Source organism: Ruditapes philippinarum, unplaced genomic scaffold, assembly GCF_026571515.1.
Source record: "Ruditapes philippinarum isolate M1 unplaced genomic scaffold, ASM2657151v2 ctg1779_1_1_1_1, whole genome shotgun sequence".
Classification (NCBI taxonomy): Eukaryota; Metazoa; Mollusca; class Bivalvia; order Venerida; family Veneridae; genus Ruditapes; species Ruditapes philippinarum.
The window spans coordinates 1-277,790 of NW_026852234.1; the positions used below are offsets into that span (position 1 = coordinate 1).

The window sequence follows — 277,790 nt, forward strand, 5'->3', positions numbered from 1 at the left end:
TTTTACAAATTCAGTGCTATACAAAATAATTGTTCGCCTTATTTTCAAAGCAATATTACCTGTACATAAGATATCTACGAAAGGTCCAAAGGAGCCATGTACATCGTCGTTGAGATTTTTCAAATGTTCCTTGCTTGTTGAAAGTCTTGTCCAAACAGCTGGCGGATCTGTATCCCCAGCAAACGCCACAAACGTTTTCTGTTTTTTTAGCATCTTAATAACTCCTTCCTCTATTTAAGAACATTCACTCACGACAAAGAAATATTCTACAGCCATATTTGTATTTAAAATGTCAAAAACGTCATTTTTGATAATTTCAAATGATATTGAAGTATTTCTAAATCGTGCAGGATCATTTATTCCAGCTATTTTTTCTACCCAAGTATCATTCAAATGATCTTTGTCAAAATGAAGTAATGATGTTGTATCTGAGCCGAATATTTTCAAATGGATTTTTGAGTTATCAGGCATTTCGTTGATAAGTTTAACGATGAATACTCTTTGGTAATAGAAGAAGCGATATTCCAATGTATATGTATCCCATATAATTACTGCTTTGAAGGGTATGCAGTTTTCAGATTGTATACCTGAAATGATGTCAATCGGAAATTAGTGAAAAATTCAATACCTTTATTTCGACCCAAGATGTACTAATGATTGCAGTACTCATACAATGAGGAAAAACATAACATAAAATTGAAGTAATAAAAAATTGTCAAAATATTTTTTTATATAAATTTAATGAAGATAATTTATAAGATGAAAAAACACCACAATATATGTAATTGCACGATACAAACCGATGGTTTCATTACATCTCTTTATACATAAAAATACAAAAATAAGTAACAATGCAACAATAAATTCAAGAAAATATGTTTGCTTTGGTTGTTTGTGATTTTGTAAGACCCATCTACATATATCCTACAGTAATGATATGTCATACGACCAAGGTAAAAGAAGATATATTCGGTGCTGAAAAGAAGAAGACTTCATTGTGTAGAAGAGTATTCATTGTCTAAAAAAAGGAAATTCATAAGTCAAAACCAGCTGAAAATTGTGTATAACAACAGCTGAAAATTGTACAGGAAAACAGCTAAAATTTCCATGCAAAATCTAAAACAGGTCAGTCAAGAATGTGAAGTGTCTCCTTACACGTCTGTCAATTTATATCAAAGTTTCGTAGTTAAAAGTGGAGCTATCGACGTGCCCCTTTTGTCGGCTTTGGCGTTTGTTAACATTTTTGTTAGGGTACAACACTTTGAACTTAGTATACATGTTAAATGTCTTCAAAGTACTAAATTTCAAAGGGACAGGTATTAATCCTCATATCAGTTTTTGCAAAGATATTCTCTTTGCAACGTATATATTTTTGCCGTGGTTAACTTCTATGCTCAGATACATTTTCTTAGAAATAATAAAAGTTGTTCACAACATTTTCACTGTAAAATATGACACCATTTCAGAAAGGACGAAAATTCGCGATCAGTGTTGCAAAGTAATTGGTTATAGAATAAAAGTTCAAACTGGGAATTAATGTTCAAATTTAGAATAAGATTCAATTTATAAAGCGCGAGAAACCTTACGTCTTTTTATTAATTTCATTTTTGGTCAGTTATGTCACCTTTTTCAGCTCTACAATTGAAAATAGCGTTTGAGTTTGTCATGGTGTTCTGTCATGGTGTCGTTTACTTCGCCGTTGCCGCTGCGGTTGCATTTGCCGTTGCCATTTGAAAAATCATGATCATTCATGATGGTGATGGTCAAGGTAAGATTAAATTTGATCTATTTCCAAACAAAGTCCTAAATGTAGTTGTGCTCAAGTATGAAGACAATCCATCATAAATAACAAAGAATCATGTTTGACCTTCAAGTTCAAGGTTATTGATAGGTAAAAGAAAACAATCAATTTTGTCTAGTTAGAGAATTTGTCCAAAGGATTGTTGTGTACAAGTTTGAATACAATTATTTTTAAAAAACAAAGTTATATCTAATTATAACAAAAAGAATCGAGCAAAATCCAAATATTTGATAAACATGATAAGAAAGATTTATTGGAATTTGCTGTCATTCGGTTTTAAAGTTTACTGTTCACCATAACCGACTAAATAATTTGATATGTCCAAACATGGTTGTTCTTTTTTTATATCTCTGGACGTTGAAATCAAAAAGACACTCAATTTGCAAAATGTAACAGATCAAAGCACTGAAAGTGCTGTTAAGCTGGTAGCTCCGGGAATTTTAACAAGTTAACAAGCATACATAGTTGCTAAGTTTATAACTTTTTCTCGCGTTATTCCGAAAATAAACGTTGTTTTAAAGAGATGAAAAGAAGCGTGTTTCTGTTGATGAATTTGTTGTTGTTGATTCCGTCAGTAATCATACTTTTATATAATATAACTCTGCTTAAGTACTTATTCGAAGTCCTAAAATGTTTTCGTTTTACAAGAGATATCACCGATTTTACTTTTTTGTAACAACACACATACAAGTGAAGAGTTATCGAGACAGCTATCCAGTTTTTTTTATTGATGATTCAGTAGACGCTCAGCGACATTTAAAATATACAAACTAGATAAAATTAGAATTGTTGCAGGCTGAGTTTGTATGTGGGCGGTAGTGGTAAGTACAAGTTAGTGTCTAGACACTCGAGAATCGGCTTCAAATTTTATTTAAACTTATTTCATGGCACATCGGCACTGTAATGGATATAATGGCAAAACTGGTCGAGGAAGACCTCACGTGACTATCCGTGTATATGATTTTAGTCACAAGAGTGTATCTGAGAAAATTCAGCACTGGTCTTGCGCAAGGTAGCTTGAAAACTACCTCACATGACAAGATAGTATTCAAAACCACGCTTGTAAGATACCAGCAAGATGTCAAGCAGGAAGCTCCTTTAAACAGAGTGAAAAAAGTAAGAATGATACACTTGCTCTACTACAGAAGTGTTATATCAGGTAATTTACAGTAAATCTGAAGAGAGGTTGTATTTAAACTGTTACGTATATCTTGTTAGGTAACAAAAACAACAAACGAACATCAATCTACATGGTTATCCATGTTCAGATGTAGAAAATTGTTGGAGTACGAGAAAGCGTTACAGCTGAGTATATAAAAGGATGGCTGTAGGTAAAACCAACAAAAATCAGGCTTCTAGTTAATTACGGTTATCATCGGAATTACACAAAGGAATTATGTAAAAATAGAACTTGTAGCCTTAGATTTCGAGTTTTTGAGCGGTTAACGTTTGGTCCAATTTTCGCTTTTAGATGTTAACAAAAACAGATGGTGTAATATTTGATAATGTACATTTGTATATAACGAATGTATTTAGTTGACATCCGAAGGAAAATGTAGTCCATTTCGGGAAACACGGTGTTAAACCATATGGATTTAAAATTGAACATCGGCTGATGTGCACCTATAATAGCACCATATAAAGAGAAAATAGGTCAATCACAGGCAAAGTTTTCAACTTTTTAACATTTATATAAAATTAATAGCTTATTTAAGAAAGTCAAAATCGGATTTTTACCAGTCTTCGTCTGTCGAAGTTTCTGGTGTGCCCTAATTAGGCATGCAATGCGTATGATAGTGTCTTAACATTTCTTAATTACATTTATTTGTATTCGTGTTTGTTTATTGTTTCATTTTCTAAGGGCATATACAGACAAATTTTCTATGATCAAAGTATTGTACGTCTATATTCACATAATTCCGACTACTTCAATGATATCTAGCTAATATATATTTAATTCAAGTTGATTAAGTATAAACCAATATATAATTGTGTCTTCTGTATATATTCTTCCTCAGTTACAAAAAGTCTTAATACTTACCGCCATGTTCACTGTTTATTTGTTCCAGCATAATGAAAAACCATGTAATCATCCAGTTTAGTGTCATTTTTATTTCAACTTTATAAATCCTCTGAATAATCAAAAATAGTTTTTCTATTTGTTTATAATTTAGCATTTAATTTAAGTAACTGAAGTCTTTTTATTTATTGTCTACGTTCTATAAGAAAAGAAACGAAACAGATCATACAAATGTATTATCTGTGGATTTGTATTTGTACTTGTATTGATTAGAAATGCGGCGGCACAACTGACAATAAAAACATTTGAAATAATTCGCTTTTATTAACCTACTCACCCCTAGACGGGTTAACAATTTTACACTAAATTAAACTTATATACTAAGTATATGTTACATAAAGTATATATTATATATCAGGTATCAAACACTGTAAAATATGTCGATATTCTTAATCAATGTGACATGTTTTATAGAGAATATGACTGATTACTATTAAACACTATTTCTTACCCAATAACTAACGCGTCAAATCTATTTGCATATTTTGGTACAATACGTACATATAAATTTTGAGACGTGTATCGTATGATGAATTTTATCTTAAAGGATTAAATTATGTAATTATCTTAAATAATCTATATACACTTAACTTCTTGTAAAACATTAATGTTCCTTTAACAATTCTATAACTGCAAATCGGCTATTACTCGACAGTAAGTAGTGTAGCCGCTTTTTCATGAAGAAACCAGTGCTGATAGTGAAAATTGTGATTTGCATATTTTAATTAGCCAGGTCAGGTGTTTCTAAAAAGGCTGATAACACTGTAGCAATGTGAGGATCAGTTCAATTTATTATATAGATAATGACACGTAGAGCGTCAGCTCCAAGAGAACAAATGAGAAAACCAGTAACTTTTTTGAATCCTTTTAACTCAAGAAAAAATGTCAATTATTAATTGCTGACTGTTTATATTTTTAGAAAAAGTTAAACAAAACATTATTTTGTTTCATATGACAGGAGGAATTGCATTAACAATCCTAGGTATTGTTGAAAAATATTGTTTACATGCCAGATTAAGTAATTGGACCCCATCCTTATTTGTACCTGACTGCTGGGGAAAAATAATGTTATGCTTAATTAAAATGTGACACTTTCTATATTTTTTTCTGATTCTAGTTGAAGAGCCGATTTGCAGTTATAATGGGTAAGAAGTTCGATAAAGGCCTCAACAGACGGTAGGATTTTGAAGTACAACCACCAATTAAAACTAAGAATGTACAGACAAATCTTTATGTGTGAAGGGCTACTATTTTCTTGATTCGGGAAACACTTAAAGTCTAGATTAAGAGGGGATACGACAATGTTTATTTTGAAAATCTTGTCGTACAGATTTTTACAGACCTCCACATGGCAAGTAAACAGATAACCAAATTATCTCCTGATAATGGGTGTAATGAATTGAATTCCAGAACAAATTAGGGCTAAAGGTAAACATAAAGTATAAGATGGGGTAAAAATGATGTTGAAAAAAATTTTTCAAGGAAGAACGCCGAAGTTGTGGTATTTCGAATCCCAAATTGTTCCGAAATGAATTATGTCACGGTATTGAACTGTTCTCTAATTGGGGGAGGGGAGGTAGTTTGTAGGAGGCCGGATAGCTTTGTCAGTAGCATGCAGTACAGTATTCCGGGGGTCCCAGGTTTTGAGTCTTGGTCCATAGCTTCACATTAAAAATAAATTATATATATAAAATATATATATTTAAATATATTTTTTAATTTAGAGGTGTTTCATGTCATTACTCATGGCGGAAAAAGTATTAGTGAGTAAAGTATGTAAAGACATGTAAAGGGATTCCAAAATTTTTAAGGACCTCGATGATTAGAAATTACGTCTGAATTTCAAAGTGTGTATGGCTTTGAAAATTGTACATCTTATCTCTAATTAGTGCTGTACAGCTAAATCCTACCGTCTGTTGAGGCCTTAAGACTCCCTACGGTCGTCTTAATACGAACACTTACCCATACATAACGATTGTTTTCCTTTGTGTTTGGACAGTAAAATACACGCAGATTTGAAAAAAAAAAAGACGAAAGTAATGTTTACACATAAATAATACTATTTCAAATAGATGTGCGCATTCGTGGCGGTCAAATTACTAGATAGAGTATATTTGAGGCACATCACCATAATTTAATAATAAGTGTATGATATTTGAAGGATAATAAAGACGGACTAGGTTATGTGAGTGAATATGAAATAAGATATGGTTGGGCAAGATACATTTATAGGTAATGCATTATACCATATATGATATTATAATGACAGGAACATACATTTAATGAGACACACAAACAAGATTTTTTTAAGTTTTAATAATTTCTTTCAGTCTCGTCAACTTAACAGAAGAAAAGGAATCCTTAAAGAACGTTCCAAACACAGCAAAACTGGAAATGTTGCTGGCTTGGTTTAATTAAGCATGTACACAAACATAAACGGGTACATGTATATATCACATTTGAAATAAATAATCCATACAATACACTAGATATTGATCCTTTCAATTTATAAAGGAGTTTTAATACAAAATAATGTGTAAGTGCTGTCAGACTGAACATATACTTTTTCTCTTATTCTTAGTGTTTAATAGTTTAAAGAAGTTAAATAGTTAACAGACTAACTAATCGTTTTCATTCTTTAACGAAAAGTCCTCAATGGCCAGTAATATGCATATACCAATTCATGCACAGTATGACAGAATTCATCATAATAAGAATCAAGACAAGAACTAAAATATCAATAACGTCCTTGATATCAGCAATTATGTTACTGTTGTCACATCCTCTTGTTTCAGATATGCATTGCTCTTTGTTAGAAGCTATGTAATCTGTAAAACAAAATTCATTAGATATCAATTAATTCTTGAAGAAATAAGACTGGTCAAGTTTAAAATAGTTAAAGATGTACACAATATTTATAAAAATAAAATCGAGTTGTTTCTATCTTTTATCATTATCATTTCAGCTTGTAATGATAATTCCAGTGTTGTACATTGTCTATTAGAAGTTTTACGAATAACGTCTTGTATTTTATAAACATGTTTCGTTATTGTTTATCCTTCTCGATTCGTGTATACAGGTTGTTTCATTATTTATACGTTTGTAATCTGAAAGAAAATATATTTGCAATTAACTGAATTGATTATTAAATAAATTCAGGTAACATATAGCCCCGATGTAAGATGAGGCCATGATTAGGGATACAAAGTTCAAGCGTTCTTAATATTCATTACTGACACTTCATCATTTCATGTTTCTTTCAATAAAAAAAAACTAATGCCAAATCAAATTATATAACATTCTAAGTTGTATGAAATACTAAACAATCAACGAATAAGCGTCCAAAAGGCTTACGGCTTGAAAAAGTACTAAATTTGTTTGACATTTTTATATTTCATATCAACTTAAATTTAGCTATGATAAATAGTTAATACACTAGGCTTAGTCCTTAGCACCTGTCCGTGCTATGTCTTTGCCCTGTCCTGTTTTTGTTTGGGGTCCGCCTGGGCTCCTTGCCGCTGGTTCTTGTGGCTGGGTCATATGGGGGTTGCGTTCATTGAACGCCGCCTTTCCTTGTTGATCTTGTTTATCATATTTTAGTTAAGGTGATTCCGCTTTGTCAGCCATGTTTGTTTTCACAAAGTCTGTCCAAAGTGAAAGTAGGCCAAAATTCATATAACAACAAAGCTCTTATTGTAAAATGATGAACCACTTGAAAGTACACACCCAGGTTTATATTTCAAGGACAATTACAAACAAAAATAAAAATGATAACAATAAGAATATTTACCTTGAATGTGCTACATTTCTGAAGACCAAAAACATTCTGTTGCAAAGTTTTATGCACATTTCATGAATGGCAAAATCCTTTTTAAAGTCTGTTTTAGTGCCTACAAAAGCTATTTTTGCAGCAAATACAAAAATCTTTCAAAACTTAAGTCCAAATAAATCCGTATCTCGCGTCCTTCTAAGCACATGGCCTCCATTATTTTTTGTAAAAAAGTAGTGCAAGAAAACAATCATCATTTATAGCCTTATGAACTACAATTAAAATGAAAACACAATCAAACTTTAAAATCTAACCTTTTTTATGTGTAACAATAGTGTGTCTTTTTGTCATGTACACAAGAAATAGGTAAATGTGTAGGTAAAATATAAATGTCCTAAGATTTTTGCATAGCTTTTGTTGAAATTTATACTTAGTGTAGACAGTTGAAATCTTAACTGATTTATTTCAAATTTTGTCAAGATACAGCAAACACTGTTATGTGGCAAATTATTACAAGAGCCACAGCCAAGCAGTGGCAACGCTCGACTTTTGTACTTTTTCTAAACAATTTATACAAATCTGTAAAGTTTAAATATGTTTTTTTCCTTTTCTTTATCTTAATAGGTCTGTATTGTCACACTTGTTGTTTTGTCCATGAATAAATTATTTCCATAATCATGATTCTTTTCCTTCTACAGCAAGGGCCGTTTAAGGGCAACTTCCACAAGGAAAATTCTTTAAAATAATTCAGTTTTCCCCAAAAATAGTTTTTTCTTACCGTTTTACAAAAATAATATATTATTTCCCTTCAAAATTAGGGTAAGGGTTACTTCCCTTGCCTGTGAAAAAAGTCGTTATAAATAAATCACAAAGTTAAAAAAATATAAGCAAAATTAAAACATTTGACTTTGAAGGTCAAAGTCATTTAAAGGTCAAGGTTACGTTTAAATTATTCAACAAATCTGTTTGGTCACAAGTGTTGTTTTGGCCACGTATGAATCAAATCTGTTAATAAAACAATTATGACAACTTAACAGAATCAATCAAACCAAGTCTGTAATTTTCATGTATTTTTGCTGTTTTAAATGCTTCTGATAAAAAAATTGTAAATTCAATATTATAACCTTCAAGATCAAAGTCATAAAATGAATCAAGTTGAGTTTCATATACATTAAGGTCTTATCTTAAAAAATATTTTGTATAAATATGAAGTCAATCCTTTCATTAATAACATAGTTATAGGGAGTTACAGCAAAAAAATGAAAATTTCAATACTTTGGTTTGTTTTGATTTGGATTTACGTCACACCGACACTATAGAGGTCATTTAACGATGTTCCAGCTTCAATGGTGAAGGAAGACCTCAGGTGTCCTTCTGTGCATTATTTCAAGAACGCATGGGCACCCGAGTAAGAACCATCGACTACCTTTAGCTAGCTTGATGAAGGTCAAGTTTTGTCTAGTTAACTGAAATGTCTATCTTAGAAGAATATTATGTTCAAGTTTGAAGACAAAACATTCAAATATAATAAAGCTATAGCGACTAACAGCAAAAATCAAGCAAAATTTACCTTGAAGTCAAGGTCATTTATGAATGAAGGTAATGATAAGTCTAGTATACTTGAAGGTCTTGTCCAAAGGAGCGTTGTGACCAAGTATAGAGATAATACACTAAGAACTTAAAAAGTTATGATCAGTGTTAAAGTTTGTGGACGGCAATGCTGTCATGGCTGTAACAATACCTTTTTTTATATAAAAGTAGAACTAAAAAAAACAGCTGATGTGATATATTTTTCATGTATATATTACATTCTTGAATATTGTCAAGATTATAAACCAAACTAGAGTAGATAACATTATAAATCTACAGAAAAATGTCTAAACTAATGAGCCTCAACACTTTATTTCTTCTACTCTCATTCAGAATAATAATTACATGTATGTGAAAATAAGTGTTTATATAATATACAATATTAATCATTATTCCATGTAAGATATATTGTACAATCAGAACCATAGTTTCATTGTTTAAAAACTTGTCTGGTAAAAGCATTTATTTGTCGGCTTTTAAACATATCAAACTGATTAAACATTTTATTCTCCATTTTTCAGTTCCTTTGTATTCTATTTCATCAGTTCATTTCAAAATTCTTTTTTGAAATATCCTTAATTGGCGTATAATTCACTTCTCTTCTCCTTCATTAAGAGATGTTAAGAAGAAAAACACAATTTTTCATATGATAATCTTGGATACAATCACAAGAATTTGTTTAACATTTTTAAAGTTTTATTCTGAGACAAAACATACATATAAAAAAAATATGTTAAATCATAAAATATTCTGCATAAATATTGAACAGCTTATAAAAATATAAAATGATGAAAGACAGAACAGTGATAACACATTATCTCAGTATTTGAGAGTAAAAACATGTAGTTCACAAATGTGAATCTAATGCCAAACTTATCTAAGCCAGTATTTTTTCAAATTTTGGCTCAATGATATGTGAAGATTGGAATGCCGAGAAGGCTAAATCTAAACCAGGATTTTCTAAGTCAACAAACAAGGAATATTTAAGAAAATTCCATAGGACACTTGAATTGCCTTTCACAGTGGCTTACAAAATTTATACAAAAAGAGGACATATGCTAAAAATTGCACTGCTTATAACAGAAAATTGTATCAACCAAGACTTTATAATATTTAAGGATTATTTAACGATTTTGAGGGGTTATAATTTGTTCATCAAAATGTTTTGTACTTGTGTCGGCCAATACTCGTTGGCCTATCAAAGTGGGCGGTGAAAATCTCTCTAAAGTTGTCGATATGGTAGCGGAATAATTGGAGCAAAGGCTGATATTTAATATTGTTCTCTTGGTTGTTCTAAGAACTCTAGTGATGACTGTTAACTGATGAAATTCAGACAAGACGCAAAGTCTTGCTTATCTATGGCTTATCAATCGTGTTGGCTTAAAATAAATGTCACCTGCTTGACAGTCATAGTTGAACACAAATGATTACACCATCGATAAACACTTAGATAATAATTCAATTTAGAGTTAAAGATGCAACAATGTATCAATAATATTCAACATTAGCTACAACACGGACTGTCAGACTTCAAATACAAACAGATTCCTACGCTTGATAAAAAGTCAAATATTTTCGAATAAATGTCCCAAAAAGCTGGACATAAAATTTACATAAAGATTTAAACTATTTAAATGAGATATAAATTGTTCAACTTTTTCTCAAATTTAGAAATTTAATTATTTAAGATAATTTTCTTTCTGTTGGAAGAAAATGAAGAAGACAAATACTCAGTACTGTCTTTGGGAGTTCTGGGCAGATAGCGCGCATGTGCAGTCACTGTCCAAGCCGGTGCTCATGAGCAGTACAAGTAAAGGAGCCAAAGATGAGCCGATAAACATGTACAATGCATGCTAGGGAGCCCTGGGACAAGCTGATGCACATGCTCAGTCTAAATAAAAAAAGCCAGTAGCATAAGCTGTATAATAATACAAATCCTACTATTAAACTTTGACCGAGATAAAATAAACTCATGCGCAAACAATAAAAAGATGAAATGTTGTCAATAGTCATGAAATTAGCAAAATAAATTCATTCCAAGCAATGACACTCATAAGCAGCGGTGTTAAATGAAAAGATTCAATGATAGCCCTTTAAATGTGACGTACAGAGCTTTGAGATAGTTTTGCTTCTGGGCAAAGCAACGTCATATCAAAATTGCTCAAAAACCCACAGCACGTTCCACAAGAAAATCTGACAGAAAGAAAAAACTTATAAAAATACATTGATTTTGACCTATTCATGAGCAGCATATTAAAATATAAATACCTTTTACTTTTGACCTATTCATGAACAGAAGTAAAATATACATGTAAATACCTTTTAACAAATAATTAAACTGTCACATCTGAAAAATCATGATTCAATCCTTTTATTTAATTACATTACTTATACAGCCAATAAACAAATGGCCGTAACATAGTGCACGAAATCTGACTGGGTAATTCAAATGAAAGCGTTAAAATGAGTCAGAAGTTTCAAACAAAATATTTTGAACAAAATATTTGCCTCTGCACCATCAGCGTGTACGAATATTTTTTCAGCTCAAAAATTTGGAATCAATCTGTCACCAGTATGGCAGATAGGCAAAAATAGACCTTGAATAATAGACATTTTAAAAAAATTCATGATGCTATGTGTTTATGAGCAATAACTATTACACCTCGGGCTTGACCGACATAAACTATTACAAGCCCGTAACATCTGATATATTGGACTACATCACTGAACATTAGAGGTAATACTAATGCCCATGTGTACAAAAATAGATTGTAAATAAGTCCATTAAAATAACCGTAAATGATGTCTTGTTAGTTTGTTTGTTTCTTTCATTTTACGCCTTTTCAGTATTTCAGTCATATAGGCGGTTAGTTTCCTAACCATCGTTCCTGGAGAGTTACACCAGTACTACACTACTTTCCTCCGCGCTAAACTACCAAAGCATCTCCTGGGGATCGAACCCAAGCCAGAGAGGTAACTGGATTAGAAGTCATCGACTCTAACCTCTCGACCACGGAGGCGGTTATGTTTTGTAAGTATTAAAGTTGTAAAAATTGTATAAAAATGGTATTGCATAGAGACATAGACCCTAAGATGTCACACTATGTATAAACACAACAGAAATATGGTTGTTCAAATGAGATTGTAATAGTCAATCTTTTGAAATAAATATCTTTATCTTGGCTTGACAGTGAAAACATTAGCATTATATGTCACTCTTTATATTAAAATGATATCAGTAGAATTTCTGTCATGAATAGCAAAGGCAATGTCAAAATGATTGTCAAAATATACATCCACAAAGTAGACCAGTATCTAAAGTGCCAATTACAATCCATATACTATATATGTGTCTTAATGCATTAAAAATATAATAACTGTAAATGAAAACTGTTGTGAATTGCAAATAATTATTGTTGTAGATTTAACAAACAGACTGTTTATTTATAGTTGTATTCACCATTCTATTACAATAATATTACTAAAGATATTTTTGGTGACTCCTTGAAGTCACAAATCTGCTAATAATATACAAAATGCCAAAAATTAATAGTTGCGAATATGTCAAACCTTTGCAAAAAAACACAAATAAATTATATTCATGAATATAAATTAGGTTACTAAGAGGATATTTTTTCGATTGCGTGAACTATGGAATATATTTTCACGAAACATGATAATCATGTTGAATGCGTTAATTACTGAATTAAAGATATTGGTGTTCGGATTAATTTTCTTAGTTAGACCATTTTCTATCATGCTAGATAGTTTTCAAAACAAAATTCAAGAAAAAGTTGTTTTGTATTTATCAGATTTTTCAAACAAAACGGCGAAAGAAGTCCCATAAAATAAATATGAGTTTTGACTCCGCCCACTTTCATATTTATATTTCATATTTATTTTTAAAAAATATGAAATATATTTGACTGATATAGCACCATATTTCATGGGTAAAATTAAATAAAGTTTCATATTAAGTTTCACATATTGTTACTGTATAACTACATGTAGTAATGGACAAATACTTTGTACAGTATAGGACAGGATGCCCTCGCCCTACATATACCTATTGACGAGGAAAATAAATAACACGAAACACACACAAAAAGTTGCTCATATCCCTATTATAAGTGATCAACATATTTTATCACAAATCAATATTCAAAATTGAAACATCTTTTTTCCCATTAATTTTCTCTCTCTCCCCTCTTTTACATTATATTGTAATGATCTAGAAAAGTTTACCTGTTTACTTCATTTGTTCATTTTTACTTTCTGTCATTAATCCTACTTTCGTTTTGAAGCTTTTACTGGCAATAGCACATTAGTTGACTAGTGTCTTAGTAAATTTTCACAAGACATCAGATCAATTTTTTTATTATTAAGAGCACCTTGCACTTTGCACACAATACACAGTTGTGAGCTGTGAGCCGCACATCTCACACTGGTGGGCAGTGAGTCTCACATCACAGACATGTGAACTGTGAGCCCCACATCACACATTGTGAGCTGTGAGCTCTGCTAGTATATAAACCCTGCTCACAAATAATCTTGGCTTCACACATTTTTTTCTTGCTCCGAACTTACGGACGTTTTCGTCAGTATTTTAAACTTAAGGTGCGCTCTAGATTTTTGAAGATAAATATTTTTCATAAGTAATAACTTTACAACAGTCATTCTAAATTGTTCAGAAAAGTTAAATTTACACATTATATAGAGTTTTTATTCTTGTTTATTATATAACAAAGAATTAGTACTTGATATAGATCTTTTTATGCTTTGTTCAACTGGTATCTCAATTCGGCGAATCTATCAGTCTTAAATTAAAGACTCGTGTATTTTCTGGATACCGTATCATCTCGTGCATTTTTAAAGAAATAATAGCGATTGTAAGAATTGTTTTACTGTTATTGCTAATGCAAACATTGATGCATACATGTTTTGATCTCATTTATTTATTTAATGTTATTCAAGTCTAATTATTAACTGTTGAAATATACTAAATTTCTATATACTTGATAAATAAATTCAAGTGAAACGTCAAAATTTAAACAGACTTATTTGTTCTTCTTATTATAATTCAAACATTTGGTGAAGCCCAGAACTCTAGCAAAGTTCTGATAAATAGTACCTGGTCCATGATTAACAGGCCATAGAAAGCTACCAAAACTAAACTGTCTTGATATACTGGTTTTAACAAGAGTGCAGCAAACTTCTGAACTCCAGTCAACAACTTCTAGCCTAGAATTACCATATGCAGACAGACTGATAAATAAGAAGACCAGGTGCAAAGAGACTTTCAATTACTAGAGCGTAACATTTTTATGGAAGCAGCGGTGGGATCTGATAAACTATTCAGATCCAGTGATCGTACCTTACGTCAATATTGTTAGGTAACCCGTGCTAAAGATGAATTATCCGGCAGCCGTAGATAGTGAAGGGGTGATAACATTCTCGAGTATTCCAGTAGAGGTACAAGTACATGTAAATCCATCGCCCAGCACATTGGCTGATGATGATATCTCTGATAATTGTTCAGTTTTGAGTGCCAGCTCTAACAATGATGCTCCGTTCTCTCATCAGAACACTAATGACAATTCGTGTGACCAGATGACACACATGATGACGGGTATAGCAGTCGTTTTGAAAGATGTCATGAAAGAATTAAAAGAACTTAAACAGGTCTCAATCAAACAAACCCCTACAGTTTACAGTTATGCTCCAAATGACCAACCTAAAACTTATCATGTACAGTCTAATGTAAATGAACAGCCCATAGGCAGAACACCACACAATTATTTCCAGATGCCAAACACTCAAAATACACACACATCTAATGAATTTCAATATGACTCAATTCAGTCTGTAAGACAAAATGCCCAAAGTTACAGTCACCCACAGCATTATAATGCAAGCAGCCCTTTTGGTAATCCTGCTCGCCAAATAAATCATATTAAAATGCATCTTTCTCTGGAAAGGAAGATTGGCCTAGTTGGATATCTAGGTTTGAAACGATAGCAGAAAGATATGCTTGGAGCACTGATGATAAATTAGACCAACTGTTGCCAGACTAGAAGGTGAAGCATGTGAATTTGTGTTTACTCAACTTCCCCGTCATCTGTTACGAGATTATGATGAAATTATTTTAGAACTTAACTGTAGATACAGGAAAATAGAAACAGCTCGCTCTTTTGCAGCAAAGTTCAGCAAAAGGTCTCAAAAACATGGTGAGACTCCCGAAGATTTTGCTGCAGATCTAAAACGGTTATACAATAAAGCCCATGGTTATAGGAACAGACAAACCCGTGATGAAGACCTTGTGCGCAGGTTTCTCGAGGGCCTCTTTGCAAAGATGTTTCGGGGTTTCAAATTTTACCAAAAAAAGCCAAAGAAAAAATTAGATGAGGCTTTTTTTCCATTTTGTAACTTACCCAAAACAAAAACCCTTGCAAAGTATGATAGGAAAAAATTCACCAAAGATTTAAAACCCGATAAAAGGAATCATTTAAAATACTAAAAATAAAAACACCATCAGATAATACTCCAGTTAGAAATAACAATTTTATGAATACTTCTAAAAATGAAAGGTCTAGGGTCGTAAGTGACCAAACAAAATTAATGCAGGATCTATTGCAACGCATGGAACGGCTCGAAAAGGCTAACTCTAAGCAAAATGTAAGAGAACAGAATCATAAAAGGGGTAAAGGTACATTCGAATGCTTTACTTGTCATGAACAGGGACACTTTTCCCGGGATTGCCCTAGAAAGAAAGAAACCCCAGCCATGAGTGGCAAGACTGGCAATGTGCCCCATGGAAATTTAAACTTCAATGGACCAGCCCTTGTGGCCAAAGGGAGGTCCCAGTAGATAGAAAAAAGGCCTTTAACAAAGATTCGGACCCGGACAACGGACTTGTAAATGGAGAGAATAAGCTGCATGTAACACATAAAGACTTAGGAGAAGGTGTGTATATAGATGGCCTAGTTGGTAAAGAACCCTTGGTGTTTACGGCGGACACGGGGGCGTCAAAGACTATTCTGTCGTCAAAGGTGTATGACAGATTGAGTAATGACGAGCGTCCGCATTTGGGAGAGTCAACTTCCTACGAGGGGCCGGGGGTTCTCCTATAAGGGAGAGAGGTAAAGCAGCCTTTAAGATTCAGCTATATGAACTGAATATACCGGTAGTAAAGGAGATGATAGTCGCGGATATTGAAGACGACGCTCTGCTTGGCTAGGATGTCTTGGTTGAAGACGAGGAAGGCCCTGCAGATTTACTTTGAAGTCGAAATGTGATTGTCTTTAGGGGTATAGAAATACCAGGGAAGTCTGAAACCTTAGTAGATGTGTTCATTGAGAGGGTCGATGAAGACGACTCTGATAATCAGGCAGATTATATTGAAGAACCATCTGAAGGTTTCAAAGAGAGATATCAATTGGTAATGACGTCCACGTTAGTTGATATTAATAGAGCAGCAACTTCCAAGGTCAGGGTCCTGAATCCGTTCTCTACAGAAATCAAGCTTTGGCAAGATGCAGAGATTGGAAAAGCAGAAAAAATTGAAAAGATTGTAAATGTTATATTAACATGTGCAAGAATCAGAAAATATGAATAATGTTCGAAGGGTAGATATTGCTGCACAATGAAATGAAACGAAGAAAATTATTGAACCATCGAAAGAAGATCAGGTTCCGGAGCATTTAAGAGAATTATTTTAGCGGTCTACATGTGAAAGGTTAAGGGCAGAGTCTGAAATAATAGCGGGATTACTCGTAAAGTATTCATGTACATTCTCCAAGGATGAGTGGGACCTTGGCGTAACAAATTTGACTGAACATGAGATTAAGACAGGGAATGCAGAGCCTATGAAGCAGCGCCCCAGGAGAGTACCTCTAGCCTATGCCGCGGAGGAAAAGAGAGTGATTGACGACCTACTGAAGAAAGGAGTTATACAAAAGAGCACATCCCCTTGGGCAAGCCCGATAGTACTTAATAAAAAAAGAGGGCCAAGATGGCCCTGAGGTCGCTCACCTGTATATAGGCCTCCTCCTCCCTGGCAGGGCCAATTTTAGTCCAACGGCTTTTATTTGAACTAACTTGGTAGACACCCATAAGAAGATGTTTCATGCTAAACATCTAAGCTCTGAGCTCATTGGGTTTTTTCAAAGAAGCTTTTTTAAGTTTTTACTATACACATATAGTTAAAAACAATGACACCCCTAGGGCGGGGCCAGTTTTGACCCCAGGGCTTTTATTTGAACAAACTTTGTAGACACTTACTAGAATATGTTTCATGCTTAATATCTAAACTCTAGCTATTTGTGTTTTTCCACAGAAGAGTTTTAAGTTTTTGCTATACACATATAAGGAAAATCAATGACCCCCGGGACGGGGCCAATTTTGACCCCAGGGCTTTTATTTGAACAAACTTTGTAGACACTCACTAGAAGATGTTTCATGCTTAATATCTAAACTGTAGCTATTTGAGTTTTTTAAAAGAAGATTTTTTAAGTTTTTGCTTTACACATATAAGGAAAATCAATGACCCCCGGGGCAGGGCCAATTTTGACCCCAGGGCTTTTATTTGAACAAACTTGGTAGACACCCATTAGAACATGTTTCATGCTAAATATCTTAGCTCTAGCTCTTTGAGTTCTTTAAAAGAAGATTTTTTAAGTTTTTAATATATGCATATAGGGAAAATCAATGACCCCCTGGGGCGGGGCCAATTTTGACCCCAGGGCTTTTATTTGAACAAACTTGGTAGACACTCACTAGAAGATGTTTCATGTCAAATATCTAAGCTCTAGCTCTTAGGTTTTTTTTAAAGAAGATATTTAAAGTTTTTTCTTTCGGTTGCCATGGCAACCAGAGTTCTGCATGGAATTAAATTCTTTGAACAATTTTTAAAGGTGACCACCAAAGGAACATTCCTGTGAAGTTTGGATGAAATTGGCTTAGTGGTTTACGAGGAGATGTCATTTAAAGTAAAAGTTTACGGACGGACGGACGGACGACGGACAGACGCCGGACGAAAAGTGATCACAAAAGCTCACCTTTACGGACGAACGACGGACAGACGCCGGACGAAAAGCGATCACAAAAGCTCACCCTGTCACTTTGTGACAGGTGAGCTAAAAAAAGTCAGGCACCATCAGACCGTGTGTTGATTACCGTAAAGTAAATGCGTTAGTCAAACCAGATGGTTTCCCTTTGCCTCGTATCCAGGACTGTTTAGATGCAGTACCTGGCGCAATCTCTTCAGTAGCTTCGATTTGACAAGCGGCTATTTCCAGATACCCTTGAAGAAAGAGGACATACCAAAAAGCGCTTTTGCATGCAAATTTGGCCAATTTGAAATGACCAGAATGCCTTTCGGACTAAACAACAGTAGCAGCACATTCCAGCGTACTATGGAACTAGCACTACAAGGCCTTCAATGGGAGACATTTTTGATCAACACATCGAAAGAGTTGATACTGTTCTTGATATAATAAAACAGGCAGGTTTTAAGTTACGCCCTGATAAATGCCATCTGTTCCAGACCGAGGTTACATTTCTCGGTCATATTGTATCGAAAAATGGTGTAGGCCCAGATCCTAGCAATATATCCATAATAGTGAACTGGCCCCAACCCAATAATTCTAAACAGGTCAAGCAATTTGTTGCTACGGGGTCGTATTATCGCAGATTCGTGAAAAACTATGCTCAGATGGCACGTCCCTTAACAAATCTTACAAAGAAAGGGGTCGAGTTCTGTTGGGACAAAGATTGCGAAACTGCCTTTAAATTAATTAAAGAAGCGCTTTGAACGAAGGCGACAACTTTATTCTTGATGTCGATGCTTCAGGTCTCGGAATCGGCGGAATACTAGCACAAGTTCAAAATTCACGTGAAAGGGTAGTAGCGTATGCAAACAGAGGCTTAAATAAAGCAGAGAAAAATTATTGCATTACTGAACAAGAATGTTTAGCCGTTGTATACTTTATACAGTATTTTCGTCAATATCTGCTTGGTCGCAAGTTTCTGGTGCGAACTGACCATCAAGCACTTGTGTGGTTGTTTTCGCTTAAAGAGCCAAACGGTAAAATCGCGCGATGGTTGGAGATCCTGGCTGACTTTGACTTCTCCATTGAGTAATGGCCTGGAAAGAAGCAGCCACATTGTGACGCTCTTTCTAGATGTCCACAGCCGAGAGATTGTCGTTGTCAAGAAGTCGATATGTCAGAGCTATTAAATTGTGTTTCTTGTAATGTGTCGACGACAAGCGGAACGAATGCAACTTGTTATGCCATCATCAACACAACCAGATGACAGTGACGCCGATATTGACGCATCTTAAGAGGTCAACTATGTTCGAGCTGCGACTACGAAAGTTGACGATGAAGTCCCAAGCACTTCAGGTTTGCAGAACAATGTTAAATCCCCTGGTTGGTTAAGTGGCATGCTCCCAGAAAGAAAATTACCAAAAAATCAAAGAGCAGATGCTCACATTGGGCCTATAATAAAGGCTAAAGAGCTTAACAGGAAGCCAGCAAGTAATGAAATGCAAAGAGAAAGTCGAATATCGAGACATCACTGGTTATTGTTTGACACCCTAGAAATACATAATGGCATACTTTATAGGAAATTTATAGGGTTAGATGAATCGGATGCTAGGGCTTCAAATGATTGTTCCTGAATGTTTAAAAAAATGATACTTTTATCAGTCACATAATGTTCGATTGTCAAAGGACATTTAGGTACCAAGAAAGACTATAAAGAAGGTGTTACAGCTTTTATTACTGGTTTGAATTAAAAGACAGTGTCCGTCTGTATGTACAGTCATGTCATACCTGTGCCGCAGACAGGATACCCAAGAAAACACCTAAAGCACCCCTAGGTCACCTTGCAAGTGGTGCGCCATGGGACACTCTTGCTATCGACTATCTAGGTCAGCTTCCTAAAACCGGGAATGGTAATAAACACATTCTAGTTCTAACTGACCACTTTACTAAATATGTTGAGGTAATACCTGTTAAAAGTCAGTTAGCAGAAGACTTTATATGTCGCTGGGGCGCACCCCTTTCAATACACAGCGGAGCTGCTTTTGAAAGCAAGCTCTTTAAAGAGCTCTGCAATATTTTTGAAGTTAGGAAAACTCGTGCAAGCCCAAAGAACCCAATGGGTAACGGACAAACTGAGAGATATATCAGAACCTAAAATGTTGGGTATGATCAAGGCATACATTGTCGAACAAGATGAATGGGACCTCCATTTAGGCTGTATTGCTGCAGCGTATCGGTCTTCTCCCCATGAAGCGACGAAGCTTACACCAAATATGATGTGCCTCGGTAGAGAGATTCGAATGCCAGAAGATCTAGTTTTCAGCTATGTTCGTGAAGAGCAAGTTGTCTCCCCTTCAGAACATGTAGAAGTCATTAGACAAAGGATGATGAATGCGCATGATGTTGCTCGAAGCTATCTTTAAACTTCCGCAAAAAGACGTAAAGACCGATATGATTCAAACCTAGAATTTTCAGTGTATAATGTAGGTGATTTAGTATGAACTTTGCATGAAAGCAGAAAAGTTGGTGTTACACCAAACTGGAACATAAATTTGATGGACCATTTATGATTCAGAGGAAGATGTCACCAGTTACCTATGTATTGCAGCTTGATCGACAAAGAACCAAGAGAGTCGCTCATCATGACAAATTGAAGAAATATCTAGGTTGCGAAATACCAAACTGGTTAAAAAGAGCTCAAAAGTTGTTGCTGAAAGATATTAAATCTAGCAATAATTAATCTGTTATTATAAGCATCTCAATAGCATTATGTATATTGATCGCATATTTTTTGTATCTGATGTCTATTTTTATTATTAAAACTTTACTCAGTTTTATGTGCTTTTCTCCTCCATTGGCGGAACTTTTTCGAACGCAAAAAGAAACCGAAGAACACGCAGTAACAGCGGTCGAACATTTTGTACAAGAACATCGTAGTTCTGCGCTGGCGAGATACCGAGTGAACTATATGATACAAGTCTACCTGTAAAGTAAAAAAGGGTCCCCCTTTTGTATATTTTCAGATGATGGAGGCTCAACAAAGGAGAGGCCGATTGTACTCATGTCTGCATTGTATTGGCAATAAGGTGACATATGTAGCTGAGAGGTACCGTGTGATGGATCATATCCAGAAGCATCACCTAGCATTAGACCAGGCGGCTTTTTATTGCAACCTCTGTATGTTCAGATGCCTCACCAGAGAGCAGGTGGAAAAACACCTGACGGGCTACAAGGGTCATGTGATGATGGCCAATACACCTGGCATTGGTGACCAAAGGAGATACTTGGTGGCGAATCCAAGTCCCCCTAAGATTACAGAGGGCGTTGATTACTGACTGGCTAACCTAGAAGACCAAGTGGGTCAGCAGTTTAAACACGTTGACCCATTTGAGGAGACTCCAACCCAGTCGCTTAGTGTGGCCAAGTCCCAGGACCTAGTTACAGTCAGACTGACACCAGATGTCCTGGCCACACTGACCTCTGCCTTGACGCCTAAGGCTCCATCCACTGTCACTAAGGTAGGAGTGCCAGCGTCCACATCAGAGCTCCCCAGGTATGATCCTTTGAGACCAGGACTCCGTGATTTTGACGACCTGAGCGACTTTCTCAGCATGCCAACGTCTCGACAGTCTCACACCCAGTTATCCAGTAGTGTGTATGTCCCTACGCCGCAGAGCAGTACCCTTTCTGTAGCCAAGCGGACACCTCTTCACATACCAGTGCTGCGTAATGACGAGGATGACCTCAACACACAGGTGCAACACCAGGCCAACAGGGAGGAGAACGTCCTTGATCAAATACTAGGTACCAGCACTCCCATGACGTTCTCTCCTGTAGGAGCGGCATCTGTCACAGAGGCAGAGAACCCCGTGATACGTACCACCCGGGAGCAGGCAACCCAGACAAAAACACATCAGGAAGAACTGGCTCAAAAGTACCAGCCTCTAACAGCAACAATTGGTCACCTGGAAAATACGCTCCAGGTATCGTTGGGAAAGGTTACCTTAGCATCCATGGCCGAATCCCTTAGAACCCTTTCGAGGTCTATGGAAAGGTACGTTGAGGACACCAGAAGGTACAGACGTGATGAGAGTTCAACAAGATCGGAGAAGAGGCCCCGCACAGAGGACAAGGAGAACTCTCCGACTCTGAAGTCCGTAGACAACAAGAAAAAGAATAATAAAAATTAATTTGTAAAACATGTACTTTTAATTAATGTAAACTCTAAGATGAATTTTCAAATTGAAGGTTTAATGTTTTTGAATTTAGACATGTAGATATATAAGGGTTTGAATCAATTTGTGATGCAAAAGTATTTAATTAGACAGAATTATTACTTACGGTGTTCATTACTCTCTATCTTTAAGTGTATTCTATGTAATGTTAAAACTAAGGAGATTATTGAAATATTTTATGTATAAAAGGACTTCATATTGTTATCTTGGTAATTACTAGTCTCTTGTTTGAAATTCATGACTATGATGATGTTAATGTTCACAAAGTAATATTTATGTAAAAAAAATATTTTCTTAAGGTGTTGCATCACATCACTGAAATTTAAGGTGGTTCACCACATCTTCAATATTTGTGTAACATGACATGAATTTAATGTTATGGCAACAGGAGTTTTGCCATGGAAAACCAGGGGGTAATGTAATGATCTAGAAAAGTTTACCTGTTTACTTCATTTGTTCATTTTTACTTTCTGTCATTCATTGATCCTACTTTCGTTTTGAAGCTTTTACTGGCAATAGCACAATAGTTGACTAGTGTCTTAGTAAATTTTCACAAGATATCAGATCAATGTCACGTATCATGCCAGATTTTATTCTAGTCTGTAAGAAGTTTAAATCCCTAAATGTTTTCCATGCCAGAATCTGTTGTGTCATGTATTTTCACGACTTGTTTATCTTTCCATGTAATTTGAATAATCCCGCTTATAAGTCACTATTTACGTTGCATATCAAATTAATCAATGTTTATGAATGTTTCTGCAAGATAACTTTTCTAGAAACTTGTTAAATCCTTCGCATTTTAATATTTTATATTTCACCTTGTTCTGTATTGTGCAGATCCGCCATCTTGGAATTGACTGTGAGCAGTTGCTACTAGCAACAGTCTGAGGCGGGCTATTTGAAATCGTATTTATTACTGTTTAAACTATCCTATTTTTGCAAAGAATGATGTTTAATTCAAGAAAGAGAACCTTTGAGGTAAATGAGTGATTTATATATGAATTATGTATTTTTCCTTATATTTTTAAGTAAGATATTCATGTTTTTTATTATAAAGAGCACCTTGCACACAATACACAGTTGTGAGCTGTGAGCCGCACATCTCACACTGGTGGGCAGTGAGTCTCACATCACAGACATGTGAACTGTGAGCCCCACATCACACATTGTGAGCTGTAAGCTCTGCTAGTATATAAACCCTGCTCACAAATAATCTTGGCTTCACACATTTTTTTTCTTGCTCGAACTTACGGACGTTTTCGTCAGTATTTTAAACTTAAGGTGCGCTCTAGATTTTTGAAGATAAATTTTTTCATAAGTGATAACTTTACAACAGTCATTCTAAATTGTTCAGAAAAGTTAAATTTACACATTATATAGAGTTTTTATTCTTGTTTATTATATAACAAAGAATTAGTACTTGGTATAGATCTTTTTATGCTTTGTTCAACTGGTATCTCAATTCGGCGAATCTATCAGTCTTAAATTAAAGACTCGTGTATTTTCTGAATACCGTATCATCTCGTGCATTTTTATATAAATAATAGCGATTGTAAGAATTGTTTTACTGTTATTGCTAATGCAAACATTGATGCATACATGTTTTGATCTCATTTATTTATTTAATGTTATTCAAGTCTAATTATTAACTGTTGAAATATACTAAATTTCTATATACTTGATAAATAAATTCAAGTGAAACGTCAAAATTTAAACAGACTTATTTGTTCTTCTTATTATAATTCAAACATTTGGTGAAGCCCAGAACTCTAGCAAAGTTCTGATAAATAGTACCTGGTCCATGATTAACAGGCCATAGAAAGCTACCAAAACTGAACTGTCTTGATATACTGGTTTTAACATGAGTGCAGCAAACTTCTAACTCCAGTCAACAACTTCTAGCCTAGAATTACCATATGCAGACAGACTGATAAGAAGACCAGGTGCAAAGAGACTTTCAATTACTAGAGCGTAACAATATCACTACCCTATGAGCTTACCAAACAAACATTTGACGTTTTCTGAATATGCACCAAAGTGTATAAGATATAGAGAAACACACAAAAGGTGGCTAAATCATTTCACTTTCAAATGTGTCATTGCCGAGGCATGCATTCTGCAACTTGTCTCAATTGCTTTAAACACTTTTACAAAGTTTCAGAAAACTTCTGCAGATCATGTTGGAGATACAAAGTAACACACACAAAAAATATCTTGAGGAATTCACGAGTGTGTCATTACCCTGCTTAGATGCCTCATAGTTCCTACACATCATCTCAAGGAAATACACAATTGAAGAATTGTATTTTCATTAAAGAGCAGGTCTTGGCAAATCTGGAGGCAACTCTGGACTTCTATCGTTTAGAGGAATGAATGAACTTTCCGCTGTGTCACCATCATCCTGTAAATGAAAGATTTGATCAGTCAGCTGTCAACATTTTAATAAACATCTTAAAATACGATATATCAGCTTTGATGATCAAATAATTGTTCATTTACTCACTATCTTCTCTATTTAATCTGAAATGTAGGATTTGCACAAAAGCTCAATAAGATAATAAAAAACTAGAAATGTGTCATCATGCCATGGATGCCCCCCGCATGCAGCCAAAATTTCAGATGTTATAATATTTTTTCCAAATTTGTTTGCACAGATTATTTTTTTCATTTTAAGTTCAAAGCCCTTAAAACTTTTCAATGTTAACACAAACCATTTTCATACAATGTTCAAGGCACTGAAATTATTCAGTCTTAACCTTTTGAAAATAGCATATTTCATATTTGTAGCCAAAATAATGGCTACATAGTATTACATTTCCAAAAAAAAGGATGAGTGCTGAAACTGAAAGTTCAAAATTTATCCAACATTCAAGAAAGATAAGTTTGTCCAAAATTATTGAACCACGACCAAATTCAAAATTAAACTGCTTATTCCCAAGATGTATCTATATTATTTTCAAAGTGAAAGGGACATAACTCTGCCAAAAAAATCATCCAACCATGACCAAATTCAAACTTGACCTGCCCATTCCTTTGACATATCCATATGTCAAATTTGAGTTGAATATGTAACACTGTTGGGTAGATAATGAACAGAAACTGTTAATTTCATATTATTTTCAAAGTGAAAGGGGCATTACTCTGGCAAAAATCATTGAACCATGACCAAATTCGAACTTGGCCTGGGCATTCGAAAAACATATCCATATGTCAAATTTGAGATGAATGTGTTGTACCGTTGGGGAGATAATAAACAGAAACTGAAAATTTCATATTATTTTCAAAGTGAAAGGGGCATAACTCTGCCAAAAATCATTGAACCATGCCCAAATTTGACCTTGACCTGCGCATTCCTTTGACGTATCCATATGTCAAGTTTGAGTTGAATGTGTTGTACCGTTGGGGAGATAATGAACAGAAACTGAAAATTTCATATTATTTTCAAAGTAAAAAGGGCATTACTCTGCCAAAAATCATCGAACCATGACCAAATTCAAAATTGACCTGTATTTTCTCATGACATATCCATGTCAAGTTTGAGTTGAATGTGTTGTACCGTTGGGGAGATAATGAACGGAAACTGAAAGTTTCATATTATTTTCAAAGTAAAAGGGGCCAAAAAAATCATCGACCATGACCAAATTCGAACTTGACCTGTATTTTCTCATGACATATCCATATGTCAAATTTGAGTTGAATGTGTGCAACCGTTACTTAGATAATGAACGGAAACTGATGATGACGGAATGACAGAATGACGGAAGGAGGGAAGGACGGAACAGGGTAACACTATATGCCCCGGCCATTACATGGCGGGGGCATAAACAAGAGCTGTCACAGGAGACAGCCAAGCTTGACTAATAAAATACTGGACGCAGTAAGGAGGACAAAACTATGAAAGAAAAATCAATTATGTATTATGTATTAAGTTATAGTAAAAAAATAACATTTGTTAACATAAATTTCAAGATCAAGGGAAATAATTCTACAAGTTATCACGCTAGAGTTATGAACCTTGTCACACAACATGTGTGTTATGATAAGAAATATATATTTGAAGTTTGAAGTACAAATGTAGATACCTTAAAAAGTAAAGAAGTTATAATATTTCTTAAAGAAAATCCTAAGTTCAAAGAGAGATAAATCTGTGAAAATTGCTTCAAGAGTTATGAACATTGTCACATAAAATGTAATTGATGATAAGGAATAAGTATTTGAAGTTTGAAGTAGATACCTTTAAAACTAAAAAAAGTTACAGTAAAAAATAACATTTTTCTAGTAAAAAAATCTAAGTTTATGGGGAGATAATTCTTGCAATATTGGTGCTAGAGTTATGAACCTTGTCACATAAGATATGGGTGATGATAAGGTACATATATTTGAAGTATGAAGTTGATCCCTTTAGAAATAAATAAGTTACAGTAAAAAATATTTTTTTTTAAGAAAAATTCTAAGTTCAAGGGAAGATAAATCTGAAATTATTTGTGCTAGAGTTACGAACCTTGTCACATAAGATGGGGATGATGATAAGGTGCATATATTTGAAGTATGAGGGTGATTCCCTAAGAAACAAGAGCCATGTCAACATGGCCATCACCCGCCGAATGTGTTTGCTCATTGGAAGAATGTATATGTAGTAGAGCAGAATAACTCCATTTTAAGGTCTTTTGGTAATGAAAACTGATGGCTATAGTGACTACAGATTTGAAACCTATGTGAATACTGATGGCTGAAAATAACAAAGGGCATTTACTGAAAAATAATGCAGGGTAGGTTATCATTCTTGTGTGCTGCATCCCTCCTCAGTAAAATCTATCCACCTATGAAGTTTCAAGTTGATACCTCAAATACTTTTAAGAAAAAAATTGACTTGAAAAATTAAGTATGAAACTAGAAATGTGTCCATAGGACACTGATGCCCCCACACGCCACTGTTCTGTCAATCTTATGACTCTAGGTCAAATATTTTTTTGAACTACATGTGCCACAAGTTGTAAAATAAAAATCAACAAAGGGCCATAATTCTGTTAAATTTGGTCGCAGCAAAAAATCCTTCCTTAACTACGATCTACACATTAAGGTTGTTCATCCCTGGAAGTTTAAGCAAAATCTGCCATCCGGTTTAAGAGGAGTTGCGTTCACAAAATTTCTATATAGTATATTATGAAAAAATCAACAAAGTGCCATAATTCTGTTAAATTTGGTTGCAGCAAAAATTCCTTCCTTTGCTACCATCTACACATTATGGTTGTTCATCCCTGGAAGTTTAAGCAAAATCTGCCATCCGGTTTAAGAAGAGTTGCATTCACAAAATTTCTACATAGTATATAGTGAAAAAATCAACAAAGGGCCATAATTCTGTAAAATTTGGTCGCAGCGAAAATTCCTTCCTTTACTACCATCTACACCTTAAGGTTGTTCATCCCTGTAAGTTTAAGCAAAATCTGCCATCCGGTTTAAGAGGAGTTGCGTTCACAAAATTTCTACATAGTATAGAGTGAAAAAATCAACAAAGGGCCATAATTCTGTTAAATTTGGTCGCAGCAAAAATTCCTTCCTTTACTACCATCTACACATTAAGGTTGTTAATCCCTTGAAGTTTAAGCAAAATCTGCCATCCGGTTTAAGAGGAGTTGCATTCACAAAATTTCTACATAGTATATAGTGAAAAAATCAACAAAGGGCCATAATTCTGTTAAATTTGGTCGCAGCAAAAATTCCTTCCTTTACTACCATCTACACCTTAAGGTTGTTCATCCCTGTAAGTTTAAGCAAAATCTGCCATCCGGTTTAAGAGGAGTTGCGTTCACAAAATTTCTACATAGTATCTAGTGAAAAAATCAACAAAGGGCCATAATTCTGTTAAATTTGGTCGCAGCGAAAATTCCTTCCTTTACTACCATCTACACATTAAGGTTGTTCATCCCTGTAAGTTTAAGCAAAATCTGCCATCCGGTTTAAGAGGAGTTGCGTTCACAAGATTTCGGGACGTACGGACGGACTGACTGACGGACGGACAAGTGCAAAGCTATATGCTCCCACATTGTGGGGGCATAAAAATAACAAAGGGCAATAACTCAAAAATTATAAAAGGTAGAGTTATCATTCTTGTGCACTGCAAACCTCCTGAGTTAGATCTATGCACCTATGAAGTTTCATAATGATATCTCAAAGGCCTTTTGAGTTATGCTCTGGACAAAAATTAATTTTGAAAAATAACAAAGGGCAATAACTAAACAATTATGCAGGGTAGAGTTATCGTTCTTGTGCACTGCACTCCTCCTCGATGAGATCCATCCAGCTATGAAGTTTCAAGTTGATACCTCAAATACTTTTTGAGATAAGCTCCGGACAAAATATTATGAAAAAGAACAAATAGGAATAACTCATAAATTGTATAGGGAAGAATTATCATTCTTGTGCACAGCATTCCTCCTCAATAATATCTATCCACCTATGACATTTCATGTTGACATCTCAAACACTTTTGAGTTATGCTCCACTCGGGTGAAAAATTAGGTATGAAAAATAAAGGGCAATAACTCAAAAATTATGAAAGGTAGAGTTATCATTCTTGTGCACTGCACACCTCCTGAGTGAGATCTATGCACCTATGAAGTTTCATGTTGATATCTCAAAGGCTTTTTGAGTTATGCTCTGGACAAAAATTAATTTTGAAAAATAACAAAGAGCAATAACTAAAAAAATATGCAGGGTAGAGTTATCATTCTTGTGCACTGCACTCCTCCTCAATGAGATCCATCCAGCTATGAAGTTTCAAGTTGATACCTCAAATACTTTTTGAGATAAGCTCAGGACAAAATAGCATGAAAAAGAACAAAGGGCAATAACTCAAAAATTGTATAGGGAAGAGTTATCATTCTTGCGCACAGCATTCCTCCTCAATAAGATCTATCCACCTATGAAGTTTCAAGTTGATAACTCAAATACATTTAGAGATATGTTCTGGACAAAAATGTCGAAGGGAAGGACGGAAGGTCGGACAGACGGAGACTATTACTATATCCCCCGCCGCCTTTTCGGCGGGAGATAATAAAGAAGTAACAGTAAAAAATATTATTTTTTAAGGAAAATTCTAAGTTCAAGGGGGGATAAATCTTAAAAATATTGGTGCTAGAGTTATGAACCTTGTCACATAAGATGGGGATGATGATAAGGTACATTTATTTGAAGTATGAGGGTGATCCCTTAAGAAATAAAGAAGTTACAGTAAAAAATAGTATTTTTTAAGGAAAATTCTAAATTCAAGGGGAGATAAATCTGAAAATATTGGAGCTAGAGTTATGAATCTTGTCACATAAGATGTGGTTGATGATAAGGAACATATATTTGAAGTTTGAAGTTGATACCTTAAGAAATGACAAAGTTATAGTGAAAAAAATTTTACTGCACCAAAACTTTAATCTGAAATCTGGACGCGGACGCCGGGGCGAGTAGGACAGCTCTCCATATACTTCGTATAGTCGAGCTAAAAACTGATCACATATATCCGTGGAGCTGTTAAAAAGGTAGATAGCACACATGAAATTGCTAAAGCACGGACAGAATGCTAAAGCACGGACAGAACAACAACCAGAGCCAATAAGAGCCCAGTTTGAGCCAGGTGATGCTCCCCGAATAGGTTTTGGACACAGGAAAGTACACCTTGTAGTTTCCGAGTTATGTCCCTGGAAAAAGTTCAAAGTGCAATAATAATCCCAAAATTAGGCAAGGCAGAGTTACTGTTCATTGCACTGCACTTCTAATCAATGCGATCTATCAACCTACAAAGTTTCTAGTTGATATCTCTTATGGTTTCCAAGTTATGTCCCGGACAACTTCAAAATATAACAAGAATCGGTTGAACCGGGTAATGCTCCCCGAGAAGGTTTTGGACACAGAAAAGTATAAAAAAATGAACAAAAGTGTAAAAATGAACAAAGGGCAATAACTCCAAAATTAGACAAGGCTTTGTTTAGGTTCTTTAAACATTGAAGTTCTATTCAATGATATCTAGCTACCTACACAGTTTCATGTTGATATATCTAATAGTTTTAGAGTAATGTCCCGGACAAAAGTCAAAAAGTAAAAATAAACAAAGGGAAATAACTTCAAAATAAGGCAAGGCAGAGTAATGATTCTTAAAAGCACTGCACTTCTACCCAATGAGACCCATCTATTTACAAAGTTTCATGTTGATATCTCTTATAATTTTAGAGTAATATCCCGGACAAAGTTCAAAGTGTCATAATGAACAAAGGACAATAACTCCAAAAGTAGGCATGACAGTATTATTGTATTGTGTTCTGCAAACCTACTTAATGAGATCTATCTACCTACAAAGTTTCATGTTGATACCTCTTATAGTTTTAGAGTTATGTCCTGGACGAAGTTCAAAGTGTAAAAATAAACAAAGGGGAATAATTCAAAAATTAGGCAAGGCAGAGTTACAGTTCTTGTGCACTGCACACCTACTCAATTAGATCTATCTACCTACATAGTTTCATGTTGATACCTCTTATAGTTTAGAGTTATGTCCCGGACAAAGTTCAAAGTGTAAAATAAACAAAGGGCAATAACTCCAAAATTAGGCAAGGCAGAGTTACGGTTCTTGTGCACTGCACACCTACACAATGAGATCTATCTACCTTCAAAGTTTCATGATGATACCTCTTATACATTTAGAGTTATGTCCCAGAAAAAGTTCAAAGTGTAAAAATAAACAAAGGGAAATAATTAAAAAATTAGGAAAGGCAGAGTTTCGGTTCTTGTGCACTGCACACCTACTCAATGAGATCTATCTACCTACAAAGTTTCATGTTGATACCTCTTATACTTTTAGAGTTATGTCCCGGACAAAGTTCAAAGTGTAAAAATAAACAAATGGGAATAATTCAAAAATTAGACAAGGCAGAGTTACGGTTCTTAAGCACTGCACACCTACTCAATGAGATCTATCTACCTATAAAGTTTTATGTTGATACCTCTTATACGTTTAGAGTTATGTCCCGGACAAAGTTCAAAGTGTAAAAATAAACAAAGGGGGATAATTAAAAAATTAGGCAAGGCAGAGTTACGGTTGTTTTGCACTGCACACCTACTCAATTAGATCTATCTACCTAAAAGTTTCATGTTGATACCTCTTATACTTTTAGAGTTATGTCCCAGACAAAGTTCAAAGTGTAAAAATAAACAAAGGGGAATAATTCAAAAATTAGGCAAGGCAGAGTTACGGTTCTTATGCACTGCACACCTTCTCAATGATATCTATCTACCTACAAAGTTTCATGTTGATACCTCTTGTTGTTTCAAAGTTATGTCCCGGACAAGAAAAGTGGACGAACGGTTGGAAGGATAAGGCGGCGACTATATGCTCCCCCGAATTTTTCAGGAAGCATAAAAATGAATAAAGGGCAATTACTACAAAATTTGGCAAGGCAGAGTTCAAGTTCTTGTGCACTGCACATCTACCCATTGAGATCCATCTACCTACAAAGTTTCATGTTGATATCTCTTGTAGTTTTAGAGTTATTTCCCGGACAAGATTTTTTTAAAAGGGGAGATTAAATAATTGGGCAAAACAGAGTTATGTTTTTTTGTACTGCGCTATTACTCAATGAAATCAATCTACTAACAAAGTTTCATGTTGATATATCTAATAATTTTAGAGCAATTTCCCAGACAAAGTTCAAAAAGTAAAAACAAAGGGCAGTAACTCCAGAATTAGGCAAGGCACGGTTATGATTCTTGTGCACTGCACATCTACCCATTGAGATATATCTACCTACAAAGTTTCATGTTGATATCTCTTATAGTTTTACAGCTATGTCCTGGACAAGATTTTTCTAAAAGGAAAGATAATTCAAAAAAGAGGCTTAACAGAGTTATAGTTCTTTTGCACTGCACTTCTACTCAATGAGATCTATTTACCTACAATGTTTCATCTTGATATCTCTTATAGTTTAAGAGTTATGTTCCGGACAAAGTTCAAAGTGTTAAAATTAATAGAGGGCAATAACTACAAAATTAGGAAAAAAAGAGTTACTGTTCTTATGCACTGCACATCTATCCATTGAGATCTATTCACCTACAAAGTTTCATGTTGCTATCTCTTATAGTTTTTGAGTTATGTCCCGGACAAGATTTTTCTATAAGGGGAGATAATTCAAAAACCGAGCAAAATAGAGTTATGGTTCTTTGACACTGCACTCGCCCTCAATGCCCTCTACCACTGTATGAAGTTTAAACAAATTATCTCCAAGGGTTTTCAAGTTATGCTCCGGACAAGACAATGGACGGACGAACAAGGCGCCGACTATATGCTCCACCAAAATTTTTCGGGGAGCATATAAAGTTCTAGACATTGTTTTATCAGAAAATAATATTGATATCCCTATCATAGAAAATGTAGACAGGACACAAAATTACAGGTTCAAAGCTTTAACAAACACTTATCACCTTGTCCTTGAAGTTTGGTGTCTGAAACTCGGTTTCTACATAGTGTCTCAATTGTTAATTTGACCAATATATTATCAATTTTCTTTAATGGGTTCAACAATAGATATTGACCAAACACAAAATTACCAACAAACAATCAAATATCCTAACTAATGGCTACTTAAGTGGCTACTCTACTGTGCTTCTAGTCACATATGAAAATTTTAGCCATATAAGAGAAATGGAAGGATTCACATCAAAGATATACCATTTCAAATAGTTCCCATATTCATTAGATAGTATGAGCTGACAGCATTGTATTAAAGGACCTTTCAGATGTATAAATAAACAATTCACTTGAAAAAAATTAATCACAAATTAATTTTGATGTGTGTCCTGTCCTACATCTGAGACAATTGAAAATTGTGAAGATGCGTTATAGATTACTATAATTGTGCCTCCACAAGCACACAAATTTAGTACTTTGTTACCATGATAAATGCCAAACAACTTACGGTGTATATAAAATCTATATGAAAAAAATCATAATTGGTAAAAATACAAATTTTTTTTTGGGGGTGGGGGGGAGACCAAGGTCCATGAGCATTATGCTGAGGTTAGGGTGATAATGGAGCACCTAAAAATGGGGTGGCAAGCTACCTGAATGGTTTGTTTTTATTATAACAGTGTATTTTTTGTTCAGGCACATTTTGACAATACAAATAAACTAATAATGCTTCATTTGAGACTTTATCATCATGATAATACAACAGTAGTAATATATGTATCATGTCTAATGAACATGGACTATAAATATATATATATGAGTTTTTAATTTAGTTCTGTTTCTTAAAATTCAGCACAGTTTACTTTTATTCAGCAGCTCAAAATCAAGAAAACCATAATTATTTTGAGTGATAGAAATAAATCATTAATTGATACCGTATCAATTGAATCCAAAACTGAGTCATCAGCCACTTTATCCTTGCGATTCTTGTTCCTTATTTGCCACCAAGCTACCAAGCCTATGAACACAGTCACCACAGCCATGATGAATACTGTGACAATGATAATTGTATCATAATTGCAGCTGCATGTATCATCAACCTTCAACATGTTACTCTGTCCCTCTGAATAGTCTGAAATTCATAAAATGTAAAATGTAATATATATTAGACTTGCACTCATACTATCCATCTAAATATTGCATTTGGCCTGTCTTCACGTTCCTCAAAAATAATTTAAACAAATGTCCAACTAGAGAGTATCAAAAATTATCAAATTATTTCTTTTTAAAATTTTAACAGTGCATAAGTTCTCTTCAAAAACGAGCAACACAGTAAGTAGACAGACCAGTACATAATAAATCTATCAGTCACAAACAGAATGAAATGAATCTGCACATACAATATTACTTTCACATTCCTGCATTACAGGATATACACAGTGTGTTTACTTATTCTACTATGTGAGCATACAAAAATCATTATAACTGAATCTTACTGTTAAACAAAAATAACAAGAATTGATGGCATACAGGTTGCATTTGTTTGTTGATTTTTGTCTCTTCATTATTTGCTTATTATACAGGATTTGTATGTGTTTCTTAGTTAAGCTGAAAAAAGAATATTGACTAAGGCAATAGATGCTACCCTACCCTCACATTTGTCAATGTATTTCATTTGTTTGTTTGTTTCATTTCACGCCTTTTCCCAACAGTATTTCAGTCATAGAGGCGGGTAGTTTCCTACCCATCGTTCCTGGAGAGTTACACCATTACTAGACTACCTTCCTCCGCGCTAAACTACCAAAGCATCTCCCGGGGATCAAACCCACGCCAGAGAGGTAACTGAATTAGAAGTTATCGACTCTTAACCCCTCGACCACGGAGGTGGTTATCAATGTATTTCAATGCACATCAGTCAATAAAGGCAGTAAGAGCAAAAGTGTAATAATCTTTTAAAGCGCCAGTGACCTTGATCCCAGTGACCATAGATATCCATGTTAAGTTTTACCAAACTTAATTATTTGAACGAAAAGTTTAACATGAAAGCAAGCACATTAATTCTGGAAGAGAAATGATAACTAAAATCTATTGTATTTGGTCTTTTCAAAAGTACCAGACCAAAATGTTTAAATTCTTGTAAACAGGATATAAGTTCACCATGAGCTTGATAAGCTTAGATGATCTAAAAAGTACAGCAAATGATGAGTGTAAATATCATACTTACAAGGGCAACTTTTGTTACATGAATCAGAGCGCTGGGATGGTATCATATCACAAATACGCCAACACCAATAACATCTTTTACTGAATTTGTCTGTCCAGTATTGATTTGTGTCACACACATACCTCGAATCTAGATCAAAAGTAATAGCATATAATTGAAAATATAAGAACAACAAGCAAATTCGTTGAATTTATATCCCCCGCCGAGTACTGGTTATTACTAACACAACAACTGAAGACATAAGGCTTTATTTATATATTTATCATGGCATAAACAGTAATATTCTTTGAACTTGATAAATATTCAGGGCAATAACAGAGCCATAACTCTGTGTTAAATAGTAATATCTGGAAATACCAATGAGATGTATGCATACTGCATAACTAATCAAGGGCCATAAATCAGAGTTTTAAGTGTCTGACCAGAACAAGGCAACTATATGCACATCTCCTCTTCATATCCCATAAAGTTTCATTGAATTTCAGCCAGTAGTTACAGAGAAGTAGCACGGAAACGATTATTGCTCTGGTTGTATACTGCATTAGTTATCAAGGGCCATAACTCTAAGTTAAAATGTCTGACCCAAAAAAGGCGATGATATGCCCATCTCCTCTAGGTATTGAAGGTTCCAATAAAGTTTCATTGAATTCCAGCTAGTAGTTGCAGAGAAGTAGCGCAGAAACGAATATTTTTCTATATTCATACTGCATAACTAATCAAGGGCCATAACTCTGAGTTAAAATGTCTGACCCCAACAAGGTAATGATATGCGCATCTTCTCTTGGTATTGAAGGTTCCCATAAAGTTTTGTTAAATTCCAGCCTGTAGTTGCAGAGAAGTAGCGCGGAAACGATTTTTGCTCTATATGCATACTGCAAAATTAACTAATCAAGAGCCATATCTCTGAGTTAAAGTGTCTGACCCAAACAAGGTGACAATATGCGCATCTCCTCTTGGTATTGAAGGGTCCCATAAAGTTTTGTTGAATTCCAGCCAGTAGTTGCAGAGAAGTAGCGCTGAAATGATTTTTGCTCTATATGCATACTGCATAACTAATCAAGGGCCATAACTTTAAGTTAAAGTGTCTGACCGGAACAAGGGGACGATATGCGCATCTCCTCTTGGTATTGAAGGTTCTCATAAAGTTTCGTTGAATTCCAGCCAGTAGTTGCAGAGAAGTAGTGTGGAAACAATTTTTACTCTATATGAATACTGCATAACTTATCAAGGGCCATAACTCTGAGTTTAAGTATTGGACGGGAACAAGCCGACGATATACGCATCCCCTCTTGATATTAAAGGTTCCAATAAAGTTTCCTTGAATTCCAGCCAGTAGTTGCAGAGAAGTAGTGCGGAAACGATTTTTACTCTATATGCATACTCCTTTTGATATTGAGAACTAGTCCCGAAACGAAATTCTGACAGAGGAATGGACGTCTGGATGGACAGACGGACGGACAACGCCAAAACTATATCCCCCCCTGCAATAAAAAGAGGGAGACTGGGATGGGATGGAATAAATAAGATAGATTGATTTTATTGTTTTAGATAAGACACTTAATAAATATCAGAGAGAAAACAGTCATACTGAAAATGTTCGAAACTTAGAGATATATAGACTTTGGATTCTTGTTCTATTCATTTGAAGCCATAGCAATAAAAAATGCTTGACATATAAAGACCGCATTTAAGTCATCTATATATTAGCATCATTTAGTTTCAAATTTAGTTGATGTGTGACTAGTTTAATGGGAAAGTATACAGTGTGTTGTAAGAAAAAATGTTGTTTTTTTAGTAGATAATTATGGATTATGTCACTTTGAAGTAAGAATTGCTCAATTTGAATTTCTCAATATAATGAAGCCTTACAAGTTGGGAAAAAAAATGAAAAACTTATGCTGACGTTGTGTTACTCTTTATCTTCGAATATGGTATTGCAAGCAAGCCAGAAATAATTTTAACCAGCAATTTTTGAATAGTTGGATGTTTTTTCCCTAATCAAACTAGAACTATCACTAAATGTGATTAATACCCCCACAAGTCTGCTTCGGAAATGAGGATGTTACTAGTAACAGAATACCTTGTAAAAGAATTGAAACATAGAGTTATGGTTGTGGGCAATTAAAGATAATTGTTGTTCATATATGTTGCATTTCCTTTGAATGTGGTTGGCCATTGATGAAGTTTAATTGAATTACTCTGTAATAAGTCCAGAAAGACAAAGAAAAAGAACAAAGGGCAATAAGTCTATAAATACTGAAGATAGAGTTATAGTTCTTGTGCACTGCACTTCCTCTTATTGTGCTTGACCATTGTATGAAGTTGTTTTGAATTCCAACCAGTACGTTTTAAGTTATGCTCCGGACAAGGAAAACTATCAAAGGGCAGTAACTCTGTATTTTGTCAAAATGGAGTTATGGCTCTTGTGCACTGCACTTCCTTTTTATGTCCTTGACAACTGTATGAAGTTGTACTGAATTCCAAACAGTAGTTTTCAAGTTATGCTCTGGACAAGGAAAAGTAACAAAGGGCAATAACTCTGTAATTAGTCAAGATGGTGTTATGGTTCTTGTGCACTGCACTTCCCCTCAATGTGCTTGACCATTGTATGAAGTTGTTTTGAATTCCAACCAGTAGTTTTCAAGTCATGCTGTGGACAAGGAAAAGTAACAAAGGGCAGTAACTCTGTAATAAGTCAAGATGGAGTTATGGTTCATATGCACAGCACTTCCTCTCAATGTGCTTGACCATTGTATGAAGTTATAATGAATTCCAACAATAAGTCTTCAAGTTATGGTCCGGACAAAAGAAAGCAATGGAAAAGAAACAAAGGGCAATAACTCTGTAATAAGTCAAGATGGAGTTATCGTTCTTCTGCACTGCACTTCCCCTTATTGTGCTTGACCATTGTATGAAGTTGTTTTGAATTCCAACCAGTAGTTTTAAAGTTATGCTCTGGACAAGGAAAAGAAACAAAGGGCAGTAACTCTGTAATAAATCAAGATGGAGTTATGGTTCTTGTGCACTGCACTTCCTCTCAATGTGCTGGACCATTGTATGAAGTTATAATGAATTACAACAATTAGTCTTGAAGTTATGGTCCGGACAAAAGAAAGCAATGGAAAAGTAATAAAGGGCAATAACTCTGTAATTACTTTAGATAGAGTTATGGTTCTTATGCACTGCACTTCCTCTCAATGTGCTTGACCATTGTATGTAGTTATATTGAATTCCAACCATTAGTCTTCAAGTTATGGTCCGGACAAAAAAAGAAGGCAATGGAAAAGCAACAAAGGGCAATAACTCTGTAATTACTTTGGATAGAGTTATGGTTCTTGTGCACTGCACTTCCCCTTATTGTGTTTGACAATTGTATGAAGTTGTTTTGAATTCCAACCAGTAGTTTTTCAAGTTATGCCACGGACAAGGAAAAGTAACAAAGGGCAATAACTCTATAATTAGTCAAGATAGAGTTATGTTTCTTACGCACTGCACTTCCTCTCAATGTGCTTGACCATTGTATGTAGTTATATTGAATTCCAACAATTAGTCTTCAAGTTATGCTCCGGAAAAGGAAAATGCAACGGACAAAAAAAAAAGCAATGGAAAAGCAACAAAGGGCAATAACTCTGTAATTACTTTAGATAGAGTTATGGTTCTTGTGCACTGCACTTCCCCTTATTGTGTTTGACAATTGTATGAAGTTGTTTTGAATTCCAACCAGTAGTTTTCAAGTTATGCCCCGGACAAGGAAAAGTAACAAAGGGCAATAACTCTGTAATTAGTCAAGATAGAGTTATGGTTCTTGTGCACTGCACTTCCTCTCAATGTGCTTGACCATTGTATGTAGTTATATTGAATTCCAACTATTAGTTTTCAAGTTATGCTCCGGACAAGGAAAATGCAACGGACGTCTGGACCGACCGACCGACCGACCAACCGACCGACCACCGAGTGACTCCTATATACCCCCCCAAACTTCGTTTTTGGGGGTATAAACAGCGTAATTTTGTATGTACACAAGCAACTGTATTTCGCAAGCTTTATTGGTCTTGGTAACTGACTTGCAATTACCATTCTGAAGATATTCTGAGTCTCAAATGAATATCTTCATTTGTTTTAAAGACTGATGTGCAGGCAAGGCTAAAACCCTAAGTTTTCAGTGTCATTAATCAAAGCATGAGTAGTTGCAGGCAAGGCTAAAACCCTAAGTTTTCAGTGTCATTAATCAAAGCCGGAGTAGTGCAAGGTCAAATAAGTAATTGACCAGGAGTTGTGAAACTACAGAAATGTTGACCCACATGTTAAGTTGTTGAATTATTAATTGTAGAGTTGAGTTATTACCCCTGAATTAGTTGTAACTTTCAAATATGATTCTAAAGACGTTACATTAAGTTTCAACTGAATATTTTCTGTAGTTTTGAAGAGTGACTTTGCAAGGCACACTTTAACTAAGAATTTTCAACATTAAAATGGACGGTTATTCAACCAAAATATATACACATGTCAGAGTTGCCTTGGATAGTGACTTTTATTTATGGTAACAAAGACATGCTTTAAAATTTAAATGAATACCTTCCATAGTACTTAAGGTAGAACGCGACACTTTGCGAACTTTCGAGTAGCGTCTTGAAAATTGACCATATTTCTGATTCGATTTCGTTGATTTTATTCAATAGTTTCAGCCAATTTTTGTACACATGACGTCAAAGTTGACCATCAAAGCCCATTTTTGAACATGACGTCGTTGCGTATCCTTGGCAACTGTTACGGGAATTTCAACGCCATTGGCGGACAAAATATCTTAAATCCTACAGCATTCGACAGAAATTATTTTTTCCTTTAGGCAGATATAAAATTTATTGTTTTACGCCGAAAATTGTTTGAGAAATGGAAAGAAAATTGTCAATTTTGTGTAAAATTTGACATTCAGTTTAGCCGCAATTTTTGGCTTTAAAGCGGCTTATTAAAAAAATCCTGAGATAATTTTTTTTTTTTTTCTTTAAACGTCCTTTAAAATGTATACTCAGTCAAAACAAGTAAAAAATTAGGGGGTCACCGACTCAATTTTTTCGGTACACGTGATTTTATTCCCCCCACCCCATTGGATAAAAGTCACACTATCACGGGGCGTTTGGTTTTTTGATGTTATTAAAACGATCGCCCTGTGTCAAAATCCCGCTTTTTACGGCATTTTATGCTTTTATGACCACTGCGGAAAATATATGGATACAATAAAGGGTACAGAATTATAGATAGACAGGTAAAAATAAGTGAAATTTGATGTACGGCCTGGACCGTATATCATGCAATACGTATATGACTAATATTAGTAATATACCGTGATCCGTACACTCATAATATGCGGGAACTTTGAATGAAGTTCGTATTTACTAAAATATGTATTTTTTTTAATTACACAATCAGATATTACCAAAATATGATTTTTTTATTCTTGTAAATACAGATTTTGTATATAAAACAGTGAATAAAGATGTACTTCAGTATTACCCACTTTCTACAAGAGGAAAGAAATAATAGTCTAATCTGACATTTGTCAGAATAACATTAAATAGTAAAACTTTGAGTAAAATGTAATATTTCTCGATTTTATTAACATGTCAGTTGCATACTGATTAAATAGTTAGTGAAACATCGACAGATCCTCTACAGTGCCCGTAGCATGTACAGACAAAAAAAAGAAGACAATATATATTGAAATATCTTTATTTTGTATGAAGATTTACAACGCAACACTCCTTTGTCAGGGCTGCCGGTTCGCTAAAATCCGCAGACGTGTATTTATGTACAGCGTTTCATTATATTTCATGTTTAAAGTACTGTTTCTTAATTTTTGTGTTCAAAATAAATTCTACCATAAATTTGGCTATACAGTGAATAATGAATATTTGCAAAGACCGATTTGATAGTAATGTTTTTAATACAGCATTTATGGTGAATCCTCAATTAATCGTTATTTTTAACATTATGATATTCTAAAATGATATGCGAAACGAGAGAATATGTATAACAGATACTTGTAGAATCGAACGTGCTACATCTGTAATCAAACACCCACTGAGCTTTTAACGTTTCAAGCATAACTGTTTGCTTCACGCTAATATAATTGACTAAGTTTCATTTATGAACCGTATATTTTAATTTGTCAATATTTCGCCAATTCTGTCAAATTGTTGCAATAGTTTTTTATTACAAGTAAAATTCAAATTCTGGTTTTTAATAGGTGAAATAAAATACAGTAAAGACCCCCTGTATATAGCGACATTCTGTCTTTAGTGACCATAGTTAGGTGCGCGGAACAGTATTTACTATATAAATGGTCTGTATGTAGCGACTCCCTGTCTAGTCCGTACAACGACCATAATTTAGTCACCCGTTACGGTATTTGAGCCGTGAACAGCGACTTTTGCAAGGGGAGCAAGGCTTCAACTATAGGTGACGACTTGGGCTTCGGATCAGCGAATTTGCCTAAAACAAACTTCAGATATTTTGAAGCCGCCCGATTTTTATAATATCTGTCATACTTATTTACGACGCTAGATCTGTTAACAATTTGTCTACCTCTCAATAACAACCAATTACCCTTAATCCGCTAATTAAGAACGTGTGTCAACATCAACAAAGTTCAATACAGGCTGCAAGGCAAGAGTTCACTATGTTTATCTTTCTCATTACGTATTCATGCGATTGACGAATCAGAACGCGCGTTGTATCTACGGCAGTTTGCATTGACCAATCGGCAAAACGCTAATACACTGTTGCTGTTTGTTGACAATTACACAAAATGGCGACAGATTCAATCAATTTCCGCTGATAGAATGATTAAGACACCTGCATATACATAATTGCTGCGGTGTTTTGGCCAGTAAAGATAAACAATGCCAAACGTCTTAAAGGTGTGGTTACACATGTATGTTCGAAACCTTGATTGTTAATTTTTTTCGGAGCACTTATCTGTAGAAATTATGTGAAGATTTGTATCTAATGTTTTATTAATACCTTGAACTCCGTAAAGTTAACATGCTGATTATACAAAATTAAATGTCTCTACAGTAACATCTCATTAGTAAAATTGAAATTATACATTTTTTTACAAACATATTTATCAATATAAATTACATTTTTAATCAATATGTAACTTTTAAATACTAATGTTATGGTGTAGTTTATAATCTTAACCAATTATACACGCAATTTTAATACTCTCTTGTTTTTTTTATAAATGATATTTGATATGTTTAATATCAATAAATATAATTAAACCCTTAGTATGGTACTATCCTGCTTTTCAACAAAATATTGGTATGATATGTATATATATTCGAATTATGTAGAGACTGTCCACAGTGACTCCCTGTCTTTGAATGACCTTTTTTCTTTTCTCCCATGGAAGGTCACTGTAAAAGTCTTTACTGTACATATCACTCTCAGTATATCACTCATAGTGTGGGTAATGCAAAATGTATAGATTTGTTCCTTAGGGCATATTTCTCGATTCAAGTTTATTAATCTTATTTTATTACAATATCAAAAAGGAACACCGCAAATGATTACTCTCAGCTGTATTTATTTTTGTTTGCGCAGTGTACGCCATGCCGTTAAACGCCTGACGTCATTTTCTTTACATGCGTCTGTTCAGAATTCCTTATGAAGTTATTAATCATGCTTAAAAACAAGAAAAAAAAATTGTTTGTTTTTCGTAGAATTTTAAGAATTTGCAATGAAACATTGTTGTTGTTGTTTTATATGTATAAGTGAAACTCTTGAACGATTCTCCTGATAAGCTGAACATTATTGCCGCACTTTAAAGTCTCAAACGTATCTGCATACGTCGAATTTCGTTACAAAATTACTCACAGGGTGGGGGAAATAAAATCATGTGTACCGAAAAAAATTGAGTCGTAGTATGTTTCGGTACTATTTATGATTGAAAATATGTCTGACAAAAGGGATTCTTTTTGGGTTTATTTTATAGCCGTTATTGGGTCATATTCCCAATTAAAAATAGTATATTATTTTCCAAATCCACAGGAAAAAATTCCCAATTGAAAGTTACAAAATAAATATATTGAATAAAAATTCTTAAATCTTTGCAAATAACTACTTAAAGGTTTGAAGATGCCATCATAGACATCCATTTAATCTCTGCAAAATTTCAGTCATGCATTTTTCCTCAATTTTTAACAAAACACCACTGAAATTCCCAATTCCATGGGTCGTGTTTCCAAAATCCTGGAAAAAAATTCCTGGACAACCATTTTTAATTTAGATATGGCAGCACACCACACTAATTGAAGCCACAACTTTAAATTGCCAGGGAGGATTTCATGGATATATAGTGACCATTGTGGATTTAAATGACTGGTTGTCTTTAAAATGCATTTTCAGCATGAAATTTGTTTTTGTGACATGTAATATGATCATTGGCAAATTCAAAAACATGGTTAGAAATCACATGCTGTTAATTATAGATGTTAAGGCCGCCATTAATTGTAAAAATTGCTTTTAAACAGCATGCTCGGTGAAAACAAGTAATTTTACAGGGGGGTACAAACTTTCAGCAATAGCAAAAAATCTACAAGGCCAAGCACTTATTTCTTTGTGATATTTTGCATGTATAGGGAGTTGCTAAAGCAGTGACAGAGTTTCTGTAGCCCCTGTATATTTGCAGGTATTTTTTGCCGGATGGACAAGGGACAAAATATTAGGGATTAAACGATGATCGAGTATAATCGAAAATTGATCGGTTATAGAACCGATCGGCGATGATCGATTACAAAGTTTAATAATCGATCATCGGTAATTTATTTTCTTGCTGTTACTTTAGTGACTAACTGTATTATAACAACACTCAGTTTTGTTTGAAACATTAATTTTCATTCAATTGAATATGAAAGTATACAGGTGACCATTTAGTTAATAGTTGACAATCAGGCATGCTAGTTTAAAGGTATACTATGCTCAAATTTGACATTAGAAAATATTTAAAAATGCTATACCGTCTACTTGTAGATATAAAATAAACTTGTTTTGACTTCGCATGCACAATGAAGATATGTTATGTATAAAATTATTCTACACATTATAGGTGGTTGAGATATCAATATATAGTGTCATTTAAAAAACTGGCAGTTTGATAAGAACAGATCGACCAACTTAACTAATGTTCACATACATAGTTTATTCATTCCTTAATAGAAAGTGAGAAATAATAATTTCAAAGATTTTAATGAATTTATTTAATTAAAATATTTTACTCAAGGATGAGCATAGTATATCTAAAAACTAATTTATTTCAGTTGATAAAGTGGTGTTCACATGGAAATGGAATTCTTATAAATATTAAAGCATGATATGTACATTATACTTTTTTACTTTGTTATCATAAATGTTTCGATTATATAATCGATGATTGATCGAAAAGGGTTGTTCGATTATTTTCGATGATCGATTATGATTTTTGTCCGATTAAGAAACCCTACAAAATATGTTGTTTTGGGTCTTGGTAGACTATGGATTTTTGGCTTTTACGGAATGAATTGGAATTTTTTTAACTGCCTGACTGTTGCACATGGGATGATTTCATTACATATTTGCAATGTTATTACATATATGTTCTTAACAAAATTTGTTGTTTTTTTTCCAGTATGTGTAGTTTGGGATCAGATTTATCAGACATATTGCTTGTAGGACATTGACGGCAGAAACTTGAAATTTAGTGTGGAGTGCCACCTATGCCCAATCATATACAATTTTAAACAAATGCGACTATATGTCAACAGGTTGGCATTTTGTACTTTTGGTTTCTACAACCATAATAATAGATATACAAATAATGCATTGTTTGCTTTTGTATCTATGAATTTCACATCCCAAATACTTGATATATTGGAACAACTACCAAGATTAAATTACTATTAATTTAATTGTCTAGTTTCTTAACATAGGTTAGACCGAAATACTGTACCAATTCTGTGTATTCATACAATTGTGTTTGAGGTCCTTATCCCAAGACTGACGGTCCGAAGGCTGACGGCAAGGGCCGAAAAGTTGCGATTGGACAAATACACTTGGATAAATCCCCTGCTCAACTGTGACCTTGACCTTTTATTTACATGTTACATGTGATTAGAGACTGACTTTACAGTATTTATCAGCATATTTCTATGTATGTGGATTGTAAGTGCCTATTAATTTTAAATACATTGTACATCTTTTTCAAAGTTTTCATGAAAATTTGCATTAATCTCTAGACATGACAAGGCATTTTCTAGAGCATCAGCTACCTTAAGGCAGGTTCCTCAAGAATGGTTCAATCAAATTGGCCATGTTTAATTGTCTGTACTGTACTAATATTTGGCTTTCAAAAAAATATATACAAAAGTAAAGTATATACTTCTATGTTAATACAAAATAAATACCATTTTGCATGCGCAAATTGTGCATGCACTCAAGTGTAAAACACATGTAATTATTTGACCCACTTTATGCATACACATGTTATTGATAAGATTGCTTGCTGATTAACATTTTCTAAAAATTTTACTTAAATCAAATGATAAGTTTAAAAGAAAAATATCAAAATTTAAAAAAGTCAGAGTTGCAAGTTTTGTCTAGTACATATATGTAAAGATATGTATAGAAAGGACTTTCAATAGAAGAACTTTGTCAAAAGCTTCCCCACATCAAGGTGTCTCAAAAAGAATTGTCTGGAAAAACACTATGTAAAAATTTATCTTATTATTTGATTTTTGAACAGTGATGTACTATGCCAGATCACAGTCGGTAGATAACCTAAACATGTGACTCAGCCAAGACATTTTTTTTCCATAAAATTGCTCTGATTCTCCAGACCATTCCATTTTAAACAAAATGGGAGTATGAAAGTAAACTAGAAATGTGTCCATAGGACACGGGTGCCCCAACACTCCACCAATTTGTCAATCTTATGTCTCTAGGTCAAATTTTTTTACATGTGCCCAATTGAAAACTAAAAATCTTTTTAATATTAAGTAAAGGGCATATACTACAAATACTAAATAAAGCCACAAGAAAACCCTAAGGTGCATAAGTACACATGCTGACCAACATTCTTGTAAACTTTCAGGCCTACAGGTCATAAACTTTTTGAGTTACGTGCAACACAAGTTAAATATTGTAAATGTTTACTAAGTCAAGGGCTATAACTCTAGAAATTCTAAAACTATCCCCACGAAATATCCAGGTGCACAACAACACATGCTGAGCAACATTCCTGTAAGGTTTCATGACTATAAGTCAAATATTTTTTTAGTTACGTGCCACACAAGTTGAAAATTGGAAATTTTTACTAATTCAAGGGCAATAACTCTAAAAATACTAAAAATATCCACATGAAAATACATAGGTGCACAACTTCACATGCTGATCAACATTCCTGTAAGGTTTCATGACTATAGGTCAAATATTTTTTTAGTTACGTGCCACACAAGTTGAAAATTGGAAATTTTTACTAATTCAAGGGCAATAACTCTAAAAATACTAAAAATATCCACATGAAAATACATAGGTGCACAACTTCACATGCTGATCAACATTCCTGTAAGGTTTCATGACTATAGGTCAAATATTTTTTTAGTTACGTGCCACACAAGTTGAAAATTGGAAATTTTTACTAATTCAAGGGCAATAACTCGAAAAATACTAAAAATATCCACATGAAAATACATAGATGCACAACTACACATGCTGAGCAACATTCTTGTAAGGTTATAAGACTGTAGATCAAATACTTTTTAGTTCAGTGCGACACAAGTTGAAAATAGGAAATTTTTACTAATTCAAGGGCAATAACTCAAAAAAATTCTAAATATATCCACACAAAAATACCTAGGTGCACAACTACACATGCTAATCAACATTCCTGTAAGGTTTCATGACTGTACATCAAATAATTTTTTTGTTACATGCAATACAAGTTGAAAATTGGAAATTTTTACTAAGTCAAGGGCAATAACTCTAAAAATAATAAATATATCCACATGAAAATACCAAGGTGCACAATGCTGATAAACATTCCTGTAAGGTTTCATGACTCTAGGTCAATTACTTTTTGAGCTACTTGCGACACAAAAAGGGAACGGACAGATGGACGGATGGACGAACAAGGGTAAATCTAAATGCCCCCCCCCCCCCTATAGTGGGGGTACAAAAATAAGAAAAGAAACTTACCACTATCAGATAAAATAACAGCAGTAAAGGCAAGTAATATCCATATCCTTATAAGTATTTTCATCATTATCCAGAACCAGGTACTCAAGAGTTCTTTATCTAGAAAGATAACAACTTTAGTGATAAATTTGGAGTCACATGAATAAACAAATAACACTACTTTATTACATGCTTTTAATGTGAAATTTATTTTGATAATTTGATAGTGAAACAAGGGCAAAAAATATGCCAGTGACTTCACAAAAGCTTTTGAAAGAGATTTGGGCATTATAGATATGCATATAGGAGATCTGGGCAATTATTCGGACAATATGTGAAAATCTTATCAAATTATCATCTATAGTGACCGACATAAACTGTAACAAGCCTAACTGAAACGTCTGATATATTGGACTAGGGTGGGGTGTTCAAACACTGATACTGCCACCTGTACATACCACAGGCAGTCAGTACGTGGCTTTGATAGTACATGTATACATGTACATGACCACGTCCACTTATTTCTAAAAACAAATTTATTTTTTTTCACTAATAAAATAATTTTTTAACTCAAAATGTTTTTAAAACAACTTATTTTCAATGAAACTACAAAGGAAACTTGTTTTTAAAAAATTGTAAGTATAGTATTTACAGTATATATGGATAAAATTTAAAAAACAACTTTCCTTGTTGTTTTATTGAAATTAAGATGTTTTAAGTGAAAAAATTAAATATTTAATAAGTGGAAAAAAAAACACTTTTATTATAAAAATAAGTGGGTGTGGTCATGTACATAATACTATCCAAGCCACATACCGACTGCCTGTGGTGCATACAGTCGAAGGGTAGTCCAACTAATTGTACTGCACAACGAGATATTGTGCTATTTTCTTATCTAAGCAATATCTCGCTTCTACAAAAGCGAGATTCTGCCCAACTCAGAATCAAGCTTTGGAATGTCAATATATTTTGACTAAGTCAAAGGGGTACGGCTCATTGAATGTTCACAAAATATGTGTTGGAAGGTAGAAAAACATTTATCCTAAGTCAGAAATGAATTCTAAATCCATATATACTATGTAAGAAAACTATATTAGTATATAAAGTGTAATGGGAATGAACTTAAAATTCATTTCTGACTTAGAATAAATATTTTCTTCCATCAAACATATCCCGAGAACAACCAAAATTCAATCAGTTAAGCTGTATTTAGCCAGTAATTAATGGAATGGGAAATTATGCTTTAAATTTATTTTAACTATTAATGCACCTATTAACATTTTTACATTTTAAAGTTGGTACATTTACAAGTCTTGAATTTTCTTAGAAAAACAATAAAAACGATTTGACCCACTTGGGCCACACCCAGGAATATTCTAACCTAAATTCAAACAGCAGGGTAATTTATCACTGAAGAATATGTTTAAGATATATCAGGGCTACAAAAAACTGTAGAAAATTTCTCAACATTTTCAACAGTTTTTTTCAAGATTTTAAAAAAGTTACACTAAATGTTATAACATATACGTACAGTGTAGTCCAACTAATTAGACTTGTCAAAGAGACACCGAGATAATTTTGGACGGGCACTGTCTTTTTTCCAACGGTTTGACAGTAAGAAAAAAAAAGTCTGTAAAATGGGTCAAACCTTTAATTAGGCTACGTGCAGTGCAACGCATTGGTATGACTACTATTAATGTGTATTAAAAGGGCAGTTAAAGGTATCACTTCTTAGTATGCTTTCATGGAGGAAAATGGTAAAAGCATCAAATCATAACAGCCATTTTACCTTACCCACTTTATAAGATTAGACCAAATATTGAAACTTGTCTAGATCTGCCAGCTGGTATCACTTACAAAAGATCTATTCTACAGTCATCACTTGAAAATAACTTGATTACAAAATAAGATTTAATGAAAAAAAATTATATTTCAACATCTATAATTACATCTATAATTATAGATGTTGAAATATGATTTTTTTCAAAACGGCTTATATTAAGTGTTTTTGATATACATGTATATGATCAGTACACGTGCTGGGATTGACAAATATTCATTTTATTTGGATTTTAAAGGCGTTTTGAGCTCAAAACGCCAAGTGTCTGTGGAAAAAAGCCGTAGGGCTAGACAACATGCCATACAGTGTATCCAGGCTAGCCGTACGTAACTCACTTATGACTAGAACGGCCTGCATGGCTAGCCACTTCCATTTTGATACTGTTAAAGTTGTAGAATTTACATTGTTTCATATAAAACAAACAATTTCTTATTGTTTCTCTGACCCTGTTGAGTCAGGAGCAGCCTGATCTCAAAACAGACTGTAACATCTGCTGGGTCAAACTAACAATACCCGGATCCCGTAATATCTATGTCGGCTCATACTACAAGCCTCATGAAAACGACCCTGAGTCCTTATCCCAGTTGTGGTCATCTTTGCAGAAAGTCCCCAAAAATAGTATAATATGGCTTGCAGGTGACTTCAATATGCCCGACATAGACTGGTCTTCTGAGTCCATCAAGAGCTCATGTAAATTTAAAGATCAATATGAGAACTTCCTTGAAAATATTGTCAGTCTCAACCTTGAGCAAATGGTCAAAATCCCCACAAGAAATAATAACGTGTTAGACCTTTTCTTCACAAATCTACCATCTCTTGTATTCAATGTTAAGTCTCTCCCTAGTCTAGGTAACTCCGATCATGACATCATCTTCCATGAATTAAACATAAATAGGGGCCGTCCCATCCAACCTCAAAGAAAAGTCCACTGTTATAAGAAAGCAAACTGGTTAAAAATGAAATCGGAGTTAAACAAATTTTACAAAAAGTTCATGGACTGTAAACATACAGACCCAAACTTGGCCTGGATTGATTTCAAACAGGAACTCCATAGACTATATGTGACTTACACATTCCTACTAAAATGACAAAACATAAACAACATCTCCCCTGGGTTACTCCTGACATACAAAGACAAGTACGTAAACGGGACAAGTTGTATGCAAAACTTAAAAAAAGAAATGTTGCCCCAAATTCTGATCCCCATTTCAAAACTCTTAAAGCCGTCATCCAAAGAAAAATTCTTAACTCGTATTGGAAGTATTTGGAGTCAGTTATATTCAGTGGGGATTCCCAACCAGGTCAAAACAAAAAGTTTTACAGCTTTGTTAAACATAACAAAACAGATAGCTGTGGTGTTGCCCCCTTAAAATCAGAAGGTCAAACTCACACAAATCCTAAGGATAAAGCAAATATCCTAAATAAACAGTTTGAATCTGTTTTCTCTCGGGCTCAACCTTTAAGCCTAAAACAAATATGCAAACATGCAGTAAACCCCCCTCCATATTGCATGCCCCCTATCATTATAACGGTTGAAGGCGTTGATAAGTTACTATCAGGTTTAAATCCTAGTAAGGCACAAGGCCCAGATCAAATATCGCCACGGGTCCTTAAAGAACTCCACAATGAAATAGCACCTATCCTCGCCCATATATTCAGGTTATCTTTAGAAACAGGTATTGTGCCTGATGATTGGAAAAATGCAACAATAGCCCCAGTATATAAAAAAGGTCACAAATCAAAAGCCAGCAATTACAGACCAATATCCCTTACTTGTATCTCCTCTAAATTAATGGAACATATTATAGTCTCAAACTTGATGACCTATTTTGACAAGCATAGTATCCTTAGTCCCTACCAACATGGCTTTCGGTCAAAACGTAGTTGCGAAACACAACTGCTGAGTTTCTCCCAAGAAGTTTTTGACAACTTAGACAGTGGACAACAGACAGACGTGATTGTGATGGATTTTTCAAAGGCCTTCGACAAAGTCGACCATCACAAATTGATCCACAAGCTAAACACAATGGGTGTTAACAAACAGGTATCCACCTGGGTCAGGTCATTTCTTCGCCACCGTAGCCAAAGGGTTGCAGTGGAAGGTCAAATCTCCGACCAACTACCAGTGTTATCCGGTGTCCCTCAGGGTTCAGTCCTAGGACCCTGTCTGTTCCTGGCATATATCAATGATTTGCCAGAAACAGTCAAAAGTAAAACCAGATTATTTGCGGATGACACTATAGTCTATTTGACAATTAAAGACCAAACTGACGCTGAAAGACTACAGGACGACCTACATAAACTTGAAGTTTGGGAACGGGACTGGGCTATGGAGTTCAACCCAGACAAGTGTGAGGTGCTGAGGATCACCCGTAAAAAGAACCCCACCATCTTGCCATACACCCTTCATAATAAAACTCTCAAATCAGCAGAATCTGCAAAATACCTTTGAGTAACTATCTCTAAAGATCTAAACTGGACACAGCATATAAATAACATCACCTCCAAGGCCAAAAATTCTCTAAGATTCATCCAGAGAAACGTCAAAACCCAAAACAGGCAACTCAAAACATCAGCCTATGTTACTTATGTCCGACCACAACTAGAATATTGTTCCACCATATGGCACCCCTGGCAGAAACATCTAAGTCATAAGATTGAAAGTGTCCAACGAGCTGCGGCCAGATATGTCTGTAATAATTATAATTTCGACAGTAGTGTAACCCAAATGCTAAATTGGGTGGCCTTCCCTAGAAAGCCGCAGACTCCAGTCCTCTTTAGTAGTGTTCTACAAAATCCAATACAAACTTGTATATGTTGACCATAACCATCTGACCCCAACTAGAAATCTGAACTTCCTGATCCCCCAGTCCCGTACCCAATATCATTTAAATTCCTACTTCCCTAGAACTCTCAGGTATTGGAACAGCCTTCCATATCAGGTCAAATCCAGTCCCAGCCTAGATACCTTCAAGGATAGGCTGGCGACAGTCACCTTCTAGTCCCCTCCCCGGTATGTTTTTAATCTTGCACTATTCTTTTTATCCTGCACCTTTTTTATCTGTGATCTTTATCTTTTAGTATGCACTAATTCTTTTAACACAGTTTTCCTGACAAGCGCCTCCCAGTCATAGTCAGAATTGATTGTTCGGGAGTAACATGTAGATGTAGATAACATCTGACAATTAATCAAGAATTATGGCATTTCTGCAGGAGTTGAAAACATACATGTGACTTTATGCAATTTAGTCCGACATTAATTTAGGTCTAGTCCAACTAATTAGACTTGTCAAAGAGACACCGAGATAATTTTGGACGGGCGCTGGTTTGACAGTAATAAAAAAAAGTCTGTAAAATGGGTCAAACCGTTCACGCCAAATTAATTAGGCTAATTTAGGTCGTGCTTGAAAATTGGTTGTACCGGGATATTTTGTGAACATTCAATAAACGTACAAGTACACCTTTGCGTACAGTCAGAGACATAGATAACGCAATAAGATGACTTTCCATATAAAAATACAATGAACATACCTTCCTATTGCAGTTTTTTCTGCGAGAGGTATTTTCGTGGATCACAGCTGAAAAGTTCACTGTACAGTAATTTATTTATAAACAGATAAAATTTACAGTAATTTCTTTATAAACAGATAAATGCAATTCTTTTCAAACAATTATCCTTGTTTTCAACACTTTTAAAAAATGTCAGTAAACTTAAAGATTAAACTATTTTGTGAGGTACGCAGTTTCTAGAAGTTACTAGAACGCACCGGTTACTTTTGCATTTTGTTACTAATAACAGATTGGGTATTTCCAATTTTTGTTACTAAAATTAGGTAGACTTCTAAAGGATTTAGCTCAATACAGGATTGGAGCAGTACCTCTAGACGCTTGCAGAAATCATGATCACAAAATAGACAAATATCGTTTTTTTCGCTGATTTTAACATTTTTCATGCATTATCATACATAAATCAGTGTGAAAAGATGAATTAGACCTATTAACGTTCATTCCGTTGCGTAAAAAAGCTAGATTTTGGCATTTTACGATTCAAGCGCCTTGTCCGGTATATACCGGAATACGGTATTTAGTGTGGTGCTCCAATCCTTTATTTAGTCTCACTCACTTCTAAAAAGTACGACGGGAAACCACCAAATCCAAACTCCCCGCAGCGGTTACTTCCCCTGATCAGTACAGTACTTACCAATCTCCAAATATTATGTTATTATTTAAATAATGTTAGCTTATTAGATTTATGTCTTTTCTCTGTGTTTTTGTATTCGCTGCGTTAGCAGTGAATACAGTTCTATCACAATTTGCGGGATTTCAATTTAAGAATCACAGACACTTGGGGTTTGGAGCTCAAAACGCCTTTTAAATCCAAATAAAATGCATATTTGTCAATCCCAGCACTTGGGGGCGCAAGCCCCCAATGTAATTACGATAAATTCAGCTTACTACCTTCTGAACGCATTTAGGCTATCTAGCTGCGCTGAGCAAAAATAGTTCCAATATTTTGCCATAATATTCAGATCATCATAATACCTTATCTAATTTAAAATTGACTGGTCATTTTATTACTTAATTTTAAATCCTTTTATCACAAAATTACAAATACCATTGCTTTATGCGATTTGAATATTACTACGCTTGCAGTCGATAAAAATTTAATGAGAACCAGTTTATTTGTTCTACCTTCTGGTTCCCGATGCATGAGAGCCAAAGTACTTGCAAAAATTTGGTGCCAATTTTATCAAGTCATAAATTAACTAACTATCATAGAACACAATAATTCAGGAAGATGGAATACGATTTTCAAATTAGATAACTTTCAACAGTTCAAGCTTAAAATGGTTAAAAAGTGTGTATGACAGAGTAAAAATTTGTCAATCTCCTACGCAGTGATCTCCCCTTATCAGTACAGAGATCTCTGCCATCACAAACATTGAAATATCCAAATTTGGATATTTATATTTTTTAGCTTTTTAATTTATTTTTCATTATTTTCAAGGGGGAGAATCACGCCGTTCGTTACCCAAACAAACAAGATGGCGGATGCAGCCAAAAAGAAGGTTTTTCCCTTTTTTCTCTGAAATTTGTGATGTTCTGATGTTAAAGTACATATAACAACCTTCTACACAATTTTCCTAGCACACTGGATGTTATTTCATGGTTTTTTGTCCCGTACTTTATCTGAAATGCGCGTCACCAGATTCGAAGCGAGAGAATTTTCCACCGGTTTGATCGTGGTAACGTACGGCTTTTTCTCTCAAATTCACTGTTTCTTTTACATATGTGTATATTAACTGAAAGCACTGACTTAAAAAAGTTGTTATATGTTGTCAAGTAAGCATTCATGCCAATTCTGGCTAGATTTACTGCTGTAAATATTAATATCGGGGCATTTTCCGGAAATGATAACGTATGGCGCACAAAATATCAATGATAACGTACGGCGCATTTTTTCTGATTAATTGATTTTCTTTATAATAGAAAAGTTATGTTTACAAGACATAAGTGGATGTGTAGAACCAAATTAAGAAACTGAAATAAATAATATCAGTGTCCAGCTTTATTTTTCATCCAATGAAAGCGTAATATTTCTTTAAAAAAATTGAGTAAATTTTCATAGAATAGAAGAACAAAAGTCGATGATATATCAAAGTCCGTTCATAGCAGCCTTTTATTTTTCATAGTACTTCATAGAACCTCGTTTGTGCAAATGGACAGGTATAGTGATGAAATAAAGTTAATACTAATGAAGCCAAATAAAGATTGACACTAAGTATGTTTGTATTCATCCGTAGCTGTTCTACAGAAATAAGAAATATTCTCCGGTCGCTATCGCCCCCGTCGAAATGAACACTTACATATAGTTTAAGAGTAGCGTAATAATTTTTAAAATTGTTCTTTCATAAAGATAATGACGTCATTTAAGCACATGAGCGGTCTGGCATTTAAGGTTTCAGACGGGTTTCCGGCATGGATAAAAACATCAAAATCCAAATACGATTTGAAACTTCATAATTTACACTAGAAATTAATAAGCAAATTCCAATGTCATTCTTTTATTGCTGATACCTGCAATACTTTTTTTTAAAGAAATTATTGTTTTTGTTGGGGCGTTTGTGGAAAAAAAAAACAACGGTAATTGCCATGATTGCGTTTCTGTGTTAAAAATCGATTTACAACAATTTTGCATTAATAGTTCATATAATTTATGCTTTTTGTATGTATGTACATGTATTCGTTTGTATGTATATGTAAATACAAGAGACCTGTAAGTTACTGGTTTAAAGATCAATTTTAAAAATGTTCATTATGTAACTCCTTCAGAAAATTTCGGCTGGTATTTACCCCTTTACCTCATATATACGCAAAACAACACACGTTCGACCCCCCTTTTAGGCCTCAGTGAAAAAAATGTCCTTTTTTGGACCCCAAACACATGTTTTCGTTTGAGAAACGTTGCTAAAAAAGAGAGCACTTTTTCGGCGCCGCCCTCCATCCAAAAGATACACCAGGGGGTTGCCAGAAGGGGGATGTGCCCCCTTCTGTTTCGGGGGTTTGAAGAGGGGCGGTAGTCCCCCTCATCGCCAAGAAAATTTTGGACTTGCGAGAGGCTAAACATGACCCCAGGTCGATCATAAGGTAACGTGAACCAACGCTGAAACGCCTTTGACTCTATCTCAATCCCTTGAGAAGTTGCAGCACTTTGAAATAAATTTTGATAAAAAACTCAAGGCAAAATAGTGATTTATGGCAATTTTGAGATGCCCCATGTTGCCATGGTAACAGGAAATTTTAGACTGAGCATGTCGTTACAAAGGCAATGGTCCAGTCAACATTTGTGCCAAGTTTGATTAGTATTGAAACATTTTTCAAAGTTTCATAGCAGTTTGAACTTGTAACAGGAGGCTTTTCAATGAAAACGTCCATTTTTCACAATATGCTCATGAGGGAAAGGGTTACATGTTTATATGAACTGTTCGTTATTATGCATGTTTTATGTCCTCATCGGCTTTAAAGCCAAATGGAATAAAATAAAATGTCTACTGTCTACTATAATAAAAAAAAACTGTGAGGCTATGTCGCGTAATTATTTCTTGCATCTCAGACAGGATTATCTACCGTTTACACAGGTGCTAGAAAACTCTGTCTTACACCCCCCATGTAAGACAAGTCGCGTGCTTTAAATGACGTCATTGACGCGCGCCTTTTATGAATGAATCGCGTTCTTAGGATGACGTCATTTTTCCGTTATGAATGAAGTTGTAAGTTCATACGCTACTATAAGAAAAAAGTGCGTAATGAGAGTATCAGTTTTCATAATTTCTTTTCCGAAAATAGTTGACATGTAATATGCAAGAAAAAGAATCAAACACCGGCTGTTGGTACAGACCGGAATATCTAGCTCTCGGGTAACTGTTTAGCGGAAACTCGGCAGAGCCTCGTTACCGCCGTAAACAGTTACCCTCGAGCTAGATATTCCGGTCTGTACCGGCAGCCGGTGTAAGATTCTTATAATCTGACGCCATAGTGGCACAACGTCACGCTAAATGGTAGCGTTTCAATATTAACCGCCCGTCTAATAAACAGAAATTTTTTATTTACTAAATTCAATTAAGTTTTTCGCATAACATTATTTTCTAACTCGTTCAATAAACTCATTACAGTATAGAACCTACATTCATTCATTTTTCTCTGTTATGTATTTTTCTTTCAATGAGCGACCATAATGAATAAACACAGGCTCATCTCATCTGGGTGTAAGCCAGTAACAATCAATTTTCGTTTTGTAAATGTTGACGGGTTCAAATATTAAGATTTCCTTATCAGAAATTTGTTAGGAATGATTTGGAAAAGAAAATATATCAAGCCGTCCGTACCTTTTTAACATTTTTGCTCTGCTGAATGCGTTTCTTCTTTCCAATTAGGGGATAAGACCATAATTATCGCACAACACTGGCGAAATTTAATGTAAAGACAACACTACACAAATGTTTCCTGAAAGTGGAGGCTTTTCTTTCCATTCTGCATTTTATACAAAATATTCTCAAACTATACACGTGTGTTTTAATTGGTATATTAACAACGGATATCTATTATGCCACCGGCTAGAAAGATATTTATTTCCGATGGTACAGCATTGTTCAATTAATTATTTCTTACCTGACCAACATTTTTTTCAAATATCTATCATTTCCTACATAAAAATAATTCATTATCAGCTGCTTGGACAAATGGAAATCCACTAAGTAGTAAAATGCGCCGTACGTTATCATTGATATTTTGTGCGCCATACGTTATCATTTCCGGAAAATGCCCCGATATTAATATTTACAGCAGTAAATCTAGCCAGAATTGGCCGATTGCTTACTTGACAACATATAACAACTTTTTTAAGTCAGTGCTTTCAGTTAATATACATATATGTAAACGAAACAGTAAATTTGAGAGAAAAAGCCGTACGTTACCACTGTCAAACCGGTGGAAAATTCTCTCGCTTCGAATTTGTAGACGCGCATTTCAGATGAAGTACGGGACGAAACATCATGAAATTGTGAAATTGAAAATTGCCAGGAAAATTGTGTAGAAGGTTGTTATATGTACCTTTACATTAGAACATCATGAATTTCAGAGAAAAAAGGGAAAAACCTACTTTTTGGCTGCATCCGCCATCTTGTTTGTTTGGGTAACGAACGGCGTGATTCTCCCCCTTGATTTTGTGTACTTTTGATAATTTTTTGTTAAAATATAACGGACGTAGGTACAAAAAGTTAAAAATAAAACAGAAAGAGAAAAATGACGTTAGATTTTCAATGTAACGGTCGATATTTACATTTGAATTTCGACGTTACGTCATGTGACTTTCATCATCATGTGACGTCTGTGAAGGCAGTGATTACAATTCTGCCAAGGGAGGTAATCAGTGTGAGGAGTTTGAAAATTTGTATGCGTATGAATACGAACTATTTTCCTTCTGACGTCATTTTCCCGAAATCGCCATCTTAGTCAGTTATTCCGAGAAAAGGTTGAGAAGATCTGCTAACAATTAGGAAGTCCCAGCTATTACGTTGATATTTTGGTTGCAATCAATTCCGTATGTAATATCAAGTTTTCTTCACAATCTGGTAAAGCTATTGATATATTTCGCTTGATAGACTGCAAATTTTAGTGCAGTGTCAGCTCGGCCTAGTCCTATAACATAAGACGTTTCCGTTCATACTACGTACACTCCACGTAGTATGAACGGAAACGTCTTATGTTATAGGACTAATCCTGCCCCCAACGTGATACGCCCCTGTAAACACTCTACCAAAACTATTTTAATATTTAAACACGAATTGTACATCTGTTACAACGATAAAAATGGTTTTCAAACAATTTTTACGTATATGAAAAAAATACCGTATACCATCAAGTCTCAATAAAGTAAAGATTGCAGACTCCAAAATGTAAACACGATCACCCTTGTATAATAAAACCTTTATAAATCATTATTAAATGAACCTTACCGTGACTTTTCCGGTGTAAATCAATAGAAAATAGAATTATCTCCTAGATGCGATCAGAATAAACCACAGGAACTTGAAATTCTATCACTATTAACGATAATATGCAAAATATACCCCCTATATACTATAAAAAATATTTGGATATTATAATTAATATTGGTTATTTGATAGAATTTCAAGTTCCTGTGAATAAACATTTATACATCTCATTGTAATATGAAAATCCACATTTAATTAAAACCGAAAGTAAATTTTGCGTTCTGTCCAACCAATACGAGACCTGAGCCCGGCTCTGCATGTAGCGCTTGTCAAGCCGGTATCCAAACGGTTATGTCCTCATAACATGGTCACTGCGGTATACCGTACCCCGGATATTGCTCTATATTATGAGGACTTTCATCCCATTTCGCGACTTTGAACGAGGAAAGAAGGTTAGTTCAGTGACGATATTTAGTCATTTTGAATTGGTTTGATATAAATGTTATAGAAAACAAATACTTCGATAATTTCTCTAGTTACTGAAAACCAGAAATGTTGAGAAATAGCTTTGAAATATAATTTGGAGGTAAAATTCGTCTCTTTGCTCACGAGACAAATGAGCTCGGATCAGTCAAATTTGATGTTTTCGTGCATATACTCCCTTAAAAGAAAAAACTTGAATCGAGTGAAATGTGATAATGATGATAATGTTTATGTTGTCAATGCTCAATCAACAATAGAACTCAGATGGCAGTGCAATTTGAGAATAAATACACATCTCAGTGTACCGAGTATTGCGCTGGAGTTGCCCGCCGGTGTCACGAGTATTGCTTTTAGTGTAAGGAGTATTGGTTATCAATATAGAGTAAATGCAAATAGTAAACACTGAGTATTTACTACATTTAATCTTAAATATTTATTATTGTGTATACTTATTTACATTATATGTGCAGAATATGCAGAGTTCGAAGGTACTTTACTGGAAACATCTGCGAATAATCCAGACTTTCATTCCTGCTCATGAAAAATCTCAGTCGAACGAACTCAGCAATTTTCTGTGTTTACAAAGTTCTCGTTGCTATCGAAGGATCAACCTTTCCAGAATTTGTTAATCTTACTTTAAATAGTAAAAAAATGCATCCAAAGTGCATTAATGCTGCCTCAAAAGATTGTCAATATTAGACGGTATTGAGTAAGTATGCCAATATCTAATATCAACCGACTTCCTACTATGCCAAAAATCCATATAATGGTAACTTTCGACATTTTGCACCTGCACTCTAGCAACGGCACACTGTGACGTCTGCACTTGAAATTTGTTACGTCATTAGCAATGAGTTACCCTAGCTATGACTGCCGAACTGGTACAGCTAAAAAAAATCGAGTAATGGATTTTGATAAGATTATGATAAAGGGCAGCAGATGTAATAAAAAGGTTATGTTCCTTATAACCTTTTACCTCATAAAGGCGTGTTTTGAAGGCTTTACACCCCACCCCTTTTGAGGCCTCAAATAGTGTAAAACATGCGCTATTTAGGCCCCAAACACTGTGTTTTCGTTTGAGAAATGTTGTTCAAAAGAGTGATCACTTTTTCGGCGCCACCCCCATTTAAAGGTACATCAAGTGGTGCCACAGGGGGATGTGCCCCCTTCTGTTTGGGGGTTTGAAGTGGGGCAGTAATCCCTCTAATCGCCGAGAAGACTTGAGACTTGTTGGGGTGAGGGGGAGCTAAAATGGCTCAGGTCGATTTAAAGGTACCTTAAAATCAACGCCGAAAAGCCTAATACTTTATCTCAATCAATTGAGAAGTTGCTGCACTTTGAAATCAGTTTTGACGGGAAAAAACAACTCAAAATAGAGATTTTTTGGCAATTTTGAGACGTTCCCTCGTTGCCATGGTAACTGGAAATTTAAAATTGAGCATGCTATTCCACAGGCTATGGTCCAGCTATGGTTTGTGCTTCTTGAGACATGTATTTAAAGATTTTTTATCGTCAATTTTAATGATTCTACCCTGCTCCCGACCCTGCTTCCGATCCTGCACACTCTTTATTTCATCCATAGTGTGATTTTCAATTAAATGGAAAATTAAATATCTGTATTTGCTCGTAGAAAAAGTACAGTAATAACACTGAATGCATTGTTGAATTTATAATATTTGAATTCATATCATATAAACAATACATTATCAGCAAAATAAAATGGAATCGATAAACAGACGTAAAATTTGGACAAAAATATCGATTTTCCATACTAATGTGCTCATTCTGTTTTGCAATACACTGTACACTAAAGTTGGGCTATTTTGCAATACTCTGTACACTTAAAATCAATACTCGGTACACTTTCTTGTATCTTTTTTGGCCTGTATCTTTTTGTACTTTCACACATTTTGCCTGAAATTTGAACAAAGTATACTTGGATTGTGAATAAAAAATTGCTCGATTCAATTTTTTTTATATTTGTAATATAATAATTTCTAACGATTCTGAAGTATCGCGGTCAGTATTTTCTAGTGAGCAGCGGATCGTTTAGGGGTAGTTTAATCAATTTTTACAAACACCTGTAATACTTTTATGTCTTTTAGAGCTACAAAAATACCACTAGATATATAAAACCCGTTGAGATAAATAAAATAGCCATTAGTTTGAAAAATATCGTCGCTGAACTTACCTTCGTTCCCCGTTCAAAGTCGCGAAATGGGATGAAAGTCCTCATAATATCGAGCAATATCCGGGGTACGGTATACCGCAGTGATGGTGTTGGTAAGGTATCGAACCAGGGAACTTCAGATCAGTAGTCAGGCATATATACCAATACACCACAATTCATTGACGTGTGTAGTTAATAAAGATATCGATATATTCGTTAGATACCACTGTTTATCACCTGACCTTTACGGAAATTAATGAAGTGCCAGGTCAATATTGTTGGACAATACAAAATCAAACCAAACAGTATTTCTATATTTACAAATTTGGCTGCAGAAACCGAAAGTACAAAAAACAACCTTTTGACATTTAGTCGGATTTGTTTAAAATTGAACATCAGTGGGCATATTTAAATTACAAATTGTTGTCAGACATATTTTCAAGCATTAGAGTACCGGACAGACATTAGATGTCAAATATTTACATTTGTTTTACATTATCTCTGTTTCTGTTTACATTTGTAAACCACGTGGTAATACTACTTTCAATTTGTATTGTTTCCGAGGTTAATATTAATTAAAGACAAGTAAGTTACAAGAAAAATGGTTTCCTGCGGTGAACATTTTAATGATATAAAGATATTTCATTTAACTATTTTCAACATTATTTTTTTTTTTTTGGGGGGGGGGGGAAATAAAAAAACGTTTGTATCAGGAATATAGTTGACAATTGAATAAACGATCAATAAAGAAGAAGGTCCTTGGAAACTGGTGACCGTTCAAGACTGGAGAAGGTCGAAGATAAAACAATTATTTCTTTTTAAGAAAATGATTAAATAGGCCTACCATTTTATGAATAATTCCGAGCAAAAAATAAATAAAGTAAACACACAAGTTTACGCAGAAAATATCTCTATTTATTACGGCAGATGTCCCTACGAATATTTTAATTTTGTAAATTTTCAGTATAAACAATTTTTTGTTTGTAAAATTTGAGATAGATATTAAAGAAACATTGATAATTTTCAAACACATCATTCAAGTTTTTCCACCTTAAACGGTAAAATAATTATAAAAAATTAGAAATATCACGTAATAGTTTTTTGTTCTTAATAAGTTGTAATTCGGACTAATTCCCTAAAGGTAAATCCGTAACGTACCGGCAAACGGTATTTAGCTAGGTTTTCGAAAAGGTCAATTACCCAATCATGTACGGTTTACAGATCACATGCTCCTCCATGTACCGAAAACAGGTCACGTGCTCCTCCATGCCTCAAAAGTTAAACGCGTACCAATACCCTGCGGTCTGGAACAAACAAGTAAAATGGTTTCCTGCGGGGAACATTTTTAATGATATAAAGATATTTCATTTAACTATTTTCAACATTGCTTGGGGGGGGGGGGGGGTATAAACAAACGTTTGTATCAGGAATATAGTTGACAATAATCGATCAATATAGAGGAATTTCTTTGGAAACTGGTGACCGTTGAAGACCGGAGAAGGCCGAACATACAATTTTATGAAAATGATTAAGGATGCCTACCTTTTTATGAATAATTCCGAGTAAAAAAAAATAAATTTAAACACACAAGTTTAAGCAGAAAATATCTATTTATTATGGCAGATGCCACTACGAGTATTTTAATTTTGTAGATTTTCAGTATAAACAATTAAATGTATAGATATTAAAGAAACATTGAAATTTTCAAACAAATCATTCAAGTTTTTCCACCACACGGTAAAATAGTTATATAAAATTAGAAATACAACGTAATAGTTTTTTGTAATTCGGACTATGACGTACCGGACTATGACCCTAGAGGTAAATCCGTAACGTACCGGTACACGGTATTTAGCTAGGTTTTCGAAAAAGGTCAATTAACCAATCATGTACGTTTTATGGATCACATGCTCCTCCATGTACCGAAAACAGGTCACGTGCTCCTCCATGCCTCAAAATTTAAACGCGTACCAATACCCTGCGGTCTGGACTCCAGACCGCAGGGAATAATAGCCGAGGTAGTTCCGAATGTAAAATTTATTTACCGGATATCCGAAGAATTATGGTGGTTTCGTCGAACTACCGGTTCGGCGATCTTAATTTATGAAGAGGTGCGATTTTAATTTTAAATTATTTGGTTTTTTTTCAGGTTTTACTTAAATACGTGTAAACTTATATTTTTCTATGATGTTGTTCTTTTTTGGCGACGCCGGTGAGCGGCGTGTTCTCTTATTTTCATGGAAGGGGCTGTAATTATTATTAGCAGTTGGTGTCACCCCGGTACGGAATTAGACCCAGCCCGTTGTAGTCTAGAAAGTAGTTCTTTTAAATTTTGAAATGGCCTATTTCATATCATCTTAATTGATACTGGTTATATTTTAAGTATATCTTTAGTTATTATGTACATGAAGTTTCATTTCTGAGTACTTTAAAGGTTGTTTTTGGTGTATTTTTGCAGGATTTCATTTCTGGGTGGAAGGTTTCATGAGGCACTATGCACAAGAATACACACCAGTTACTATTTGGAATATTCTATAGTGATTACAGAAATTAAAAGCTGCAGAAAAACTCCAAGGGCTAATGTATTATTTTTTGTGCTAAATTTACTTGGACTGCATTGGTGTTTAAAGAAATGGTCATGAAGTTTCGGTACCGGATTTGTTTTGTCCAGAATTTAGCCTTAAATGTGATGGATTTACTATAGGATATATGGGTCGAAAATTCAGTAGGCCGTGTCCTAAATGTAACAGGTTAAAATGGGATTTTCTAAGGAACTACTTGGATTAAAGTGATGAAACTTCACCTACTGGTAATGCTTGTGGATAGCAATCTGAATTTTAAAGGATAACAGTCAGGTTTGTATATTTCAAATTTTATTTAAAAATTAAATTTTGACAATTTAAAATCTGCCACTTTCTATTGATGTTGTCTCCCCTTACCATAAGACACCATTTGCTTCACTCCATTTGCATGCATTTCGTTGACCACAATACGGAAGTGGTTACACAAGAAGTAGTGCCTATGTTTGATGCTGAATATTTATGAAGTATTGAATGAAAGACTTAGCAAAAAAGTCATATTTTTAGAAAGGGGATTAAAATTATTGACAGATTGAAATTTGAAATAATTTCATATGTTATAGTAAGCAAAATGAACATTATTGACATGGGTGTACTGCCTGTTTGCAGCCAACTTGACAGCATATTTTCATGCGCACATCATTTAGGTGAAGTTTTTGAATTGTCAACAAAATTAAGTGAATGGTGTTTGTTTCGACTTCTCAAAAATTGCAATTTCATTTCGGGTCAGTATATATAGAACATAAAGTAGAAATAACTGTGGTCATATGTCATTCATCTGCTGGCAGTTATAGAAACAGTGCTATATTGTCATTATTAAAGCTGTTATTATAACTTATAGACTAATTTCATTTGATAATCATATCGAGATAGATAAATAGAACTGAAATTGACATTATATGTATTTGACAGCCAGGGATATTGTAATTTGTATATGTATATGCAGCTTTGAATTTAGTTCATTGTGCATGTTGTGTATAAGTGTAATACATAGGCCTATAGATATAACATAATCCTGTTGGGAGTGCAAATGGCAAAATTTAAGAAATTGCACAAGTCTATAGTGAGTTGCAACAGTGATGATGATGTTGTTGTTTTCACTTGATGTGTGTGTGGGGGGGGGGGGTATTTTTTTTTTCTTCGCAGTTGTCATTACAAATGGCAAAAATATGCTCTCCCGTTTCGACCGGCAATCAGGTCATCATCAGACATTCTGCCATGAATGTGACGGGGCTTATTTTCACCATAACTCATTTGAAATAACAATGCACAGCCACATCAATTCTTGGTAGCACTACTTTGAAGGGCCTGCTGCATCAAGTTGTCCTTTGTGGTACTCGTCATTGTACTGGCCTTCACTTCTTGCAAGGTGGTACATGTGTTCTAGTTTTGCCCGTGTTTCTTTTCTTTTCATCTTAAATTGTTTTGTTTTTTGGTAATGCCTATGCCTTTGAAGTCTTTTTGATGCTGATTTTAGATATCGAAGTGGTCTTGGTGATAGGGAGTGTCCTGTTATACTTCGGACCTTTTTCTCAACAGAAACTTGCAGTGAATTGTTTATCTGGAGAGTTTTTGAAGCTAAGCTGCCCGCAAAATTCCTCGAAAAGTTGATTTCTTTAGGCAGGGTGGATAACACAGATCTGTTAAAACTTTCGCACTTCTGTGTTGAAGTGTTGCTTGTCACACTTTTGATGGCGTACTCACTTAAGCTTATTTCCAGAATAGCGGATAATAGCTCACGGTCATTTCTTGTCAATTCTAGGTGATGAATACCATGTGTGGGTAGATAGGAAGAGTTATACCACCAATCACCAACATTTCCTACACCGGAACAAACTAAGGATTCCTCTGGACAGAACTTACAGCTACCAGCATAACACTCTAATGTAGCTATATGGATTGTTGGTAAGGTATGTAAATTTCCTTCGAGACCATTTTTTTTTAGGCGAAGTTTTTCTATAATAGCACTGCATCTAGCCTTAATATCCTTAGCAAAAGCTCTAATAGCTTGTTGTCTTGCACTGCCAGATAGGGTTTTTCCTTCAAACATTGTTGGGCTCCAATTTGAAGCTCTTGCCTTTCTTACTTGGCGACTGCCTAAATGATAGGGGTCAGCTTGACGAGCTACTTTCCACGCATTTCCAAGCTTGTCATAAAAATCAGTCATCCCGAGATGAGCTTTCGTGTCTCCATCAGTGGTCAGTGTGCGAACCAGAATATCTTCTTTTGAAAGCTGCTCAGCAATGTCATAAGCCATCTTTTCTTTCAGAATGAGGCTGCATATACTGCATTGTTTGCAGTACAATCAAAATGGCCTGGACAATTGACATCAAAGCCCTTGTTCCGCATGTATGCTCCAGTCCAGCAAAGTTTGTTTTGTACTGCTAAACCAATTATGTAGTTATAGCTTGTATGGTTTTCAATGGCAACACCATAAGCCTGTGAAGCTGCCTGGCCAGGTTTGTATGAAGAAACCATTCGGGCTGCATTATAGCGGCCATCAAACGATAAGTCGAGATGGTTCGGAATTGGTTTGTGAAGACTCTTATTGTGCTGAACAACCAGCTTCCTCTTCTCAGTCATATCAGCATTATTTAATTGTACAGTGTTAAGGCTTGCTGTGTTTGTTAAATTTTGCATATAACTTCTACTAGGTGCAGGAATATCCATTGAAGTGAACAGCAGGTTAACCTTTTCTATTCCAATAGCTGTGTATTGCAGTGCGGACGCCACTAACATGTTGATAGCAGCTGCTTGACTACCCGGGCACTTATTGAATGTCTCCATTTTGCTAGATACAAATTGGCAAGATAAGCACTTAAATTGCAGCCTAGAACCCAGTCCAAGTTTTTGTTCACAGTGTAATTTGATGTTTAATTTATCACATTTTTGAGCACTGTGCTCTTCATAAACTTTGTTCATCATAGCAATTTGCTTATCTAAATTGATCACTCTATTCCCTTGCGGTTCACTGTCATCTTTCTTTTGCAGACTTTTCTGTGAGCGAAGCACTGGTTTTGACGAATTTTGTGCCTGATTTTGGCTGAGATGTGAGCAAGAACTACTGTTGGTTTGTTCCGCAGCGTTCAAGTGAGGAGGTAAAATCTTGTGTCCTTTCTTGAAAACTCCACTGTTAAGGCGTCTCTTTCCCATTGTAAAATAATATTTTTAAGAGTATGATGGGCTTGAAGAGTAAATTGATTTAATACTTCCTATTAAATTATTTGAATTGATTGCCTTGTTCTATAACAATTTTAAAGGCCTTATCTGAATGGGAATTTACTTACAAAAGGCCATATATAGTACTATGGTAATAGAGATTGTTATCTTTACATGTTTATAGATGGTATTAACAAAGAGTGTAGTCTGTGTATGTATATACTTTGCTTTGTTTACTAATAAATTTAAGTAAAAGGTATAATTCATGCATAGAAAACCTGTACAATATTGGCCAACAACAAAAAACTTTATTTCATGAAAATCTGTCTTCTATTTCTGAAGATATGTTATAATTTGTAATGCCATTTTTTTATCTAAAATTCTGTTGGCCGAGCCTGATTTTCCGCAAAGTGGTCACCCTTTAAGAAATGCTCCTGTATCAATGTGAAATGTAAGAGACATTGATTTCTTGATTAATATTACTTGTTCAACATTAAATTACCAAAAAATGTGTGTAAATGTTCTTTTAAATGAAATTTTATGTTCATTTAGGTGTCACCCCGGTACGGAATTAGACCCAGCCCGTTGTAGTCTAGAAAGTAGTTCTTTTAAATTTTGAAATGGCCTATTTCATATCATCTTAATTGATACTGGTTATATTTTAAGTATATCTTTAGTTATTATGTACATGAAGTTTCATTTCTGAGTACTTTAAAGGTTGTTTTTGGTGTATTTTTGCAGGATTTCATTTCTGGGTGGAAGGTTTCATGAGGCACTATGCACAAGAATACACACCAGTTACTATTTGGAATATTCTATAGTGATTACAGAAATTAAAAGCTGCAGAAAAACTCCAAGGGCTAATGTATTATTTTTTTGTGCTAAATTTACTTGGACTGCATTGGTGTTTAAAGAAATGGTCATGAAGTTTCGGTACCGGATTTGTTTTGTCCAGAATTTAGCCTTAAATGTGATGGATTTACTATAGGATATATGGGTCGAAAATTCAGTAGGCCGTGTCCAGTTAATGTCATGTTGTGTTAATTAGTTTTATTTTGATTCGTAAAAATCAAGTAAACAAATATCCGCTACTAACTGAACTACATGCTTTTGTTTTGTTTGATTTGGGTTTTACGTCACACCGACACAGTATAGGTCATTTGGCGACGTTCCAGCTTTACTGGTGGAGGAAGACCTCAGGTGCCCTCCCTGCATTTTCTTCAGGAAAGAAGGACCACCAACGTTCCGTAAGCTAGCTGGATAGCTTCCTCACATGAAAGAATCCAAAGAATCCAAAGTCCCTGTCGGGGTTCGAACCCACAGCGGTGAGGGGCAAGCGGTTTGAAGTCAACGACCTAAACTACTCGGCCACGGACTATATGCCGATCTTAAACAAAGAGTACTAGATGTAATGTCAAAGATACTGCTAAAAATATTTATTTTTTTAAAAAAGGGAAGTAGTTTGACTACTGAAAGGGATCGATTTGATTTTCTGAATATTATTATTCAAGACATAAGCAGCGCCAATCTCCTTAGCTATCCGCTACTGCCTAAACAACTTTATATCTAATTCCGTCTATATATCTTATACTTAAGTTTAGTGATTTCCTGCTTCTCGACCCGGCCCCTTCCTGGCAATTCTTTCTGAACTATTTGGTATATTAACCATATTTACACTGTGTAATTTACAGCTCAAACGTAGAATATTACAAGAGGGACCAGAGGGCCCTACATCGCTCACCTAAGAAATAGGTTAAAAGGTCAGAAACACAATTTGAAAACAAGGGACAGCTTAATCTGAATAATTTTTGTACACAGTCACCAAGGAAATTTTTGTGTAAAATTATTTCAAAATTGAACCAGTGGTTTAGATGTTGTTTTTTTAATTAAAGCTCTGGCAGCCATTTTATTAAACAGTTCAGCCTGTCACTAAGTGAGGGGTATGTTAATAAAAAGATCACAGAAAAAGAGAAGAAAAACAAACATTTGCCTGCTTGGGATTGAATTGTCGACCTTGATCCTCTGGGGCAGGGTCAATTTTGTCCCTAGAGGTTTTAATTCAACAAACATGGTACACATACAATAGAACATGTTTCATGCTAAATATCTAAGCTCTACCGCTTTGGAATTTTCACAAGAAGATTTTTAGTTTTTACTACATGTGTATATACATATAAGTAAAATCAATGACCCCTGGGGCTGGGCCAGTTTTGACCCTAGGGCTTTCATTTGAACAAACTTGGTAGACATCCACTGGAAGATGTTTCATGCTCTAGCTCTTTTGGATGTTCACAAGAAGATTTTTTTAGTTTTTAATACATACATGTATATATAGGGAAATTCAATGACCCCTGGGGCCGGGCTAATTTACCCTAGAGCATTTACTTGAACAAACTTGATAGACATCCACTAGAAGGTGTTTTATGCCAAATATCTAATCTATAGTGCTTTTGGATTGTCACAAAAAGATTTTTTATGCCACCGCAGCATCTGCGATGCGGTGGCATATAGCGATTCACCTGTGTGTGTGTTTGTTTGTGTGCGTGTGTGTGTTATATAGATTATATAGTGAACTTAAAAAATCTTCTTGTGAAAAACCACTAGTCCAATTTCAACCAAACTTGGCAGGATTGATCCTTGGGTGAAGGCCTTCCAAAGTTGTTCAAAGAATTGCATTCCATGCAGAATTCTGGTTGCCATGGCAACCAAAAGGAATTATAAGAATAAATTTAAAAAATCTTCTTGTAAAGACCCAAAAGGCCTAGAGCTTAGATATTTTGCATAAGGCATTGTCTGGTAGACCTCTACCAAGATTGTTCAAATTATAGCCCTGGGGTCCAAATCGGCCCCGCCCCGGGGGTCATTGATTTTCACTATATGTACATATATAGTAAAAACTTGAAATACCTTCTTGTCTGAAGGTACCAGGCTTAGAGGTTTGATATTTGGTATGTGTTATTATCTATAGGTACTCTACCAAAGTTGTTCAAATTTTGCCTCTAGTGTCAAAATTAGCCCTGCCCCGGGGGTCATAGGTTTTCCTCATATGTATATAGTAAAAACTTAAAAAATCATCTTCTCTAAATTGACAAAAGCTAGAGGTTAGATATTTTGCATGAAACATTGTATAATGAACCTCTAGCAAGATTGAACAAATTATAGCCCTGGGGTCAAAATTGGCCCCACCCCCGGGGGTCATTGATTTTCACTATGTACATATAGTGAAAAATTAAAAAATCTTATTGTCTGAAGGTACAAGGCTTACAGCTTTGATATTTGGTATATGATATCATCTATAGGTACTCTACCAAAGTTGTTCAAATTTTGCCTCTAGTGTCAAAACTAGCCCTGCCCCGGGGTCATAGGTTTTCCTTACATGTACATAGTAAAAACTTTAAAAAATCACCTTCTCGAATTGATAAAGGCTAGAGGTGAGACATTTTACAGTAAACATTCTGTAGTGAACCTTTAGCAAGATTATTCAAATTAAAGCCCTAGGGTCAAAACTAAAAAAACGTGTTCCTACTTTACTATTTTAGTGTTGTATTTATGCGGTGGCATAGCATTTTTTACATATGCAATCTTGTTTTTGCTTTTAATATATACATATAAGCAAAAAAATCAATGACCCCCTGGGGCAGGGTCAAAATGGCGGGGTCAATTTTGACCCAAGGGGTTTTATCTGAACAAACTTGGTAGATTTCACTAGAAAAAGTTTCAAATATCTAAGCTCTACCTCTTTTGGATTTTCACAAGTTTTTACTATAAACATACGAGGAAAATCAATGACTCCTAGGACAGGCCAATTTTGACCCTAGGACTTTTATTTGAACAACTTGGTAGACATCCACTAAGAGATGTTTCATGTCAAATTGTTTCATGTGAAATATCTAACAAAACGTTTAATTTTTATTTCAGTCATGCAAATCATTTAATAACAAGCAATTATCATAGTATTGCAAGCAATCCATAAGTCCCCTACCGGTTAGAACCCCAGCAACATTCTGATTTCAATTTTACCAGTGAATGAATGACATGAATGAACTTAAATCTTTTGAGTTCGAAGTTTGTCTATTTCACAGAAATGTGTTAAGTTTCCCTGCCTAGTAAGGCAATTATGTTTATACAACCTTGTCATATTATTACGATGTGGGATTTTAAAGTAAATCCTATAAGGAATGAAGAAGTTGGAGTAAAAAATACCAATTTCTCGAAAAAAATCTAAGTTCAAGGGGGACATAATTCTGGAAATAGTCTTGCTAGAGTATTTAACCTTCTCAAAAATGTTGAGTGATAATAAGAAACATATATATGAAGTTTGAAGTAGATACATTAGGAAATAAAGAAGTTATTTAAAAAAAGTTATTTAAAAAAGACAACATTTTTTTTCATAAAAATTCTAAGTACCAATTTCTCAAAAAAAATCTAAGTTCAAGGGGGACATAATTCTGGAAATAGTCTTGCTAGAGTATTTAACCTTCTCAAAAATATTGAGTGATAATAAGAAACATATATATGAAGTTTGAAGTAGATACATTAGGAAATAAAGAAGTTATTTAAAAAAAGTTATTTAAAAAAGACAACATTTTTTTTCATAAAAATTCTAAGTTCAAGGGAGGTAATACTGATAATTTTTGTGCTAGAGTTGTAAACCTTGTAACATATGATGTGGTTGATGACCAGAAATTTATATTTAAAGTTTGAAGTAAACACCTTAAGAAATAAAGAACTTATAGTGAAAAAGCTGAAAAAATTAAATCAGAAATCTTGAAATTCAGGCTATTTGTTGCCATAGCAACCAGAATTTTCAACATACGAAGAAAAGAAAAAGATGTGCATAATCTGCAGACTGCCATCTACCCATATTTTATGTATCATAAAGATATTTTCAGTACTTTTTGAGTTATCACTGGATCCAGTTTATGTGTTATATTTGCCATATTTTCAGACTATTTGTTGCCATAGCAACCAGAATTTTCAACATAGGAAGAAAAGAAAAAGATGTGCATAATCTGCGGACTGCCATCTACCCATATTTTATGTTTCATAAAGATATTTTCAGTACTTTTTGAGTTATCACTGGATCCAGTTTATGTGTTATATTTGCCATATTTTCAGACTATTTGTTGCCATAGCAACCAGAATTTTCAACATAGGAAGAAAAGAAAAAGACGTGCATAATCTCCATACTGCCATCACTGTAAGGTCATTTTCACAATTAGAATTATTATTATTCTGGAAAACCAGAATGAGCGAATGATCTCAAATTTTGCACACAAGTTACTGATCTAGACCTTCATGAAATGGAACATAAATGTCGATTAATTATTTCCAGTCCCGTCATGTCAAAAAAACTGCAATGAAGTCCCTTTAAGGAAAATGTTATCATAATCACAGAGGGGTATAAAGCTATATTGTACTATAGGTAACCAGCAGAAAGTGACTGTGTTCTGGATATCAGTAAAAACATCTAATTACAACACTAACTTAACTGAAAGAATGATGTTTATACATTTCCAACCAACCCTTTACCTGCTAATTTTATGTAACAGATTAGAACTGCCATGACTTAAGAACAGTTTCTAATGTTAGAATGAGTATGATGGGTTTCATTTATGCAGCTCTTAATCACCTTCAACATTAATACTACCACATTACTATGTGCTTCTACCAAAAGATGTGAACACAAGTGCAGAAACAAATGCAAATGCTGGGGAAAAAACCAACATCACAACCATTTAACTTAACACAGAAAAAATACAGATACAGTATCAAAACTAAATTGAACTTTGTGGCACTCTAACTTATCTAAGTTTATCATAATTATTGTTAATTTTAACAACATCACATAACCAAGGAAAATGACTAATCTGAAGTTATCTCACTTTGTTTCTTGTTAAATTTTTCAGCATCACATCTTCGTGATCGCAATTATTCTCCTAGTAATGACATAACAATTTGCTGCCCTTATACATACTACAAACAGCCTAAGCTTTAAACAAACAAACTTTGACATCAAAACAAAATCTTGTATTAGTAAAATAAACAACTAATAATTTCATCTACTTTTTAAAAAATTAAATGTTAAGATTTTTTACACATGATCTAAGAACTTCTACATTTGCTAAAACTGTCCACAAACTTGGTCCTTTATGTCAATTTTTTATCTTCTACAGAAAAACTTCCCATTTTTAAAACCTTTTGATGGTTTTTCATTTAGAATTTGAAGTCTATTTTAAGAAGATATTTCATCTTAATCTGCCTGGTATCATAGACTATAAACTCGTTATAGTTCAATGTGTAACCTTTAGGGTTGGTAACTCCTGTATCTTTGGCCTTACCCCAGGGCACAACTGCTCCATCCGGTCTGAAAATAAAAACACACAAAATTGTCAAAAGTTTACCTCTAATATTGATTGAAATTTAAGTATACAAGAAAATGTTTACTATGTATATGCATTTCTTCTTCATGTACTAATAATATGTATAAACACAGGTGAATCACTCAGGTTAGAATTTTTTTGGATCAAGCTTTGGGCTTCAAATAAAATAAGTATCACTAATCTAAATGTTGAAAGGTTTCAAACCACTTGCCCAACACCCTTGTAGGTTCGAATCCCTCTAAGAACTTTGAATTCTTTTTTGTGAAGAAGCTATCTAGAGATCTTCCAGAACATTAGTGGTTCTAATAATGCAAAGATGGGCACCCAACATTTTCCTCCAAGTTGGTGTAAAGTAAATCCCAACCAAATATAAAAGTTGGTTGGAGCTTTTGGAGGTATCTCATGATTTTAAAAAATCACTTGTGTTCAATTATTGTCTATTTATTTTCTTCATCACAATATATGCAAACTATAATAATACCAAATTCCAAGGTGAGATTTGAGCGGCAAAAGTTTTGAGATCAATCTGACATCAAAGTCACTTTTTGTTTTATAAGTCTTTAAAAAAGCATGAAAATAAACACTACACTTACGTTTTAGTGACATGACTTGGATCAGGGGCTATTTTGCCAGCTCCTTTTACACTGTGTTTACCTGCTGGAAGTTTATTAGCTTTGTAGTCAGCAGCCAAGAGATCATTCGTGTTTCCAAGGGCAACCTAGAACAACAACAAACGCACTGCATTGCAGAGAAACTAAACATTCCAAATATTTTACTTACATGTAGAAAAATACACATTTTTAAAGTGCAAACACGACTCAGAAAGTGAAACTCATTCAAAATATGTAATCTAATTATATAATCAGATTACATATTTTGAATTAGTAACAACATTCAAGCAAACTATATAACAAAGATTTGAAAACTTTCCCTTCATTTACTTAAATAACTTTAAGCATTGTAAGAATATGTTGTTAGTTTTGGGTTTAACACTATTATGACAGTCTTTCAGACATATTCTAGCACCATCTCCCCTACAAAACACAAACATTTCAGGATTTTTTGTAACTTACATAGTTTTATAAACATGTACTTACATCACAAAGCAACATTAATCCAGTATTCTTGGCTCTTGTTGCAAAACAGTAATTGGCACTTTTACTTGACATGTCAGCAAAATACACTCCCTTTCCAAACTGGAAAAAAAGATGAAAATTTGTTGGATTTTCATTTTCATCATCAAGGGAGAAATCCTATGTATTTTGTACTTTGTTGATAATTCTATTTCCTGATATAACACCAGCCCTAGGTTTGTTCAAAGAAGAGGACTACAGAATGGTTTTAAATCGGCTTGAGGCTTTTATCATTCATGATGGAGCTCAAATAAATTTGTTTTAACTAAGTATACAGTAAATATTTTTTCTGTGAGTCTAGAGACTGTAAAATATAACTAGCAATCACCAGAATTTTAACATACAGATGTCTCCTGTTACTTTAAAGAATTTTAGAATTATCAAACTTACCATATAACCTGTGACAGGGGCCTCTGGTGGAGCAATACGGAGGCCTTGACTCAATATTCCTGCCCAGTTTGTAAGTCGTGAACCATGCCATAACAAAAGCCTAAAATAAAAATATTTAATCATGATCACTTTTTAATCTGGTAACTGCTTTAAAAAATTTCTGGTCGAATGCAACCTCTTTGACTTTCTCTAAGAATTTTCTCTTGGCCTAGCTTGATAGGGAGATCAGTGGATTTGTTATCATTGGGTCGCTGATTTGATCCCCGAGTGAGACCAGATTTCTCTGTGACAACTTATCACTGATATTCAATCAAATCACTGATATTCAATCAAATCTCTTACATTCAATCAAATCACTGATATTCAATACAAATGCTAATATTCAATCAAATCACTGACATTCAATTAAATCACTGACATTCAATCAAATCACTGATATTCAATAAAATTACTAATATTCAATCAAATCACTGACATTCAATTAAATCACTGACATGCAATCAAATCTTTGACATTCAATCAAATCACTGACATTTAATTAAATGGTTATTGTCTCTCACAGCTAATTCAGATATCATGTTGGGTTTATAGTCTGTCACATTGGGAGAAATAAGTTATTTCTGATTAATAAGCTATCCAGAAAAGCCAGTAAAGTGGACCAAATGCAGAGATATGGAAAAAATGTGTTCAAACCAACATACAATCTAGACAAACAAAAGTGTGGTGGTTGAGGTGCCTGCCAATCAACTTACAGTTTAATTATTATTTCTTGTCACTCTCCTATGTGCAGGCATACTGACCAGTTTTAATGTACAGAACAGAAAAGTTTTAATCCAAATAAGTAAATGAACGGTTATTTTTACTTTTCAATATATCATAATTATATCTAATACAATTTAACAATGGACTGAATATCAGAATCTTTAAAATATATCGAGCAAAGCAAAATAACAACTTCCTTAGCATCTTTTAAGATAAATCAATAGCTTTCATATGTATATATTTATGAAAAATAATTTTCCTTTCAATACAGCTTTCATACTTCCTTATTGTTAATGTTTGTAAAACACATTAAACTAACTTATTGACATACCAATTACATTGCAATATAACTATAACTGATAACAAAAAGTTACAATCTTCTATAAGTAATTATTGAGGAATAATACCTGTTTCCGACATCATTAAAGTGTTCTTTTTCACCGTGTTTGGACACATCAAATACTTCGACGAGTTTCATTTTGTACTGATTATGTGTCTTAGCATGAGTATTTTGTAGGTATGTCTCCACAAGCTGTGAACATTATAAAATAAAATATTTATAATATCTTGGTAGTTGGAAAATTTTAAAATTTCTCTATTTTTGTCATGCCTTTACTTCCAAGGTTACTTTCTAGACTGATGGATGACTACTTTTTTTATATTATTACAGATAGTTCCAGATTTTTACAATATTTACCTCCCTTGCCAGAAGTGGTAGCCATTTATGGGAGTCAATATTCTATATAATATAATTGACAAAATATGGGAAAAAAATCAATATAAACTGCAGATTAAGGTGACCTGTCAAATTCTTTGATACATATGAAGGAATATATTATTACACCACCAATATATAAACATTTTTAATCAGTTTTCATGAAGGTGATAAAATTATGAGAGATATTTATCTTACATGTATCTTAAGCATGTGATATATTGGAAATGACCCACAAAATGACGGTCAGGGGAGGTAATAATTGCTATGTGAAAATCATCTATAAGAACAGGCAGGCATGTGGGCGCACTATCAACAAACGTTATAACATATATAGCTTTCCAGATTCAAGAATGAACAAGAAACATTAGCATACCAATATTGGGACTATCCATAAGCTGACAGTTTATGTTACTCACATACAAGCACTGATTTAAGAACTGGCTGAAGACATACATGTATATGTATGGTCATCAGAAAAAACATGTTAAAATTCAGTGATTAACATAGTAAAACATGTCTAAATCAATACCGAAATGGATAATTTTTAAATGAACAGATACTGTCAGGATTGAGACTGTTTCAAGAAATATACATATTTTAATATTGCAACATTACCATAGGGTAAATAAAGGGATGGAAATTAAAACAAAATCCCGAATTTAGTACTTCTTAAAATAAAGAAGTATTAAAATAGAAAAAGGGCTTTTAAGTGCCTAAATATCCTAAAATTCAGGAGAATAATCCTGAAAACTTTTGTTCATGTGTTACTATAATTGTATGTAAAAGCTGATTTTTACCTTAAATTCCTCTGACTTGTGATCTAATGGTTCTATATCGCATTTTAATGAGTGATAATGGCGATCTACAGGATTCTCAGAGTAATCTCCTTCCTTCAACATCTTAATTGCAATCTCAATGTCAACAAGTGCCTGTAGATACATAACACAAAAAAGTACAGTGTGTCATAATTATTGTTTTTAGTTATTTCATTTTATTTGTTGGTTGGAAATTAAAATCACACTGGCACTTCGTAGCTTATATGGCGACTTTCCAGTTTTTGTTTGTTTGGTTATACGATACATCAACACAATTTAGATCATATGGTGCTGAAACAGGAAAGATGATTTTGGCTTACCTTAAGTGTTTAAAGCAACAACCTGGGATCAAAACCACCTGCTAGAGGTAAGAAATGCATAGACTCTAGCAATTCGAACCCATTTAGGCGCCTCTTATGATCATGCAGGGATAAACAGTGCCTGCAATTTTGATGCCTCAACCCTTCCAGCTTTGACTGGTGAAGGAAGACCTCAGGTTTAGTTAAGTCTAAACATATTCATTTTAGCTTGATTGCGAACAAGTTATTGCGACTATCACTTTCAAGTCCCCTTCATTAAACTTACCAGTACTGATGCCGTATGAGTAAACATAACACGATAGACCTCAGTTGAGTCATCATGCATTATTTTAACCACAAGTGGGCACCTGAGTAGAACCACTGACACTCTGAAAGCTAGCTGAATAGCTTCCTAACATGGAAGATAACAAAGTCCTTGACCTGATCTAAAACAAACATATTTATATACTTGTAGGTTTTCTAAGGAAGAAACAAGAATGATCACTTGTGTTATGATTCAATGAGCTAAAAAACAACAACTAAATATATTCCAGCGAAGCAAATGAAAGTTTAAAGGTATAAATCAAAACTCTTGCAATTAATTTATTAATCTTCTAGTTCAAAATAATGAGTTCACCAATAACAGTGCTATCAGTGTTTATCATTCCCAAACATTCCATACCCGTTTAAGCAACACAATACCCTTTATATACTTATAAAAATCCTTTTTTTTAAGTTGCTTACCTCTAACAAAGCTATTTTTTGTTTTACTTGTTCTTTAGTATTTATCTTTGTAGGGGGTTTCATACTGAAACAAAGAAATACATGTACACAAATAATGATAAATAATGATAAACTATTTTCTCCATCACTATCCTTGATTGCATATATAACATTTGCTTTTGTCCATACTCTTATACATAAGTGGCACTCTTTCAAATCAGAAAAAAATGATTTTTCAAATAAGCCAACTTAAGAAGCATATAATAACAGGTTAGAAATAAAGAAATATTTACAATCCAGTAGGAAAATTTCAGTGATTTATACAAAGTATGACAGAATATTCTTGCACAAACCTGGAGGTGTGCTGCTTTAAGAGTATGTTCCTTAAGAACATATTTTATATTTAATAACCTGACAAGAAAATTTTTCATATAAATATAATTATGTCCACTTAAAAATCACATTAAACCAACAGATATCAATGTAATAACATTCAAACTATGAACAAAGAGTCTTGAATTCATGATATTTTTCTGACACAAACTTTAAATTATTTATTCTACAGTCTGTTACCCAAAGTCATGAGGTATTCTAGTATAAAACTCATCACAGGCGTTGTTTAATGTTGAACCAAAATCTTTCTTCTCTATGCATGCATCTATCTTCTTCAATGCCTTGTACCCAGCCTTTATCTGGTCAGCCGTTAGTTTACCTGCATTAATAAAACATGACATGTATTTGCTACCATCTGGGATCTGAAATATGACAGACATTGTGAACATGGTCTGGAAGCTTGGTCAGTTCAGAATCGGAATGGTAATTTTTGTCTCCAAAGTTTGCATCCCCGATCAGGCAGCTCATTTCAATACAATGGCAATTGGGAATGTTGCATTCTATGAATTAAAGTCCATTTTAAATGCCCTTCTTAAAATGTCATATTTTCCAAAAACAAGAACTTTAGTAGCAAGCAAACACTATCAAGAAATATGGGGGCAGGGTTATTCATAAGAGGTGCCTATATTACAGAATTTACTAAACATAAAATTATGTATATTTAACTCCTTACTATTGATTACATACCTAGAGGAGCTTTCTTGGCATCATACTGCATTTCCATGACAGCTTCTTCCATTGATTTTACATCACAGATCAAATCTACCAGTGACTTTAAAATAAATGAATGCATGTGAGCTGTTACATTGTCACAGAACAATTGACCAAAAAAACGCAAACTATTCTGCCAATGGACAAATACCATGGTACAACCCATGTTGTCAATGAAGCCGAGCTTTCAATTTCATATACTTTGGATAGGACTTCCTATCACTTTCTTTTTAATAAAAATTCACACTTAAATGGGGGTGGGAGTGTTTTGTTGGTGGGATTTTAAGTTCAAAAGGCAACTTTTAAGCTTTACTGGTGGAGGAAGACCTCAGATGTTGCAAGGTGCATTATTTCAAGCAGAAGTGGGCACCTGAGTAGAACCACCAACTATTAGCAGAAGTAAGGCAAGAACAAGAAGTTCCAAGTCAGCAACCTCAACCACTCAAAATTGGGGCAGCTTATTCAAATCTTTCAAAAGTTTAGATCTTTAAAGGATATGAACATATAAAACATGAAAACCAATATTACAGTTTTTAGTTAATTACAGCTTTACACTCTTTAAATAAAGCCACATTTTTTGTCACACCAACACATTATAGGTCAAAAGCAACTTTCCAGCTTTACTGGTGGAGGAAGACCTCAAGTGCTTATCCTTGCATTATTTAGAGTACAAATATGCACCGGAGTAGAACAACCAACGTTCTGTAAGCTAGCTGTATAGCTTCCTCACAAAGAATCCCCACTTACAGCAGTGAGGGGCAAGTGGTGTTAAGTCAACTACCTTAACCACTCGGTCAAGGACACCCGAATAAAGCTAGTTAGTTTATCAATGCAAAAGCCACTGAGTAAAAGTGACAAAAAGACTGTAAAAGAACAGTCCTGTAAAACTTTCTGGCAAAAAATATTACCATACCTGTAACCGTTTGTCAAGTTTGGAATCAGGAACTTTTCCTTCACTTTTCTTCTTTTTTAATTCTGGTGCATCAACTGCATCCTGTATTAAAAATAAATTTTAATTACTGAATGAAACTTAGTATTTATGCAACATTCTTCATTCAACATTGACATAAGCAATAAATATCATTAAACTTTTCATAGTTATGACATTGATTAATAAAAAATTAGGTACCTATTCCCTACACAATATTAAAAACAAGAACTGTCAGAGGACAGTAACGCTCGACTATTCGAAAAGTTGTCACAAGTGTGTTTCATTGAGTATAATAATGCTTACCTTTATGTAAACATAAAACTGTCCGAAAAGGTACAAAGGCTTGTTATTAAGATGTTTTATCGAGTTAATCACTGCTTTATTATTATGAATGCATAAAATTGTTCCAAAAAAGGCACAAACCCTTCAGTAGTTATGGAGATACCAGCTTACAAGCAAAAACTTTACCAAGAATTTCTAAGTCGAAAAAGGGGCATAACTATGAAAAAAAATCAGAATTATGGGACTTGTGCCAATCATGTTAAATAATCACAGAGAACAAGCGTGTGAAGTTTAAATCCATTCCCTTTAGTAGTTATGTAGATACCAGCTTGCACGCAAAAACTTAACCAAGAATTTCCAAGTCGAAAAAGGGGCATAATTATGCAAAAAAGCAAATCAGAGTTATAGGACTTGTGCCAATCATGTTAGATAATCACTGAGAACAAGTGTGTGAAGTTTCAATCCATTCCCTTCAGTAGTTATGGAGATACCAGCTTGCACGCAAAAACTTAACCAAGAATTTCTAAGTTGAAAAAGGGGCATAATTATGCAAAAAAGCAAATCAGAGTTATGGGACTAGTGCCAATCATGTTAGATAATCACAGAGAACAAGTTTGTGAAGTTTCAATCCATTCCCTTCAGTAGTTATGGAGATACCAGCTTACACGCAAAAACTTCACAGGGACGCCAACAACGACAAATGGGTGACTGCATTAGCTTGATCATTCTGCGAATAGTCAAGCTAAAAATAATTCAAGAATAAAAAAAAATAGGAAATGTCAAAGTCTCTTTCTATCCAAACAGGGTAAGTAGTCAAAATTTTCAAAAATGCCCCAACCCATACCTAAATAGCCTAACCTTTAAATAAAATACACACAAACACAAACCTTTACACCATAGTCCATTTCAAGCTGGTCATATTTACCCTGGTGCTTCACAAAATGTTTCCTATTGGCCCAGTCATTTAGTGTCTTATCTTTAAACCTGACAAAAAATATAGTCTAGAATGAAAAACCATGTTTTTTGAACATGAAAAAGTAACATATCTATTCCTCGAAAACCAATAGACAGCAAATTATTTTCTTTTATTTCTTAAAATTGTTTGACCTGTAACTTAAGTCGTACATGTATTAATCTTTTTTGTATGAATTTCTGAAAACTTCTCGTTGTGGAGTTGCAGGTCTTGACATGTACATGATAAACAGAGAAAAGAAATTGATATGTAACACTATATGTTTCTTTATATCACAAATGACTCAACTTATCTAAAATAAGAATGGTTTTCAGTTAAGCAATGTCATTTTTCGTTGATGTGCCTATAGTGTGATGCTTAGTTTAGCATCCTTTAACGCTATGTGTGTATATAACACAAATGATGTCAAGCCAAAGTGTTATTACACAAGTTTAAAATCTTTTTTTATTATAAGGGTTTTTTATACTCCTGCGCCATGATTAATGTGATCAAATGTGACATGTTTAATTATAGGCAATTTTCAACACTGTCACTTATGGGCCAAGAATTGAGTAAAATGCATTGTCTCTTTATAAATTTCATGTTCCAATTATTTTGCTGTAATTGCCTGTGCAGGTTAATCACACTATATATGAATTGACCTGAATGTGTCGGAACCCTTTGGTTACATACACATACTCAAGTTTTGTTTGTATTTTGTACCAGACAATGTTTTATTTTCCAATACAGACTGCAAACTGCAACCAATCATTCTCTTCCAAATATTATAAACATTCTTACTTTTTAAAGAAGTGTTTTTTGGCAGCGTCAAGGCTCACACCACATGGTATAAGATTGTTACTGCCCGAATAGCCAACTCTACCCCACCTGAACCATGTGTAATACATCTTCTTGTCGTCTGCTTCCAAGAGCTGTATGATGAAATACTTGTTGTTGTTGTTCGAGACATTTGTCTGAAATGTATACAAGAGAGTTTTCATAGTGCTAAAAAGAAATTCTTTTAAAGAAATTCTCATAAAAGTCCATATTTGATATATTTTATAAAACTGTATGTTTTGAAAAAAAGATTTTCATTGGATAATTGAGACTAATAAACAAAAGGTTACACCAATAGCAGGGTATATAGGATAGCAACAAACATCCTCTTATATTGAAGCCAAGACTGCTTTGTGCCAATCAACTACACAAACACTTGGGATAAGGATCAAGCTTAAGGCATCAATTCCACCCAGGTACACCCCTTAGAAACCGATTAAATTTTTTTATTTTCATAAATCTCAACAGAATATGCTAATCATATACATATATATAATTATCATCATATACATTATCTAAGATCAACCTGAAATAATCAGAAATGGTGTTTATTTGGTTAAAAGGCGTGTACTCGACGGTTGGGTGTCACAAGTTTGATCAACAGACCAAGTGTCTGTAATCAACTTAAATTTAAAAAAAATATGAAACAAGGAAAATTTATTTCATTGTTAACTTTGTCAGACATGCAGTTGTGGGAAATTTATTCATTCATCCATACCTGATTCAACATACAATCATACACATCTTTCCCCTCATAATAGACATGAGCTTTCCCAACCAATGAAGTACACTCTGCATCAACAGGTGCCTTACCAGACAACACAATCGACTTCACTGAAATAAAATCATCATACAAACCTTAGATATAGTCAAAAGGAAAAATGGAAAAACGAGGCTCCAAAAATGGTAGCTTTTTCATATGACAGAACTTTCTTTAACATGTGAAAATTGGAAAAGATATTTGGATATATTGATAAGGAACTGTATTTGTTTAGTATCTTTGATATTACTTGAAAACTTACTTAAGGTAAGCATGTGGTGAGGCAGAAGAAAAGACAAAATGGCATGGAAAAATTGCATGCAGCATAATAATGAAAGAGAATATTACCCGCAGGCCTCTCTTTCGCTCCAGATTTCGTTTTACTGCCAGATTTTCCGCCACCAGATTTTGCTGCTTTCGTTTCTACTTCATCGTCAGGCTCGTCTTTCACTTTCCCACCTGATTTACCTGCTCCAGTTGATCCTTTTGTAGCCTTCTTAGGAGTGTCGGCACTAGAAGTTGTAGCAACTGGCTCAGGGGCACCAGGATCTGCTTTTATTGCATCTTTAAAATATTTATACATTATTGTAAGAATACCCTATAAGAATCTTACACCAGCTGCCGGTACAGACCGGAATATTTAGCTTGAGGGTATTATTGCTGTAACAAGACTCTGCCAAGTTTCTGCTAAACAATTATCCCAGAGCTAGATATTATGTTCTGTTAAGACAGAAGGCGTTTGATTCTTTTTCTTGCATATGACATATTTATCATAATTGGGAAAGAAATTAAGAAAACTAATATTTTCATTTAAACAGTTGCAGTTGAGAAACAAATTATTAAAATCTTATTCTAGTATAGAATGAAAAAAATAAACTTCTTTCAATTTAAGTTTCATTATGAGCTTGCTTTATAACAAAAATCTTCTATCACTCATAATTGTGTGGATGAACAGGCTACCCAGATAATTTTCCTACAGGTTTGTATTCTATTCTGTTTTTTTTATTACAAATCACACTTTACTCAACTGATTGTCTGATGTTTACAACTTTTATATTAGGCCTATATACAAAAATCAATCATCAACAATCCATGCAATATTGATTCATATACCAAAAATTTGATGAAAATAACATAAAATAATTCAAAATGAGCTTTACAAACAAAGATCTTCAACTCTAATCCAGAAAACCTACTGTTGCGGAAGGCCTAATGGTTAACACGTTGGGACTAGTAATCTAATGAGCGCTAGCCGCACAGGTTCAAACCCCGTCAGGGTCAAGTCATTGTTTCCATGAGCAAGAAATTTTACACTCATTGCTCAGTACTGGTTGGTTCCAGGAATGGATTCAAAAGTGTGTCTTTAAGCTTATAGCTTCCTATACAATCGAACTAAAACAAATTCTGTATACACCAAAACCTACTTGACTCTTCTCTAAAGACTTTCCTTGTGACATCAGTGACAGTATTTTTCTGTTCCATATTCTGTATATCTACACTGTATGATCTGCTACATGCCTCTATTGTTATACTATCTTTCATTTGTTTATGAGCAGTCTCGAGCTCAAGTGTATTCTTCACACCGTAAGGATTCATGTTTCCTTTCTCGTCTTCCCACTGCCACACATAGTACACTGAAATTGTAAATATAACCATACAGTATGCTAAAATTATAAATATCTATAGTCATATAGTACACTTAAAGTGTAAAAGCCGCCATGCATAGTTCACTTATATATAAAATAAGCACACTTAACTAGTACAATGACATTTGTGAATACTGTTTCACCAAGGGCATAACCATTTTTCCAACAGAAAATGATTTATTTATTGTGAATCATACTTGCACTTAAGATTTTATTCAGAAAATGAATATCTCTAGCATCTATCCTAAACACCGAATACATATTACATGTACATGTATTTGTTTAAAAAAAATGCTACTAGTCCTTTTAAAACTGTGGAGTATTGAAGTCTCAAATAACATTTAAATCAAGTGAAACTTACAAGTATCAGAATCATCTTTCACAGCTATTCGGATAGGTCTTTCCCAGCCCGTTTTCTTATTTTTCTGCACATTCTTTTCAAAGTTAACAGCCATCTTGATTCCATTACTCAGTTCAAAATCAACCTAAAATTCATATTCATATGTAGAAAGTTGTAAAGATGCATCATTGATTAATCTCATACCAAATAATATCTTCGTCGATTTCTGACTTACCAGAAGAATAAGATTCCAAATCAGTTTGCATGAAGGTTGTGGTTGATTTTCATTGAAAAGGAATCCCTTAAAATTACTTGTAAAATATGAATACAAAGGCTATCATATATTTTTTAGTGATGGCAACTCAGAATAATTTCATATTTCTCCAATTATTCAATCAATAAAAAAAATTATTAACTGAAGACTCTATATATATGTTTTAATTATAGGACAGAATTGACTGTGCTGAGTTGGTATAGGGTCAAGTTGATCCTATGCTGATTCAAAACCCATGAAGCGCAAGCTGTTGTTTCTTTGAACATAAAACTTAACATACATTTAATGTTCATTACTGGTTGGTACCAGGAGCACGGTGCCTACAAGCTTAGCTTCCTACACAATCAAACTAAACAATAAGTTCTGTATAAACTATAGTAAACACCTCTGAAACATAGCCTCATTCTGTACCTGCTTCTTTTTAGTGTTGTAAGCATCTGTCAAAGAGCTATCAATGGCACTACTGTACTGTGTCCAGGTCCTCTTGTCACCTTCATATTCCCAGCGAAATGCCAGGCTGACCTCCTCCACTTTTTTCTTCTTGACTGGTGTGGCATCTCCATCACCATTGGCTACTTAATTAATAAAAATATCTGATAGCACAAGTTTTACATAGCCAACTTGTAACCCTTCTTTGAAGAAAATATTTGCCACTTCCCCAAAACACCTCTCTTTTTTTCCCCACTTTGGTCCTTAAAATTCCCTAGTTCCATAAAAATGCCCAATACTGAATAGAGTCCCGGTCAGGCTGCATATTTTCTCACCCTGTAACATTTATTTTTTTCTTTGAATAAGTGAAAAAAGCACTATTTTCTCAAAGAAGGCCAACTGGCACCTTCTCCAAAAAGGTATTTTGGCCATTTAATAACAAAATTTTTGTATGATCATACACAATACTCAACAGCATTTGTTAATTTTTTCATAAAATACTTATTGAATTGCTTTTGCAATGTATAGATCCCTGACCTGTCTATATTCTAATTATCAGATTAGTGGATGCAATAAGAATTTCACCACAACATATTTGATATTTGATAAAAAAACGAGCACATGTCAATGTTTGTGGTTATATTTATTATTATTTAAATAAAAGGTCAGAGTAGGGGTTTATCAATACAGAAGCTCTATTGTACAAGTATGAATCATTTTTTAAATAAGATAGGACCATTTGCAGGTAACAATTATATACTCGGTTCCTAAAGACCTATGATATCACATGTTCTATGATATCACGGTATTTACGTTTTCTGTGGCTGCTAGTAAAAGCAACACACGATGATGCTAATATTTTTAAAACTGGCACACTTTATTCATATCTGCCAATAAATTTAATCTAGTGAATAATGAATGTATTCGTGGGGAGAAAACTATTCCATAAAATCTTCATGTTTAAATACTATTTCTCTAAATTGTTTTTAAACAGTCTATAAAAATATGTTATAATCACATATACTGACAAATTGTCTGTTCATATAGTTTGAATACTATAGCAAGTTAACTGTTGGAAGTTTTTCACAACTTAACTTGAATATGTTAACCCATCTATCCTTCCATGCTTGCATTTTTGGGGATTATACTGGAGCCTCATATTTCCGAGGTACTTAACTGTTTAACACAGACAACAAAAGTTAAAAGGATAAAATTCTGAAAAACACACTGAATATTGTAGGATAGACATGTCAGTTGCATCATAGTTTATTCAATTTAATGTGTGCATGTAAGTAATTATGTATACAGCATTGTAATTAACACCCATCTGCTGCCTAGTGATTAAAGTTGTGTTCTCATATTTCCAAGGCAATTACATTTTAATAGTTTCAAAAGCAAACCCAATAGTAATATTTATTTTTTACTACACCTATACCTAGGCTTGTCTGAATGTGGGGATTTTCTCTTTGGCATTTACCAAGTATCTCGATGGTTGTTTAACAAAGACATTTGTCTTAAAAGGTATGAATTCTAAAAGTAAAATGGTGAAATAAATTACTTTGCTCTTAATCTGAATAAAAAGAATAATTTTTTCCAGTCTTATATGTAATATTTCTATAAAAATACAATAAAATAGTAAAAGTAAAACTATTGGCAGGTTCATGAAGTCTTGGAGGCACTTTGGACTGTTTAAGCCTAATACCTTGGAAATATGGGTACCACGGAAAGAATGTCAGACGTTTCACTCCCAAGACGTTTCACTATTGAGACGTTTCACTCCCAAGACGGTTCACACCTAGACGTTTCACTCCCATTTTGTCAGTTGTATGGACGTTTCACTCCCAATTTTTAGAGATGTTTAGTAGGAAAGTTAACAAACTTTAATTTCATTAATATCAAACAAAGTAAGAAGGAAATTCAATTTAATGCTTCATTTTGTTGATTTCAATGGTATTGTAAATACGAATTATTAGAAGATTACTCATTTAATTATGGGTTGAGTTAAAAGAGATGTAAATGAAAGACAAATTTCTGAAATATCACTTTTATTGTAACAACATGAGAAAATTCTATTTAAAGTAAATTAAAAAAAAATAGAATAACATAAAAAGAACAAAAAGACATACTATAAGTATCAGTTTAAATACTGAAATCACCACCAGTAAAGTTATAAATAATATTCAAATAATAAAAAAATATCAATATATTAAATATAATATAATGCGAAACATGTGTATAAAATAAATTATATTTTATTATTATTTTCTTCATCAATTTATTAAACAGTAGCCATTAAACAAACTTAAGTAATTGTGGTGTTATCTCATCACCTAATTAGTTGTATAAACACTAAGACCATCAACTAACAGTTTGACACCACTATTAAATCAGTTGTATAAACACTGCACTTAAGCATCAACAGTTTACTAATCAGTTGTTTATTGGACCATTGAAATATTTTTTAACAACAGCCAATTTAAACACAGAAACCTCTCCATAAGTTTTATTTATATAATATGAATTTTAGTCACAAAAAAAGATTATACATGGCAAATATTGAAAAAGTCCCAATGCTTCTAATTAAGAAATAATATATCCCAAACTGTGATATTATTGCTCAATAACATCACTGTTTGGAGTTCGGATGCGGGGAATTATATCATAAGGGCGTAGCCGAGTGATATAATGATGCGCATCATAACGACAAACAGTGATGTTATCAAGCAATAAAATCACTGATTTGGATATATTTTTTCGATTCTAACACGACATCAACAAATAAATGCTGAAGTACATGATAATAAGCTAAATTACGCCTGATTTGTTTCCGTACTTATTGTCAGCGCGTTACATTTTTAGTGGTTACGTCACGTGTATAATGATTACGTCACATGTCGAAATATAGAACGCCAAACAGTGATTTTATAGCATAATAACGCACACTTTCAGTTCTTCTATGTCCAATAGGGAAAAATGCGGGTCGTGTTAGAATTCAATTTAAAGATATTTCTGATTATAATGCAGGGCTCATCCTGGGGGGAAATTTTAGGGAGAAGTGACTTCCTCGCGAAAAATAGGGAGAAGGGAAACAACCCAATGTGTATGCATTAACATGCATGGCTATACATCCTTTCACTATAATATAAACACAATTAATCAATTTATCAGCTATTTATAAGCTTTCTCTAAATATTTGTTTATAAATTATATATTTTTATGTAGATTTATTGATACTAATGTGTAAGAAAAAGGATGAATAAATTAACTTTATATTATTACTTTCCTCACGTTTATTAAAGGATAAAGTTACATTGGATATTGCTTAACAATATCTGTCTATTCTGTTAGAATGATTACAGAAATTCTTATATGATTATGTATGTTGTAATGTCACATTTATGTGCATATAATTATGCTTATAAAACAATTTTCAAACATCGAAGAATATGTAAAATATGTACTGCAAACATTTGTGCACATTATATTTGATCACTAAAATCATTAACATTCATTTCTTATTGAAAAATTTGACTGAGAAATTATAGAAAATAAATTTCTAATTACCTCCCTTTATTTTCATGAAATGTTTAACTCGTAATATCTTTATAAATAATGCTTTTTGAAATTTACAATATTGATAAATCTTAATCTGAGCGTCATATTTATGACATTAGAACAAATATATATATATATTGAAACAATAAGAACACTTCAGTCTTCTTTCCTGACAAATTTTGTTGTTATATACATGTACACATGATATACGACCGATATGTAGCATGCCGATCATGATTCGTAGTTTTTCTGGGATGTCGTGCCCACGTGCGTAAGCTGTGTCAAATTAGGCATTTCTACAAAGATAACAATGTCAAACACTCTCACTGTTTACAAAATACCAATCGTAAGATTTTTGCGAATTGGCTTTCTTAAATTTTCGCGTTCAGCAACTTTCCTTCACTGCTAGGTTTGGGCATTTCGCCCTGTAGCCATGATGTGAGCGACATAACAATTTTTAATTCATGTTAACGGAATGAAATCATTCAAAACTATAATTAAGTTTTTAATCCGGTCGCTGATCATTAATGAAATTGATTATTTTTAATTGACTAACAGTTTTGTGATAGCCGTGAAAAAACCCATTGCACATCGCCATTACTCGGGTTAAACACCATGTGTATATGAATTAGGGAAGATATGCACGTGTTTAGATGATCGGGGATAAAACAATCTATAATTATCGCCTCATCCCGTATTAAACTCGCAAAACTGTCACACAATTATACCCGTTTCGGGCCGATGCTCTCATTATTTACTGTTTAGAGTAGGCGGTCTATCGCTTTGCATACAGGTAGAAGGGTAGTATAAAGCGACGCTCTGATTGGATAATGATAATTAGCAGTCGTCATATGGGCGGATACAATCTCTGCTCTTTACATCGCCAAGTAATTAGTGTTTGGGAATTAAGATTTTATCGGCGATGTTGACTTCTCTTTGATCAATCGGGAGAGCGAAATGGAAATATACACGGCGAAGTTTTCGCCTGAATCGCCCTTCAGGATGAGCCCTGATAATGGCTATTAAAATTTTTGACATATATCGCAAAAGCACTATACTAGCATTAAATAATTTAACAATTTTTTATCCCATGTTTAAAATTAACAAAAAAAACACGTTACTCAAAGTTAATTGTTGTCACAAGATTGTTATGCTTTAGATTAAAATTGCCTAATAAGTGCTGGACTAACAAATGATCAAATAGTTAAGTTATATTAAAATGTTATTGTAATCAAAAATATTTTTTCTTTAAGTGAAATAATGTGATAATTGCACATATGGATCCAAGAATGGAAAACACCTTATTTCAAAACAACAATAAAGAAGATAAGATAGAAATGATAGAACTTAAAGTACTGAGTTTTAAGTCATTGACAAAAAAGTGAAATCCCCCCTTTTTAATTTATTTTTTATCAAATTTAAGGTCTATTTTAGTTCAATTCAATATTTTAGGTCTATTTTAGTATATCATATTAAAGTATCAAAATAATTTTGGTATAAAAAGGGAGTGAAACGTCTTCAAGACGTTTCACTCCCAAATTGTGAACCGTCTTGGTGTGAACTGTCTCAATAGTGAAACGTCTGTCTACCCCACGGAAATATGAGGCGCCAGTATACCGCGATACCATTACCATAGTAACCGCCTCTGAAATTACCCAAAATGCCACAGGAGCTAGTCACATAATCAAATATTTTACATAACCGGTATTGTAGTATATAGCCCAAATAAAACTTTAAAAAGTTTGTTTCAAGCACCTGTGCAAAATGCCAGGCATTGGATACATTTTAATTGGATCTTTTGAAAAAAGTTTTGGAAATGTACACTTATTAAATAAAATACAAATCTCATTCATGCATGATATATATTTGAATATTTTCCGAAAAACGTTCAGTACCGTGATATCATAGAACCTCGGGCTTTAATCACACCGTTTCACAATTATGATTTCACAATAATTTGAATAAACAAATAACATGACGACTCTGCATTTTTTACAGATGTAAAATGTTACAAAATTTTGCTTCATCAAAGAATTGCCTTATTTTAATAAAATAATAATTGACATATATTGCTTCAAACTAAACAAAATAAATGCTGAAAATCAGTAAAATACCATTTCTTTTCCTCGGCATTTTCTGTTTACTTATCTAGCGCGCGAACTGGATAATTTCTGTCACAATTGGAGTGGATATATACCGTAATATACCGTCACCGTACGGTATATACCGGCATGGTACGGTATATCTGAACAAGATGAGTAAGTACAAGAAGTATTTTCAGGGGATTACAAATTGCAGGAAACAATTTTTTTCGCTTTCTCTGAAATATGTAGGTAGCTAGAGTTCACTGATTGCTACAGCTCCATTTATTCACATGAAATTATGGATTTTTCCTCCATGAATGAATACTGAAATGATTTCAGACTTAAAGGACTTGTGTTGTGGAATATCAGTCATCTTCTTGCCATAATAATCAGAGAATAACATAAGTTTGTTTTGTTATTTTATGCAAAGGTTCCATATTGATAAAGTTCAGATTACTTGTATCAAGTTTGACGTACAGATACTCAAAATATCTCACTGGACAAACAACTGTCCACCTCAATCTTATTCTTTACTGTACAGACAACTGACCATCTATCTTGGTCTTATATCACACTGTACAGACAACTGACCATCTATCTTGGTCTTATATCACACTGTACAGACAACTGACCATCTACCTTGGTCTTATATCACACTGTACAGACAACTGACCATCTATCTTGGTCTTATATCACACTGTACAGACAACTGACCATCTATCTTGGTCTTATATTACACTGTACAGACAACTGACCATCTATCTTGGTCTTATATCACACTGTACAGACAACTGACCATCTATCTTGGTCTTATATCACGCTGTACAGACAACTGACCATCTATCTTGGTCTTATATCACACTGTACAGACAATTGACCATCTATCTAAGTCTTATCTCATCCTTACCATTAACATATCTCATCAGACAGATAACTGTCACCATCCAATCATCTATTATTATATCTCACCAAGCACATAACAGATCATCTGTCCCACTGCACAGATAACCATCTCATTGGTCATCCCAATAACCATCTGTCCTATATTTATATCCAGGGCCTTTCAAATAGAAATTTGAAAGACACTTTTATATCTAACCATAACTGCCTATGAACTAAAAATTCAAAACACTGACACAGTTTTTATGTTGTTAATCTTTTTTTTTTCATTAACACATGTAGAGACATTATATTTATACAAAATACACCAATAAACAGCACATGTAATTATGAATATTAGATCATCCATAAAAAAAATAATACAAATGTTTATTAATATTCATACAAGTACAAACATGATATATCCGACAGAAAATTATCATCAGAATCATTTTTACATCACTTTTCATGCAAGACATACTTTTTTGTATAATTTTATTAGTAAATCAGCATTTTCAGATTTCTGTTGATTAACAAAAATATTGGTAACACTTATGTATGTCTCCCAAGGCCTCTTTGACAAAACAATAAAGATGGCATCAGTGTGACGGGAAAAATAGGAAAATCTATTTTTAGCACCAACGACCTTCACCCTGTAGACCTTTGGAGGTTTGGAAGTTACCAATACATGAACACCATCCGTTAAGAAATGAAAAATGGTAAGTAACTATTACAGAAACAGAAAGAGAGGCAAACTGGCAACCATATGCTCTAACAAACAATTTTCGGGGAGCATTTAAATTAGAAAACATGTTCAAAATTGTGCACAATGTGTTAATTGTATATTTATCTAAATTATCAAAAAATTGTCCAGGTGTAAGAATCCTATATATCTGTCATTACATTACAATTGTTTTTTTAACTATAACAACTAATAGGAAAGAAGAAATGATTTTTATAAATATTTTATCGATCAAATACAAAAATATAAACACATGTTATTTTGTACAAAGAAGATGCTCTTTCCTGCTCTTGACTTTGAAGGATAATTGAAGATGTGTTTAAGTTTGAAAACCACTATGCACTGTACATGTATAATAATTACAATGTTAAACATTTCTTCACAATATGTTCATACTGAATCAACATATATCCATCAGCATTTTGTATAATATTATGCAGGCTTATATTTTCATAATGAGTAGAAATGAGGACTTTTTTAACTGGAAAATATATTTTCCTACCAGGGGGATCATGATTACACCAATTATTCAATAATAACAAGAGGGCCATGATGGCCCTGAGGTCGCTCACCTGTATATAGCCCCCCCCCCCACACACACCCATAAGATGATGTTTCATGCTAAACATCTAAGCTCTAGCTCAAAGAAGATTTTTTAAAGTTTTTACTATACACATATAGTTAAAAACATGACACCCCTGGGGCAGGGCCAGTTTTGACCCCAGGGCTTTTATTTGAATAAACTTTGTAGACACTCACTAGAAGATGTTTCAAGCTTAATATCTAAACTCTAGCTATTTGGGTTTTTTCAAAGGAGATTTTTTAAGTTTTTGCTATACACATATAAGGAAAATCATTGACCCCCGGGGCGGGGCAAATTTTGACCCAAGGGCTTTTATTTGAACAAACTTGGTAGACACTCACTAGAAGATGTTTCATGCCAAATATCTAAGCTCTAGCTCTTAGGGTTTTTAAAAGAAGATATTTAAAGTTTTTTCTTTCGGTTGCCATGGCAACCAGAGTTCTGCATGGAATTAAATTCTTTGAACAATTTTTAAAGGTGACCACCAAAGGAACATTCCTGTGAAGTTTGGATGAAATTGGCCCAGTGGTTTATGAGGAGATGTCATTTAAAGTAAAAGTTTACGAACGACGGACGGACAGACGGACGCCGGACGAAAAGCGATCACAAAAGCTCACCCTGTCACTTTGGAACTTTACATTTTCTCCATTCAAACAAATTAAATCTTTTTCAACACAGCAAATTTACCTCTCAACAACTCCTAACAACTTTTAATTCCATGCTTTCATTCCTTACCCTTACATAGTAGTAATAATTTGACCATTGATTCAACATCAGAATTACTTTATTCCCATTGTACATGGCAGTTGCCTGGCATTCATCTTAAAAAGTTAATCTAAACCTGATGAATTTGGGTAATAGACATGCCAAGGTTTTGGATTTTGGAACAGTCCATTCAAAGTTTGAATAAAAATTTTGTAAGATATAACTTTATAATAAAATCCTTTGATCCCGAACAAAATATTAACTCTAGCTAAATAAGAGAACTCTTTACAACCATTTCAAGTACATTCTAAAGTCATTAAGACAGCACCTTTCAAATATATATATATATGTAGTGATATATTGTCCTTAAAGCTTGATAAATGAAAACTCATTACTTTCAACTTTAATAGCCCCTATATCACAGTCAATTATATTCAATTATAGAAATGAAATACAAAAAAAAAGAAAAAAAAGAGAAGAAAATCCTACTTTAAAGCTGCAAGTTCTAGAATGATAAATTTAAACAACAGCACAATAGACTATTCTTAGTCCTTGACAGTTAAATACAAGCCATGCAGTATCTTCTTTAAATTAATTCACAAAGGGGAGTAATTCAGTGAAAATCAATGCTAGAGTTATGTCCTTGAACCAGACAGCCTGAATGACTTTCTATATGATAGTAAAACAGGGTCCGTGCAGAAATTGTAAAGAAAGGGGAAAAGTTTAAGAAAGGGAATAATACCAATGAAGATCAATGCATAATTTAATAAGTTACTTAACCTTTAGTTTACCCTGCTGATTGTCTTATGGTGGACTTGTCCACCTATTAATTTTTGAACAGTCCATTATCATTTTAGGGGATTTAATTGCAAATCTTTAAAGTAGACTGCCAAAATTATAGAGCATGGTAAGGCTGCACTGAAGGTATTAGTCTGAATTTTTAAAAACTTGCCTTGCCCTTTACCAGTGACAAAGACTTACCTTAAGTAATCATTTTGGTTTAACTTGCCTACTAAATCTTAATGTAAGTTTTATCTCAATGAGTACTATAGCCCCATTATCTTTGTATAGAGGTGTTTAAAATCAAAAGGAAAGGGTAAAAAAATCAAAATTACATTGACAGCAGATGTAGTACTCCGCCCTATGTATACAATATGAATAAACTAATAATTATCATAAACAATAACAATTTACAATAATAATAACAACTAATCAGTATTTCAAAATTGAACATTCAACAAAAATTAAAGCTGTACTTGTATTTATTTTCTGTATCTAATTGGGGAAAAATAACAACATAAACATGAATTTTAGATTCTAATATGTTACCTTTGTAAAAACTATGTGAAGCCCATTATTTAATAAAATTTAAATATATGTTCTTCAAGCATCTATTAATTGAATAATAAACATGAAATTGTAAAAGACTGTACAACGATCTTTCCTGTATTGCTTTGTCATCATTGGCTTGTACTTAAAGAAAATGTCTTTTAAAAGAAAAGTTGATGATGCATAATGGAAAAAAAGTTATCAGAAAAGTAAAAAATACCCAAAACAAAAACCCCCAAAAACATGCACAATATCTGAAATTAATCTACAAATACAGGACAAAAGGCAGTCTTTCTTTCTTTCTGTTGTATTCATTTATAGGTCCTAACTAAAGGTTCCAATCCATAAAGGCAGTGCTTTACATTGTAAATTCAGTACTCTGAACAGAAATAACTTTACAAGTATTATACATTAGTGGTACAGATGTCCAGTGTTAGGAGAATGTAGTTTGGGATTATGAGGTGCCTGGTTCGGATCCAATTATGAACATTGTCCATCAAAATAAATATACCCTGTGTTGCGTCACTGAACCCAGATGTACAATGGGTACATGAGAGGCATTTAAATTTTAAATACCATAACTGAATTGAAAAAATTACGATTGCTTTTACATTACATTTATCCTCAAAACTCTTATTATTACCTTACAAGAATTGGTATTTTCTAAAAAAGAAAAAAGAAAAACTAAAAAAAAAAAACTTCAGTGCAACTATGACAGATTCTGTTCAAAAATATTACAACCAGTACTGGTAAAGCAGCACTGTTGCTTTCATACTCTGATTAAATAATATATATGTACAAAAAATTTAAATAAACATTGAGAAAAAACTTGACACCAGTTTAACCCTTGCCACCCTGAAAACTGTCCATCTTTAAATCTGGACAAAACCATTGACCAATTTCAGAATATGCGCTGACCAGTGCATAATGTAGACTTAATTTTCAGCCGGCACACTGGTTGCATTGGTAGAATCAGATGCCACTGGCAGGATTAGAGTTAAAGGAATATTAGTCACTTCCATATATGTTTAATAAATAAAATATTTCAAAGTAAACAAATTAAAATATTAATGTCATATGTCCAATTTTTACAAAGGCATAGAGCTTCCTAAAAACAACAAATTCTTTATAAATAACTACATGTACACATAAATAATCTACTTTAATCAAATTCTGATAACCTATATTGCACTGGAAAAAAAATAATGTGCAAAATAATTTTTCATAGCACATAACTATCAGATTTGTGCTATACTGTGCCAAAGTTGTATTCAACTTGTTGAGTTTAAAGTCACACCAAGACTGTAATAGTAATATGTTGACATTCCAGCTTTACTGGTGCAGGAAGACCTAAAGTGACTCTCTATGCACTACTTCTGGCACAACCCGGCTTCGGATTTAAACCATTAACCTTCCACAAGCTAGTTAGATAGCTTACTCACTTGAGATGATCAAAAATTGTTTGACAGGATTCAAACTTATATCGGCGAATCCAAAATTGCTCGACAGGATTCGAACCTACACCAGTGTGCAGCAAGTGATTTGAAGTTAGCAACCTTAACCACTCAGCCATGAAACCAAAAGATTGTACAATTAAGACAAAACAGCAAATATTCACTATTAAAAACGATGAAAACAGAGCATATGTAGCTGTTAGCAGTATAAAATATCATCTTGCCATTTAATCATTTGAGCACTAACCAAAGTTTGAGTCTCTGCTACAAAAGTACAGTAAGGCCAGCCTGTGCTGTCAAATTAGGCTACACTTCTGGCTGCTTAATTCAAGCACTATATACTCTTATAGTCCCTTAATAGATGTTATTTGAAACTTGGCAAATGTGTGTTTTTCCAAGCTTATCCCTTGGTACAAAACAAAACTTTTACTGTTATAGCTTCATGGAGCACTACCGTTCACAATAGATTAGTCAACCTCTTGCACTTAATGTTTAATCTGTAAAAGTTTGTTTGTACCCCTAGACGAGCTGGTAAAAATCCAACATATTCTTTATTCCAGAGTAAGTCTATTGAACAATGGATTGTTCCAAATTAAAGGCAGGGTACAATCAAATAGTAAAAGTAAAAGCTGCACACCCCCAGACATTGATTTTTGTTCCCCCTACTTTCATGGCAACAACAAATTACTACAGCTTTGTCAAATGGGAAAAACTTCTATTTTCAGTCTCTATTTTACAAAATAAAAAAAAATTAAAAATCGTTGCAAGACAAGAAAATCAATTTTCAATGAAAAAAAATCCAACTTACGAGAAATGAACTAGCTTATAAAATGTATACACAATAAAAGTGACTTTTTTTCAAGTTTCATTGTACAATGTGACAAAATCAACTGATTTTATCTCCATTCAGCTCTACTCATTAACTGCCATTTCGGCATATATGACATGCAATCTTTCAGGAATTTTTTACATTTTCATAGAAAATTAAAATAAACCTGGAGGCATGCTGCTTTAAGAATGGCAATTATTATTTCTTAAAATTTCAAAAACAAAATGTTCCAATTTCTAGTATTCATCTGGCAATAAGAATTATTCATTTGTCAATATGTGTTATTCAACTGTCAACATGTAGTAATCATTTGTGAATATTTCTTATTCATCTGCTTACATGTCTTATTAAACTTTCAAACATATAATATTCATCTGTCAGTGCGTGTTATTCATCTGTCAATATGTATAAACCATTTTTCAATATTCCTTACTCATTTTTTTAACATGTATCATTTATCCGTCAGTATATATATAATTCATCTCTCAGTATATGTTATTCATCTGTCATATGTATTATTCATTCTGACAATACATATTATTCATTTTTCATTTTTTTCAATATTGTATTATTCATGTGTAACTCCATGTACTGTTATAGCACTTGGTGTATGACTAGACCATATTATAACTGTTATCTTATTGATTGTAATCATGTATCCACACACAAATCTCTGTCAAACGTTTCACGTCTGTTTCGCCGTCTGTTCTGTGGTTAATTTTCGAACAAATCTCTTTGGATCATAATTTACGAGTCTTTGACCAACTAAATATCTGGAAATAGACAAACAAAAGGTATGTTACTTAAATCAATCATCTTTGTCTGTTTAATAGTTACTCTACTTCGTGCATACAGAAGATAGGTACAAAATCTAATCAAGGACAATGAAAATGACTTTTTCAACTGGTTAGTGGTATAGAAAATATCATTTCATTTTTATCTTAAATCACATACAATTACATTTAATGTACAAATAAGTTCTTCAAATAATATAAAGTTCACATACTCATTCTTTTAGCAGTAAATGATCAAAAATAATAAGTGACCTCTTAATAAGGTTTTATGTTATAATTTATAAAACTATCAATAAAATATTTCATTATGACAATGTCATGGTCATATGGCATCATTCCACCTATACTGGAGGGAGACATTAGATGTGCTGCATACATTACATCATCTACAAGCAAGTATCTCAGAAGAACCATCAACCAAATAATCATATGACATAAATGTCATAAATGTTCTGTCTCTGGCTGGATTCGAATCAGTAACTTATCAGGGCAGACGATGTAAAGTCAGTAATATAAATGTTTGTTTGATTGGGTTTTACGCCACACCGACACAGTACAGGTCATATGACAACGTTCCAGCACCCAAATGGGCACCCAAGTAGAACCACTGAGTTATGTAAGCCAGCTGGATAGCTTCCTCACATGAAAAAATCCAAAGTCCCTGTCGGGATTTGGACCCACAGCGGTGAGGGGCAAGTGGTTTGAAGTCAATGACCTTAACCACTCGGCCAAGGACACCTCCTCAGTAATATAAACAAATTTGCTACAAAGGCCTCTAAATTGGCCTCTCCACAAAGATTTAACAAAAAAATATATATTATATACATACTTGTCATTTTTAATATGTTCATAAAGCCTTTTAAACTGTCTAGCTTGGAATACACACACAAACACCATAACAACACACGCTAACAGGAATGGGTAAATTCTTCGTAATACAAAATTCTGTACATCAAAATCAAAACCTGCAAAAATACACTCAAATATGTCAGCAATTTAATGTCATTCAATAATTTTTACAGAAGGTTAATATAATTGTTAAAGGCACTCCACTGAAGTCAAAAAAGCTTGAAATCACAAAATTTGAAATTCTTATATATACACTGTTAATCATTTTAAATGGGAAATCTGCAAAATATAGCAAAGAAAATACTCAGTATTGATTGAATATTGATTGTGCAATTCTTAGCCCGATTTGAGAGAAAAACTTTTTATTTCTGGGTCATTTTGCACAATTAAAATAATTATTCTTGAAAAACGTAGTGAGGGAATGGTCTGAAAGTATGCGCACAAGTTATTGGTCCAGACCTTCATCAAATAGTATACATTTATTAGGAAAATATTTCTAGTCCTGTCATGTCAGAAAACCTCGGTAGAGTCCCTTTACACATTATAGCATAAAATCGGCTATTTTTCCCTCTTTTGCCCATGTTATAACGGGACCAAAACCATGTGTTAACATAGTCACGCGCTCTTGTTATAGCCCGGTTTCACCTATGCGCAATACATACAGGGCCCAGTAAACAAACAAAAAAATATGACGATTTGGCCTGTTTGCCAAAGAGTTGTGCGCTCTTGTTATATTGAAATTATTGATTCGAGGGCCTCAATCGCATTAAATACGGCGAGCAGCATTCAAGTAACTATGCCGGAAATACGGCGTATAGACATCGCTGCTAATCTTGCTTGTCGCCCTTTCTAAGAAACGGACAGTTGTCAATGTAAACAAATTACTGGCATTCAGTTTAATTCTCCGATTAACTTACAAAACAAGATAACTCAAAATGAATATGAGAACATGCTGTTTTATTGATGCTTATGTTGATAAATGCTCTTTGTATTTCTTTGAGAGAATAATGTTTAGTGTCTGATTTTTTTTATAAACTTGTGTGCTTGAAAAAAACCCGATTCTGATGACGTCACTGATCTTTTTTCTACCGTCAATCTAAAATCATTCTAAGAATTTCTGAGGGTCATGTTTTGTATTGGGTAGAGTAATGTTACGTTGCTTTTTCCCTTGAGATAATAATGTATCTCCAATGCCAAGCTTTATAATATCAATTAAAATTCAAAATTTCGTTCGGTTCGTTGTTGGCCCCGGAAAAATAAAACGCATACTTAAAACATGTAGAATTGGATAAATACCGTCCAAGCACAAGGATTTAATGTATTGTGTTTTGTATTAAATAAACATCATGAATCTGTTTTAAAATTTTATGCTATAATAGCGTCAACGCATGTTTATTTCGTGTTATAAAGTCTGCAGAGTCCCTCAGAACTGTTGGAGCCCTCGCCCTACCGGGCTCGGGCACCAACCGTTCCTCGGGACTCTGCAGACGTTATAACACGGAAAAACGTGCGTTAACCCTATATTGAAAGTTAGTAACAACCACTGTGCCCATACCACTAGTATAGTCTCAGACTAGCTTGTGCATCCATACAGTCTTACCATATTTATACTAGACAGCTAACAAACAAATAAAGAAACCCCTCTTACAAATAATGGACAGATTCAAAATAAAAGCACAGCCAGTCCATTATATGAGTTCAACAGGGCATTTATAAAATATTGGCTAATATAACAATAAATTATATATAATGCTGTTACTGATCAATGTTTGACACCCCTAGGTGTGTATGATATACAACTGACTACATTAGTAGAACAACAGCAATCATATCAATTTTATTTTGAGCTTTACTCAAGTATTGCCTGAAACAACATCAATTTTTCAATCATACAGCTTATAATTTCAACTAGACATATATCTATAGGACACAGATGCCCCCACAATTCAGTCTACGGATGTACAGCAAGATGGATGTACCAGAGCTAGAAAATACTGATGCATTTCTGAACAGGTATTTTTATATCATAAACCCATATATAAGATTGCTAGTCTATCTTTACTGATGATATTACAGGATTGAAATTCCATGTTTGAGGAAAAAACACTGGTTCTTTAGTAACTCTAAAGGCATTTAAGTCATTTAATGGTTCTGTAGGGTTTACAGATTTAAAGCAAAAATACACCAGACCTTGCTGTTATAGTCCTATACAAAAGACCATTACATTTGTCCGTGTAGTTTTGTTTTTTTAGAGCAAACAGATATCAAACCCCAAGCACAAGATTTGTCGTCAGGTAATATTTTTAACTAAACCATGTATCCTGCTATTTTCTACTGATTTCACTGTACAATTGATCTATACATACCTAATGCTGGAACAAGACTTCTTGCTATAACATATGGGACAGATAACGACATGCCTAGCACACCAATGACAGGAAAACATAACTTGTAAAGAATAAACTTGAGATTCATGTTGCGTAATCCATCGTTATATACCTGTAATATAGTATAAATCTGTGTTATATACCTGTAATATAGTATAAATATGTTTATACACCAGTAATTTAGCATCAATCTTTGACAACCATATTTCCTCATATAACGCCAGTTAGTTCCAGGAAACAGACTTGAGAGTTATTTATATAAGTTGCAAGTACTTGTTTTCCAAGAGTTTATCCAAATATATTTAAACTAACAAAACATTTAGAAGTAAATAAGAAAAGTAGAACAACATGTCAAAACACAGGAGTTAATTTAAATTACCTTATAGATCGACCAGTTTCGGTCAAACAATGACCTTCACACAATTTCAATATAAAAATTCTGTCTTAAGGTGCACAAAAAAGCGTACTTAATAAAATATTTGATAGACAAGAGCATCAATGACTTCTTTTTATACTTTATATTGTTGCCTTCACTTCAGTGATAAGAACAAAATATAGGGAGAAAGCATGGAAAAAAATTAATTTATGGCCTTATCACGTTGACCGAATCAACTACACAAAACACATGTGTAAAGAATTAATGTCTCACCTGCTCAATGACACGCTTGAGCCACCATTGTGGACCCATCATTGTAACAGCACATATAATTTTAGTATGTAAAACACCTAATGCCCAGTCCTGAAACAGAATTTTATATACATAATATACATTCATATCCATGTATTATTTAAACAGTCATTACATTCATTTGATACATGTACTTCTTAGGAACATGAACAGTGCACGATAATTCTGAAATTGAAGTAACAAGTGTTGTTATTTGAACTTATTTCATGAAAGGTAATAAATTTGTGTAACCACTAACTGGCTGTACAGAAATATTAACAGGGACATACATGTATTTAGTGTATAGCACAATTAGCTTTATTTGTGGTGAATACCCCTTAGTATTCTCCACTGATTTTCTCAACAGCATGCCAACTCTTTAATAAAACCATCAACTATCATTTTTAAATTCACATTGGTGCTTCGGAAATTCATTTAAAAAACTAAGAACTAATTTGCAATGAAGTGCCTATATTCATATCTGGCAGATTTTGTGAAGTGGACATGTACAGCTAAGAATCCGGACCTGTCCATTTTCAGTTCTCAGGGATTTTGATAACAAACATACAGAGCTTGATAAAGTCACAAGACAGTGCAAGCTAACCTGACTACTACCTAGTAGCATAGGTCAGCTATTTTTGCAAGTGTTACTCGAAAGGAAAGTCTATGATAACTTAATGGCAAAGGTCGAGAAAAATGTGCAGCCTGACCCGGGACTCTTGGAATAACATTCTGCAGCTCTACTGACCAAGCTATTAGCCACTTACACATTTTCAACACTGAAAGTGCAAAGTTCTACACTTTCATATTCACAGACAAAACTGAATGTTTCGTAGACTTGAAATAAGATGTTACTGTAAAGATACATACCTGCCAGGGGAAGAAGACTGGGGTCTGATCCAGTGACACCCTCAATGGTGCTACCACTACAAGCTCAAACAACAGACCCAGTAACAATGGCACAACTCCCATCAAAATTACAGCTACAAATAGTGACTTTAATGCCTGTAATATAACCAGAGTAATTATCATAAAACATAAAATGTCTGTGTATCAATGTAAGTATCTCAAACTTTTGTATAAATGCTATGGATGCAGCTATAGATTAAGAAATTGAAACAGGCATTAATGGAGAAAATCACAAGAGCATGTGTTAATGTTGTACATTTCTTATTCGTTTGTTTGTTTCATTTTACCCCTTTTCCCAACAGTATTTCAGTCATATAGGCGGGTAGTTTCTTAACCATCGTTCCTGGAAAGTTACACCAGTACTAGACTACCTTCCTCCGTGCTAAACTACCAAAGCATCTCCCAGGGATCAAACCCACGCCAGAGAGGTAACTAGATTAGAAGTCATTGACTCTAACGGTAACCCCTCGACCACGGAGGCAGTACATTTCTTAATATGCGTGTCTCAGGGTATTATGTAAAATAGCTTACTGCAATGACAGCCCCAGAAGTTTCATTATCATAATATAGCTGGCACATGACATTGCACCAGCATGTGAAAAGCATGACAAAACTGACTTCTTATTACATTAAAGGAAATGCGGGATAATTGAATGAGACATATACTTTTATGCAAGAATAGCACTTATGCACCTTCTTTCATACATTATCATCTGCAAAGCCCTTTGACTAAGTAAAACCAAAACAGTCTTACAATATAAAAGCATTCCCATGCTTCGGCAGCTGTTATTGCACAAATATGACATCAAAAAGTCAATTTTCAATTTAATACCAGGTATATATATTTACATAACATCTATAACATAGTTTTCCATTCTAAGTACCCATTTGATTTATGAAAGAATTTCAAATTTTATGATCTTTAAGCTATTACACCTCAGTGGAGTTCCTTTAAAGAAATATCATATTTTCATTACCAATTAAATATAGATTAAATCTCTTCACATCTTTGTGCACTACTTAAATACTTATACTTACCAAAATAAGCCACTGTTTAAGTTTATTGAGTATGGCCGCAGTACCCTGTGGTATCCAGTTATACAGCACTGTTCCTATCCTTAACATTAACCAACAAACGTATAATCCACACGCAGCTGTATAAAGTTCATGAATTTTAGCTTCTCCCATCCATAATGACATCAACTTTCGGCCAAAAAATACTGAAATATATAATAGTGAAGTTTTTAAAATTTCAGCATTTTTTTAAAAACCCATTTAGGTAATTGATCAGAAGATTTCATAAATTCTCTTAACCATCTTGATACGTATTATGAACTTTCCCTACTATATTCAATACAGAACTGTCAACAAATTTGGGGATTCAATATGTAAAAGTATAATATAAAATCAAGCATTGTTTAGAGCTTGGTTGCATAGCATGGATGGGGAGGCTAGCCTGGCTCTCTACTGGTCACATAGGCAAATAAATATAGCAGGTTATACATGTTTTTAGAAAATTTCGGAAAGCTATTACTGTATAAGTGAATATTTTAACGTCACAAAAAGTTTGCGAATGTCCAAAAAAATTTTTTCCATGCAGAAATACTTGCGGAAGTATGATTTCTGGAACTTCCATAATATTAACACAACAATTTATTATGAACCCTTTTTGTTACTATTTCATATTGTGATATATTAAATAAACATTAAATCTTGTTATTATTGGTTTGTTTTCAACAAGCTGTTATTTTTAACGGGATATATATACATATTAACTGGTGTACCGATGGAATGGTAAAATGATGAATAAAGACTTTACTTAAGTTGATGTAACTGTTGCTGGCTCAATAATTTGCAAATTATTTTGATTCGAAAATTTCACAAATATTTTCACGTCCCAAAATTAAGCACTTATACAGTATTACTGATAAGACTTATTATGAGATGGACCATATATGAAGATTTGAAAACTTTATTTTGAGACCGTATATCTATTAGGATTTAATGTACACTAACTAACCTGGCAGTATAAGACAAACAACACTGGCTGCAAACAATGTAAAACACATTAGAGCTACCAGCAACACAATCTGAAATAAATACACCATATAATAGGTTATAATTCAACATTAATAATGACCATATAATTCATCATAAATCATGCACAAAATAATTCAACCATGTATTATAGATATTCTTTGCTCATCCTTGAATAAAATACTTTAATTGCAATAATCTATTGAAATCTATGAAATTCTTACTTTGTCTTATTTGAATATCAAAACATGTTTATTTCATAGTGTAGCATTTATCAATATTTTCTCATATATTTCTCAAATTTGAGCAAAGTAAATCTTTGATGACACTTTTGACACTTTCGACATGTCAAAAAACCACTGAGTTAAACCTTAAAATACAAAACAATGATTGCATCATGGATGCGAAATGTGGGGTAATAATAATTTATATGAGACAGAGCAATATCCTGGGCCACAAAACATGATTTGGTATTAACTGTTTACATTAACAACATTTTTTCCCCATCAGTTTGATTAATTAAACCTCCATTATGACTAAATGCTAGATAAAAGATAGTCCTAGAACTATTCAGTAAGTAGTAGTTTCCTTATAAGGCAATACAAGCATTGTCCTTAAACTTTTTGAAACCTTGTTTGACATTTAAGTAGTAAAATAAACAGTACTAGTTAAATAGAAAAGCAAGGTTTTAAGTTGCTTTAAGACTTTATTAGACAAAAAATAAAATCTTCTCAATTGACTAAAATAAACTATTAATTATAACTTTCTCAAGATATGAAAAATAATAACAAATCAAACATACTCTAAAATAAAAGAGATTTGGCCTCTTGTATGATTGAAAGCCTATTGGCCCTCCAGCCTGTAACATAGCTTGATGGGCTGCTGCAAGTCCCCCTGGCTGGCCTGGTGGAGGTACAGGATTGTTCGGGGCATTGTTACCATGGTTACCAGCAGGTGGGGGTGGTGGACCAGCGGGAGCTGCTGCAGCATCACCTTGTATAACATTATCCTAAAATATACAATAAACATTATCCTAAAATATACAATAAACATTATCCTAAAATATACAATAAACATTATCCTAAAATATACAATAAACATTATCCTAAAATATACAATAAACATTATCCTAAAATATACAATAAACATTATCCTAAAATATATAGTAAACATTATCCTAAAATATACAATAAACATTATCCTAAAATATACAGTAAACATCATCCAAAAATAATAATTAATAATATACACAAGGTGCTAGTGCAACATGTAAGAAAACTTGAAAACCCTGAATTTAGCATCATTTTAATTGGTTTTATGCTTTCAGGAGTACAAAAAAACCTGAACTTCAGGTAAATGCTTGAAAACTTGTCTACAAGAGCAAAATATGAACAAAATCATAAGGGACCTTTAATTTAAATGCACATTTCCATTGTTAATCAAAATCTTTGCACATTTATAAATTCCTTTCCTTAGAATGCCACCCCACCACAGATATGTTAAACAAGTGAATTTATGTCAGTATAATACAAATGACCAACTTTCAACTAATTTTGACTAAATATTAGTAAAATAACCTTAAAGTTGAGGTATTTAAAAAACCTGTTATGCTTCTTTTTGTATATCCCACCATATACATATAGATTACATTTAAAGTTGTAAAATAAGGGTCTCCACAGGCTGCGATATCAACAAAGTCATGCTTAACTAACAAAACTTCTTTGACAGTTACTCACTTCAAAAAGTCAACAAAAAGCTATACATTGTGAATATTAAATTTTTTATCCTTAACCCTGCTGGAACAGAAATAGATTAGCATTTGCCACATGTAAAGTGCTAGGTCAGCTCGCATATTCGTGCAGTCTGAAGAGACTGTATACTTTTATTTGACCACGTTAAATTTTCGTCTTCATATTCCGGTTAGATATTAACAATCAGCCTATGACTTACAAAAATGTATATGAAGCTGATCAAGCCAGTTACTGTGAATTCACTTAATTTCATGGGCACAAAATTGTGTGGTTTTGTCACAAAGAACATTTTTGGGGGTTCTTAAATTTGTTGACTGTTTTTGTTGGTTTTTTTTCAAAAAGATATTTTACCCTTAAATAATATGATGCAAAATAATCTTACAGCAGATGAAAGAAATTCCGTTGAATTGACCTATCCATGAAAAACACAAGTATTAGTTCCCTGCCAATAATAATGATTTTGCAGTAACTTACATGGTCGTCGAGCTGCACGTCCCCGACAAGGTATGATCGTAGATTCAGCATCCAGGCTACACACAGGGTCCAGCCCCGCACCAAGCCCTTTAACCACATCCTAGTATGACCTTGCTCTAGCAGGGCAGGTAGAACCACTTGTAATAACAACAGTTCCAGTGATAATTCACTGACAGGTGCATCACTGTAATATCATAAATAGGTTTCATGTAGTATAGTCAACTCTTGTCATTTGAGAAATGTTTTGGAAACAAAAAATACCTGACTATAACAACCACAAAACCTGTGTATCACAATCAGTTTTGGGAATAAAAATTTTAAACCTGTCTAGGTTTAGGGAATAAGAAACTTAAAACTGTCGACAGAAAAAATAAAACCTTTGCACATGTATATATGCCAGTGTTAAATCTGTTAACAACAATCCAAGAATTTAATACTATCTATTTTTATTAAAACCAGTTTTGAGAACAAAAACATCAAATCTGTCTGTCAAGTTCAGTTAAATGAAACAATGTTTACGCTACAAAAGTGAAAGTAGGCTTTAAGCACGACTCTCTTGAATTTATGATGAGAGTTTTATTGAAATCTAATTCAATCAATTTGATACATTATTTCAGAGAATATGAAAATAAAACTTGCTTCTTGATCCTAGTATTGATTGTATACACATAATGAAAGAAGCCCAGAAATGAATAATGCCCTCGGGCTGAAGCCCTCAGGACCAGTATTCATTTTGTGGCCAATAATCAATTTCTGGCCCTACTCTGCCATGTATGAATCTCTTATTCTCTGTGAATATTCCTAAGATGTTTATTTTACATTTCAAAATATCAAATTTAAGCGTTATTTGTCTTAAACATAAATGCATTATAAATGTATAATGTGTACTACCTTGACAACATGACGTTATATGGCAGGAAACCTGGAAACACTTTTCTGTTATCTCACAGGAACCAAGCTCAGTAAACATGTACCAAATATGAAAACAAAAAGGCAAAAAAATTTCGGTATGTCTGTACACTGGAAAAATGTATCATCTCAATATAACAATTTTGTCTTTTAAGTTTTTAGATTCGATTTTTTATTAAAGGAAAACATCTTAAATATTTTAAACCGAAGGGTTTTTTTTTGAAAAAGATTAAGCTACTTAAATTTTTATATTGGTAAAAATTTCAGAAAAGAAACACATAAAAAGTCAAAAGAAAATTAAATAGAAAAAATGTTTGAATTTTTGAAATTTTCCCAGTTTTTTACGGTACCAATTCAAATTTCCCCTACCAAACTTTAAAATTAATAAGGGTCAGTTTAAATTTCAAAAATTTAATAAATTTGAAGAAGAGAAAAAAAAACAAACTCTTGATTGGATTTAAAATTTGGGTCGTTGAGGTTTTTAGGAAAACCCGAGTACGCCCGGCGGGGCACCTCCCCCAGTAACAAAATAAATGAGGCGAAGTAAAAACTACACCCTACCAACAGCCCGTGGATAAAATAATGTACCAGGGCCACATGAAAACTTGTCTTACGATTTTCAAAAGTAGCGTCAAACATGGGCTGAAAAATTAAAATAGTTTTTTTTGGTACTAAAAGTTTTAACCCTTTTTTTTTGAAAATAACAATTTTGATGTTAAAGTGTTAAGAACAGATAAGTGATTGATCCATCCCCTTCACACCCCTAAAATGGTAATTGAGGCCCTGCATATTTTGACAACAATCATTTTCATTTTATAAAATAAAATTTAAGACGCCTAAATGTATCATTATATATAGGCGCACCTATGAAAAATGGGTTTTTTTATCATTCAAAAATCTTTTTTTTTGGTATGTGATAAATGAAATTAAATTTGTGTAAGTTCATTACTAGTTTTTTTGGGTCTTTTTAAAAAAATAATATAAAGCTCCAGAGGGTCGCATTTCAATTTATTAAACCTTTTAAAAAAATTCAGTATTGTTAAATTAATTCCTTCATTTTCCTCCCCTTTAAAAAATAGCCTAAGTTTTTAAAAAAATTCACAAAAAAAATTTAACCCTTTAAAAATGCAAAAAACAATACATTTAATAAGCACTCCCAGGGAAAAGATATCTAGCCCCCGGGCCACATATAAAAGGAAAAAACCCAATTCTATGACAACCAATTTAAATTCACCTTGACAACCAAAAACACAGACCAACACTCGTGGAAACCTGTTTAAACATAAAACACATATTAAACCCGCAAAACCCAAAAATAAAAAAATTAAATCAAAATGATCCCCGAATATGCTTTGATAGGTGGTTGTAGTAAAATATGTGAAATTTAAAAGTCTGGGCTTGATAATCTTTGCAACTCGCATTTATTTCATCGGCACATTATAAATTTCACTTGGATAATTTTCTGCATTTATTGACTCGGCAAGAAAATTATCTCAAGCCTTTGTAGGAGTAATTTTTAGGTACAGAATTGGGGAAATATGTCTTTATTTTTGATTGGAAAGGGTCTGTTTAAGGGAAAGAAGAAGCAAAAAATTTGCAGCTAAATTAAGATTTCAGGAGAGATGGGCTTGTTTCTTAACCCATTACTTCATAAGCATTTTGCGAAAAATGACTGATTTCATTGAAAAGCAACTGTTACAAGTTCAAAATGCTATGAAAGTATAAAAAATGCTTTCATACTAATCAAAGTTGGCACAAATGTTTACTGGACCACATAGCCTTTGTAACGGTATGCTAAATCTTAAATTTCCTGTTACCATGGCAATGAGAGGACATCTCAAAATTGCCATAAATCACTATTTTGCGCTGATTTTTTTTTCCATTAAAACTGATTTCAAAGTGCTGCAACTTCTGCGTTAAATCACGTATATAATTATAAGGTAAAGGATTAAGATGTCTGCATCTCAACCCAGGAATTGTTGTTTTGACCTCTACTAGTGTCACAACCACATTTCCTCACATAGGACACCAGTACTAATTAGATCCAGGTAGCAGGTAATTTCTAAAACTTTCATCATAATCATGCCAACATAAATATGTTTAATGTTGAAACCAAAGTAAGAGTTATATAACTTACGGAATTATTGAAGAATCATTGACAACAAACCTTTTTAATCTGATCAAGGAACAGATGGCATACAAGAAGATCAGAGAGAATGCTATAACAACATAGCCTATCAACGTTGTAAGTAAACCCTCAAAATGTGATGCTTCAACCTGAAATGATAAATAATATCATAAGCTCATGATCTCTTAATTTTGTTTATTTCTTTTTATGCCTTTATTACAGTTTACATGTTTAATGTCTAACCTTAGTTGTAATGTGTTGTTTTTTTTTTCCCCAATTTAACTGGTGGGAGAAGAAATCCAGTCCTCAATGCTTTATTTCAGGCACAACTAGCCACCTCCATTGACCAATCAGCCGTATGTAAGCCAGACGGAATATGTTCCTCATATAAAAATATTCAACATAACTGGCAGTATTCAAATTCAACGATACTTGCAGTAATTATTTAAAGATGAAAGGCAAGTGAATCAGCCATGAAAGGCACTGTATATGGTTTAGTATAAAATAGATTATTTTTTCTTTATAATAAAAAAGGAACACAACAGTGTACATAACACAATCTGCAAAGGTTATTTTGTGACTATTGCCATAACTTTTTTTTTTTGGGGGGGGGGGGGGATGTATTGTAATTTGTCATTTTAAAAATCTTAGAATTTTTAAAAATATAAAAAATGTATTACCACATCTTCCATCTTCATTCCAATCATTGTAAAGTGACCAATATGATATGGACAAAATGCTGAAAAAACATATTGTACAATAAAGATATCAATTTCCAAATTTAATGAAAACAAACTGCAGAATTTTTTCAACAGTCAGACAGAAAACTAGAACTGTGTCCAAAGGACACGGATGCCCCCACTGACAACATATATATGGTATATAGTGAAAAAATCAACAAAGGGCCATAATTCTGTTAAATTTGGTCGCAGCAAAAATTCCTTCCTTCACTTCCATCTACACATTAAGGTTGTTCATCCCTGGAAGTTTAAGCAAAATCTGCCATCCGGTTTAAGAGGAGTTGCGTTCACAAAATTTCTATATGGTATAAAGTGAAACTAGAAATGTGTCCATAGGACACGGGTGCCCCCACCGCGCCACTGTTCTGTCAATCTTTTTACAAAGTCAAGGGAAATAACTCTACAAATACTGGAAAAATCCACAAGTGAAACCCCAGGTGCAAATCTAAAATATGCTGGGCAACCTGCCCATAAGGTTTAATGACTATGTCAAATCCTTTTTGAGAAGCTTGCGACTTAAGTTGAAAATTGCAAAAATTTTCTAAGTGAAGGGCAATAACTCTAAAAATACTAAATAAATCCAGACGAAAATACCTGGTACACAACTGCACATGCTGATCAATATTCCTGTAAAGTTACATGACTCTAGGTCAAATACTTTTTGAGTTACGTGCGACACATGTTGAAAATTGCCAAATTTTACTAACTGAAGGGCAATAACTCTGAAAATACTAAAAATATCCAGACGAAAATACCCAGGTGCACAACTTCACATGCTGATCAACATTCCTGTAAAGTTTCATGACTCTAGGTCAAATACTTTTTGAGTTACGTGCGACACAAGTTGAAAATTGCAAAATTTTACTAAGTCAAGGGCAATAACTCTGAAAATACTAAAAATATCCAGACGAAAATACCCAGGTGCAAAACTACACATGCTGATCAACATTCCTGTAAAGTTTCATGACTCTAGGTCAAATACTTTTTGAGTTACGTGTGACACAAGTTGAAAATTGCAAAATTTTACTAAGTCAAGGGCAATAACTCTGAAAATACTAAAAATATCCAGACGAAAATACCCAGGTGCACAACTACACATGCTGATCAACATTCCTGTAAAGTTTCATGACTCTAGGTCAATTACTTTTTGAGTTACGTGCGACACAAGTTGAAAATTGCAAAATTTTACTAAGTCAAGGGCAATAACTCTGAAAATACTAAAAATTTCCTGATGAAAATACCCAGGTGCACAACTACACATGCTGATCAACATTCCTGTAAAGTTTCATGACTCTAGGTCAAATACTTTTTGAGTTACGTGCGACACAAAAGTGAACGGACGGACGGAAGGACGGACGGAAGGACGGACGGACAGACGGACGGACGGACGGACGGACGGACGGACAAGGGTAAATCTAAATGCCCGCCACTAACGTGGGGGCACAAAAATCAACAAAGGGCCATAATTCTGTTAAATTTGGTCGCAGCAAAACTTCCTACCTTAACTACCATCTACACATTAAGGTTGTTCATCCCTGGAAGTTTAAGCAAAATCTGTCATCCGGTTTAAGAGGAGTTGCATTCACAAAATTTCTACATAGTATATAGTGAAAAAATCAACAAAAGGCCATAATTCTGTTAAATTTGGTTGCAGTGAAAATTCCTTCCTTTACTACTATCTACACATTAAGGTTGTTCATCCCTGGAAGTTTAAGCAAAATCTGCCATCCGGTTAAAGAGGAGTTGCATTCACAAGATTTCGGGACGTACAGACAGACGGACAGACAGACAGACGTAAGGACGGACGGACAAGTGCAACGCTATATGCTCCCACTTTGTGGGGGCATAACAGAATTTTTTTTATAATTTTTTTAATGAATAACCGAAAGCAAAACAAGAAGCCCAATGTGTCCCGTGTCACTTCGCTGAGTGAAAGTTATTAAAAAGTTCCTAAATAATAAGCCATTATGACAATGATGACCATGATTTATATGAGCCGCGTCACGACAAAACCAACATAGTGCGTTTGCGACCAGCATGGATCCAGACCAGCCTGCGCATACGCAAATTCTGATCAGGATCCATGTTGTTCGCTTACAAACCCTATTACAAGTAGAGAAACTGATAGCCAACAGCATGGATCCTGATAAGACTGGGTGGATGCGCAGCCTGGTCTGGATCCATGCTGGTCGCAAACCCATTATGTTGGTTTGTCATGGCGCGGCTCATATTACATGTACTTTGTAGCAGTCCACTAGGGAAATTGAATGCTACACACCAAACTTTAACCCTTAAAGTGACACCAGTTATAACAAACTTAGCTCTGGGGCTTTGATTAATACAACTTAACAAAGTCTTTAAATAATAACTGTACCAGTAGAGCCAATTTTTACCCTCAAAGGTAACATTATTTAAAAAAATTTAAGAGTACTAGACCATGCTATAAGATAAATATTTTACTTTGGGCCCTATAGCATCTGAGAGAAAAGAGTTTTTTTTTAATTTCTTTTCTATAATTGATTTTAAACCTGGTCAGCATATTGGCTCTAATAAAAGAAGTACCTTAAGGTAATTCCTGTAAATTTCAGTCAAATTTTATTATAAAATTTTATGTAAAGAAAAGTGTGAAATGACAACCAATAACAGACAAACGGACACAAATCGACCACAACAGCTCATATTTGATTTGAACACTTTGTGCTAAGGTGAACTAAAAATAAATTATTCTGAGAAACTTACCAAATACAAGTATAAATAATGTGTTAAGAGACACAACCCAGAATACATGTTCCTGCAAAATATATATTTCTCCATTTTGATATGTTGTTTAAACTATGTACAATATAATAATGTGGGTGTTTTTTTATTAATTTTATGGAATAATCTCTTTTCTTGGAATAATATACAAATTAAATAATACCTTCTTAAATTGATGACTGGCAAAAAACAAGGGCTCCTAATAAACCAAAACTATGCTTTAATATAAATAATGAGAGACAAAGCTTTTCACTGGGGCATTCATAATTTTTACTCCTTTATAAATTTTGAGCTCAGCCATAAAATTTCATTACAAGAGCATTTTAATTTCAAACACCCATTTTATAAAAAAAAAAGCTACATTTACTTAGTTAATACTTCAGTTGAGGCCTATTGCTAAATAAATTGCCCCCAAAAACTTCAAAGAATTAGGTAATGTACTTACAAGGAACACAAGAGAGCCATCTAAACCAAGAAGCTACAAAGACATAAAATAAATAAATTAAAACATATTACATACAGAAAATATTTCTCACATAAAAGTATTACATATTTTTGTTTAGAATGTAAGCCTCACAATTCATCAACAATCAAGCTAAAAGTCAAATGACATTGACCTTCATCCCACCTAAATCAAACCCAAACAAAAGGTAGACATCACTGACAAAGCAGACTTAATACTTAACACATGATATAAAATACCCAATGATGAATGGAGAAAATATTTATTTTTTTGCCTTAATCAAACCCTTTGATCATCTGTGGCGACAAAGTTTTTGTTTTTATTGTGAAAACTGGCCTGTTTCTATACAGGTAGTTGCTATCTCTACAATATAATAAATTAACAAATCAATTAATATATTCACCCTCTCCCAGGTAAGTTCTTCAGCTGCCCTGTCCCATTCTATTGGATTCCAATTATTGTCATCTGAAATATACAAAATAACATACTAAATAAATTGCTAACATATCTTAATCCCTTTAAAAAGTTGGGGGTTTTTTTTGTTTGTTTTTTTTTTAATCTAAGACAGCATCAATTACCATTTTACTTAAACCTTTTCTCCTGCCAAATTTTAACTTGGAAATGTCTGTTGTTTTACCAAGGATTTCGATATCAAAATGTTTTAATTAATCAGCCGGCAATGTTGAATCTGGTAAAACTGCATATTTGTGCAAGTCTAAGAAATTATATTTATTTATACCTCCTTCAGCATCATAAAATTCTTCACATTGTGTTAAAAATTGAATACTGCTTAATTTAAAGACTCATAATGCTTCAGAAATGCTATCATTTTTTATTCCCCCCCCCCCCCCCAAAAAAAACTTTATTTTTAGTATCTTGCAAATACTGTTATGTATGCAACATATTACATGTATATAGATTATATCTGACCAGTTGGTATTTCCAATATTGTCATTGTTCTATTTTTAGAACATAAACTACATGTATGTACTAGAAGGTTCTTAACTGTTGTGGAAAACTCATGCATTATAAATATTTAGATAGAAATTTCTGGAATGATCTTTATTGTTGAAGTTGCTAGATTATGATTACTTGAGAACATAATAGACCTTTCTGGAAACTTCTTAGTTAATATATATAAGGAGACATTTTTCATTAATCTTATCTTTAAGTCATCAGTTACCTTTTAAGTCATCAGTGATCTTTTAGAAATCAATATATTTGGAGTATTATTCAACTTGGAAATTAAGTGATTTATTGGAGCTTGGATTATTAATTATTCTTGTGGATTTTATTGTGGGAATTTATTCTAAAGTGTTCTTGGATTTAACTTGGATTTAACTGTGCTATTAAACAAGAGCTGTCAGTAGGACAGCATGCTCGACTATTCTAAGTGCTTGATAGTAAAAGAGCCTTGATAATGTTAAATTTTTTAAGTTCACAAAAGGGCTACTTTTTTTTATAAATTCATGTAATAGGCCTTAGAGAGAGTCTAATTATACAGTATTGGCTTGACTATTTGGAAGGTAATGTCACAAGGGTGTTTTATTGAGTATAATAATACTAATTACCTATGAATACATAAATTTGACTGAAAAGGTACAAAGGCTTGTTATTAAGATGTTTTATCAAGTAAATTACTGCTTTATTATTATGAATGCATAAAATTGTCCCAAACTAGAACTGCCACTATCATGGCGTGAATACCCCCGCATACCACTTTGTCAGAATCAACAGTGGCCATTTAGAGCTCAAGGACAACCTCCCTGCCAAATCTGAGGTTACTAAGCCAGTGCATTGCTAAGTTATGTATTCTACATGCTTCAAATGTGAAAATGTCAAAATCAATACATTGCGGACAGGACATTCTTTAGCAATTGAGAAGAAAAGCTTTTTTTTGTCAAGGTCCCTGTGACCTTGACCTTTGACCCAGTGACCTCAAAATCAATAGGGGTCACCTTATAGTCATGATCAACATCCATACCAAATATGAAGACTGTGGGTCAAAGGAATCTTAAGTTAATGGGTGGACAAACTTTTTGAAGTCAAAGTCCCTATGACCTTGACCTTTGATCCAGTGACCTCAAAATCAAAAGGGGTCATCTTCTAATCATGATCAACATACATGTCAAATATGAAGACTGTGGGTCAAAGGAATCTTAAGCTATTGGGCAGACAAAGTTTTTGAAGTCAAAGTCCCTGTGACCTTGACCTTTGACCTGGTGACCTCAAAATCAATAGAGGTCATCTACTGATCATGACTAACCTCCATGCCAAATATGACGACTGTAGGTCAAAGGAATCTTAAGTTATTGGGCGGACAAGCTTTTTGAAGTCAAGGCCCCTGTGACCTTGACCTTTGACCTGGTGATCTCAAAATCAATAGGAGTCATCTACTAATCATGACTAACCTCCATGCCAAATATAAAGACTAAGGGTCAAAGGAATCTTAAGTTATTGGGCGGACAAGCTTTTTGAAGTCAAGGCCCTGTGACCTTGACCTTTGACCTAGTGACCTCAAAATCAATAGGGGTCAACTACTTATCATGACTAACCTCCATGCCAAATATGAAGACTAAGGGTCAAAGGAATCTTAAGTTATTGGGCAGACAAGCTTTTTTAAGTCAAGGCCCCTGTGACCTTGACCTTTGACCTAGTGACCTCAAAATCAATAGGGGTCATCTACTTATCATGACTAACCTCCATGCCAAATATGAAGACTAAGGGTCAAAGGAATCTTAAGTTATTGGGCGGACAAGCTTTTTGAAGTCAAGGCCCCTGTGACCTTGACCTTTGACCTAGTGACCTCAAAATCAATAGGGGTCATCTACTTATCATGACTAATCTCCATGCCAAATATGACGACTGTAGGTCAAAGGAATCTTAAGTTATTGGGCCGACAAGCTTTTTGAAGTCAAGGCCCCTGTGACCTTGACCTTTGACCTAGTGACCTCAAAATCAATAGGGGTCATCTACTTATCATGACTAACCTCCATGCCAAATATGAAGACTAAGGGTCAAAGGAATCTGAAGTTATTGGGCGGACAAGCTTTTTGAAGTCAAGGCCCCTGTGACCTTGACCTTTGACCTAGTGACCTCAAAATCAATAGGGGTCATCTACTAATCATGACTAACCTCCATGCCAAATATAAAGACTAAGGGTCAAAGGAATCTTAAGTTATTGGGCGGACAAGAAAAAACCGACGGCCGGACGGACGGACGGCCGGACGGACGGACAAGCTGATTCCAGTATACCCCCCTTACAACTTTGTTGTGCGGGGGTATAAAAAGGCACAAACCCTTCAGTAGTTATTGAGATAACAGCTTACAAGCAAAACTTTACCATGAATTTCTAAGTTGAAAAAGGGGAGAAAAATCAGCCTAAATGCAAGATAGAATAATGGATATTTGTCAGTGACCTACAATTATGACCCTAAATGCATATGTGAAATTTTAAATAAATATCTTTAATAGTTATTGAGATATGTAAAACTTGCATGTAAACATTAACCAAGAGACTAAGTAGAAAAGGGGATATGAATCAGCCTTAATGCAAGATAGAGTTATGGAACTTGGTCAGTGACATACAATTATGACCCTCCAATTATGACCCTAAGTGCATGTGTAAAGTTTCAAGTAAATATTTTTGAAGACCTGTAACCTTTAACCAAAATTTCTAAGTTTCAAAGGGGCAAATAATTCTGCAAATATTGCAGGCAGAGTTATGCAATTTTGCAAACTGATGTACATTGTTACTATAAAAAAGTATTTTAAATTTCAATTGAGTATCTCAAGCAATAATTGAGATATTTGATTTTACAAAAAACTTTAACCAAAATTTCTAAGTTCCAAAGGGGCATTTTTCTGTCAATATTGCAGGCAGAGTTATCCAACTTGTCAATCTGATGTACCTTGTTACTATAAATAAGTATTGTAAGTTTCAATTGAATATCTCAAGCAATAATTGAGATATTTGACTTTACAAAAAACTTTAACCAAAATTTCTAAGTTAAAAAGGGGCATAATTCTGTCAATATTGTAGGCAGAGTTATCCAACTTATCAATCTGATGTACATAGTTACTATAAATAAGTATGGTAAGTTTCAATTGAATATCTCAAGCAATAATTGAGATATTTGACTTTATAAAAAACTTTAACCAAAATTTCTAAGTTAAAAAGGGGCATAATTCTGTCAATATTGTAGGCAGAGTTATCCAACTTGTCAATCTGATGTATCTTGTTACTATAAATAAGTATTGTAAGTTTCAATTGAATATCTCAAGCAATAATTGAGATATTTGACATTACAAAAAACTTTAACCAACGCAGACGCCGACGCGGACGCTGACGCCGACGCCGACGCCGGGGCGACTACAATAGCTCTCATATTCTTTGAATAGTCGAGCTAAAAAGGATCATTCCAGGATCAGACTAGACATTTGTAATTTTTATTTGGACTTCAGGTATTTGTAAAGATAATTTGTTATTTTATTTTTTTTTCTTTAATAATTTTTCTGTAATAAATTTGTTATTGTTACAAGTTTGTTGCTGGCTTTTCTTTCTCGTTACGCCTGGCTCGTAACAATACATACTCATTTGCTACTTACATGAATTATCTTTAGCTCTGTTGGCAATTGGTATAATTACAGTGAGTCAGAATTATGTACGGAAATCAAAATACTAGTACTTTGTTTACATTTTGCTACTTTTAAGATACGTAAGTGTATGTTCAGCCCTACTTTTTTTCAGTTGTAAAACATTTAACAAGGACTGAATCCATTATTGAAATATTATTAAACACATGTTTGACATTTCTTAAGAATTAAAAAATATGGATTTCAGAGCCATGAGAGATATTGCACTTCCCATTATTCACTTTATTAATTGCTCTCGAGGGATCTCCCATTTTTCCAGATTTTTATGATAAAGTATATTCTAACACGTTTTAAACTATTCCCCTTTTAAACAAACACAAACAGGAAAGTCAAAGGCATTACTTCAGGAAATATGCACAGCATAAAAATGAATGTGACGTCAGATGTGAACCAAATAAGCCAAAAATGATGTCATGAATTTTGATTTCATTCTAAATTCTCATAGCATGATGATGTTAAAATTGAAATAGATGATAACTTTTGTTGCATCTTAGTACAATAAAGTATAATTTATAGTTTAAAGGCCTAGTACTTTATAACTCAGACCTAGGTGATTAAATTGATGCACATATAAACTTTAACCGGGCATCATTCTAAAAACAATGCACCCAAAATAGATAACATAAACTATTTCCTAGAAATATCACAGTAATATATATTACCTTGTGCAGCATTATTTCCATTATCTGCACCTTCCTCTTCCACCTCTTCTTCACCCTCATTGGCTGCCTCGGCATTGTTATCTTCATTCTGATTGTTCTGATTGGCTGCTCCATCTCTAGCTCCGCCCCCTCCCAAACCAACAAGATTGTTTACAACACCGATATCCAAAGGATTCTGAAATGACAGGACAATATTTAAATTGTAACTGATGAACTATATCAAGAATTTCTTCTTCATTTTTTTCCACAATAAAATAACAAAAAGTTAGATTGATAATATATTATGTTGAGATGGTAACCAAATAAAGCAGAAAGCAAATTATCCACAAGTCTCCTTCAACCATTGAAGAATATAACAACTAACTTAACAATCTTCTTCTTTAAATTCTTAATGTATATTCTAATTAATTCGACAAAAAACTCAAACAAGTTCTTCAAAAGTTCACATAGAAGTCACACTGGCTTGAAACATTCAAAGGCAACCTGGAAACAGTTTATGTAAACATAAATTTGATAGAGCTCCTCAATGTTGTTTTGGAAAAGCTTAAAACATGGCTTTTTGCTATGAGAAATACTAAGAAAATTTATTTCAAGCTTCAGTCATCTCAAACCAAATATATAGAAAGAGGTTTATAGCACATACCATCAACAAAATATCCATTCATACATGAAAGGTCTTACAAAAACAGTTTGAAAAAGTGAAGAACTACAGGAGGAAGAATAAACTTTATAGAAAAAAAATCAAAAATATTTAGAATTTTTAGAAGAAAAAAAACAACAAAAAAACAAACAATCCACAGCTTAAAAAACTGTCTTGCTATGCAAGTGGTAAAATGATTATATCATTGTGAGCCTAAAACATACTATCGAGTTATATACAAATTAATTACCCTTTGTTGTACACCAGGCACATCCTGTTCTAACCAATCGGGCCCTCCTCCATGCAGGATCTGTTCACGTAGCCACACCAAGCTGATAAATGCACATAATGTACACGCCACAACAAAACAACCATGGAAACAATCGGATGCAATATTTTCACTGAAAATAGAATAGTTAATTCTTGCTTATAAATCTTTTTAATACAACAGTAATACTTTAAAACTACTGTGTTAAGGAAGTGGCAAAGATAAAGCGTAAATATTTTGTTTTGTGGTATTTATTTTTTAATTTCCCTATATAATTTTTTGATGTTGAAGAATTAAATGAGGATTGTTCTTTATTAATATGCAGAAAAACTCTATTACATAAATTCAGACTGTAAATTGTTTTGTTGGGTTACAAGTCATGATAACACTAAATGATATTTGGTAACTTTAAAGCTTTACTGGTAGAGGAAGACCTCATGCACCATCTCAGGGATTAGAGGGGACTAGAGGGCAGCTGTGTAGAACCACCCATGTTCCATTAGCTACCTTAATAGTTTCCTTACATGAAAGAATCAGAAGTGCTTGATGAGATTCAAACCCACTGTTGTAATGGGCAACTAATTTAAAATCAGCAAAGTAAACCACATAACCAAGCAGGCCTCCTGGAAAGGACACGGTACAGGTTGAAAAAAAAGTTTTTATGCTTTTGTTTCAGGAATGTTGAGTGTGAACTTACATGGCACAGTAAAGCTTCATACCACAACTTTTAAACTATACAGTCTGAAGAAGAACCTTACAAATGCTAGATAGGTAACTTCCTCATGGCTTCCATAAAGTTTCAAAATACGGAAGTCAGAGACTGCAAAATGTCTCACATTAAAAGTCACAATATATGTGTAAAGAAGGAAAAGCATTACATTTTGGAAATCACAAGCCAAAGTCAAGATGTTAGTGACTCCCAAACTTCCACTAATGAAAACCCTGGGTTTTCCTACCATTTAAATGCATGCCTCTACCATTTAGCCACGGAGACCCGTGTTTTGATAGTGTATTTAAATTTTAAATCTATACTTACGTAGATAACATATCAAGTGGTAATGTTAATAATGAGCTCACAGATCCAGTAAACAGACATCTGTAAATACGACCTAGAAATAAAACAAGTATGTAGGGTACACTTTATATTTATACATACTTCATCATCATGCACATAATAATATACAAATGTACATATTTTTAGCACATAAAATTATCCAATTTGCAAAAAAAAACACATTAAAGATTATAAATATATCATAGAAAAGAAGTATATATTGCAAAAGAAAATTTAAAAGAGAACATTCAAGTAAGTTATTTAATTTTTATGAGAGGAATTTTTGATTATCAAACTCTTCTGTTGTAATAATGTTAGATAATGTATAAATTGTGTCATGTTTGATGCCTCTGTGAGTTATTTTAGGCACCGGCAAGTGCTCTCATAATCCTTATTCATAATCCTCATTATGTACAACAAGTACATATCCATCATATAAGACAATACATCAACTTACAAGCTGTTAATGGAACAACACCAAGCCAGGCAAACGTGACGAGTGTATAATGGAACCAATATCTGACGGCTTTTCCTACACTACCTAACAACCCACTCACTATATCCTTTATAGGTAACCTCTTTGGCATATCTGGTGAGTAAACTGTAACATGAAACAAGCAATATTTATATCTTTGATACTTTATCACATAGGGAGTTTCCAAACAAACAAGAACAGTCAATAGGACAGCATGCTCAACTATTCTCAGTGTTGACACGAGTCTGGATAATGTTAAATTTCGAAGTTTAAAAAGGTACATAATTCTATCAAAATGAATGTTTTAAGTAATCAGCATTTGAGAGTGACCTTCAATTATGTTCTTAAATAAGTGTGGGAAGTTTAAACCCATTCCCTTCAGTAGTTTTTAAGGTACCATCTTGCATGCAAAAAATTAACAGTGTGATGCTGAAGCCTGGGTAAGTACAACAGATTTACCTATTCTTTGAATAGACCAGCTTATAAAGCAAGTTTCTTACATATTGTATACTTCACTGTTACCTGTTTATATTGGATTTTGTAAAGCCTTGTACACTGAAATATACATAATAAAATTACAGGACCTTAATACCGAAACACTTATACTTATCAGCCAACGAACCTGGTCAGACTGCATAATTTTAACAGTAAAGGGCCTAATCAGAATGACAACTATCTCACCGGACTCAACAATGATGAACATTTCTAGAGAAAATCTATTTCTATTTTTGTCACCAAACTAAACTTTGAATGTAACAGGTACCCAAGGGAATTTCAACATAGAAAGTATTGAAGAACTTACTTGGTGTAAAAGCAAACCGATGTTTGCAAAGTTCGCAAAACTCCTTTCTGCTGTATTTTAACCATTGTACCAGACTGAAGACAGAAAATATAAAACAAAATATTGACAAGTAAAATGGTTTCCTGCGGTGAACATTTTAATGATATAAAGATATTTCATTTAACTATTTTCAACATTATTTTTGGGGGTGGGATTCAACGTTTGTATCAGGAATTTTGTTGACAATTGAATTAACGATCAATATAGAAGAAGGTCTTTGGAAACTGGTGACCATTGAAGATTGGAGAAGGTCGAACATAAAACAATTATATATTTTTTAGAAAATTACTAAAAGGACTACCATTATATGAATAATTCCAAGCAAAAAATAAATAAAGTAAACACACAAGTTTACGCAGAAAATATCTCTATTTATTATGGCAGATGCCACTACGAATATTTTAATTTTGTAAATTTTCAGTATAAACAATTTATTGTTTGTAAAATTTGAGATAGACATCAAAGAAACATTGAATTTGATAATTTTCAAACACATCATTTAAGTTTTTCCACCTTAAACGGTAAAATAATCATAGAAAATTAGAAATATCACGTTATAGTTTTTTGTTCTTAATTAGGAGTACTTCAGACTAATTCCCTGCAGGTAAATCCGTAACCGGCAAAAGGTATTTAGCTAGGTTTTCGAAAAGGTCAATTAACCAATCGTGTACGGTTTACAGATAACATGCTCCTCCATGTACCGAAAACAGGTCACGTGCTTCTCCGTGCCTCAAAAGTTAAACGCGTACCAATACCCTGCGGTCTTCAGGGAATAACATTCAATACACATACAGAAGTATGTACATGTACAGTCAAACTTGTGAACAAAGGTCATCCAAGGGAGGAGCAAATATGGCCTTTATAGTGGTCTATATTTGAAAATTACATTGTTCTTTTTTAGTTTTAGTCAATGAAGGAGCTGGCCATTAACACTGGATTGACTGTATCTGTCAAAACTAGTAAAGCTGATGTTTATAACTGTAGTTATTCATACAAGTTTGTTTAAAATTTCAGTAACAATACTCTATATTTGGTGTATTTTCACCTCAAGGATCAACCTCAATACTGCTTCTCAATTTTAACTTTTTAATATGGAAGCCCAATGAACTAACAATGGACAGTTTCAAAATGATAACAATGCTGGCATAGGGTGTGATAAGACTTCATAGGCATGCAATCTGACCTTGACACATGCATGTCTTCATTGTAGCTTGCAATCAAGAGATTGATGTTTGAACTACTGTATTGACTTGAACTCAGGACACAAGGATTGGACATACAGAGTTGGCCTGCTACTATACTGGTCAACTTGGCAAATTATTAAGAACGCTAAGAAAATCATGTAATTCTTACCAGTCTTGATGTATGAATTTGATACTGCCCGTGCAGACACATGGATGATACAGAGGTTTATCTGACGTCCCCTCACATCTGCACACACGACATATATCTGAAATTATAAATGGTATAATATAAACATATATATCATATAATGATGACAACTATAATCTCTTTAAATAATGTCCATCCAACTTAAATACATGCGCTTGCCGGCTATATTTTAACAGTTACTTAATTGAGCAGTAAAAATAGCATACAAGATAAATATATACAGTACTTACACATAAGACATGGGTATTAATAGGTTCAAAGAAGCAGAACACAAAAATCATCTAATTGAAAGGACCATGCCTACATGTTTATAAGCATTTGCATGCTTTATAAATTTTCATGTAAAATTTTTGCATGAATCTGCAGGTGTGTTGCTTTAAGTTTTAGAAACACTTTGGTACATTTTGTACATACCATATAATAGCTTTTAATTAAACAATACATAAATACATGTTATAGTTATTACTATCTTAACACATGATTTATATATTAATATGTGAATAAGAAACATTTTTACCTTGGGAAGTATCTAAATACAAATCCCCAGCCATATCATGTGTGATACATTTTCTTTTATTAAATAATTTGTTTGTATCCTTTTATTTAATGTGTCTATTCATTTAATACATTTAATAAATCTTTTCATTTAATGTATCCTTTCATTTAATGTACCCTTTTCCTTTAATGTATCCTTTCATTTAATTTAAGTCTTCCTGTTTCACTATCACATTAAATTTTTCACAAAATTCAAAGGTTTATTATTATATTGATCAACATTCAATATAGAAAAACCTACTTTTTAAAGCTATGTTACAAAATTCAATTCATGCTCCAACGTTCAAATTCACAAAATGAACCAACTCTATTCAGTCTTTCAAATGAACACACAAATTACTTTTATGTTAATTTATATCAAGGTCCAGTTATCAGACATTCTTATTGTAACATCTCACTATTTTCACATACAACACTTTTACAAGGAATTCCTTCACTCACACTACTAATGAAAATCAATAAGGATTACTTAATCTTTATTCCTGCCCAGCTGATTTAAAAGATTATTTACAAATTTTTGAACTGGTGGAAAAAGTTCATAACTAATTTTACACCTGAATAGTCTCCCTTCAAGAAGTTGGGGAAGTCTATCTATGCTGTAAACTGGTCAATATTTGACACCGTCCAATTTGGTGAATAAACTAGATGTAATATTTCATACTTTGCGGTTTCAATGTATGACTATCAAATCAGTAATAAATGAGATATAAATAATCATTATGTAAGACGCTGCATACAAATGCATAAAAAGTGTCAGTATTAAGATAACACCTGAGTGAGTAGCAGGGCTTTTTCCCCCACTTCTATAGCAGGGTCATTTTAAGTCCTGTTTTTCCCTCAATAAAATTCTTTAAAATAATGCAGTTTTCACCTAAAATTCAAATGATTTAATAACATCAAGAAAATTCTTTAAAATAATGCAGTTTTCAACTAAAACATCAAGTTTTCCTTCCCTTTTTGCAAAGCCATGGTGTTTATTCTCCCAAAAGTTGGATAGCTCCACTGCTCTTTTAATAGTTGGAAGTTTATTCACTAATTATGACACTAATTTTTTCCAAACTTTCCCTCAAATTTTTAAAAAATTCCCTCAAATTCTAAAAAAGTCACAAATCACAATTAAAACAAATTCAGTTTTTTATACATGCACATTGATGTGACTTTAAAAAATCATTTTGTAACAAATTAAATTTCATTTTTAATAAAAATCAACAAATATTAACATATCAATTTTTTTTCGACACCTAAAATTTGTACATTGTAAGACACTGAAAATCCTTTGCCACTTAAAACCTGACTTTATAGTAGAAACATAAGGATTAGGGATTATCAAACATGGTAAGGCAAAAAGTGACACCCAGCCAGGAGCAATATAATCTTTTCATTAATATTTCAATCTGTTTTCAATACATTTGGTACTTTAAACACTTCATGTAGCTGCAAGTTTACAAACATATAAAAAGAAAAACACTTTTAATACCACTTTTATGGAACAGATTTGAATACATTTATAACATACTTTTATATAGAGACCACATTAGTTTAATGTATAAACAAGAAATTGTTGAACTCAGTGTTTTGAAAGGAAAAATCAAAATAAAGCAGTGTGTTTCATTTTAAAATAAATTTATAACAAATAAAGATCACATTTATGATATAATGCATTAACAAGGAATTATTCAACCCTGGTTTTAAAAGTGATTTTTTAAAATTTCCCTTCAGCAGTGTGTTTGGATATTAACAAAATAATGGTAAATTTTATTTATTGCTTTTATCTTATTGTAGTAAATTTTTAATAGTAGACTTAATGCATTTTACCAACAACAAAAGATTGAAACTTAAGGTATTAAGTTGTTTTTTTTTATTTGAAAATTGTTTGGTACTTTTTGAATAATTAGAAAAAAATAGTACATTTTATTATGCTATAGTAATGGAAAAATGATAATTTATTAATAAATTTTCTTGATTTATACTTGTCTTCAAAGTGGTTGCTTTTCACTATTTACATGTAAATATAATATTAATGATATATCTCTTACTGTTACATATACATTTAATTAAATGTAATAATGTATGTAACTTTACTTATATGTAAATATAAATGTAATAATACACATCACTTGAGTTAAATCAAGAAAATATGGTGGTTTTTATTATTATCATTAAATTATCCATTATAATTTTTTAACATATCTAAGCAGTAAGCAGTAGGTAATTTTATTAAACATTAAATTATTAATCTGGGCTTCATTCTTGTATTTATTCAATTTTTTCAATTTTTTTCTTAGATGTGCATATACATGTACATGTACTATAAATCAATCCTGTATATATTTGCCCTTTAAATTAGTTATGAAATTTTGATTTAGTACATGGATATTCAATAAAATTAATGATACTGGGTAATGAATATTTTGTTAGCATTACAATGTACATGTGTAATTAATTTTATTTTATGAAACATCGTTTTAACATGTGAAATTTTATAGCTGTAGCTGTAAATACAAGTATGTGATTCACTGGGCCTAAAAAATCTAGTCAACTGTTATTCAAATTTGAAATCTACATCTTAAACTAATGTTGTATTTTAAATTTTAATGCTGTAGCTCTGCTTAAAACAAAACAAAGCTTCAATATCTAGATTTAAATTCTGTAGAGATCTGAAACAACATGCATATTGTGATATTGACAATTTAATGCTTAGCCTAGCTTTACTTGTTAAATTATAGCTTTACTTGACGTCGACGACGTCATTTGGAGACAACGTCATCTTTGTCTTATGACATCATGTATTCAGATCAGTCAATAAACTTTATAATCATGAATTAGAGTTGATTGGTAGAAGACATAACACATATGGTACAAATTTTATAACATTACACATATCTGTATTGAGCAATTTACTTTTGTATTAATAAATTTAATATGCATGTAAATTTGTGATAAAACCAATTCAACTTTAAACTTTTTAAACTTGCTGAATAAAAAGAGGTAGTTGTACCACAATTATATACCATATAATACAGTGTAGTATTGATTATCCTTAATTGCTAAATATATTATGTTTACATTGACAAATTAATTCAATTACAGGGGCATTATGTCCAACGAAACTGCATAGTCTGCACATATGTGTGTTAATTGAAGTAAATTATCAGAAGTAACTGTGTATCACCAATTTGGTTTCAATTTAAGTTATGCGAAGAGGCCAGGAATAAATTTATCGACAAGCGCTGTGTGATACATAAAGATCTGTTATTGTAAATCTGAATGTGGTTGGTAAAATGCGCAGCGATGTCAATTTCACTTTCATGTTCAAATTTCGGGTAGTTCATAAGGGGCAAATTTTGAAGAAAAGTTTAACAAGACAAATCTGACAATGAGAAGTGTTGTTGTCAGGTTTTAACCACAGACACTTGGAGTGTAGACCCCGCCCTTCTCCACACCTGAATATTAAAAACTAAAAATATTAATTATTACAAGAATTAGTATTAAATTTTTGCTTATATTAGTATGAGACGGTTAAGTGTCTAACACGTGAACAAGTTTGAATAGAATTTCATAACGTTTTAAAAAAGTCAATTTTTTACCAACGCTTCAATTTCCTGAAGATACCAAGCTTTGAAATGTAAACACAACTGACCTACATGAATTTCAAGCATTTATGTTATTGCATGCCATTTCTTTGCTCATGTGTAAATCAGTCGAGGTATTGTCCAACAACATTGACCTGGCACTCTTGCATTTGACCCCATAGTCGGTAAATTCCGTAAACGTTACTGTTTATTGTAAATCGATAAGAATGTATATATAACCAGTTGTTAAATGATCTAAATAACAAATCCCTCTTAGCACAGTCGTAAAGTGCTTTCACTTCAAGAATAAAGACGCACACTCGTAGGTTCGAATCCTGGTTCAGCCACTTTTATATTTTTTTCTTATTTTAAAATTTCTATTTCTCTCTTAACTCGTGCAAAACGTTTTGAGTTTTGGTTGTGTATGAATTTTAATTTGTATTATGGATGTGCTGTCCTTTTTATTAATTAAAGATAATGTAATAAAATAAAAAATAAAATTGTATAAAAACACTTCTTAAAAGGTATCCTAAAAACCAGATGTAGTAAAACGATTTCAAATTAATTCTTGCAAGTTATTTTCAAATTGAAATAAAAAAATGTATGTCCTCATAACGTGGTGTTGGTAAGGTATCGAACCAGGGAACTTCAGATCAGTAGTCAGGCATCTATACCAATACACCACAACTCATTGACGTGTGAAGTTAATAAGATATTGATATATTCGTTAGATACCACCGTTTATCACCTGACCTTTACGGAAATTAATGAAGTGCCAGGTCAATATTGTTGGACAATATATATTCTTCTAATAAATAAACATATACTGTGCTCCTCTTAGTTCACGGTACGTAACGCTTTGAAACCAGAAAGCAAATAACAAATGAAACTTATGGTACAAAAATTGTCATAAGCTGTAACATATTGTGATTTTCTGCTGTATGACACAAGGAATCAACAATATATTCAGTCAAAATCAGTTTTGATGGGCCAGACGTAGACCATATGTTGGTCATTTTGAAAACTGTATGTCATCATTTAAACCACGGTAAATGGTTTTACACTTCAGTTTTTTCATCTTTTAGCTAAAATTTCTACATGTATTTGCTTAATTTTAAATATTAAAACTATTTTTACTTTGTAACTCAAAATCTATTTTTTCAACAAGTAAGAACATTTAGAAAATGATGATTGTTTCAAACTTATACACAAATTTAATGAACTACTGTTGCTTTTTGCAGAAATTTGTAAACGTGTTCTGTTTTACGTAAAAATCTAGATTTAAAATATTTTGCATAAACTCTTTGTTGTTTAGGTATCAAATAAAATATGTCAATTGTGACCAATCCTAACACTGGTCATATGAACAGGGCTCATCCTGGGGGGAAATTTTAGGGAGAAGTGACGACCTCGCGAAAATTAGGGAGAAGGGAAACAACCCAATGTGTATGCATTAACATGCATGGCTATACATCCTTTAATTATAATATAAACACAATTATCATCACTTATAATATTTCTCCAGTTTATTAATTAATAGTAGTATTAATTAAAAGTAGATTAATTATTTAGTAGTAGATCAGGCAATTGCATCTAAGCTTTCTCTAAATATGTGTTTATATATTTTCATGTACATTTGTTGATAATAATGTGTAAGAAAGGATGATGATGAAATCAATTTCATATTTTTTACTTTACTTTCCTCACCTTTAAAAGAAAAGATGAAGTCACATTGGATATTGATTAATAATATCTGTTCTATTCTGTTCTGGTAACAGAAATTTCTCTCAAAGTCCAGAATGTTGTAATGTCACATTTATATGCATATAATTATGCTCATAAAACAATTTTCACACATCAAAGAATATGTAAAATATGTACTGCAAACATTTGTGCACATTATATTTGATCACTAAAATTACATACATTAATTTCTTATTGAAAAATTTGACTGAGAAATTGTAGAAAATTAATTTCTAATTACCTCCCTTTATTTTCATGAAATGTTAAATTCGGTAATATCTTTATAAATAATGCTTTTTAAAATTTACAATATCGATAAATCTTAATCTGAGCGTCATATTTACGAATTTATTTTGAAACAATAAGAACACTTCTTTCCAGACAAATGTTGTTGTTATATACACGTTACATGATATACGACCGATATGTAGTTAAGCCGGGATGTCTTGCCCACGTGCGTAAACTGTGTCAAATTTGGCATTTCTACAAAGAGAACAATGCCAAACACCCCTGCTGTCTACAACATACCAATCGCAAGATTTTTGCGAATTGGCTTTCTTAAATTTTCGCGTATCAGAATCGGTTACGGCATTTCGCCTTGTAGCCATGACGTGAGCGACATAACAATTTTACAGTAAAAATTGATGTTAACAGACAGAAATCATTCAAAACTATGTTTAAGTTTTTAATCTGGTTGCTGATCATTAATGAAATTGATTATTTTTAATTGACTAACAGTTTTGTGATAGCCGTGAAAAATCCATTGCACATCGCCTTTACTCGGGTTAAAAACCCACCATCGAAGTGCATCGTGTACATCAATTAGGGAAGATTGTACTTGTTTAGATAATCGGGGAAAAACAATTTATAACTAGAGGATGCTTTTGTAAAAAAGCGCATGTCTCCCCCACTGCTGAGAATAACTGTGAATGGAAACAGGAATGGAAATGGAGAAATCCGGAAATGAGAAAATGACCAATGGTCACTGTGACCTTAACCTTTGACCTACTGACCCCATAAACAAGAGGGATCATCTGCTCAATAAGACCAATCATCCTATGAAGTTTGAGGGTTGTAGGTCTAAAGGAACTCTAGTTATCATCCGGAAAGGAGAAATTAACCAACGGTCGCTGTGACCTTGACCTTTGACCTACTGACCATTAAAACAATAGGGATCATTTGATTAATAAGACCAATCATCCTATGAAGTTTGAGGGTTGTAGGTCAAAAGGAACTCTAGTTATCATCCGGAAATGAGAAATTGACCAACGGTCACTGTGACCTTGACCTTTGACCTACTGACCCCAAAAACAATAGGGATCATCTGCTCTATAAGACCAATCATCCTATGAAGTTTGAGGGCTGTAGGTCAAAAGGAACTCTAGTTATCATCCGGAAACGAGAAATTGACCAACGGTCACTGTGACCTTGACCTTTGAACTACTGACCCCAAAAACAATAGGGATCATCTGCTCAATAAGACCAATCATCCTATGAAGTTTGAGGTCTGTAGGTCTAAAGGAACTCTAGTTATCATCCGGAAACGAGAAATTGACCAACGGTCAGTGTGACCTTGACCTTTGACCTACTGACCCCAAAAACAATAGGGATCATCAGCTCTATAAGACCAATCATCCTATGAAGTTTGAGGGCTGTAGGTCAAAAGGAACTCTAGTTATCGTCCGGAAACGAAGAATGGACGGACGGACTGACGGACGGACTGACGGACGGACTGACGGACGGACAGGGCAAAAACAATATGTCTCCCCCCGAGGTGGGGGAGACATAATTATCGCCAAATCCCGTATTAAACTCGCAAAACTATCACACAATTATACCGTTTCGGGCCGATGCTCTCATTATTTACTGTTTAGAGTAGGCGGTCTATCGCTTCGCTTACAGGTAGAAGGGTAGTATAAAGCGACGCTCTGATTGGATAATGATAATTAGCGGTCGTCATATGGGCGGATACAATCTCTGCTCTTTACATCGCTAAGTAATTACTATTTGGGAATTAAGATTTTATCGGCGATGTTGACTTCTCTTTGATCAATCGGAAGAGCGAAATTGGAATATACACGGCGAAGTTTTCGCCAGAATCGCCCTTCCGGATGAGCCCTGATGAAAATATGCCATTACCGTGAAATAAATTACAGTGATTTTTTTCCAATTTTCAAAACAACCTGTGGCTTTCTGAAGGTGAAAGTGTAGCGCAATAAATCAGAAAAGGGAAAAAATCAAATTCCAACAACTAAGAATGGAATTTACCAACACATTTATAAAAATTCAATTTATATTCAATTTAAAATGCATGGTACATAGCAGAGGCTATAGAGACAGCTTTCTGTCTTCTAGCTGATATAATAAGTCAGATGCTGTTTAGAAATAGGTCTGGTGAAGAAGTGCACAGGGCATTTCAGGGGGAAAATATTAGCTTTTTAAGGGGAAAATATACCTATTTTGAGCTAGGGCTAAGGGGAAACAGCCTTTATTCGGCTGTAAAATACAGGGAAAAAAATCACTGAATGATGACGTGGAAGTAGTGATGATGCGGAATTAGTGATGTTGACAATGACTTTATGTTACTATCCGATCGTACCTTTCTTCCAAGCTTCACACATTAACTTAAATTTTCTTAACCGTGTCACATGTTTGTTTGCAAGTTCATGACGACTGGAATGTTTCCCCCACCTAACAGCGGAAAAATCGTAGGAAAACAGAACATTTCGTAAAAAAAATGTACGTTGTTATCGTCTCACACACGTGCACATGGCCTATATTTACGGGAGCGAAAATACAAGGTAAACAATAAAAAATATAGAAAATTTTATTTCTTTTTACGTTAAGACTTTTACATTCATTGTTTAAATATCATTTTACTTAAATTATGTTTCTTTATAATTTCACGTGGCTATCAAACTGGCTGGATGAAATTCCTCCGTATGTGATGACTCCGTGTAAAGAAATGCAGGTGTTTTATTCGTTAGAGAATTATGTTTGGTTCTCGGCGCGCAAAACAGTGCTGAAACTCATTCCAGTCGTCTCACATCAAAGGAAATTGTACGTTGTTATCTTTATGAAATTAAGATATTTTAGGGACTTTTTTAAATGTTGTCAAAATAGCGGAAACAAGTTTCGTGTTCAAGACATGTGACCAGGTTGTAATATGCAAAATATTTTGACGTACGGTTATCAAGATAAAAATAGACATGTTCAAGTGTATGCAAGTGTGGATCAAGAAGGGGAGCCACGCACATGACCCCAAGTTTCTGTGGTTTTAACTAAAGATCTTTATAGGCAAGCCATTGTCAGGCCAATAATTTGGACTATATATACATTGTTGCATACAAAGAACATAAGCTCTAGGTTCATATTTCAAGTTATAAACATGAATGAATTCGGTCAGAAACAAAGAGCACCTGCAAATTTAACATGTTAACAACAAGTGACCAAAAAAAATTTGGCAAAAAAAGTTTATAAAATCACATTCTTTTGCGATCTGGATCGAACATGGCCAAAATAATACGTCATTTTCATATTAATAAATATTTCTTAAACAAGTGTACATGAAAAGCAATCAAATAAATTTGAAAAGATATGGTAAATTTCAGTAAAATTCTAACCTGTCTGTGGCTCATCTGTGTCGTCGACGTCCATTTTGATTTGATGTCGTAAATTATGTCAAAATTTGCCAAAAATGTACTTTTCACCAGGAACGTTTAGAATTATGCGGCTTAGTTAAATTTTATAAATCTTTCGTCTTTCAGATATTTCAATACTATAATGGCAAATATTAAATGTAACAAGGCTATGTTTACTTTTACGACATTAGACGATTTGGAGTAGTTTACACAGCAACACAATTTTCTGTAATTTTGGGATTTTTTTAATTCCCATAAACTTGAAATCTACGCAATAATGACTGATGCAATAGCAACAGAGGACGACATAAAAAGTGATATTGATCTTGTTCAAAAAGCAACATGGGAACATGAAGAACTTGCCCAGGTTTAACACATAAATACTAAAATTATAAAAATGCAGTTTGTTAACACGTCCCTAAGCCAAGTCGTCCTCATTTTTAAACCTTCTCACTTTTGAGTTTGGTTAAAGCTTCCCCATTCACAAAAGTCAAAACACACAAAACAAAAAATATAAATCAAAAACAAGATTTCACTTTCATTTTGTGATACAATTAAATTTATTACACTGGTGTGCTCGAATTACCCAAATATTGCCCACGTATATGCCTTATTCTCATCGATTTGTGCCTTCTCAGCGATTCCTGACCTAAACAATTGTCTGGTATAAATACTTCTGCAAGGACATACACCATCCGAAAACTACACAAGTTTTATGAGACACTCGATTTGACAATTCTATCCAATCAAAATGCATAATTGAACAGGTGTAAAATGACCTTACCCTACAATCAGCTGGTGACCTAATTACTTTAAAATATTCGATATTGATGTTTTAATTTATCAAACACACTTACACTTAAGCCAAAAAAGTATTCATTATGCTGTAAGAATTTACTTAAGACTTTGAAACATATATTGATCAGATCAGGCTGAAAATAACCATGCAAACATTTAGTGGTGTGATCACGTATATTTTGATGACGTCACAGGGTGAATCGGATTTCACGAATTGATGGGTAAGCGTCCAGCTGAGCAAGACAGTCATGGTTGACATGTTCAGTTGCTCTAATCTTTGAGCGGTTGTTTTTAGAAGTAATTTAAAGTTTATGAACTTTTAGATTATGAATTTATTTAACAAATGCACTAATTGAACTGTATTTATGTCTGATATTTGTTGTGCAAGTGCAATTTTTCCCAATAAGAGTCACAAATCGACGAGAGAAAAGCATATATACTAAAAATAATTATTTTATACTAAAATGCTGTTTAAATGATGAATACAATATATCCTTTCAATAATATACCCAAAATATATATCCAAATATACCCAAAAATACATTTTCCTATCACTGTGTTTTGAACCAAAATATATCTATCTACAGTATCTATCTATCTTCCATTAATGTCAAACGCCTCACGGGGACATAGGCATGACTCTAGATACATTTTGTAAGTCACTTAAGAGAAAGCTTTTGAGATACAAGGGAATCCGGGCACCAGTCCCTAGCTCTTATTGAATAGACCCCTTGGTACTTTTACATGCCCAGTGTATAGCACTGATACATGCAAGGATTACCTGGTTAGGTGGGAAACACTGAAAGTGTCTCTGAAAAATCCCAAGGGTGTTACCCAGGATCAAACCTGGAACCTCAGGAGTGACAACCAGTTGTCTGCTTAACTGAGCTATCGCCCCACTAATTGATGTACTCAATTTAAGGTATTGAATTACAAAAAAAATATAATCTGATGGACACTTTTATGACATTACAGCAAAAAAATACCCTAAAAATTTAAATGTAGACAACAAATATTATCATATTTTAAATTGCACATATATATTCATTAATGAACCTAGATCAGGAAATGTCGCAAGTTTATTTACTTTCACAATCTTAAATGCCCTTTTCAATGGATTGAATGACTAAGTAATAGCCGGCTTAGTCATGTTATATTTTTTTAAATATAATTCATTTTCTCATCATAGTCTATATTCTATACAAACAAAAATGAATACTGCTATATTTGAGTATTATTTGGGAAATATTTGTATATTTGAGTATATTTGGGTAATATTTGGGTGTATTTGGGTATTTCATGCCTCTGTTTCTTACTTCAAGACATTCAAAATATTGTACCAAAGCTGGATTCTGAGATATTTTTGTTCTAGGTCAGAGTCTCGCTTCTATATATAAAGTAAAGGGCAGATATTGCCCATACACAAAATAGCACAATACCGCAATGAAAAGTACAATTAGTTGGACTTAGTTCATGTTACTCAAGAAAAAAACAAAAAAAAACAATGAATTTACGGTACAAAAAAAAATGTTATCAACTATAACTTTTAAGTACTTTATGTGAATAACACAAGGAAACAACAAAATATTCAATCAAAGGAAAGACAAGTAATTTGGTTTCCTGCGGTGAACATTTTTAATGATATAAAGATATTTCATTTAACTATTTTCAACATTGTTTGGGGGAATAAATAAACGTTTGTATCAGGAATATAGTTGACAATAATCGAAGAAGGTCTTTGGAAACTGGCGACCGTTGTTCAAAGACTGGAGAAGGTCGAACATAAAACAATTATTTCTTTTTAAGAAAATGATTAAATAGGCCTACCATTTTATGAATAATTCCGAGCAAAAAAAATTTAAGTAAACACACAAGTTTACAAAATATCTCTATTTATTATGGCAGATGCCACTACGAATATTTTAATTTTGTAGATTTTCAATTTAGTGTTTGTAAAAATTTGAGATAGATATTAAAGAAACATTGATAATTTTCAAACACATCAAGTTTTTCCACCTTAAACGGTAAAATAATTATAGAAAATTAGAAATGTCACATAATGGTTTTTGTTCTTAATTATGTGTAATTCGGACTTATTCCCTAGAGGTAAATCTGTAACGACTACCGGCACACGGTATTTAGCTAGGTTTTCGAAAAGGTTAACCAATCATGTACGGTTTACAGATCACATGCTCCTCCATGTACCGAAAACAGGTCACGTGCTCCTCCATGCCTCAAAAGTTAAACGCGTACCAATACCCTGCGGTCTCCAGACCGCAGGGAATTAATTGGGCCAGACATAGACTGTTATAAGGTCAGCGTTTTTGAGAACATGACATCATTGTTTAAATGTCATCATTACTGATGTAACACTTAGTGGGTTTTTTTTTTCTTAAGGTTTCAGTTAAAATTACTAAAGCCCTAAAGCCAGGTTTAATGCTTTATTTTAAATACCTTTGCAATACTTTTTTGTTCAACAAACAAGAACAGTTGGAAAGTTTATTACTCCCATCTGTACCTGAAATGTAGAAGTTTTGTTTAGGCCATAAAATAGTATCCTGTTTTCTAGTATTTACTATTATTGTGGTTAAGGTTTAATTTTCATGAATAAACTTAACATCACAGTTGTCCGGTATTATTTTTATTCAAAGGTAAATATTTTAGTAAAAACTGTTTTACTTCATATCACAAAAAAATGTTATGATGGCATTTATCTTAATTGAGTGTTTTGTCTACAGGTCTGGGAATAAGGTGTGAACAATGTTACTGACACATCTTTACCACTGCCTATTTTGCTAGCACTACACAGAGAAGTATACTTCCATTTTCACTTTTTCAGGTGCGCATTAAAGTTATTAAAGCCCACAATGCAGCAGTTAATAGCTGTGAATTTTTTGACGATGACGAGAAGATTCTCACTGGGTCTAGTGACCGTACAGTAAAGCTGTTTAATACTGAAGATGGAGTCTGTTTAAAGACATACAACACAAAACATACTGATATCATCACAGAGGCTAGAGGTTGCACAGAGGGATCAAAGTAAGAGGTTTCTATCAATTAAAGAGACATTAATGAGTCATTTTGTCAATAAAAAAGGCTTAAATACTGCATAGTCATTATGCACAAGTCATTTTGTAAATCAGGCCTTCCTTTACTTTGAAGTCCCCACACAAAAATAACAACCTGATAGAGAAATTTTTCAGGCTTTTTGGGCCATTTTTTTGTTGTCTGTTTTATCATTTGATGTGACATTTTTTCATTCATAAGTGTACTCCATAAGTTGTCAATCAACTATTTAAGTTAACAATTGCAACATAAAATTTTCAATTTTGCAACACCTTTTGGGTAATTCGATATCATGTATTGTAATGTATGAAACATACTGTTGAAATTTCATGTTATTCTACTGTGAATGATCATATAGTTAGAATTATTTTCTATATTTAGGTTTGTAACTAGCAGTTATGATAAGTCCATACAGATGTTTGATATAGAAACAGGAAAAAATTTGGTATGATATTTTTTTTATTACAATTTTTTTTGTTATGTATTTTATCAGTTTACTATCAAGGCATTATTTGACATTTATATTTTATCTCTATTTTTTTAATTCTTATATTTAACTGTAATTTTTCCACTTTTTTATATATGGACCGAGATTTGTACAATTGTGAAAAGGTGAAAAGTTTTGATTCATGACATTAGGTAAAATGACATACAAACAAACAAACAAAACTAGTGGCTACAACAGCTAGATTATGAATTTTAAATAATTATTGACAATATTGTGTTCTAAATAATTAGGATGTTCAAGTGATTGAATAGATATTTGTTTATTTAACCCATCTAAAGAACATTTTTATTTACATTTTAATTTCATGAAAGGAACTTAAGACTGATTATTATAAGGGGATTGATATTTGAACTTAAACAGTCATGTACATGTATGTGTGAAATTGTTATATCTTGCAATCATGCACATTTTACCATTGGGCACATTTTGTAAAGAAAACCTTATCTGTTTGGAAAAGATGTTAATTGCAGCAGAAAATATGTGGTGAAAAAGGCCAGAGTGTAACATCTTTCAGCAAATTATATTGATTTGCGAACTTGACTATTGGAATACAAGGGTAAATTAAACATTAAATTCAATAGAATTTATATTGATCCCAATGTGGACAATATCATTGTCAGAACGCATGGTACACATTCCGTATATATACATTTTAATAATACTGGTATACAGTAAATAGCCTGGGTTACAGAGGATGGGACAAAATATACATTACTATTCATTTTTGTTTATGTTTACCCTATGTTTATGTTTAGACCACTGACTGTGAGGTTCCTGGTTCGATCCTGGGTAACACCCTTGGGATTTTTCAGAAACACTTTCAGTGTTTCCCCCCTAACTAGAGGTGTACTGGTAAGAAATCCAGGTAATCCTCGCATGTATCACTGCTATACACTGGGCATGTAAAAGAACCAAGGAATCTATTCAATAAGAGCTAGGGACTGGTTCCCGGATTCACTTGTATCTCATAGCTGTCTCTAGAGTCTGCTGAGGTAAGGACCCTACTGGAAATAAGTGCTTGCACTTTTGTAGGTTATTCTTGACCGCCCGGTTCAAAGAGAATCAATCAATCAATCAACCTACTGAATTTTTAGGATAAAATCTAGGTTAGTGGACTTCAGTGTGCATGCATTTTTGTTATTATAATAATGATAATAATAATAATATAGACTTTCTTTAAAGAGGCAACACAGTAAGTCTTCCCTATGAGCCTCTATTATGCTTTTATTCTGTTTTCTTAGTGTTATTCTGAATTTTGTTGTAGTTTCGAAAAAGAAACATGTACTAAAGCAGGGGTGTGGGGCAGCAGCCCCAAAAAGCAAGTGTGCTAGTATTATTATTTATGACTTGCTTCTGGGGACCGATAAACAAAATGTGTTCCAATATTTATAATGGATTTGCCCTGCTGATAGTTTGGAACGGTCTGTTTTCAAAATAAAATAAGTGAGCTACCAACAGTATAGCGGCTGGTCATACACTTCACTCGATTTGAAGGCCAGCCTGGCTCTATACTGGTGGCAAAGGCTTATCTTTGTTTCATGGCAGCAGATCAAAATGTGCATATCAAAGTCTTTAGTTTCGATATTTACTCCTTCAGTGGTCAGGCAATCATAATGGAATGGTGATGTCATGTAAAATCTCTAGTGACGGAAGTATGGTCGCCTCGGGATCTGATCTAGATAATTGTCTCAAGATTTGGGACTCACACACTGGCCAGGTTATACACAGTATTACAGGTAAAGTAAAAGCAAATTAAACTTTAAATTACCATGCTAAATTTGTAACAAAAAATAATAAAGTATATAATGTTCTTGTCAAGCATTGAGTGGTGGCATGGCCGAATGGTTAACACGTCATACTAGTAATCTAATGATTGCTAGCCGCATGGGTTCAAATCCCATCAGGGGCAAGTCGTTGTTTCCTTGAGCAAGAAACTTTACACTCATTGCTCAGTACTGGTTTGTTCCAGGAACAGATTCGAAATTGTATCTATAAGCTTATAGCTTCCTACACAATTGAACTAAAATAAATTCTGTATAAACCAAGCATTGAATTTAGAATTGTTCATCATTAATATAATCAAGCCAGCAGTCTGTAGGGTCTGACCAGACTTTGGATTCTTTCATATGATTTACCTATCAAGCTTGCTTAGTCAAGGTTGATGAATCTACTCATTTGCCAACTCAGGTTTTAAATGATGCCTTTAGGGCTTCTGTGAACCTGGAAATTGTCCTTAACACCGTGACATTGTAACCCAATTAAAAAAACATCAAAAGACAATAAAAAATATACTGTAAAATCATTAGATACATTCTTTTTTTCCAGATCTACACAAGAGCACTATAACAAGTGTAATGTTTGCCCCAGATAATGATAAAGTGATCACAACATCCATGGACAGGACGACGAAATTCTTTGATTTAAAAACCAGGAAAAGCACTATACATTTACAGTATGTTGCTATTTTCTTATCGTTATTTTCTATTTTAGTTCCATTTCTGTCAATTTTATCGAATCATTCCTAGGGAATTTTTCACAAAATAACTGAAACTTTTAAAGGGCTTTTTGACATGACGGAAATGAAAATAACTTTTCAAGATTAATGTCCCATTTGATGTAGGTCTACACCAATTACTTGTGTGCAAATTTTCAGATCATACGCCAACTTTGTTTTTCTAGAATAATTATTATCATTGTGAAAAAATTATTCAAAATTAAAAAGAATTGCAACTTAAATCAGGCTAAGAATAGCACAAAAATATGATTTTTAATTTATTTCTGAGTATATTTCTTATTAATTTATTTTTGCATATCTTTCTGTTTTCAGTGCCCTAGATTATCTATGTAAGAAATTCATATTTTTATGTTTAAGTCTTTTTGACCGCAGTAGAGTTCCTTTAAGCTTTTTTTGTTTTTATTTTAAATTTTATTTTTAGACTTTTTTCTTGTTTTGTAATTTCATTTTTTTTTTGGGGGGGGGGGATTTTTTTTTTTTTTTAATTTTGTATTCAATATTGAATATCTTTACAGGGGTCATATAAATATAGTATCAAGCTGTGATATCACCAAAGATGAGCGTAAGTTTGCTTCAGCTTCCTGGGACAAGAATATTTGTATCTGGGACATCGCCACAGGAACATATAGGTCAAAGGGCCCAGCAAAATTATGTGCTGGACATGAGGGGTCGGTCAGCTGCTGTAAATTTAGCAATGATGGTAAAAATGATTTTATTTTGAAATGATTTTCAATTTGCTTTTCATATTTTGGTTTCTATTTTAAATGATAGCTTTTCTGTTTTATATGTAAAACTTCTGAGGAGTATATTAGCTTTAGTTACCATATTTTCATTTCTGTTTGAGGTAATTTTATTAACACTTGTTTGTTTTGTTTTGTTTCTTCATTATATCATTATCAAAGAATTTAAATTAAACTCAAATTCAAAATAAACATAAAACTAAATTCTACTTTAAAGACAAAAAAATTTCCTTTTATTTTAAGAGAGGGTGTTTTTATCCTTGATAATTTAATTTTCAAAAGCCTAGATGGTAGATTTTTTTTTTATTTGTAGGTTTAATGCTGGTTTCCGGCTCCTATGACCAGACTGTTGTAGTTTGGGACATAGAAAATGAGATACAGAAAATCAAATTACAGGTGAATTTCCACTTACAACAGTCTTTATCTTTTCTTGTTATGGTTGATATACCTATAGTGCTATGTCGAGTGATTAAGGTCTTTTATCACATACCCTTGCTGCTTTTGCGACTCCATAAAAATGGTATCGCTCGGCCGTGCATATATTTTGACATGACATCATTTGCGTTACACAAACATAGTGTTAAGATGTGCGAAATGTTAGCGTTATACTATAATAGTCGCATCAATGTATTTTTTTTTCACTTCAAAACGGTTGTTTTATTTGGTATGTGATAAATAGAATATAAATTTGTGCAAGTTTGTTACTAAATTTATTGAACTTGTTGAATAAAATAATGTCATGCTTGAAAGAGGCTCACTAATATAATTTTATTCAACTTGTGCAATTAATTCAGTATTAAACTTACGCTCTTTCATTATCCTCTTTTTATCTTATATCACTGAGCCCTTACCACTGTGTTTTCAAACCTACTATCAACTTGCTTGTAGGGAAGCTATCTTGCTGACTTATGGAAGCTAGTTGATCATACTCAGGTACCCAATTTTGTCTGAATTATGCAAAAAGGGGCATTTTGGGTCTTCTTCCACCATTTAAGTTGAAAAATCCAAAAATGACCTAAACATTGTCAGTTTCAGTTAATATCGAACAAAAAATGATAAAACAGTTTTAAGTGAACAAGAATGATAACTCATTATCAACAGACAATCTGTCAATGATATTGTAATTATCTCCCTTCTTAAAAAATATATTTGTCAGAAAACCATGTATATCTCTACCTTGCTGTTTTAATCCTTTACTTGCTGTCCCCAAAAGTGATGAGTCTTTGTCACCAGTATAGAGCCAGACTAGTCTGCACATCCTTGTAGTCTGCCCAAGCTCTATATTGTTGGTTAACTGATGTTGTGTTGTTAGTTTTCACTTTGGATCATGGCAGTAAGCTACATTGAATTTACCAGAGCACAGTTCAGCCAATGCATCTTTCCTTGGCAGGCTGTCCAACAGTTTACAAGTACAATTGTCCTTCAATTTCGCAAGGAACTGAAACTTCAGTACAAACCAGAGCAGAGGTACAGTATTAATGACCGTAGAAAGGATTTCATGATCAATCACAACAAAAGTGACTTGGTGCGCACCGTCTGGGTATCAAACGTGAGTCACCCAATTCACTTCCAACGCTCTACCTATTGAGCTCACCGGACGGCTTTATATCCCTAAATTTATTATAGACAGTTCCAAAAAATAGCAGCTGGGCAAGTTCATTATACAAATTTAGCAGGTTATATGTTAAAGGAATTACAATGAAGAAAAGTGTTGCTGTATATTTCAGGGTCATACAGACTGGGTTGAAGATGTTTGTTTCAGTCAGGATCAAAGTTGGCTCATGTCTTGTGCAAGGGTAAGTGATAGCTTCCTGATATTTTAGTTTTAACAATTTGGCTTATTAATATACCCTAATATGGTAGTCAACCTAGAACTAATTTCAAAAGTTTTTAAAAGTTTTATTTAACTGAAACTTATATTTATGACTATTTATACATATAAAGTCCTGCACTTTTGATGTTGCATTTGCTCAGAATGATTACTGAGGACTGTTTGTAGATATATTGAATTGTCTTTACCTCTTTTCCAGGACTGTACAGTTAGATTATGGAATATAGAAGATTCTGATAAGATTCCTATAGTGCTAGAGAAGAAGAGAGCAATTGGTGTCAAAATAACAAAGGTAGGTAGAAATATGCGTATCTTAGTTTTTTGATGCCTTAACCCGCCAGAGACTTGGGGAATTTTTACATGAGTGAGCTGCTTAGCTTTAAATAAGGTGTTGACCGAAACCTTAGATCTTCTTACACACCAGTAAGCTGGAAAGTCACTATATGAGCTTTATAAAGTCATAAAAATAAACCAAAGAAAATAAAAATTATTGCCTAAAAATTGAGTCTTCATTTTTCTATTAGCTGGAAGGTCTCTTATCAAAATTAAATGTATTTTATTAGTATAAAAAATTTTATGGACAAGATGGTTTTCTGTTAATTGTCAAAGCGAGACAACTACTTCACCATTCTCTACTACTTTAGAATGTTTACAGTAAGTCAGCAGTAAGCCATATAATACGTCATTATCATTACGCAGGTCGCACATGCGCACTCTCTTTCTAGCTGAGCAAAGAAACGAAGAGGATGACTTTTTACATTCGCTGAAAATTTTACAATTTTTTCAAAAGAAATTGATTTTCCACCACCTCCCTTTCCTCCACCACTTTGACTGTTGACTGTATATGTTTGAAAATTTCATGCTCTAAGTTTTAATGTTTACATAATTATTAAGTCTTTATTTAGTATTATTAAGCAAAACTTTTAATTAGTATTTTTAAGCAAAACATCCATTTATTTATGTGATACTGTTTCTGCATAATAAACTTTTATTTCTAGGCCATAATTTACATGTTTTCTTTTAATCTAGTCAATTTTACATAAACGAGTAAATATTACATAGTTTGTAGTTTTTGTAGTTTATTTTGTTTACCGCCTCGGGTGGAATTTTCTTATTGTTCCCATTTTTATTATGTTTTTTATGCTAGTCAATATCACACTTTATAGCTCATATTTCTTTTGTTAGTCAACATTACATGTTGTTATCGGAATTTCTAAATTCTCAGTAAGAAGTCGAATTGTTTACATTTCTGTTGCTTTATTTTGTGTTAGTCAATATTTCATGTTTGTATTATGGCGGAATTTCTAATCTTTTCCCAGATAAAACAAATTGTTTACATTAATATGTTTCTTTAATTTAGTCAATATTACATGTTTGTAGTTTAAATTGTTTATGGCTTTAATAAAAGCCCATTTACAACAGAAAACTTGTCTTGACTTATTCATTGTTTTTTTTAAGCTACACAAACTCCTGTACCTGTATAACTCAACCACTCACCACACGATGGCCATAATAATCTATTATTTACATTAACCCTTACTGGCTGAATTTGTGTAATGAATTTGCCCTTTTTTGAATTTTGAACAATACATTTGAACTTTAAGGGATTTTATTTTCAATACACAAATATTGTGCTGCTAACAGTATAGAGCCTGGCCAGACTGCACAGTTCTGCAGGCTGACCTGGCTCTGTACTGGTGGCAAAGGTTCTAACAGGTCAAGGGTTGAAAACCAAGAAGATTTTTTTAATTTTTAGACAGCAAAGTACTTTTCATTTACATGGTATATTTGATACATTTTACTTATATTGATTGATTTAAAATTTGCTGTACTGTAACTTTTTATCATATTTTCAGTATACAAAAGTTACTTATACTTATTAAACAATTCTTGAATTTTTCAGTGTGAGAATTGTGGTAAACCTTTCTCGATGGCGCAGCTTGATGACGCCGGAGACCTCACTAGATGTGTTTTCTGCAGGGTTCATACCTCAGACTTGTACTTTGAGAAAATGCGAACTGAATCCACAAACCCTGAAGTTACCGAACCAACCGATCCGGAGAGTTGAGAAATCTGAACTACATTAAAACATACATATTTTGAAAAAATTTTAAGTGCTATACTTAATGTGTGACAAAGAAATTCTTTTAAAATTGGATCAGTGATCAGAAAAATACAAAAACACAGGACTGGTTTTATGTCATGAAATTCAGCAGGACTGTTTGTTTTCTTTTTCATGAAATACAGTCAAACATGTTGTTTATATGTCTTGAAAAACAGAGTTTATTACATGAAACAATAGTTTAAATAAAGTAAAACTTGTTTTTTACTCAATTTTTGTCTGAAAATCAAGGTTTTTTATTTTTTCATAGAGTAATTTTATTTGTACATGTAATAAAAGTTCTTTTGTGACGAAATGTTCCAAAAGTGGATTGTTTAGAACAACTTGGATTTTGCGAAGTCATTTTTGTTAATGAATAAAAGAAAAGGATTTTTTATAATCAACCCTCGAGAAAAGAACTTTGAAACATTTTTTATCACTTGAACAATCAAGCTGTCTAAAGTCAATTTTGTGTTGGTATGTACACAGATTTGAAGGGAACATAATTAATTAGGTTTTAAAGATAATTGATATGCATGTACAAACTATGACATAATAGAATGGGACACGCAACTTGGAGATTAGTCCTGCGTTATCATTAGGTCCAATGGAGCACACATGCCGCCATCTTATATTGTTGATTGTTTTGAAAAGGTCATTTTTGTCTGTAGTAAAAAACGTGAATAAAAGATATATGTTTATATATAAGCCAACTGGCATAAGATTTTATCAGTCCTTCAGTGGTTTCAACATAATGTAACGAATATTTATCAATGTAATTATTATAATAACGGCAATTAAGATAAAATATTATTAAACTCTTCGTTTATTGATTGAATTTGATGGCTGTCATTTGGACGCTATCGTAAGACCACTGATCTACATGTAGTTGCTGATGTCCCAGATACTATGTTCATAAATATTCTGTGATAATTGAATGTTATTTTAATAAATTTTATGATTGTTAACTTTAGTGTTTTATATTTTTGAAGTAGCAGGTTATTTATCTATGCAAGATGAAGGATATTCATGTCCAGTGTACATGCTTAAAAATGTTCTAAAATGAATATTTAAACAAATTGTTATACATGTACTGCAAAATCATAATTATTCGCGGGGCACTCATTTTCGTGATTTTCATGGATATGTCAGTCCATGAATTTAAGATTCGACAAAATTTCATTTCGTCTGTTGTAAGATTATTTTGCATCACATTATTTACATTTTACTTTTTGGAAAAATAAACAGTCCACAAATTTAAGTACCCTCAAAAATGTTCTTTGTGACAATACCACGAAATTTCATGTCCACGAAATTAAGTGAATTCACTGTATGTAATTCTGTGATGAATATGGACAAAGATATACAGAGGATTTCAGCTTAGACTGCACTAAATGCACCATTAAACATACAAGAAAATCATACAAGGACAGCATACCATTAAACATACCATTGAAACATACCATTAATTTACTGCTATCCACTGATAAGCCTTAAGGCTTTAACTATTGAATACAGTCAGCATGAATAACCCGCTTAAAGTAACTAATATTATACACATAGTTGGGCAACCTTGCACTTTGAGGTCTTGTATTTACTTTTTGCTCTTTTCTTGAACACTTCTTTCATGTAATTGCGTATAGCAGACAATTGTTTTTAATAGTAGCGAGAAGGGTTTACATAGCACATCTCCAGACTAATACATAGTTGGGCCACCTTGCACACCTAAACAGTAGAAAGTGTGTCTGACAGCTACTGTAGTTAGTGTGCCAGGAAATGCCATTGAATGTGTTTGACACATATTGCAAGAACTAAGTAATGTTTCATAATTAAGCAAGAAGAAAATATGTTTAAACTATAAATAGTATAATCCCTTGAGTTGCTTATGGTTTACTGAAATTTCAGAGCAGTAAAAGAACAATGGACAATTTAAATTTTACAACAGTAAAGGGAACAATATAAAATTAAGCAGGTGAAAGATTTAAGAAGAAAATATATACGAGCTGCGTCATGACAAAACCAACATAATGGGTTTGTGACCAGCATGGATCCAGACCAGCCTGCACATCCGCGCAGTCTGATCAGGATCCATGCTGTTCGCTTACCAAGTCTTTTACAAGTAAAGAAACTGATAGCGAACAGCATGGATCCTGATCAGACTGCGCGGATGTGCAGGCTGGTCTGGATCCATGCTGGTCGCAAACCCATTATGTTGGTTTTGTCATGACATGGCTCATATGTAAAAAGAATAGAAATAAATGGTTCATTTATTCTTAATAGCTTAGTTTATACTTCTGTACTAAAAAAAAAGCAAAAAACACTGATGATGTTATTCATGTAGGTGCCATGCATGTATTTTAGATCAAGTATGATTTCCAAATTGTTGTTAGGTTCTACTAGTATATCCGGACTGGGACTAAAAATGTAAAAGTGTATCCTCCTGTCCCAGATCCGGAAGACCAACATGTGAATAAAGGAGCAAATCTTATTTGGATCAAGGGAGCTAATCTTTAATGTTCTATGCAGTGATCCCCTTTCTTGTGGTGTACTGCTCAAGGGAAGTAACCACTGTATGTACTTTGGCAAACTCTTCACATTGATTACCTCCCTTGGCAGAAATTGTACTGATAAGGGGAGATATCTGCGTAGTATAGTACTGCAAAGTGATTTCCCTTGATGTAAACAAAATCTTATGAAGGTTGTTTTAAATTATACGGAATTAACATCTTTTCATCAAAAACACGCTTTCAGAATATAAAAAGGTAAACAGTTCTATCGTAAATAAATGAATTTCCATTTGAAGTGAACGAGTTGAGTGTATTTTAACATCAAATGCAGAAGAAAACTATTTTTGTCATAAGATTTCGCGATGTAAACATTGATGGTTCATTCAAAAATCATTGTTTTAAATGTATTCTTGGACATAATCTAACGCATTATATTTTATCCGAAATGGTTTTTTTTATATATTTTCCATTTGCTATTCGTTTTCAGATTTATATACAGGCAACATTGGTTTAATATCTTGGACAACTGAATCTCAGTTTAACAGTTTTGTTTATACAGAATTTAACCCATTCGGCTAGCGATCATGAGATTACTAGTCCAACGCGTTTACCACTCGGCCATGCCTCCACTGAACAGTTTAATGTTCCTTTGAGGCCATTGATGCTTGTCCTTTTAAAAGTGATGAAGATTAAATACTGCTTAAGCCTGTGAAAGTTCATTGCCGCTCATGAACAGACTCATTCAAACCAATTGTGCAATTTTCACACAATTACTATTGTTTTATTTGGTCTCTTGGTATCTCCACTTTTCAAGATACATGTTTTTGGTAGGGGTTCACTATCAAATTGGTCTAATTCCTATTGTATAAAAATTGTTAAACCACTGACTATCACTCCTGAGGTCCCGGGTTCGATCCTGGGTTACACCCTTGGGATTTTTCAGAGACACCTTCAGTGTTTCCCACCTACCTAGAGGTGTACTGGTAAGAAATCCAGGTAGTCGTCACATGTATCAGTGCTATACACTGGGCATGAAAAAGAAGGAAGGGGTCTATATAATAAGAGCTATAGGGACTGGTCCCCGGATTCTCTTGTATCTCATAGCTGTATTTATAATGTATACAATGTATACCTGCTTAGAGTGAACGTAAACAATTTTAAAGCAGTATGATGTAGAAAATAGACATGGATGATCCTTTATTGAGATTTAATTAATCAAAAAGAGTATTCATTGTATACTGTATATTATAATTTTTTATATTTAAAACATCTTTTACTGAATAAACAAATGCACATATTTCATTTGAAATATTTAGTAGATCTAATTAAATTAATACCTGAATCATAATGTTGAATAAGAGAGCAATTTCTTTTTTTTTTGATTAATTTTCTTGTACTGGTATTTATAATTACATGCAACTTTGTGTATATATATAGGTGTTTGTCTAGAATTCAAATGGAAATTTGAGAGATGAATAGAGTAGATCAACTTCATCGAGCAATTCAGGTTGGCCTGCTGCCAGAGGTTAAAATGCTGGTTCAACTAGGAGCCAATATGGACCATGTATTGGGTAGGAATATTACAGCTTTTATTTACCGTCTGTCTGTCTGTTTGTCCCTACTTCATGCGTGTCTGGACTGTAACTTTTTCATACATTGAAGGAATTTCTAAATAACTTGTGACAAATGTCAACCACATCAAAACGATGTGTCGCGTCCAAGAACCATGTCCCTACCTCAAAGGTCAAGGTCACACTATCATTTTGAAGTTTCACATTATCGCAAATAAAGTAAATAGGTACACACATTCGTGTCCGGAATGTAACTTAGTCATGCATCGAATGATTTTTAAATAAATGTCTACCACATCAAGACGATGTGTCCTGTCCAAGAATTACCTCTTTACCTCAAAGGTCAAGGTCACACTAACATTTTGAAGTTTCACTATATCATAATTAGAGTTTATAGGTACACACATTTATGTCCGACTTTAACTTTGTCATGCATCGAAGGATTTTAAATTTACATGTACTAGGCATTAATGTCTTCCCGTCAAGTCAACATGTCGCCCTTGTCCCTACCGTTAAGGTCAAGGTCACACTTATAGTTTGGAGGTACTCATTCTCTTGAGAAGAGTTTTAAGATACTCATTCATATCCAGACTGAAAGTTTGTCATGCATGGAAGAATTTTAAAATAACTCAATGTCTACCACATCAAGACAATGTGTCATGGCTAATGCTCATGTTCATCTGTCCGTCCATGTGTCCCCACTTACACAACAATCATGTCCAGACTGTAACTTTGTCATGCACTGAGGGATTTTGACATAACTTGGCACAAATGTCTATCTCATAACAACATTTTGTCGCGTCCAGGAACCACGTCCCTTCTTTAAAGTCAACGTCACACTTATATTTTGAAGGTTCACGCCATTACAATTAGAGATTACGGGTACAATAATACAAAAAACAATATTCAGCAATTAGTTACTTTCATTCTCTTTTCATAATACCTGCATGTTTAAGAAACCTTTTCGGGGGCATTTGTCACTTGGGTGACAGCTCTTGTTTATTTATTTATTTATTTATTTATTTATTTATTTATTTATTTTTGCAGGTATGAGAGGAACAGCTCTATGTGCTGCCATAGAGACAAGAAATTTTGAAATCACCAAGTTCTTGTTAGACTCTGGTTGTGATGTAAATGCACAGGACTTCGATGGAGAACCACCGTTACTTCTTGCATTACGTAAACAATCGCCTGGACAAATATGTGGGAAAACAGCCTGTCTGGACATTGTTAAATTGCTGTTGAATCACCCAAAGTGTAACCTGAACAAAGTCGACCCACTTACAAAAAAAAGCGCATTACATTTCGCTACAGAGCAAGACATGGCACAGGTCGTAGAATGGTTGATATCGAGCAAGTCAAAGATAGAGTGTAACATTAATCATATGGATGCAAATGGTAATGCTCCGCTTCATCTAGCTGTATTGGAAGGTTTGACTGATGTTGTTGAGGTGTTAATCAGTCGTCCTAAATGCCTGATTAAGATATATAACAAGGCAGGTCTTACACCACTGCATATTTGTGCTCGTAACGGTGATGTTGCAAATATGGAGAAAGTTCTAAGGAGAGTGAGCAAAGCAAGTGAGAAATGTGTCAGTCAAAAAGAGCAAACTGTGTCTGAACTAGATCTTAATCTTAATTCCATCACATTGATTGAAAAAGAAACAAGTTTGCACATTGCCTGTAAATTAGGACATGAAGGTGTTGTGGAACTATTGTTAAGATATGGGGCCAAGGTTGATTTGAAAGATTTTTTAGGCAACACTCCATTATTGGTGACTTTAGCTTCCTCACCACACTGGAAAACCAAAGATAATGGTATTCCGAAGATGCTTCTGAACAAGGGGGCAGATCCAAATGTGATATCTGTTGATCACCGATGCAGATACATTGAACCTAGCCAGGTGGTCTCTCCTTTGAGCATGGCTGTGAAGAACGCAAATTTAGAGCTTACTAAGATCTTAATTTGTTCTGGTGCCGATGTAAATTTCACTGACAATATGGGTCAATGCCCCCTTTTCATTGCATTATGGGGAGGTGCTTTATCTGTTGCAAGCTTTCTTTTACAAGAATGCTCGTCCATTAATATCAATACACAAACAGATGATGGTAATACTTGTCTGCATGCGATTGTCAAGTGTAGAAAGAATTCAAACTCAAAGGACATATATAAGATTGTGAGGACAATCATGAATGCTGGCGGAAAAATTTACACAAACAAGGCAAACAAAACGGTGCTAGACAAAGCTTTCGAATACGAGGATCATATTCTTTTTGATGCAGTCTTAGAGGAATTGGACTGTTACATTGAAGACATTGAAGTTATAAATGTCTTTCAAAACAGTGAGGACACAGATGTATTTATATGTGGCAATGTTCCTGACGATATTCCAAAAGTTCAAAGATGGATTCACAAGGCAAGCTCGGAGGGTTTGATTGAAATGATGAGGGTACTGCTGTCTCATGGTGCGGACATTGACGCTTCTTATTTTGACTATGATACTCATCAAAGCTTGTCCAATTTATACATTGCTTTGTATAATACAGAATATAAAATGGCAGAATTTCTGGTAAAAAATGGTGCCAATTTAAAAACTGAAAAATACATATATGATGAATTGGAAAAGGTTAATGGAAATGGTGACAAGAGAAATGATATCATTGTAAATGAAAGGGATATTGATGATGATGATGACGATGATGAATGTAGTTCTTCAGATGATGATGTATTTCATGGAAATGAGGAATTTAGAAATTGGCTACTCAAAGTTGCATGCACTCCTCAAACACTTAAACTTTCATGTCTTGTGATGATTCGAAAAATATTCATCAATAATAAAATTCCATTTACCAGGATGGACCGTCTTAAACTACCAAATAAACTAACAAGTGAACTTCGTTACAAAGTGTTATAAAAAGATTCCTCCATAATTATTTTTATTACAATAACAAATGTCATAAGCCAGTTAAGAAAGTAGCAGTGAACAAGACGTAATGTGTCATAAAGGCAGCAAAATGTAAACAAAATAGTAATTTTACTTTCATACAAAATATTCATTATAATAAAACCAAATTGCCAACAGCAAAAGGAGCAACAGATAGTTCAACTTGTTTCATGGCAAAATGTGTAACTTTTTGATTAATGTAACAAGTATCCAAAATTAAAAAAGTATCTGAGTAATGAAAATGATTGCATTTCTGAGGCATAATGGGCCTTTAATAAGATGAAAAAATATAAAATCTAAATCTAATGGAGTTCAGATATTTCTATACATGTGGACATGATTGGAATCTGTCTCTTGCAAGGCAACTGGTGGTAGGAACATTTATTCTGATATTTAAACAGTATTACTTTTTTGGCGTTAATTTATATTTTACTTTGCATTTTATTTATATTATTGATTTTATATTTAATGCTTGTGTTAAGTGATATTTTTATTCCATTAAGAGTAACAATAGACATACAATGAGTTTGATAATATAGAGTGATAAAATTTATTCCTAAAACCAGTGTTGGAAATACAGTACCTGAAAATGGTTCATTACATTTTATTAAGATTCGAAAATCTGATGTATATTTTAAAGAGAGGACTAAATAATTTTTTTTTTTTTTTTATCTTTTCTTCAAATTTTTGCGACGGACGCGCCCTCAGGCGCGTTCAGAGCTAAGTCATCTACATGGGAATTCGTTGACTACAATCGCGCAGTGTGTCCTAAACCGATTAACAGCCCAAGAAATAGTACATGAATTTGATCCTTCAAAACTCCCATACTTTGTCTGGATATCTTAAAATCTTCCATATTTAGCCTTTTCAATTTCAAATTAAGTTATCCAAGTTAAAATATGAACGTATATTATTGATAAAAACGTTGTAGTCCCGTAGTATTATTGCGCAATATGCAAATTACTGCCGAAACGATTTACCGCTGTCGAAAAAGTAGGACAGCAAATTATACTACAATAAAGGTGTAACCTCTGAGTTCCAAGACATTATTAGTAGGAAATAAAAATTTCTTCATTATACAAAACATTATTATTAACAAATTGAAAGTTAATCAAAAGTTTTTCGTGACTCTAGGATAACTCGCGCATTAATAAAAGAAGAACTATTTTCATGACTCATACCGCGGGTTTAGCTGAATATTCAGCAGTTATTAATATCTTAGATACAGTACAATGGTTAGTAGAAATATCTATTTTTGAAAATGCATGTAAGAAGAGAGTTTAATTTTCAACACTTGACCGCCATGTAGTCTTTCATGGTAAGGAAGTTATAATATCAGTTCTACTTCCGATTCTTGTGGTTTGTTTACATATTTTTCTAGGTCATGATATTAGTTAACCTTCGCTATTCTAAAAATAGATTCTGCTTCACCTGTTCTGATTTTTGGACAGGCGATTAGGGAGTACACATTATACATGTAATAAACCAATACTTTTAGAAATTCTATACAATTGTAAGAAGCAAACAAGTTGAAAATGGAATTTAGTGTGAAATTGAAAAGGACAACTAAACACTGTAGTGCTTAAGTGACATTTAAATTAAAATAAAAACGATGTGCTCTGGCCTCTACATCTTTACCTTGTAAATAAAAAAAATCTAAAAAATACACTATTAATTGCTGATGATTTTAACCAAAATTTTTTTAATGAGACATAAAAAATACAAATGACTTATATTTTATTGTCTATATGCCCACTATGATATAACACGAAGCAATTCTAAATAGCATTCTCGAATGTATAATGTATTAATTTATGTTTGAAGTTTATTTGCCTGGTTTTATTTTAGAAATATTTTGTTAGTTAACAGTTTTTTTCTATTTACATATCATTTCTTGGAATAAATCGATAAGGACACTGATTTACAAGTTTGACCAGAGTTTTTAGGCATAAATTTCATTCTGTATTTAAGTGCTTGAAAGTAGAAAATCTGAATTATATCAGTTTGGGACACAAAATATATTGCTCTACAAATCTCGAACTTGTATGGAACGAATTTTCTCTGTTATATAATTATTTTGTGTTTTGTTTTTGTTTTGTTTTTTCTAAAAGAAGCCTTAATGTCTCTCCGGTTGCATGTCCGTCGCATTCAGTGCTGCAGCACTTTGATTCACTACAAGTTGCACTGTCTATGCTGCTGTCTATGCTAAACAATTTTTATTTTGTGTATCATTTATAGCATCACTGAAGAGTTTCTAGATTGATTTCTAAACAAATTTATAATTTTAAAATTCAATAAAGAATTTATTGTTCACTGTAGAGATTCTACTTTAAGGGTGTTTTTGGCTGAGTGGTTAAGGTCATTGACCGCAAATCACTTGTTCCTCATTGTTATTGGTTTGAATCCTGCTAAGGGCTAAATGGATTCTTTCACGTAAAGAAGCTATCCAGCAAGCTTATGGAATGACGGCTGTTCTACTTAAATGGCCGTTTGTGTCTGAAATAATTTACAGAGAGGAACCTGAGGTCTTCTTAGCTGGAAGGTCGCCATATGACCTTTTAACAATGTTGGTGTGATGTAAACAAGCCCCCCTCCCCCCACAATAAAAAATGATGCTACAGTTCACAGTTCTTTTTCTATAAAATGGAAATTGGTTGTAATAGAGTAATGTTAGCTTCAACTATTGTTTTCAAGCCTCCGCTATTGTTTTCAAGCCTCCGCTATTGTTTTCAACCATATGCTATTATAAACCATGCCATGCTTCTCTGATTTTTATTAAAAAGACAATATCTTGGATAATATTAAATATTAATTTAAATTGATAAGAATCATATTTATCTGAATTATTTTCTGTTACTGATATTTTACTTTTTGGTTTTGTTTTCCTGTTGTTTCAAATTATTTTTTATATTGTTTTTTATATAATAAAGATTTTTATCATTACTTTATTATTAGTTGACAGACTTTGTTATAAATTATCTCATTTTAAATAGCTGCATAAAATATATGCTCATATTTTGATATCATGATTCATCTGGTTGATAGAAATGGACTCTTAGTTTGTTATGTCCCCTTTTGAAGGACATTTTGTTTTGCAGAATGATCAGTCATTGTTTCCAATAAATAACTTTAGAACGCATTGGCCAAATGTCCTAAAATTTCATAATAGGTGTATTGGCCTTGGCCAGTAAATGACTTCTTTTGATTTAGGGGTCAAAGGTCTAGGCCATATTGACTTTGTATATCCAAACGGTTTCCGACCAATTACTCCACAACTCATGGCCCCTCAAACTTCACAGGTGTATTGGTCTTGGCCAGTAGATTACCTCCATTGATTTAGATTTAGGGGTCAAAGGTCAAGGCCACATTGCTATTGTATGTCAAAACGGTTTCAAACAAAAGAACCAATGGGCCCAAGGCCCTGCAACTTTGTTTTGTTAGTGGATGACCACTATGGATTTTGGAGTTGGAGGATCAATGGTCAAGGTCATGCTGACCTTGTATGTCAAAATGGTTTCCCACAAAACAACTCGACAACCAATTGGCCCTTTGGATCACAAACTTCACAGGTGCATTGCTCTTGACCATTAGATGGCCCCAATTGATTTTGGTGTTAAGTGGTCAAAGGTCAAGGTCATATTGACCTTTATTGTCCAGACAGTTTCCGACTAATAACTTGACAACCAAATTTCACTGGTGCTTTGGTCTTGGCCAATAGATGACCCGGAATAATTTTGGGGTTGCAGGGACAAATATCAAGGTCGTATATCAAAACGGTTTCTGACCAATAACTAGATAACCCAAGGGCCTCATCTTTATTGCTTCACAGGTGCATTGGTCTTGGCCAGTAGTTGACACCACCTGATTTTAGGGTCAAGGGGTGAAAGATAAAGATCACATTGGCCTTTAATGTCAAAACGGTTTTCGACCAATAACTCAACAACCCATTTGCCCTCGGCCTTATATCTTCACTGATGCATCATTATTCTTGGCTAGTAGATGTCTCCAATTGATTTTGGGGTTTTAGGGTCAAAGGTGAAGGTCACTTTGACATTGTATGCCAAAATGGTTTCCGAACAACATTGCATGTAACTTCCGACATACTGACGAAGTTGTCATTCTAGGAAGAGTGCCACTCTGGTAAAATTTCTCCATGCCCGTAGGAGATTACGTCTTAAGTTTCTGTTTGATCAGGTGAGCAGTATGGGCCAATTTGGGTCCTATTCAATGATTGATTTTAAACGGTGATATATTTATCATAAAGTTTGAAATCAAGACCCAATCTAAAGATAGGATAACTTGCCCTTGAAAAATTGGTCAGTAGAGTATATCAGATAAAATCTGTGTTTACTGTTGAGTTTTGAGGTCACAATATTTAAATACGTGATGGAAACATCAACCATGATGTAATTATATCATAATGACAAAATGAAATTCTGGCCTCTAAATGATCTGGTCAAAATTAGTGTGGTTTATAGGATATATTTTGGTGCCAATCTGTAGGGGCTACTATGTGCGTTTAATAATGTATTTATTAGCCATATAAAAGCCATATAAACATAAGATACATGGATAACGATTCCTGGTATAATAGAGTGACTCAATTGATATAGTAGTTAATGAAATTTATTTATTTATTATATGTTTATGCCTCGGCATATCAAATTCGTACTGTCCGTCGGCCCGTCTGTCTTTGCGTCCCCACTTACACAACATTCTTGTTCGGACTGTAACTATCATGCACTGAAGGATTTTAAAATAACTTGGCACAAATGTCTGTCACATCATGATAAAAGTTTGCACACAAGTTATTGGTTCAGACCTACATCAAATCCCGGATCCTGTCATGTCAAAATAACTCAGTCCCTTTAAGCCGCGTGGGTTCAAACCCCGTAAGAGGCAAGTCGTTGCTTCCTTGAGCAAGAAACTTTACACTCATTGCTCAGTACTGGTTGGTTCCAGGAACGGATTCGAAAGTGTGTCTATAAGCTTATAGCTTCATACACAATCGAACTAAAATAAATTCTGTATAAGCCAAGAATAACTAGGCATTTTCCAAATTGTCATAACTTGAAATTTAATCATATCTTCCTACAGCTAGCTTTGTATATAAAGCAATGAAAACTTACATAGAAACAAAAGACTAAACGTTAAACAAAAATACATTGGACTTAAGTGATTATGATAAATTGGCACCAAACTTCACTCGGAGTTTATTCAAAATGCCTACCTCTATGTAAACAACAGAACTTTTTATTTTAGTTCTTGATGACCCTCAGATCCCAAAATGAAGATTTTTTATATCCACGTAAGGTAACCCTTATATAATAAAGATCGTAGTAGTTACTGTAAAAACGACTGACGTTAATGACAACAAATTCTTCATGACGTCGGATTGTACGAGTATGTTGGCGTCATATTCGCGGCAAATACAATGAAGCTTAATTTCTACGATGCTCGTATTTTATGTATAGATATATTAAACTGCCTGCTTGTGTGTTTAATTTATTTACTGTTCGATAAAACAGTCAAATGAAAATGAGAATCAAAGGTTATGATACCATTTAAACATGCAAATACATCATAGACAATATAAAAGGGACTTTTTACCCACATGTAGGCCTACAAAATATACATCGTTCGGATAAGTGTACTGTATGTAGTTACAAATTAAGTATCTATAGTCGATAATGACATTTTAAACTAATAGCAAGCACTACAATACTATCTTTTAGAGACCAATTTAATAACTTCGAAATCAATTTAAATGCCTTTTCTTCTCTTTAATTGATCACCTTGTTTATTTGTTTTCTGATAGCTTTCATTGCAGTTTCAATGTAAGTTACACAACGAACGTCATTTAGGCACAGCTACTGTTAGATCAAAATCATTTGTGACTGTATGTTGTAATTTCCATTGCTTTCATGTATTTTGAAAAGGCAACATTATAAGAAAATGCAATATCGTAGAAGGGAAAAAAGTAATAATTTGAAAAAAGCAATACATGTATTATCAAAAAGTGATTTTATTTTACGGAAAAAAGCACTTTTAAGAGAGAAGGGGACGTGGTACATGTGTCAGATAAAGCAATGTCGAAAATAAGAATAAAAAAACATTAATGAAATTGGCAAATTCTTGCTCTCTTATTTATGCCCTTAAACATTCCTAATGAAATTATATAATCACAGACTAAAATATATTTTTGCATACGATTTTATATATCTATTTTCTCCCTGCCATACTAAACTGCAAACAGCTTTGATTTTTTTTAAATTATTTCTTCCATGTGTACAAATTAATGGTTGAACAACAAACACAATCAGGTTAGCCTAGCTAGAGCTTGACTAGAAGGTAGTTTTAACGTCAATACTAGATTTCTTTAATGACAAACCCATTAATTGCTCCTTTGTCAAATCAAACTTTGAAAGAAACTTTCTATAGCTCTGAAATAATACAACTGAAACGTATGTAACGAAGTACATCACACAGACAATACGCATGGCTTTGACTTATTTACGCGTCGCAGTTTTAAGTTAATTTCGTATCAAATATAATCATTGACTTTATATTGATTTATTATAACTTACACCCGTATTTAAGTTAAAAAAATCTCAAGCTTTATTTTTGTAATGGCTACAGAAACGATGGACGATACGGACAAAGAAATGAGTCTGGGTAAATACATGAAATTATGTTTTTTATTAATGTAATGTTTTATATTGTACATGTATTATATATTTATTCTTCTTAAATATTTTTGCATTGTAATGATCATTGGAAATCAAATTACATGTCTTTGTTTTTAATTCAGGCAAAGGTAAAGGGGTGGGGGTGCAGTGAGCTGCTTGTTGAAACGAAATAGAAAACTAAATTCATAAAGTATACATTGTATTTACTGCCATATTCACTAGTATGTATAAAACTGTATATAACGGATGGGGTTTTGTTTGTTTGATTTGTTTTTAGGGGATGGAATGTGCATTAATGTGTTGAAATTAACGACATCATAAATAATGAATTTTATTTACAAGTATTTTATGGACAAGGTGACTCAACAGCATATATAATATTTTCTATAGTAAATCTTGTATTTTCGTTGATGTCCCCAAGCCCAGATCGGGCGAATTTACAGTTAGTGTTAATTTCCTTACCCCTTTGTTGTTTTGTGTACAAATTTGTACATTTATTTTGTATTTAAGGTAACCATGTATCCAGGCACGGCCTGACGGAAGAGGAAGATAAAGAATTTGAAGAGTTCCATAAAAGTTTAGGGTAAGTGATTCATTTCTGATTTAATTAATTCTTAAACTATTATAATTCTTATTCGTAGACTACTTAAGTAGCCTAAATGCATGGGTTTCGAACTTTCTGTGTCTACCAACTCATATTCTTGTTGTATAAGTCTCCGATACATTTTTTAGTCCCCTACCGGTTTACCGGAGGGGACTTTAGGTTTACCCTCCGTCCGTCTGTCCGTCCGTCAGTCCGTCTGTCTGTCCGTCCGTCAGTCCGTCCGTCCACAAAACTGGATCCCGCGATAACACAAAAAGTGCTGAAAATATTTTAATGAAACTTGATATATGGATAGATGGCAGTATGGAGATTATGCACGTCTTTTTCTTTTTTTCCTATGCTGAAAATTCTGGTTGCTATGGCAACAAATAGACTGAAAATATGGCAGATTTTACACATAACCTGGATCCAGTGATAACGCAAAAAGTATTGAAAATATTTTTATGAAACTTGACATATGGGTAGATGGCAGTATGGAAATTATGCACATCATTTTCTTATCTTCCTGTGTTGAAAATTCTGGTTGCTATGGCAACAAATAGACTGAATTTCAAGATTTCTGATTCTAGTTTTTAAGTTTTTTCACTATAAGTTCTTTATTTCTTAAGGTATTTTCTTCAAACTTTAAAAATTAGTTGCTAGTCATCAACCACATCATATGTGACAAAGTTTACAATTCTAGCACAAAATTTATCAGAATTACCTCCCTTGAACTTAAAATTTTCATGGAAAAAAACATTGTTTTTTTTAATAACTTCTTTTTTTCTGAACGTATCTACTTCAAACTTCATATAAATGTTTCTTATTATCACTCAACATTTGTGAGTGTTCAATACTCTAGCAAGACTATTTCCAGAATTATGCCCCTTTTGAACTTAGAGTTTTTTTTGAGAAATAGGTAATTTTTACTCCAACTTATACAATCATGATAGAATTTTCATCAAACTCCCTCATCATTATAATATGACAAGGTTTATAAATCTATCATCCATATTTCCAGAATTATCTCCTCCTTAAACTTTTTATTTTTCCTATTTGTTCTTTTAACTTTCATTTACTTCAATTTCAAAATAAATATTCAATATTCATACCTTCATTACTAATTGTTCTTTGTTACACTCACATCATGTATGACATCGTTATCTCCTTTTTTTTTTAAATTTTGCTTTTAAAATGTTATATTTTGATAACAGGGATGTTTAAAAAATAACTTTAGACTGTCCTTCAGTCTGTCTGTCTGTCTGTCTGTTCACTGTGATCACTTTTAAAGAACTTTTTCAACAAATTTACTTAAAATAGAAACATAAGTGAATGGCCAATGGCCCTTCAGAATGTTGCTTGGGCTCTTACCGGTAGGGGACTTATGAATTGCTTGCAATACTATGATAATTGCTTGTTATATAAATAAATGAACCCCTTAACTTTATAAAATATCTTATATCTTCAAAAAGACACATATTTATTATCAATTATCTATCAATGTAAATTCTATATTTATCTTGTTTGTATTGTAGTCTTTTCATGTTTCATGTTTTCATGTATACTTTTCTTGAAATAAAGGGGCTTTAACCTGGTTCAAAAAAAAATAAAAAAATATATTTATAAAAAAAAATATATAAATATATATAAATTCTACAGTCACATTTTGCCTGCCTTATTGCTACTTTAAAAGAAATTTAAGATAACACATATAGATAGCGTAACAGTCTGCGCAATATTCACAAAGTTTTAAGAATTGGAATCAAAACATATACATGTATGTATGAGGCATTATTTAATGCCAGGTAACATTTGCAATCAACAACGTAACTATGGAATGTAAGTCAACCTGAAAGTAATTCCACTATGCGTGTGTGCAGTCTTTTTTCTTGATCAGCTATCGCAAGAAAATTGTCTTAAAAGTTTACATAACAAAATACTACAAACATATTGTTTTATAAACTTTATAACTGTGCTAGTAATATCTCAGTTTATCATCTTAACGGAATTTCATTTCTACTTTTTTCAAACTGTATCTATTTTTCTTCCAATACCACCAGTTAATTCCAGTAATATCTATTTTGCCAGGCTGGTTATAATACTGCCCATTTAGATTGGAATGGTGGCAATTACTATACCACCACGCACCATGACTACTTTTCGCACAATTCCCCAAGTGTGATGCGTCCTGATCTCTATCATATGTTGAGAACATCATTCCATTATGCCACTCAAGAGAATCTCCAGCAGTTCCACTGTATCCACTCACCTCCAGTTTGTAATTGTCTTCTTCCGGATATACCTTGAACTTGCTATACTTTGCATATGCACTGTTTCCCTCAAAATCTTCCATATCTATTCTCAGTTCATGTCCGCCATCTGATGTTAGTAGACTCAAATGTTCATTGCCAAGCCAGAACTCACCATTCAGATCACCAAAGCCGTTTTTATAATCAGCCCAGTTTCGATAAAAGTCTGTTTTACCATTTAGTCTTCTTTGAAATACTATCCAGCCCCCACCGTCAGTAGTTTGGTCACAGTAAATTTCAAAACCTTTTGGATGATTGTAAATTTTATTTTCCATCTGATTTATTTTTTTTAACGAAAGACAGGGGGAACTCGAGAATGGGTGGCCACTATGTATTAATAGAAAAGTAACAAGTGTTTCAATGTTATCAATTTGTTTAGATATTTTCATATCATTTTCAGTGTTTAGTTGTACCTGTTCAGCCATACTTTTCAACGCTTTAATTTCAGGTGTTATTATGTCTTTGTGCACATCTTTGACCTTTTCAAAATTAGTTAATAATTGATCAGTGTTATTTACAGCAACTTCGCAATAATCTTTAACATCTTTGTTTAGGGATATCAAATTGTTTTCAATCTTTGGAATTTCCCGTCGTAATCTTACAATCTCAGTTTTTTCATCAGTGAAGGCTGCCCTAAGTCTAGTGAAATCCTCTTTCAATGTATCCACAGTTTCAAAATCAATGTCATCAGCTTTTGATGCAACTGAAGGAATGGGCTGTTCTTTTCCTATTGTAGCATTTAGCACTTTATCTATGTCATCTAGTCGTCCTATAATTTCAGCAATATCTTCGTCTCTAAACGTAAACTCGGTATTAAGTCTAGTTTCTAAATGTTTGACCTTTAACTTTAGCCGATCAATTTTTTTTGCTGAACTCGTCGAAGCAAATACACTGAGGAGAATGACTGTTACTTTACCAAACAACTGCATATTTATATGTAAATAATTGTTGTGAAACTTTCTTGAAGCTGGTACAAAATATTTGCCCATATCAGTTTAGAATAATTTGAAAACAACTTGAAACAATCCGATTCCTTTATTCTTAAGAACAAAATTTTATCCCATTCGTTCACTATTCTATCAATTTATGATGTATAATTTTCTCTCGATCGAAAGAATGTATTGTTTATACATAAATTTAAAATAACTACTTTAATCCTCTTATTCTTAAGAGGTTGTGAACTGTTCTCTTGCCTGTCAAAAGAAACAAATACAAGATGCATTGAAACGAAATGGCACCAGTTATTTTTTCCTCAAGTGTTTTAAGGTGAGATACTTGATTAAATCTAATCATAATAATGTCAAGTATACATACAATTATTAATTTTCCCAAACAAGTTTCACATGATGTTTTGAATGTAATCTAAAATTTATTTCCGGTACAATAATAGGACAAAAGTATTCAAATGCACGTGCCAGAATGTACATTATTTGAAAGCTGCCTCCTGATAAATAAATAAACTTAAGGGTCTTTCCTCAGTTTATATATTATTATAAATTATTTCTTTTTAGTCCCCTACCGGTTTAACCGGAGGGGACTTTAGGTTTACCCTCCGTCTGTCTGTCCGTCTGTCTGTCTGTCTGTTTGTCTGTCCGTCAGTCTGTCTGTCTGTCAGCCCGTCAGTCCGTCAGTCCACAAAAATGGATCCCGCGATAACGCAAAAAGTACTGAAAATATTTTTATGAAACTTGATATATGGATAGATGGCAGTATGGACATTATGCACGTCTTTTTTTTTCTTCCTATGTTGAAAATTCTGGTTGCTATGGCAACAAATAGTCTGAAAATATGTCAAATTTAACACATAACCTGGATCCAGTGATAACTCAAAAAGTACTGAAAATATTTTTATGAAACTTCACATATGGGTAGATGGCAGTCTGGAGATTATGCACATTTTTTTCTTTTCTTCCTATGTTGAAAATTCTGGTTGCTATGGCAACAAATAGCCTGAATTTCAAGATTTCTGATTTAAATTTTTCAGCTTTTACACTATGAGTTCTTTATTTCTTAAGGTGTTTACTTCAGACTTTAAATATAAGTTTCTGGCCATCAACCACATCATATGTGACAAGGTTTGCAACTTTAGCACAAAAATTATCAGTATTACCTCCCTTGAACTTAGAATTTTTATGAAAAAAATGTTGTCTTTTTTAAATAACTTCTTTATTTCCTAATGTATCTACTTCAAACTTCATATATATGTTTCTTATTATCACTCAACATTTTTGAGAAGGTTAAATACTCTAGCAAGACTATTTCCAGAATTATCTCCCCCTTTAACTTAGATTTTTTCGAGAAATAGGTATTTTTCACTCTAACTTCTTCATTCCTTACAGGATTTACTTTAAAATCCCACATCATAATAATATGACAAGGTTGTTTAAACAGAATTTCCTTACTAGGCAGGGAAACTTAACACATTACTGTGATATAGACAAACTTAGAACTGAAAAGGTTTAAGTTCATTCATGTCATTCATCCACTGGTAAAATTGAATGGCCAATGGCACATCAGAATGCTGCTGGGGTTCTAACCGGTAGGGGACTTATGGATTGCTTGCAATACTATGTTAATTGCTTGTTTTTTTTTTAATTTTGCCTTTTCAAAATTAAATTCCGATCTGAAATAATTCTACACACTATATATTATAACATGAAAAGTATGCAGTTTTGTATTCAATATGAACAAATGATGACGTAATAAACAGAGAAACCAAATATGTAAATGAGGCATGTTATGGGTATGTAAATTCATTATTTTGCAGGTTAGTGAGTAGCTTTACCAAGCAGATGGTGAAGCTTGCCATTGACCAGTTACGACCGGAGTTTGAGCGGATGGCAGGCAGAGCTGCTGAGAGGGCATTGGATTCAAAAATGATGAAAGTATGTTTATAAAATTTCTTATGCGTTTTCTGTAAAATTTTCGATGAAGTATATTCATAATTATTATTTTGAAAGAAAATAAAGAGTACCTCCACATTTTTTACGACAAGAATTAAAAGGATGTACGTTATGCACAGCACCGCAGTCATTAAATCGATTAAGGTTTTAGTATAACTGGGACCAAAAATATTCTTTAAATTTATTTTTGGTCCCAGAGTATAATGATAATTAAAACATTTTAAGCAAATTTATAGATAACATGAAGATCAATAATTAATTTAAGTGCAATAGCTTTATAATAATCCATACAAGAGCATACTTAACAGGGTAATATAAATAAGTCATACTTAAAACTGATGGGTTTTTTAACTTTTTTTTATTGGAAAACAGCATTATAATAAAAAAAATATCAAATACGAAAAACGTTTTGCATCTAAAGTAAATCCCCCTGTATTCCATAAAAACACTATGTTATAGTGGCTTTTTTCTGCCATTTAGTGTCTTCGTGTTGGCGCCCTTAAATGTCGAAGGCGAAGAAACGATAACTTATGTTCACTTATTGTGTCTTCGCCTTCGACACGTAGTTAGCATGCTCCTTTGGATGTTGATTATGAATCCATAACATTAATTTACTCGAACACAGTTGGGATATGTTAAAATAGATGAATACTTACCGTACGTCTATTGTATTCCCCGCGCCGACATGTATATACTGGTACAGCTGTCGACGCTGGAACAGCTGTCTGCCCATTTGATTGTACGGTGTGATCTAGATATAAAAATAATTTTCCAGATCAAGGGCTGATTGAATATATTCTTACCATACTGAACTACATTGTATTTATGTTTCACTATTACCACGGTACATGTTCCTCCTTGTTAATTTGGAGTTAATACAAACACAAAACTTAGATTGATAATGTCTGGCAGAGCCAGACTCTTTATTGTCTAAGAATAGATTATGATATAATCAAAAGATAAACCAAAAAACATCAAATACGCTTTCATACAGAAAACAATTGCAGCAAACGTTATAATAGATGAACAAAAACCACTCTTCAAATTTTAATTGTCCAAATGATTGATTTAACTGATTCAGGAATTTTAACGATAATACAAAGTCTGATCAGATTTCATACATTTAGGCTGTCTTTCCTGACAAATGATAACCGCTGAAAGCAGTCTTATAGGTGATAAGACATAAATTTATTGGTCATTTTTGATACATTGTAGGTGAAAGAAATACAAGACGAACTGAACAGAAAAGAGAAAGAATTGCACCAGCTTAGGTTAGAAAAGAAAATAATACAATCAAAGTTGGACAAGGAGAAACAGCAAAACGTTAAATCTCAACAGGTTAGTGTTATGAATCAGTGACTTATACTGTTCTTTCATTCAAAAGAGGAAAACAAATACAATGTACTATTAATGTTAGATAAATTATTCCCCAAAGGGCAAAAGATAGCCGAGCCGCCCACCTTACTTGCACTGACGTTACATAGACTTGTACTTATTTTTGTGACCTTTTAGCCTTGTACATGTAGTTAAATCATGTTTGGCGAATATTATTGTCTGGCGGATGTGTCTGTACAATTATGTAGGATTGTTTTTCTTTGTTTCTATTCTTATTATCTTTCACTGCTTTTACTGCCATTATCATGATCTAATTAGAGGCTAAAATCCTCCTTTTGTATGAACATCTGTAGAAGCACAAAACGAGCCCATAGGGTGAGGGATTTAATAAATCTTAAGCTACAGTTTCACTTACATCTCGGCAGAACCCGGGTAGACGTCCGGGGTGATCCGGAAACAACCGGAGTACCAAACTCCCCGCAGCGGTTGTAGCAATTAAAGCGTGACGTAGCCGCTGTGTGGAGTTTGCTGGAGTGCATCCGTAACTCTGCCGGCAACGTCCGGGATGATACGGGAACATCCGGCATCCCAGAGGATGCAGGCAGAGCCCCGGAGGATGACGATGGAGCTAAGGTTGATCCCGGTAAAGCCCGGTTCATTTCAAAAGAATCATGACAATTTGCCATGATTGCATTTGTTTGTGTTAAAACCCTTCCCATTTCCCTTCTATCCAGTCTTGCGTAAGGATTTTTCAGAAAATCATCATGAATTACTGTTCTGGAAAAATAGATATTATATTAAATAAAAATTATATATCAATGTAATCATTTTCGCGCGTTTTCAATCAACAGGGATTCTACCGGAGCACTGCCTAGATCGCCCTGCGCTCTGCCGGGGCTCTGCCTGGATCGGCCGGGGCTCTGCCTGGGTCAACATGGGCTCTTCCGGTGTCATCCGGGAACGACCGGGGGAGCACCCGCATGAACCGTAGCTTCACCTGGGTTCTGCCTGAATGGTCCGGAGCGCATCGATCTGGGTGGTTAGTTGGGAATTACCGTAGTGCTGCCGGGGTGATACCGCAACAATAATTTCACCCCGGATCGTCCTGGATCATCCCAGTAACTTAACGGGGTAGTCCTGGGCTCTGCCGGGAATAAGTGAGACCGCAGCTTAAGGGCTTCTGCAGACGTTGATGCATGGGAAAAGGTTCTGCATTAGCGCTATTCTTGTATAAAAGTATACGTCTTCATCGGTAGTATCTGTATAATTATAAAGAACCGTCGTCTTTGCCATGCTTTCCACGTGTCAGTGTGATGTCATTGATAGTTATGTTTTGATAACGTTTATCAAAACTACTGGGGTGCCATTGCTTTACACTGTTTTTACATTGCGCCCTAATTAAAGCAAAACATCAGCTATATAGTAGTCTAAAATGAAAGAAAATGGTAATTGAATATTGCATATGCCCGTAAAATGTTTACTAGGAGACAAAAAGGTCTATTTATTTTTTTATCCAAAACAGGCAATGGGCAGTATGGAACAAAAGGAAAAGGAAATTCGAAAACTTGAAGCTGAAATTCACTCAATGAAAACAAAATTGCGAAAGAAAGCAGACGAACTAAAACGAGAGCGTGACAGGGCCACCATTGAAGAAAGCAAGCGTTTAGAACTTGAGAGTTCCTTACAAAGTAACATTGACAAGCTTCGAAAAGAACTTGATAAAGTCAAAGGTCAGCTTGGTCAAATAAGGTCAGCCAAGAATGTTGGTGATGAGGAGACAAAAAAGTTGCGGGAAAGGGAAAGACAACTCTTAGAGGAAATTGAAGAGCTGAAGTCGCAAAGTACTCCAAGAAAGAGAAGAAACACAAATAATCGTTAATCATAGGAAAGGACATTACTTATTGTGTTTTGAAGGAGTTTAATGGATATTTATTTGGTTTGGTGTTGAACGTTTGTACAACTTTCACTTTATATGAGCTACATTTTGTATTTGCATTTGTTTCGCACTTGTTTGAAAAACATTTAAATTAATAATCTTTCTGTAAGTCTCATTTCTTTGTATGGTTAATATTAAACTACTTGTGATAGAAGTTGAGGGACTTGTTTTAGAAAACTTACCTGAATTTGCTAGTAAATGAAATGTTCAATGTTACTTCAAGAGGTCATTTTGTATTTCTTTAGACGATAAGTAACAGGACTCATGGAAGCTCACACGCCGATTATATACCCAAGAAATGTTTTTTTTTATTTTCAAAAGTTTATTATTTTGGCGACCTGTTATAGTTTCCAAAAAGTTACTCATTGGCCAATTACCTAAACAATTTATTATCCTGTTTCTTTTTGGCACTTAATACATTTATTGAGATTCAGTATTTTGTATGGAAGTCAAAATATCACTTTGTTTACATTTTGGTACTTATATGACAAATAGTTTCACTCTCAGCACTTCATTTTATGGCATCTTACATGCTCTTTTAAAAACCATTTTTCAACATTTAAAACATATGAAAACAGTTATTCTGTATGAGGCATAATGGGCCTTCAGAAGATTTGTAGACAAAACTGAAAACTAATTTAAAACATTAACAATTTTAAAAAGACGTCATTTAGTCAGAATGTCATAAACCAATTTTTCATTTCATAATTTATTTGTTGTGCTTTTGTTGTTGTAATTGTTCCCCCTGACATTTCCGATGCTCAGAAATTGTGTTGTCACGTTACAGTGGCGTCGCTTTGTTTCATGTGGTGTATTAAAACAATGTTTGTGTGGTTTGTTCTAACTGATTAAAATATGATTCAGGTTATCAAAATGCGGCAGTGTCTGTCATTAGAACCTGTAGACGTTCTCACCAATTTTTTTGTTTGGTTTTTGTTAAGTCCTACATTGAGGCGTGTCCTACAAACTGATAAGACTCTAAATAAAGATGTCTGGTGTGATCTGGATAAAAATTTGATAAAAACTTGATACATTACGTATACAACAGATATTGGAATAAAAGTACAGCGGTCTCCACACTGTAGGGTGTCGAGAGCGGGTATTTTGTTTTAATGAAAATATGGAGCTACGCAGTGGTCTTTTGTTTTTAACAGGTTTCGTGCTAGTTTATGGGTCGGTTAGTATTTCCAGTTTTATTTATTCCAACATATTCTCATTGCATTTATAGACGCTGGATTTTAAAATTCTTTACTGATTGGTTATTTACGTCTATGATAAATTAATGCATGATTGTATAAGTTTTAAACCATGAAAGCATCATTTGTATATGTATGCATCTTTTGGGCAAAAAAATTTGCTTGATGCATCATTTAAAGTGCAGTATACAATGACATGTTTTAAACTATTATGCCAATAGACAATATAAAACTTATACTATATGTTTATGCATTTGTTGCTCATTTTACTTGTAACTAAACATACTCGACTTAATCAGCTAGCCCAACAGAAAAAAAACTCACATGCCTCTTATGATCTTTATTCCCAGACGGTTAAGCCAAATGCGAGTAACAACGTCACCGCAGCCGTGACAGTGACACTAACAACCCCGCTGACTTCCGCCAGTCAACTTGCTACGATAAATGGCCAACTTGTAAGACTTATAGACAATTGCACCGTTGGAATCACATCTTCCTGTCCATATGCATATTGCTGCACAAAAAAGGTTGGTCTAAGTGTGTCACGCCCTAATTACAGACGTCATGTCATGTTTAGAACAGTGAACTTTCAGAGTACATATTAAGGGTCAATTTTGCAATACTCAGATGAATTTTAGTTCAATGATATATGTATCGATTGCTGAACTTCTTAGATCGAGTTCTTTGTCAAAAGTAATTACAAAATGTGAACGAATCACAACAGACTTGTACTTATCTCATGTTGGCCTTGTGACAATCTACGTATTGACAACGCTGGCAGTGTGATATAAGTTGAATAACTGGAGTGAAACATGTTGGAGAAAGAAGTACAGAATAGACTCGAACCGAATAAACATGATTTAGATAAACATTGACATAATTTAAGCAAGAATAGAAAACTGCTTGTTTTAAAGATAACCAAGGCATTTGTCAGCCCGTTTCACACACAAAAAATTCGTGTAATTAATTGCATACGATACAAAAAGACGTTTCTGCAAGCACTGTGATTTCTCGAAAACACTTAGAGAGTCCTTGTTTAAACCTAATTACTGTTCTTTGACATCCTAAGGACTACGTCTTTTCTAACAGTTCATTTACCGCGTATTAATAATCTCAGAAAAAAATGTTTTAATCACCTTAATGCAGGAATTTACTTTTCTTTTCAGTACATGACATACAGTTCTGACTACGTTGGTGATAGGCCAGTTTACCAGTTAGAATGCAAACCATTGAGAAGGACGGGAGAATTCTGCTATTTCAACACCCCGGAACAATACTGCCCATGTGCAACTCGATGTCACACAAACGGCTTCTACGGCAGTTGTCTTTGAAAATCTGTCCCATCGTTCAAAAAACTGAATTTGTGAAATATTTTTAACGCATGAAGCGAAAAGATCTCAATTGGGTATAAAACCTATAACCTATATTTACGTCATTCACTTTCTACTACTTTTCCCTTGCAAGCAATTATAAAGAAAAAAGAGAACAAAATGTCAACAAGGCAAGGCGACGTTAACAGAAGCATCCAAGTGAAGAAAGCCAAGTGATTCCAATTGCATTCAATTTTTAAGTTGAGGTCAACAAATTTTTAGCATTTTTGTGACGCCAGTTGTTTTTTTTACGTAATACTAATATTACAATGGTTTGTCATGTATCCAATTGGCATCTTTTCACCATTGTCCTGACATTGTTTTTTTTCTCTAAAATAAAACGTTATATATGCCACATTTACAGTGATTAAGCTTGTCCGTCTAATTTAACATTGGCATTTCCTTTCGCAAGCTATGTTTTATTGTAAAGCTGTTTAAAGTCTTTTTCAAAGAGCGCTAAAAGCAGTTGCACATAAAGCATAGAATAAATGTTATCTATTATGTTACAAGTAAAATGGTTTCCTGCGGGGAACATTTTTCATGATATAAAGATATTTCATTTAACTATTTTCAACACCGTTTTTTGCAGAGGGGAATAAATAAACGTTTATATCAGGAATATAGTTGACAATAATCGATCAATATAGAAGAAGGTCTTTCGAAACTGGTGACCGTTGATGACCGGAGAAGGTCGAACATAAAACAATTATTTCTTTTTAAGAAAATGATTAAATAGGCCTACCATATTATGAATAATTAAAAGCAAAAAAATAAAAATAAAAAATAAAAAAAACACACAAGTTTACGCAGAAAATATTTCTATTTATTATGGCAGATGCCACTACGAATATTTTAATTTTGTATATTTTCAGTATAAACAATTTATTGTTTGTAAAATTTGAGATACATATATTAAAGAAACAATGATAATTTTCAAATAAATCATTCAAGTTTTTCCACCTTAAACGGTAAAATAATTATAGAAAATTAGAAATATCACGTAATAGGTTTTTGTTCTCCGGACCGCAGGGAATAAGATCTAATAACAGACTTACACTTAGTCTATATAAAATAAGTGTTGTGGAATAAAAATAGCTCATCATGTGATATTGTGAAGTAGAAAACCGAGTTGTTCTGAACAGAAACTGTACTGTTAAAAGATTTTGTAAGTTATATTTATTTCCCAGTTTAAATTCCTCAAACATTGAATGATAAGCATGACAGGTGATAACACATGATGTGACTGTGTTTTTCCACTACTTGGTACCGGACTGAACCAGTCAATTGTATATGCAATATTTCAGATCACTATCTCAGTTTTTTCTCTCTCCAGAATAATATTTAGGGTGGGAAAATGACTCAAATGAAAGAATCGCGCCAGAAAATTGGTTTTCAATTTACCTTAATAAATATTTCTTTATAATTATCTTTTGCACATTATCAATCTTTGTAAGGATTTCAAACTTATTGTTTTAGGCACAGGCACGAGTATCGGACCTAGGAAGAAAAAATATGACCATATTGATAAAAAAACAACCTGTGTTCATCCAGGTACGTATATTAATATACGTACCTGGTTCATCTTAAAAGTGTTAAAAAAAAACCTTTATACTATAAGTTAAGTCTTAACTTATAGTATATTTTTAAAGGTGGTCATAGTTTACATTTTTTTGACACTTTTTGAACACAGGTTTTTTATCAAACTGGTCATATTTTTTCCTCCCATGTCCGATACTCGTACCTGTGGTGTTAGGCCTTTTGACCTCAGTTGAGTCCCTGTAACCCCATTGCGGAAAGGTCAGAAACATATCGGGCATTAATGGTACATGTATTGGCATTTCCGAATTGGTTTGCTTCTTAAAATATTGCAATGAATAAATTCTGGCTTATGATCTTTAATTATCGGAAAACAATCTACATATTCATAAAATAATTGCAATAGATTTCTGTCTCAGAAAAATATGTTATTCTGTCCAGGTTTAACTTGGTGTCAGGGGTTTCATTTTGGCTTAAATGTTACAGCGGCAATGGAACCGCTACATGGCGACTTTCCACTCAAGTGTATTATTTCATGGTACAGTGGGCACTCGAGTAGGTCCACCGTCCCTCAGTCTTTTTTATATTGACAAGAAACACAAGAGTTATATATAGAACTGTTGAACTTTTAATGAACAGATCAAAGTATTCGCGTGAACAACTCTTAACTGATAGGTATATAAAACATAAAAATGTATATAGAACAATAACAAACAGCAAATGATAATTGATACTAAAGCAATTCTATTCTAACTTTGAACAATAAATTAACTAAATAAACTTTATAATACTGGCGACAAAACATCTATTTTACATGTACATCAATATAATGGTGTATATCATAATCTCTAATTAACCATTAATCTGCAAAATTTGTGTAATGGTTTGCGCGACTTTAAATTTGGAGCAGTCAATTCAAAATTTAAAGGATTTCAATACTTGAGCTACCAACATGGAAGTTCAGACTGGCCCGGCTCTATATTAAAGGTGAATAACAATCACTTCCGGTTCAAGCTGGGTCACTTCCGGTTCAACCAGGATGAGGTTTAATATTGATTAAACATGATTTTTTATGACAATAATGGATTTGTCCCATATGTTCAGGACTGTCCTGAAAATCGGAAATTTATCCAAGTGGCAATTTTGTCCATATGAAAATAATTGTAATAAACAAAATATATTGTAAAAAATTTACAAAATGTCAAATAATAACACATGATAACTCTGAATACAAAATAGAGAAATCAGAATCCATATCAACAAAATAGAAAATGTTTCAGGCTTGGTTTAATTGAGCCTTTTCATGGACGGTACTTCCAAAGTGCAAGTAACCGTCCATGCCCCCATAGCACCGGCTTAAACTTCAAACATTTATACATAAAATGGCATTGTTTTTGGCATATGTTCTTCTAAGTTTCAGTCTGATGAAATTATTATTAAATGCATAAATAACCTTGTTTTTGGCATGTTTTTTTTCTAAACGTCACTCTGGTGAAATTAACATTAAATGCAATACTAGTAATAACGTTGTCTTGTTATAATTCCTTCTTATTTCATGCTTTCCAGTGTTTTATTGTAATATATCAGATGATTATATTCTGATAAACCACTAGTGAAATTTATAAAATATAATTTTCACTGTAGCCGGACTATATCTGAATGCGGATGAAAAGAAAATCAAAACTGAATGGAATAACAGGCAAAAATAAATGCCGTCATGCGTAAATTTTGCTTCTTTCGGAAAAGAAAGTTGAGGTCACCATACATTATGTTAAAAATGTAACAAAATTAAAGAAATTGAACAGAACTATATTTCAAACTTGTTGATGTGACGTCATGATGTGATGACGTCACGAAAGAGAATGCGCGACGTTACGCGGCAAAATCAGTAAAAAATACTTAAAATCACTTAAAACGCATGAAATAAAAAGAAAATTTATTTGTTTTACATATAAGATTGAAATATATTTCATTCGTGAACACCAGCTATTATATTTTCACTCGTGGCTACGCCACTCGTGAAAATATTGCATCTGGTGTTCACTCAGTGAAATTATATTTCAATCTTACATGCAAAACAAACAAATATCCTCTATTTAATATTAATATGATAAAACAATCGTAAAACAAACTTTAAATACATAAATGTCATTCTTTATCAATATTTTTACAATATGTCAATATTTAATTCTCTTTTCCACATCTTTTCATGATTGGATAAACTTCAAACACTAAAACATTTAAGAAATTTCGTAGAATTAACTTTGAAGTACATGAATTTTTATTTCAAGTTAAGATACCCTATTTCCCTACAATAGGATTAAGTTGAAATAAACCGAAGTTCCTAAAGCTCATAAGGCTAACTTATCATTAAATACTACTAAATTGGCGTGCCATCATTTTCAAAACATTACAACAATATACTTGCTTCATAAACATTTCTTATATTATACATGTATGTAGTTTGTATTTGTTCATAACTGAATTGTCTCTGAATAAAGAGGGTTCAAAAAAGAAGAGAAAAAAAACAAACAAAACAACAACAGAATATTGCACATAAAATTACATCAACCTCGTTAAAAATCTTTAATTTAAATGACTGAAATAACTACAAGCAAAATAAACAAGATGTGTTTGTAACACAAGATACCTCCAGCCTCATATATGTTTATAAGTAAGTTATTGGGAAATTTCGTTAATTTTGAAAATTTGACCTTGATGGTCAGTCATTTTGAATAGGGGTCAATGTTAAATTCCTGTCTAACTGACAAGAAGTATATTGTGTCCATAAATGAGGCATAGAGCTTGTGGAACATAGATGTTTACACTAAACAAGCTGAATTTGTGTAATGGATTTGCCCTGCTTTGTTTAATTGGATTTTACGTCACACCAACACATTATAGGTCATATGGCGATGTTCCAGCTTTACTGGTGGAGGAAGACTTCATGTGCCTTTCCGTCCATTATTTCTTGCACAAATGGGCACCGGAGTAGAACAACCCACGTTCCGTAAGCTAGCTGGATAGCTTCCTAACATGAAAGATTCCCTGCTTTGAATTCTGCAAAGTCAAATTGAAAATAAAGAAATTTTAAAGCCAATATGTTGTTCTACAAACAGTTTAGATCCTGGTAAGACTACACAAGAGTACAGACTGGCATGGCCTTTTACTGGTTGCACAAGCTTATCTCTATCAGTTCCAGCAGATTAAGTGTTAAGGCAGAGGTTTTTCACAGAGGAACACAAATAGGCAGAAATACCTATACAAGATACAAACAAAATGCTCATAATCTATGAATGCAGAGAGTAAAATCATACTACTACTTTAAGTAAAATTAATATAAAAATGAATACACATGTATACTATCTACTTAGTCAACATTAAAAATTAGAATATAAAAAACAAATATCATTTGAAACTTAGTATATCAAATAAATGAACCTATATTACAATATATTCCAACAAGACCTCCAAAGAGGCAGGGCAATATATGTCCGATGACAAATTCTAGGGCAATATCTGACCAACAAAAATGCCATTCAGTAGCAAATTTCTTGTTTAAAATGGCAAAAATGATCATCTTTTCCCCTTTCAATGTGAATACATATTAATTAGAGATAGAAGGCAGGTGAACTTTTTTCACTTCAATTTGACTTAACAAAAAACTATTGTTTAAAAATCAATTATTTTAAATTTGCCTTATAAGGATATGAAACAAAGTATTATTAATAGCACATTACTCATTTACACAGCCTGACACGAATATGCCGACAGTAATATGAATGATCTAAACATATAATCCTCCAAAGGTACTGTGTTAGAACCCTTAATGCCAAATAAAAAATCAGCTCTAAATTTTAGATAATTATTCTAAGAAAACAATAATTTTACAATTTAAAACTTACATATAAAGGGGAATAATTCTATGAATAATTAATTGACTGCAAAGGAAATTAGACTCGAACTTTCTTTTGATATAACATACTTACATGCCAGATATAAACATACTGATATTCTTCAAAAGTTATACTACGAAAACCAATTGTCTTCATAAGACAGACAGACAGGACAGACAATGCCATACTATAATACATCCCAAAAAAAATCTTTTGTATATAAAAAGAAAAAGAGTAAATAAAAAATATTTCCCATTAGATGATTTTCTTTAATATAAAAAATAACATATACTGAACAGATCCTATCATTCAATGTAAGAAAAATAGCAGTAACAACTTTATAACTTGAATCAATGACAGAGGTAACAATCTCTTAACCCTTTACCTCATATATATGCGAAACAACGCATTTTCAACCCCCCCCCCTTTTTTTAGGCCTGAAATAGTGAACAAATGTCCTATTTGGGGCCCAAACACATGTTTTCGTTTGAGAACTGTTACTTAAATAAGTGAGCACTTTTTCGGCGCCCACCCCATCCAAAAGATACATCAGGGGGTTGCCAGAAGGGGGATATGCCCCCTTCTGTTTGGGGGGTTTGAAGGGGGGGCGGAGTCCCCCTCATCGCCAAGAAAATTTTGGACTTGTGAGAGGCTTAAATGACCCCAGGTCGATCATAAGATAACGTGTAACCAACGCTGAAAAGCCTTTGACTCTATCTCAATCCCTTGAGAAGTTGCAGCACTTTGAAATAAATTTTGATGGAAAAAATCGAGGCAAAATAGTGATTTTTGTCAATTTTGAGATGTCCCCTCGTTGCCATGGTAACAGGCAATTTAAGACTGAGCATGTCGTTACAAAGGCAATGGTCCAGTCAACATTTGTGCCAAGTTTGATTAGTATTAAAGCATTTTTCATAGTTTCATAGCAGTTTGAACTTGTAAGAGGAGGCTTTTCAGTGAAAATGGCCATTTTTCACAATATGCTCATGGGGGAAAGGGTTAAGTCATCAAAAACAATCTTCTTAAATTCCTTAAAATTGGAGAGCAATTACAAGGTGAAAAGTAAAACTAGGTTGTTTATAACAGGTATCATATTAAAATTATACAAAAATACATATATTAAAAAAAAAAATGACACTGCTCTGATAAAACAGCAGGAGCATGTATGAAATTATCACTTAAACAACATTATAATAGCAGTTGAATGTTTTGTGTCAAAATCTTTTATTCTGGTGGCTAATATAAAACATTTATTTTGCATTACACAATTTTTGTTCAAGCTCTCACTAAATATGATTGCAACAATAGGAAATCTATGTGTCTGTACAAAACTTTTGATTTTTCTTTTAGATATTTTCAATTTTTCACACAATATTTTACAAGTTATAACTTTACAAGCTTAAATAAACTTTGAAAACAGCTGTGTAGAGAAGGAAATATTTACAGTAACATGTCAGCCCACAGACATGTGCCAGGTTTTCTGAAGTACTTTGATGCAAACAATACATCATACAAGACAACATACATGTAGATAAACAACTACAATAAACAAATCAACCAAACAACATATTACTTTTAACAACATAGCTACATTTATGAAAATAAAACATATTTACAATAGCACCTATTTAGATAAATAAAGAACACCATTGTATGACTATGAGTGTGAAAACACATAGAAAACAAACACCATATCCCTTCATAAAGAAGAGATTTCCATTAAACATCACACATTACCAGCCCGCATAGCTCAATCGGTTAGAGCGCGAGACTTGTAATCTCGACATTGTGGGTTCGATTCCCGGGCTGGCCAACTAAAATTACTAATCAGTCTTTCGGATGAGACTTTAAATCGAGGTCCCGTGTATGGGTGCTTAAACACTTGGCACGCTAAAGAACCAGGAGAAGCTTCTGGAATTGGGGCATCTTTCTGTATCTGTAATTGCACTATCCTCCGAAAAATAAAATGACTAATACTCTTCTGGAGGGCTCGCCCATATGGGCAACCGGTGGCGAGTATAAATAAACGCAAATACACACACATAAACATCACACAGTCCTTCAAATCAATGCATCACTTAAAGTTACATTATGCCTATCCAGAAGTAAATGATGAATGTTCAGGAAAAATTAATATACATAAACATTTTGTCATACTTGTTTTAAATTTTATAATAAATGTCATCCTAATAATAAATCAATCCCCTGACCCAAATAAATACATGTACCTATAAATATCCTTTGGAAAATATTGGTAACGTTCAATTTATAAAATGAGTTGGTCAGTCCTTTAAAGACAGATTCTATATTTTATCCTTAACAATTTTAACCATCAACTATTGTTCAATTGCCATTTAAAGAGTCAATCTTTTGAAATATACAATTAATTTATCTCAGTTAAACAGTGGAAATATTAGCAAATTGTCAATATAAACATTTCCCATCATTTAAAGTAAAAACATAAAGTACAACCTCTACATATTAACACCTATTCCTAGACAATGATTTTGGATGATGCCTAGAGGGGTTGCTCTTGAGAGGTTAAATTTATTGTAATGTATTCATTAAAGTGATGCGGCTGTTGTAAAAGAGGTTGTTGCTCTACAAACAGTCACTCTGTAGAGATTACACTGTATTTGTACTGCAAAATATACATTGATGAAACACAAAATTTACAAAACAACACATTAGTGTAAAAAAAAAGATTTTTACCAAATTATGTATCCCAGCAATAAAACTAACAAACAGTACACCATTATTAATTGATACATTTCTATAAAGTATCATTTACATCTCTGCAAAAGAACAATACAACAAAGCTTTATAATACATCTAACAGATTCAATACAAACTATCAAACCAACAAGAAGATTTTAACAACAATTTAAGATATGATCTGCTTATATATTATAATAAGCATATCTGATGAGGAAAACTAATCTTCAAAAATCAAAGTTCAGTAAAAATATTTAACGTTTCAATATTGTGTAACTTTTCACAATCCAAATGAAACAGAGATTAATGATTTTGTTGTCCAAAGTATGACAAAATTTATTATTTTCTTCATGTAATAGAGATTTCTGCATGTTTTGACAGCTATAGTTATGTATTTAATGAGTAAGTAAGTAAAAGTCTTAGGCTAGGTTTCAATAACTTTACTTGTATTTTTGATACCATTTTTGCTAGTTAAAAACAAAGTGTCCATAACAATCAACACCAATATGGAGGCTGTGCTGCTTCACCATCAATAACTGATATACAAAAAAAATAAAATTAATCAACTCAACATTGTACATTATTTATAGATATCACTCAGAGTTGTCAGGCAAATATTGCTGATACTCATCAGTAACATCCACAATCATTCCTTCCTTGGTAACTCGAACAATATGTGGACTGTCACCATGTTTTCCTTTCTTTAACCCAAGTAACATCTTTTTCCGGGCTCGGTCCTCATCTTCAACTCTTGTGCACATAACATAGCATTTCCTCTTACCGCACTGTTTTGAACTAGCTACATTATGTGATTCATCCTGAGCAAGGTCAACTTTGTTTCCTGCATCCTGTCTAGGCTCCACATTGTTTCCATCATTATCTGACTGAGCAATATCAACAACCTTATCATGTTCACATACATAATTCACACTAGAAGAATTACAAACTGAGCATTTGTTCTTTTTTGTTTCACCATCAGCTGCTATATCAGTCAAAACTGCGGATTTATCATCATCACACTTTAATAAACTGGTCGTGCTGGGAAAAGTAATAGTTTCTCTTTTTGTACCACTGTTTTGGTCAAAAGTGTTGAAGTTTTTAGATTTGCTATCAATATCATTTTCTGTCTCCTGCAAGGGCGACGAGCATTGAACTATTTTTGTTTGGTTTTGCAGCTCCGTATTGCCATCTTCCACAACAGATCTTGGTAAGACAGTATTATGCATTATACTGTGGCTTTCAACATCAATATCATCTTTAACAATAACTTGGAATGCAGTCTGGCCTACACTCAAACCATCTTCAACATCAATATGGTGGCAGTCTTCTTCAGTTTTAAGCAAATCTGTTTTCGGGCTATTATTTGTGGATCTTAACTGATTTCTGCCATCAGAAGTAGTATCATTGTTGTTAACTGTCTCTTCACTATGATTCATCACATTGTCTACAATTCCTGCAGTTTCACAAAAACCACCTCTTTTTTCAATATCAACACTTGAATGTTTAGCATTCACTACGGAAATAACATTCTTGTGTCTATTTTCAATAGCCTGATTGTTCAAATCTTTTTCTTGAGATTTATCATTACTATCATTAAGCTCAACTGACCAGTTCAGAAACTTGTCTAAGTCTTTTAAATTATCTGTCATACCCTTTGAACTATTTTCAGTTAGTAACTTATCTAAACAAGCTTCATTTACACCTGCATCTTCAATTATAATACAATCTTTATCAGCATTAAATTTTCTATCAGCAGCAATCCCTTTCATAAATACAGGTAATATTACTGAAGTCTTATTCTTATCACATTCAGCACTTCTTGGTCCATTGTTTCTTCTTTGATTAGTTTTGTCAATAAACCCATTAAATAACATCTGTTTTTCAACATTGCACTTACTATTTTGGTTTTCCTCCCTTATTGTTGAATTTGCCATGTTCCCATGACTGGTTATCTCAGAACTTTTTGATGTATTCATTTTTGTTTTACCCTTAATACTTAAATCAAGCCCTTTACAATTGGCATCAGTATCAGTTATTGTATAAGGTCCAATTAAATCACCAACAACATGGTTTCTATACATAGGTTTGTTTTCTTGAACATCATGTTTTACAGACTGACAATTCTTTTGAGTTTCATCGGAATTTACAATTTGCTTTGTAACATATGCTTCATTTTGCTTCAAAGGTTCAACATTTTCTGCTTTCCTGCCATGTAATTGGTTATCAGCATGAAGCTTTTCACCTGATAAAGTGTCTTTAACATCTTCATCTTCTATAAGATTAATAACTTCAGTTTCAGATTCTTTTACATTTTTACCAGTACCTGTATTTAATGATAGGCTATTTCCTTTATCATTTACATTTTGCTTTTTAACAATATTTATATCTTTATTATCATTATTATGCTTCACATTCATTACTCTTACATCAGCACATGGATCTGTACAGAGTTCCTCATTATCTTCTTTACCTGCTTGTGTTTTGTCCTTTGAGACATCTGATCCAACATCTCTAAAGCATTCCACAACAAGGATATCACTACTTGCATACTCAACAACATCTACAGATGCATTACTATAACTTGACACTTTTATATTGTTTGTTCCAGTCGCTCTTTTCCAACAATCAAGATTAGATTTTCTATTTCTTCTACAACGCTCAACACAAGTTTTGTCTGTGCAAATATGTTTCTTTGGATCTCTCACCTCCTTTGGATTTGGTTCTGGCCAACTGGCCAACTTAATATTCAACTTACCCTGTGACTTAGACTGGTCTGCCATGTTGCTATTTCTGCGCTCATTTGAAAATTCCTCTATCTCTGTACGAACTTTTCTTTCTACATTACCACAGCTCCCTTTTCGTTTGCTTCCTTTACCTTTACAAACTTCAGATTCTGATCTATTTGCAGCACTTGTAGTAGCATTATTCATATCTAGATCAACATATAATGGAATTTTCATATGGTTTGCAACTATTCTATTCAGACCTTCTACATATGAGTAAGGTTTTTTAGTTTTAAGCAACTGACATTCCTCATTTGTTGGAGACTCCATCGCACTTTGATCTACCTTGTGATGCTTGTGTTCTTTCTGTGATATCTCTACACCTGTACTTATGCCAGAACTTTTCTTTAAACCTTCGTCTTTGCTTTCTGTTGTCCCCGATTCAAAATTTGGATCATGTACAAACTCATCTATATAGGTCACTGACCCAAACTTTTTTGTAAGTTTTTTTAAACATTCATTTTTAACGTTACTGCTAGATCTACACCCTTTCACTTTAGCACTCTCTTTGGATTTTATTTCTGTCAAACACTGACCAATCCTCTCACAACTTTTACTCCTGCTTTGTCTCTTTTCACTGCTACTTACATCAGCAGTATTTTCCGACTTTGTCTTATCAATACGAAAATCTGTTTTAACATCTTTCCCGTCATGTTCTTCAATTTCAAGATTTTCAACAACAACATCTGGTTTATCATTTTGATTCACTTCAAACTCATGTGCAATCTGTCTTCTACCAGACATTACCTTCAAACAAATGCCCTTATGTCTAAATGCTGTCTCAGTTGTTGCTCTTGGAACTGTCAGTGATTCAAATGTCTGTAAAAAATAAATCATTTTTTAATTTATTTTTTTTATAAAAAATGTAAGAAAATTTAAATCAGGGTATCTAAAGGAATTATAGATGAGATAATTACTATATAAGATTATGTAATCACAAAAAAAGACAATGCACTCAAAAACCTACACATGTTTTTTGAATAATAAAACAATTGTGTCAACCACACTTGGATGTCAAAGATATACTTCACAGTCAGCCAGAAGTATGTAATGTTGTGACAGACAGAGCAAAAATAATTTGTCCCTTATCTAGTGATCTGACGGGCATTTATGTAATAACTATGTTAATATATTAATAAAAGCTTTGACATGAAACTATGATTGGAAAAGCTTTCAATGCATCAACAAATTATTTGTAATAACACTTCAAAATTCACCCTTAAATGGACTCCATTGATCTTGTTTTTGTTTGGCATGAGGGTACTGCATAAGTGGATATTTCTTTTTTCTGCATTTTTATTCTATTTTATAAAGATCTATTCCAATAACTTGTGTGCAAAATTTTAGAACATTCCCTTATTTTGTTTTTCCATAACAGTCATTTTTGTAGTGTAAAATGACAAAAATGAAAAGTGTAATGCTTTTTTATTTCCAATCAGGCTCAGAACCACACTTAATATCAGTTTTCACTTGAATTTGTTATCTTTTATCTTAATTCAACTTCAATAGGTGGCAGTCTAGAAGTTACTATAAGTAGCCAGCTTTGACTGTAATAGCTGTCCTTTATAATATCATTTTTAATTAAAAGGTTGTACATTAAAGTCTCTGTAACTAAATTTAATACAATTTGGTAGTCAACTAAGGAAAGATATACAAAAAAGATATTATGTGCAAAAATATTAAAGCTTTCTATACATTGTTCACTTCCAAAGGAAGAAGGAAGGATTGGGGACTATTGGCCACCTCACTGCTCAGTCAAGCATATCAAAACTAAAGCTGCAATAAAAGTGACGAATACCCCCACTATCTCTAATGACAGAGGATTTTATTTAAGTGCGATAATCATTCTTTTTGATAGCCAACCTTTCAGCAAAGATTAATGTAAATCCTTCAAGGGGTTTAGGACTAACAGCAGAAACAAAGTTGTCAAACAGTTGAACTTCAAGGGTAACTCTGACTATGAGATAGCACAGCAGTGTTTATTTTCTTGAGTTTTAAGTCATACCCGCTTTGTAGATCATACGGTGACTTTCCAGCTGTCCTCATGGGCATCTGTGCATTATTTTAGGTATAAGTGGGCACCAGAGTATAACCAGAGATGTTCTGTAGGCTCTAAAGTCTAGAATCTAAAGTCTTTGCCTGGTTTCTTATTCACAGCAGTAAAGAGTGAGTGACTCACAGTAAACAATCTAAACCTTCATAAAATTAATATTTGAGCCAAGTTCGTTGAAAATCAATCAGGTAGCATAGGATTTATAAAACAGACATTGTGGAGATGGACATACAAATACCAGTATAGTCCTTTCCACAGTGTATGGTAGGGGTATAATAATGCTTACCTCACTTGGATTCTGTTCCACCTTAACTTCTTCATTATCTTCATATTCACTGTCAGCCTCAACTTTTGCGACCATGTTTGAGCCTTCATTTATCGATCCCACAAAACTCTTTTCACATTCTTTTTCATGCATCAAATAATGTTTGTTCAAATATTCTTTTCGTGCAAAACCTTTATTACAGATGACACAAACAAACTCCTTGCTATTGAGATGGAAACTTTTGTTGTGTCTCAAAAAACTTCCTGAAAATCAAAACATGTTTGTTACAACTTTTAGATATTTTCTGCATAAAATTTGGGGCTTTCATAATAATTTAAGTACAACAGCTGTAGGGTGTATTGGGAGACAAAGATTCTGGTTACTGCTTAGAAGTTTTGCTAAACACAGGTAAAACTTATTGTGAAGTTACTTTGGAGAAAAAAAAAATGAAACCGTTGTTTAAGAGGTGTTTGCTCAACAGAGGGCCTCTGTAAAGAGGTTGTACTATAGATTTATTTGATTTACAAAATATGTACATATTCAATAATCCTTGATACAGCTTTCTTAAGTTTTTTCTCTGGCAACTATGCAGCATTACAAAAAGATAAATTATTTCAGTACTGTTTGTTTTTTTTGGTTTAATTGGGTTTTATGTCACACCAACACATAATAGGTCATATTGCGACATTCTAGCTGTACTGATGGAGGAAGACCTCAGAAGCCCTTCCGTACATTATTTCAGGCACAAACTGGCACCTGAGTAGAACCACTGACGTAAGCTAGCCGGATAGCTTCCTCACATGAAGGAATCCAAACTCCCTGTCGGGATTCAAACCCATAGCGGTGAGGGGCAAGTGGTTTGAAGTCAACAACCTTAACCACTCAGACATGGACACCCCCTATTTCAGTATTAACTTTAACATTTGTTCATAATACAATACATACATAGTAAACACTTACTCTTATGAGCGAAGACTTTGTCACACAGCTGACATTTGACAGTAGGCTTCTGTCTGATGTGTACGAAGAACCTGTGATTTTCCATATGTTGCACATGATCGAACAGCCTGTCACAGAACTCGCACTTTATCGAGAACTCTCCAGAGTACGTGGCATGCCAGTTCATGTGTGACTTAAGCTCTATCTCCTTCGTACATCTCTTCTTGCAAATGTTGCAACTGTAATATATAGAAATACAGATGCCAAGAAAGTTTCAGTGACCTATATAGTATGATTAAGTCACTTAAAACTTTACCAATATAAAAAAAAATTGAAAAAACACCATAAGAAAGCTGTTTTAAATGTGTATACTTATTCTCAAAAATATATGCAATTTTCATTACTTAAAATTTCATTCTGTTCTGTAACCATATCCAATTTTCATCATCTAAGATATTCATTTATGGATTTTTGTTCATTTTTTTTTCTGTAAGATAATCACATAACTTTGTGAAGTTTCAACTCATTCCTTTCAGTAGTTTTGGAGATGCCAACTTACCATAAGTTAACAAGAGGGTCATGATGGCCCTGAATCCCTCACCAGAAACATATGTTTTTCAGTGTTAGAAATAATTTTTCAGATGAACTTGCCTAAAGGCAAATTCAGCTCAATTGTAACTTGCCCCTCTAGTTATATAGTTTCACAACACCAATTTTTTTCTCTAAAAAAAGAGCCTTTCACAAATGGCCCAAGTTTATTGGTACTGTACATCTGGCAAGTAAAGCATGTCAACTCACTCTTTCTAATTTCCTTTTCATACTGGAGCCTTTTTTAAAAGACTGCCTAAGAATGCTACAGACAAAGTTTGGTGATCCTCCATCAATTAGTTTTATAGTAGGAGAAGATGTGTTAATGTTGTTCTATATTTAGCTCTGTTGCCTCCTAAGAGGGGGCAATTGTAATGATTTAAGCAAATTGTTATCGTCACAAGGATGCTACAGAGCAAATTTGAAGTAAATCTGCCCAGCAGTTTCAGAGAAGATGATTGTTGACGCATGATGACGGACACTGGACTGGAGTATCCCCCTTTGATACTAATAGCTCATCCTTCCGTTCTGGTAAGCTAAATACAAAATGGTATTTGCAATTCTGACATCAAAAGAGTACAATAAGCTCTTCCTTTTCTTTGAATAGTCAAGCTGATAAAACATTTTCTGAGTTAAGAAAATGTAAGGAAAAACATTGTTAAAAAAACATTGTAAGAAACATTAATGAAAATGAGTAAACTAATGGTGTAAAATTGTGCTGAAATATATCAAAACGACTAAATCTTAAAAATACAAACAAAAGTAATTATTCCATCAGTCAAGTAAATTAAAGTTAGAAATCAATCTAAGCATAATTACATAAAAGACATCTTCCTCCTTATTGCAATCATATAATAAACCAATGAATAAATTTCTCTTGGTTTCACACAGGGGTTTCACACTGTAAATATAAAAAAAATAACAATATCAGTATTTTGTTGTGCATGATTAACTGCAAAAGGAAACTGATATGTGCTTCAAAGGCAGAATTCAGATTGTTTTCCCTCGAAATGCGAATTTCAAAGTAATAATGCTATTACTTCTGACCTACAAAATGTACTTTTGAGGACATCCAACATGATCAAAGTCTTAAGAAGAATGATATACTTTATCATAATACATGTACCATCATGTTAATATGCTTCTTGTAAATAATATATATAATTTATAATAAATAATTAAACATTATTCCATTAACATATAGTAAAACACAACTTTATGCAAGCATAAATATCACAAATGCACAGATGAAATAGATATACAAACTTCATATAAAATTACTAATTTAGTAATTGCCAATGTGGCAGATTAGAAATACACAAAAATTAATTTTATTAAAGCAAAACATTTGAATCTGAACAATAAAATAAACAAAGGGTTGTATCATTGAAACATACTTTTGGTGTCTACAGTATGGGTTTAAATTGGGTTTGAATTGTATTTGCATCAAATACTTCATCTGGCCACTCAACATGTTCAAGTCAAAAAAATTCAATTTCTTCAGAAAATACTGGTTTCCTAGTAGTTTGCAGTCCCAAGTCAAAGTTATTAATAAATAGAATAAAAATCTGCCTTCGCACGAGTATAAAACTTTGACAGAACAAAATTTGGTACATGTCCAGAATCACCATGTTTTCAATGTTGCTCTTTTACTTTACTTTTTGATTGGATTTGGAATATAGGCCTGAATGCAACACCCTTTCTCACTTTTATTCAAAATTTCATAGTAGTTTTTCGACCTTTTTATTTTGAATAAGTTTTTTATTTTAAATATTAAGATGTTCAAATATAAAGTAGATCTATACTGTCATTAAAATTGATAAAACTTATGTTTTGCTCAAGAAAAGTATGGTGTTTAATAGATCTATTTGTTTCTTTAATGATGGAATAGTTTTACTTGTCGTAAGTTTTAGTATACACAGTCTGTAAACAATGGTAAAATATAACTTCTGGGCCTCTTTTATCTGTCTATACACTATCCGAAAATGTGTATACTTTTGCTCGTGTTTGTCTCTGCAATAACGATCAAATCACATCGACATTAAGAAAAACATGAAACACTCCAAATAGAAAGTAAATAGTTTACCATAATACATTTAATTAAAGCTGACAATCGTGCATTCTTGTACATTTAAATGTCAAATATCGCTAACACTTTGTTCAGAGAGGTCAGGTGTAAACCAACCAATTTTAATTATCGTTGTCATCTTCATTGGGTCAGAGTGATATACTCAGTTTCCTTCTTTCTCTTTTTTGACACCACGAGGCATATTGATGTTAAAAATAAAAAAGTGTTGATCTAAGTGTTTGGTTCCCATAAAATCGTTTGACTAATCCTTTGCCTGAAAATATGTAAATGTATGTTAATTTTCTATCATAGCAAATAAAACAAAGATTTAGATAATTATACATGTAAACATAGCATAGCATTTCCTTGCAAATGTTTACATTATGCAAGTGAAATGTGTATCAATATTTTGAACAAGAGCTGCCAATTGGACAGCATGCTAGACTATTCTCAGTGCTTCATAGTAAAATATATAAGAGCCTGGATAATGTAAGAATTAACAAAATTAGGAAGATTTCATTCATCAAATACAAATAATGTACATGAAATATTGAAGTAAAAAAATTTTTTAGAAAAAGGGCCATATTTCTGTCAAAATGCAAGAGAGTTATGGGCCTTGAATAGTGACCTTCAATTATGATCCAACATAAGTTAAAAATGGACCATAATTCCGTTAGAATCCAAGCGAGAGATATGGGTTTTGGATACTGACCTCCAAATATGATTCTGAAGACTCGTATTGAGTTGCAAGTAAATATCTTCCGTAGCTTCGAAGATAGATCTTGCATGTAAAACTTTTACCCAGAATTTTTTTACATCAGTCTGTCAAAATTCATACTAGATTTATGGGACTTGGATAGTGACCTCCTATTATGCTCTCAAATAAGTATGTGAAGTTACAAGCATATGTTATGAGTGAATGATGAGATATCATGTTTTTATGCAAAACTTGAACGAAGCCAGCGCCTAGCTGATTAATACCCCTACCGTTCTTTGAAGTGAGCACTATGAGTTGTTTTTCTTATGTGTGTATAATACTGTTTCCATTTTAGAATTTTATATCATTTTCCCAGCTGCCAGGTATTTAAGACCATCTATCTCTCTTTCTCTCTCTGGACTTGTCATATAAACTTAAGTGGTCAAGTGGTTCATATAGTGTTAACTTCTTTGCAATTGCTGTTTCTTGTTGAGTTTCAACTCTTGTAAACAGGCATGTGCAGTCATGAAAGAGATTGTTTACTAGTTGGCTACCACATATTAATTTATATAACTAGATAAAATAAATTAGAGACTGGCCTGCTACTGCTGAAACTATATATTCTTAACTCATAATCTCATTTAACCATATTGATCATTACCAGCATAGTATCATCTATATCAATTAGGTTCCTGGGAAGTTACTTTGTAATCAGTCAACCACTTTTGTCAGGTTACCACTAAAACATTGAAATAACCATGTGACGATCAGATTTGTATGATCAGTTTTTCTATACATTATGTACCTATTACACGACTTTGTATAAACAATTGTAAATCCCCTTGTGGCTGAGTGTTGCTTTAAAGGGTTGAGGCATCAGAATTGCAGTCATGGTTATCCTGGCCTCATTGTAAGAGACGACTAAATGGGTAATATTACAGGAGTCTGTGCATCTCTTAGCTCCGGCAGGTGGTGGTTTTGACCCTTGGTGTTGCTTCAAGTTTGTATCACTCAAGATAAGCCAAAATCATCTTTTTTGTATTGGCGACATATGACCTAAATTGTGTTGGTACGCGGTAAAACCAACAAGAGGGCCATGATGGCCCCCGAGGTCGCTCACCTGAATAAAGGCACCCGGAGCGGGGCCAGTTTAAACCCCAGGGCTTTTATTTGAACAAACTTAGAAGACACCCATTAGAAGATGTTTCACAATGTTAAGTTTTTACTACACACATATAATGAAAAACAATGATCTACTCCCCCCCCTGTCATGGCCAATTTTAATCCAGGGGCTTTTATTTGAACAAACTTGGTAGACACCAATAAGAAGATGTTTCATGCTAAACATCTAAGCTCTAGCTCATTGTGTTTTTTTAAAAGAAGATTTTATAAGTTTTTACTATACACATATAGTTAAAAACAATGACACCCCTGGGGCAGGGCCAGTTTTGATCCAGGGCTTTTATTTGAACAAACTTTGTAGACACTCACTAGAAGATGTTTCATGCTTAATATCTAAGCTCTAGCTCTTTGGGTTTTTTAAAAGTAGATTTTTTAAGTTTTTCCTATTGGTTGCCATGGCAACCAGAGTTTTTAATGGAATTTAAATTTTTGAACAACTTTGAAAGGGGTCCACCTAAGGATCATTTCTGTAAAGTTTGGTTGCAATTGGCCATGTGGTTTAGAAGGAGATGTTGTTTGAAAAGTTTGACGCCATTTTTTGAAGGACGCATGACGCACGCAGAGTGATGACAAAAGCTCACCCTTGAGCACTTCGTGCTCAGGTGAGCTAAATAAACAACAACAAAGAATTGTAAACATCTTATGATATAAACAACTGTTTATAACCAGCCATGAAATCTGTCATGTAAACAATGGTTTCCTTTGATTAAAATCTAAATTACTTATAAACATCCAAGCTGTAATGTATTAGAGCACTGCTTTTATTCAATTAAAGCCATGATTACAGCATATTAGTAAGGCCTGTAAGGGGAATGTTAGTGAGGGGGGAAATGTACAAGAAATACAAATGTAGTTTGTAATTTTATTTAACTTTTCCCTAAACAATTCCGAAAAATAACCATACTTATATGAATATTGCCTAGGTATATGACTAGATTACAGTTTATATTGCCTTATTAAAGAGAGATAGGAAGTTCAAACAAAAATATCAACACTTGGATTTGGAATGGCTGTAAAACAAATTATTTTTAAAAGTTCATGGATATAACAGTTTTCAGCAGTACTTTTTTTAACAATCTAAATACAAATAATACGTGTCTACAAGCAGGAAAAAAAGAGAAAAATTTATGTCCACTGTGATTGCCTATCAAAACAAAATGTATCAATATAAGGAAATTTACTTTTTTTGCAATCCATCAAATATAGAGAAATGTTGACAACTGGAAAGAATATATTCAATAAACACCATGCTTGCCATTTGAAATGAAACAGATACATGCTTATAGTGAATTAAAATAATGAACACCTTATTTACAGGAAACTTGCGTACTTTGACCTACATTCTGCAGAGAGTGCTAGCTGTCTTCATTCTCAGTCCAAACAGCGACTGGTTCTAAACTATTGCAGATAAAGATCAACTTGCCCTCTGCTCATGGTCTGCACTGTTCACTTATAAGTCAATAAATATTTTTGACATATGACTAATGGTTTTTGTCCAGATTTAGCGTAGTAAAGTCAATTAATCAAGAGTTCAGTCATTATGTCACATTATTTTAACATGTAAAACTACTGAACCATAAACAACTGGCAAAAAACTGCTGCCAACTAATTGAATGGCTATCATTTAGCAAGTACTTTGGTTACTCTAATTTCCTTGTAATCAAAACTTGTTTCCAAAAAAAGATCTAAATGAGCTTTTTTCTACATTGTATATCCCTGCCCCATATTATTTTAAAATCATTTTAAGTAGCACAATATAATGGCTTTTACCTCTTTGGGGTTATACATAAATGTAAACCTTGGAATACCAGTAACAACAAAAAAATGTAACTTATGTAAAAATTTTGTTGAACACATAGGGAATGTAAAGTTTACAGTAAACACAACTTCATGTCGAAATGTAAAATATTATTGTACATCCGATTTTAAAGCAAGAGTATTCCAAAATGACTTTACTTAAAATTCTTTGTGACAAACCTTAATTAACTGAACAATGTAGGGTCAGCAGCAAAAAATTGTTTTTCAAGAAATATTCACACATAGCAGTCCTTTCTCTAGGTTGATAAACATAAATGCTTTAAAAGTTTACTAGGAAAATGCCCCTTCTTGTTAGTATTTATTTCCAAACACAAATTTAAAATTACTCAAATCACCATGACTTGTAAGGTAAATTTTGAAACTTTTATTTCTGCCTACATGTGCTTAAGGAAAATTGACGCCACTGAACCAAGATAACTTGAAAAGAATTTACATAATTGTATGAAAATACGCAAGAGAAAATATTCTACAATATTGGCCCCTAGGTTTGAAAAAAAGAAGATTTTCTTAAGTAGGTCTACATACATGTAACACTGAGCATGTACCAATGCATGCAAGTAATTTAACAAACCTAACAATATTAAACAATATCATATCATAAGTAAACTTGGCAAACAGTTCTTCACAAATACATTTTATACACATACATTTTCTTTTCTACATAGTATATGACAAATAGCACATTTACATATACAATGTCTTAACCTTCAGTGTCTATGTTTATCTTCTTTATTTACATGAAAACTTGAGTGGATAATACTGGAAGACAATCTCCAACAATAATTACATTTCAAAATCATGGCAACAGGCAAAGACTGATTTCTGCTATTAATGCAGCCAAATGTACTAACAAAACAATTCACATGTATTCCTGGTCCAGAAGAAAATGTTATTATTAATAAGTTGATATGTAGGAACCAATATCAAAAAGTGCAAGTTTATTACCGTGAACACATTGTAACCTTATGATCATCTAAATAAGCAACATTTGTCATGTAAAATAATATTCTGAATATAACATAAATCATCATCTTAGTGCAGTAACGGGTTAACTCCTTATTTAAATTAATGATAGTTAACCTGTTACTGCACTAAGTTGAAGAAATCATATTATTGCATAGATATGTAACCATTATTTTCAAACTTAAGAATATCACCATCTATGATATTCCATAGGGAATGTACATGTATATACATGTTTAATAAAAATCTTTCAATTCATTTATTTAGATTGACATTTTGAATACCGTTGGCTGAAATATCAAAATAAATCATTGACATTGAAAGAATAAGTTTTAGATTACATGCTAAAATTGCTTCTTTTTTATTTATTTTTTTTTTATGTTTTTTTTTTAAACAAGTGGTCCTACAGATAAACCAATAAGACTTTGATATGACATCATTTTACCAATGATATAAATCAACCTAACCTGTTAATGGCCAATTTGAAATACCATATACATGTACATAACTGCCATGTAGCTACTGTTTTTTTGGGTTTTTTTAATTAAATTGTATCTATATACATAAAACATAAAATTAAAATAAAAAAAACAAATATAAAATGCCCATTGCTTAACGTAAATACTTTTTACATGTATACTACACTTAAAATATAACATGCTTCATAAGAGAGACTTAAATGATATGTTTTACTTCTTATCGACAGTTATAGGATATGGACGGACAGATTTTCACAAATCATTAAGGTATTACTTTTAACATATTTATTTATGCTCGATTGGGAAACAAGTTCTTGAAACTTATATTAATCATTTTCGAGTCCGCTCCCTGGAACCAACCGGTACTGGTGTCATATGAGGAAACATGGTCGTAACCCAAGTAGTGCGCAAACCTATGATCCCTGGGTTCAGAGGCAGACACCTTAACCACTAGGTCACCCCTCCCAATTAAGGTGTTGAAAAGAAGTGTAACCATCAAATATTTGAAACCATTTATCTATAAAAAGTTTCAACACTGTAAGAAAATAATCTTCACTATGACTTTAACCTTTCTGCTTTATTTATGCAAGTAACTGCATGTTACTATCATATAAGATGTTAATTATGTATTATAGTTGATAAATGATGAAAACTGAACACAAAATACTGTTCATACTGTTCATTTTTGATGGCTTAAAGAGGCAAATGTTTAGATATTTCTTTGGTAGCTCATAAAATATACACAATCTGTCAACTATTCTTAGTTTCAATTCTAAATGTAAAACAATATGACTGAGCTGCGTCTAACAAAACCAACTTAATGCGTTTGCGACCAGCATGGATCAAGACCAGCCTGCACATCCCGCAGTCTAATCAAGATCCATGCTGTTCGCTTACATACCCTATAACAAGTAGAGAAACTGATAGCGAACAGCATGGATCCTGATCAGACTGTGCGGATGCGCAGGCTTGTCTGGATCCATGATGGTCGCTAAAGCATTACGTTGGTTTCGTCATGACAAGGCTCATATGTAATCTACAGTAATCTCAAAAGGTTTTGGGTTTTTATTTGCTATTATAATAATAACATAGCAAATTTGGCAACAAACAAAAGCACAGTAGACCTTTAACATGTCAGTAATAACTGTCCACTGGACCTTCCGTGCTTTTGTGTCTAAAATATTAACAAACATAAAATATAAAATGTAAACTTGAGGGGAAAATAATTAAGCTATGTATAGACTATATTGTCTCCCATAACCTTCCTACAACAAGAGCACCACATGCGGTATTCACGCTCGCCTAATAAAAATTCTTAGTTAAAAAGGACCATAACTCCAAATGTGTTGCTTTCCAAATTATTCCCTTTGTCTAACAACTGCATCTTGTCATGATAAGCAAGTATTTCAAGTTCCATGTCGATAACTTTTGAAATATTTGAATAATCATTAATGGGCTACATTAATGGTTTTTGAACGATGACAACAATAGCGACAATGCAGCGATCATTATAGCCTGACTTTTTCTACAAAACAGACAAGCTAAATACTGTATGACGTCTTATCATAAAACACAATACAAACAATGAAGCTTACTGATCAAAATGCATAGCTTCAAACATATAGAGCCTGAGTGGCAAAAAATTACAACTTAATCTCTATGAAATACTGTACAATTTCATGCCTTAAATTGACACAGGAAAAACATCAATTTTAATTAAAAAAAGATAAAATAAAAGAAAATATAGCACATTTCACAGTCTGAAAATGAAGATGACAAAATACTGCTATTTTTTATATATACATAGTTTTATGTTGACTTTTTCATTTTTTAACAATCTTATCTTTCTAATCAAATTGTTTTAAAATGTTCACCATTTTAGAACTTCTACTATGTTATCTTTTTCTCACAGTTTTATCAGTATCATAATGCTTATTTCTTTCTCTCTATTCTAATTGTTTAACAATGTTATCTCATTAAGTTTCACAATGTTATCTCTTTCTCCTAATTTCAATAATTTTACAATGCTATCTCTTTCTCACTCAATTTTAAAAGTTTCCAAATGTTATCTCTTTCTCTCTTAATTTTAAAAGTTTCACAATGTTATCTCTTTATCTCTCAATTTTAAAAGTTTCACACTGCTATCTCTTTCTCTCTCAATTTTAAAAGTTTCACAATGTTATCTCTTTCTCTTAATTTTAATAAATTTACAATCAATGCTATCTCTTTCTCTCTCAATTTTAATAGTTTTGCAATGTTACCTCTTTCTCTTAATTTAAATGTTATCTCTTTCTCAACTTTAATAGTTTCACAATGTTATCTCTTTCACTTAATTTTAAAATGTTATCCCTTTCTCAATTTTAATAATTTTACAATGTTATCTCATTCTCTCTCAATTCTAAAATGTCACCTTTAAATTTTAATAGTTTCATAATGTTGTCTTTGTATCTTTCCTCATCTGTGCTTCTAAAACTCTCCACTAGTAAAAACTCATATTCTACTATTCATACTTACTTTTTATTTATAACAACTGCATGGTGTAAGTGGTTATGTCTTATACTTTACCTAATGCTTATAATTTATATGCTTATTTTTTACACTTTTTAAAAAAACAAACAAACAAAAAACAAAAACAAAAAAAACATAATTATTTTTTTGTATGATCCTTTGATATGTATGTCAACAGACAACATGGTATTTGCTTCAGTAAAATGAAACAAGAGGGCCATCATCTGAGGTCGCTCACCTGTATATAGGCCTCCGCCCCCCCCTGATGACCCCCGGGGCGGGGCCAATTTTGACCCCAGGGCTTTAATTTGAACAAACTTGGTAGACACCCATTAGAATAGGTTTCATGCTAAATATCTTAGCTCTAGCTCTTTGGGTTCTTTAAAAGAAGATTTTCAAAGTTTTTACTATATGCATATAGGGAAAATCAATGACCCCCGGGGCGGGACCAATTTTGACCCCAGGGCTTTTATTTGAACAAACTTGGTAGACACCCATTAGAACAGGTTTCATGCTAAATATCTTAGCTCTAGCTCTTTGGGTTCTTTAAAAGAAGATTTTTTAAGTTTTTACTATATGCATATAGGGAAAATCAATGACCCCCTGGGGCGGGGCCAATTTTGACCCCAGGGCTTTTATTTGAACAAACTTGGTAGACACTCACTAGAAGATGTTTCATGCCAAATATCTAAGCTCTAGCTCTTAGGGTTTTTTAAAAGAAGATATTTAAAGGTTTTTCTTTGTTTTGCCATGGCAACCAGAGTTCTGCATGGAATTAAATTCTTTGAACAATTTTTAAAGGTGACCACCAAAGGAACATTCCTGTGAAGTTTGGATGAAATTGGCTTAGTTGTTTATGAAGAGATGTCATTTAAAGTAAAAGTTTACGGCCGGACGGACGCCGGACGAAAAGTAATCACAAAAGCTCACCCTGTCACTTTGTGACAGGTGAGCTAAAAAGAAATCCAATATATCTAGCACATTTTGCAAATAATGAAACAACCTCACATAACTTCACCAAGTACAAGTCCAGCAGTATGTAAGTTAAAATAAGCAGAGCTCAGTTATAAGAGTGTGAAAATTATGCATGGAAGCCTGGAACCGTGGCATTTACATATTTGTGGCATATGTAATAATAAGTTGGTCACATACTTGTAACAAACATCTCAGGCCAACGACCTCAAGGTGTTTGATTCCATTACGCAAACACACGCATGAAGTACAAACTCCAGAAAATTTAATACCACAATACAGCATGGTTACATACAAACTTATACCACTTCGTACATTTACCATGGACAGACCTCTGGTAAATCTCTCTTCAATACAAGGTCATCATTCTTGGTGTCAATTCTATCTACCATACTAAAGCTTCTCCCATAATTTGGTTTTGGAGGCTTTATACCATGCCTATCAGCATTTGCATTTGTTGTTGTGACATTGTCAAAGTCATCATTAGGAGTTGTTGACCTCTGCTGCTGTAAATCTTTTGTTGAAGACTGATTGCGAGTTGGAGGAACACCAAATCCACTTTTAGGAGCAGAAAAAACACTGTTAGGAGCACTAAAACAACCTTGGGAAGAGCCAAATCCACTTTGAGGAGCATCAAATCCACCCTTAGGAGCACCAAATCCACTTTGAGGAGCACCAAATCCACTTTGAGGAGCATCAAATCCACTTTGAGGAGCATCAAATCCACCCTTAGGAGCACCAAATCCACTTTGAGGAGCACCAAATCCACTTTGAGGAGGAGCACTATGTACACTTTGAAAAGCACGAAGTCCACCTTGAGGAGCCCCAAACCCACTTTGGGGAGCACTATGTCCACTTTTAGGAACACCAAATCCACTCTGTGATGCACCAAATCCACTTTGTGGAAAACCAATTCCACTTTGTGGAACACCAAAACCACCTCTGTTTACTCCTGAAGTTGGAGGTGGTCTCCTGACATTTGGCAAGCCTGAATTGTTGCCTTTTGAACTGGAGTAGAAAAGACAGATACATGTAACATGAAGATTGCCCTCATTCCAAACCATGTTGGTTTTTTCCCCACAGTGCAATTCATTACATAGTGCGTATCAAACATAAACAAATCTGAAGATAATACTGTTAATTCTTATGATTTAGTGAGCATGAAATAAGATGATTTTATCAAAGGACAGTTTGGTGGGTTCTTAGATTCATGGATTGTCTACTTATACAAAAAAATGAAATGCAATTAATTCAAAGCATAATAATCTTACAGCAAACAAACTTTTGCCTTACCTGTCATAAACTTTGTATACAAAAGCAGAAATGTTACAGTCTCTAGACACTTTTACATAATGATAAACATATCTTTCCCCCCATCAATACATGTTATTTGAAACCATTTTTTTTTCAATCTGAGTATTATTCTACATTTAAAACTTACAACATAAAACCTTGCTTACCATTACCATTCCAAATATCTTAAATGAACTTGTCTAAATTTCAATCCAGACAAAACCATTTATCATTTTTAAGGGAAATTTTCAACATTTATACCGACAGAATAGCAAAAAGAGCGGACCATAACCAGACAGCCCAGTTATGTCATCTGATCTTGGTCCACACAACCGGTGTAACCTGTTGCAGCCAGTATGAAGAATATGACCGTGACCCAAGCAGGGCTCAAACTCATGATTCCTGAGTTTAGAGGTAGACACCTTAACCACTAGGTGACAGCTCCCCTTAGTAAGATCAATCAGCATAAAGCATAAATTACCTTTGTCTTCGTTCAATGTTTTCAGCATTGTGGACTTCACAAACATACTCTCTTTCCTCTTTATATCTCAATGTATCAAAGTTGAATCCCTATCAAAAAAACATTATGTTAATTTATACTGAGAAAAAAAATCATAATAAATTGCAGATGTAATTGTTTAAGAATATGTAACAGTAAAATTATAAATGCTTGTGTCAACAGTTTTAACACTTGCCGCAATATTGGTGCGGATAAAGGGCATTCTCTATATAGTAAAGACTAGAAATGTGTCATCATGCCACGGATGCCCCCGCATGCAGCCAAAATTTCAGATGGTGCATTTATAATTTTTTTCATTTTAAGTTCAAAGCCCTTAAAACTTTTCAATGTTAACACAAACCATTTTCATACAATGTTCAAGGCACTGAAATTATTCAGTCTAAACCTTTTAAAAATAGCATATTGCATATTTGTAGCCAAAATAATGGCTAAAAGTAAGAGTGAAGAAACTGAAAGTTCAAATTTTTTCCAACAATCAGGAAAGATAAGTTTGTCTTAAATCATTGAACTACAACCAAATTCAAACTTAAACTGCTTATTCCTAAGATGTATCTATATCATTTTTAAAGTGAAAGGGACATAACTCTGCCAAAAAATCATCAAACCATGACCAAATTCCAACTTGACCTGCCCATTCCTTTGACATATCCATATGTCAAATTTAAGTTGAATATGTAACACTGTTGGGTAGATAATGAACAGAAGCAGTAAATTTCATATTATTTTCAAAGTGAAAGGGGCATTACTCTGCCAAAAATCATTGAACCATGACCAAACTCGAACTTGGCCTGGGCATTCCAAAAACATATCCATATGTCAAATTTGAGTTGAATGTGTAGTACCGTTGGGGAGATAATAAACGGAATCTGAAAATTTCATATTACTTTCAAAGTGAAAGGGGCATAACTCTGCCAAAAATCATTGAACCATGACCAAATTTGAACTTGACCTGCGCATTCCTTTGACGCATCCATATGTCAAGTTTGAGTTGAATGTGTTGTACCTTTGGGGAGATAATGAACGGAAACTGAAAATTTCATATTATTTTCAAAGTAAAAGGGGGCATAACTCTGCCAAAAATCATCCAACCATGACCAAATTCAAACTTGACCTGTATTTTCTCATGACATATCCATGTGTCAAGTTTGAGTTGAATGTGTTGTACCATTGGGGAGATAATGAACGGAAACTGAAATTTCATATTATTTTCAAAGTAAAAGGGGCATAACTCTGCCAAAAATCATCGAACCATGACCAAATTCGAACTTGACCTGTATTTTCTCATGACATATCCATATGTCAAATTTGAGTTGAATGTGTGCAACCGCTCTTAAGATAATGAACGGAAACTGATGATGAGGGAATGACAGAAGGACGGAATGACGGAACAGGGTAACACTATATGCCCCGGCCATAACATGGCGGGGGGCATAAAAATGTATTTCATAATGTAAGTAAAAGCTAAGCTTTCATTCCATTTTTTCAACTTTCTTAACTCTAACCCTTCTGAATCTATGATACACACATATGTTTACAGGCATCGAAAAATATTTTCAGAGTCACTCGTCCTGCAGGACAAGTTGCTACATCCAATGTGCGGGCAACATTTTTCTTCTGGTCCTGCATCAAGTTCTCTTAAATCTAACTTGTAATTATGAGCCTATGAGTGGAATTTTCGATCTCTGTCATTTATTCCAACTTCTTAACTTTTGAGTGTAAAAGACATGACCCGCCAGCACAGCCCAGTGGCAGTGTAAATTGAAAAGAACACAGAGTATCAGATCTTCTTAGCCTGCATAATGGTGAAGGTGGACTATTTTTTGCATTATGCAAGTCAAATTTAGCATTTATCATTCAAGTCAAATTTAGCATTTATCATTAAATAATGTACAAAAAATTCTATACTTTTACTTCAAGTTAAACTTTTGATAAACAAATAATATGCATACACATGTTATTGAATATCAGGGATAAACTGCTCTTGAATGATCTGGAATAAACTGAGATTGACAAATGTTTGCCAAGCTCATTAATCCCCGATACATGTCTGTCTTATTTTCATTACTGCTGTAACAAAGCAATATAAGAAAAGCCTCCTGGTCATTTTCAAATTAGGTAACAAAATAAAACACAAGTTACCTTTTTTAAACAAATATCTGGATAAAGATGTTCAGACATGGACCAGGATTCCAGTTTTCTCTTGGATAAATCACTTGCTCCAATCTCCAGCAATTCTTTTGCAGTATACTGGATTAGCTTTACATCGTTTACTGAAACATGATATTTAATGAAACCATTGTAATGACTTTTCAAAAATGTTTGAAAAAAACCTTATAATATCCTTAGAACAGATAAATGTGAGAATACATTACTTCAAGGTAATATACCAATAAAAGTTTTCAAAAATGACATCAGGGTTCGTACAGATATCCAATGCCAAAATTCAATGACTTTTTAAGCACTATTTAAGCATAATTTCCCATTTTTCAAGCACATTTGTTGCACATTTATCTCCACAATCTTCAACTTAAAAAGGAAAGTTAATCACCATTTTTTGTTGAATACAAATTTTCCTGGCCAAATTTTAAGGTTTTTATAGAAGAATAATAAAGGGCGCATAAAAAAACAATTAGTTCAAAACAACTGCAATTTGTTCACTTACTGTTACATTGAGCAAACATTTCATTGATTTTGATATTAAATTTGATCATTCTTTTGATTTTGTTAACTATTGACTTTTATCTATTCTGTTATTCAATCATTTTCAAGCACATTTTTAGCAAATTTAAGCACTTTTTAAGTACTTTTCAAGATTGTAATCAAATTCAAGGACTTTTAAGCACTTTTTTACAAATTTAAGCACTTTTTAAGAAAAGGATTCAAATTTAAGCACTTTTTAAGACTGTACGAACCCTGGACATATACCTGAACATTCTTTTGAAAAAATCAGGAGTTTTTAAACAATTAGTCATCACAGCCTTAGTTAAACATTTGGATACTATACAGAACTATATACTTTTTACTAACAGATGAAACCTTTCAATGAGATATTATCGCACTTAACAGCTGAATGTCTATATCTAATTATAAAGCCTAAAAAAGTTTTCTTTTTTATACAGAATTATTTTTTTTTTGAAACATACTAAGATTATGTAAATCAATTCGTCAAAAATGAACTGAAAAAATCAAACCCTTTATTAAATGATTTTTAAGAATAAAATAACACAACAATCATACAATCTATAAACAAAATCAGACCCATATCTCTAAAACTTACCTTTCTCTTCCATTAGACTCTGTTTAAAATATCTAAACATTTTACGGCGACTCAGAGCAGAGCCAAATCCAGTTGGCATTCCCTCTTCAACTCTCCAAATGTCTGTCTGTGTGGAATAAGGTGTAAGTGGCTCTCTGATAACCTGTACCACAGCATTCTTCCATTGGCTTACCTTCCCTGATTTCAACACTGAATTACTAGATCGAACTTCATCAGATTTTAGTCTCTCCAAGAGCCTTATATCTTCCCTCATAAACTCTAACTCCGCTTCGATGTCATTGATATCATCTGGTAATATTTCTACCTTAGCTGTACCATTCTGTACCACTCTCTTTTTCTCTTCTGGACTCCCATTCTCTAACTTTAACGAGTTCACTTTGCTTGATAGGTCTTCAATAAGTTCCCAAGCATACATTTGCTCATTAAAACCATCATCAGAATGACATGAACTTATAACATCGTCAGTTTCTGTTGAGGTTCTTGAAGAACAGCTTAAATAGTTGTCAGTTTTCTCTCTGTAATTCTGGTAGGACGGCAAAGATTTCACCTCTACACCAGACATATCACAGTTATTTGATATCACAGTACTATCATCAGTTTCTTTTTTCAAGTCTCCATCTGTCGCACTTCCACTACGTCTCTCCCAGTACAGTTCGGCCAAGTCACTTCCGCTTTTCTCAAAGCGTTCAACAGATAAATTGAAATCTTTATACTTTGAAAGAGCAAAACCGGCTTTTGGAGTAGCATCTAGATCCGAACCGTCATTATATATTGCACTATAAGTACCGGCACCACTGCATGTTTTAGCATTAGAAGGGGTAACAGGCCTTTCATTTTCTCTTTCAGACATTTCATTTGTATTTTGCTCTACTTCAATAATTTCAGACTCCCATTCGTCAGAGACTTGTTTGGAAGGTTTGTGAAACACATTTCGGTTCGAATGTTGGATTTCTTTTGTTACTACCACAGTAAAATCTTTTATAGTAAAATGATTTGCTTTGGTCCAATTATCATGTTTAACAACCACCTCCCTTTTTATATGATCTCTATTCACCAAGTCACTACAACTTCCAAATTCATCTACATTTTCAATGTCAACTTCACTATTCCTTTTCACTATTTCTTCTTTTACAACATTGTTTTTGGGTAGTTCAACGTCGTCTTCCCAACATTCTGTTCCCTTACTTATAGAAAGGTTTGACGGAACACTGTACGATCTATGAAACTGTGGTTTTTTAACATGATTTCTAGTGTCCTGATGAGAATGTTTCCGTTGCCTAGCACTGTTTCCAAGTCGGTCTTGTCCTTGGATGTCATCTAATGTCAAACTGTTGAACGGAACCATCTGATTTACTGTGGTAGATAGACAGGTCATCTGCTGCTGACCAAAAGTAAATGTTGATGTATTTTCTAGGTTATCCCAATCCTGAATATATAAACAACAAATGAATAAAAGAAAGTGCATATCTTCTCTGATTTAGTTAGTCTAGTAAAGCCTTTGAATGCTTGAAAGAAAATGTGTTGCCTTTAAAACCAGAATAGAGTCTTAAGGCAATAATGTTGGCCTTTGCCTCAGGATGTCTCAGACCAGTCTGCACACTTGTGTTGCCATCCACAATTGCCCCTGCCTTCACCGACAACCGCCTTATATCAGCATATTGAAGCTGAAATCTCTCATTTTAACCTTAGACACTTTTAAATTCAAAACAAAACAGTGCATTATTTATACAAATATAGAATGGTAAGGATTTAAAGAAAAATTTGATAACCTCAAATTTGAAGACTCCATATGATAAAAGTTCACTTTGGTGCCTTTTTTCCATTCTTCTATTTTTTTCAATCCAAATGACATTTTAAAATAGGACTTGCCCTTTTAATTTGTATTTCAATTCTTATTAACATAAAACAATTTCAATGTATTTTCTTAACAGGTCTCTTTTTTGTGCCCCGACACAAAGGTCACATCCTGTCGTTTAAATTAATAAAAGACAAAGAATGAAAATGATTCTTGTTATACTAAATCAAAATATTATTTGTTTATGAAAAAAGAAACACTTACCAAATCATCCTGATTTTCTGCCAAGCTCTCCAACAAACTGAAATAGTGCAGTTAAGAAAATGACCACACAAAAAAGGAATAGTTGACTAAGAAAAATGTTTCTGCTTTAGGAACAATTCTGGTAATTGTTTTTCTTAACATTTAACCTGTTGAATTTCTTAATTAGATATTTCATTTTTACTTTTCCAACTTCCATTTTTGGAACTGTACATTACCAATTTTGGGTATATCAAGATGGAAATTTCAAGTCACTTAGCCCATCACCATCAGTACCGAGCCTGGTCAGACTGTAGGGATGTGCAGGCTGACTGGCCCTATACACTGGCAGCGATGCCTTATAACTTCCAACTCAAGTGGGGTCAAGTTTAAGGGTTTCTTTTTAGCAATAACTAGAAATGTGTCCATAGGACACGGGTGCCCCCACCGCGCTACTGTTCTGTCAATCTTTTTACTAAGTCAAGGGAAATAACTCTACAAATACTGGATAAATCCACAAGCGAAACCCCAGGTGCAAATCAAAATATGCTGAGCAACCTGCACATAAGGTTTAATGACTATGTCAAATCCTTTTTCAGTAACTTGAGACACAAGTTGAAAATTGCAAAAATAACTCTAAAAATACTAAATAAATCCAGACGAAAATACCTGGTGCACAACTGCACATGCTGATCAATATTCCTGTAAAGTTACATGACTCTAGTCAAATACTTTTTCAGTAAAGTGCGACACATGTTGAAAATTGCAAAATTTTACTAAGTCAAGGGCAATAACGCTAAAAATACTAAAAATATCCACACGAAAATACCCAGGTGCACAACAACACACGCTGATCAACATTCCTGTAAAGTTTCATGACTCTAGGTCAAATACTTTTTTGAGTTACATGCGACACAAGTTGAAAATTGCAAAATTTTACTAAGTCAAGGGCAATAACTCTGAAAATACTAAAAATATCCACACGAAAATACCCAGGTGCACAACTACACATGCTGATCAACATTCCTGTAAAGTTTCATGACTCTAGGTCAAATACTTTTTGAGTTAGGTGCGACACAAGTTGAAAATTGCAAAATTTTACTAAGTCAAGGGCAATAACTTTAAAAATAATATAAATATCCACACGAAAATACCCAGGTGCACAACAACACATGCTGATCAACATTCCTGTAAAGTTTCATGACTCTAGGTCAAATACTTTTTTGAGTTACATGCGACACAAGTTGAAAATTGCAAAATTTTACTAAGTCAAGGGCAATAACTCGGAAAATACTAAAAATATCCACACGAAAATACCCAGGTGCACAACAACACATGCTGATCAACATTCCTGTAAAGTTTCATGACTCTAGGTCAAATACTTTTTGAGTTACATGCGACACAAGTTGAAAATTGCAAAATTTTACTAAGTCAAGGGCAATAACTCTGAAAATACTAAAAATATCCACACGAATATACCCAGGTGCACAACTACACATGCTGATCAACATTCCTGTTAAGTTTCATGACTCTAGGTCAATTACTTTTTGAGTTACATGCGACACAAGATGAAAATTGCAAAATTTTACTATGTCAAAGGCAATAACTCGGAAAATACTAAAAATATCCAGACGAAAATACCCAGGTGCACAACTACACATGCTGATCAACATTCCTGTAAAGTTTCATGACTCTAGGTCAAATACTTTTTGAGTTACGTGCAACACAAAAGTGAACGGATGGACAGACGGACGGAAGGACGGACAAGGGTAAATCTAAATGCCCGCCACTAACGTGGAGGCACAACAAAGCCATCATCACTTCATCATTGGCGAGGGCAACCATTTTATCATGGCACATAATTTCTTATTTTGACAAATAAAACAAACTTTGTATCTAAAAAGTCTTTCCAGCAGGGTAAAGTTTAATGGGTTTTTTTCAGGATTGACATAGCCATCATCATTGCTGAGGGGCAACCATTTTACCATGGCATATTATATTTCTGTCTTGAATGCATGCTTTTCACAAATAAAACAAAATTTGTATCAAACAAATTTATTCCAATAAGAAAATCAAAGTAAAAACAACAATAACTTTAAAGTTTTTAAAAAAGCACATATTTACATACTGGCAGAGTAAAATCAAAAAACATACACAAAACCATGTCATTATTTATAATGTGAACCATACTTAGGTATAAAATTAGAATAAAACATGATTTCATGAACCCTATGGATTTTATTAAGCTACTACATTTATCTCTCCCACCATATGAATGGATTAAAATTATATAATTAACTTTCTGTATGAAAATTGAAAGCTTTTGTGGCAATAGTATGGTTAACAAGTTGAGATCATAAAAAAATTGTTGGCAACAAAACAGACACATAATAAAAACTCTCACTACAAAACATTTCCTTTCATTACATACTTGTAAAGTTATACATATATTACAGTATAAAGGATAAGGAAAAGTTCAGTAAAAACAGTAATGTAGTACTAAATAAGTCCTTGTTTTCATTGTGTAATGGAAGCAGAAACAAGATTAAGATATGTAAGTAAGTGTAAGAATAAGGAAATTAGTGTTTTGACTACGTTTGTATAAATATATGCGCATGAATACAGATTTCTGCACTATGACTATCGTCACCTTAGTGCAAAAACTCAATAACTGCATATAGATAAAGAAGCAGATATTGAGTTCTTGCACTAAGGTGACACAGTATATGCCTATGAATGGCTATATGCATATAACTATATGTGTATGAATAAAGATTTGTGCACTATCAATGTATGTGTATGAATATGACTACAAATTTCTGCACTATGACTATATGCCTATGAATACAGATTTGTGCAGTATGACTATATGCCTATGAATACAGATTTGTGCAGTATGACTATAGGCCTATGAATACAGATTCGTGCAGTATGACTATATGCCTATGCATACAGATTTGTGCAGTATGACTATGTATACAGATTTGTGCAGTATGACTATATGCCTATGAATACAGATTCGTGCAGTATGACTATATGCCTATGAATACAGATTTGTGCAGTATGACTATATGCCTATGCATACAGATTTGTGCAGTATGACAATATGCCTATGAATACAGATTTGTACAGAATGACTATATGCTTATGAACACAGATTTGTGCAGTATGACTATGTATACAGATTTGTGCAGTATGACTATATGCCTATGTATACAGATTTGTGCAGTATGACTATATGCCTATGAATACAGATTTGTGCAGTATGACTATATGCCTATGCATACAGATTTGTGCAGTATGACAATATGCCTATGAATACAGATTTGTACAGAATGACTATATGCGTATGAATACAGATTTGTGCACTATACTATATGGGTATAAATAAAGATTTGCACACTATAAATGTATGTGTATGACTATGACTACAAAATTCTGCACTATGACTATATGCGTATGAATACAGATTTGTAAACTATGATTGAATAAAGATTTGTGCACTATATATTTATATGTTTGAATACAAATTTCTGCACTAAAAGTATGACTATGCATATTATCATATCATTTAACTTGTTAATAAAGAATCACTTAATGTGTATGAGTATGACTATGCATATTATCATATCATTTAACTTGTTAATAAAGAATCACTTAATGTGTATGAGTAAAGAATATACAAAGAAAAGGGTACTATGACAATTTGCTAACAAGATTGCATTTGAGAAAAATGCTATGCCACCGCATTAATACAACACTAAATAGTAGTGTAGGAACAGATTTTCTTTGTTTCTATACAATTTTGAAGATTGTCATAATGCATAGATCCCTGACCTATCTAATTCTTATTATCAGATTAGTTAAATCTGTTGTTAAACTCAATAAAAGATCAGAGTAGGAATATATCAATGCACTTGAGTCTAGTGAATTTGGTGGTGAAGGTCATATTTCACACAGCCTAAATTTCATGACTACATCAAAGGACAACATAGTAAGACACTTTGTCAAAATCTAGGTCAGCTGAAATCAAAGTTCACTTAACATCTTAATCTGTACACATGGTTCAAATTTCATAGCTGTACATCAAAGGACAAGAAAGTAGGTCACATCATCAAAATCTAGTTCACCTGATATCAAAGTTCAATTTTACAACTAAAACTGTGCACATGGTCAAAATTTCATTGCTGTACATTAAAGGACAAGAAAGTAGGTCACTGTCCCCTTGGGCAAGGCAAAATTTTGGACCCAAGGGTTTAATTCAAAACAATCTTGATACAGGTCCACCAAACAACATTTCAAGTCAAATATCTAAGCTGTAGCTTTCTCCTATTCAGAAAAGATTTGTTTTATTTTCTGTTTTTACTATGTGAACATAATGAGAATCACTGCCCCTGGGCAGGGCCAATTTTAACACTAGGGGCATAATTAAAACAACTTTAGTAGAGAACCCATAGAATATATTATAGAGCAAACATCAAAGCTCTATGCCTTGTACCTTCAGACAAAAATATTTCTTTTTTTTTTTACTATATGTATATAGTGAAAATCAATGACTCCTAAGGTGGGGCCAATTTTGACCCCAGGGCTATAATGTGTACAATCTTGCTAGAGGTTCACTACATAATGTTTCATGCAAAATAACTTAACTCTAGCCTTTGTAAATTTAGAGAAGATGATTTTAAGTTTTTACTATATACATATAAGGGAAACCTATGGCCCACGGGGCGGGTCTTAATTTTGACAACAAGAGGCAAAATTTTGAACAACTTTGGTAGAGTACCTATAGATGATATCATTTAACAAATATTTAAGCTCTAAGCCTTGTACCTTCAGACAATAAGATTTTTTTATTTTTTACTATATGTATATTATTGAAAATCAATGACCCCGGGGCAGGGGCAATTTTGACCCCAGGGCTATAATTTGAACAATCTTGCTAGAAGTTCACTTCACAATGTTTCATGCAAAATATCTAACCTCTAGCATTTGCTAGAAGAAATTATTTTACTATAAAGTTTTTACTATATACATATAAGGAAAACCAATGACCCTGGGGCAGGGCCGATTTTGACCCCAGGGCTATAATTTGAACAATCTGAGTAGAGGTCTACCAGACAATGCCTTATGCAAAAATATCTAAGCTCACAGCCTTTTGGGTCTTTACAAGAAGGTATTTTAAGTTTTTTTACTTTATGTACATATAGTGAAAATCAATGACCCCCGGGGCGGGGCCGATTTTGACCCCAGGGCTATAATTTGAACAATCTTGGTAAGGGTCTATCAGACAATGCCTTATGCAAAAATATCTAAGCTCTAGGCCTTTTGGGTCTTTACAAGAAGGTATTTTAAAGTTTTTACTATATGTACATATAGTGAAAATCACTGACCCCCGGGGCGGGGCCGATTTTGACCCCCCAGGGTTATAATTTGAACACAATCTCGGTAGAGGTCTACGCAGACAATGCCTTATGCAAAATATCTAAGCTCTAGCCTTTTGGGTCTTTACAAGAAAAAGATTTTTTAAATTTTTTTCTTAATATTTTCCTTTTTGGTTGCCATGGCAACCAGATTTCTGCATTTGGAATGAAATTTTCTTTTGAACAACTTTGGAAGCCCTTCATCCCAAGGATCAATCCTGCCAAGTTTGGTTGAAAATTGGACAAGTGGTTTTTTTCACAAGAAGATTTTTTTAAGTTCACTATATAATCTATATAAACACACACACCACACACACACACACAAACAAACACACACACAGGTGAATCGCTTATATGCCACCGCATCGCAGATGCCACCGCATCGCAGATGCTGCGGTGGCATAATAAAATAAATAGTCACATAATGCCCTTGAATTTAGAAACTGGCACTACAACCTTATGTGCACGAAGTATCTCTTTCTTGGAATTATTACAGAAATTTTACACTATGATTATATGCATATGAATTAAATTATCAATAAATTTGTATGAAGGCAGAAATTGGAAACATAACTATATAATAGTATACATGTAAATGAATTAAATCAGAAATTTACTACACATGTTACTTAATGTGTATGGATAAAGCAATTTAAAGTAAGACTATATGCGCACTTTGACAATATGGGTTATGAAAAAAGAAATTTACAAATTACAATGTGACTATATGTGTATGAATACAGAAAGTAGTCCCTACCTTCCCTGTCTGGAGTAAGCTGACATATCCCCTAGGCCTGAATCATCACTCTGTAATTAATAAAAATATTAAAAGAACAATATTTAAAACACTGATGTTTGACCACAAGCCTAGGGGATACCTAAACATTCTTTACTAGTAAATTTGAAAAATTTCATCAGCTAAAATAGAAGTACCAAAATAGCAAAATGACCTTATTTTTAATCAAGAATATTGGCAACAGCTATAACAGCTTCCTGAAAATGATTTGACAATTACTAAAATCATGGTCTTAGTTTGAAGAGTAGTATGAAAATCTATTTTTGACATCAAAAACTTTGACCTTGACCTAATCAATGTAAAACCTCATTCAAAGTAATAGGTGTTTTGAAGGTTACATAAATGTATCTATGCGAAAGAAATATAGCATGAGAAACAGTAACTATACATGATGCAATTGACAGGTGGATCACTATATGCGCAACTGAAAAATTTCCGGAATTAGCTAAAAAAGTACTATAAAATACAATACAAGGAATAAAAGCCCTTTGAAAATCCCAATGCCTGTTACATTAGTAGCTAAAACTAACTTTGTCATAAATGCAACTAAAATGCTAAATCTAGAAACATATAATACACCACCAAAAAAATGAAACAAAGTAACAAAACTGACAAATTTCCCGACAAAATAACTACTATCATGATACTGTTGAAAAAAAGTTCTATTTCATCAAAGAAGTATGTGCTCTTAAAGAACAAAAACCTTATGTTAAATGACTTAGATTAAAACATAATGACTAAATGACTAAAATCAAAAGATGAAAGGTTATCTGAAAATTCAAATTGCCAAGGACTTCTGACAAGAACAATTAGAAATGAAAATTTAAATGTTTTGAATAAAAGGAGGGAAAAATGCATGAAAAAGGACATTGTACAAATTGGTTCACTAATTCCTTTACGAGTACTCTGTTATCAGCTTAAAATGTAAAATCAAACAACTCAAAATAAAAGAACAGTAGCACAGGTCACATAAGAATTCCAGTGGTATTTTCCATCCTTTTGGAATGGATTCATACCATCTAGGCAAGTTTACAAAGTCTAAAGAGCTACATAAAATAAAATACAGTAAAATTCCATTAATAAGACAATATAAAGTGGTGGTCTTAAAAAGTGGACCATTTTTCTTTTGTATTTCCATCTTTCATCTCTAAGAATTGCTAAAATTTGTGTTCATTTTAAGAAACATCTTACAGGCAATCTACACTACTAAAAAATTAGAGCCTAGGAACTTTACTGTATTTAGCACAAAGAAGCACTATCTAGAATATGTGAAATAGCAGCAGTTAGGATATATACATCTACAAAGCACAGTGTCTATCTTAAGTCTAGATATTTCCTCACCACTTGTGACAGTAAACGTGTCTGTCTTTGCATGGATTTGGGAGGGGTAGTGTCAATCTGTGTGACCTCCAAATCTGACAGGGCTTCTTTTATTAGCATGTTTGCCTTAATCTCAGCTGGATTAACTATCTTTGACACTTCATCTTCTCTCTTAAACAGTGTCTCTTTCTTCTTTGTAACATCTTCATTCTGTTTCAGTGGTGCAGTTTCAACTTTGGCTTGGAGTTCTAAACAAAACAAGTCAAATTAATGCTAAAAATTTGTAAAAAAAAATTGATGTTTTAGGAAATATTGTAATAAAAAATATTCATATGCAAGCAACAAAAAATGTCTAACATTCACCAGCAGAAAAGCTGAAGACCAGCGTAATGTCTGCAGTGGCATGGATCAAATTAAATTGAACCCTGAGTGGAACATTTAGCAACAGACCAATCTATGAGCAGGCTTGCCTTGCTCTAAAATGGTTGTATGGCTCAGCTAATCACTACTGCCCCTAAAAAAACTCATATCTAACATTACTTCAGAGGTATCTCAAAATGCTATTTATCTCATACATTAAATTTTCCTTTTATATAGAAATGACAAAGTGTAAAATATTACTTTAAATGGGCAAAAGAAAACTTAACTTTTTTAAGCAAAATACTTTTTACATTTTCCTTAAAATTTTCTTTAAAGGTATATTTTCATAAAATTTAACAACAATAAATTTATATTGTTTCCTCATATATGTAATCTTATGGTTGTTTCTCCACAGAGCGGTAACATAGAATGTTTCTATTATTAAAGTTTAAACACACATGAAAACTGTGGGTAAACAGAATAAAATGTTCCAGAACAAAATATTATGGTGCTATTATTATTATAAGTTCTAACCATTTAGCAATAATGTGTTGTCATGTGCCATTTGCTCAAAAGGAAATAATATACCATTATATTTCTTTAATACAGGCATATTTGAATTATTCTTTTTCAAAATTTAAACAAACATTTTGTAAACTGCAGCCGGCAGGTAGCAGAAATATAGCTTTATACACTTTGATTAATTCAGTTTGATAACTCATGCAAGAATCTGCAAGGCCTCTTGTAATGAAGTAACAAGACCTTGCTTAACCCAACATGTCAATTAGAAATAAAACAGTTTACTGTTAGTATGCAAATGTCAGAAAAGAGGACCTTACCGGAATTGTTGATTTTTGACGATTTCAAAGGAGCGGGCTTCTCTAACTTTAGACCTCTACATGCTCTCTTCTTAAATGTCAGGTTTTCTTTGTCCTGTTTTTCATGTGAAGAAGCATCTGTGATCACATTGCTAGGTCCCTCTGTCATGGTCATACAAGGGACATTATCCAAACAATTCTTCCTAGGAGCTGGCTTTGCTAGAGTTAACGCCCGTCTTGTCTTCCTAACTGGAGGATTTTCCATTTTTCTGAAAAGATAAAAAGGTTGCCAATCAAACAGTTTGAAAATCAATCAGAAACACTTCTTTTGAAAGGTGACAGTCAAAACACTTCGGGACTTGGGAATAAGTATTTGTAAAAACTTTAAATTGAAAAATGTTTAAGTAAAAGAAACGACATGTACCCTTTATCAGGCTGGTGAAAATGCCTAATCAGGCTTATTACAAAAAAAATCATATTTCTAGAAAAGTAATAAATATATTTCTTTTTAACTTTGTTTTGTTTATTGAGAAAAATATTTGACATAAACAGAAAGAAAAATATTTGGCTACTAGCAGTCACTTTTGTGAGAATTATTTCCCCTTTTTCATGTTTTTATAACACATAATTTTTGAAGTCCTATAAAAAATATGTTGCATATGCAAAGAGTAAAACAAAATAGGTTAAATAACTTCTTTATGCTCTTATTCACTGAGCCAACACCTGTCAGCATACATTTCTTTCAGTTTTCAATGAAAACTTCAAAGTACAATGTTCAGTGTCAAAGAATTTTCAAAATATAAATGCCAGAAACAGAATATTTAATCCAAATAAATAGAATAAAGGTACTGGCGCAATAATCTAGAGCAAATTGAAGTTGTTGGACACATTTCTATTAAAAATTTTACATTACAAAATAAATTTTATGAACTGCAAATATTTTGTTTCCAGAAAATGGGAAAAGGGAAATAATTCTAAGAAAATAAAAGATGACCAAAATATTTTAATTTTATTTGTATCATATATAAATGCTTAATAAACAAAACAAGTGAGAAGGAAACATATTAACAATTTTTCTAGAAATATAATATTTTATGTCTTAAGCCGGATTGGGCATTTTCAGCCTGTTTATTTTTTTCTTAAATAAGTAATTTCAAGGGATTCCATTATGAATGAAAATAATTTTTTCAAAGTATTTCACCAACAATATTGATGCAAACTAACAAAAATTGGGAATTTTATGCTTCTCAACAGCTGAAAAAATTAAAACTACCAAGGTCCCTGGAAATTAATCCATTTTATCAGTTTATTAAAACAGAGATGTAGATACTGTAACATCATTATTCCATGTCCACATTTCTCTATCATTATTCTATGTCCACATTTCTCTTGATTTCGGACCCCTTGATTTTAAACTATCACATGTAACATGTACTGTTCATGGAGTCCCATATTTGCAGAATCCATTTTAACAACATTTATATCTGAAATTATATGCATAATGTCCGATATTTCTGGCTGATTATCTCCCTTCATGTACAGTCCAGACGGAGGGCTGGAACGCGAGGTAAATCGTCATCATATTTATTTGCGAAAAAGATGCTATGTCAGCAATTGCATAATATAAAATTAATTATAAAGTATATCTTTATCGATAATATATGTTTCAACATACCTGCAAAGAGTATATTTCAGTTTTAGAATTTTACTTCGAGCAGTGCAACTTTTTGGACATTTAACTGCGCATCGTAAGAAAAGAATGCTGTGATAATTATTTAGCGCGCGCTGCATCACACTCTGCACATGCGCGTGTCCTTTAATTAAGGGGCAATTGTGGCAAAGCCCGTGCTTCTTTCTCTATAGGGTGCTCTAAAGGAGTCCGTCTTATGGGCTTGCCGATAAGCAAATACACAAACTTTTGTTGTTGTTTTTTTTAAATGTTTTCAATCTAGAGTGAATTTTGTAAGATCAACTTTGAATATGATAAGACAGGCATTCGCCAGTGCTATTAGAACTGAACGGAAGATAACTGTGTATCTTTCTGTCCCAGCTCAGACCAGGGTCTTTAGACCCTGCTCAGACTTACAAATGAACATAAGAATCTATATTAAAACTAATTCATATAATTAATTACCTCTTTTTCAATGATCTGTATGATTATGCGCATGGAAAGGCCCATGATTGGAAATAATTATTTTTTCTAATTTATGATAGGCCTAAAGTATTGAAATATTTCACATGGTATACGGATGAGATTCTAGCTTTCTGTATATTTATATATTTACACATTGTAGTTATGAAATTAACAAAAGTAATTATGTATACGCATTGTTCATGAAATTAACGAACATATAGTTAATATACAACAAAGGCGATTCATTTTTTTTGCCGTATTCAATAAGAAATCACAGAAATACAGACTCGTGTAAAATATATAGAAATATAAAATATCTGCAAAAATGTGCAGGCTTACCTTTTGTTGTTTTTTCTTCTTCTCTTTATCTCTAGCTTTTTTATCAACAATAATTAAAGACTTTATAAGACCCAGGTAAGATAAAAATGCACAATTCGCTAGATCATGTAAAAACTTAATACACAAAATATACAATATCCAAAAAACAAGTTTGTATAGCTAAACAGGGAACGTTCCTGAGCTTACTAGCAATTGAGTAAGAATCAAGTTTTAAGTCAACTGACTATATAGGTATACATTTGCATCTCGGCGTTAATGACAGCATCGTTATCTACTAATCCCTGTCAAAAAATGTCAGTCGAGAATAAGCAACTTTTAATCCGTTTCACTTGATATATACAGATAATATTTGCTCTTGATAAGCATTTACACTTTAATTTTGAGTAAGCACTTCCTTTCGCCTATCACATTATCCATGAGTGGGATATAAGTCACTCTGAGATGCCTTAATACACATCGAAATTAATTAAATTATATATTTCATTTTGTGTGATCCAGATTTAGAGCTAAATTCAACTAATGTGTGTGATTAAAAGTAATAAAGATAATAAAATATCAGGATCAAATCCCAGCGATTTGTTAGTGAAACATTGAAATCCCACCATGCCATAAGCCCATAACCAAAAGCCTCAATACTCCCATGCACATCTTCCGCCCACATACAGACATAAAAAACATGGGACTACTAATTTTTTCCTTTCGCTTTTTGCGCAATTTGATCAGTCTTATAAGAAAAAGAAACAACTTAAACTTTTATTTGACAGGAATTACCCAAGAATAAACTAACTGAAATCAGAGTATATAATCCTTCCTCGAAGCTGTTTATTGTGCAGATAAGAGAGACTAATTTGGTTAATAACATAGAAAAACATACCTTATATTGAAAATAAAAAAGTGGCACCATGAGCTCAAATCTTAATACTCTCATTTTGAAATTTGTTTGAACTAGTCAACGCAATTTGCCCTCAGATTGAAACTAAATTTTCATTCAGATTCAAAATTACTATTCACAAATTAAAAATGATGTTGGTCAGAGCTGTTGCCCAGGCAACTGCATGGATAAGCTTCCCGTTGGTTAGAGGACAGAATATACGAGTACAATATTTAATAAATTTTTTTGCCAAGTTTCAATGGCTTTCTTTGATTTCCTTTATGGCTGCATTCCTCGAGATGAGCCAAACTATTTCAAGAAAATAAAACTTGAGAAAAATGTGCTAATATTTTAAGAAAAGTAAAAAAAGGTAAAAAAGATTCAAGAAATTATTTACATGTTACGTGCATTTAATGACTGATTTTGCTGTATTCAAAATAGCCCTAACTGCTGTACTAGTAAGGGCTATTTTTGCATATTTTGACATCTTTTTGGTAATTTACGTGAATTGAAACATATAAATTACTATCTTTGTTCACTTCACAATATTTTACATTTTAATACATTTTCAAAGTGTTCATGAACATTAGCATCAATCTGGAGGCATACTGCTTTAATATACTAATAACACATTTTGATTATATTTATTTCTATCTTCAATCTGTAATTACATAATGTGTATTTGTCACGCTATATTGACCGAAGATAAGAACGGCATGTTGTAAATCCCAAACACATGTGGAACAGATTAATTAACTCGGCAATATAAGTTATGAAACCAAACAGAAATTAGTGATGGTTACTAATAAAACGTGAAGATTGTTCGTTACAAACGTACAGACTAAAGAAGTTTCTGTATGGAGAGGACCATGATAAATCGGCTTTGACCGAAAAAAAAAATACACTGTACATATTAGGCAAGATAAAAACAACAATTATTTATACTTTATTATTGTCTCATTCACAACAATGTTCTGTCCAAATAATATACAAGATCGGCAAAAAATCGGTCGCCAGCGTCTGAGATTTATACTGCGCAAGCTCCGCACTTAAAGTTGTTATAGGTTACCGTCATGTCCCTTAGGCGTTCGGCACATTTGGTCAAATTATCATAAAATAATCTCCGCTTGATCATCAAGAACAAAATTACTATCATTATTATATAATTATAATTTTTTTGTTGTTTTGGTTTTATTTATACTGGGCGCCGGTTTCCCATATGTCCCAGACTAGTCGGCCTCTATTACGATTGCTGGCAACGTAGAGCCTGCAACGGAGGACTTATTCGCCTGCAACGTCGTCGATGTCGTAGAGCCGCGACGGAGGTCTTTTCATGCTGTCGATCGTCGTAGACCCTCTCTAGGACCCAATTCCTCGCTTCTTGAACAAAGGTTGACAATAGAGGAAAGGCACCTCTTCCGGGAGCAGCAGCTCTCTTTAGGGCCACACCCTTCGTCGTTGGTTAGGTCACACCAGCTAAGTGACCTAACTAGGTCACCCATCTGGTGTGACCTATGCCTTCAGAGCGACGTGCACGCCACGAAGGGAAGTCGGAAGTAATTATACTTTAAAAATATACACATATTATATACATTTAGTAAACGGGTGCTGATCTTGGTGATCAAGGGGGGATTATTTTATTTCAATGCCTTAATGCTTTAATGGCAAGAAAAAGGTGCCGAACGCCTATGCCATCTCCGCCATCGGGGTTCTTTAAACATTTAAAGGAACTTGAAACCATCTTCGTGCATGTCTCCAAATACAACTTTCGAACATGGTCGTTAATTATAGTGCTATCTAAATATTTGCTAGGACTCTAAAATGTAAAATCGACGTACGTCTCATTCAATTTTAAAGTCAGCGCAATTTGGGTCATCTGGACTTTCTTACTAAATTAGTCGAATATTTCATTATCTCTTTTTCTTTTTGATAATGCCCCAGTGTAGTTTAACCTCATACTTAACTCAGTTACATACTTCGATACTTTATGAACGTTGACATGCATGATCACACTAAATCACATTTAAAATCATTTAATCATGCTAGCAAAAGATGAATACATGTACTAGTGCATAAATTGCCGTGGCCTGTCATGTTGTCTTGAACGCAAATGCACGTTACATTCATGATTGCAGAAAGTTGAAGGTCAGTAAGTCAATTCCCATCAATCCTTTATCAACAATATAATCAGCGCATTAACTGTCCTGAATTAAGATGTGTCATAAATATAGCAAACGGAGATAAACAAAATATCGGACTAAACATTTCATTAACAAAATACATCAAATAAATTATGTTGCCAACAATGAGAATGTTTTCCCTGTTTTTGATGTTACCAACATTGTCGACAGGATTGTTTTTACAGCCAACAAAGTGTGACGTTGACGTCGGACCGCAAGGAAGCAGGTCGAAATCTTTCACATTCTGAAATTTTTTTTGGTTTAAATGTCTCACAGAAACTGTAAAGGTCATAGGGCGACTTTCCAGCTTCCCTGTTGAAGAAAACTTTATGTAGGTATCCTTCTTCAGTCTAAAGCGGGGACACGTGAGTATAATCAACGACCTTCTGAAAAGAATTGGATGGAACATTAATTAAAGAATATAAAGTTCCTAACAGGATTCGAACCAACAGCAGCAAGGGGGAAGTGTTTCCAAGTCAGCAACCTAAATCTTTCAGTCACTGCGGTCCATACGTTCTGAGATAAAATGGAACAACCGAAACGGTTATTCTTATTGTTGATCATTTCAACTGCTTTAAAATAATTGCTGCTGCGTCTGTTGATGAAACTAAATCGTTGTATGACGGCAGAACGTCGCTTACGTGAAGAGAAATGTTTGGCATGTACAAAAGTACAGTTTTTGTTTTAACTATTAAATATTTCAGAGAGCCTGCAGTGCGAGATTTTGACGTCCCACAGGAATGTTCTAACGGCACGTTTCGTTGGGCGTACCCCCAAAAGACGGTTCACCTGAGGTTTTTGAACCAATACAAACGACAGATTTCTGTTTGTATTCGCAATGACATGCTTGGGGAAATCTTCACTATTAGAGATATAACACACAGTATAGGAATGCCTATGATCATTGGAGGTATAGAACTTGTTATAAATTTATTCTAGATAACAATGTGAAAAACACCCTTATAAATGTATTGCAGAAACATAATTAAGAACATAAGGACCAGCTTACAAACGTAATATACTCATAATGTAACTTTTTGATATTAAAATCAAGTTTGTCTGGCTAATTCTTCTGTCCTACCTTCTAATTTTTTACAAGCTTGGTCAATGTTTTCGAGGTCATTTCCACTTCTTTTCTAAGTATATCAAAGGAGCGTCCGTGGCCGAGCGGTTAAGGTTGTTGACTTCAAACGTCTTCCGATTATTTCATGTGGGAAAGCTATCCAGCTAGCTTGCGAAACGGCGGTGCTCAGTTTCTACTCAGGCGTCTGAAATAACACACAAAGGAGCACCGGAGGTCTTCCTCCGCCAGTAAAGCTGGAAAGTCGCCATACGACCTATACTGTTTTGGTGCGATGTAAAACCCAATCTAAACAAGAATTTGTAACAGAGTTACCAACGTCCCCCGCCCCGGGAGTTTTATATGAAGCATAAAATTGTGCTATTTCAAAAGATTGAGGTATGGACCTCAGGACATTCAGTCCAAAATTATGATCAATGCTAGATCTGCAAATGTAACAATAAATTTGTTAAAAAAATAAAATGAAACACGGAATTTAAAAATCTATCATGTTAAGCTTTGACCTCTAAGTGTGAACTTGACCTTGGAGGTAGGGGAGCAGGTGTTGTGCATGACATAACGTCTTATTATTGTGACTTTTTGTGCCAAGTTATTTCAAAATCCCTTGAACTATGAAGAAGTTCTAGATTAAACACAACATATACCCTATAACAGACTATGTTAATTTTTGACCTCTAAGTGTGACCTTGACCTTGGAGGTAGGGATGCAGGTGTTGCGCATGACACATCCTCTTATTATAGTGACTATTTGTGCGAAGTATTTTCACAATCCTTTGATCTATGAAAAATTATAGACCTGACACAAAATATACCCTGTAACAGACTATGTAAGTTTTTGACCTCCAAGTGTGACCTTGACCTTGGAGGTAGGTGACCGGTTTTTGCGCATGACACATCATCTGATTATTGTTAACAATTATGGCAAGTATTTACAAAAGTCCTTCATAGATAAGAAAGTTATGGACTGGACACGACATATACCCTCAAATAGACAATGTTGACCTTGAATGAACAAATACGACCTTGACCCTGAAGGTACGGGTCTGGTTGTTGCGCATGACACATCGTCATTTGTGCCAAGTTATCTCAAATTCCTTTGATAAATGACAAAGTTATGGACCGGACACGAAATATACCCTGTAACAGACTATGTTAATATTTGACCTCCAAGTGTGACCTTGACGTTGAAGGTAGGCAACTGGTTTTTGCGCATGACACATCGTCTGATTATTATGAACAATTATGGCAAGTATTTACAAAAACCCTTCATAGATAAGAAAGTTATGGACCGGACACGAAATATACCCTGTAACAGAATATGTTAATATTTGACCTCCAAGTGTGACCTTGACCTTGAAGGTAGGTGACTGCTTTTTCCGCATGACACATCGTCTGATAATTGTGAACAATTATGGCAAGTATTTACAAAAACCCTTCATAGATAAGAAAGTTATGGACCGGACACGAAATATACCCTGTAACAGACTATGTTAATATTTGACCTCCAAGTGTGACCTTGACCTTGAAGGTAGGTGACTGGTTTTTGCGCATGACACATCGTCTGATTATTGTGAACAATTATGGCAAGTATTTACAAAATCCCTTCATAGATAAGAAAGTTATGGACCGGACACGACATATACCCTCAAATAGGCAATTTTGACCTTGAATGAGCAAGTGTGACCTTGACCCTGGAGGTAGGGGTCTGGTTGTTGCGCATGACACATCGTCTTATTATAATAAACATTTGTGCCAAGTTATTTCAAATTCCTTTCATAAATGACAAAGTTATGGACCGGACACGAAAGTGTGACGGACGGACAGACGGACGGACGGAGCCTATTTCTATATCCCCCTTTTTTCTTCGAAAAGGCGGGGGACAATAAAGTACATCATCATTGGTCCAGCAATGTTTATAGACCACAACTCCTACTTAGATCAAAGGGATATTGATGACTTAATTAAACCAGCAGCCTTAAACATTAGTCTTATGTCTCAATTGTTTATCTAGCTTACCGAATTACAGAATACGGTAAATGTTTTCGTCGTCCATCAAACTATCACTTACTACGCCATATTCAGACCTTTTATGACCTGGACTTTTTGTACATGTACAAGTATTTATTATGCAATCAAGTCTTGATAAGGCATCTTCTCGAAAAAAAAAATATGCGTTAAATGCACTTCATACATCTCAATGTTAAAAACTGACTTTTCCATTTCAGATAAGGAGAGTTGTACAATGAAGTATCGGGAGGACATCACATTGAGAATTGATGCTCCAGAAATCCTATACTATGTCGGCTCTATCCTGTATCAAGTATATGAAGAATGATATAAATATATGAACGATGAATGCGTAAATACTTTCAATTTTGTTTTTTCTTGCATTACAAATTGAATTTGAATGCATCAGCTGCCAGATAAAGCCATCAACGACTGAATGTATACATGTAAATCCAAGGCTTTCTTAAGCCTACCAAGCATGGACCTTCCCGGTTTTTTGTAGCGGAACATTTAGCCACACCTTTTCCATTCATTGCTAGGTCAACAGATCAGAACATTTTATTCAAGCATAATTCTCAAATGCATACAATTATTAATATCAAAGATGGCATCAGGTTTGTCTTGGACCACTTCTGTATCACCTTGTCTTCCAACTTTGACTCCACAGGTAATCAAGCATGATAATGTGGCTAACTAGGACATAAATTCAAAACAATTTTCTTTTAATTTATTTCATCTTTTATTGAACTTTCGAACATGATTTAGGAGAATGAAAAACAAAAGAGAAATGTCCTCATGTTAGCAACAATGTATAAATTTCTTTACAAATTGAAATATCACCGCTGTTAACCATCAATAAATGCATATATATTATATCATAATATCTATATCCAGCCTGCTGTATTGCACTTCCTATTCATTATAAATAAATAACACACACTCTTTAAATAACATAATTACAAGAAATCTTTTTTACAGTCCAGCCGGTCAATAAAGCTCAACAGAAAAGTAGAATTTCAGTCGATTCTACCAAATCCAGGTCTATAAATTTGAGTTCTATAATATAAATGAAAGTTTTCTGCAAAATGGCGAATAATGAGTGCATTGTCCTGAAAGGTTATATCTGTTATTCAGCATACCAAATTATCTTACAGACTTGCTCTTAAATCTTTTGTTATAAGGATCTCAATTATCAAAATGAGCAATCTGGTCAGACTTTACTTTTAGGCATGCTGGGATTGCTTTATACTGGTGTATATAGATAAATCGATAAATAATCTTTTCTAGCACTTTAAACATGAAGTTGAGTTAAACAATTAAAATCAATATATATAGACAAGTCTCAGATATCTTATTGGTTTTGTTAGATTGAGCAGTGTTTATTGATATGCATGTCTGACTAGAGAACTATAACATTACAGGTATAAAATACAACTATACATCAAAATACTTTGGTATTAAACACAATAAAAACCATCACCAATTGTACATTTCAATCAATCATAAAGTGATTCATATTTTTCTATTGGTTGTTAACAAAGACAATCTACAAATAAAATACTGTTTTTTAAAGTTTTGCAGAGTTTACTGTGATACGAACTGAATCGCAATCCTCATATATTCATTGCAGTAGTACTTAAAGTAGATCAATGCATCAGTAAACCATCTTCTCTACAAATAATTCAATACAAGTACCCTTAGCAAGTAGATGAAACCATTTCTTGAATCAACATTTATGATAAACCTGCATAGGGAGCCATATAATCACACTTTTATGACATGAATAAAGCTTGATGGAATGTAAATTTGAGGTCGTTTGACACTTGCATACCACGCAGTATGTAATTAAGCACCAAAGTAACAAAAAAATAATTATGCAGAACATATATAAATAACTCCTGCTAAAGACACAATTATTTGGCCAGTCATGGATAACATTGAAAAAAACCTTAGAACCAAAAATTAACATACATAAAGTGGACCCATTCATAAATTGCATAAACTGACAAAACGCTGTTCTTTTCTTTACCTATTTACTACCTTGTATAAAATTTCATATAAAATAAAAATCTACGGAATTTGATTCCATTTCTTTCACAAGACAACCCTTTTTCAAAAATAATTAATACATGATTTTAAACAAACCACGCCCTGCACTTATTCACAATTGTACAATTGTAAAATATATTTACATACTAAAATATATTACTGAAAATCAATTTCACATATTTCAACTAAAAACTGTTTTGCTAACCTTTCCTTCTTAATATATCCACAATTATTTATTTCTTTTCTCTTCCAGACATTTTTTCCAGAGTTTCAGAATTTTTTTTTGTTACCTATGCAAAAGATTTCACAAACTTGTTTCAAATTGGGTTTAAGTCACACAGTCACCAAAACAAGGTTAAGATCATATGGACACTTTACAGCTTTAATGGTGGTGGAAGACAACCAATATGCTGTTAAAGCTGGGTAGCTTTATCACAATAAAGAATCCAAATCCCTGGCAGGATTTGAAATTACCAAAGTGAAGGCAAATGACTGTCAAAGTCAATGATTCTTAAACTTTGATCTAAAGAAACTTGTGAAAGAATCGTGATAGAGCATCCCAGACAGGATATGATATATTGAAAGCCATTGATTCTCAGTAATATGTTTCCCTAAATTAAAATATCACATAAACCATTAGTTCTCTAGTCAGACATTTCAGAATTACATGTTTTCTTGTGAAAAGTTCTATCAAGTACTGTTTATCGGTGTAACTAGCATATATTCTAGACACTGGAAAACTCGTCACTTTCTCCTGAATCGTCTCCAGACAGAAGATTATTCTTCGCCGGACCCACGCTTGCTTTTTCGTTTCCTTGGTGAGCCACCCCTCGGTGAACCCTTTGGGGACTTGCCTGAAAACAGAAAGAACAAATTCATACATATTAACTATTTTATATAGCAAATTTTTTAATTTCCTTTACTTACTTCATACTTTTTAGTACATCTACTTGTATAAATATAACCTTAAGTTTATCAAATGAATCTTAAAATAGTAAATTATGGTTAGACAGGATGCTTAATAAAGTTTTCCTTTCCTTGAAGTTCCTGCAAATTTCATAGCTTAAGAATATAAACCTTGTACATACATACAGTGACAACCTTTTAAAAATCTACTACCTCAGTAAGCCTTTCTTTTACACTAGGGAATAAAACAACGTGGCTCAGTAAAGTTTAAGTTCAGCAATCCCTTTCTCAGGGGGATTTCATACTTTTGGTAAGACATAATCATTGCCAAGTTGTTTTGTCACTCAACACCAAACCAAGGGGTAAAACAATTGTCAAATATTTATTTTCAGCAATATAACTGTTTCAACATTCTTATTTTAAAGACTTTGTAAAAACATCAGTAAGCTGGCTCATTGAAAGTTTGTATTCAGTATCCCTTTCTCAGGGGGATATCAGATTTGGTAAACAGATGATAATCATTGCCAAACTTCATGTGTGTTTTTATTTCTTTTGTTTAAGCAAACCTTAGTTATCCTTATGTTCAAGCCATCCTTAGATTTTCACTCAATACAATATAAAATCCGTCTGGCTCAGTAATGTTTAAGTTCAGTAATCCCTTTCTCAGGAGGATTTCATACTTTTGGTAAGACATAATCATTGCCAAGTTGTATATTTCAAAGTAAAACAACATTTTCTTTGGACACTGCAAATAATTAATTTATGATTGTAATGAATTAAAGACTAATAATTGAGACAATGGATTCAACTACTCTGATACATGTACAAACCAATTGAAGGCGCAGGGGTTGCTAAAAGCCGTATAAACTTGTGTTTTCCAAATGCTTTTTTTGTCATGGCTCATTGTAAGTTTGTATTCAGTATCCCTTTCTCAGGGGGATATCAGATTTGGTAAACAGATGATAATCATTGCCAAAATGCAGATTAAAGTCACATTATCCTCATTTTTTGTTGTCCAGTTGAACTAGCAATATATTTCAAAAGATAGGCGATTTCAATGGCGATTGAACAATAATGGAAAATGAAAATTTTGCATGTTACAAATATACCAAACAGCCTGAATTATAAAAAGACTGCCCCACTCATTTTTTCTGCATATTTATAGAAAGCTTCATTGGTCATATATATTTATATAAAGTAAATATAAAACTGAACTCAGTAAATGCCAAAATATCAAGTTATTTGTATTTTTACCAGTTCACGGACCATTTACAGATAGGCATAATCACCAATATCACCAAGACAACACATTCCAATTTTACAGTTATATTTAAATTCTAACAAAATATGATATAATCAACTGACAGGGGAACTGTTGAAACATGAAAATGCTGGCTCATTGAAAGTTTGTATTCAGTATCCCTTTCTCAGGGGGATATCAGATTTGGTAAACAGATGATAATCATTGCCAAGCTTCTTGTCAAGTTAAATGCAATAAGTTTCATATATAAGGCCAACATTTTTTTATTAAATGTTTTACGGGACATTTTTAAAAAAAATTGGGTCGGGGGGGATAAATAAAAATAAAAATAAAATTCAATTTTTTTATCAGTCGACCACAAAATAAAAATAAAATGATAAAAGAGGTTAAAAAATTTTATTTTCAGACATTTTTTTTAAGACTCCAAAAACAGATTTTTTGTTCATAAAATCAATGATTTTATAGTTTAGAAGTATTTTTGGCATAATTTTAAACAGAATAATTGAAAAAAATGCTTTAAGTCACTTTTGCTTTTGTTTTTAGTAGCTATTTAATGCTGATCTAGTTTCTATAAGTTTTGTCTTTTCACATTTAGAGCAAACATGCCACACAACTCCAAATTCATTGTTTAGTCCCTTCATTTAAAGAGTATCCAAACAAGGTCGTATTGCCACTCTCAAGCTTTACTGATACAAGCTTGCAACCAGGTAGAACCACCAACCTATTATAAGCATACTGATAGTTTCCTCACGGGAATCCAAATTAACTTCCTGACAGGATTCTAATCCACAACACCACACAGTCAGAGTGATTCATTCACAGAGGTACAAACATTATAATGTACAATGTCAGTTTCACAAGGTAAATTTAATCAACAACTTCAAATTATCTTTAAGAGAGTAAGTTCTGTATGTGCAAAATTTTTTGCAATTTCTGAAAATTATTCGTATTTCAAATGATTGGTAAAATGAAAGCAATTGACAGTAAATAGAAAATCAAATGGCATACATTGTTACAAAATCAGAGTTTTCTGCTAAGAATTTATTATAGGCAGTTTTTACAGAAATGTCAAAGAGGACTTATGCTCATAATCTTACATTGAAAAAAGACCAATTTTCTCAATATTGATCTAATAAAAAACTTCTTAAAATACACATTACTACCTGTCATGATATAATATTAACTTAATAAATGTTATAGATGACTGTGTTCAATCATAAAGAAGCCTCATATTTCAACAAGACAACAACAAAAATCTGTCCACCAAACAACTTTCAGGAATTTATTTTCGTATAATAAATTAATCAATTGTTTTCAAAGATTCATAATAAAAAGTTTTCACTATCAATTTGCTTACAATAAATCTACAATGTAAGTAGAACTCATTTGTTACTCGTTTTTCTCAATCTGTCTAAGTAAATTTAACTTATGTTTCTTTGTAAAACCTATACATGAGTCTAAATTTTAATGTGTGGAAGTATTCTCTGTTCTCATGGTCCGTGGTAAATCGAGTAATATTTCATTTTGACACCAAAGTCGATCAACGGCTTTGATCCCGTGCCCATTTAATTTTTACAACTGTTCTGACAGTGAAGGTAATTCAAATCAAGTTATGCAATGGACGGTAATTACCAGTCGTGTTTTCTATCAGCTTTACAGGCTATCATGTTTGATAAATGCTCTAATATTTATTACTAAAATTGCCATAGTTGTTTTCGAAAAAAGTGAACTTCCGTGACCCGGTGTCGCGTGATATTCACACGTGTAAATTTATTACAAGCTTGTAAAGTTATTGCCCTTCCCTTTTGTTACGCCTTTTGTAATATTCTTGTAAACATCAAAGGGCCTAACTTTTGTCAGTTGTTTTAAGCAAGTTCCGAGGTTCTACCGTCAAGTCTAATTAACAACTAAAGTGAAAAATGTGTTCCATACCAAGTAACTTTTAATTTTGACAGAAGTGGGTAAGAGAGGTCGGCGGGCAAAATGAAAATAAAAGTTCTTAAATTAACTTTTATTTTTATTTGATTTTCTCTAAAAATACGGTCGGCGGTCCCGTAAAACATTTTATAAAAAAATGTTGGCCTAAGGTATGATAATCTCAAAACAGGTTTAAATGTGTCATATTAACAATACAGCTCTAATCAGCTGAAAATTGTCTCAAGAAAGATTAAAATGGTCAACATCAAGACAAGTGTTCATAAAACTGATAAAATAAGACCTGGCTCAGTGAAGTTTAAGTTCAGTAATCCCTTTCTCAGGGGGATTTCATACTTTTGGTAACACATAATCATTGCCAGGGTACAGAACTTACACTTCATACAATTTTAATGGACAAAACCAAATAAAACACAAAAGATTCAAATGACATGGCTCATTGAAAGTTTGTATTCAGTATCCCTTTCTCAGGGGGATATCAGATTTGGTAAACAGATGATAATCATAGCCAAATGTCATTGCCTGCTTGGAAATTATTATAATTGATTTTAGGAATGGTGGAAAGGTTTGGCATTCTATTGAGGGATCAGGGCTCGACATTAACGGTTGTCCGACTGCCCGGGACAACTAAAAGTTTGGTCCGGGCAAGTTATTTTGAAAAGCACTTGTCCGACAGGGCAAGTGAAAATAAAAAGCATCATTGACAAAATGCATGTACAAAATGAATAGAAATAACATCTTTTCATTTATAAACATCTTTAAAACAAAAATACACCATGAATTATTATCAATAATGTGAATATACTACGGTCATGTACATTTGTTGATATAGGAAACGGAAGCAAAAATATGAGCATGCGCCGCGGTAAGGTAATTCTCTGTTCTAATAATAGACTATATCTAATTTTGTACAAGGTAATTCCCGGGTTATGCTGTTGTTTAAATTTTGATGTTTGCATGTAAAGATATCATTGAAAATATGTAGATAATCATATTGATCTTTAAACATAATTGTTAAATAAAGTTTTTGCATTAAAAATGATTTATTGTTTAATCTAATATAACAACATTATGAACTTAGTAAACGAAGACTCGTTTACAGCTGTTGACTTGATGATTGAACGGGGAATTTCCTTACCGCGGCGCATGCTCATATTTTTCCTTCCGTTTCCTATATCAACAAATGTACATGACCGTAGTATATTCACATTGAATAAACAGATGAACCGATGTTTTAGAAAAACTACTAAATACAAAAAATATTTATGAGCTTGTTTGTTTTTCTGATTTATACATTTTTACCATTTTTAGGTCAGGACAAGTAAGTCTTAGGTCACGGGCAAGTAGTTTTAAAAACTACTTGCCCGACAGGACAACCTGATTCAAAAGTTAATGTCTAGGCCTGGGGATATGCAATATATTATAACTAGCAGTTTCTAAGTGCCACAAATATTACTTATTAATCTTAGTCAGCACAATCAGTTATTAACACAAGAGCGATCAGTAATCACATGTGTCGCCTCATGATGGCCAATTTCATGTTGGGACAAAGTTTGTGACAGACGGACAGACAGACGGACAATGCACAACTAGACTTGGTAATGATCATTCCTGTAAAGTTTGGATAAAATTGCACCAGTAGTTTATGAGGAGTAGTCCGGACAAGCTTTTGCGTATCTGGCAACACACAGAAAAAACACCTTTTTATCAAAGGGCCATAACTCGGCCAAAAATCATTCAACCGGAAACCCCTGCATTATGCGTAAGGACTTGAGCTACAGATCAATCCTGTAAAGTTTCATTGAAATTGCTTTAGTGGTATAAGAGAAGTAGTCTGGACAAACTTTAAAAATAAAAATTATTAAAGGGCCATAACTCTGACAAAAATCATTGAACCGGAAAATGCTGACAATATGCACAACTAGACTTGGTACTGATCATTCCTGTAAAGTTTGGATGAAATTGCACCATTAGTTAATGAGGAGTAGTCCGGACAAGCTTTTGCATATCTGGCAACACACAGAAAAAACACCTTTTTTATCAAAGGGCCATAACTCGACCAAAAATCATTCAACCGGAAAACCCTTGCAATATGCGCAAGGACTTGAGCTACAGATCAATCCTGTAAAGTTTCATTGAAATTGCATTAGTGGTATAAGAGAAGTAGTCCGGACAAACTTTAAAATTAAAAATTATTAAAGGGCCATAACTCTGCCAAAAATCATTGAACCGGAAAATGCTGACAATATGCACAACTAGACTTGGTACTGATCATTCCTGTAAAGTTTGGATGAAATTGCACCAGTAGTTTACGAGGAGTAGTTTTGACAAGTTTTGTGACGGACAGACAGACGACGGAGAAGTGATCCCTATATGTCGCCACTACTCCGTAGAGGCGACACAAAAATCACCTTGGGAGAAAAAATTGAAAGATGAATGTTTGAATTCAAGACCTGGCTCAGTAAAGTTTAAGTTCAGTAATCCCTTTCTCAGGGGAATTTCATACTTTTGGTAAGACATAATCATTGCCAAGTTTATGTTCTTTACTCCAGACCTAGCAGACAGGTGTAATAATATGCAGATTTGTCAAATAAATTTATTCATCTTGACTGATTCAGAGTATATTAATCTCTCAATTGATACATAAACCAAGAAAGCACTATATTGAGGACATCACTGAGCTGGCTCATTGAAAGTTTGTATTCAGTATCCCTTTCTCAGGGGGATATCAGATTTGGTAAACAGATAATAATCATAGCCAAGCTTATTGGGGTGGCCTTTTTTTTGTAACCTTGGCTATTTATTCAAGACAAAATAAAAACAACGTGGCTCAGTAAAGTTTAAGTTCAGTAATCCCTTTCTCAGGGGGATTTCATACTTTTGGTAAGACATAATCATTGCCAAGTTGTTTTGTCACTCAACGCTAAACCAAGGGGTAAAACAATTGTTAAATATTTATTTTTTGGCAATTTGACTGTGTATCAACATTCTTATTTAAAACTTTTTAAAACCATCAGTAAGTTGGCTCATTGAAAGTTTGTATTCAGTATCCCTTTCTCAGGGGGATATCAGATTTGGTAAACAGATGATAATCATAGCCAAGCTTATTGGGTTTTGATTCCTTTTCAAATTATCTTATGTTTAGTTGTCCTTATTTCAAGCAATCCTTAGATTTTCGCTAAAAACAATATAAAAACTGTCTGGCTCAGTAAAGTTTAAGTTCAGTAATCCCCTTCTCAGGGGGATTTCATACTTTTGGTAAGACATAATCATTGCCATAGTTGATTCAACCAACAAAAACACTTCCACAAAATTTAGGGTCATTCATCCTCCATATTTTGACAATACGCTACCATTTTAAACTTAACTATGTATTAAGCTTAACTCATGGTGTCTTTTAACCTTCCACCATTCAAGTAAATTTTATACCCATGAAAGCCACAGAACAGACCAAATTTATGCTTTACTTAATAAAGGAAACTTACTCATTCCTTGAAGAGTTTCCTGTGGGAGCCAACTGTAGTCCACATCGGTCTTCGTGGTTCCCATCTCTACCTTTGGGGCTGATTTGCCCTTTCCCAAGCGCTTTTTCTGAAATATCAATTACATCTTTAACATGGTCTTAACCTTGTAAATGAAACAAAGTTTCAGGTCTCTAAAGATATTACATGTTAAAAATGTCAAACCCTGAAAATGCTAAATTTAGTATAATTTTTGAAAATGCCAAATTTAGTATAATTTTTATCTTTTTTTAATCTAGAGAATATTCTGTAGCTTTAGATATACTAACTTATACATAAAAACTTACTCAAAGTGTGATGCCAATGCCTAGTTTAAGTTGAGTGCAACAGCTCTTCCTGTTCTTTGAATAGTCAAGCTAATAAAAAAGCTACAATGAAACACTCAGAAACAGTAATACACAATACTTACTCCGAATGATGTAAGAAGCTGTTGGGCACCAACTAGTCCTAGCACAAGGATAGCTACAAGGAAGACATACAAGAAGAAAGTTTCACCATCCAAACCCTCATCTGGTTCTACAACATTTATGGTCTCGTTGAAAACAGCATTCTGGAACTCGTTGCCTTCCTGTAATAAATATACAATCATTTCATAAGTCCCTTCCTATTGAAACATTCATTCAATTAAAAACAATGACCCAAAACATTTTTTTTCAGAGTCGCACAAATAACATAAATGGTCCTCTATAAAAAGTTACTTGGAAAAAGTCTATACAGCACATAATATAACAAGGGTAAAATATTAAGTGTTTTTTCCCTCTTCTATAAGCAGTGGCCATTTAAGGATTGCCTCCTCTATTGAAAATTTATTAATATCATGCAGATTTCCCCTGAAATTCAATCGAGACCATAGCTTTAATCTTCCCCTTTCACAAAAATTTAAGTGTTATTTCCCCAAATCTAAAGGAAGGGCATGAAATAACCTTAACAAAAGTTGTTTAAAATAATGAATGACATGGGAGGGAAGAATTGCCATTAAGCAAAACTCTGTTCAGTTGACTGCCTAATGTTGACAACTAAAATCCCTCAACTTCACAACGAGCAGTTCCAAAGTCAACATGAAAGTCCATTTTACAAATATAGCTAATCATACATGTATTTAATATGGAAATGTACAAACGTCAAACATGTACGAGATTCCTATGCCAATTCATAGTTAATAATGACTTGGTTCAAACATCTCTGGTTTAATCTTGCAAGTTTCAAGAGGGTTCAACATATACAAACATGCAACCGCTGGCAATAACTTGCACTAAGAGCAACATAATTATTCAATATTTCAAGGCCTGTTAGGGTCTTAGCTATGGAATATTTCTATAACAAGAGCCGGTTGAACCACGTGATGCTCCCGACTAGGTTTTGGATACAGAATGATGCAATATGGAAACATAATTATCAAACATGTACGAGATTCCTATGCCAATTCATAGTTAATAATGACTTGGTTCAAACATCTCTGGTTTAATCTTGCAAGTTTCAAGAGGGTTCAACATATACAAACATGCAACCGCTGGCAATAACTTGCACTAAAAGCAACACAAATGTTCAATATTGTAAGCTTACTAAAGCCCATTGAGGGTATAAAGCTTTATGGATGTTTCTATAAAAAGGTATTTTTGTGGTTGCCATATTCTTAATGTTGATTCTTAACAAATTGTCACTTAAAATGTCCCTACTATCTGAACACACATAAATATTGCATATGAATAGAACAAAATGGTCCACAAACAAATTAGGCTGCTTTAACTATGATTACCCTCTTAAGGAAATATTCAAATATATTTCTCTCAGTCAGGTATTTTGAAATTTAACCTTTTCAAAGTTAAAACAATGATTTTGAAAACTACAGGCAGCAGATATACACTTCAAAATTCAAAGTGTCATAGTGATTTGTTAAAAGTGGGATTTGTTATTAATTAATGTACGAGACCCCTATACCAATCCATATTTAATATCAAGAATGACTTGGTTCAAACTGGTCTGCATGGTAATCTTGCAAGTTTCAAGAGGGTTCAACATGCTTACTGCATGCAACCGCTGGCAATAACTTGCATCCTAGAAACTTAAGCAATATTCATCCTGAAAGTGATCCTAAAACAACTTACAACCTTGTAGCCATAAGCAAGTTCTGAAAGGTATGTTAGCTAATCTTTACATATAAAAATTTCATTTAAAATCATTCTCAGAAAATCAATGGTCATACAAACTTGCCCATTTGTTTCAAGTAAAGTCTTGCTATCTCTATTGCCAAAGTATTGCAGATAAATTAATTATGTAGTAGAACTGTTCTCAATACTTACAGAATCCTTGTAGTTGAGCAAGATGGTGAGACCAAATGGACGCGAGTTGAATGCTTCACTGGGGGTGAATCCGTACTCAAAGGTTGCTTCTTTGTTAGGCTCCACCATCTGGTTCAATGTAAGCGCTGTGAACTGAAAAATGAAATCAAAAATAAGATAGGAAACAATATTCGGAATAAGTATGTATGAATAAGAAGTTATTTAAGGTAAGCACTTTTTTTTTTACACATGACGAAAAATGTTCTATATATCTCACTTAGAAAAAGCAGAAAAATAATTTTTTTAAAATCACAAATAATTTGTATTCCGGGCCTCCTCAAAACTTACACCCATAATGCCACTTAACAAGAGCTTTGGTAGGACAGCAACGCTCTACTATTCTTAGTGCTTGATAGTAAAAAAAATGCTTGATACAATTACCTCCTCCTATTTACAGGTTGGGGTAATGATGGTGAACAAGCGTGCTAAGTTTCAAAGCCATATGTCAATGGACTTTGAAAATATTTGAACTATTACAAAAACTTTAACGTAATTTCTAAGTCGAAAAAGGGGCATAATTCTGTCAAAATGCTTGATACAGTTACCTCCTCCTGTTTACAGGTTGGGGTAATGATGGTGAACAAGTGTGCAAAGTTTCAAAGCCATATGTCAATGGACTTTGAAAATATTTGAACTATTACAAAAACTTTAACGTAAATTCTAAGTCGAAAAAGGGGCATAATTCTGTCAAAATGCTTGATACAGTTACCTCCTCCTGTTTACAGGTTGGGGTAATGATGGTGAACAAGTGTGCAAAGTTTCAAAGCCATATGTCAATGGACTTTGAAAATATTTGAACTATTACAAAAACTTTAACGTAATTTCTAAGTCGAAAAAGGGGCATAATTCTGTCAAAATGCTTGATACAGTTACCTCCTCCTGTTTACAGGTTGGGGTAATGATGGTGAACAAGTGTGCAAAGTTTCAAAGCCATATGTCAATGGACTTTGAAAATATTTGAACTATTACAAAAACTTTATCATAAGTGGTTACGCCGATGCTCGGGTGACTACAATAGCTCTACTTATTCTTATCGAATAGTCGAGCTAAAAAGAGCATCAATGCTTTGCCTCTTATGACTGTTATTGTTTAATTGAAAGTTTACTGGGTGTACTAAACATTTCAAGCAGGTATGTCATTGCAATCTGGTAGAAAGCTTAAATTTTCAACTAACTTGCTACTCTAAATAATTTTCTTTACTATCTAGTCTGTCTGGGATGTATACCAGACTATTTTAAGTTTTAAACAAGGTGGAACTTCAACTTAACCTAATAAGCAAAATAATAAGAAACTGCATACATTTTGTATATAGAAGGAGTAATCTTGTGGATATCTGAAGGATGTTTCTAAACTTTTCACTTCAAAGTCTTTCTCTCCCTTGTTCTTGAATCCTACCATGAACCTTACAACCTGGCCAGAGGGAAGATCTAAAACAAATAAATTCATTACTAGGACATATGTTACACAAAAAGGTCATCACATAACAAACCAGGAGAAAACCAACATGGAAGACTAGAGCATTTTAAAGACATAAATAATTTTTTTCATTTTTTTTTATTAATATCCGACACAATAATCTTTATCTATACCTAAAGAAATATAAATTCTGATCTTTAAAACAGGCCCTTAATCAAGAATATCCCACGTCAGAGATAAACATGGAACATTCAAGTTTGTTTTTGATGAAATTTCATAAATTTATATAATTCTTTTTGTCTAATTAGTGCAACTTGAAAATTGTTTATTTTGATGAAACGAAATAACATCGTAAGACAGATTACCATTAGTGCCAACAGGTTTAGTAAAAAGAATGGTAACATCAGTGTCCTCAGATGGTTTTAACTGGGTATCTTCTTCCTCTTCTTCTTCTTCACCCTGAAATAAGCAACTCCTCTTTACAAAATACATTCTGACTCTACATTGTTTTTATTCAGTCTTCAACAGGCTTCCAAGACAAAATTTTTTTTATTTTTTTTTGCTAAATTCAATGATTTATTAATTTCAACAACTCTCAATTTGACAAATCCAGTCACTAACAATCATGTATGTTGAGTACTGAATAAACTTGTCTAATCTTAAGAGGCATTTATCATAAGTACTTGCACCATCATAACATGATAATACCTTGTACAAAATTTCTGGTGGATATTGAAACCATGAAAAGAATATTTAATTTAAAATCTGAAATTCCTATGAACTTTGATAATTTCCATTCTCAATACCTGTTCTGTTTCTCTTACAGCCTGATCCCCTTCCTCTGGTCCACTGTCATCTTCCACAGTGGCCTCATCATCATCTTCTGCATCAACTTCTCCTTCCATCGCATCATCAGCCCTTACAATAAAACTACCAGGCCCTATCAAATACAAAAACCAGCATGTCTTATATTAACAAGGAAATATAGCCATTTATTTAAATATGGGTAACATTTATCGCCAGGCTGATATTGGATCTGTTTAATCTATCTAAATTAGGATTTCAAAGTAATTAAAGGATTACAATAAAATATAATCATCAATTTAAAAGTATCGAATGATTAACAAATTATTTCAGGGAGAAGACACATGATATAGCAAATAACATTACATTTATATTCTTGTTATTTAAGACTAAGACGGATAAGATTGTGTTTCTGTTTAACAAAATGTTCTAAAAGTATGCCACGTCAAAGGTTTTCATCAATCGACATCTCAGTAACAAATCTACTCACCATTTTCAAAGACCATCAACGTTGTTGGTAAAACCAACAAAAGAAATAAAATAAACTTTCCAAGAAAAGTCTTCATCGTTTCTGGCACTTAAAAAACGAATAGTTTTTAAGATTTAACTCGATAAACTTAGCTACTATTTCAAGCCGGTAGATCAGCCCCCTTCCAACCGGAAATGTACAGTGTTTGAAAGCCGAAGGTCACGGGTTTTTCTTAATTCGATTTTCATTGGTTGACAGAATATAAATATCCAATCAAAAGAATCCTTATTTCTGAAACCTTTTGTTCGGTTTGATTTGTTGTATAGAAGTTATCCTACATGAGTAAAATTGAAAAACACGTAGGCTATATATCAGTTAACATAATATCTTAAGTCATTCATTTTCTGCACATTTCTCTTTTATCCTGGGTCCTGATAGACTCATTGTAAATGACATAAAATGATATATATATATATAGTTAAAGCCGTGATTGAACCAGAGACTTAAAATACAGAGCTAGGTGATTTAACGTGATTAAATTAATAAAGAATTTTATCGTCGTTACGTGGATGGATAGTATTCTTTATTCATGTTTGAATGTCTGAATCTTGTATGAATTTAATTATTTTGTTATATATGCATTCTGGTAATATTGATGTAGACTGTAACTGCAATATTTGAATCCGACAGGTCACAGATCTCGAGGTACATTAATTTTAATTAATATCTTAAATCTGGAGATCAGAAAAGTACCAAAATTGTTAAGTTCAAAAAGTAAAAAACAAAACAAAAACAAAACGACAGGAGTGTAACCGGAAAAGCAATCACGTAAACATGACATAATTCACAGTTATTTAATCAATTAAAACTTCTAATGATTGTCAATCAGTATAACTGATCCGAAGTTTGACGGAAAAGGCCATGCAAAGAATGAATGTGAAAAGACACTAGATGAACGTATCTGTTGGCCCATTGAACTATAGCTTGGACATGTGCCTGAGTTCTAGATCACATGCATATATAAGAAGATGTAGGTGACAGGACAGTCTAATTGCTTTACGATTAAAATCTTTAAAAATTCTTTGATTTTGCTTTATGACAGTAAAAGTCTCTGATTTTAACCATATTGCACTAACGTAACTAAAAATGTAGACCATTCCACCCATTAGATTTAATCTTAGAAGTCACCTTAAATGTAAAATGAATAAATCTTATCATTAAAGACAAACAAACAAACTAACCACGGTTTTATATTACACGAATGTAATATAAATCCGTGAACTAACTAACTAACTAACTAACTAACTAACTAACTAACTAACTAACTAACTAACTAACTAACTAACTAACTAACTAACTAACTAACCAACCAACCAACCAACCAACCAACCAACCAACCAACCAACCAACCAACCAACCAACCAACCAACCAACCAACCAACCAACCAACCAACCAACCAACCAACCAACCAACCAACCAACCAACCAACCAACCAACTTACCAACCAACCAACCAACCAACCAACCAACCATCCAACCAACCAACCAACCAACCAACCAACCAACCAACTAACCAACCAACCAACCATCTAACTAACTAACGAACTAACTAACGAACTAACTAACTAACTAACTAACTAACTAACTAACTAACTAACTAACTAACTAACTAACTAACTAACTAACTAACTAACTATATGGAGTTGACTTAAATCGCGGACTTTAATTAAAGTCCGTGCTTAAATATAAGTTTAAATTTATACTTGACATTTCTTGAATACATTAAAAGCGCGATATCTAAAGAACACTAACTGAATAAGTACCTTTTAAACTGTAAATTCACACAAAAGTGCATAACAAATTACATAAATATATTTGAAATTATTGCTATTAACAGAGACATAGATAACATCTCTGCACTTAACTATATGTACAGCAGTTTTGAGACATTCCTCCATCAGTTGATCCAGAACTGATAGGTACGTATATCTGACATGACGGTTCTCCTTACGTCGTGACCGTCCGGCTCGGGATCTAGCTTATTGAAGCATAATTTACACGGTGCATATTATATGTTATTGACAGTTTAAAAGTGCTTGTAAATCTTAATTTATATCGCGTAAAATCAAACCGTACGTGCATCGCACGGCGCATGTTGTTTACAACGTGGGGTACCTATCGGGGAAATTTAATGTGTATATTACCCGTCTGGCTCGGTAATATCAATTTCTTTCGGGTGATCAATATCCAATCAAAAAGGCGGAAAAAATCTGGAAGGGTAATAATATGTTATATGTTTAATTTACGAATTCCAAGTGCGCTGGAGCTGATATATTAGGCGGGAATACATATTACAGAGAATCATCGGAAGTGTAGACTTGCTATTGTGATGATATACTTGAAATATTAATGCATAATATTCTACAATAACCATTACGTTTTAAGTTTTGTTCCGTTTAAGCGATTGATCAAGTACAATTAAAATCCTTGTACCTCGAAAATCTTATGGTCTTTTATGATAATTATGTTGTTCAAATGATCGAAGAATTATCAATATCTTAAGTTATAAAACGCATTACTTAAAGATATGACCAAACTGGGACAAAAAAAATACATATTTTCAAATAGTTCATGTACATTTACATGAAATGGGAGGTAGAACTATATTTCTGATAAACTTTTGGATAATTTTTCGATAAAAATATATGTATTATAATAAAAATACTATCATTTTAAAACTTATTTATGGTGTATATAAAATTGTTGTATAAATCTAAAAAAGAATGGAAAAAAAGAACAAACAAACTTACACTTGGTCATTAACATTTTAACATTACTCTTAAGGTCAGACTTAACAATGTCTGGAAAGCCTAATGAATGCTTGCAAGCGTTTTGCCGCGCGTAAACTCACGAAAGAGCAAATCAAACAAGCACCTCCTGGGTTCCAGACCGATCAGCTGTTCAGACAGAGCAGCAATTTTGATCCCTATGCAACACAGAGAAATGATCTCCTTTTGAGCAATACGTAATTGTTACACGGTTGTCTTTTTCTAATAGAAGATTTATTCTCTTATAATGCATTTTAGCAAGAAACATTTATTTTCCAAAATTTTAACGATTTGAGACTCTTTTCGTCCTTAATATAGTTCGACCCGTTTTATTTGTATTGTAAACTCACTTTATATCTAAATGAGACACGGAATTATTGAAATGGTTGCATTTAAATAAATTATTTATAACCTTGTTCCGAATGCATGATGTTCAATAAAGAGAGTTAGATGAAATATTACCAAAGAGTAGGAGACCATGAACAATTTATCTTATATTAGATTCTATATTAGATTGTTTTGTGGTTAATCTTTTATATTAATTTATCATTCAAAGGTTAATCTTTATATTAATTTATCATTCAAAGTAAGAATGTTGATAAGAATCATTGAGTGACACTATAAGGCCACTCTTAAAAAATTATCTGTTTGCTATTGCCGGCCGACCCAGCGAAAATGCCCCGACTCAAAAGTTTTTTTCAGCTTAAAAAAATCAGATTTTTTTTTATTTCCGCCAAATCAGCCAGGGCATTCCACCCAAAAAATTCCCTCGAAAACAAAAATAAAATCGGAGGAAAACACACATTTAATATGTAAAGTAACGAGTGATCATTCATGAGGGCATTCTGTGCGTTACTATTTAAAGTATTTACATAAATAGCGACCAACCAGGGAAGGATATTTTCCTTACGTCACGCAGTACTGCATGCGCGCGGCAATTAAGTCGAATTAACTAATAATAGAACGTATCAAATTAAGGTGTGGAAACGGGATTAAAAATAATGTTTGTTCAGTTAATGAATATTTGTAAAGTATTTATATATATAGCAGACACAAGTATTGCAAAATATCTTCAAGATCATAAAAATGTAAATAAAATATCACAATCAAAATCACAGATTTACATACGTCTAATTAAACTCCATGTCAAAATGCACTTACGATTAATAATATGTCAATAATTGACACGATAAATATCCAACATTTTTTTACTTGAGCAATAATTAAACATGTGTAATCATTCCTTGACAAAAAGAAATGACAGTTTTTTTTTCTGATATATAAAAAAGAGGTGGAAGTCAATTGAGTGTCGGCATTTCTTTGATGATTCGGCAAAAACTACAGGTGTGTAAACATCAAAGATTCACAGATTCTTCAGAAGAGCCGACCAGGCATTTGTCAGAGGTCATTTCGTGTGTAAATTTTGTATTTATATTTAACAATGGAAACATTATATTCCTTTTATTTATGGATGCTACTTTTTGCGCGAGTGTTTTTGTGTCTTTTAGCGCTATGGAATTTCAACAATCTGCGATAATTTTCGGTAACTAACAATGAAATATTTTAACGATCCGCCATTCAGAAATTATAGGAGACAAATCTTACGTGTGTTATTTTTTACAGACGTGTAATAAATTGAGTAATGATCATGCATCCGTGAGAACGAAATGTCCTGGTGATCCACTATAATTTTTCCAGTTCGTACGGGAATATTTACGCAGGATTAGTTTATCACATCGGTAATTTGACTATGCTTGAATTTATGTCCACATTGTCATTTTTTTTATTTCATGTTATGATTACTAGTGAACATGTTTTTTATTGTTTTTGACTGTCTTTTACATATTAGTTTTGCCGATGATGATAGTGTAGCCCGAATTTCCACAATCTGTTACAACGTACTAAGCGTATTAACTTACGTTCAGTAAAAATTATATATCAAAAAAAAAAAAAAAAAAGCCTACCTACCGACCCACTCCTTATAACTCTGGGTCGGCAATAGCAAACATATATATTATTAAGGATGGCCTAAATAGGGATAATTTAGAATAAATAATCAATAATAGATCTATAGTTAACAGTAATGGAATCACAACAAGCTCATTGTTGTTTTAACCACTTTGAAATCAGATATGTGATTAGATTTCAACTCATGACTTTGAAAACCTAGTTGAACACTGTTTCCGTACATTCCAGACATGAGCTCTCAATGTTTCTGCCAGACTAGATTTTTTGGGGTCATTTGTGACCCTCTATATATAAAAATATGGGCGTCATTTGAAATTCTGAAAGGTCAAATTAAAAAAAAGTAAAAACTACAAAAGTAAATCTCAGAACTGTTCAATCGTGAACTTCAATTTCTCACTTTTTGCGGTTGCAAACAAAAAATCTTCTAAAAAAGAACCATAAACCTGTCAGACATCTGTTTATAATTTTATTGCAGAAACTTTGATACTTTTGTTGTGTGTTTGCCATTGTGAGAAAAGGCTCTGCATGCACAAATCACTAGTTTAACCGCCTCCGTGGTCGAGGGGTTAGAGTAGATGACTTCTAATCCAGTTACCTCTCTGGTGTGGGTTTGATCCCCGGGAGATGCTTTGGTAGTTTAGCACGGAGGAAGGTAGTCTAGTACTGGTGTATCTCTCCAGGAACGATGGTTAGGAAACTAACCGCCTATATGACTGAAATACTGTTGGAAAAAGGCGTCAAATGAAACAAACAAAAAAAACAACCAAAACAAATCACTTGTTTACCCTGACCTTACACTACTGTGACTGATTGTAGAAGTTTAAAAGTCGGACAGAAATGTGTTGATAACAACACAGAATCGGTTAACTATTTATACATACACGCAGTTACTGGAAATAAATAAATTTTGGATACTCAAACATTAATTGACGATTTAAAGGGGATGGCGCTTATAATAGGAGAAATAACTAAATGAAAAGACATCCAATTTTTGAATTAAGGTACATTATGGCTGTTTCATAGAAAATGCGCTTTGCAAATTTCAATGTGTCTAGAATGTGAAATTATTGCGTCTAAAACGCAAGAAACACAGAGAAGCAGAAACACTGAGCTCTTGGGAATTTACCTAAATTGCTTGTAATGGGGATAAATATTTTTCTTGCAATTTTTATTAGCTCACCTGAGCATATGCTCAGGGTGAGCTATTAGGATCACTCTTCGTCCGTCGTCCGGTGTCCGTCGTACGTCGTACGTCGTCCGTTGTCCGTTCACACTTTTCAAACGACATCTCCTCTGAAACCATAAGGCAGATCATAATGAAACTTCACAGGGATGTTCCTTATGTGAAGCCTTAACAAAGTTGTTCAAAGAATTCCATTCCATGCAGAACTCTGGTTGCCATGGCAACCAAAAGAAAAAACTTTAAACATCTTCTTCTAGAAAACCCAAAGAGCTAGAGCTTAGATATTTGGTATGAAACATCTTCTAGTGAGTGTCTACCAAGATTGTTCAAATAAAGCCCTGGGGTCAAAATTGGCCCCGCCCCAGGCGGGTCATTGATTTTCCCTATATGCATATAGTAAAAACTTTTAAAAATCTTCTTTTAAAGAACCCAAAGAGCTAGACCTAAGATATTAAGCAGGAAACATCTTCTAATGAGTGTCTACCAAGATTGTTCAAATAAAAGCCCTGGGGTCAAAATTGGCCCCGCCCCAGGGGGTCATTGAGTTTCCTTATATGCATATAGTAAAAACTTAAAAAAATCATCTTCTAAAAAACCCAAAGAGCTAGAGCTTAGATATTTGGCATTAAACATGTTCTAATGGATGTCTACCAAGTTTGTTCAAATAAAAGCCCAATAGGGTCAAAATTGGCCCCGCCCCAGGGGGTCATTGATTTTCCCTATATGCATATAGTAAAAACTTTGAAAATCTTCTTTTAAAGAACCAAAAGAGCTAGACCTAAGATATTTAGCATGAAACATCTTCTAATAAGTGTCTACCAAGATTCACGGGGGGGAATCACGTGACTTTGTATAGTAATACCCACGAGAAAATGGCGACTGCTGAGCCCCGGTAAGTACCTTATTATGTTAAATTAAGGTGACAAACGTTTCTTAAATAAAAACAAAACCTAGCGTATCATATGCGCGTTAATTTTCTTCAAATGACAATACAAAGTGCATTATCCTACGTTTTGTGGTTTTTGAGAACATTGTTTGAATTGTGTGAAAATTGCACATTCAGCGATAGTAATTTGCACGAAGCGATATAATTTTGGTACCCCCCAAAATAAATGAAAAATAGCTTTCTTTTTGCACTTAAGACACCCAAATCAATCATTTTATTGACATCTGTTCTTGTTAGAATTCCATATAAAATTTTGTTCGAAGGTCTGTAGCCTACAAGTGCTGTTTTGCAAATGTTTAGTAAGTAAAACGAAACAATTTCTGTATAGTAAGTTACACGAAAAAAAATAGTAAGTTTCACGCACAGTTTCCAATAGCTTACTTAAATGTGGCGAAACTATTTTATAATTCTTTTGGTTTCAAATTTGCAAGTGTGTTCCGTCTACGGTGACAGAGAAACAAATATCGAGAGATTATTTTAATAATAATTCATATTATTTTCATAATACATGGTATTCATATTCATATAATTTCATAAAAGATTACTTAACTTAAAAATAACTAAATGAGACATTGACATTGATACTCAACAATGTACGTTACACTTGGCCCTTTTTCACGTTAGACTGGACCCACATCCGTTATCTTTAGAACTAGATTTATAAAGAAATAATAACTGTGCAGAAGGAAATATTACAAACACCATCATTTATTTTTCAGTATCTGCAATTTGGACCGAAAACGCAAAGGAGAAGACCATTCGCCAATTTCACATTGATATTTAATTGCCATCATAGAACTGGTATACAAAGTTTTATTAATTTTATTCTTACACTGGCAGATTTTTATAAATAAACCCAAGAGGTTTTGTTAAAATGTTATGTATTACTATACGTTTATTTTCTTACCATGTGCAAATGTGTTGCGGTCGTAAACTCTTACTTTTTGTTTGTGATAGAGTAAGTAAATAAGATATTCAGTGCGTCCATGGCGGAGTGTTTTAAAGTCCCTGATTTTTATACACATGCTTCTCACCGCTATGGATTCTAGTCCGACCAGAGTCCTTGAATTCTTTCATCAAACTAGCTAACAAAACGTCGTGCTTTAACTCAGGTGTCCCGACATTGACGGTGTGATTTGAAACCCAGCATCTAAGATTGTTTTATGTAAATATTTTTTTTACTCCACTTGCCTTCATATCTTTGACCGTTTGATTTCAAAATATTCGTTTTTCTTTGAATGTCCATTATGCCTCTTAAAATGCTATCATTTTTATTTAAAAAAAACTGTTTATTTTTGGTATCTTGTTACAGTTTCCGAAACATACTCATTTGCTAGATACTCAAACTAGCAAAACTTTTACATCTTTGGTTCTGTTGGAAAATGGTATTATACCTTTAGTGAATAAGTATTTCGTATGGAAGTCAAAATACTATACTTTGTTTACATTTTGCTACCTTAGCGACACATCACTTAATATAATGTTCAGTGCTACCTTTTTCAGTTGTAATAAAATACGTTTTTATCCATTATTTAAACATTATCAAACACATGTTTGACATTTTCTAAAGAATTTAAACAATATGGATTTCTGAGGAACAATGTGCCTTTAATCATAACTTGTATCACTGTATCATTGTTGTTTGTTGTTGTTGTTTTTTTTGTTTTTGTTTTTTTGTAAGAAGTTTATTTTGTTCTTTGCGAATTCTTCAATATATTTTCATAAATTAAGTAACATAGTGACTAAATGTAACAAATACCGCCATATAAAAACATCGATCAGCATTCAGTTAATAAACATCACCATACCAATTAACAAGCAATTATATTTGTTCATTACAGTAAAAATGAGGGCCAAAGACAACACCTGAAACTGCAGAGGTCAAAGAACTACTATCGCCACAAAAAAATAACACTGAGCCGTGTTATATCAAATCCCATCAAAAGTTCATTTGATATATTATAATAGCAACCAATCAAGCATTCGTCCTATAGACAAAAAATGTGAAATATTTGATCTTGCATAATTGAAATAAGTATTTTCTATCTCTTAACATATGAACTTTAACTTTCTTTTAATGTATAATGTATGCTAATGGAATCTGTGCGTGAAACTTACTTTTTTTTTTTCGTGTAACTTACTATCCAGAAATTGTTCGTTTTACTTACTATACATTTGCAAAGAACATTTGTAGGCTACAGACCTTCGAAAATATATTTTATATGAACTTCTACGATAACAGATGTCAATAAAAATGATTGATTTTGTGTCTTAAGTGCAAAAAGTAAGTTTATTTTCATTTATTTTGGTACCAAATTATATCGCTTCGTGCAAATTACTATCGCTGAATGTGCAATTTTCACACAATTCAAACAATGTTCTCAAAAAACCACAAAACGTAGGATAATGCACTTTGTATTGTCATTTGAAGAAAATTAACGCGCATATGATACGCTAGGTTTTGTTTTTATTTAAGAAACGTTTGTCACCTTAATTTAACATAATAAGGTACTTACCGGGGCTCAGCAGTCGCCATTTTCTCGTGGGTATTACTATACAAAGTCACGTGATTCCCCCCCGTGAAGATTGTTCAAATAAAAGCCCTAGGGTCAAAATTGGCCCCGCCCCAGGGGGTCATTGATTTTCCCTATATGCATATAGTAAAAACTTAAAAAAATCTTCTTTTAAAGAACCCAAAGAGCTAGACCTAAGATATTAAGCATGAAACATCTTCTAATGAGTGTCTACCAAGATTGTTCAAATAAAAGCCCTGGGGTCAAAATTGGCCCCGCCCCAGGGGGTCATTGATTTTCCTTATATGCATATAGTAAAAACTTAAAAAAATCATCTTCTAAAAAACCCAAAGAGCTAGAGCTTAGCTATTTGGCATTAAACATGTTCTAATGGATGTCTACCAAGTTTGTTCAAATAAAAGCCCTGGGGTCAAAATTGGCCCCGCCCCAGGGGGTAATTGATTTTCCCTATATGCATATAGTAAAAACTTAAAAAAATCGTCTTTTAAAGAACCAAAAGAGCTAGACCTAAGATATTAAGCATGAAACATCTTCTAATAAGTGTCTACCAAGATTGTTCAAATAAAAGCCCTGGGGTCAAAATTGGCCCCGCCCCAGGGGGTCATTGATTTTTCCTATATGCATATAGTAAAAACTTTAAAAAATCTTCTTTTAAAGAACCCAAAGAGCTAGACCTAAGATATTAAGCATAAAACATCTTCTAATAAGTGTCTACCAAGATTGTTCAAATAAAAGCCCTGGGGTCAAAATTGGCCCCGTCCCAGGGGGTCATTGATTTTCCCTATATGCATATAGTAAAAACTTAAAAAAATCTTCTTCTAAAAAACCCAAAGAGCTAGAGCTTAGATATTTGGCGTAAAACATGTTCTAATGGATGTCTACCAAGTTTTGTTCAAATAAAAGCCCTGGGGTCAAAATTGGCCCTGTCCCAGGGGTTATTGATTTTCCCTATATGCATATAGTAAAAACTTAAAAAAAATCTTCTCTTAAAGAACCCAAAAGAGCTAGAGCTAAGATATTAAGCATGAAACATCTTCTTATCAGTGTCTACCAAGTTTGTTCAAATAAAAAGCCCTGGGGTCAAAATTGGCCCCGCCCCAGGGGATCATTGATTTTCCCTATATGCATATAGTAAAAATTTAAAAAAATTCTTTTAAAGAACCCAAAGAGCTAGACCTAAGATATTTAGCATGAAACATGTTCTAATGGGTGTCTACCAAAATTTGTTCAAATAAAAGCCCTGGGGTCAAAATTGGCCCTGTCCCAGGGGTTATTGATTTTCCCTATATACATAGAGTAAAAAGTTAAAAATCTTCTATTAAAGAACCAAAAGAGCTAGAGCTAAGATATTTAGCATGAAACATGTTCTAATGGATGTTTACCAAGTTTGTTCAAATAAAAGCCCTTGGGTCAAAATTGGCCCTGCCAGGGAGAGGGGGGAGGGGGGCAAAAGTCATTGTTATTCATTATTTGTGTATAGTAAAAACTTAACATCATGAAATATCTTCTAATGGGTGTCTTCCAAGTTTGTTGAAATAAATGCCCTTTGGTTTAAACTGGCCCGGCCCTGGGGGCCTATGTTCAGGTGAGCGACCCCAGGGCCATCATGGCCCTCTTGTTTAAAAAAATGAGTGTTTTTTCCACCTTAAATGGTTAAATAATAATAGAAATAGGAATATCGCATAGTAACATTGTGTACTGCATTAGATGTAATTCCCCTGAGCTAAATCAGTAACATACTGGAAAACGGTGTTTAGTTAGGTTTTATAAAAGGTCAATGTGCAAATAATGTTGGATTCGTAATTGGATTTGAAAGTTGAAACAGTGTTGAAGTGTCAACATCGATGCAATGTTGTGGTTTTGACATTGGCACAACATTGAAAATTTAATGTCATTTCGTTGTTGAAAACCAACCATATTTCAAGTTTAAAATGTTCAATTTATGCTATCCGATTAAGTTAATAAGATTGTACAAATGATATGCTGGTGTATGCATTTGTCTATTTAAGTCATGCAACACATTTAGTTCCTTCAACGAATGTGGAAGTTGTTTCATAAATAAGCATAATTTTCTTTCTATTATTTAGCTCCGAGTTCTGTGACTTTTCTGCGAGAGATAGTAGTGAGAAGTTTTTTGGAGCAAGGAGAAGTGGTTATAAATTACATTAATGGGAGATTTGATGTCTCTTTTAAGAATATTTGTTTTTGATTGACCAAACATTAGGTGGGACAAAATACAATGCATGTATGAAACAGTTTATTAAGTAACTCATATCAAAATTAATAATTGTAACAAAATTACAAATATTGTGAAGGGAAGTGTGCAGCATCCTGAAGACTTAACACAGATAAAACACAGAACGTGTCAAAAATACTAAATTATTAATCCAACTTACTAAGTTGAAATATTTATCCTGTGTGAAAAAAATACTTAGTATTACAATTTCATCACTAATTTTACTTTGGAGAGACAGTGAAACCATAATTATGAAATTAATTTGTTAGGGCAATTTCAATTCTTAACTCATGACATTTTAAAAAAAAAATCGAAAGAATTTTAAAATTTAACAAACCTTACATTCCTTTCCTTGTTTAATGTATAATGTACAACTATAATACTCTCAATTTTAGTGGAAAATAAAAAAAGATCTTCAATTATAAATGTATAACAATTAATACATGAACAGTTTCACACTCATCTGTTATTGAACTTCAATTTTATCAAGCTTAATCAACATTGTTTTTTGACAATGCATTTAATATTCCACTTTTTAACTAAATAATCATTGTATAGTTAAGATATAAATGCAGATTGACAAATTGACTTTGGATGAAAATCATGTGAGCCGAACACCCAGTTTTAGGGTACAATTTCATAACTAAATATATTTATTAGGGTATAGCACATCTAAGTTGCAAAATTACAATATATTAATATTAATAATAAATATAAGAAGGCCAATTACTTGTAAAACATGAATTGTCAAGATCCTCATTAACTTCAAAGTGCCAAAACCAAACCATTCATTTGGGTCACAAAAACATGTCAAATCAGCTTTAGTAATATTATATTTTATCAGCACAATGAGCAAAGCCTGAGCAAAATGTTCTCAAGATCAGAGCGTCTGTGATAGTCTTGTTTGTTGTCCACCTGTAATCTGTTGATTACAAATGTAAATTTTGGAGTGTCCGTGGCAGAGTGGTTAAGGTCGTTGACTTCAAACCACTTCACCCTCAAGGCTGTGGGTTCGAATCCCGATATAGAGTTAGGATTCTTTCCTGTGAGGAAGCCATCCAACTTGCTTACGGAACGTCAGTGGTTCTACTCAGGTGCTTGTTTGTGCCTGAAATACTGCACAGAAGAGAATCTGAGGTCTTTCTCCACCAGTAAAGCTGGAACGTAGCCATAATTTATGACCTATACAGTGTCGATGTAACGTAAAACCCAATCAAACAAACAAATATAAATTTATGTTGCTCATTAATCTACTGTTCAATTTGTGCATTAATTTTGAGTGTTAAGAGATTTCTCATTACATTTCAGAATTTATTGAGTAATGTCTGAGAACAGCCATGACAAGATTCAAGAAAGCCGACAGGGTAACCAGATGTCTGTACAGAATTTACCAACTAATCACATGATCCAGAGCAACCAATCAGAATCAAGATACCATGTCTTGTTGTATAACCAGAGCAACGGTGCCCCTCAAACATTTGAAACTAGAGGAGGGAGGAGCTATGCCATTGTACAACTTGGCCAACACTTTAATCTGCAAGTGGAAAACCAGTCAAATTCAAATACGTTTATTCTTGATAATAATAATGATTTGACCAGTACAGATTTACAAAATAATTACACACAGTCTGATAAAAGTCTCAAGTCTGAAAACTTTGTACAATCAAGCAAAAATTACAACATTAATCAGGATCAAAACACAAATGCTACAGAACTAAACAATCATAACCAGTCTATGAGGAATAGAATCTTAAATTCAGAGAACCAATCTTCACATGAAACAAGAATCCTTAACAATGGCAATCAAACCTCTGAATGTAATGCTGAGTTTCTAAAACAATCTGCTGTCACATCCACAAACTATCCAGTAAATAGGTCTGTGAGAACAAGCCCATTTAGCCCAAGAAGTCAAGTCTCCGTAGCATCTTCACAAAATACTTGTTACCCATCAGTGAACCACTCTCAGTACCAAGTAAACCAGTCTGCATGCTCAACAACACAGTTTCAGGGAAACCAGACTGTAAACTCTTCAATGGAATCTACTGATAATTTGTATGTAAACCAGGCAAGTTGGTATCCAAGTAGCCAGAATGTGACCTCCGCGTCATTTCAATATGTAAGAAATCAGCCTTCATCCACCGCAACTCAAAATCATGACAATCAAATAAGCAGTGTAAGTCATCGTAATGCCAGCCAAAGTTATGTTACTACAACAGCACAATATCAAACGAAGGTTTGCGACTCGCAGCCGGTCTTTGACACAAAATTATATGGCGACAATCAGGCTCTGTATAGCACAGCGCAGTACATTATTAACCAGATTCCAAAATTCTACTTTCCACTTTCAAAAAAAAACCAGTTTTGTAGAGTAAAAAATACAAAAATTTTTCAGAACACAGCTACAAATTGAAAAAAGGTAAGATACTTAAACCCTTTCCATGTTTTTTAACAAATTTTTTCAGGGGTTTATTTGAGGAACTTAATTTTATAAAACCCCCCCTGAAATCCTGTCCTGGAAGTTGGAACTAACCAGTACTGAGCAATGAGTGTAAAGTGTTTCTGCTGAAGGAAAGATGGCATGCTCCTGGCGGGGGTTTGAACCCACATTCCTAACGATCCTTAGATTATTAGTCCGACGTGTAAGACACTTGGTCATATAACCACTTCAATGATCATTTGATAAATGATATATTTATATTGTAAAGATGCCTGATATTTGTTACAAATTACTCTTTCAAGATAAGGTAACAGAATGTTTCAAAGTGTGTTTATGAAAATGAAAGGGCATAGCTCATTATAGGCTTTGTAAGCCACTGCCTACACTTTTTCCAAGAAAATGAAAAAAAAAGCAAAACATAGCTTGATTACCAGCAATAACAGACAACCCACAGAATATACTTGAACCAAATAGACATGCACCTCAGATAAATGAAGGCAGGAAAACCTGCTGTTATAAAATATCAAAACAGTTTTATTTTTCATTATAATCCAGTGTTCTTTGAAATGGTAAATTATGAAATAAATTACCATTATAATATTATACCATTATAATTGATTGAAATACCATTTTCTTTTTGGGCGTACCATACTATACCTCAGGTGTGTGGCACTTCAAAATTATTTGTGTTTTAGTGTGTTTATTAGTAGAAATGATTTTGCTCGTTGGATTTCTGTAAACTGGTTTTGAAATTGATTAATAAGTAATGTTATTATAAGTCTTTCTTGAAAGATGTGTCTTTGAACAGGAACAGCTGTAATATCTGATCTCTTCCACATTTGTACATATATTTATAGTCAAATTAGTCTGCACACCTGTACAATCTGACCAGATTTTGTACTCTTTGCTACATAATATTAGCATTTTGATATTAAAATCCCTTCAATAAATATGAACTGCTTCAAATTTGAGACAAGTGCAAATATAATGTTGAAGTTCTTAATGAATTTGCATTGTATGTGAGTTTTGACCATCGTTTTCAGAACGGGTTTGTCAAAATGTTAAATTCATGAAATGAGTACATTGGGAAAAAGTTGAGACAGTCCTGACAAAAGGCAAATAATTGACGGCAAGTTGTTGTGAGGAGGCAGTCATACAGATCAGAACTGGTCCCCTTATCTGACCTTAAAAAGAGATTGATGAATAAAGTTGTGCTTATAGTTTATATCCTTTCGACGGCCATCCGCTATACCCGTAGGACGGCCAAAGCGTAAGAAAACGTATCGAATTTTTACATTTCTGAAAGCCAGTCTAATTTTTAAGACAGACGTCCATAGTGTAGTTAAACGTATCAAAAATATACCTTTCTAGAAACCGTAGGGTAAATCAGCGTAAAACTTGAATTTTGTGTCATGCAAACCCGTAAAAACCTCGTTTTCGTACATTCTGGTTTTTTAATGTGTTTATGAAAAATCAAAATATTACGCTATGGCTGTTCAACTGCTTACGATAAAGAACAAAGCCATACCGTATAACACTGTTAATATTACATTATTACTGCAATAAACAGACTCACAATCCTTGTTTTTTAAAACAAGTTCTGAACGTTTTAAAACGGTAAATTCTACGTTATTTACCTATATAGCCCATAAGAATACCATGTTGAGTAAAATGTCCACAACGTTTTAAAACGTAATTATTGAAAATCAATGAAAATCAATTTTTCTCAGGAAGGGTGATTGATACTAAGCTTTTCAACCTGAATTTTGTAAGTTCAACTCATTTTTGTTTCAAATAAGAGAACTGCTTACAGAAACTCCGTTTGATGTATCAATAAATGCATTTTAAAATACTATACCATTTAGAAGATTTTCTTCAATTAATTTGGATATTGGTTTGATTACCACATTAATTAAAAAGTGTACTGTATATCTAAACATTTACTATATCTGTTAATAAAGGGCACTATACAATTAACATATTTGGTGTTTTTATTTGAACAACGTTTAACAGAATATAATAAATGAAAGGTAAACTTCAAGAATTTTGTCATTTAAAGCCTTCCTACGACAAAACAGTAGTGGCTTTCAGGAAGCCAAAATTTTATACCGGTTTATTACGTTAAAGCCTTCTTATGACTAGCGCCCGGCTTTTGAGAAGTCAATTTTTCGGTACGTTTTATTACGCTATGGCCACAGAAAGTATATTATCTTATAACTGCTGTTACTCAAGCTTACATTGTTTTTTCATTCATTAGATAACTCTTGTTTGTTCTGTAATTTAAAGTTATAAGAGTTATCTCTCTTTGTATATGTGTAGCATGTTTTTTCGTCTGTTTGAGGTTACGGCACACTCTCAAACCAGTCAATGAATTTTGAATTTTCTGGCCCGAATTCCAGATTTGAATTTATTCTACTGTATTTAACTAAATTTTCTTAAAATTTACACTGATCAGAACTAATTTACACTGGCCATGGGCCACCGGGCCAGTGCTAAATTCGATGACTGTCAAACTAGCCAGTACTTCAAGTGAGTATAAAAGTTTTGCTCAAGGAAACAATGTTTTGCCCCTGACAGTGTTTGATGCCATGTGGCCAGTGATCCTGACTAGACTTGACATAATAACCACCTTCCCATGCCACCACTGACATTGTTTAAGCTCAGAATACAGGGAAATTTACGTGTGGGTGACCCAGGCCCAGGCCAGCACATCTGTTAAGTTTTACCAGTCTATATAATGTTGACTGCTCTGTTTTAAAATTTTAAACTGAAAGTCCTTAAACAGTGACTTACCCCAATATTTTACAGCCGAATAAAGGCTGTTTCCCCTAGTTCAAAATAAGTATATTTTCCCTTGAAATGCTATATTTTCCCCTGAAATACCTTGTGCATATTTTTCACCAGAAGCATGGCTTAACAGCAGCCGACTTCAGTTATTTGATTAATTTAATTGTTAATTTAATTGATTGAAAGACAGAAAGCTATCAGATAGCCTCTGCTACATACTGTGCATGTTAAATAAAAAAGAAAATTTTATAATATTTGTGATAAATTCCATTCTCAGTTGTTTGAATATGATTTCAGGATTTCCCCCTTTTCCAGATTGATCGTTCTATATTTTCCCCTTCAGAAAGCCACAAGTTGATTTGAAAATTGAAATAAAAATCACTGTTAAATTTCTAACAAATGGACTGTTCCAAATTCAAAGCAAAATCTGTTCATTTCACAAATACAGGAAGGTATTTTCAAGGACGTAAGAAGTTCTTGTTTTCTCATTAAAAGTCCTTAATGAAGGGTAAGAACAAAACAGGAAGTCTTAAAATACACTAACAAAGGCTACATGACAGTTTGCTGTTAGACCATATTGAACAAATTACTATAGACAATAACAAGAGATTTCCCTGAAGAGAGTAATAAAAAGAAACCATCTTAAATTAAATCCCTGCAACCTAGTGACATTAAAATAACAGAGATGGGGGAGTATTGTAAGAGATTCCGAGAATTTTTTTTCTTTTTAAGCAGACGCGACAGATTGAAAATAGCAAACTGAACTTGAGTTATATTAAATTATGATTAGTAGTAGGCGTTTAGGTTTCTATCTCCAGAAATAAAACTAATATTACGACCTTTCATGGATCCCCCCCCCATTCCCCCCCTCCCTCAGTGATTTAGTGGTACAAAAAAATCTGTACTTGACAACAGTTTAACCTCAATAATTTCAAATCAGGAAAATTGTAGCATACTAGGTTTGTTGTTTTAATTTCTTTCTTACAAAGTTTCATGTTACTCAATGATATTGGTATTATATTGAATGGGGGTTGCTATTTCCGTACTAATATAACGAGTTAAAACGGGGGAAATATGAGATTCAAGTTTAATGTCAAGATTAAAACCTTGGTGAGCATATGGTGATGTAATTGTTATACTTGTTCAGTATACTATAATTTAAGGGAAGAAGATATTATGTAAACAAAATCAGAAACGTGGGAACTCCTTATTGCATCACAACGTTGATTTTTCTAGAACTACCACCGTTATGAAAGGATTTCAATTACCTTAATGAATTTGTACATCTCAAGTGTAGATTGATCATCCCTAAATATTTACATGTGTATAGATTTGGCTATTGTAAGTTTCATAACCGCATGATGACGAAACTTGTCGTTGGTGAAAACTTGCACGTTCACAGAAAGTACTTGATATTATTGTATCAAAAGTATGACACTCCCTGTCCTCAATTTGTTCATATATATTTATGTGTTTAAGAGGTTTTGAGATTTGTACATGAACAGTTTGTAAAAGGATGGGCGCATCCAATTTGAAATCATTTTCATCATCAAGTGTCATTGCGGGCAGTTAACATTGATCATAATTATTTTTATTTTCGAAATGGATTGTTTTTATATTTTGTCGAAACCACCCTTTAGGTAAGCCAGACTGAACTTAACCTTGACTCATAAATGACCTTGACCTATGAGGTAAAATTGAGACTGGCTTAAACTTTATTTCATTGGCGTCCGCGCCGAAGCGCGGCGCCCCTTTATGGAATGAAATCAGATTTTGTGAAAGGGCGACAGCAACTTCTCGAGCCTTTTAGTCGGTCATAATAAAAGCCGACCATTCTGATTCTTGATTATTAAATAATCCGTGGTACAATGAATAGCGAACTTGCAAACATTTTCAAATGAAATAACCTTTTCCGTCAATAAATCGCGCTCTTCGTTTTTTTTATTTACCCAGTGGGTTATTATGGTATGTTATTGTTGTACATTTATCCGAAAGCTGTAAATAGAATGATGAGTTGATGACCTAAATATTCCGAAAATCTATTTATAGAGGGATGTGCTCCTATCGGTAATTCCCGGTCTCTCCCGGTCTATTTTGACTGGGATTTACTAGTGACCACACGTTTATTGTCCGGTCTCTCCCGGTTTTGGAGTAGATGTTTGATATCGTTACAGAACAGAACAAATAATTTACAGATAAATAAGCTTTTTTTCCAAAATGAATGTTTGTCAGTTAATTTGGTTACAATAATTAATGAACACAGATCAACTTTCAAATTTATTGATTTTTTTTATACATAAACATACAATTCGAAAAAAAACCCAACAAGAACAACAACAATAGCATGTTTCATTTAATCTTTATGAGATAAAAACAATAAATATGTACAATAATTGAGAAAAAAGGTACATTTTTATGGTATTAATACGACACTATCAACTTTGAAACATTTTATTTAATTTGTTATTCGTGGTTAGTAAAGATGCTGAGGAATTATTCAAAGTTACAAATAAGATTTTATGAATTATTCAATTGATTGATAATTTAAAAAATGATAAAGAAAAATACAAATGTACATGGTTTAAGAATATAAGAATAAACAATATTATATATTGAAAGATTAACCATTATTTACTGACTTTTTCCAGTTAATTTTTTACTTATAATCGTCGGTCAATATGACAATTGAATTCTTAAAATTTATTTTACAATTTAAATTTTAAAAAGTATGTAAACATAAAATAGCACATAAAACACAAAAAAGAAAAGAAAACAATATTCATAAAATCTGTATTTTTTTTTTCAAAATTAATAGATATTACAATTATTGTATAATAAACAATTATGCTCAACATGATCACATGGTAATATAACCAGTGCCATATTTTTACTAAGTGTGAATAGATACCTTAAGAGGGAGTCTTCGCTAATAGCGATAACATATTAAGGGACAATTACACAAGTGTGGTGTTGATCATGCGTTAAACATATGGACTAAAAATGATTGTATACATGTATATCCGTTGCTCGCCCATATGGTCTCTTTCCAGTGGCGAGGGTAAATAAACGCAAACACACAAAATCCGTTGCTATTAATAACCACAGTCATAAAGAAATAACAAGTAATATTCTAATCTCTAGCATGCCAATCAAAGTTCATAATGAACAATGTCTTTCGTCCGCTCATTCATAAGTGATATACAATTCTGGTAAAAACCATTGAAAAGTTTATAAGAATATCTTGTCATCATATGTCTACTAGTTCATCTTCACTTGCTGCATTTCTTGCTTGGATGCCCTTTGATGCTTTGCATCAATGCTTTTCTTGTACATGTACTAGAATACAACGACCTTCAAGACAATCGAGGCCTTCAAGAATATCAACCTTAATTAATTTTGACCTTTTCTCATAAATATTGACCTTAGTCAAGTTGCTGAATTTTCTTTTATTTTACGGTACCATTGGCTCTACTTTTGGTATTTATGGATGAATTGTCTCTATATTTGAACATGTACATAACTACTCTTTGGGAAGGTTAAACTTAACTTGACCTTGACCTTTAATTATTGAAGTTAATAAAAATTGGCAATAACTTTGTTTTGTTTTCTTAATGAACAGAATTGATCAATACATGGACAAAACAAAACTTGCAAAACAACATGTTTAATTAATTAGAAATGACCTTGACTGTTGAAATCTAATTATGGAATTTGCTTGACATATTTTCATAGATTTAGTTGCTACTTAGACAAAACAACACTAAATTAAATGACAACTTGAGTGTGTTGAAGTGAGAATTATTATTTTCCTTATTTTTAAAATGTCAAGGTCAAGTTATTGAATTTTGCTTAACTTGCTATGTATTTTGAATAATGTAAGTAAGGTGATTTCCAAAAGTTATTCAATGCATAATTATTTGAATGAAATCTTTATTTGTGAATGCTTCATTTTTTACTATCATGCACATACAAGTTTGACTTGTACGAAATATTGTGCAATCACATTATGCTTGCAGTCTTCGAAATTAGCATTCGCCCGTTGCCCTGGCGAGTAAATGTTAAATTTGGGCGACTAAAAAATCTAGTTTTGATCGCCCTCCCTGCGACTAAAATTTCTGATCGCGAAATTCATTATAGTGGTGTTCAACCGTGCACTTTTTGCCACGTCACTACTGTTTCTTGGCTTACTTCTGTTAGCCATGTAAAGCGAGTAATTTATTAGGAACCAACTTTGTTTATGTTCCGTTTTCCATTGTCAAGTATTGTATCTTAGTAACCGTGAAAAATGATTTTCATGTACAGCAGGGAATAACAATAAAATAAATTATGACACAAGACTTGTATTGGATTTCCTTTTGTTTCTTTTATTTACCTTCAGCATTAAAGATAAAGATAAAAAACCCATCAAAATTTGAAAAATTTATTCGGGCTAATAAAGTTGGTTTCGGGCGAGTAACTTCTCAAATATTACTCAGCTAGCCCTAATAGCCAGTAACTTCAAAATGTTAATTTCGAAGACTGTGCTTGTGATACAAACCTTGTAGTTCTAGGCCACAAGAACAGTTTTTAGTTACACCTTATAAACAGCCTTCCTTTGAGACTGATCTGCTGGTCAGCATAATTGTTGAAATATTTCTTGATGTGGTTTGGCCATGTACATAACAAATTTATGCTTTATGAAATAATAACAAATTGGAACCAGAATGGTTTGTTTCAGTCTGCTTTTAATGTGTCTTTTTTGTTTGGATCTTGTTATTCTGGGTCACACTTGCAATAGCTAGGAAATTATGTTGACTGATCTGATTTACTTGTAGAAAAAGACCTCAGATGCCATTCTATGCTATATATATATTTTATGCACAAGCAAGCCCATTAGTAAAAACACCTACCTTGAAAAACTAGCCAAACTGTTTATAATTTCAATGAAAAGAGGTAGGGTTTGAAACAAAGGTAATTTGATGCTGAGGACCTTGACATGTTGTACACTGGGGTTCCTAGACACCAGCATAACTTTCAGCCATGGACGGACATGTTCATTTAAGTGTTAAGGATGGCATGGGCAAAATTGGTGGCCCTACCCAAGTTTTGATTCATTTGCCACCCTTTTGATGTAACCATACAAAGTTATAACGTAGGTGTGACCTAATCCAAGGCTCACAAATCCATAATGTCACGTTCTTGCAGAAAATTTCAAGCACACTTTCATAATTTCTTGATATGTTGTCATCATTTCAACTGGCACACATTTAGGTAAGCACGTGCCTTTTACTGTCACTCTTACATAGACGCTCAATCTTCTCTCAATCTTCCCCGATATATCTCCATGATATTTCTATCGTCATCTGAGACCCTACTACAAATGTGGTTTAATCTGCTATGATTTATGACAAATTCATGTTTCTTCTAGTCAGTGTTAAGGTTACGACACCCACAGTTAAAGACATTTGTGAATATTCCAGAGAGAGAAAAAAAAAGATATAGGTTATCATTATTTTGTTGTGTTTTTTTTCTCCATATATTGTAGGTGTATCTCTTTTTTTGTAGTACAAACTTTCACTTTGCTCAAGGTGTGGTTCTCAATTATGTAAATAATTTTATGTAATGCATTTTACGCACATTTACTATGAGTGGATTATATTTAACACGTATGTGACGCTTTCGATTCAGTTTTCACTACGTCATATTTTTCTCATTTATTTTAACGCCTTTCTTTTGTATTTCATAATTTGTTTTTTAAGGTACTGTTTCTAACACCACCCATTCCCTTCCCCCCACAAAATTATATAAGGTGTATATGAACTTATTTTTATTTACACTGGCCATATATTAACACTTACCATGGTAAATATCTTGAATAAGTGCTCGCCAATTTTTTTAAGCCAATCACCGACGAGGATTTTTCAAATTTTCAGGTTTCAAATCTTAATAGAACAGATTTTATATAAACTGAACGTTTTATATTATAAAACGCAAGTGGGTGGAGCTAAGTTTCGAAGAGCGCTAAAGTGAAATATACGCATGTGCAGAGATCTTGAAGTTTACTCCTACTAATCAATATTTATGCATAATGTTTTTTCCGTACACGCACATGTATATCGTCACTACGGCATAGAATTAAAAAAGAGGTTCATTGAAATGAAAACAGGCAAAATAACAGTAAAAATGTTTTATTACTTAAGGAACCAGTATCATTTTATAATTTCCAAATAAAAAGTTCACTAATTCCAACAAAGTATGTATGTAATATTTCTTAATTTTTATGTAAATATTACAGCCCGTGCCGCTGCAAAACCGAAAGTAGGGTGTTTTTATTAATTTTACATTTATTTTTGACAATATACTGCCATTTGTCCGAAGATGATATGTATATGAACATAATAAATATGTATGATGCATATGTAATCAAGCTACAGATTCATTTCAGCCCGAAAAATATGTCGAGGTGACGGGCGAGGCAAGACATGTCGACTTTTTGTAGCTTATTGTGAAGTTGCAGTACATGAAAATCGGGCTCATGACAAATCAGCACATAAGTGTTCCGTGGTATACATCTTTTCTATGTGTCATACCTCCTTTCCGTATTACAATGAATTTTTACTGCATTGTTTTTACTGCATACTCCATCGCTGGTTTGTTTTTAGCAGAGAATGACCTGTGTATGTTCAAAGAGGGTACCGTTGGAGAATATTTCGCAAATAGGGTACCGCTTTGGATATGCACCGTGATATTGTCTGATTTACCAAGACGGAATGCGGGAATAAGCTATGCAAAACACGTGACCCGAAAATGTGTACCGCTACCTCTTCCAAATATGGTTATACACATTTAGGCTATCGTGTGACGTCACGCAGTGTGTTTGGCGGAAAAAAATGGGCGGAGCACTAAGCCGGTTAGAGTGCATATTGGATGTTCTTCGTAAATAAGAAAGCTACAGTCGCTTCGCAAGCTCCGCTCCTTTTTAGCTTTCTTATTTACAAAGAACACCCTATATGCACTCTAACCTATACTTGAATTGTCAATCTTTCAACCTGCAAAAAACCATACATAATTGTGTCGTCTGCTACAGAGTTAAGTGGCAACATAACAGGATCACTTCTCTCCCCATCTGTCCATTGTCTGTTCATCTGTATGTCAGTGCATCTGTCACAAACTTGTACAGATTAATCCTCATAAACTTCTAGCGCAATTTCTTCCAAACTTCACAAGAAAGAATCCCATTGATTAGTATGCACAGTCGGCATTTTACAGTTCAGTGATTTTTGTCATAGTTATGGCCCTTTAAAGATTTTTTGAAGTTTGTCAGAACTACGTCCCTTATACTCTTACATTGCAATTTGAATAAAACTTTACAGGATTGATCGATTAGTAAGCCCAAGTACTTTTGCATGTTACATAGGTTTTCAGGTTGAATGATTTTTGGTGACCCTTGAACAAAAAAGGCTTTTTGACCTGTTTTTGATTTTGTGTTGCCTGCTACACAGTAGCTGATACATGCTATAAAGTAGCCACAACTTAAAAGGATCACTTCTTTGTCGTCTGTCCGAGCTTACATTTGGATACTTAAGTGGATGGAGGAACAACAGATTACAACATACTTTCTTTAAATTTTGATGTCATTCATTCCGTAATGCTTTTTTATGGCTATTTTCCTTGATACGTGGCTAAAAAGAATGGTACCCTTAGCCTTATGTGCCACCTGGCACAAAGAGGATAGGCAGGTAGGTAAAAAGAATGATAGAGAGAACAATAGCCTAAATAAATAAGAACAAGAATTACCACATAAGTACTGTCTTGTTAAAATGTTCGTCTGTAAGTCTGTCTGTCATAAAACTTCTTTGGACTACTCCTCGAAAAACAATTGGTGCAATTGCATCCAAACACTACAAGAATCATCCGTTGTGCGTAAGAAACAAACTTATCAACCACCCCTCAATACAACTGCTTAATTGGCTATCATCAGGCAACAACGTGATCACTGATTGCTTTTGTTAAAATTTAGAAAATATGTACAAGCAAACTTTATAGACCATGATCGGTCAGCCAGCACATGCCAACTTTTAATGCCCATGTCACATGTCCTGCTGGTAAGCTAAGATTAAAACAACTTTTTCAACCTCAGCAGAAACAGTAGTGTCCTGAACTGGAGTATCCAAGATTAAACAGTTGTTGTGCTGAAACCAAAAGTAAATTGCCTTTGCCACCAGTATAGAGCCAGGTCAGCGTGCACGTCCATTTGTTAATTAACTAAGTTTAAATTTTGGTCTTGATATCTAGGGCTCTAAGCTAGACCAAAATTTTAGGAAGAAATGACTTCTCCCTCAGCTCCTATCAGGGTATCCCCGAAAATGATAATGGACAGTTCTAAAAATGGAAGCTGGATAAGTGTTTTTAAGAAATTCACCAGTACAAGGGTTAAAAGTTCTGGTTGAATTGCTTTAAGGTGTTGTTCCCCAAATCCAAATGAATTGATAGGGGGCATTCAGGGAATAAATCGGATGCTCACTTAGTAATAATTATGTATATTGGGTTGAATTCTGTTAATTGTGCTTTGAGAAAATTGGGGAATAAGGGATCAAAATTACTGTAAGTGTAAAAGGTAATTTTTTTTACTATCATTCCATTTTCACGTGTGGTAATTTTACTGATAATATGCCCGGATATTGTCATTAGTAGGCCCACACAATTTCCCCAGTTACATAAGGTAAGAAAATAAACGTGTGGGAGTTAACCTAGTGTCCTTTTTCAGCCGTAGTATTTTGATCCACACATTTTTACTCGCAGAGAAATTTTCACAAATATCGTAATAATGATTAGTGAATGAATTGACACTGTCACTGTTTTGTTCTGTATATAGTATTAGTAGCAATATATACAGTGACATTGGGTTTGTCTGCGTCATAACATATATAACATGTGCAAACTTGATTATTTAGCATTTTTGTCTTGAGCTTCGACATCGAATACATTAAACCTATATTAATTGAGGCAAAAGTTGAATTGAGGGAATTGGTGAATTATTATTCTGCAAAACGTGTTTCATATCAACAGGTAAGTTAATTTGAGAATAGTTTATTTTGTTATTATATTAAAAATATTGTATTTATTTAGAGGTTTAGGGTTTTTCATAATGCTGATGCTATATTAAGAAAAAAAAAAGGACAATGCATGTAATGGTTTTGATAAAAAAACAACAACAGAGAGTCTATAGGCATTCTCTGATTAAAAGTTTATATAGACAGATGAGAATAAGTTTCGCTTTATAAGATACCTGAACGAAGATAAATATGGAAATATGATAGATGAATTACAACAAGGGTTCATTTTAATCCATTAGCCTGCATGCTGGCTGCACCTATCCATGCTACTGGCACCGTCCAAGATCTGCCCTGCTTTCTTCTCTGTTTGCTATTCATCCACTTCATATTTCGAAATTTCCTCCCAAAAATGATGAATGGTTTTGTCCATATTAAATAATGGGCAAGTCAATTTAAGATATTTAGCCTGGTTTGCGATCAACTTTTTAAAATGCATATCTATATACATGTATAATTCAGGTAATTAAAAACTACTAGGCTCTAAATTGTTGATGGCTTACTTTTTGTAATTTGATAATGAATGCCTTAAATTTGCAATGAACTGTACCAAATTCAAAGCTTGGCAAAGTCATTAGGGCAAGGGTAAATCCTGCGTGAATAGTTGGGCCGCTCCTAGAGTTCTAAGGCTTTTAAATAGATGGGGTGTGCAGTTTAGTCCCATTTATTATTCTGAAAAGATTTTGTAAAAACATATACCCCGGTATATTTAGATTATAAAATAGTTAACCAAAAGACCGGCATATGAAATTTATTTTATTAGAAAGCAAGGTAATTGATTTAAGCAAGGTAAATGATTTTCTGGATCAGTGTCTTTTAAACAGGGGAACTAAATCTAGCTCACTTGGGACGATAAAGGACTGTGATTGTATGCCCTTGTATATTAGAGGGAGGGTTTAATTAAAAAAAACAAAACTGTTTAGCTTTAATATGACATTAAACTGACATAATGGTCATTTTTGCATTGTCAAGTTGAGCTGAATTTACTATATATCTATATGTCTATAATAATGGTGATTGACAAACAGTTGTTTAGGATGAAGCATAAATCTGCCCTGAAAAAATAAAAAAGACTGCCCCATTCTTTTTATTAAATTGAAAATTACAGGTAATTTCCTGTGGATATTTATAGAAATTTCCTAGGGCCATGGGAGTTATTTATAGTTCATTTGAAGAAAATGATAAAATTGAAAGGAATTAAAATGTAAATATTTACACTTGCCTGTTTGCTCACTCTCGGATAGGCATTATGTCATTTTAATTACTAAATGACAACCTCTGTCAGGGAATTGACTCTTTAGCTCAGTGGTCTTGAGCATGGCGTTATTTGCAAGTAAGCTGGTGGTGTTGAGTTTAAATCCCATACAGGGCATGGGATTTTACAACAGATGCATTTTTGAATGGCACATTTATTAAATAAGGATTATTTAAATGAATTCTGTTGACCTCGGTTGTTTTGGAATATAGTATGAGATTTTTTTTGTTAACTGTAACTGCATCAAGTGCATCGGCATAAAAAATCAAATAAAATTTAATTATGAAATATTCCAGCAAATTAAAAAACCTTGTTGTTTGCATTATTTACATTGTTACGTAAATAAAACATAAACAAAAGTGAGAAAATTGTGTGCGTCATTGTGAAAGATTTTACCTAATTCTATACTGTTTGCCTAGTTTCAAGGAGAAAATGAACATTCTCAAAGCATTACCTCATTGGCACTAAGCAGAATTCTCCTTGATTATTTTTAGTATTTTTACCCCCCTCCCCCCCACTCGATATCTCGTTTATTAGTTTTGTGCATTCCATAGTAACAATATGAGTGGAGTATTTATGAACAGCATAGTTTCTCACCTGAGTAACACGGTGCCACACATTCATTCAACATTACATCATAGCTATTAGGAGCTTCTTGTTGCCATCAGCACCTGTTCTTGTAAAATTTTGGCAACAAGCACTTTTGTCTTTAACTAGGGCATTCTCACCATCTATTTAGGTGTGATTACCTCCCTTTGAAGTTAAGTTCTTTTCTGTTATTTAACCATTTCCCTCATGTTACACATATTTTCGTAAAGTGAAATGGGTGACTCCATTGCAGAATTTAGTAACAGAGAAAAAGAGCATTAGTGGCAAAAGCGAAAAATACAAAAAAAAAAAAAACAACAAAAAAAAAACAAAAACAGTGAAAGACTTTGTCATAGAGAGCTAAGGACAATCTGATCTATGATAGAGTCGGACCATTTAATATTTATTATAATATTTACTGCTTAATTTTAGCACTTTTAAGTGTTGAGATTATAGAGTACCACTAAGCCAGTGCTAGGGGGCGTGAGGGATGTTGCATCTTTTCATTATCCCTCATGTAGAGACTCAATCAAACCGAGTCTGCAATTCTCTTGTAATTTTGTTGTTTTTAATGCTTCCGAGGGATCACTTTTTCCCCCCTCTCAGTCTCACTCATTAAAATCCAGTTAATTGATGCACTTCATTCATGTTATCAAAAAAAGTAAAAAATCAATTTGAGGCCTCGATTGCAGAGTGGTTAAAGTCACTGACCATAAATCATTGGCCACACACTGCTGTGAGTCCGAATCCCAGAAGGGATTTTGGATTCTTCTTTCATGTATTGAAGCCATCAAACGACCTAAATAACTTTTAGGATAGTAGTTTAACTCCAGTCTAAAGTGACTGTAACAGTGTAAAAAATAGCATCAATGTCACTTATACCCACTTCTCACAAACCATCACACCCCTCAAAGAATCCATTTGAACTATGCACAGAGTTATTGCTCTTGCCATAAATTTAGGCTCTAATGAGCTATTTTGCTGATGTGTTTCATCATTGGATACTGGATATATAAATGTAATTGCTTTTGATATTTTGATATATTGTTGCCAACTTTAGCAAAGTATCATACTAATTGCCTCAAAACATGCAATACATTTTATTAAAATCCATTGTTGTATTGTATTTCAACGTTTAATTCAGTTTTTTTTAAAAGCGGTGACTTTATTACAGAAATGTAATACACTAAGCCACCGCAGGCTACCATACCAAACCTAGAAAATTATCTATTATAGTAAATGAATAATAGTTTGTAGTTGTGAAAATAGTAGATTTTTTTAATGCCATTTCAATTTGAAAAGAAACCTGAGCCTTATAGAATGGTGACCTACCTAATAACGGAGATCAAAACTACTGAATTAGCTTTTATATATGATTTCATTTTTCGTATTTTATTTATAGTTTTTTTTCATGCAATATAAAGTCGTTTTCCCTACAGAGTGGGCTCATTTAACTGGTGGGAGTGTCTTAAAATTGCTTTGTTTAGCAAGGTTATTGCCAATAATTCATAGTATTTACGTGACCTTGTAAACAGTTTATTTTAGTCGAAGGAACCTTCGTGTTTCATACATATATTGCTCACAGATTTCTATATTTATTGCTTTTCATTCAATATATTGTTATGGAATCTCTTTTAATAAAGTTGACGTACAAAAACAGAAACCACGTTATTAGTGCATGACTGAGGCGGGGTTATCAGTGTTACATAAGACTTTCCTATCTTACTGTAACAATTAAATGTTGTTGTTTTTTCTGGTTATTATATAATTGTTTTTAGAGAAAAGTGTAATTTGTAAACATATCTTGCTATTGTCAGAGCTATTTATAGAAACAGCAATTTCCGATTTGAATAAAAGCAGTTCATTTATTGTTCTTTAAGTATTTTAAAATGTTAAATAATTTGATATCTCATTTTATTTTGGGAATTTGATATCTAACTTTATTTTGGGTTATATTCTAAGATTTGAACGCCTTTGTTTATGGCAACACAGTATTTTATTGCTTAAATGTATCCCTGTATATCAGATTATTCTAAAATTAAAGTAGTTAAGTGTTAATCATTATCGAACAACAACAAAATCAAGTTAGTTACACATCAAATACCAGGTTCAGTTTGAACCCTAAACCTGCTGGTGGCTACAGAATCTATGCAAGCGACCAGCCCAGACCAACATCAGACAAGTACCCTATAATGAAGTCTATAAAGAATTTAAAGGCATATGCTATAGTGTCATTATATGTCATTTTGTAGTAAAAAAAAAAATTTAGATTTTAATTAAATTCTTTTATACAGTTTTCATATGTCTATAATTATGTGTTTATGACAACTATAGCATACACTGTGTTATAGAATAGCATTATTTGAGAGGCATGTAAGACAGTCATTATGATTGACAATCCATGATGGTTACCCTTGTTAAGCTGATGACCCTTTATGTTTAAGGTCATTTAGTAAAAGGGTCACTGATTTACAGCTGGAAAATATGAATGCCATTCAACTATTTTTCTTCAGTCTTTAATATATACTGGTTAACCATAGAATGATCTTAATCATATTCTTTGAGAGTGTTAAAGTTGAAGATTAAGGTCACCATTTCTTAAATCTTTATAGTATTCGGTCAATAGATACAATTATAGACAGATGACCTTATTTGTATTTTTGGTCATTATGTCAAATTTCATATTAAACTTATATAACAGATTCTGCTAAAGAACTGAAGTATTAAATTTCAGTTAAATCTTCCAGATTGCATAGGTTGAATTGCTTCTTTCATAGAATATGACCCCTCTGGTATTTAAGGTATATGTCTCTAGGACCCGAGACATGCACTTTCTCACAAAAAGAATCTACTTTTGAAATTGCTTGTTTCATTAGAAATAATTGAGAAAAAAATATCTGGGAAATAACATGATTACACTTTAACATTATTCTGGAATTACTAATTGAGACAATTTGCCACACTTTATTTTTACTAATTCCAACTGTGTTTGTTAATCTATTACAAATGTAAAATCATGCAGTTTGTCCAGGCTCTATATTGTTGAAACTCATATTTTGTATTTTGATACTACAATTACCTAAGACTTTGAATGGATTATTCCAGATTCGAAACCATGTAAATCCATTATACAAATTTAGCAACGTTTAGGGTTAACATTAAGTTTTGGAAATAATATCAGACCAATGTCCCCAACTTTTCCCTCAGGCCCTTGTCCCCAGTGCACAGTGAGACAAGTGTCCTCAGATCAGTGTCTTCAGTGCACAGTCCGACCAGTGACCTCAGTGCACAACCAGACCAGTGTCCTTAGTCCACAGTCAGAGTAGTGTCCTCAGTGCACACTCAAACCAGTGTCCTCAGTCAACAGTTAGACCAGTGTCCTCAGTCTACAGTCAGAGTAGTGTCCTCAGTCAACAGTCAGACCAGTGTCCTCAGTCAATAGTCAAACCATTGTCCTCAGTCAACAGTCAAACCATTGTCCTCAGCCAACAGTCAAACCATTGTCCTCAGTCAACAGTCAAACCATTGTCCTCAGTCAACAGTCAAACCATTGTCTTCATTCAACAGTCAAACCATTGTCCTCAGTCAACAGTCAAACCATTGTCCTTAGTCAACAGTCAAACCATTGTCCTCAGTCAACAGTCAAACCATTGTCCTCAGTCAACAGTCAAACCACTGTCCTCAGTCAAAAGTTAGACCAGTGTCCTCAGTCCACAGTCAGACTATTGTCCTCAGTCAACAGTCAAACCATTGTCCTCAGTCAACAGTTAGACCATTGTCCTCAGTCCACAGTCAGACCAGTGTCCTCAGTCAACAGCCAGACCAGTGTCCTCAGTCCACAGTCAGACCAGTGTCCTCAGTCAACAGTCAGACCAGTGTCATCAGTCCACAGTCAGACCAGTGTCCTCAGTCCACAGTCAGACCAGTGTCCTCAGTCCACAGTCAGACAAGTGTCCTCAGTCCACAGTCAGACCAGTGTCCTCAGTCAACAGTCAGACCAGTGTCCTCAGTCCACAGTCAAACCATTGTCCTCAGTGCACAGTCAAACCATTGTCCTCAGTCAACAGTTAGACCATTGTCCTCAGTCCACAGTCAGACCAGTGTCCTCAGTCCACAGTCAGACCAGTGTCCTCAGTCCACAGTCAGACCATTGTCCTCAGTGCACAGTCAGACCATTGTCCTCAGTGCACAGTCAGACCATTGTCCTCAGTGCACAGTCAGACAAGTGTCCTCAGTCCACAGTCAGACCATTGTCCTCAGTCAACAGTCAGACCATTGTCCTCAGTGCACAGTCAGACCATTGTCCTCAGTGCACAGTCAGACCATTGTCCTCAGTCCACAGTCAGACCAGTGTCCCCAGTGCACAGTCAGACCAGTGTCCTCAGTCAACAGTCAGACCATTGTCCTCAGTGCACAGTCAAACCATTGTCCTCAGTCAACAGTCAGACCAGTGTCCTCAGTCCACAGTCAGAACAGTGTCCCAGTGCACAGTCAAACCATTGTCCTCAGTCAACAGTCAGACCATTGTCCTCAGTCCACAGTCAGACCATTGTCCTCAGTCCACAGTCAGACCATTGTCCTCAGTGCACAGTCAAACCATTGTCCTCAGTCAACAGTTAGACCATTGTCCTCAGTCCACAGTCAGACCAGTGTCCTCAGTGCACAGTCAGACCAGTGTCCTCAGTCCACAGTCAGACCATTGTCCTCAGTCAACAGTCAGACCAGTGTCCTCAGTCCACAGTCAGACCATTGTCCTCAGTGCACAGTCAGACCATTGTCCTCAGTCCACAGTCAGACCAGTGTCCCCAGTGCACAGTCAGACCAGTGTCCTCAGTCAACAGTCAGACCAGTGTCCTCAGTCAACAGTCAGACCAGTGTCCTCAGTCCACAGTCAGACCAGTGTCCCCAGTGCACAGTCAGACCAGTGTCCTCAGTCAACAGTCAGACCAGTGTCCTCAGTGCACAGTCAGACCATTGTCCTCAGTGCACAGTCAGACCATTGTCCTCAGTCAACAGTCAGACCAGTGTCCCCAGTGCAGTCAGACCAGTGTCCTCAGTCAACAGTCAAACCATTGTCCTCAGTCAACAGTCATACCAGTGTCCTCAGTCAACAGTCATACCAGTGTCCTCAGTCAACAGTCAGACCAGTGTCCCTAGTACACAGACCATTGTCCTCAGTCAACAATCAGACCAGTGTCCTCAGTCAACAGTCAAACCATTGTCCTCAGTCAACAGTCAGACCAGTGTCCTCAGTCAACAGTCAGATCAGTGTCCTCAGTCAACAGTCAGACCAGTGTCTCAATAGGACCAGTGTCCCCAGCAAATAGTAAGATCAATGTCTCCAATGCACAGTCAGGTCAAATAATTTGTCAGTACAATCTTGCAGCCTGTCTTATCAAATTCTTTGTATATGTATACAAAGCCAACATGATATGAATAACTACTAACTCATCAATAATCTTTTACAACAGTCCTCAGGATTCGTGGACAGTAAAGATATTTTATTTGTTTTTCTGGATTTTAACACCAATTTTAAGATTTTGAATTTCAAAATGAACTATTCTGAATACCAAGCTGGACAAGTCCATTACAGATAGTCGGGAAGATAGAGCGGGCATGATGAAATGAAGCTCTTCAAGTTTAAACTCATCATTAATCTTATATTCAACAGTGTGCAGGTTTTGGGACTCTCTTTTGTTTGTCAAACATGCGGTATGAATTAATTAAATAAAAAAGTTTTGAGAATATCTGCTGAATCACCTCACCATTGATATCTAAAATCTTGAGATTCCGATCTTGGGTGTATTTTGATCTCTTCACAGACAGAGAGTGGGTTTATCCAAACAAGAATTTTAATCTCTAACTTGCCAAAAATACACTGGCTGTATAAAGCTGTCTTGTTAATATCGGAAACGAAATTGATGTGTTAACATTTTACAACTTCAAAGGTTTAAGTATTCTTGATTTGAAATTGTTTTCATATAGTATAAAAAGACCCGCATGACTTTGTAGTAATGTAGTCGGAAAAGAATATGATTTAGAAGTTTATATCGTACATGCTGTATAAGTGACGAAAACGGAATGGGAACTTATTAATACGCCCATATTTGATATATACAAGGAAAATATTTGTTGATTGTTAAAACACAGTACAAATTTTGTTAAAGATAGTTTTAAACTGAAACCTTTGTTTTGTGCAAACAAGCCTTTTGTCAAATATTTAGATTTATATTATTGATGCCCTAAATCCTATTCACTTTGAGACAAAATGACTTGCATAATTATATGACCAGTATAGGGCTGAAACAGTTTGCATGTCATGTAATTCGCCATAGCTTTGTTTGTTGACGGCTAGATTTTTGTATTTTTATGCACCCATCATCCACCCTCCCCCACATTATCTCCCTCTCTACCCCCCTGAAGGATCGGGGAGCAGATAGTTGATTGTTCATCCTTCAGAGATTCCGTGTTCTCAATATCTCTTAGCGATTATATTTATCTTGGTAGATACATTTTGGATAGTCCTATGACTTTGGGATCAAGGTCAAGGCCACCAATACTAAAAATAGATTTTTACACTTTTGTTTATGCAGCTTTCAATCATTGACTGATGACTTTCAAATTTTGTAGGTATATACTTTGGGTGGTCCTCTAACTTTTGGTGGAGTTAGGTGTCACTTGGGTCAAGGTTGCAGCAGTTTGATGAGCATCCATACCTTTAGTAATATGTCTTGTTAGTACTGAAATACCCTAGATATAAACTAATAATGGAGAATTGAAATCGGTTCACCCCTACCATGTTCATATGGCAATGTTGACCTGACTATGGCCTGAATGTTTCAATAATTATCTGCCAATAAACTTATGATTTCAGACTAAAGTTGTTTGAAATTTGCATTCTTTATTAATCCGCAACCAGTAGAAGTTAAATATTAACAAAAAACCACATTTTTCCAATTGATCACCTAACAGAATGCAGAAATATTGCCTTATTTTGACAAACATTGTACAAATTAGCACTGAATGATATTGTAAAATGACATTGACCAGTTAACACTGATGTTGGTGCCTATAATGAAGAAACCAATATCTTATCATTGAGAGAGTGCGTCAAGTTCAGTTAATTTCGCTATTGTAAGTATTTCCCTCTCTCGTCTATTTACAGGTCATGTGTGTATATTGTACATGTGTGTATGTAATGTGTGTAGTATATACTGGGTGAATGAAATGACTATTACAGTTTACTTCAGCTTGTCACTTATCTGTTTTAGTTGTAATGCATAAAGGTTTAAACTTGGGATAGCGTCAAATACCGACAACTAACATTGTATTGTTAAGTTAACTTTAAGGTTTAATTTTTGCCGAAGTGTTTTGATAAAAGTAATTTGTGCAATAAGCGGTTGAGGTTGGATATTGTATTTTCTTCATTATTTGCAGAGGTAAGATGTATTCCCTGTTCAATTATTTTTCAGCGTATTTTTATGTTTGTTTTGTCGGGGAAAGATATATTTAGATCATATCGCCTTATCAAGTCAAATTCTTTCATGTGAACAAGTTTTGAAAGGTTGCCAAGTTCAATATTACAGAGTGTTTTTTGTCTTGTGCGTAGCATGTATCTGGTATAACAGCAATAAAAAGCGATACTAAATTAACAGTGTTTTCTTTTTGAGGTCAATCTAACATATAATTGAAGATCAGTTCAAAACCCAATCTGTCCCCATTATTAAAAAATTCAACATTTATGTTTGTAGGGGTGGTTGGGAGGGGTGTGGATGGGGAGTGTTGTAAGGTTGGGTGGTCACTGTGATACATATTTTGTTGTACAGGGCATATAGGGCATGCTGACTGATAGGTAGATCTGTTAGTTTTGTTTTTGTTTGTTTTTTTGTTGAAACAATTTCATATTTAAGGGCTCAAAATTGATTGGATTATGTCATAAAATGCAAAAGTTTTAAAAACTTTGCTTTAAGGTTATAATGGTACCAATTTGTCGACTACTGAGTTTAATATAATTGTGTTAAGATTTCGGTTCATGGTTCAGACACGATTTTGCTTCACGGTTCAAGTAATCTGTACTTAATGGTACAGGCGGCAAAGCAACATTTTTGTAACAAACATATTTATCTCTATAACCTGTTTAACATTTTGAAAAGTAAAGCAAGCTTGGCTGTCCTTAAGCTTGTCCTTAAGATAGTATTAGATACCTTAATATTAGGATTTAGCGATTTACTGATTTTTGTGATTAGATTAATTGCAAGTATACGAAAAGTTTACAGCTTCATAAAATACATGTCTTCCTCTCTCTATATAATTATAAAGTGTTACTATGCTGAAATTCTAAAAATAATTTATATATTAAAACCAGGACAGAATACAAAACCTTTGATTTTTGGCCATAAAATATCTCAATTTGCAACTAATCACTTCTGTTAATGCCAACTCAGTTTGTTTTTCAAAAGACTTTAAAAGTTTGGCAAAAATTCATAAGTCAGACAGTATATAATCAGAAAAGGACCAGTGCGTGCTCCATATTTCACATTCTTGGCAGCGGTTCATTGCAGATTTGGGAACTTCATTAATTATCAATGAACCTTGTGTTTCCTGGGTCATTGTATAGGGGACATTCCTTCGGGTTAATATAGTGTAGTTGTGTTCATGTAAAACAAAAATGTGTTCGCTTTTTTGTCACTTCGTTCCTGGCAAATTGCCTTTTTGTCGGTATTATGCTGCGTTGTTGAATGGAGACAAGTTATGTCTTATTATTATACAAATGTAAGATGACAATTTGGCAAGTAATGGTACCTGTGAAAGGTCATAGAAAGGTTATTGATCTGATCCAATAACTAACTAGTACATGTTTATACTATAGAGGTAGACAATCCTTTTAATGGTTTACATTAAATACCTAACAGAATTCTGTGTCCAAATCAGATAATTTATATTTACAAGAAATAATTACATGTAGTTGAAAATACAATGTACATATACATAATTAGCATTCAATTCATGATTGGTTGTATGACTCTGGTCACATGCCAGGTCACATGATCATTTTTGAGAGCACATTTTACTCTAGAGATAAGCTTTTGCGTTTTTGTCATCTTATCATCATTCTGTCCACCATCTTTAAATGTATAATTTCTGTAGACAAAATATCCTTAACCACTTGTTTGATTTTGACCAAACTTCACAGGAATGGTTCGTAGGTGTCCTCCGACTTAAGTTTTATAAATGGTTCCAGTCTGATGCACAAGTAGATTAAATTTGAGCTAATAATAGACTGTAACACTGAAATCTTTAAAAATGTTCTCATAAACTATAATGTCAAGAATAGAGATATTTGGTATGAAGTGTCATCTTGTGGTCCTCTTGTGGTTCAAAAGTTATAATTATATGAGCCGCGTCACGACAAAACCAACATAGTGCGTTTGTGACCAGCATGGATCCAGACCAGCCTGCGCATCCGCGCAGTCTGATCAGGATCCATGCTGTTCGCTATCAGTTTCTCTACTTGTAATAGGGTTGGTAAGCGAACAGCATGGATCCTGATCAGACTGCGTGGATTATGTTGGTTTTGTTGTGACACGGCTATATATATAATGCCTCTGAGGTTACTTTTTATTTAGGTTGAACGTCTTTTTTATTCGACTGAAATATGAATTGACATTGGCAAGAGTCATAATTATGCAGTATAGAAGGGACGTTCTGTGTTACTAGGTTACATCAGTAATAGACTGATAAGATATAATTGTCTCATAGTAAATGTATTCAGGTTAGGAATTACTATCACAGGGCAATCTGACAACTGATGTATGGAAGATGGCCATGTAGTTCATGTAGTAGGAAGATCTTATACTCTATGTTACCATGTATTTCATGTACTTTGGCAGTGACTTTTTTAGCTACAGTTTTCAAAGATAAATGAAGCTATTGTTGTGACCTACTTTAAATACTTATCGGTTCTGGCGTTGGTTAACCCTTTTAGTTATATTATTGATTTGTCGTTATCTGTATCAAAGCTATTATGTTGACACCTTATATGTTGATGCACCTTGATGAAGTCTTACTTCAATAATCATTTTCAGGTCATAAGGTCAAGGTCATTGGGACCTGTGATAACAAAAAATAAAACTGGCCTATAAGATAAAAATGCATTGACCGGGAAACTTCCAGATTTGTATGTACGGACACACCAGTTCAGGTCAAAAGGTCGAGGTCACTTGGCCCTATAATAACATTACATAAAACTGACTGAATCAATGTGCATTGACCAAGGAACTTCAAAGATATACCTGTGAGAGTTTTTAGCAAATATTTTGCCCAACTGATTCAGTCAGTTAAAATTCATATGGGAAAAGATTATTATATGTCAGAGAGAGGCATTTGTAACAACCAAGCTAAGTGCTTTGAATAAAATCTATGTAGACTTAAATAAACTTACCTATGTTAAAGCTATTTTTATACGCCCGTTTGAAAAACGGGACGTATTATGGGAACGCCCCTGGCGGGCGGGCAGGCGGGCGTGCGACGTCCAATTTTGTCCGGAGCATATCTCCTACATGTATGGAGGGATTTTAATGAAACTTCATAGAAATGTTCACCACTATGAGGAGCAGTGTCGCGCACATGAACCAGGTCTCTAGGTCAAAGGTCAAGGTCACACTTAGAGCTCATTGAAAAATGCTTGTCCGGAGCAAAACTTCCACATGTATAGAGGGATTTCAATATTACTTGGCACAAATGTTCACCATTGTGAGGCGGAGTGTCGCGCGCAAGATTCAGGTCCTTGCGGCCAAGGTCAAGGTCACACATAGAGGTCAAAGTTCAGATAAAAATATGAAGATGTGTATATGGACCATTTAGTCATCATTTATTGAGGGATTGTAACACAAATGGTCATTATCAAGACTATGGCTGTGATACATATAATTTAGGTCAATATATACAAGGTCAAGGTCACTAAAGATGATGAAATATCCAGATTTTGTCCGGAGCATATCTCCTACACGCATGGAGGGATTTTAATGAAATTTCATAGAAATGTTCACCATTATGAGAAGCCATGTCACGCACATGAACTAGGTCTCTAGGTCAAAGGTCAAGGTCACACTTAGAGCTCATTGAAAAACGCTTGTCCGGAGCAAAACTTCCACATGCATAGAGGGATTTCAATATAATTTGGCACAAATGTTCATCATTGTGAGGCTGAGTGCCGTGCATAAAATTCAGGTCCCTGCGACCAAGGTCAAGGTCACACATCCTGTGCATATCTTCCCTACTGATTTGTTTTAAGGTTCATTTAACAACACAGTGCCAAGAATAAAAACTTGCTTGCTAGATAACACTTATCCATAATGCCCCCATCTCCATCTAAAGCTTTCGTAAACGGGCGTATTTTGTGACTATGGCACCCTTGTTAGAACTTTTTGTCATTATCTTATCCAAAAATCTCTTGGGTTTAACATGTCACCAAATGTCAAAGGTCATAGTTTTTGGGATCGGAGACAACAAAACATAAAACTGGCCATAAATAAATCAATGCGCATCAACCCTAAGGAACTTTAATCTTTGTATGTAGATGCACCTGATGAAATCTACCTTCCACAGCCATTTTTAGGTCAAAAGGTCAAAGGTCAAGGTCAGTATTATTTGTAATTCAAATGATCTCTTGATTTATTAAGAAAATGTCCATCACTGAGAAATTGGAGAGTGCTGTCCCTCTGACAGCTTTTGTTTTTAATTTGCAACAGGTCCCATACCATCTGAAGCTGGTAATGATAGAAAAATTTAGAAAATTCTAGAAAAGAACCTTCAGAGTAAGATATCCTAAAGAATTACTAGAATTAGACAAGACATGTAAATATAAAGGTAGACACGTCATGTTATTTTGAGTTTTACATAAAATGTTTTAGTCATGATTCAAACATAGAATTTGTTGTTATTGTTTTTTTTCCCCGTAAATTTTATAATTCTTGGGTATTATTATAACTGCGAAATTGTTCCTGGAATCCGAAGTCAATTTCGTGAAAGAAAAAACCGCACACAAAAATTAAAGAGAAGAAAATAGTTCCCAAGGATGATTAATAATTGTGCAGGCAAGATATAAACAAGAATGAGCATTGTAATCTGTTTGGAATCTATCCTAGAAGACTATTCCAAGCATTTTCCTACACTGATGATTCATTCATTCTCCTCCAAACGCATGGATCATTACTCTAGCATGTGGTATATAAAAAACAAGAGATATCAGGGGGAAAAAAAGCCTACTGAAGACATGCCAGACAATGAGTACAACTTTTGGCGCGAGTTTAAGCGAAAACATTTTCTCGGAGAGAAATGAAAACACAGGAATTCCGATGAATAGTTTTCAGTTTTGCTGGCAACATTTGAAATGAATGAATGAAAGAAATGTAAAGACGTTCATGATCCACTTGGAGGGATTTTAGGTAAAGAACGTTAACTGCGATAGTTTTAGATCACGATAAAACATTTAGAGTGCGAGAACAAAGTTTCTGCAACTTAGAAACGATACAAGGTCAAATAAGCTAAGTATGTACTGTCAATAAGCAAACAAAGATAACGAAGATAACGTAAAAAAGATAAAGTTGGTCAATACTCCCATAAAGTCTCCTTTTGCATCAATTGAAGCATTTTCTGAAAAAGGAGATTAGTGGCGGAGAGAGGGAGGGGGATGGTGGTGGTGGGGGTTTAGTACTTAGGAGAGAGCCTGACTGTATCGTTAGAGGCTCGAACTGTTGGCTTAATTGCCAAACCTTTGACTCCTACCGAAATAATGTGTGTGGTCACGGTCACTTAAGGCCTGTTGTTACAAGAGCAAGTGAACTAATTTAAGTAACAATGAAAAAACAAGTAGAAAACAAAAACATACTGAGGACATACATATAGCGATATAGGACATAAAGGAGGATAAATTTGTTTTTCTGGGAAACAAATAGATACTACAATTACCATTACACAAAGTCATTTTAATGAAAAGCATTGTCGAACAGGAGAACAATACAATATCATTGTTAAGAACAAAGTAGTACTTGTGTTTAGGAAAGGGCAAACCTTTGAAAGTACAAATTATATTAGTCAAGTACACACTTATTCTCAGCTTTTGTTTCCATTTTTGCAAAAATATATGTTACCTCACTTGTTTTGTTCTTGGATAGCTCACCTCAATAACGTACTTTTTTTCCCAATTTCTTTTGTTTTTTTTCCAACTTTGTTACTGAAGTTAATAAAATGTGGTCAATATTGTAAATAAATTGTATGTACCATGACTAAAAAATGAATGTTTTTATGGTTTAATACAAATATTTGATTTTAAACCAGTATGAAATTTTTCTGTGTTAAAGCTAGGTTATCTGGAACAGTAAGTGATTATCCCTTGCCACCAGTATATATATTAACCAGTATATATATTAGTAAGGTCAACTTGCGCACCTATGCACCTTTGACCTGGCCAGACCTTACTGTAAGTAGTTTCACCTTTAAACCAGGGTTCCCAATTTTGATTGTTCCCATTTTTGAGTGTTCCCATTTTCGATGCTGGCCAAATCTGTTACACAAATTCAGCAGGATATCTGATCTTCTTTCTCCTTCTATTTTCTTTTTGTGTGTGAGAAGATAAAGTGAAAAGTAAACATAAAGAAAACATGTGGTATATTGAAATTATCTTTCCTCCTTTTACTGTAGTAACAGTTGCTAAAAATAAACCTTGTTAACATTGCATGCAGGGAGAGAAAAAAAATCTGTATGAGCTCGAGTAAGCACCTGACCTCGCTTACGTTTTGACGGGAAGAATTTACTAGTAGTAATTTTACATATGATTGCGTATGTACGGAAGCCCATAAGTGCCATTTTGTCTTAGGACTTTTGTCTTATGACTTATGACTTGTGTATTATGACTTTTGTCTTATGTATTATGACTTGACAAAAAAGCGGCAAAAGGGCAAGTTTCATCACATGCACCCTTCATGGACGTTTT

The 277,790-nt window shown here is 33.5% G+C and overlaps 13 protein-coding genes and 1 long non-coding RNA gene across 15 annotated transcripts; 7 read left to right on the forward strand and 7 right to left on the reverse strand.

Moving 5' to 3' along the window:
- Positions 1-23,586: 23,586 nt before the first annotated feature.
- On the reverse strand, positions 23,587-36,485 carry LOC132753410 (uncharacterized). Its single transcript, XM_060743876.1, has 3 exons — positions 35,191-36,485; positions 33,902-34,098; positions 23,587-24,923 (listed from the first exon to the last, which is right to left on the reverse strand). Exons 1-3 carry the CDS (start codon positions 35,234-35,236, stop codon positions 24,834-24,836), a joined length of 333 nt encoding a protein of 110 aa, XP_060599859.1. The 5' UTR covers positions 35,237-36,485; the 3' UTR covers positions 23,587-24,833.
- A 27,492-nt stretch (positions 36,486-63,977) lies between these two features.
- On the forward strand, positions 63,978-68,147 carry LOC132753446 (uncharacterized). Its single transcript, XR_009628954.1, has 4 exons — positions 63,978-64,242; positions 65,729-65,876; positions 66,958-67,064; positions 67,867-68,147. It is a non-coding gene; the product is annotated as an uncharacterized LOC132753446 (long non-coding RNA).
- Positions 68,148-73,339: 5,192 nt separating this feature from the next.
- On the reverse strand, positions 73,340-91,644 carry LOC132753449 (poly [ADP-ribose] polymerase 2-like). Of its 2 annotated transcripts, none has more exons than XM_060743940.1 (18): positions 91,573-91,644; positions 85,886-86,046; positions 85,222-85,345; positions 84,639-84,848; positions 83,563-83,778; positions 83,173-83,288; positions 82,419-82,591; positions 81,553-81,649; positions 80,366-80,446; positions 79,429-79,513; positions 78,922-79,060; positions 78,370-78,433; positions 77,309-77,440; positions 76,201-76,325; positions 75,032-75,131; positions 74,606-74,704; positions 74,102-74,226; positions 73,340-73,492 (listed from the first exon to the last, which is right to left on the reverse strand). In XM_060743940.1, exons 1-18 carry the CDS (start codon positions 91,589-91,591, stop codon positions 73,342-73,344), a joined length of 2,217 nt encoding a protein of 738 aa, XP_060599923.1. In that variant the 5' UTR covers positions 91,592-91,644; the 3' UTR covers positions 73,340-73,341. The 2 variants fall into 2 exon arrangements, with proteins under 2 accessions (XP_060599923.1, XP_060599916.1); XM_060743933.1 differs by having other exon boundaries at positions 85,886-86,049; positions 91,573-91,637.
- Positions 91,645-95,046: 3,402 nt separating this feature from the next.
- LOC132753429 (E3 ubiquitin-protein ligase MARCHF6-like) lies at positions 95,047-134,467 on the reverse strand. Its single transcript, XM_060743901.1, has 23 exons — positions 134,410-134,467; positions 124,878-124,974; positions 123,486-123,559; positions 122,666-122,809; positions 122,191-122,263; positions 121,137-121,287; positions 120,247-120,421; positions 115,332-115,393; positions 114,911-114,943; positions 114,448-114,499; positions 111,649-111,707; positions 110,978-111,117; positions 110,075-110,112; positions 108,823-108,874; positions 107,932-108,115; positions 106,509-106,715; positions 105,690-105,759; positions 104,708-104,889; positions 103,631-103,765; positions 102,743-102,832; positions 102,073-102,205; positions 99,687-99,822; positions 95,047-98,836 (listed from the first exon to the last, which is right to left on the reverse strand). The coding sequence occupies exons 1-23, from the start codon at positions 134,441-134,443 to the stop codon at positions 98,749-98,751; spliced, it is 2,409 nt and encodes an 802-aa protein (XP_060599884.1). The 5' UTR covers positions 134,444-134,467; the 3' UTR covers positions 95,047-98,748.
- Positions 134,468-134,626: 159 nt separating this feature from the next.
- On the forward strand, positions 134,627-146,957 carry LOC132753465 (WD repeat-containing protein 88-like). Its single transcript, XM_060743951.1, has 10 exons — positions 134,627-134,794; positions 138,065-138,264; positions 138,673-138,736; positions 140,397-140,535; positions 141,125-141,251; positions 141,830-142,014; positions 142,368-142,450; positions 143,782-143,850; positions 144,085-144,177; positions 145,789-146,957. Exons 1-10 carry the CDS (start codon positions 134,705-134,707, stop codon positions 145,951-145,953), a joined length of 1,215 nt encoding a protein of 404 aa, XP_060599934.1. The 5' UTR covers positions 134,627-134,704; the 3' UTR covers positions 145,954-146,957.
- Positions 146,958-148,647: 1,690 nt separating this feature from the next.
- On the forward strand, positions 148,648-153,396 carry LOC132753475 (putative ankyrin repeat protein RF_0381). Its single transcript, XM_060743960.1, has 3 exons — positions 148,648-148,748; positions 149,931-150,064; positions 151,112-153,396. Exons 2-3 carry the CDS (start codon positions 149,965-149,967, stop codon positions 152,977-152,979), a joined length of 1,968 nt encoding a protein of 655 aa, XP_060599943.1. The 5' UTR covers positions 148,648-148,748; positions 149,931-149,964; the 3' UTR covers positions 152,980-153,396.
- Positions 153,397-159,543: 6,147 nt separating this feature from the next.
- Positions 159,544-168,918, forward strand: LOC132753497 (centrosomal protein of 83 kDa-like). The gene is made up of 5 exons (XM_060743980.1): positions 159,544-159,684; positions 160,209-160,281; positions 165,358-165,475; positions 166,709-166,831; positions 168,351-168,918. The coding sequence occupies exons 1-5, from the start codon at positions 159,639-159,641 to the stop codon at positions 168,705-168,707; spliced, it is 717 nt and encodes a 238-aa protein (XP_060599963.1). The 5' UTR covers positions 159,544-159,638; the 3' UTR covers positions 168,708-168,918.
- Positions 161,917-163,784, reverse strand: LOC132753486 (angiopoietin-related protein 7-like). The gene has a single exon (XM_060743971.1). It carries the CDS (start codon positions 163,577-163,579, stop codon positions 162,281-162,283), a length of 1,299 nt encoding a protein of 432 aa, XP_060599954.1. The 5' UTR covers positions 163,580-163,784; the 3' UTR covers positions 161,917-162,280.
- An 869-nt stretch (positions 168,919-169,787) lies between the features above and the next one.
- On the forward strand, positions 169,788-171,308 carry LOC132753506 (uncharacterized). Its single transcript, XM_060743991.1, has 3 exons — positions 169,788-169,941; positions 170,311-170,487; positions 171,127-171,308. The coding sequence occupies exons 1-3, from the start codon at positions 169,885-169,887 to the stop codon at positions 171,289-171,291; spliced, it is 399 nt and encodes a 132-aa protein (XP_060599974.1). The 5' UTR covers positions 169,788-169,884; the 3' UTR covers positions 171,292-171,308.
- Positions 171,309-184,369: 13,061 nt separating this feature from the next.
- On the reverse strand, positions 184,370-188,297 carry LOC132753518 (zinc finger protein 468-like). The gene is made up of 4 exons (XM_060744001.1): positions 188,192-188,297; positions 186,925-187,006; positions 185,539-185,756; positions 184,370-184,841 (listed from the first exon to the last, which is right to left on the reverse strand). Exons 2-4 carry the CDS (start codon positions 186,954-186,956, stop codon positions 184,498-184,500), a joined length of 594 nt encoding a protein of 197 aa, XP_060599984.1. The 5' UTR covers positions 186,957-187,006; positions 188,192-188,297; the 3' UTR covers positions 184,370-184,497.
- A 2,603-nt stretch (positions 188,298-190,900) lies between these two features.
- LOC132753529 (uncharacterized) lies at positions 190,901-214,440 on the reverse strand. The gene is made up of 9 exons (XM_060744010.1): positions 214,307-214,440; positions 212,653-212,900; positions 211,475-211,701; positions 210,095-210,144; positions 203,942-203,978; positions 201,883-203,308; positions 200,745-200,875; positions 198,567-198,655; positions 190,901-197,800 (listed from the first exon to the last, which is right to left on the reverse strand). Exons 1-9 carry the CDS (start codon positions 214,420-214,422, stop codon positions 197,110-197,112), a joined length of 3,015 nt encoding a protein of 1,004 aa, XP_060599993.1. The 5' UTR covers positions 214,423-214,440; the 3' UTR covers positions 190,901-197,109.
- Positions 214,441-218,153: 3,713 nt separating this feature from the next.
- On the forward strand, positions 218,154-221,609 carry LOC132753419 (uncharacterized). The gene is made up of 3 exons (XM_060743888.1): positions 218,154-218,381; positions 218,860-219,065; positions 221,462-221,609. Exons 1-3 carry the CDS (start codon positions 218,269-218,271, stop codon positions 221,569-221,571), a joined length of 429 nt encoding a protein of 142 aa, XP_060599871.1. The 5' UTR covers positions 218,154-218,268; the 3' UTR covers positions 221,572-221,609.
- Positions 221,610-221,958: 349 nt separating this feature from the next.
- On the reverse strand, positions 221,959-236,153 carry LOC132753539 (translocon-associated protein subunit alpha-like). The gene is made up of 8 exons (XM_060744019.1): positions 235,965-236,153; positions 235,477-235,610; positions 235,036-235,129; positions 234,554-234,681; positions 233,216-233,347; positions 231,325-231,483; positions 230,880-230,985; positions 221,959-224,146 (listed from the first exon to the last, which is right to left on the reverse strand). The coding sequence occupies exons 1-8, from the start codon at positions 236,038-236,040 to the stop codon at positions 224,070-224,072; spliced, it is 906 nt and encodes a 301-aa protein (XP_060600002.1). The 5' UTR covers positions 236,041-236,153; the 3' UTR covers positions 221,959-224,069.
- Positions 236,154-238,799: 2,646 nt separating this feature from the next.
- Positions 238,800-269,124, forward strand: LOC132753434 (uncharacterized). Its single transcript, XM_060743913.1, has 3 exons — positions 238,800-238,968; positions 248,947-250,001; positions 267,365-269,124. Exons 2-3 carry the CDS (start codon positions 248,960-248,962, stop codon positions 269,122-269,124), a joined length of 2,802 nt encoding a protein of 933 aa, XP_060599896.1. The 5' UTR covers positions 238,800-238,968; positions 248,947-248,959.
- Positions 269,125-277,790: the final 8,666 nt, after the last annotated feature.

What these genes read in the sequence shown, in the direction of transcription:
- LOC132753529 (XM_060744010.1), bottom strand. Translation starts at nt 214,422, where the DNA reads ATGCAGCGCGCGCTAAATAATTATCACAGCATTCTTTTCTTACGATGC. An exon ending in CTGAAATATACTCTTTGCAG is followed by an intron (nt 212,901 to 214,306) that starts GTATGTTGAAAC and finishes TTATCTTTTCAG; the next exon opens with AAAAATGGAAAATCCTCCAG. An exon ending in CACGTTTACTGTCACAAGTG is followed by an intron (nt 210,145 to 211,474) that starts GTGAGGAAATAT and finishes TATTAATTACAG; the next exon opens with AGTGATGATTCAGGCCTAGG.
- LOC132753518 (XM_060744001.1), bottom strand. Translation starts at nt 186,956, where the DNA reads ATGATTGCAATAAGGAGGAAGATGTCTTTTAT. An exon ending in AGGAGGAAGATGTCTTTTAT is followed by an intron (nt 185,757 to 186,924) that starts GTAATTATGCTT and finishes TATATATTACAG; the next exon opens with TTGCAACATTTGCAAGAAGA. An exon ending in CAAAGTCTTCGCTCATAAGA is followed by an intron (nt 184,842 to 185,538) that starts GTAAGTGTTTAC and finishes TTTGATTTTCAG; the next exon opens with GAAGTTTTTTGAGACACAAC.
- LOC132753419 (XM_060743888.1), top strand. Translation starts at nt 218,269, where the DNA reads ATGTTGCCAACAATGAGAATGTTTTCCCTGTTTTTGATGTTACCAACA. An exon ending in GTCGGACCGCAAGGAAGCAG is followed by an intron (nt 218,382 to 218,859) that starts GTCGAAATCTTT and finishes TAAATATTTCAG; the next exon opens with AGAGCCTGCAGTGCGAGATT. An exon ending in AATGCCTATGATCATTGGAG is followed by an intron (nt 219,066 to 221,461) that starts GTATAGAACTTG and finishes TTTCCATTTCAG; the next exon opens with ATAAGGAGAGTTGTACAATG.
- LOC132753434 (XM_060743913.1), top strand. Translation starts at nt 248,960, where the DNA reads ATGTCTGAGAACAGCCATGACAAGATTCAAGAAAGCCGACAGGGTAAC. An exon ending in TTCAAAAAAAAACCAGTTTT is followed by an intron (nt 250,002 to 267,364) that starts GTAGAGTAAAAA and finishes TTCATTCAACAG; the next exon opens with TCAAACCATTGTCCTCAGTC.
- LOC132753539 (XM_060744019.1), bottom strand. Translation starts at nt 236,040, where the DNA reads ATGAAGACTTTTCTTGGAAAGTTTATTTTATTTCTTTTGTTGGTTTTA. An exon ending in CTGTAAGAGAAACAGAACAG is followed by an intron (nt 235,130 to 235,476) that starts GTATTGAGAATG and finishes TGCTTATTTCAG; the next exon opens with GGTGAAGAAGAAGAAGAGGA. An exon ending in TGCTCAACTACAAGGATTCT is followed by an intron (nt 231,484 to 233,215) that starts GTAAGTATTGAG and finishes TATTTATTACAG; the next exon opens with GAAGGCAACGAGTTCCAGAA.
- LOC132753486 (XM_060743971.1), bottom strand. Translation starts at nt 163,579, where the DNA reads ATGGGCAAATATTTTGTACCAGCTTCAAGAAAGTTTCACAACAATTAT.
- LOC132753429 (XM_060743901.1), bottom strand. Translation starts at nt 134,443, where the DNA reads ATGGACGTCGACGACACAGATGAGCCACAGACAG. An exon ending in TGCCTGGTGTACAACAAAGG is followed by an intron (nt 120,422 to 121,136) that starts GTAATTAATTTG and finishes CTGTCATTTCAG; the next exon opens with AATCCTTTGGATATCGGTGT. An exon ending in GAATGAAGATGGAAGATGTG is followed by an intron (nt 111,118 to 111,648) that starts GTAATACATTTT and finishes TTATCATTTCAG; the next exon opens with GTTGAAGCATCACATTTTGA.
- LOC132753506 (XM_060743991.1), top strand. Translation starts at nt 169,885, where the DNA reads ATGGAGCTACGCAGTGGTCTTTTGTTTTTAACAGGTTTCGTGCTAGTT. An exon ending in TCGTGCTAGTTTATGGGTCG is followed by an intron (nt 169,942 to 170,310) that starts GTTAGTATTTCC and finishes CTTTATTCCCAG; the next exon opens with ACGGTTAAGCCAAATGCGAG. An exon ending in CATATTGCTGCACAAAAAAG is followed by an intron (nt 170,488 to 171,126) that starts GTTGGTCTAAGT and finishes TTTTCTTTTCAG; the next exon opens with TACATGACATACAGTTCTGA.
- LOC132753465 (XM_060743951.1), top strand. Translation starts at nt 134,705, where the DNA reads ATGACTGATGCAATAGCAACAGAGGACGACATAAAAAGTGATATTGAT. An exon ending in GGTTATACACAGTATTACAG is followed by an intron (nt 140,536 to 141,124) that starts GTAAAGTAAAAG and finishes CTTTTTTTCCAG; the next exon opens with ATCTACACAAGAGCACTATA. An exon ending in TACAGAAAATCAAATTACAG is followed by an intron (nt 142,451 to 143,781) that starts GTGAATTTCCAC and finishes TGTATATTTCAG; the next exon opens with GGTCATACAGACTGGGTTGA.
- LOC132753449 (XM_060743933.1), bottom strand. An exon ending in GAAAGATGATTCTGATACTT is followed by an intron (nt 84,849 to 85,221) that starts GTAAGTTTCACT and finishes TTACAATTTCAG; the next exon opens with TGTACTATGTGTGGCAGTGG. An exon ending in AAAAAATAGCTTTGTTAGAG is followed by an intron (nt 77,441 to 78,369) that starts GTAAGCAACTTA and finishes ATGTATCTACAG; the next exon opens with GCACTTGTTGACATTGAGAT.
- LOC132753497 (XM_060743980.1), top strand. Translation starts at nt 159,639, where the DNA reads ATGGCTACAGAAACGATGGACGATACGGACAAAGAAATGAGTCTGG. An exon ending in GAGTTCCATAAAAGTTTAGG is followed by an intron (nt 160,282 to 165,357) that starts GTAAGTGATTCA and finishes ATTATTTTGCAG; the next exon opens with GTTAGTGAGTAGCTTTACCA. An exon ending in AAAACGTTAAATCTCAACAG is followed by an intron (nt 166,832 to 168,350) that starts GTTAGTGTTATG and finishes TATCCAAAACAG; the next exon opens with GCAATGGGCAGTATGGAACA.
- LOC132753410 (XM_060743876.1), bottom strand. Translation starts at nt 35,236, where the DNA reads ATGATACCATCCCAGCGCTCTGATTCATGTAACAAAAGTTGCCCTT. An exon ending in ATGTAACAAAAGTTGCCCTT is followed by an intron (nt 34,099 to 35,190) that starts GTAAGTATGATA and finishes TATGAATTTCAG; the next exon opens with ACTATTCAGAGGGACAGAGT. An exon ending in TTTTGGATTCAATTGATACG is followed by an intron (nt 24,924 to 33,901) that starts GTATCAATTAAT and finishes TTTCATTTACAG; the next exon opens with GATGATGGTGACACAGCGGA.
- LOC132753475 (XM_060743960.1), top strand. Translation starts at nt 149,965, where the DNA reads ATGAATAGAGTAGATCAACTTCATCGAGCAATTCAGGTTGGCCTGCTG. An exon ending in CAATATGGACCATGTATTGG is followed by an intron (nt 150,065 to 151,111) that starts GTAGGAATATTA and finishes TTATTTTTGCAG; the next exon opens with GTATGAGAGGAACAGCTCTA.